At 38.1% G+C, this 288,358-nt stretch overlaps 3 protein-coding genes, 2 long non-coding RNA genes and 3 pseudogenes across 18 annotated transcripts in view; 4 read left to right on the top strand and 4 right to left on the bottom strand.

Annotated features, from left to right (window-relative positions):
- Positions 1-23,459, bottom strand: part of ABCA12 (ATP binding cassette subfamily A member 12) — a 177,196-nt gene extending 153,737 nt beyond the window's left edge. Inside the window, exons 1-2 of the mRNA XM_025892081.2 lie at positions 23,391-23,459; positions 9,655-9,748 (exon numbers count right to left, since the gene is read on the bottom strand). Of these exons, the coding sequence (XP_025747866.1) occupies positions 9,655-9,748; positions 23,391-23,459 (163 nt within the window). The remainder of the gene's footprint in view (positions 1-9,654; positions 9,749-23,390) is intronic.
- A 45,327-nt stretch (positions 23,460-68,786) lies between these two features.
- LOC112807562 (epithelial splicing regulatory protein 1 pseudogene) lies at positions 68,787-70,207 on the bottom strand (annotated as a pseudogene).
- A 40,503-nt stretch (positions 70,208-110,710) lies between these two features.
- On the bottom strand, positions 110,711-148,314 carry LOC141370342 (uncharacterized). Its single transcript, XR_012374306.1, has 3 exons — positions 148,093-148,314; positions 146,240-146,391; positions 110,711-110,798 (listed from the first exon to the last, which is right to left on the bottom strand). It is a non-coding gene; the product is annotated as an uncharacterized lncRNA (long non-coding RNA).
- Positions 148,315-148,421: 107 nt separating this feature from the next.
- Positions 148,422-179,211, top strand: ATIC (5-aminoimidazole-4-carboxamide ribonucleotide formyltransferase/IMP cyclohydrolase). 2 transcript variants are annotated; one of them, XM_025892057.2, is made up of 16 exons: positions 148,422-148,568; positions 148,876-149,002; positions 151,711-151,787; positions 152,891-152,957; positions 158,407-158,495; positions 159,033-159,184; positions 159,497-159,653; positions 163,574-163,699; positions 164,479-164,586; positions 167,619-167,704; positions 168,847-168,936; positions 171,269-171,397; positions 175,134-175,226; positions 176,873-177,055; positions 178,377-178,532; positions 179,022-179,211. In XM_025892057.2, exons 1-16 carry the CDS (start codon positions 148,550-148,552, stop codon positions 179,139-179,141), a joined length of 1,779 nt encoding a protein of 592 aa, XP_025747842.1. In that variant the 5' UTR covers positions 148,422-148,549; the 3' UTR covers positions 179,142-179,211. The 2 variants fall into 2 exon arrangements, with proteins under 2 accessions (XP_025747842.1, XP_073735105.1); XM_073879004.1 differs by lacking the exon at positions 148,422-148,568 and having other exon boundaries at positions 148,836-149,002.
- Positions 179,212-183,328: 4,117 nt separating this feature from the next.
- LOC112839170 (NADH dehydrogenase [ubiquinone] 1 alpha subcomplex subunit 5 pseudogene) lies at positions 183,329-183,785 on the top strand (annotated as a pseudogene).
- A 5,116-nt stretch (positions 183,786-188,901) lies between these two features.
- On the bottom strand, positions 188,902-255,637 carry FN1 (fibronectin 1). 12 transcript variants are annotated; one of them, XM_025891968.2, is made up of 46 exons: positions 255,487-255,637; positions 254,376-254,504; positions 253,275-253,412; positions 251,815-251,946; positions 250,293-250,430; positions 248,163-248,321; positions 245,815-246,006; positions 244,842-245,021; positions 244,038-244,214; positions 242,793-242,945; positions 240,941-241,069; positions 239,777-239,920; positions 234,787-234,908; positions 232,253-232,433; positions 231,890-232,066; positions 230,843-230,971; positions 230,647-230,736; positions 229,610-229,804; positions 228,586-228,858; positions 227,006-227,272; positions 222,741-222,835; positions 221,153-221,321; positions 220,569-220,655; positions 220,131-220,322; positions 218,552-218,824; positions 217,246-217,428; positions 215,115-215,204; positions 213,686-213,955; positions 212,451-212,567; positions 211,619-211,783; positions 210,928-211,083; positions 210,136-210,249; positions 209,047-209,316; positions 207,660-207,847; positions 204,685-204,772; positions 203,649-203,825; positions 202,341-202,430; positions 201,949-202,128; positions 200,697-200,786; positions 199,305-199,771; positions 197,877-198,015; positions 195,555-195,719; positions 193,534-193,659; positions 192,916-193,022; positions 190,047-190,154; positions 188,902-189,648 (listed from the first exon to the last, which is right to left on the bottom strand). In XM_025891968.2, exons 1-46 carry the CDS (start codon positions 255,635-255,637, stop codon positions 189,577-189,579), a joined length of 7,434 nt encoding a protein of 2,477 aa, XP_025747753.1. In that variant the 3' UTR covers positions 188,902-189,576. The 12 variants fall into 12 exon arrangements, with proteins under 12 accessions (XP_025747753.1, XP_025747758.1, XP_025747799.1 ...); XM_025891973.2 differs by having other exon boundaries at positions 199,305-199,696; XM_025892014.2 differs by having other exon boundaries at positions 199,305-199,411.
- LOC112839159 (homeobox protein NANOG pseudogene) lies at positions 205,180-206,472 on the top strand (annotated as a pseudogene).
- LOC141370340 (uncharacterized) lies at positions 255,537-269,441 on the top strand. Of its 2 annotated transcripts, XR_012374300.1 has the most exons (6): positions 255,537-255,674; positions 260,070-260,210; positions 261,741-261,842; positions 268,402-268,538; positions 268,633-268,763; positions 269,166-269,441. It is a non-coding gene; the product is annotated as an uncharacterized lncRNA (long non-coding RNA). The 2 variants fall into 2 exon arrangements; XR_012374301.1 differs by lacking the exon at positions 268,633-268,763 and having other exon boundaries at positions 269,166-269,436.
- The last annotated feature ends 18,917 nt before the right edge of the window (positions 269,442-288,358 follow it).

Below are 288,358 nucleotides of genomic sequence, written 5' to 3'. Positions count from 1 at the left end.
CAAACTTAAAGTTGCATCAGAAATCATCAGGGGAGCTCTGTAGACTGTCTGGTCCTCACGGCTCCTCTCAATACAGCACCTCATCCATTCATCATCCAGCTCATCATCTCTGCCATCCCCTCCACCACCACTACTAGATGCCCATTTAGAAAGCCCAGGGTAATCCACATCTTTCAACAGGTGTATTTATATGGTTTGGATTAAGGTAGAGTGGTTCAGTATATCTATTTATAGATAGAAAACAGCCTGAGGAAATGTACACTAAAATGTTAACAATAGTTATCGTTAGAAGGCAAGATTAGGCAGGACTTCTGCTTTTTACAGTATGCATACTTAGAGTACATTATTTAATTTTTAAGTAATAAGCATGTATATCTAAGACCAGAAAAAACATACATATGTTATACTTATATATTTAAAACAAAGCTAATTTAGTAAAAAGTTCCAATGGCTCCTCATTCTCTCCACAATAAAGTTCAATGCTTTTAGTATTGACCAAATAGCCTCAGCTTCCCACTTGCAACAAAAATCCTCCTTTTCCAGACAAAACAAACTCCAAATTCCTGGCACATCTAACTCGGTCACGTCCTGTGTCCCCACTCATGTTGGTCATTGTCTTTGAGGAATGCAAAGACACTACTTGTCTAGTTGACAAACTCCTCCTCATTCTTTAAAACTCATGCTAAGATGTAGGACTTCCTTGTGAAGCCTTTCCTGATATTACAGGCAGTGCTATGGGAGCCACATTGGAGCCCAAGGCAAAAGAAAAGTCAGTAATACTGAGCCTGACTTCATCTAAAATTTTAACATTTTGTTCATCATAGAATTTTAAAATTAATTTTTTAATTTTACTTTTTAAAAAATTTTATTATGTTATGTTAATCACCATACATTACATCATTAGTTTTTGATGTAGTGTTCCATGATTCATTGTTTGCGTATAACACCCAGTGCTCCAATCAGTACGGGCTCTCTTTAATACCCATCTGGTGATGAGTATTAAAATTAATTTTTATATTTTAGAATATTGTATTGAAATATGATTATCTTGATTGCTGAGATTTTGCTAACCCCTGAAAGTCTGCATTGCATTAGCATCCTCATAGTCCCAGCCCTGATCCCAGGTAAGGTTGTTGGACTCTATCTCCTCGCTGATTTGCTTTTGAGCCTACCTCTACTGTGGAATTTATCACATTGCATATTTATTTATTACAGATTCTGACACACTTATTAACCTCCTATAGATTTGATTGTTCTGAGGGCTCATGGTTTTCTTAATTAGTGCAGACATAACAGGTACCCTTTAAATACATGACAGAGGCAAGAATAAATGTGAAACTATAATCAAGTCTTAAATTTTCTGAGCCTCAGTTTTCTTATATCAAATAATATGATACTAGATTAGCTCAATGATACTCAATGATTGATGTTATACCCTATACTTATATATTATAAATAATATAAATATAAAATATCCAACACTAATACAGCTCTTAATATGTGCCAGACATTTATTTAAGTATTTAACAAGTATTAACTCATTCAATTTTCACAATAACTCTGTGAGGAGGGTGCTATTATTAGCTTTGATATGTAAATGTGGAAACTGAGGCTTGGAGTATCCAAGAGACTTATCCAAGGCTTGTGTTTGAATCCAGGCAGTTTGAACCTGGAGTCTGTGCTCTAAGCCCTTATACTGCCTCTCACAATAATAATAATTTTACATATAAATATGTGACTACATAACCAAAACCAAAAGATTTTATTTTTAAATAACCACAGATTTTATTTTTCTTAATGTGAAGATGTTATAAGTCATTCTAATTTGAATCCACAATGAAATTCTAACTGAGTCAAGACCAGTGAATATCATATGCTATGGCATTTCTTCCATGAGGACTGCTCTACTCTAAAAATATACACTGGTTCATTTATCAAAGCAAAAGACACAATGTGACCTAATCAAAGAGAATGAGAAAAGTTGAACAGTGAGAGCAACATAAAATGACTAAGGTGTCCTAGGCCAGATTTCCTGGGGGGTACTTAGAAGAATGTTTAACAGTGGGGCACCTGGGTGGCTCAGTCATTAAGCATCTGCCTTCAGCTCAGGTCATGATCCCAGGGTCCTGGGATCGAGCCCCACATCGGGCTCCTTGCTCGGCGGGAGGCCTGCTTCTCCCTCTGCCACTCTCCCTGCTTGTGTTCCTTCTCTCACTGTGTCTCTCTCTGTCAAATAAATAAATAAAATCTTAAAAAAAAAAGAATGTTTAACAGTCACTCAGGAGAACACACCGTCAGCCAACCATGGAGCCAGACCCTCACCTATGAGCCTGTGTCTGGGCTCTGTGCTCTCAGATAAGTGAAGGAGAATAAGTTGAACTTTCTTGAATCTGGCTCTTAGCTTCAGGGGTATACTGGAAACATCCACTGATATTGGGGACCTCAGCAAGTGAGATGCCCGTACTTGTGAGAATTTTATAAATAATCAATTATTTATCTTTATCACATAGACTTGAGTATTAGAAGTCCCTACCTGAGAGTAACAAGAGCCCCTCTGCTCTTTATGAAGGGAAGGAGAGAGATAAAGAGTGAAAAAAAGAAGACATGTGGCCCCCAGAGATGATGTCAGTGGGGTAGTCACCTCTGGGAAGCTAATAAGGTAAATCGTCAGAAGTAGGGATGATGCAGAAAGGACAGGGGGAATAAAACCAAAAGACAAGAAATCTTCTACCACTCAATCAGTAGCTATTCTTTACTCTTTATTTTTTCTACTATTTTTTTTTTAAGATTTATTTACTTCGAGAGAGAGAAAGCATGCGGAGGGGACTGGTTGGGCAAAGGGAGAGGGAGAGAGAATCTCAAGCGGATTCCTGGCTGACCGCGGAGCCCAGCGTGGGACTTGATCCCACCATCCTGAGATCAGGACCCGAGCTGAAACCAAGAGCTACCCAGGTGCCCCTATTTTTCTACTTGTTAAATTAAGTTTTATTATACTTCAAGATATTTCCGACTCTCTGATGCAACTCTGTGTACTAAACCTAACGAGGCATTAGTTGAGAAATCTTTTTGTCGTGTTATCTGGCATCAGGGTGTGCCCATTGGCATTGCATGAGAGCATGGCAGAATTTCACATTAGGAACAGGGGGAGATGGGCAACTAAAACCAGGAGTTGCAGCTGCCCCTATGTAGGAGTGTGCCCAGGCCATGTCCACATTGCCTCCCTCCTGCTGGTTTCCTCCAGCTCGGCGCAGAATGCTAGGTGACATAGTCACAGTCTCCATTTCTCTGAGTTTCACAGAGTTTACCTCCATGGTGCCATCTAAAGGGTCAGTAACGTTTCCAAAAAATATTGTTAACTACTGATTTGCTGATGAAAGAAGTAAATGATGGGGCTTTCGCTGGGAAATTCAAAAGTTGCTCTAACATTTTCTGAATCTTAGGCAAGAAGCAGACTATAAATCTCTCCCACACAAAAATTTTCTGTATACATTCACATGAACTCTTAGGTATTTGTTAGGGAAATTCCCAGGTGGATCTACCTGGGGAGGAGTGACAGAGCTTTATACACTTTTTCTTGCCCCAGTATTAACATTAGAGATATTTTTGATGGCACAGTCAGATTTACCTGGATCTGAGAAGTAGAAACCAAACCAAAAGCAAGCTAACTTCTTGTCCTTTACCTCTATCAGATTCACATTGAGCTTTATTATTATGGAATTATGGAATTTTATAATCCAATCACCCATATCTTTCAAACTGCACTAAATTCCAAATGATATATTACATTCTTATTTTGTTCTCTCTGGTAGGAATCATGCTATATCTGATATTAGTATGATGCTGTGACATGATTTCTGCTATTAATGTACTATCTGTCTAATGAGTGAGTCGAGATTAAAGCATAAAGCATTCAAAATCCACCATTAGCCCGTACATCCACAAGAGACATATAAAGGAAAAATAATTGGAGTTTTGAGTGATCAGGGAAGGCAAAAGGGTAAGCCTTAGATGTGAGCTTGCCTTTTGATAGACGAGGAGGAAGAGACATGAGCATGTGTGTCCAAGTGGGAATGAGCATGGGATGTATGGAAGATATTTGGACACTGCCTCTCTAGGCAAAGGCCTCAACTGCAGAGCACAGTGAACAGAAAGTTGGATGAATCCTGATTATGAAGGTCTTGAAAGTAGGATAAAGGGGAGTTGAAACTTAATAGACCCAAAGAATATTTTAAGGGATTATCTGATGATACACTATGGGAAGAATTAGAGGCTGGGCTTCCAGAGTGCCCCTCCCGCAAAATAAAAAGCTGTTGAAGATACACAGGCATAATACAATGAGATCTTGAATCAAGGGACTGCAGGAAGGATGGAAAGGAAGGGGTAACTCCAGGACACATTTCACAAGATTGATTCTGTCTTGAAGGCTCATGGTTATGGGAGGTGAAGGAACGGGAGGAGTCAGGAATGATTCAGACGTTTCTAACCTGAGAGACTGCATGGTGTTGCTGGCACACGTGAGAATGGAGAAATCGGATGGGGCAACACCTGGCAGGAGATGAATGATGATGAGTTCTGAGCTTCTCAGAACAAAACCTGCATTAATTTTGAGCCAATCAAAATAGAAAAGGAAATTATTTACTATGGATGCAGCTATTACTGTTAAATCCTGAGCATGCTGGAGAGCGTGGTGTACCCCAGAATGGAATCCTGTCCTCATGCATTTGCCAACCTCTCCCTGAAAACATGCCACATGGAAAGTCAGAAGCAAGAGCAGGGCCAGAAAAAGCCTGGCTCCTCTGACTGTCACAACCCTCACGAGTAAGAGGCCTCATTGGCTCTTTCAACATAAAACCACACAATAACTTCCTCTTAACAATTCAGGGACTGTAGGTATAGCAACATGCAGGGATCCCACAAGCCACCAATTAATCAATAATTTCAATCTTCCTTCTCACATTTTTTTTCTTAGAGCTGTTGACAGGTAGAAAAGCTGATTGAGTTCACTTTTATAGCCATGTTCCATCTATGGTAGTGCTAACAGGTGGTATGAGAAAGAAAAAGGAGGTGCTATAAACTGAAATGAGCCGGACCTTGGAATTGCCATTGCTGGGGGTCACAACTTGAATACAACTACTGTATCTGCAGCTAAAACTGTGTTTAAAATCCAGGCACGGGCACATAGTGCCCAGGTGAATATGGGTAAATTACTTAACATCTCTGAGCCTCAGTTCTGTCATCCCTAAAATTAGGGATACTAATACTACATAGTTTATAAAGATGATGTATTCACCAAGGAAATATATGTGAAGTACTCAGCATGGTGTCTGACACGTACTAAGGTGTTCAATAAATTTCCACCCCTATTATTACTTTTATTGCAACCCTGAAGACAAAAGGTATGCTCTGGAGGTCAAAAGACATGCTGGTCATGGTGATCGTGCATTTACCAAAGCTATGGAGTTACATCCAGATGGGTAGTGTTCAGGATAACCCTATGCTAGCACACATTTGAATGTAATACAATTAGCAGTTAGCTCCTGCCTTCCACCAGCTCATTTTCAGATGTGAGATGGGCTGAATTTCTTCTCTTCGGAGAAGGCGAGTTATTAGGAAGTGATGGCCTCGAGATAATCGGAGTTTAATCCAGGCTATGGTCATACTTACACAGTATCATTTCCATTGTGCTTTTAGTGGTATTTTCAACCACTTGAAAATATTGTTTTTCATTAACTTCATAAAAATGTGACTCCTTATTTGGCAAGACTGCAATTTTTGGAGTCCACTTATCTCATTATGGCAGGGTTTTTTCTGTTCTTGAAAGGTAGTGAGCTCCACGGTAATTAGGAACTGCTTGCCTGCACTTTGTGGGCATGTGTGTGTTGAAAGGAGACAAAGATAACTCACTATGTTATAGCTGGGCTTAGTCTAAATGCGTTTTGGAGGGTTTGTTTTGTTTTGTTTGTCTTTGTTCCTAAGCATGATTTTTCGGCTTTAAAGTTTGCCTCCTGACAAGTCATTGCATGTACAGATTCTAAGAGGTTGCAACTATTTCAAATGTGGTGTCTTAGCCCATTTCTTTATTTGAACAAGAAGCATCCTGGCCCATCTGCCGGGCTTGGGAAGCTTTCCTTACCTGGGACTTACTATTTGCAGAAGCTAGTTACCGAAGCTGTTTGTGACAACCCAGAAGGGCGTAAGTGAAGGCAAACAATGCCAAAAGTAAGTAGTATGCTCAGGACAGGTGCTCACCTTGGTAGAGACTGCAGCAGCTTCCTTACTCACCAAAAATCCAGACTTCTCCAGACATCCATCAGTCAATAAAACTATGGAGGGAGCCCTTTGAATCACTAATTATATTTGTTCTGAATGATATATCAGTCCTACATATCTGCCCAGCTATTCTGAGAGCAGAATGTGCCCATGGGATGACAAGTCCTTTCTCACTATAGCTGAGTTTCAGCTGGGGTGTAGCCTGGAGTTTCTTCTTCATTTCTCTGTCGCCCAACTAGCACTGAAGCAGTCACTGTAGCCCAGAAAGGATTTAACTCTGTTAAACAGGACCCAGTTTCCACGATATTACAACTAATGATTCAGGCAGAATTAGTCGGAGAGAAACAGCATTCTCCACTGCATACTAATATTTAGGATAACTCTGATTCATACATCAGCATGCACCTTTCCCCCCATATTTCTTGATTTCATGATAGAGACAGAGACGGGGTTTTTATACCTAATCTCTAACTTGTAGTCTACTTTTGTGAAGCCTAAATAATGCAACATGAGAAATTAGTACTGACTCCTGGATGTAAGAAATGTAAATCCATAAGCTTAAAACTAGAGTCTAGAGCCAGACTGACCTGGGTTCAAATCCTGACACCACCACTTATTAACTGTGCAATCCTGGTCAAGTTACTTAATCTCTCTGTGCATTGGTTTTCTCCACTGAACTGAATAATATTGCCATTACCTCCCTAAGCATCTGGCACATATGAGATCAAGAAATATTTATTTTTATCATTTATTATTATGAACTCATTTTAATCTTTCACTATGATATGAGAAACAAAGAAAAACAATAATTTTAAAAAAAGAATAAAAATCCCTGAATCCAAACTTTCATTTTGGAGTTATTCCCTCTCTACCAGAAGACAGGGAAAAAAATGTAACTGCACCCATACTAGTTTTAGATTCTCTAATTTGCTATACAGATAGCACCTGCAATTATAAAATTATATTTTATACTTGATTATAGGATGAGTTGACATTTTGGACACAATTTGTATTTTGGCTCTCTGTATAAGAGGGTAAAATATGAGACAAATCCCAAGACCAAGGTAAAGGTAGGTTCCAAAACCTTTCTCTCCTATCCCAGATGATTGAATTTTGGCAAATTACATTCTCTCTGGGTCCCAGTGTTCTCCTCTGTAAAGTGAGAGGGTACTTTCCCTCTAATAGTTCTCATAAAGTTCTAATAAAAACAATAAACTATTTTTTAACTGAGTCTTATAAGGTCTGAGAGACTAGCAAAAATACTTCCAATGTTTGAACTTCCCTATAATTCTCTTCTCTCCTACCCATAAACAAAAAGACAATCACCTCATAACTAATTATTATTAGCATATGATCATAAGACCATAGTAAAAGGTGGTTATTCATCTCCTTCTGGATATTGTGTTTTTGCAGAACCTTTTAAAGATTAGGTCTCTGAGGCACTCATCACATGGTTTTTCCAATTTTTTTCTTCATAATTTAGTGGAACTATAAGAGCTCTCCATGATTTTCTCCACAAACCTCTAAATCCCATCAGGCAGCACCAATTAAGACTATTCCCACTCACACACCTTATATTTCTGTCTTGTAAGTTTTGTAGGAGGAGCTTATTACATAATTGAAAAATCCTTATAAACAAGAAATTGGTAGAAATAAGTTGTTGAAAGAAGCTAACAAAGCTCCTTTTGTCACTATCATTAGTGAACTGATAATTAGCATCTTAAACCAGAATAGTTCAAAGAGTGTTTGTCCTTATGTGCTGAATGCATTATTTTTTGAAGTCCATGCTATTTAAGATAGGCAAGAATACATAAATTTCAACAATATACAATGGACTTAATCTGTTATAAAGAACTAATATATGCATAATATGAAGAGAACAAAATTATGCTGCTTTTATAAACAACCTAATAAAATTTCAACAACAACTCTGCATAATAACTTGAGCAAAAGTCCTTTAGAAATGGTAAGGTGCTTTTCAAATGTAAGGAATTATTTATTCTAGTACCAAGAGTTTTAATACTTAACACTAATTGAACTGATGTTCTCTTCCAAATTATTCTATTGTGTACGAATCAAGATTCCACCATGGCTGTCATCTTACTTCTTAGGACTGGGTGATTGCAAACACTTATTTTTAAAAGTCACTAGTTCATTATTCTCTTTACAAATAATTCAGTATAAAGCAAATCACCAAAATTTATCTGAAATACAATGTGATTTACAGAAATTTGGTCTATGAGAAGCTTTTAGAAGATGACTGCTTTGTGAAACATCACGCATCTCACCTAACCTTCACTCCTCTACCAAGAAAACTGGCTCCAAAGTTTAAGAACAAAAGCAAAAACAACACTGATCAGATCATTGGGGTTAAAAAACTCATCCTCCTCAGTTCTGAGGACTTTTCTGAGTCTTTCCTGCATCTCCATTCTGGATCCAAAAGAAAATAATGGTCTGAGTTGGCATTGTGCCCATTTTTCAACTGGGTGATGACAAAGTAATGGAGCTAAAATAGTACTAACTGGAAAACAATGTTCTTTCAAAAGAAATGTGTTGATACATTTGCACCACTCATACCAGCTCTGAAGAGAGATAAGAGACTTGTATAGTACTCTGCATATCATTTGTTTGGTTGATCAAATACCAGTCTATGGTTTCTGCTACAATACAAAAGTAAAGGACAATCGCTTGAGATTGCTACTTGATTGTGCTGTACATACCATGAGCTTAATGGGGTGAATAATAAATGAGTCAAAATTTTACAAAGATTAAAATATATTTTGGTTCCTACATGCTTCATAATTTTTTAGATAAATATTACAGGCTCACCTTTCTAACTGATTCAAAAAGCTGGAGAAAAAAACAGGCTAGGTATTTATACAAATACTTCCAAGTGGAAACACTATTTAAAAATTTAGAATAAAACACTAAGGTGGTATCAAAATAAATTTTAACTAGAATCCCAAAATTAGGGGCACCTGGGTCATGAGATCGAGCATCGTGTCAGGCTCCATGCTCAGTGAGGAGTCTGCTTGGGATTCTCTCTCCTTCTCCCTCTGCCCCTCCCCACTGTGCACACACACACTCTCTCTCTTTCTCGATCTCTCTGAAATAAGTAAGTAAATTTTTTTAAAGATTTTATTTATTCATTTGAGACACAGAGATACAGAGAGAGAGAGACCATGAGCAGGGGGAGAGGGAGAAGCAGGCTCCTCGCTGAGCCAGGAGCCCGATGTAGGGCTCGATCCCAGGACCCCGGGACCATGACCTGAGCCAAAGGCAGACACTTAACCATCTGAGCCACCCAGGCGCCCCTAAATAAGTAAATCTTAAAAAAAAAAAGAATCCCAAAATTAGGGAAACAAACAAATCTCATTTACTTACACGTTGGTTTTGCTCTTGGAGGAAATTTGGTCCGGGTAATAGCCAAAATTATGAAAATAATGACTGGCCATAAAATCAAGACAAGGGTCCAAAGCTGTAAAATAATGACAGGAAAAAAAATGTTAATTATTTTACCGAACTAAAAACTTGACAAGAAGTACAACATATAAAATTCCAACACAAACCAGGTATTTGCTTGTAAATACTATTAATTAGAAAGGAATGAGAGATTTTTAAAACTACAAGAGAACTTGAAGTGAACACAAGACTGCTTTTTTCCTTAAAATGAGCTTCTGAAGCCCCCTTTAGAGTCACCTCTCATGACTGTCCCAAGAGTGATGATCTTAAAATTCAAATCTTATCAGTAATTTCCCTACTTAAAAATCTTAGTTGCTTATTGGAAAAGGTTCAACATTCTTTTTTTTTTTTAAAGATTTTATTTATTTGACAGAGAGAGAGACAGCGAGAGAGGGAACACAAGCAGGGGGGGTGGGAGAGGGAGAAGCAGGCTTCCCGCGGAGCAGGGAGCCCGATGTGGGACTCGATCCCAGGACCCTGGGATCATGACCTGAGCCGAAGGCAGACACTTAACGACTGAGCCACCCAGGCGCCCCGAGGTTCAACATTCTAAACAGGGCATACAAAACCCCAAAATAATCTCAACCTAGACCTATCTTACCACTTCCAGTGTCAGCATTCTACAGTCAGCCATAAAGATTAGTGTACAACATTGGATAATGACTCAATAAACATGGGTAAAGGAATGAATGAATAGGTGGGTCAATGAGTAAATGAGTAAATGGGAACTTAAGGTTCTATGCACGCCCTCATACCACTATAAATAGTATCTTGCATCTGCTTTTATCATAGAACTTATACTCTTTTCATCTACCTATCTATATTTTTTTACTTGGCTTACAATAAATAGGCAATTCTTTATGGCAGAAACAGTGTCTTCTTCATTTCTGAATTTCTACTGGTACAAAACAGATGATCAATAAATTTACACTACATCGAAATTTCTATTAGAGGATTTCACTATAAGACACTTCAGGAGTAGCTTTTCTTCCCATGTAGACATTATTCAGTTCATAAGATGTGAACTACTTAATATTTTATATACGTATAAAACTGGTTCCAGAGCAGTGAAAACTACCTATTTGCAAGAACATCAACTGTGATATGCAAACAGTTACAGTGCTCAGCCAAACCCTACAGAACAAACACTGCCAATGAGTAAGGGACAAGTGGGTTAGGTAGGGAGGGATAGGTAGGGGGACTACATGACTAGGCTCACCAAAAATCCCCGAAATGCCGAGGCATAATGAAACCAGAGTTAAGGGAATAAACCAGACCACCCTGCCCTAGACGTCAGAGGTGGGTTCTTTTTATGGCAGTCACATTGGGACCACAAAGAATGACCAGATCCCAAAGAAGAAGCAAGCCATTAAAGATGTTATCACCAGTCCTTACTTGAACAAAGACGTCCCAAGAATGTTAAGGCCATGAGCTCCCTGGTCAGTTCTAAATAAAAGACTGTCGGTGGAGGCCCACGTTGGCAACCTGGTCAGGACCCCTCTCACTCCTGAGCGTTTTTTCTGTATCCTTGATTAATAAAGTCCTATCATTTTGATTGTTCTCCTTTGTCAACCAGGTTCATTCTTCAACTCCATGAGACAAAAACCTCCCTCTCCAGCTCCGCCTATACCTAATAAAGTTCAACTTGGAACTATGTTTCTGTCTGGTTATGCAGACTTGTTACCACTTCTCCCCCACTCCCCACCACTTCAGAGACAATCTGCTTCTGACAAATCTCAAACTACTGCCTGGGTCTCTTCGAATCTTCAAAACAATCTAGACCTGTTCAATTACTGATCCTTAAGTAACTATGAAAATCTCCATTGTGTGTCTACAGCACTGTTGTCCTTGCTGAAAGGCCTGTGACCAACTTCGTGGATTGCAGGTTTAAGGGCAAGTTTTTAGCAAATGGAAGAAGTTGACTATAGATCTAAGAAATCCTAGGATACTTGATCATAGCTGAAAAGCTCCCAGACAGGCTGAACAGCTTCATCTGTAGCAGTGTTTCTCAAGCATTGATATGCATATCAAATCACCTATGGATCTTAGAAACATGCAGATTAAGATTCAGTAGATCTGAGGTCAGGCAGAGATTCTGCATTTCTAACTAGCTGCAGGTGGGTGATGGTGTTGCTGCTGTCCATGAACCACACTTGAAGCAGAGCAGCTCTAAATGTATGCCCCCTGACCTAACTAGAAGGATTGTTTATAAAGTCCTAGAATATTTTTGTTGGCAAGTTCCTTTGAACTAATAGATAGAATTCAGGGCATTTGTAAACTTGGATAGGAAAAAAAATTACAGGGCGCCTGGGTGGCTCAGTCGGTTGGGCGTCTGCCTTCAGCTCGGGTCATGATCTCAGGGTCCTGGGATTGAGTCCCGCATCAGGCTCCCTGCTGGGCAGGAGGCCTGCTTCTCCCTCTCCCTCTGCCTGCTGCTCCCCCCTGCTTGTGCTCTCTTTCTCTCTCTGTCAAATAAATAAATAAATAAATCTTTAAAAAAAAGGAAAAAAAAATCACATTTTTATTTTCTCTAACTTTTGATTGAAATTTAGCATTTCCATTAATGATGAATGTAGGCAACCACCCACAATGTTCTTAGAAGTACTTGTGACTTTGTCACAAATAAAAATCACAGATATTTTCAAATCACATTAGTGTTGTTGCAGATACCTCAAAAGTCTGTTTCTACTCATGGTGACATTAAAAATTATAGTAGTTATGGGTTTACCATATTTATTTATTTAGTGCTATAATAAAGAAACACATACTACCATATCATAAATTTGCTTTGTAATGCCTTAATGACTGAATTTCAATACAATTGGTTTTATTTGCAATTCTATTTATTTTATTGATTTCCAAGCACTATTCTTAGGACCATAGGCTTTACCAGACTGCCAAAGACATCCATGGCACAGAAGAGGCTAAGAAGCCTTGATCTGATCCAACTTTCTTTTTTATTCTCTGTGGTGCAGAAGGTTAGCACAGCTTTATCCATTAATTTACCCAAAGTCACATACCCAGTTAGGAAGCAGAACAGGGGATGAGGATCGGAATATCAAGATACTTGGGCTAGATTTTTTTTTAATTATCATCCTACTCTGAGGAAAAAATAATGCCTTACAGAAAGTATATCAGAAAAATATGAGTGTTATAGAAATATAAGATGTGTTATTCTAGCTTAGTCTCTGATACATTCAAAAATTAGAGTCCGTTCTTCAAAGACCTAGATACAGGTACCATTTTTATTTTATGTGACTTATTTGAAATGTAGACTATAAAGAATTGGGGTTTAAAAATACTATGTTTGTGGATTTCTTGGCTTTATATTTGAAGTCATAGTAATTCTTTAAAAAAAAAAAATCATCTGGGTAGGTTTAGTGCTCCATAGTTACTTTCAGGAGGATCTATTCATTTTCTATAGCAACCTCATGAGAATTCAGTGAGTAGCTGAGACCAATTGTACCAACACAAATGTACATTCAAATGTACATTCACATTCAAATAAAGGGCATATGTTGTGGGATATCTTTAAATTGTCTTTCAGTTGATCTAATTTGATGGTCCCATGAGGATGTTTTGATAAATCTTGAAATTAATTTTAGACATGATTTAAATCCAGACAAAAATGCAATCTATATCAGAATAGTTTAAGAAATTTGGACTCTATTATAGGTAAATCTACTGCAAGTCTATAAGCGATCTATTATCAAAAGATTTCCCCTGAGATTTTTAGTTCAGAGAGGTTTGGAGAACATTTCTGCATACTGCATTTTAGAAGGATAACAAACACAAAGCCCTCCACACTGTGATCTTGGGAATGTTAAGGTTGACAAGTTAATCACAAAAGCAAGAAACAAACAAAATTTAAATTTTCATAGCAGCAGGATTGCTCCCAACACCATTCTAAATATTATCATAAACAACCTAGAAGCAAATGCAGTGTCAAGTATCCAAATACTAAACCAATGAGCCATGACTCATTTTTGTTTGTTCGGAGAAAGGGCTGATATATTGATTTTACACATATAGATATTGGGGCTACTTGAAAATTAAAGGAAAAGCAGTTTTCAAAAGTTTCCTATTTTTGCTAATATTTTAATTATCTCACATTTGCCTCTATACCTCATTTGTGTTCCACCCCCTACCCCGCATTCCTGACATCTAAAGGCATATGCACACTGAGTAGTTTAAAATTCCTTAATGGGCTATGGCATTTGTTTCTTATTTCTCCACGGTTTATTTTCCATTGAGATGTCCCATTCTGTTCTCTTTCTCTTCCCTTTCCCTTCCAGAACAATTCAGCACCTGAAAATCCTTTCACTGAGGCCCAGAGAAAGGCTAGTCCACACTATGACTGAAGGCACCACAATAACACAGGGAAGAAGGTGCGTCCCTAACAAGGTGAAGAGAAAACAGACAGTTCAGAAGTCAAACATGGGAGGTCAAAACCCAGATGGGGTAAGGAAGGTTTCTATTCAGGGTAAGAAGCAGGTGATTGATTTCAACACAAGGAGGTAGACCAAAAAAGTAAATACATTATCCATAAGAGGAGCCAAGTCTCTCACTACCCATCAGCCAAATTATTAACATGGAAAACAAGAGTGCTATAGTGTTGGGTTAGAATTAAAGATATGGGTATGAACGCCTGGTTTCCAAAATGCATAAAGAGACAAGAAACATAGCTATAAATTTGTGGGTATAACTTATTTATTTCCTTTTCTTCTGGTTTCAGAAAAGTTGTTTCTGCCTCATTGTGTATTTTCTTTGTCCCAACCCTGGGAATAGCCACGTTTCCAAGAAACCCTAGCTTCTTTAAGTAGACATCTGAGAGCTAGGTGTGCTTGTTGTTATTAAAGTGTCACTGTTTCCAAGCCTGGCCAAAGCTACAGAATAGATGTAGACACAGAGATAGATAGATAGATAGATAGATAGATAGATAGATAGATAGATAGATAGATGAAAGAAAGAAAGAAAGAAAGAAAGAAAGAAAGAAAGAAAGAAAGAAAGAAAGAAAGAAAGGTGATAGATACACTTAGAGAATGTCAGAAAATGATGGGGAGCGGTGCCTGGGTGGCTTAGTCGGTTAAGCATCTGTCTTTGGCTCAGGTCATGATCTCGGGGTCCTGGGATTGAGTCCTGCGTTTGGCTTCCTGCTTGTCAGGGAGTCTATTTCTCCCTCTCCCTCTGCCCCTCACTACTGCTCGTGCTCTCTCTCACAAATAAAAAAATATATATAATCTTTAAAAAAAATGAAAATGAGGGGGATGTCAATAGGACACAGATACCAGCCTATCACAAACTCGAGCATCAAGTTTGACCCACTGGCCAAGTTTAAACAGTAAGAAAATATTATGACAATAAAAAATTACATCTAACTGAATAAACTAGGAATCTGGGAATCTATGTAGGTAAAAATACATAAACAAACAGATAAATTGGAATTTTAATGAGGAATGGGATATGTACATAGTCTCAAAATAGTTTCCCCCCAAAATGGGACAAAGGGACATCATGTACCTCCTGAAGGTATAAGAACACAGCATCATTTCTGTAGTATTCCTGCCAAAGATAAATATCCAGAGTCTAAAAATAAGGAGACAACAGATAGTCTACAAAACAACTAGTCTTAAATGTTCAAAATGTGTGAGGGTCATGAAAGTCAGGAAAGACTAACCAACTGAAGGAGACCAGAGACATGAAAACTGGATGCAGAACATGATTCTGAACTGAAATCTTTTGTTATAAAAGACATGGTTGGGACGTCTGATGGAGCCTGAATTGTGTCTAAAGATCTGATGGTGGTATTGGGTTGTGTAGGTGAATGTCCTTGTTTGTAAATTAGGGACACCAAAGTGTCCAAGGTAATGGGGCATCAATCTCAATTGGCTCTAGAAAGAAAGTGATTTGTACTGTTCTTGCAACTTTTCTTTAAATTTGAAATTGTTTCAAAATTTAAAATTTAGAAATTATTTTTAAAATAATTTTTAAAAATCCAGAGCCAATTTTTAAAAGACAGAAAAAGAGAAAAGATGAAGAGCTAAGAAAAGAGTTAAAAAACAAACATGTTTCATATTCAGGAACCTATCCCATTGTACACAGGGGACAATGTTTGGGAAATCAGCAGTGATGGCAGCACACATTTCAATGACCTTGAAGTCAGAGAAGCCATCCACTCAAAAATCTCAAGTTTAAATTGTAAGAAATTCCTTGAATGAACCAAATATAAATTCACTTGAAAATTTCCATTTAGAGCCAATCTGTAATACCTATTAACTAATTTGAATTACCTAGTAACAATTGCCTCTGCATTTGTTAAGAACTATTGTTTCAAATCTTTGAAAACCTCTCAAATCTAATTTTCTGAAAAATTTGAGCAAAGCACATAATTTCAGCTTTAGGGAATTCATATACCATTACTTTGTCAGAACTTTTTATTCTAATTACTGCTGGCATCTGATTCTATTTGTGTCCACCATTTTTATTACTCTTAAAAATCATTTTCATTGAAAGTAAATAAGAAAACAAGATACAGGTGAACTTTAAATTAATAAGTGTTACCATATATTTGAAACTTTGAGGAAACTACTACTATTTGAATGCTTTTAAATAGGGCATCCATGCTCTAGTCTTCATCATAAATGTCACCATTCCCTACTGTCTTATGCTTGGCCCACATCACACAGTCATATTACTTCTCTTTCCTGTACAGACATTTGAGTTTGTGTCCCTTGCACTAGTGTGGTTTGAAGTTGGTTGTGTCTGAAATGAATGATACTGAATATCAGTACAATCTCCAAGATGCAATGGAGATTCTTTTGCCTAATTCTGAAAATCAATAAAAATAAAATGTTTCAGATGAAGATCTTCCATTCCCTTTCATGGAATCATGGTCTTAGAGAGTCTTACGTTCATAATACAATAAAGAGTTATTGAGCACCTACTGTGTACCAGATACTGGGGATAGAGCAATTAAAAAAATCAGTCTTTTAAGGAAGGAAAACATTAAAAAATTACAACCAAATGTAATAGATGATGCTAAGACACAGGACGTAGAGTGCAAAAGGAAGATAAAGGAAGGGGAACTAAGTCTAAAACCTAAAATATGAAAAAGGGTCAGGCCCAGAAGAAAGGATATGTGTGTTGGATGGGATGTGAGAAAGAAGTGGGAGTCTTTCAAGCAGAGGGAACATATGGGTGAAGACCCACAGATGGGAAAGAGGGTGGAATATTCTAGAAAAGAAATAAGTCTAGAATTACTGGTATATCAAAAGTTAGGGAAAACATCTTTGCCATATGGTTATTCAGCTTCTACTTGAATGCTTCCAGTGACTAGAAGTTCAGTATTTCAAGAGATTTCGTTGTTGGACAACTCACATTGTCTGATTTTTTTTTTCCCTCATAACAAGGTGATATCTTCCTTCCTGAAACTAACACTCATTCATCTTAGTTTGGCCCTTTTTTCCACATGAGAATTCTGCAAGTATTTGAAGACAGACAGAGTCCCCTTTCCTCTAGGGTACAAATGCCAGTTCCTTCAACAATTCTCTGATAATATGATTTCAAAATATCTTCCCCAGGATGAATTCTTATCAAGTGGTCTTATAGTTAGTATCAGTTCAATACAGTAGTCCAAATGATAATAGCCAATATTTATTGACACCTTAGAATTTGTATATATACAATGGAATATTATGCAGCCGTCAAAAAAACCAAAATCTTGCCATTTGCAACAACGTGGATGGAACTAGAGGGTGTTATGCTGAGCGAAATAAGTCAATCAGAGAAAGACATGTATCATATGACCTCACTGATATGAGGAATTCTTAATCTCAGGAAACAATCTGAAGGTTGCTGGAGTGGTGGGGGGTGGGAGGGATGGGGTGGCTGGGTGATAGACATTGGGGAGGGTATGTGCTATGGGTGAGTGCTGTGAATTGTGTAAGACTGTTGAATCACAGAACTGTACCTCTGAAACAAATAATACATTATATGTTAAAAAAAAGAAGATAGTGGGGGGAATCGGAGGGGGAGACGAACCATGAGAGACTATGGACTCTAAGAAACAAACTGGGTTTCTAGAGGGGAGGGTTCTAGAGGGGAGATAGGTGGGGGGATGGGTTAGCTTGGTGATGGGTATTAAAGAGGGCACGTACTGAATGGAGCACTGGGTGTTATACGCAAACAATGAATCATGGAACACTACATCAAAAACTAATGATATAATGTATGGTGATTAACATAATAAAACAAAATTTTAAAAAAAGGGAAAAAATAAAATAAATTTGCCAATGGTATCATACTAAAAATAGGGCTCATCCCTATACCCTGAGACCGTCATGACCCGAGATAAAACCAAGAGCCAGACGCTCAACTGACTGCACCACCAAGGTGCCCTTAGAATCATAACTTTTTATTACAAGCTTCAATTGCCCAACTTTCCACATACAAAGTACACTGTTTGTTTTCCTTTCCTGTTCCTTTCCTTTTGCATTGTCCCATAAATCAAGAATAACTATTACTTGAAAGAAGATTCCAAGGTTTACATTCTGAAGTAAGAGGCTGGTATTTCACATCTGGAATAAACCTTAGTTCCACCCCCAAAACAAGCAAACAGAAGTGGCAGAGCGCTCTCAGTTAATTGGGCTTTCTGCTACTGAACACTGCCATCCACAGAAATGACTCATCAAAAAACTGGGATTGAGGACATTTTCTAAAATCTATACTTACAGATTATAATGTATTTTGGAGTTTGGTAATTTTTTTTTCTTTTTTGTTTTTAAAGATTAATTTATTTGAGAGAGAGAGATAGTGACAGAGAGAGAGAGCAAGAGTGGGGAAGAGAGGGAGAAGCAGGTTCCCTGCCGATGCGGGGCTCCATCCCAGGACCCAGGGATCATGACCTGAGCAGAAGGCAGACACTTACCTAACTGAGACACCCAGGCACCCCTTGAGATTGGTATATTTTCTATGATGCATATTAAAACAAAACCTTTTATTGGACTTTAAGCTAATTTATTTTTCTATTGCTCTCATTTCTAAAACATCTTCATCTCATTTGCTTTTTGTTTGAGAGAGAGTGTGCCACTGGGGGGGGTGGGTAAAGGGGCAGGGAGAGAGTATCTTAAAGCAGGCTCCAAGCTCAGCACTGGGCCCAACACGGGGCTTGATTTCACAACTGTGAGATCATGACCTGAGCCAAAATCACGAGTCGGATGCTTAAGAGACTGAGCCACCTAGGCGCTCATTTGCTTTTTATTATTTTACTAAACTAACAAAATGTGTATGTCTGCTATGCGGCAGGCATCAATATCAACAGGTAGATCTAAATTTTTTTTGAACAGTTAAAAGGGATTAAAGGAATAAATGGTATAGATCTGGAAGAGGTAAACGGGCCTGGGGCATTTGATCAGGTATTTGCCTGATTTGTTCAGGACCTAGTTTATTTTAATCCAATTTAGAATTAAATTTGTGATTACAGTTTAATCCTAAATTGCTTTAGTCAAAACATTATTTTAATGCATAGACCAACTTCTCCGAAATTTTGAAGCTAGCACTTCCTCTTTCTCTAGACACTGTGAGGGGATGTTATATGAGCAAGGTGGGGTTGGGGAGGAAGTATCAAACTTTTAGCCAAAGGGTTAGAAATCAGGGGCACCTGGGTGGCTCACCTGGTCAAGTGCAGACTTCTGATTTCAAGCTCAGGTCATGATCTCAGGGTCATGAGCTTGACCCTCCCCCCCACCCCAGAACAGGGCTCCACACTCGGCGTCAAGTCTGCTTCTCTCTCTCTCCCTCTGCCTCTCTCCCCATTCATGTGCATGTTTGCTCTCTCTCAAATATACAAATAAGTAAAATCTTAAAAAAAATAAAGTGTTAGAAATCAGTCAAGTTGTGGGAATGTCTATGATGGAAAAACTGAGCTAAAGTGAGACCCCCTAGCCAAACAGTTAGATTAAAATAAACAATTCAAGGTAATTTTCCTTCTTCTGTCCTAAGTCTGGAATTAGATTCTTCTTCTGTGGAGATCTGAAGTCAATCCTTGATATGCCTTTAGAATTCATCTTCTTAATGAAAGATAAACTCTGATCTTGTACTATCTAGTCTTTCATCCTGCAGTCTCTGCTGTGCCAGGACTCAGTTTCTTATCATTAACTAGCATCTCATTAGGTGAGCCTCCCTGTTGCTAACCATCTCCAGTGGAATGTATCTTCACATCTGTATTATTTCTAGAATTAAATTACAAGCCCAGCAGGGTAGCAACTGTATCTAGTTGATTTTCTGTATTACCTAACATTTCTGTTGGTGCTTAATGTATTTTTTTCACACTCCTTTAGCATTCTTTTTTTTTTCCATATAACTGAGAACTGTTGTAACCACTAATACTAAAAAAACAGCAATATCTAAGGCCTCCTTAGCAAACATGATCTCTTCACTGGTGAGCTGAACTCTGAGTAGGGATCCAAAAATGTTGGAAAAGGAAACTCAACTCAGTGGCAAGAGGGAGGCAGTAGCAGGTAGTGAAAAAAATAAATCTTTTTTGGGGGAAATCTGACTTTGAGTCCTTAAACTCATTGTGTCACCTCGGATAAGTCCCTTGAACTCTCTGGGGCCCTGTAAAATTAAGGCAGTTAGATAATCCCAAATATTTCAGAATTCTGATGTTTGATTTTATTTAAAAATTAAAGAGAAACATTTACCCTCAGAACAATTTTGAGGGAGGTCACCTCCAAAATCGAAGATCCTGCCTTTTTTTTTTTTTTGTAGCCAAACTCAACATTTAGCTTATCCCATTATCTTTCTATTTCTTAGACTATATAGGTGTTTGAAATTCTTTTTCTCACTTTCTATTCTAGTATATATTTTTATAATATATTTCCTTAGTAATCCCCCCTCTAATATTTTTACTATATATTTGTTTTTCTTTTTTTTTCTTGTATGTCATTTGTTTCTCCATTAGTAGATTCCTAACTTCTTCCTTTACAGACTATCCTTCCCACCCTACTGCTTTGTGATAGAATCTCTTAAAAACACAGTGAAGGAGGATGTCTTTGTAGTGATTATTCTTTAACATTCACTAAAGACTACACATTTCCAGAGTCACACAGCTTCATTTCTATTTTCCTGGGTATAAAACTACATTTTTAAGGTATCATATTCAGGATGATTATGAGAGAAATAAAAATACTTGCATTTTAAATAATTGCTTGGTGGATGACAAAGTCAGTCACTATATACAATGTCCTCTCCTCAAATTTTATACCTCTTCTTTTCACATTCTCTTTTAATGTGTTTATATTTTATCTTTTCACAATTTTTTTTCATTTCACCTCCTTTTATGTCTTTAATCCTAACTTTCCAACCCCTTGACTGTCTCATTCTTCCCTGTTTACACCACACGTATATCCCTTCCACCTGTGTCCTCAAGTCTTTCCAAGAGCAGAAAATAGGATTGGCCCGAGCCAACCTATGAAGAAGAGATGTACCTTTCTTTGCCCTCTGGCCCTCCACCTAGAATTGTCTTTCCTTTTCCTTTGGGCACCACTATTTTCTAAAATGGGCACCACCATTTTCTAAAAGTCTCTTGTGTCCCTCTAGTTGGTCATAATGGATTCAAGTGGGCCTTCTGTATTTCCCCAAATTCAGGACTATTTCTGATTTCATTTCCTGCAATCAACACTTAACCTGTCCTAGGTCTCAAGGTAGCCTTAAGATCTGAATCCTCTGATGTCCCCAAAAGAACTAATAGATCATGTATTCTCTTTCCTTAGGCAAAAGTATAATTACCAGGGGCTTTTTAGGGATTTTTGACTACATAAGAATAATACAAGGTATCATGGTGAAAATGTTTTAGCATGCCTGAATTCCATCTCCTTTAAATATGCCATATCTGGCAGAAATTGACTAAAATGGAGAAAAACTCTAAGGTAGAAAATTGATATACTAGCTACTTTACAGATAAGGAAAGAACTTATTAAAGTTTTTAAAGATAAAATTTCTCAATGAAAAAAATGTATTCACCTGAGGGTTTTTTTTTTTAATTTTTAGGTAAAATGGAATTATAAGGAAAATATACAACCTCACATTCAGTTTATCAGCAACAACAGATATGTTTTCAGTCCCTTTCTGCTTTTATTTTTAACTAGTGAGTTTTCATCACTTAAGAGCTATACTGTATATAAATTTCTTCCTCTCTCCCACAATCCCTTCTCCTGGATTTTCTTTCACATTACTTTGAATAAAATATGACACACACATCACTCCAAATCCCTCTATAATCTATTTGCCAAGTGTCTCACCATTTGTAAAGCACTTTGAAATACAGTGGCACATTTGGTTCTTACCACTCTGTGAGACAGATATGGTAGAGCCTGGGCTTATTTTGCAAAGAGGAAAACCAGTGCTCAGAGAAACTGCTATGCTACTCAGGTCATACAGTTTCGAGAAGCAGAACCAAGAACCTAACTCTCATCTTCTGACCACATCCACCTATCCAGACTCTTTTCCTGCTGAATTCCACATAGAACCTACCATGGAATAATTACAGCAGGTTTTCTTTTGTGTTGTTTCCAATTGAAAAGGAACACTAATGATTTAATTAAAAAATATTAATGATTTAAAATTTTATGTCCAAACCCCACACCCGTGCAATCACATAACATCTTATGATTTTAAATCCTACATTCACAAAGGTGAGTGAACATTCCTTCTCTTTCTCAATATATACATCAGGACACTTAAGTAAGGTGTCAGGCACTGCCAGCAAATTTGAAGTGAGATAAGGTACACGGATGAAATGTTGGTTTCTAGGACGCACATTATCTGCATGATATTTATATTATTCATTGAGGCTGGGAATTACCACTCTAAAATGAAATATATGGAGTGCCTTTTTGAATTTCTCTGGTTTTCAAACATTCTTCTGTATATGTGACAACCCACAGAACCCAATTCTTTTCTCAATCTCCCTACACCCTATCTGATGAGGATCTAATAGCTAGTTTTGTAATTTAAAAAGCAAACATGAATGTAAGAGCACAAAAAAGATGTTGTAAAAGAGTAGATAGACTGTAGCCGTAAAGTTAAGTGATTCAATAATACTCTTGAAGCATGGCACATATACTGACTCTTGTTTGGCATTTCTAGTAAATAATTTTTAGGTACTGAAATTTCGTAGAAGCTTTTCTATACCAACAACCTTCAAACTATATCCTTTCTATATCTCACTTTTCAAACAAGCTTTCCATCACTTTTGGTTTTCAAATGCTTTTCTCCCCATTTATTATTCCTTTCATCTGATATTTTTCTTCATCTCATTTTTAACTAAATTTATTAAGAAAAGTTCTGAAAGCATTTTGGCCTGAAACCTAGAATTCAACACTAGTTCCAACTCAACCAGCAACAAAATGCATCCTTTTCTTTGCCCAGGGCATGTCCTGGTTTACCCTTTTAACTTATGGAAATCAAAAGGCAGGTTTGGGGGTATGTTTAGACTTGCCCCATTAGCTACAATACAGTTTCAGGATGTTTTCCACATATCTTATTCCTCCTTTAGAAAATGGCTTAAAACTCTTCTCTTGTTACCTCTCATTAACATCACATTTTAGGATTGCCTGGAGTATTGCCCCTGGGCACCCCCCTTCCCTTTTTCTACTCACCGGCTGCCTTTTGACACCTAGCCAATTTTTCCAGATCAGGACCCGAAGCTGATGAAACTGGGAAGCCATCCTTCAAACACCACGAACAAGAGAATTCCTCTCTTTTCCTCCACCCCACAGAAGAATTGCTACCCTGTCCAACTTGCTGTGTCAATGGGTCAAAGCCTTTTCACGGCATAACTTTCCTGAGGGCTGGGTAAGAAACCCACAGTTCTGCTGCTGCTGGATTTTTCCTTTGGCTTAATCCTTGACCAGGGAGCACTTCTCAACCAGCTCTTCCTCCGAAACACAAACACAGATCAGACCTGTCGGTGGCTTTGCTTATTTTAAAATAACATCCAGTTATTGCTTGTTGCATGAAGTCCAGCCTCAAGAGAGAATGAGTATCATTCAGATAATGCCCTACTGTAAAAAAAAAAAAAAAAAAAAAAAAAAGCTGAACCCACACCTCCTACTCTCCATGAAATTAACTGCCTATCCACACCTTCCTGAAGGTGTCACCTGCACTGGACACGTCATGAGGAATTAGGTGGGACTCTTGCCAGGCCAGTAGGACTTGTCCTACATTCTCTCGCCTTCTTTTCTACATAGTGTCTGCGGTAGCAGAGGCAGGACATATAGCATTTTACAGACTCTGTAAAAGTGACTCATAATATTTAAATTGTCATTAAGATGTTTTAGCTCAATAAGGCCAGAGCTCAGCTAAAACACTCTGAACCTCAATCCATGGAGAAAGTCTCAATTTTTAGCCTAAAGTTGAGTTGAATGCTTTGATTTGGAGGGAAGTAACTATGTTGGCTAGGTTTCACCTTCTGTTACAATTTATTAGGTTAACAAATTGCAGAAAATAAAAGGTAGGCTGTAGGTGGCATAAATGACATACAGTGGATTCCCTCATTTGGGGGATGGGGGTTCATGCATCTATTATAGGAAAGCCACATTGTTTTAGGCTTTTATAATTAAAGAAGACACAGGCTGATGCAGGACATCACTGAATTTATGATATAGCAGAGTTCTAATGCACTTGAATATCCAAATCAGTAAAAGAAATCTATCATAAATTAGGAGAAAAGAAAAAGGCTCTATGCTTACATTATTCAAGGTATTTTCTAATTAAGTAATTTTAATTGTGATTTCAGGATACATGTGAAGGAGAACTCTGGCATAAAAGTTTCCAGGAGTAACCTTGCTTAAACACCTTAATGACAACCTATTCCCTCTGATATCAATGCCTCCACAATCTGGCTTCAGCCAATTTTTCAATAGTCTACTACAAATGTTTGACTGCTTGCCAAACTCATATATATTACAATGTGCAAACATAGCTCTGTTTTATGGTCCTTGACTTGCTTATGCCATCTTTTCTACCTGGGATAAACTCCTCCCTCTCTAAGCTTCTACCTCTCAATACCATCCTCAGGTTGACATCTTCCATGATGCCTTTTAAGAAATACCCTTAGGATGTCCTCTCGCTTGCCTTTAATCCAGCATAGTTCTTTGTTTATATTTCTCTCAAGGACCCTGCATTTCTTATTTTTTCCACTAGATTATCAACTCTTAAAGATCATATTTTATATCAAAATATTTCAGAATGATTAATGGTCAATAACTGCTGCTGAATTTAATTGAATATTGAGCCAAGGCTAGTGAAACCCTCTTTTGTTCCTTACACCTTTCTATGATTGATACAGGTTCTATTTGTGAAATCAGTAAAAGCAGTGTGTGAGTTATCCTTTCAATGTTTGAGTTCAAATGCTGGTTCAGCTTCCTGGTCCCCATGTCGACTCTGCAATGTTGATGGCAGCCAGCCTGGGGCTGACTGGAGCCATGTTGGCACATGCCAATTACCTCAACTTTGGCTCTGTCCTTACTGTGATGAGTCTTTCCAAGCCTAATCCCCATTAGGCAGTCAGTCCTGAATATCTAGAACTTGGCTCTTGAATTTTTTTTCTGAACAAGGTTAAAGACAAGGTGCTCTTCAGACACTGGGTGCCTCTGGAAGTAATACTCTCCTTCACCACTTCTGGGATTCAGTGTCCAAGATTCTTCTGGCTTTCTCAAGATTTGCGGATGACTTGAGCTCCTGCTCCCTGCCTTCTTTATCTGCCATCTGTTACCGTCTACAACTCACTAATGATTTGGTTCCCAAATAAATATTATTCACTTGTGAAGTCAAGGTGGGATTTGGGGATGTGACTCTACATGTTGAGGGACATTACAGGTGCACAGAGTCGCTTTATTCAGTCAGGTTACTTCAGCTTAAAAAGTACTGACTCACCACGTGACTGATGCAGGTGAGAGGTCAGCTCGAAAAGTATCAAATGGTTTCTCCTAGTAGCTACTTGTCATCTTTCCAGTGTAATCATGGAGTTGTTCTGTTGTTGGTTTAACTTTGGTTATAGTCTCTCTTTCAGGCTGTTCTCTGGCCTGTACACCTTCATCTACTACCTCTAATTTTCTGATGATGATTATGTATTTTATTACAACCCATGACTTCCCAGGAGATTTATCTCTTCAAAGTAATTTCAAAACTATGCATTAAGTGTTTAATATATGTAATATATTCCTTTATAATGGAAGGCACATAATGTCATAACTCCAAATGTCACACACACACTTACTTGGGGACTAGGGTATTCTTTCACAAAACATAATTCAAAGTAGTTTAATGTGGGGTATACAGACAATGAGACCTCCAAATTTTGCCCCACTCTAAATATCTATATTCCGGCATCTATGTTGGCCATATCTGCTTCTACTATTTCCTTTAAGGTTTTCAAATTTCTTTTAAAATTTACTTTTGAAAGCATCTTTTATGATTTCATTTCAGAAAAGGCCTTAGCTAACATTAATCTTGGAAGTTATAGCTTATGTAAATCAGGAATCATAATCTCTGATCAGAATAGAACTTAAAGAAATTATTAGACCAACCAAAAGGAAATGGAAGAGAATGTGGAAGGAGATTAAAGATAGTGAATTCTTTTTTATTTTGTTTTGTACAGAGAAAGGTATAGCTTTGTGCCCTACTCCTGACTACAGATTGAGGTGCTTTGGCAGATATTTTAGGAGTTCCCCTTGAGGGAAGAAAGAACAATTTAGCAACCAGAAATAAGCTATATCCAGGACACATCGTTGCTGGAAAATGTTTTTTAAAAAGCAAAAAGCTAAACTGAAAAAAAAAAGCAAATAAACAGGGGCAAATTAGAACAATACACAATCCATGAATGAATACATTTATCAGTAAACTGTTGACAGATTTTACTCCTATAGTCGCACTGAGAAGTTAAATTACTCTATTCGGCCAGACCATGGTGATCTGCCACACTATTTAGTGTTCCAGTGCTTCTGCCAGAGGCCAGCAGACACAGGCTGTCCTTGGGATGACTTCCAAGTCTTGGACCATAATATCTGCTTCTGCTCCCTTTCTTTGATGTTGGTGATTCTACACTTTGGTGATCAACAGATGCATCCCTTTATCAAGCAAGGAGTCTACCAGAACTTAGGAAGTATTTGCTTTTGTGTGCTCACTCACCAACAGTAAGACCAAAAAATATATAGCTTTATCACAGAATAGCCTGCACAAAAATTAGCTAATCCTAGGATTCCAGCTTTCTGCTTTCCTGAATTCCAGTAACGGCAAGTTTTGGAGAACAGTTCAAACAGCCCAAATTTGACTGAGCCATGCACAGAATTAGTTTTGAACATGCGTGGTTATCCTCCTAAGGTTGGTCTTATCTAGGATCACCTCCAGAGTCACTTCATCTACTGAACCTAGTAAGAATGGTGGTTTGGCCAAGGCCGCACAACTGTGTAATTGACAGGCACCATACGCACTGGAGTGGCAGCTCTTGGCAGTCAATCATCATGTAGCACACTCCAGGACCAGGGCAAGAGGGAATGGGCCCAAACACAAGTAGGATATTAACGCAGCTGAAACACATTAATTTGTTTTAGTAGTATTAAAGATCTACATTAATAATAATAAATACTAGACTATAAAGCCTATATTTGTTTAACTCATCACTGTATAATAGGAATTTAACATAGATCTTGCCTTATATTAGGTGGTAAATAATGCTTATTGAATAACTGAGTAGCAAACATTTGTTAAGCACTTACTGAATTATCACGGGAGGGCTATCATGTAGAAAGTGGCATTATCCCAATTTTCAGAGGAAGAAAGTGACATTCAGAGAGGATATAACTTGCCTAAGTTCACCTAGTTAGAAGTGGAGATGGTGAGAACAGCAGCAGGGGATCTCAACCCCGACATCAATACTTTTCATCTCCGTGTGATGCTGCCTCCAATCTTGTGTACTACACTGTGTGGGAAGAACTGAGAAGGAAAGAAAAGAACTTCAGGGTTTTCCCTGGTTTTCTAGGGGCCCGTAAATCACTTGTAGAAATTTATTGAAAATGAAAAATTATTGTCAAAATAAGTGCACAAAGAATTATTGCACCAGGAAGTCAGGAAAAAGAAGGCTGCTCTTTTTAGGCTTCTTGGTAGAACAGCCAAGAAGTTCCCAGTGTGGCCCTTGCCAGCTTCATTAGGTATGTCTCTGCCCTCTCAATCATCCCTGCTGCCATCTGCTGTAATGCCTTGGGTGAAGACTATTCACTTTCAGGCTTTGTCATGCTGCTCCCTCGTGCTCATTCTTAAACAACTGACTCAAGTGTTGCTTCCTCTCTGAAGCCTTTCCCAGCCCTTCCACCCACCACGCCCCAACTCCAGGATGAATTAATCATCTCTTCATCTACTTTACTATTGACCTCTGTTCATAAAGATACTCAACTCCTTATTAGCCTCTGTCATAGTCAGTCTTTCTCCTCATCTACACTCTGAGCCCCTAGAAGACAGAAACAGTGGGTTGGGGATTAAGTCTATATCTTTGGAGAATGGTGAGGACTCTGACCTGACTAGATCTAAGAGGTGGTTTAAAGTGGTAGCAGATAAAATTTGAAGAGTGAGGGACCTTAATGCTAAAGAACTCAGGATGCCATTTTGAGGATTCAGAATGGGAAGTTCCTGGCAACTCTTCTAAAGAGAAAAAGCAAGATAAAACTGATGCTGTGGGAGGATGAAAATGTTAGTGGTTGGGGGGGCCCCTGGGTGGCTCAGTCAATTAAGTGTCTGATTCTCGATTTCAGTTTAGGTCATGATCACAGGGTCATGAGATTGAGCCCCATGTTGGGTTCCGCACTCAGCAGGGAATCTGCTGGAAATACTCTTCCTCTCCCTCTACTTTTAGCCCTCCCCCCACTCTCTCTCCCAACTAAATAAATCAATCTTAAAAAAAAAAAAGAAAAAAGAAAACATTAGTGGTTGAGACCTGAAATCTCTATTCTGAATGAGAAACAAACGGGGGATTAAATCAATGATGAAGCGAAAGAGCTTAGGAACTTTGATGGTAACAAAATCCATTATTTTACTCCTTTTTTTATCCATACTATCAGAGACAACTTACTTTTTTTCCTCCCACCATTAATTGATTTTTACATTAAGATGCTCTGGGATTGGGGTCTCTGTCTGGCTCAGTCAGCAGAGCATGTGACTCTTGATCTCAGGATCATGAGTTCAAGCCCCACATTGGGCACAAAATTTATTTAAAAAAAAAAGATGCTATGGGATGCTCATCACATATAGTATCTAATCTTTATAATAAACCTGTAAGGACAATTTTAGAATCTCTGCTCTACAGATGAGGAAACATAGGGTAAGTAGCTTTCCTAGGTCACACTGCTAACAAGTGTCAGAACAGTGACCTGAACTCAGGCCTCTGTGTCTGCAAAGCCTGTTCTCCAATAGACCCTCATAAAGCAAGCATGAATAAGAAAATATGGCAAGTGTGTACATTTGACCCAGGTGGAAATGTGCAATACATTGAGAAACTGAAGTTAACTCCCGGCAAAAATAACAGCATCCTTCTTTTATGAGGAGGGTGAGGCTTCCTCAGAGGCTTAAGATAATGAGGCACCAATTGCTAATACCTCATTACCTAAGATCCACCTTACCTGCGATAGAAGGTGGTGATAGCCAGTGCTATGAAGCAGGTAGGTGTGAGGAAGATGTCAGATTCAGGATTTTCAGGTACTTTATCAGCACTGAGGTACTCCAATGATGATGTGGATAGAAGAACTATGTCAGGAAGCAACTGGTAAAAATCTGATCCACAAAACCAGGAAGTAAAGCATATTTTAAGGGGGCTTAAAACAAGACTCACTCTCTCCAAGCTAAGTTATAAGGCAGCTTCTCTCTCCAAGATGGTACAGTGATACAGAATACCACATCACAAATAATATGGTCTTGTCAGTAAAGCCAGTTTGATAAACTAACTGATTATCTTGCTTATACCATTGAGCCATGTGACTCTGGGAATTTCAGGGTGATTTACAGTCTTGCAAAGGATTACTCACCTACTCACCCAGGATGTGTAATAATTTGCTTGGTTAGACTGGTAAAGTATGTTGAATTAAGTTATTTTACTACATATGTTGCTATAATCTTGTAGGTATAAGAAATAAGAAATAATTGGTCCTTTTTGGGCCAACCTATTAAAACTTAAGGAAAAATTTGAGGTAGAGTATTAAGAAAGATCAGTCCTGAGGTGCCTCAGTGGCACAGTTGGTTAAGGATCTGCCTTCGGCTCAGGTCATGATCTCAGGGTCCTGGGATCCAGTCCTGTGTAAGGCTCCCTGCTCAGTGGGGAGTCTGCTTCTCCCTCTCCTTCTGTCCCTTCCCCTGCCTCGTGTGTGTGTTCTCTCTTTCTCAAATGAATAAATAAAAATCTTAAAAAAAAAAAGAAAGATCAGTCCTCTTTTTGCAGTGAAAGTTTTATCAATTTTCCTTTTAGGAGGAAAAAATGAAAATGAAAAATACTATTGTTTCCTTTGCACCTTATATCTTTCTCCCCCCACAAAACCTAAAGCAGCTATAAGACAAATATTTGTTTTTATCTAGTATCACTTATTTCTTTATCACAAAAAAATACAAGAAACCGATTTCAGGATGTGTTTTAGTCTTTGGTGATTTACCTGTTCCCAGAGAAATTTAAAAGAGAATATCACAAATATTAGAGGTTTCTATATTCATGTGGCAGCATGCATTCTCTTGAATAGAACAGAAACTATCTTAGAAAAATAGATTTTTCTTGAATAAGCTGGAAATTTTTCATTCCTAGAATTTTAAAATTCCAAACCTTCAGTATAGGAAAAACAAGTCACCCAGTTATCTGTCCCCTCAATCTTGAGCAACACACAATTTTCCTATATATTTCCTATGTGTGTCATTACTAAACTCATTTGAAAGAATGGTATTGGGTGGATAGGGACTGGTAAATGACTTCAATTCAAATCAATAATAAAATATTTTAGATGAAAATCCCTTGATTCAAACACTAATTGGCCAGAGTACAGAGAATTAAAAGTCTTGGTTTTCAATGAGGCAGCAAAGATGATGAAAGAGTAGGAGACCTTAATTTCATCTGGTCCCAGGAATTTAGCTAGATAGCTATCAAATCATTCTGAACATCTGTGTACTCAACCAGAGATCTAAGAAAAGAATAGCTGTGACTCTACGAATAGAAAAGCAACCACTTTCTGCAAGGTAGGAGATGCAGAGAAGTGAATCTGAGGGGATATATGGGAAGGTAGACCATGGGGACTGGCATGATATATTAAGGGTGCTAAATGAGAAAAATATGCAGCCAAGAATACTTTATCCAGTTAAGATGTCATTCAAAATAGAAGGAGTGATAAAAACTTCCAGAACAAACAGAAACAAAAAGAATTTGTGATCACCAAACCAGCCCTACAAGAAATATTAGAGATCCTCTAAGCAAAGAGAGAGCCCAAAAGTAACACAGAACAGAAAGGAACAGAAACAATATACAGTCACTTTACTGGTAATACAGTGGCACTACATTCATATCTTTCAATAGTTACTCTGAATGTAAATGGGCTAAATGCCTCAATCAAAAGACACAGGGAAACAGATTGGATAAAAAAGCAATACCCATCAATATGCTGTCTGCAAGAGACTCATTTTAGACCCAAGATACCTCCAGATTGAAAGTGAGGGGGTGGAAAACCATTTATAAAGCTAATGGACATCAAAAGAAAGCTGGGGTGGCAGTCCTTATATCAGACAAATTAGATTTTAAACCAAAGACAGTAATAAAAGATGAGGAAGGACACTATATCATAATTAAAGGGTCTATCCAATAAGAAGATCTAACAATTGTAAATATTTATGCCCCTAAATGAGAGCAGCCAATTATTTAAGCCAACTAATAACAAAATCAAAGAAGCACACAGATAATAATACAATGATAGTAAGGGACATTAACACCCCCCTCACTGCAATGGACAGATCATCTAAGCAGAAGATCAACATGGAAGTAAGGGCTTTGAATGACACACTGGACCAGATAGACTTCACAGATATATTCAGAATATTCCATAGTAAAGCATCAGTGCACATGGAACATTCCGCAGAATAGATCACATACTGGGTCACAAATCAGGTCTCAACTGGTACCAAAAGATTGGGATCATTCCCTGCATATTTTTGGACCACAATGCTTTGAAACTGGAACTCACTCACTTAAGAGGAAATTTGGAAAGAACTCAAATACATGGAGGGTAAAGAGCATCCTACTAAAGAATGAATAGGTCAACCAGGAAATTAAAGAAGAATTAAAAAAATTCATGGAAAGAAATAAAAATGAAAACACAACTGTTCAAAATCTTTGGGATGCAGCAAAGGCAGTCTTAAGAGGGAAGTATATAGTAATACAAGCCTTTCTCAAGAAACAAGAAAGTCTCAAATACACAACCTAACCTTACACCTAAAGGAGCTGGAGAAAGAACAGCAAATAAGCCTAAACCCAGCAGGAGAAGAGAAATAATAAAGATCAGAGCAGGAATCAATGAAGATAGAAACCAAAAGAACAGTAGAACAGATCAACAAAACTAGGAGCTGGTTCTTTGAAAGAATTAATAAGGTTGATAAACTTCTGGCCAGACTTGTCAAAAAGAAAAGAGAAAGGACCCAAATAAATAAAATCATGAGTGAAAGAGGAGAGATCACAACCAACACCAAAGAGATACAAACAATTATAAGAACATATTATGAGCAACTATATGCCAACAAATTAAGCAATCTGGAAGAAACATATGCATTCCTAGAGATAAAACTGAAACAGGAAGAAATGGAAAACCTGAACAAGACCCATGACCAGCAAGGAAACTGAAGCAGTCATCAAAAATCTCCCAATAAACAAGAGCCCAAGGCTGGATAGTTTCCCAGGGGAATTCCACCAAACATTTAAAGAAGAATTAACACCTATTCTTCTGAAGCTGTTTCAAAAAATAGAAATGGAAGGAAAACTTCCAAACTCTTTCTGTGAGGCCAGCATTACCTTGATCCCAAAACTAGACAAAGACCCCACCAAAAAGAAGAATTACAGACCAATATCCCTGATGAACATGGATGCAAAAATTCTCACTAAAATACTAGCCATTAGGATCCAACAGTACCTTAAAAGGATTAGTCACCACAACCAAGTGGGATTTATTCCTGGGCTGCAAGGGTGGCTCAATATCCACAAATCAATCACTGTGATACACTACATTAATAAAAAGAAAGGAATGCAGAAAAAGCATTTGACAAAGTACAGTATCCTTTCTTGATTAAAACTCTTCACATTGCAGGGGTAGAAGGAACATACCTCAATATCAGAAAAGCCATCTATGAAAACCCACAGCAAATGTCATTCTCACTGGGGTAAAACTGAGAGCTTTTCCCCTAAGATCAGGAACACAGCAGGATGTCCACTATCACCACTGCTGTTCAACATAGTACTAGAAGTCCTAGGCTCAGCAATCAGACAACAAAAAGAAATAAAAGTCATCTGAACTGGCAAAGAAGTTAAACTCACTCTTTGCAGATGACATGATACTCTATGTGGAAAACCTAAAAGACTCCACACCAAAATTGCTAGAACTCATACAGGAATTCAGCAAAGTGGCAGGATATAAAGTCAATGCACAGAAATCAGCTGCATTCCTACACACTAACAATGAGACAGAAGAAAGAGAAAAGACAGAAGAAAGAGTCAATCCCATTTACAACTGCACCAAAAACCGTAAGATACCTAGGAATAAACCTAACCAAAAAGGCAAAAGATCTGTACTCAGAAAACTATAGAACACTCATGAAAGAAACTGAGGAAGACACAAAGAAATGGAAAAACGTTCTACGCTCATGGATTGGAAGAACAAATATTGTGAAGATGTCAATGTTGCCTAGAGCAATCTACACATTCAATGCAATCCCTATCAAAATACCATTAACTTTTTTCAAAGAAATGGAACAAATAATCTTAAAATTTGTATGGAACCAGAAAAGACCCCAAATAGCTAAAGGAATGTTGAAAAGAAAACCAAAACTGGTGGCATCACAATTCTGGGCTTCAAGCTGTATGACAAAGCTGTAATCATCAAGACAATATGGTACTGGCACAAAAACAGACACACAGATCAATGGAATAGAATAGAGAACCCAGAAATGGACCCTCAACTCTATGGTCAACTAATCTTCAACAAAGCAGGAAAGAATATCCAAAGGAAAAAAGATAGTCTCTTCAACAAATGGTGTTGGGAAAATTGGACAGCCACAGGCAGAAGAATGAAACTGGACCACTTTCATATACTGTACACAAAAATAAACTCAAAATGGATGAAAGACCTAAATGTGAGACAGAAATCCATCAAAATCCTAGAGAAGAACGCAGGCAGCAACCTCTGTGACCTCGTCCGCAGCAACATCTTGCTAGACACATCTCCAAAGGCAAGGGAAACAAAGGCAAAAATGAACTATTGGGACTTCATCAAGATAAAAAGCTTTTACACAGCAAAGGAACAGTCAACAAAACCAAAACACAACCAACAGAATGGGAGAAGCTATTTGCAAATGACATATCAGATAAAGGGCTAGTATCCAAAATCTATAAAGAACTTATCAAACTCAACACCCAAAGAACAAATAATCCAATCAAGAAATGGGCAGAAGACATGAAAAGACATTTCTCCAAAGAAGACATCCAAATGGCCAACAGGCACATGAAAAAGTGCTCAACATCACTCGGCATCCAGTAAATACAAATTGAAACCCCAATGAGATATAACCTCACACTGGTCAGAATGGTTAAAATAAACAACTCAGGAAGCAACACATGTTGGTGAGGATGGGGAGAAAGGGGAACCCTCCTACACTGTTGGTGGGAATGCAAGCTGGTGCAGCCATGCTGGAGAACAGTATAGAAGTTCCTCAAAATGTTGAAAATAGAGCTACCCTATGACCCTATGACCCTAGTTTGCACTACTAGGGATTTACCCCAAAGATAAAGATGTAGTGATCCGAAGGGGCACCTGCACCCCAGTGTTTACAGCAGCAATGTCCACAATTGCCAAACTATAGAAAGAGCCCAGATGTCCATCGATAGATGAAGGGATAAAGAAGATGTGGTATATATAATGGAATTTTAGGCAGCCATTAAATAAATGAAATCTTGCCATTTGCAACGATGTGGATGGAACTAGAGGGTATTATACTAAGCAAAATAAGTCAATCAGAGAAAGACAATTATCACATGATCTCACTCATATGTGGAATTTAAGAAACAAAACAGAGGATCATAGGGGAAGAGAGGAAAAAAATAAAACAAGACGAAACCAGAGAGGGAGACAAACCATAAAAGACTCTTTTTTTTTTTTAAATTCATTATGTTCAATTAGCCAACATACAGTACATCATTAGTTTCTGATGTACTGTTTAACAATTCATTAGTTGTATATAACACCCAGTGCTCATCACATCACATGCCCTCCTTAATACCCATCACCGGGTTACCCCATCCCGTCAACCCCGTCCCTTCTATAACCCTGTTTGTTTCCTGGAGTCCAGAGTCTCTCATGGTTTGTCTCCTTCTCTGAATTCTTCCCATTCAATTTTCCCTCCCTTCCCCTATGGTCCTCTGCACTATTCCTTATATTGCACGTATGAGTGAAACCATATGATAACTGTCTTTCTCTGCTTGACTTATTTCACTTAGCGTAACACCCTTCAGTTCCATCCATGTTGATGCAAATGGTAGCTATTCATCCTTTCTGATAGCTGAGCAATATTCCATTCCATAAGAGACCCTTACTCATAGGAAACAAACTGAGGGTTGCTGGAGGGGATGTGGGGTGGAGGGGATGGGGTAACTGGGTTTTGGACATCAAGGAGGCCACGGGATGTAATGAATACTGGGTGTTATAGAAGACTGATGAATTACAGACCTGTAACTCTGAAACCAATAATACATTGTATGTTAATTAATTGAATTTAAATTTAAAAAAATTTTTAAATTAAAAAAAGTCTTTGTTTTCTGCCCCTTTACATGCCTTCTTTTAATAGCATCTTCCTTTCATCAGACCTTCACAAGCAGTATTTTGGAACAAAGGAGGAGGAAAAATATCAGGAAGAAATGGAAGGGAGCAACCAATTGTCATGTATATTGGTATCTGTAGTTTGACTTTTGAACAAAAGAATGTATTTTTTAAATAGGGTGGAATAAATTCAAAAGTCCATACTCAAAAATATCCATTTTTACATGTGTTTATATAACATAAATACATACTCATATATGATTCTTTACGAACTAGATATACAAAGCATATGCATAAGTATGTAAAGAACCATTCATAAAAATTTAGCCTTTATATAAGCATACATGGATTGTAAATGTGAAGAAAATGGTACATAATAAAAATGAAACATCTGGCCCTCCAGATATGCATTTTAATGAGTGCCTTAATAATAGCATGTGACAAATGGAGCATATGGTCATGATATCAGTAGTCTTGCTACAGAGAACTGGACAGATCTTTTGAACCAAATTTTGTAGTATATAGATACATCTACAGTATTTTTCTAAACACAAATTTGAAACCATTTTAAATTAAATAACTGCACATTCATTAATTGTTTTTACTAAGTTCATACACTAATCTTCTTACTAGGAGGAAACACTCACATGAAACACAAAACAAATACATCTTAATCTAAAATAACAATTTGAATGACCGCAATGAAGCTAATCTTGCCCATTCTGCACCTACTCGGGCTTTCTCTCTGGATCATGGAATGATTTTGAAAGTGGTTGTGATTTAGATATAGGCATAACAGAGAAGAAACTTGTTCAAAACACTCCAAGAGGCTTGCACAAACTTTCCCACCGCTAAAGCTCTTATAGGAAACATAATCCCATTCTCACCTACAGCTTAACCCTCAAACCCTCAACCCTCTTTCAATAAAGAAAGTTCATTGCTTAGCGCAAACAAGCATTTTGTGTAGCACAAGGAGCCTATGAAATGGAGTTCTGTTGATGTACTGGTTCTGCAGACTCAGGAGGTCACTGACAAGATGTCATTTTGATATAGCAACTTCATTCCCTAAACCAGAGACCATGTGAGAAATTTCAAATCATGCTGAAAGAGAAGGCACCAACTTCTGGGTGGGAAAGAACACTGTGAGCTTATTTAAAGAAGACTTGTTTTGACTAACAAGGAAGCAGAATGTTTTGGGGGAAAGAGCAGAGGAAATCTGGTGATGAGATGATTGTAGAGGCCATTCTATCACTTCCCAGCGAGGTCAATTTCTGAGGCTCAAATGCTCTACTTAGAAAGCGGGGTAATAGTTTACAGATTTGTTGGGGAATTAAATTAAAGGAACAAGCAAATGTAAACAACCTAGATGTTAGCTAAGGCCTCTCTGCCCCCCAATTCCTATATCTATGCATGTTGCTTGAGTTAATACGCTATACAACCCAGAGAGAAACTCAACCCATGATGGTGTATAAAACAAACAAACAAACAAACAAACAAAAAAAACACCAAAAGCAAAAATGTACACAAAGTATTTGTTTGATCTTAGTGCCCTTATAGGTACCCTTAGTGGGGCCACAAATTGGTAGAGTGTGTGAACTCTCAATGTCACCAGCTTCTCCTCTTCTCTCGCCCCTTCCCATCCCATCCTGGGACAATTAAATCTCTCTCCTTTTCTCTTCCTGAGTAATTTTGCCTCCTTCTCTGAAGCTTGGGTACCTCCTGACCTCCAGACTCCAGAGGGATGCATTTACACCAAAGCTTATATATGTCACTAGAATAAGGGCTGTACTCTCTCCGTAAGAAATTCTGATAGCAGCTGCTCAAGGAGTAAAATTTCACCAACTCCTTACAGTTAATTACTATTATTACTGGCTAAAATAAAGCTTGATCACTTGGAACCTCCAGAACAATGACAATCAGGGAAGATAATGAGATTAATTCCACAGCAATTATTTCACACTCAAAGCAATATTCAATTATATATCAGGGCCTGTGAAATATTGCCACTTTGTATTTTTCCTATACCCAAGGCAGTTTGAATAGAAGTGCAGACCCCTTTGTGATCTGTGACATACTCTCAGGTGGCCTGGGCATTCTTTCTGAAGATTTAACATTTTGGGGCGTTCACATTCATGATACCCTGAAAAATTAAAGTAAGTCTCTTCTACTTCATCTGGATGAATGCCTTATGAACAATTAAGTGTCAAGTGATCATTTGTGGTAGAAATGTTCAGCCTTTTAGTGAATTGATAAACTTATCTATGCCCCCTCCTAATATAAAAATAATAGTTGTTACATATCTGCTACTGGAACTCAAACTCAAAAGAACTGTTAAATTTCTTTACAAGTAGCAATTCTCTGTAGCAATGATTTTTCACAGATGAAATTCTTACTTTTATGTATATTAAGGCTTTGATTTGACATCATTAACATGATATAGTGAACCAAAGTAAATACTATAATTGTAATGGGTCAGTGAAAAAAAAGAGGTAGACTTAATACGAAAATTACACATTCACAGTAGTATCAAACAAATGCAACACATGTTTTAGAAAAACTTAGTTTCAGCAGAAGGAAATCATTAGTAAATGACTTGTTTGTGGCATTTAAAAAACTATTTGAGCATAAATCAAGATTTCTTGGTTATACTTTAAATTCAGAGGAGACTGGTCTTTGGAAGGTTCTGGGTAAATATAAAGTCTAAACTAGCAAAGATTTAAAGTAATTAATGCCATTATGTATGACTTAAACGAACATGCATTTCCTACATTTAGAATATACTGACTATAGTGACTCTTCTTTGTAGATTAGAATCCATCCATTTAAATATCTAAAAATATCAGGTAACCATGCACATTGAACCCCTAGGATTAAAGGGATGAAGGACAAAAATTAGATCATGAGCAACATGGAGAAATTCTGGGAACAAACACTTTGGGTCCTGAAATTGTCTAGACATGTTACTTGGCTAGGCTAAGTCCCTAGTTATTCAACCAAAAACTAATCTAGGTGTTGATGTGAAGGTATTTCCTAAATGTGATTAAAGTCCATAATCAATTCACTTTAAGTAAGAGAGATTACCCTAGATAATCTGGGCGAGCCTCATTCAATGGCTGAAAGGCTTTAAGAGTGAGACTGAGGCGGGACACCTGGTCAGACGGTTAAGCATCTGCCTTCAGCTCAGGTCCTGATCCCAGAGTCCTGGGATCCAGTCCCATGGCAGCCTCCTTGCCCAGCAGGGACCCTGCTTCTCCCTCTGCCTGCTTCTCCCCCTGCTTGTGCGCTCTTTCTCTGACAAATAAATAAATAAAATATTTAAAAAAAAAAAAAGTGAGACTGAGGCTTCCCTGATCAAGAAGAGATTCAGCCTGGGGATAGCACTTCAGTGCAGAGCTCCAGCCTGCCCTTCCTGACATCCTGGGCTACAGATTTCAGACTTGCAGGACCACCCCTCATAATTGCATAAGCCAACTCCTTGCAATAAATCTCTTAATATACATCTCCTGATGGTTCTGCTTCTCTGGTGGAACCAACTGGATACAAGACCCTAATAACTTGAAGGCATGCAGATGTTCAGCAATTACATGGAACTGATATCAAATAAAAATTTAAATGCAGCAGAACTTTGTAGGTATTTGAAAACTAACCTCTTAAATTTTTTAACTATTTTTTTAAATTGCTGAAACTATTACACATATACACAAATATTTGAAGGGAAAAAAGGCATTTGCTTTCAATAATTTAAAGAAAATGTTCTCTACTTCTTATGAAGGAATAGTATGAATCATAAAACTGGAAAAGTTTCAAACAATTGCTATAAGCATCATTGAATGAACAAGAAAGATATTGCAGTGTAGGGAAACTCCAATACTAGACAAATAGTCTTGGCAAATGGCCACTAGTGGTGGAACCAGCATGATGCTCCAAACTATCATAAAGTACCATCTCAGGGGTAACTAGTACAGAGAACAAACAAGATCTGCTACTCTAGTAGAGACCAGTGAGGATCCAGAATGAATGTGGATTTGTGAGCCTCCCATTTCACAGGGCTATGTCAAAATAGACATTGAGGCTGCTACCCTGCTCTCTCTTGAGTCTCCTGTTTTGGAGAAACCAGCCACCATGTTGTGAGGACACATAAATAGCCTGTGAAGAAGAACATGTAGGGAGAAATGAGGCTTCTAGCCAACAACCAGCACTAGCCTGCCAGTCATTTGTGTAAGCCAACTTGGAAGTACGTCCTCTAGCCCTGGCTAAGGTTTCAAATGACGGCATCCCTGACCAACATCTAGACTGCAACCTCAAGACCATGACCCAGAATGTCCAAGATAAGATATTTGAAATCTCTCACCCATAGAAACTGAGGATAGTAAGTGCTTATTATTTTAAACAACTAAATTTTGGGGTAACTTCTGATACAGCAATACATAACTGTTACAAATATAATACTTCTTAGCCTAATAATTTCTAATTAATAATAAAAACAGAGTAATAGAGATTAAAATTATACTGATCTTTGTAGAATTGCTTCATGTACTAGTATTTATCACAATAAATAATATAGCTTTTAAGAATGGTGCTTTTCTATTAGTTAATTATATTTGGGCCTCAAGTTATTTCAAGAAAAGGACTTAGTTTGCAATCTTCATGTTCTGAGAGGAGGAACTGCAAACAAAATGGCAACTTTGCATCTTCAGAATTTCTGCAGAAGAAAAACTTCCAAAATTGTGTATAAAAACATGTGTGATAAATTATCTTTGATCCATTCATAATGAAAAACGTGAATAAAAAATATATTAAGGAAAAATGAAGTACCCCAAACACATTTTGTTCTTATTAATCACACTGGTCATACTGTACAACACAAGGCTTCACTAAGATTTAAGAAAAAACAAAAACAAAAACAATTTTCTTATAGTTCTGAATCTAAAAAAAGTTAAAAATGCAAACAAAAAGCTATCAACTGCCAAATATTTTCCATGGTTGAAAATAAAGAATTTTTGAGATTTGACAAGGTATGAATCCTAGATCCAAAGTTCTTTGTAAGAAACATGTTGCCAAACATCTTTCTCCTGAATCATATATATCATATCATATCATATATCAGATCATAACCATTATAGTTATGTTAATTTTATGAATACTATATGAATTAAATTGTTAATGGTATTATTGAACATGCTATGTGTATATGTATACTCAGAAACATACACAGAACTGATATGTAATCATGAACAGACTAGTACAGCAAAATTACTAGCCATAAAAAGAAAGACAATGGCCCCTCTTATCATTCTTCTACCACAAGTACTCTATATGACATACAAGAAATTTGAGAACTGCTTTATCATTTTCTTATATAAGATATTCTAGCAAAAAGAATAGCGCTTAGGTGTTACATATTATAAGTCAGCTTCAATAACAACAAGAGCCTTAATATTGCACTTTGCAGATAATAATACCCACATAACAAGACTTATTAACAACCTTGTTTGCAAAGAAAGTACTTTGAAGACATCAGAACTTATTGAAGAAGTAAGCACCCAGGTGGATCTTGAGACTACAAGCATTTCTCACTTGATGCCTGCTCTAAAGATACTCTCATCACTCTTCTCCAGGGAAAATGCTGAAATTGGTTTGTATGCAAGGAAAACTGAGATACAGATGGAAATCAAGAGAATATTTTGTTATTTTAAAGGCTTTTTTACTATAAAGTTACGACTTTGGAAGAGATTAACGGTGAGACTCTTCTGTTCCTCTTTAAACTTGCACCCACTAATTGTAGCATCCATTGGTGGGTCTTGCCTGTAGCAATTATTATTGTGTTGTTATAATAGTGATTTTCTATTTCCTACCTTCCTTCAGCACTTACTAAGTGAAATTCTTCTATAAAGAAGTGTTGTCCCTTCTATACCACTTATATAGTTTTTCAAGTGTTTATTTATATCAATATGGACTCATGGATATTTTATTCTTTGGGTTAACTTCAATTATGCTTAACTAACTTAACTAACTAACTTTAGAGTTAAAGTCACCTGGACTAGGAAGACCCAACACATTTGCTCAAGTCAAAATTCTGAACCCAGTGTAGGCCCAACCATGTAATAGAATTCATTACAGAATTCTGCCTTAACATGTACGTTTCTTTGTGTGTGTTCTATACTAGATTTGCTTGTAGATGCTCAATAAATGTCAAATAAATTGGTAGTTACTTAAAACTGAATATTTATCAAATCAGTAGTTGCTTAAAACTGAATACTTATTAAACACTAAAGGTATAATAAATAACTATGTTGAATAAAGATTATGTCCCCACCTTATAAACATTATGGAATTTATATTTTCACAGGTTTTTATTCCATCATGGTACATATGATCAAAGAGCATGGAATTTCTTTCCAGAGCACAGTTTTAACACCACAGTTGTATCATACATCAAGATATTAATCTTAAGCCCTTCGTTAAAACAGAGTCTGCTAAGTTTCTAAACTGTAAAGTTATTAACTAATTTGGGAGAGATACTTTAAGACCTGTGACTATCCTGTTCTTCCTTAAACATTTATTTACTAATTTTAGCCACTAAGTTCACTCATCCAGACTGCTACTTAAGCTCATTATGGGATCTAAAGAATTCAAAATACTTTGACTAAATGATGGTAAAATTAGAAATCTCTCCAGGAAAATGTATTAGCTTAACACGGTATAGAGGTTTATGTAAAAAATCTCAAAAGAGCCCAAGGCTTTTCTCTCTTAACTTGGGTGTTATAGTTAAAAACAAATAAGTGGTTTTGGCTACATTATCCAGGAAAAATAACAGCTGAATGACCCAGATATAGCATTATATGCTTTGCCAACATTTCAAAGGTGAATTTCAGCATCTATTATGATACATTTTATGATATGAATACTTTCTTCTCTGAAAATGCCATACTATGATGCATTCTCAAACTTTTTAAACTACTTTCTCTAATGCCATTTAAAAAGAGCTAATGAAAAGTCCTGAGTTCAGATTCTAAACCAGAATTATGCTTAAATTGGGAGGAGAGCGAAAGAAGGAATGTGTTCCCATTGATGCTCTCCAAGAATTGTTTTATAACATAAAATATATTTAAAGCTTCTTGGAAACACTAAAACATGGGAAGTCAATATTACAAATCTAGGCCAAACCAGAGAAACTAATTAAAATAAAACCTTATGGAAAGATATTAGTTATACTTTCATGTTTAAAATAATTAATAAATTTCATGTTTTATCACCTAAGGAAAAAAAAGGGACAAAGTTTGCCTTAGAGACCAAAGTTTATGTACAGCATTTTCCATGAGGTTAACTAATACACATCAACCCTTTGAAAATGTTACTACTTGCATTGCACTGGACGCACAGCTTTTGTTGGGTCTATATGGAGAAGGGGAGAACTTAACAAAATGTGTATGAGTTCATAAAACTTTTGTTTATAAACCTGCTTTTAAAGGTTAATAAGTAACAAGGAGAGATTGGTGAAATTAAGTAAAAAAAAAAAAACGCTCATAATGTGAATGTAAAAAGTAAAAACTGAGGTAGCATGGAGGGAGTAGCCTCATGCTTAGAATAATTTTACGGAGATGCCCCCAAAATAAAAACATTATACTTGACATCTGTCCAACTTTAAGTGCTCTGGGACATTTCTGGCGAAGTCATCTGGACAACTCCAAGAACCAGAAGGTTAGGAAGAAAGTCATCAATTAGCACTGCTACAAAATATTTTTCATGACCCAAGATATGACACTACTCACTGTGCTTAACTTCTTAAACTCCACTTCGGTAAAACTGAAATTACGATACCAACTTGCTTTTCAATGTTATTGTGAAGGTTATCCAATAAGACGCACAGCATTTTAAAACACTGAAATGAGCTCCCAGGCAATAAAGTCAAATGTCAGTATCTGCTCCCAAGAAATATGGTGGATTTTCTCTTCTGGGAGACTTTATGAAGTCATTTGTTCTGAAAGTTTGCAACATCTGTTGGTCTGAAAAGAGAGTATCGGATTAAATTTCTTGACATCCTTTTCAGCTTTATTCTCTTATAAAGTACATGTTACTTTCATGTAACAGTTCTCAATAAGGTTTGATCAGTGATACATGCTCTGTCATCCACCCTTCCCTCTCCAAATCATTTTTCAGATTGCAGCCATAATGATCTTTTCCAAAACACAGGTGTAAAGACATCATATACACCCCCTTTTAAAGTCCTTGAATGCCTTTCCTTTGTGTTTAGGACAAACATGGAACACCTTAATGATCCATAAAACCTATTAGAGTGAAAAGCTGCTATGGTCTGATGCCTATGTTCATACCATCCTCTTCCCAAATTCTCTCCACCTGCCTCTTGTCAGTGCCCCTCACCACCCTCCCTCCTACCCCAGGGCCAGGGCCTAACACACACCTCCCCGCATCCTCTCCAGGTTCATACCTACTCACTCCTTTTTACTTGTCACTTCCTTAAAAATGTCTCATCTAAAATCCATAGCACTGTGCTTATCTATTTGATAGCTCTTATTACTGTTGCAATTTAGATTTTGTGTGTGCTTATTTCATCGCTGGCTATCTCGTTTACTGGATTGTATATCTATCAAAATCCATGACATACAGGAATCACATTGTGTCCCAGGGCCTACACAGTGCCTCACACCAGAAAGGCTCTCAGTAAACTTTTTTGAATAAATAATATTTGCCTAAATCATTCCTCTATTCCCTTGTAACTGAAGGCAGTCGAGTGCCACTGCCTGGGGAAGGAGCTCCCTTTCTGCATGACCCCTGTACGCATGACCAATAAGCAAAGCAATATATTGGTAATGATGCCAATAGCTAGTCAAGATCTTCCTTTCAATAAGCTAGTTTTTACAAAATCAACTTCTTTTCGAGCCTGGCATCTTTATTGAGAACATAAGCCACCCTTGATCTCAGCAAGGAATAGAAATGCAGGGGTGATCAGCAGCCACTGTGGAAACACATTAGTAGGTCTCAGAGATGCCCCTCAAAGGACAACAGTCCAGCCTGCTAAGAGGACTAACCTAGTTTCCCATCATTTTATATTATGTGGTAATGCTTTCCTCTACCCTACTGAATCCTCTTACAGGATAATACTATTCATTTTAGCTTCCTATTGCTAAAGTCCTCTGGGTACCTTGTTTCTTTAAGGGTAACAGAAAACAGCTAAAATTCTTATCAAAAGTATTCTGAGTGGTGTATACTTCCTGTTTCTATGAAAATAAAACCTGTCCTTAAATGTTAGCACATCTTTAAATATATACTATCAAGGAGGAAACAAATATCTGAGTGAGCCACCTCTCAGAGGAAATATTTATGCTACATGAATTAAAGGGCCTCAGAGCACCTTTCTGAAGTAGAATAAAAACAAAGCAAATATGTATTGGTTGAAGCCCCAGACACTTGGCAGGAAGGAGTCCTTGATTCTCTTTGAGTGGAGAAAGGATTCATTCTACCCTTGAGCAAGGTGACTTCACTGGGTCTCTGTTATTCTCTTGAGTAACATAGATATTCATTCTCTCATTCTCTGTTTTTCATCCTGCGGGTGTTATCCCTAATTATTTATATTTTTCCTAGAACTATTGAGATATTATTAATATATAACATGTTAATTTTATTTTAAGGTGTACAATTCAATGACTTAATATATCTATATATTGTGAAATGATTACCACAATTAGGTTAATTAATACCTCCATCCCCTTACATAACTACCATTTTTGTGTATGTGGTGAGAAAGATGATTTAAGATCTAATCTCTTATCAACTTTCAAATATATAACACAATATTGTTAATTATAGTCATCATGCTGCACATTCCCAAAACTTATTTATCTTATAGCTAGAAGTTTGTACCCTGTGATGAACCACTTCCATTTCTCCCTCCGCCCCCCCTTGGCAATCACCATTCTACTCTCTATTTCTTTGAGTTCAACTTTTTTGTATTCCACATGTAAGTGAGAACATACAGTATTTGTCTTTCTCTGCCTGAATTATGTCACTTAGCATACTGCCCTCAAGGTCCAACCAAGTTATCACATATGGCAGGATTTCCTTCCTTCTTACGGTAGAAGAATATTCGTGTGTGCGTGTGTGTGTGTGCGTGTGTATCATAGTTTCTTTATCCATATATTTGTTGATGGGACAACTTAGGTTGTTCCCAGGTCATGGCTATTATAAATAATGCTGCAGTAAACTAGGGGTGCACATCTCTCTTAAAGGTAGAGGTAGTGGTTCCATTTTCTTCAGATATATAACCAGAAGTGGGATTGCTGGATCATATGGTACTTCTATTTTTAATTTTTTGAGGAACCTCCATATTGTTTTCCATAGTGTTTTCCAAATTACATTCCCAGCAATAGTGCACAAGAGTTCTCTCTTCTCTACATCCTTGTCAGCACTTGTTATATCTCGTCTTCTTGATAATAGCCATTCTAACAGGTATGAGGTGATGTCTCATTGTGGTTTTGATTTGTAGTTCCCTGATGATTAGTGATGTTTAGCATCTTTTCATGTATCCATTGGCCATCTGTATGTCTTCTTTGGAAAAATGTCTATTCAGTCCCTCTGCCCATATTTTAATTGGATTGTTTGGTTTTTTTGCTCTTGAGTTATATACGCTTCTTATATATATTGGACATTAATTCCTTATCAGATAAATGGTTTGCAAATATTTGCTTCCATTCTGTAAGTTGCCCTTTTATTTTGCTGATCATTTCTTTTGTTGTGTTGAAGCTTTTAGTTTGATGTAGTCCCACTATTTTTTTTTAATTTTTGCTTTTGTTGCTTACACATTTGATATTACATGCAAAAAATTTTTGCAAAGGCCAATGTCCAGGCACTTTTCCCCCCATGTTTTCTTCTAGTTTTACAGTTTGGGGTCATGCATTTAAGCCTTTAATCCATTTTAAGTTAATTTTTGTGACTGGCATAGGAGTCTAATTTCTTTCTTTCTTTCTTTCTTTCTTTCTTTCTTTCTTTCTTTCCTTCTTTCTTTCTAGAAAGGTAGGTGGCGGAGGGGCAGAGAGAAAGGGGGAGAGAGAGAGAGAGTCTTAAGCAGACTCCATGTCCAGCACGGAGCCCCACACAAGGCTTGATCTTACAACCCTGAGATCATGACCTGAGCTGAAATCAAGAGTAGGACACTTAACTGACTGAGCCACCCATGCACCTCCAATTTCATTATTCTGCATGCAGTTATCCAGTTTTCCCTGAACCATTTATTGAAGAGAGTATCCTTTCTCTATTGAGTCTTTTTTTTTTTTAAGGTTTTATTTATTTATTTGAGACAGAGAGAGACAGAGCATGAACAGGGGGGAGGGGGCAGAGGGAGAGGGAGAAACAGACTTCATGCTGAACAGGGAGCCCAACTTGGGGCTCAATCCCAGGACCCTGAGATCATGACCTGAGCTGAAGGCAGAGGCTTAACCAACTGAGTCACCCACACACCCCTCTATTGAGTCTTAAGTCCCTTCTCAAATATTAGTTGATTATATGTATGTGTGTTTATTTCTGGGCTCTCAGTTCTGTTCTATTGGTCTGTGTGTCTATTTTTATGCTGGTACCATACTGTTTTGATTACTATAGCTTTATGACAAAGTTTCAAACAGGAAGTGTGATGCCTCTAGCTTTGTTCTTCTTTCTCAAGATTACTTTGGCTCTTTGGGGTCTTTTGTGATTCCATATGAATTTTAGGATTTTTTTTTCCTATTTCTGTTACAAATGTCATTGGAATTGATAGGGATTGCACTGAATCTACAGATTGCTTTGTATAGTATGGACATTTTAACAATATTAATACTTCTGATCTATGAACATGGGATATCTTTCCATTTATTTATGTATTCAATTTCTTTCATCAATGTCTTGTAATTTTCGGCATATAGCTCTTTTACTTCCTTGGTTAAATTTATTCCTAAGTATTTTATTATTTTTGATACTATTGTAAATCTAATTATTTATCAATTTTTCATGGGTCTCTCCTAGACTGTAAGATACCTGAGGGAAGAGTATTATTCAAATATATATATATAAATAGGCTCAAAAGATATTTATTTAATTAATAAGTTGATTTAAACTCATTGATAGTTATGGGATACCTGGATGGCTCAGTCGATGAAGCATGTGCCTTCAGCTCAGGTCATGATCCCAAGGTCCTGGGATCGAGTCCTGGTTTGGGCTCCTTGCTCAGCGGGGTGCCTGCTTCTCCCTCTCCCACTGCCTCCTCCCCCCTGCTCATGCCCTGTCTCTATTTTAAATAAATAAATAAAATCTTTAAAAAAATAAAATAAAATCATTGATAGTTATGACTCTAATAATAGTTCCTGTCCCAGGAACTAATTTAAGTACTTTATACATGTTAACCACTTTATTGGCTATCTTGTAGCTGGATACTCAGCTGGATACTCAGCCTGCAAGAGCAGGCTTTCTCTATTGGTGAAGGCCATTCATCCTCTTTCAGTTTTTAAAGGGTTGCACATGGATATTCAGGCATACACTCAAGAGTGTGACAAATATCCCAGACAAACTGTCCATGTACTCCCATGTCACAATATGTAAGGGATTTAGCCCAATGCCACAAAGAATACTAAAATGAGTAAGATTTAGCTCATTTTCCAAAAAGCTCTTAACTTTTAGAGGGCTGATAAAAATCTGCTAGTCCCCCCTTCTCCACTCCCTTCACCAGCACCTTTTTCTTGCTGGACTCCTAAAATGCTTTCAGTCAATTTTATATAATTAGGTAAGAAACTGGAGGTTTTCTTTCTGGGGAAACTGACCTACCCAAAAGAAAAGACTTCAGAAATTATTTTGGGAGTGTCCTGGTGGGAGAGCCAGAACCCACATCCAATCACCTTGTGGCAGGTCCACAAACTGGCAAATGTGTTCCCAGAAACAGAGTTCCCAGTAACATTTTCTTTAAAATTAAGCAGCCAGAAACCACCAGACAGGAAAGGGAAGTTTTAGCATGGAAGGCAGAAATTCAACAAACAGAAAAAAAGAAACACAGAGAAAACAAAGATAAGGGAGGAAACAAAAGGAAACTAAAACATTTAAATTAATTTTGTTAAAAAGGTAAGAGCAGATGCTACAACAATCTAAAAGAAGCAAAAGCATACACAAAACAAGCAAAGGATGTTTTGCTACAAATAAAAGAAAGAAAATTAAAAGTATGATAAAAACACAAACCTTTTAACATGTAAAAGAGGCAAAACTGTTCTTCTACCCTTTTAAGGTCTGTCACTGGGCCTGAGAATTAAGTTTGCATAAGAGAGATTAATAGGAAAAAAGTACACAAATTATATTTTTCCATGTACATGGAAGCCTCCAGACCCACAAAGTGGTCAGGCCTACATGCTTATATGCTAAGTTGCACAAAGAACAGTAACTATGAAATGAATAGCTAAAATATCCAGGAAGGCTAAAGGAAGATAAGGGTTATTTTAACAAGATTTATTTGTCCAGATTCTTTTCAGCCTTAATTCCTGTCTCTGGTGATGAGAATGTTCAGGGAAAGTATCTTTCATGTGGGAGTTTTATCTTCTCTTTTTAGGGGGAAAAAGAGGAGAGGGTCAGAGTACCTTTCTTCCACCTGTTTCTTAAGTGCTTTTAACTCAAAAGGGTCAACATACCAAATTGGCATATTTTGGGGTGGCAGGTTCTCAATCCTTTCAAATGGGAGCATTGAAAAATGAAGTACAAAATACCAAGATAGTGAAAAATACAAAGATAGTAAAATTTTATCTATTGAAACAATCCAGGGAGTCCAACATCTCAAAAATAATAGTTCCAGGGGCACCTGGGTGGCTCACTCCATTAAGTGTCTGCCTTTGGCTCAGGTCATGATCCCTGGGGTCCTGGGACCAAGCCCCACATCGGGCTCCCTGCTCAGCAGGGAGTTTGCTTCTTCCTCTCCCTCTGCCCCTCCCCCCCAACTCGTGCTCTCTCTCTAGCTCTCTCTCTCTGTCTCAAATAAATAAATAACATCTTTAAAAATAAATAAAGTTCCAGAAATTTAGAGTAAACAGAAGATAGCAGATTACCAAAAGATAAAACAAGAATATTTTCCAGAACTAAAAGGCATGTATTTCTAGGTTTAAGGGACCCACAGACAAATCCTACATCAAACCACATCATATAAAATTCATGAATAATAGCTATAATGGATAGATTTTAAACATCATCAGAGAGTAAAAAAAGAAATCCTCATCTTTTATAAAGGATCAAGAATCAGTTTAAAATGATCATTGAATAAAGCTATTAATAAAAAGAATGAAAAGATAATCAGTTATAGCATCAGACTTCCCAACTTCATCACTGGAAGCTGAAAATAACAGAACAATGTGTTCAAAATTTGAAAAAAAGGAATTTCTGCCCTAATACTGAACCAAATCAAACTGGCAAGTGTGAAAACAGGACAAAGATATTTTAGGTCATAAAAAATGTAAATAGAAGTACCTACCAGGAATCCTTTCCCAGGAATCTACTGAAGGATATGCTGCCTCAAACAAAGGAGTAAATCAGGAAAGATAAAAACATGCACTGCAGGAAACAGAGCCTCGAGGAAGAGAGAGGTGAACAGCCTTCTCTGTGGTGGCGAAAGGGAGGGGATTCCTAGCAGGACAGCTGTGCCACCAGCCTTGGACCGGCCAGTCCCCATTACAGCAGGACCAAGGCCTCAGGAGACCTGTCTCCAAGAAGAAATAAACATGACAAAAATCCTAGTATGTTTGAAATTATTCAGAGGGGTTTGCGAAAAACATAACAAATCCAGAACAGTAGTAAATGTTGAGGAAATGAAGACCCAAACTCAGAATTTAGAAATAAGCCTTGTCATTAAGAAGAACAGCATGCAGGGGCACCTGGGTGGCTCAGTTGTTAAATGTCTGCCTTCAGCTCTGGTCATGATTCCAGGGTCCTGGGATCGAGTCCCACATTGGGCTCCCTGACTGGCAGGAAGCCTGCTTCTCCCTCTCTCACCACCTCCCCCCCGCTTGTGTTCCCTCTTTCACTGTGTCTCTGTCAAATAAATAAATAAAATCTCTAAAAAAAAGAAGAAGAAGAAGAACATGCAAGAAGAGAAAAGAGATGCTCACCAGCCAGAGGCTGAAACCATCCCAACCCAGATTCTCAGCACAGTCTAGTGTGATTTTTTTTTATTTTTTATTTTTATTTTTTTAGTGTACTTGAATAAAACCTAAGGTCTCTTCCAGGAATTGCCTTGGAGTCAGCAGGATCTCCGGGTTGAGAGATTTCAAAGCATAGGGCTTGTGGGTCTAAGTAAATAAATTTCAAAATGGGCATTTGAAGGGGGTGTGGACAACATTTTAAAAGGACCCCAGAGTCTGTTCCAGTAGAATATTTAGAGTACGTCATTTGCTGAGATTGGAGCACTCATTAACTAGGTTATACAGCATGATCTTATAGAGTGGTCCTTCCTCAATGTTAATTAGAAAAAAGCAAAAGTTAATGCAAGAAAAAAGATGCACAACTACAATACTCAACAATGTCTCAGTTGTGAATAACATTTATATAACCATTGTAATGCTTCAACTGTTCTCAACAAAAATTTTAATATAAGCATATGGGGGGGGGTCTGTGTGTGTGTGTGTGTGTGTGTGTGTGTGTGTTAGCAGTAGGGATATGGATTAGTTGGTGTATAGGGTAGCAAAATCCTCTTCTTCTCTAGTATGAAATAAACAGAAAATGTCTAAAACTTTAAAAACCAAGAAATTAATACAAGATGCATGCAATTTAGAAACATGGAGGCGAACACCAGAAGAAATAGCTTAAAGAGTTGAATGTGGTTGCCTCTGAGCAGCGGGAGTTAGGAGTTTTTCATTATAAGCCAAGTATTACTTTTTATTTTTAAAATTATTGGCTCATTACTTTAATAATGATTAAATTTAAATTTTAATGGGAATGCAGATGTAGAGTGGTCAGGCAAAGAAGTTCACCCATTCTATCCAGAAGATCTCCTTGGGTTACTAAACATATAACCTTCAGCTTCTAGTCCTCAGCTTTGTAGGCTCCAAAATTTAATTTCATCTGCACCTAAACAAAGTCTCTAAGAGAAGCAGTGAAAGTCAATCACACTCATAAGATAAAGTATAATAATTTATTTTTTTAAATTTTTTTTAAAGATTTTATTTATTTACTTGACAGAGAGAGACACAGCGAGAGAGGGGACACAAGCAGGGGGAGTGGGAGAGGGAGAAGCAGGCTTCCCGCTGAGCAGGGAGCCCGATGCAGGGCTTGATCCCAGGACCCTGGGACCATGACCTGAGCTAAAGACAGACGCTTAACGACTGAGCCACCCAGGCGCCCCTAAAGTATAATAATTTAGGATAAGTTCCCACTACCCTGGTAACCAGCATGCCTATGTCTGTAAAAATGGTGCATTCTTTTTCTATGGTAAAGCAACATGGTTAGGTAAATAAGAGTCATTGGTTTCCACTGAGAAATGACTGAGAAGGTCCAGAAGCCCATGTGCTTACTACAAAATCTCCCTCCAGAGAGAGATACCTAGGAAATTACATGGGTAGAAAGTTGCTTGGAACCAAAACTATACAAATGCAATGAACTGAATATTTAATGGCCTCATCCTAAATTGTCAGAATGATTCTGCAAGGCAGTGTTATCATCCACTGCCTTGAATATTCAGATTATTTTCTATTCTAAGAATGAGAAACCAATCCTCAGAGAATTAAAGAGTTTACCTAAGGCCACACAGCTAGCTGGGATCTGAGTCTAGATTGGTCTGGTTAATAATATTTCTGTTGTACCACATTTCTTTCCCAAAATAAACAGTGAAATGGGTGATCCAAGGACTAACTCTTCTTACTTAAGCACTTTTTTTTCCTTTTTGCTATGAATAGGACTTTAACACCCATCTTCTAAATACAGAGGGTTAAAAATGAAAGAAAACAGGGAGATTAATGTTTAATGAATGCCTATTATGTAAGGCTTTGTGCTAGCAATTTTTCAATTCTTATCTACCTATTTTTAAAAGTGTTTATTAAGTACATTTGAGTCTTCACCTATTTCTACATACTTTATTTATTACATGTAAACAGCAGTTATTTTGTGTTATTAAACCAGACTTAGAAATCTGCATTACCATATTTCGGAAATTTTGTTGGTGTTTTTACTTCTGTGAAGTTAATTGCATAAAAACATGTCCAAAAGGTCTAATGTATCTCCAATGAATAATGCCACGCTCATTTCGGAAAATGAAAATGGAAGTAATAACACATCATATTCTGTTACCACCATTGCTCTACAGCCAGATTTTAATGAGCCCAACTCTATAATCTGCCTGAGCATTTATAGACCTCAGGAGGAGAACTCTTCAGGCGAGAAGCAGCATCAGAGAATGTCTCTCACTAGTGCAACAACGGTGCTGGTTATGACTGCTCTGTGGGCAAGCTCATCAAATATGCCACTTGCAGGGGGCACTGCCTGGGGCAGGAGTAGGGCTGGCCGAGTTTGCCATTAGATATCAAGAGGTATGTAAAACCTATCAACTTTTCCCCATTTCATTATGAAGAAATGGAAAAGAATACAGTAGCCAGCGACTACACTGCCAGTACAGAACAGTAGCATTACAAACATTTATAACATTTTTCTTATGGAAATCCAACCATATACCTTGGGAAGGTAGGCAAAGGGTAGGAGGAAAGACAGAAAAAATAACAATTAAGATGGTGCCAGAAAATCCACCTGCCATCTCTCAATATGCTGAAAGTATGCCCAAGATGAGTAAAAGTAGGAGACATGAATCTGTTCTCTCAGTTTATCTCAGTTCCTCTGAGTTTCTCATAGTGTGAGAATCAGATGCACTAAATAGAATTCTGGTACCCAGACATGGAAGATAGTTTTCTTACAACATGGCCCCTAAACAGAAGCCAACTCCTTCATCTGGTGCTTAACGGAAGAAAAAGTACCTTGTTCTAAAGCTGGAGGAAAAACTGGCTGAGTTGAGTTCAGCTGTGAGATGCTGGGGTGGCCTCCAACTTAGCATCATCCTAAAGGAATTTTGGTAGTAACCGGGACTACAGGCAGTTTTTCCTTTCTCACTGACTTGAGAACCTAACTCCAATTTAAGATATAACCCAGCTATACTAGGTTCTAAGGAGTCTCAAGACAGGGGAAGCCATGAGTACTAGGCTAATCTAGTAAATGAGGAAGTCAATAAGGTTTTCAGATGCTATTAGGACAAAAGTCATCCTAAGGATATCAGCTATTCTAATGTACACCTACAACACCACAACACCATAAATTTGAGATTCACTTACTTCAAAGACATACCAGTAGGCAAATAGCAGGAGAGAAGTCAATCCCAAGAAAGGATTCAGATGTAATTCCTATTAAAAATAAGACTAAAGGTGTTTCATGTCTGACATTAAGCTTGGCAGTTCTACATTTTAATTTGTGCTATAAAACAAACGTCTCCTTCTTATTATTTTAAATATTCCCTAGTTGTGTGAAAGTGTGATCTGCTGAGTCTTTAGTTGTTTCTGAACCCTTCACAGTGGGCTACAGGGGCAAGAGGGCTAGTCTAAAACGACACAGTTGCTTCCTGTATAGCTTGGGGTGTGTAGTTCATCCTTATGGGAGCCTGTCTTTGCTCAGGGACGCATCTCTTTTATACATCCTCTTGACTAACCAGATGTAGGTCAAATGCCTACTCAGGATCCTTGGGATTGCTCCAGATACTGGTGACTTAATACAAGTCCAGGTACATTAAACTGGAATAAGTATTTTGTTTCACAATGTAAAAGACATTTTTGTGGTAAAAAAGGCACATTTCAGTATTCACCCATAAAACCAAAGACCCTGGCTATACCAAGTATTATTAGAGGAGTTTCTGCAATTCTCGTACACTGCTGGTGGGCATGTGAAAAAGGTACGGCCACTCTGTAAAACAGTTTGGCAGTTTCTAATAAAATTAAACACATACTTACCATATAACCCAACAATTCCAGTAGATATTTATCCAAGAGAAGTTAAAATTTACATTCACATAGGAATTTGTATGCGAATTTAGAGCAGCATTATTCGTAACTGCCAAAAACTGTAAACTCAAAATGTCCTTTCAATGGATTAATAAACTGTTGTACATCCATGTGGTGGAATTACTACTCAGCAATCAGAAGGAATGAACTACCCATATGTGCACCAACAGAAATAAATCTCAAAGACATTATGGTAAATGAAAGAAATCAGATTCAAAAGATCAATACTGTATTATTCCAATTAGATGATATTCTGGACAATGTGAAACTTTAGGGTCAGGAAACAAATCAGTAATTGACAAAGGTCAGGGTAGGGGAAGGGTTTGACTACACAGGGGTAGCTCAACAAAATTTTGGCGTAAGGTACTGTTCTGTATCTTAGTTGTGGTGCCGGTTATGTGACTATGCATATGTCAGAACTTACATAACCATACACCGGAAAAAAAAGTGAATAAAAATAAAAAATATATATGCACAGCTACACAAAGATTTATTTAAAATAAAGAGACTGGCAGATTCATCTAGCAGGTCAGCAGTCTGAAGTTAGTTGCAAAAGTGGAAGTGGTTATAAGGAGAGGACTAGCAGACCCTAAGAAATATGGTGACAGGTGGGGTCCAAGGAAAGGACTGTCAGAAGGGAACTGTCTGTGACATAGTCTAGGCATGAGTACAATCATGAAAACTGGAAGCATTTCTTTACTTGAGAATCAGCTCCAGTTTATTAAAAAAAAATCATTTCAGAATTATACACTGATTTCTGTCTCTGGAATAGAGGCATGGAAAGAATCTCCATGTAATAAATGTGTGGAGACAGCAAAACAAAATGTGCTTGGAACGGATTTTAAGTGAACTTTTCATTTTCCACAGCATTTCCATACAGTTGTTCCATATGAAAATAATTTTAATAAAAATATTACACAATATATTCACAGAAAGAGGCCAATAATTAATTAAAAAAAATATGTTCTTCCCTTCCCTCACCCTAAGAGTAGTTCTATAATTCCCTGGAGGACAACGGACATAGCTAATAAGACGGGACACAAAGGAAGCGCATTTTAGATGGGGACAGAATCTGGGAGTCCAGTATGACTACTGTTGGCTGATTATTCAAAGGAGGTGAATAATTAAGCTTGAAAGGCAGCTTAGAGATCATCTAAGGATACCTATTGTTTTACAGATGAAAAACACTGGCCCAGAAATATGAAGCGACTTGCCAAAGTCTCAGAATTCTTAAATTGTATAATCTAGTCTTCTGCCTCCAAGTCTAGTGTTTTTAATTTTTTTTTGTTTTTTCTTTTTTCTACAAAACTACAATTTGCTGTTCTTTCCAAAGATGGGGAGGACATAGACCCAAATGTACAATTTAAACATTCTATGACACAGTGGGAGAAAATATGTATATTTGGAAATTTTATTAAAGTGGCAAAATACAATCCTTTCTAAACAGTGTCCTTTTACTAAGACCTATAATTTTGTAATTTTCAGAACTCATCCAAATGAAAAAAATCCATTATTAGTCCTCAGACAGTCTGTCTCTCTCTCTCTCTCACCTCTTGTAGGTGGAAAATTATATCAGGACAGAAACCAGACAAGAGGCATGGGCTCTGTGTCATATTTGCATACAGAAATATATAGAAGGTTCATTTATTTTTTTAATGTTTTATTTATTTGACAGAGAGAGCACAAGTAGGCAGAGCGGCAGGCAGTGGGAGAGGCATAAGCAGGCTCCCTGCTGAGCAGGGAGCATGACGCAGGGATCGATCCCAGGACCCTGGGATCATGACCTGAGCCCAAGGCAGACACTTAACCGACTGAGCCAGGCGCCCCAGCAGGTTCTTCTTTTAAATGGGTTACTGCTTGGTTTGTTCCTAAGAAGATTTCCCTCTGACGTTAATCTCTTCAATTAACTGTGTAACCAAATCTCAATTCTCTTTTGCAGTGATTCATTCATTTAAAAAAAAAAAAAAAAAGTGTATTGTCCCTGAAAAACAGGCAGACAAAATTCCAAGAAATGGGGTAAGGGATTAAAGTCAGAGATGGTCCTGCCCTGTGGATGCTGGCCTCCTGCCTTCAGTTTGTGGTTCTTGAGAGACTGTTGAGCTAGTGAAGGTAAAAGAGAGAGGGAGAGAGAGAGAGACAAAGAGAGAAAGAGAGGGAAAGTGAGAGAGAGACTCAGTCCAAATAAAAGATAATGGATTTTTTCACTTGGTTGAGTACCAAAAACTACAGTTTGTTCAGAGCGGTTTGCAATATATAATTTTGGTTCATTGACCAAATGAATACGTTGCTGATCAATACAATTTTTGTTTGTTTGTTTGTTTATGGGCTTTTATACATGTTCCTCATAGTCCTCAGAAATTTGCAAGAAACGAGAGCATCATGAAAGGGCCAGTGGCATAATAAGTAAAAAAAATAGCATTATCTTTCCAGAATTATCCATTAACCACCCTTGAGCGAACACAGAAAAGTCAACCTGTTAGGTACTTACAAAAGATCTACAGAAAAAATTACACATTCTTTTTTGTTCCCTCCTTCCTCCTAACTTCACACATGCATGTTACAAAATTACTGCCAAAACTCTATGAAATAACCAGTGATAATTTAAAGTGATGGATGATGTTGTTTTTTGAAATTAATCATCAATGGTAGATTTAATGGTGGAAGGGGGGAACTGAAGCTCTAGCTCTGAGATGTTCTTACACATCTGTTTGATTTATATTGTCTGTTTTGCCACAGCAGGATTTAAACTCTACACAAACAGCATCCTTGACTGTCTTGTTCACTGCCATTTCTCTAGGGTCTAACAATAACTGACCTTTATTTATAGAAGGAATCAATTAATCAATTAATAAGGCAGAAATTTTTGATCAAGAGAAACTTCAGATATTTAGTAGGTCTGCATAAAAAACAATAAAAGTAAAAAAAAGTTGGGAAGGTTAACTAACATACAAATGAAAAATATTTTTATTATTGTTATGTCTGGTTAAGCATATTTACTTTGGGACACATTGCACCCCATTTACTTTAAGATACCAGTGACAGTTGGCTGGCCAATAATTTCAATACTCATTACATCACTCCAAGTATTAGTTATTCTAAATATGAAATCTCATGACATTTTGACAGAAGGCCACCTACAAATGTGTCTGAATTATACATGCAAACAAACCTGAATTAATATCAAAGGCGAAGAAGATCTTTTTCTCAGAGGGCAAGAAGAGAATTCATACCAGTTTATCATTTAATACTTTTGCAAAGGTTTTGGGGGAAGATTTTTAATGTTCTTTTCTGTATTCAATCAAACAACTGTCTGAAGAGGATGTTGTGATTTGGGTAATAATTTTCTGAAACACATTTACATCCCTAATTTCTTTTTGAACCGAGTCAATCAACATGCCATTTGGGATGCACCTGGAGGCAACTTGTTTGAGGGTTTTTTTTTTTTTTTTTTTTCTGGAGAGTGAGAACTACTCAACATCCATTTGCACTTGAACTGCCTGTAAATACCTCCCAAAGTCCCTTAGCTGTATGCAGGAGAACAAAGGAAACAGCCATTTTCAGTCAGTGCTTTGTGATTTTGGTATTTCACAGCCTGGAGAACAGAATAGAGGATGCACTCCACCCTCTTTGGGGTCACTCTCTGGAATGGAGAGGAAAAGGCGGTTTTTTACATTTGCAAATGCCTTTCTTTTCAGTCTGCTGCACTTCCCTGACAGCCCTGTCTGCATGTGGTGCTGCCTTATCAGAGTTTCTCCCGGTTTTCCACTCAGGTGGCAAGTGAAAAGTGGGGTATATATCATACTCTTTAGGACTTAATAATGTTTAGCCCCCAAATCCTCCTTTTCAATTTCATTACCTGTCTCCCCCTTTACAGCCAGTGTTCCTAGACCTCCAGCCAGGCTCTCATAGCAACAGGCTGCATTCAAAGACTTTGAGCTCCGGCAGGGCCTTCTTTAGGAAGAGAGGGAGGCTAGGTGGCAGGGAGAGGTGGAAATGAAAATAGATACAATGCCTAAGTTGCTGTGTTCATTCAATAGCTCCTCATTGAATAGGGAAAGAATGGGACTTTAGGTGGGGAAAGAATAGGGGCCCCAACTGGACTCTGAGGGTATTTCAGATATACAGACACTGAGACAGAACAAAAACAAAGATCAGGAAGAAAACTCAGACCACCCTGCCCCAACCACTAGGGTTGAAATGTTTGATGATAATTACATTGTGACCACTGAAAATAGAAAATGGCCACAAAGAAAAATGACCAGGCCTCAAAGGAGAAGTTAACCATTAAAGATGTTACCATAAATCCTTGCTCAACAAAACATGTCATGGGAATTTTGAGGCCGCAAGTTTCCTGGTCAGTCTTAAATAAAAGAGTGTCAATAAAAGCCCTCATTGGCAACCCATTCGGGACTCCTCTCACTCTGGAGAGCTTTTCGTTCTTCTGTTCTCACCTTCACTTAATAAACTATCACTTCGCTCCTCTGTGTCTGTGAGATTCATTCTTCAACTCCATGAGACAAGAACCCTGTAACATCATCACTCGTCATTTCATTCAAGAATCTTTGCAGTGTGCACCATGCCCACTTTTCCATGTCCATCTTCCTCAGCCCATAGACAACTATTTTCATGTTCAGCCAGCTCAGAACAACTTCTCTCCCATGAGTACGCTCTGCACCTAACTCACGCCTGTGCTTTTGTTCACATTTACCTGTCCCTCCCCCAGTCACACCCAGTCTAGCTCAACCTCCTGCAATCCTATTCATTCTGCAAAGGCCATCTCAAATCTGCCCAAACCCTTTATTTCTGATCCCCATCCAGATAAAACAAGATGCCAACTGGATTATATTTTATAGCTATGTGCGAAAATACTTGGCTAAACTTCTTGAGACATGGGGCATAATCCCAAGAAACAAAATGATGGTTATCTTCTTTTAAAGAAAGGAAAGAGAAAGATCTCTAGTAGGAGATAAGATAAAGACCTTGCAGGGAAACTGCCAATGGAGATACCAGGTGGCTACATGGCCATAGATCTTTTAAGAATGGGGAAACCAACTGCAGATTAAAGTTGTTTATATGGTGTGAGAATTGGTTTTTATGGCAACTTGACTAAGCTCTAGTACCCCAGTTATTAATAACACTAGTCTAGGTGTTGGCTGTGAAGGTATCTTGTGAATGTGGATAACATCTATAATCAGCTGACTTTAAATAAAGGCGATTACTTTTATTAGTGTGGTTGGGCTTTATCCAATCAGTTGAAGGCTTTAAGAACAAAAACACGTTTCCCGGAAAAGAAATTCCACCTCAAGACTGCAACATTAACTCCTGCCTGGGCTCCAGCTTGTATATATGTGTGTGTGTGTGTGTGTGTGTGTGTATAACGTATATATACATTTTATACACATTACATATATTATATGTTATATGTATATACACCTTATTTATACATTATATGTTATATACATACATACATTTTGTATACATTATATATATATATACACACACATATATATACACACACACACACACACACGTTATATATGTATATAATGCAGGGAACCTGAAAGGACTCCACTTTAGAAAGTTTCTATCTCTGCTGTTTTTCTGCTAGACCCCATTTATTCATGTTCTATACTTTCCTCTGAATAAGCCAAAGAAGCTATGTTCCCACTTCAAGGGGGGAAACAAGGAAGTTAGTCATTCTCTGAGTTTTATCCTAGGCCCGAAAGACCCAATAACATCTAAGAATGTTAGATGTCCCCAAACATGTCCCAGGACATTAGCTTCGAACAAACCTCAGTTGACACTGGCATCAATGCCCTCTACCTTCAATGATTTATGGAATAACACCTATTGTTCACCTGACACTCACCTTTGATCAGACCCTACCCTGGATTCCCAAAGAAACATGTACCCTGGGCCCCTTTCCAATATAAATCCCTAACCCTAAACAACGACGAGACTCATTCTCCTTTCCTGTCCAAGTCTCACAGACTCTCCATCTGCTATTCTCTACCTGTCATCCACGCTATTCAATAAACTCTGCTTTCACATTCTTTGGCTCATGTTTGATTTCTATCTTACATGAAGCCAAGGACTCTCTTGGCTAGTCCTGTGGGACCCTCCTCCAGGTCCTGGGACTCAGCCTGCCTGCATCATATATAATGTATGTATATTTATATATGTATAATTGCACACATACATATATAGCATTTGTACATATGCATATATAACAAATACATATGCAACACACATGGATATACATACATACAATATATATACATATGCAGTCAATCCTTATTATTGGTGAATTCTGTATTTGCTAATTTGCCTACTCACTAAAATTTATTAGTAACCCCAAAATCAATACTCAAGATGGTTTTGCAATCACTCATGGACATTGTGCACAAAGTAGTGAAAAGTCTAGTTGCCCAACGTGCATGTTTTCATCTGAGGTCAAACAGGCAAATCTCTGCCTTCTTTGAGCTCTCACGACTATAAACAAGTATCCTTTTCATGGTCTAGTTAGTGCCATATTTTTGCATTTTTGTGCTTTTTGTTGATTTTGCTGTTTAAAATGGCCCCCCAGCATAGCGCTGAAGTGCTGTCTTGTGTTTCTAAGTGCAGGGAGGCTAGGATATGCCTTGTGGAGAAAAGACATGTGTTAGGCATGAGTTGAGTTCAGGGTTAATGAATCATATATATATAAGGTGTCTTTAGAATAGAAACACACATGAAACAAGGTTATGTGTTGCTCGGTTGAGGAAAATGTTGCCACTAGTGGCCCCAGGAACCCAATCCTGTATTTCTTCCAGGACCAATGGTTCAGTATTTGCTAATTCAGTATTTGCGGCAACTAACAGAACATAACTACTGTGCATTGTGAATAACAAGAATCAACTGCATGTACATATGCATAAATATATGTGTGTATCTATCTCTTATTAGTTCTACATCTCTGAAGAATCTTGGTTGATACACACAGCTACCATCATCCATTGTCCCCAGTGCTCCCAAGAAAAACTGGTAGGGAATGGAGGAAGCAAGAGAGAGAATGGGAAGCCAGGCACAGAAGCAATTTCACAGGAAATTGCTCCTTCCCTGGCTGTAGTCTCCCCAAGAGCACATAAATGCCCATGTACTTTCCACCCCAATGGAATGCAGGGCCAAGCCTGCTGGACTGAAGTAGCTTCAAGCTAGAGGACAGAGAAGGAAGTCACTAATAGGTATCAAGGTGACACTGGAAAAAAGGGAACCACCCTCTGTCTTTGTAAACCTCACCCCTAGCACCTAGATAAGTGCCTAAATAGACGTTGAACACATAAATGATCCATCCTGCTGCATTTCACTAAGATTCTCATGTACAAACAAGGCAGAAAACCCACCATTCTCAGTACTTTTTCATGCTTCTCTAGATCACAGCTGTTGAAAATATTTGTGAAAGGGAAGAGTTTTGGAAATATCTTCATGGCTACTTGACAGATAATTTATTTTATAGAACCATATGATAAAATTAAAGTTGTTAGTCTTTTGCCAGAAAATTTTAACAGCTTATCCTAACAAGACAGGGAGAAGCCATACATGATCAATACAACTTAGAGAAATACAAAACGTACATTGCCAAATCAGAAAACCCTTCCAATCTCTCACTTTCTCTTTGTCCTTCTTTTGCACACATGCACATGCATGCATGTGAAAAGTTACTATTTTTATAAAAAATTTTCTACACTCACCATAATATTCAAATGTAAGTAAAGTAAATAAATAAATATCAAGATATCAGGTTAATCTGATATTAGGCTATTAAGTGTAGTTTTCTACAAGGTATCTACAAAGTAGGGAAAGATATTTGTATGTAAAATGTGGTATCTGTAGGGATAATGTCTAGAATGATACCTGCCTTTTGGAAGAGTCACACTGATACTATGTAACTTCCGGAGCATAGAAGTCTTGCTGATTCTTCAAATGCTGTGAATACATTTTGAGGCAGGCAAGAAGGGCTGGATTACTCCAACAGGCAGTTGAATTGCTCAACCGTCAGGGATAGGTCCCCATCACCAATAGAACCAGGTCCCAACTCCTTAGCATAGCATGTAAGATCTTTCACCAGTGGTCCCCAACCTGTCTCTCCAGGCATACTTCCTGCCCCTTCCCCCATTCAATAGAGCTTACAATGGAACCACCCAAATTATTCATGCTCTGTGCCATGCTCTGGCATGCCTGCCTATCTTCCTCCTTCCTGTTTCTTCTGCCAGGCATATCCTTATCTTTATGGCAACTCTTACTCACTCTTCAGAAACTACCTCAAATAAGCTGTGAAGCAACCCCTGATACTCTTACTTCAAAGTAGGTAAGTCAAGCCTACCTCTGTGCTCCCAGAGTTCCTTGCCTGGTGGGACTTTTATCCATACTGTATTTTAACTGTATGGTGTCTGAGCTAGCTAAGGACAAGGACTCTATCTTATTTATCTTTGTTTCCTACATGCACTGGCACATGACAAGTTTTCAATAAATTAATTATGGATAACTTTCTTATTTTAGTAACAGTGATGATATGAAATCTTTGGAAACTGTAGATAGTAAGTGAATTATTTGTTATCTTAAGGATACTTAAGAGCACTATAGAGCAAATAAATAAAAATTAATCAATCAAAAAAGTCTCTCCTAGGAGGAAATAAGTATTAACAGGTAAACTCCAAAAAGAGTGGAGAATGATACAATAAAAATGTTAATCTAGGTACTTAAATACAGTAAAGGTTTTGTCAAAATGGGAATTCGGAATGAAGGCTTACCCTGAGACTTGGGCAGGAAATTACTTCCCAGAATTGAACAGATGCTAGAGAGTGAGGCCAGTATCTAGAAATGGAAAGAAGTATAACCTGACCTGGATCCTATCTGGAGAAAAATGTGTGGGGATGAGGGAGGATTCTAGTCAAGTGGTCTCTGCCTGGGAAGTTCAACATGAGATAAAGGGTAGGCATTCCAGTAGATAGAAGACTGGAAATGGGTGGTGTAGAACAGGTAGTACTCAGAGGTCAGCCAGTCAGGTGGCTGACAGACATCAAGAATCTCTGGAAACAGGCCCCCAGACCTGAGGCTACAGGTCAAGGGTAAGACTCTAGGCTCTAAAGAAGGCTGACAATGCAGTCTTAGTGAGACAGGAGTACCAAGTGTGCTATCAAAACAGAAACTGAAGCAACAAGTAAGAAGACAGGAATACAAACTCTGGAATTAAGATATATGATGGAAGTTTTATCAAAGCACAAGCCTCAATATGATTACCAACTCAGGGCACATTGCCAACTTAGAAATGGCAGCAGGGTTAGTGAAATGCTGAGTCATTGGAGCTCCTCACTAAGGGCTCCTAGAGTTCCCCCAACCAAGAATAGGACTGGCCCCAGCCGCTGCTGGACTAAGCATACTTTGGGGAACCAGGAATTTAGGTGAGGGGACAGAGAAGAGGCAGGGAACCAGAAAGGTCAGCATAGATTTCAAAGAAAAGTGATAAGGGCATTTGCAGGGAAGGCTGGTTCTTTCTTCAACATGTTAATGAATATTTAAAATATGCAAATGTCAACAAAGATGATGTGTGATGAAAGGAAGGAAGGAGGTCCAACCTGCCAGATGAAGTCAAGGGCTTGAAGAGCAAAGAGGCTTTGAGTTGTTGAGAAAAGGGAGGCAGAAAGAAGTGCTTCAAAGAAAAGATGAGTTGATTCATAGTTAAGCAGCTCTGAGATGATACATCGAAGACTTTAGAAAAGAGAAGAGGAGATGAGAAAAAAATCAAGGGCAAAAGTGTAGAAAAGGACCCTAGGACAAGCTAGTACAGCTTATTTTGATACCACTTTATGCCCCAGTAGATAAATTTGATCCCATATAAGATACGTTAAGCAGGATCATACAAACATGATCAATTTTCATCATGAAAATATTTTTGGAGCTTATTTCATTAAGCCAAGTTGATTCTTTGATCAATTTTCTATACAGGACAGTTAATTCTTTTTTTCCATTTTTATCTTTAATGTAACTGAAATTACTTCTATTGAAATTGCTCTTTTCCAACTTAAATATTACTCTCAAGCTATGATTATTCTATTGGATTTCTTGAAAACATCGTATTTTCCCAATTATAGCTTCTGCTATTGTGATTTTTCTTTGGAAACTCTTCTAACAAACTCAATTTTCCCAAGTCAAATTTGACATGTCTAAATTTTGTTAAGAAGATTGTGGTATCAGATTTTATTCTAGTATCAGATTTTAGTGATTCATAAACCTTATCATGTGAAGTTTTAGCTTTTTTAGTTTTATTTTATGATGACTACTTATACTAACTTGAATTTTGTGTAGTTTTTCCCAATATGCTTCTTCCATAGATTTTTAATCTTTTAACAATTTTTATAATGTATAATTTTTATAGTTTGAAGTTTTATTTTGGGCTATTTTGACCAAAAATACTTATTACAATATTTACATCATGGAGTACTCTGCAGAAACTGACAAAAAGAACAAGGTTTCTATGAACTGCTATTACTGTAAAAGAGCAAAAGAATGTATGTACTATGCTATCTTTTGCCTAAGGTAAAAGGAATATCCATAATATACATAAACACACATTTTTACTAATTTTTGGAAAAAGAAACACAGGTTAAATAAACCAGAAACTAATGGCAAACATTATCTATATGAATGGGTAAATGGAGTGAGACTTCTCTGAGTATGCATTTTTTATATATTTTTCTGTTTTGAACCATATACAAGTATTGCCTATTCAAAAACTAAAATAAAAAGAGACTGAAAAAAAAAAACTCATAATGAATCTAAACAGTAACAAATGAATCTAACAAATAATCACTCATAAAAATATTCATTAGTTTGTATTTAATTACAAGGTTATTTATTAGAAAATTAGGAGTCATTTTTGTTCAGATGGCTTACTAATATCTGGTGAATTCAGTTCTCTAGCATGCATCTGTTCCTTTGTACAGCTATGTGCTAATTGTTCATGCTACTGGTAGAAAAGCAGAAGGGAGAGTGTAAAAGTCCTTCAGTGATGGACAGACAGTTCAGCTCAGCAAATGTGTCCAAAAAGAATCTATGTTCTCATAATGGGGAGAACGACTAGCCCAAGGTTTCCCCAAAACAGAATAAAATGGCAGCATGGCCGGGCTGGTGGGGGATTCACCTGGTACCCAGCTAGGAACAATCTCTGAGGTTTGAAGGATATAACAGCTTTGATCTTAGGCAAAGCCAATGAAATCTATCAGCAACAAAAAGGAGCAATGTTATGAAACTTTAATAATAAAGACAAAAAAGTAAAGTTATTTTCATTGCAAGAATAAGAAGGGAAAAAATGACAACACACTGACCTCAACAGCAAAGGCCTTTCCAAGGGGCCTCCTGAGGACTCAGGGGAAGGAGTCAGTGGCTAGAAGGGACGTCCTGGGGCTTTATGTCTAGTCCAGGTTGTACAATCTACTTACGACTGAGGACAAGTACACTTGATCTCATAAAACCTCAAATGCCTAGGGAGGGAAATCACAGTGAAGGAACAAAGCGGCACTGCTCATCTCTGGATGGTCTCTGAGAGAGAAATCCCCCGCTTCTCACCAAGTGGTATCTGTGAAAGATTAACCCTGACCAACTGTGAAGATGAGCCCAGCCTGTGGAAATGGGTTACCAGGTAAGGATTAGGTAAGGGGATAGGTAGATTCTCTTGTGAGAAGACCCCCAAATTTTGCTCAAGATCTAGGTTTCAAGAATCCTCTACACAGCCCCGTTTTTTAAACATTAGTCTTTATTTTAGCTTCATCTCTAAATGCAAAGTATAGTGCAAACTTCCATGTTTTACGTATTTATGGCAGGACTTTTTACTACTACCAACATTTTCATGCAATGACCCTCTCCTGAACTTCACATGTATTGATTTTAAATCTATTCCATAATAAAGCTAACTGTAGAGGATCAACTACAATATTATTTCAGTTTTAATTGGAGGTTTGTGTAAATAGTGCCTGGCTTGCACTGAAACATGGATTTCTGCTTTCTTCTAAAGTTTCAAATTGCAAAATAGCCACACTCTCTGGATCCTTTCTAATGGTTTCATCCATCGTGGACACTTCTCCCTATAGCCTTTCACATTCACAAGCTGGTTTTTGTTTTTGTTTTTAACACAATACTGGTGATTGGCTATCTAGCAGGCAAAGTTATGTTCATGCTGTAAATGTTAATTTGGAAGCTCCGACAGGGCCTGTATATACCAAATTGCTGGAATAAAAAAAGTACCAGGCAGTGTAAAATGTCTCAGTATCTTTAATTAGCCTGCAGACATATTTCACTGCACAGTTTATTATATATAACTGGATGCTCAACTCTTGTTCAAATTATTGCCTTTAATACCGGATACTTTAGGAATGGTTAACAAATTACATATTGAAGAAAATGACCTTGTGTGCCAGTCATTTCACCTTCTACTTCTTTAAGTGAAGAATTAAAACAATTATATTTAACCCTTGGGCAAACAATAAAATGCATTAGATATTGTTGGAACGATATGCGCAATCAAGCTCAACTATTATATTTTACATATAATTAATGTAGCATTTCAAAAATACCAAGAGCCAAAATGTAGTAAAAAATCAGAAAGAGAGAGATATGGAGAGAGAATCTGGTTCTGCAAGATTTCACAGTCAGTTTAGTTGATCTGAAATGAAGTATTCTTTATATTCTAACTTCTAAAATTCTACTCCTACCATCTTAAAAAAAACCCCAGCATAATTAACATCTTAAAACAAAAATTAACATCTTAAAAAAAGACAGTATAATTAACAATAGTTCATGGGTTATCCAGACTTCTTTGGCTTTTCTTTTTTTACCCTACTGCCATTCTTTTGTTGATACATGACTATCTGCTAACTTCCATTGAAAGTTATTTAAAATCCATATCATGGATAAGAGCCAGAAAGAAGAATAAGATTAATGTGAGATGGGATCTTCCCCATGCAGATGCCCCCTGCCTCCCAAAAAGTCAAGAGGGGTGGAGATGTGTGGGTGACTTGGAGCCAGCAAAGAGGTACAAGAAAGCAGAGGAATAGAGAAAGAAGCAGGTGGCCACCCAGAAATGAGCAAGGAACATTGCATTGTGAGGAAAGTCCCTTCAAGTGCAAACTGTAGGGCCATTTACACACTGTTTGATGAAAGACGGCTCAGAAGTCATCACTGTGAAAAATGATGCAGTGATGTCAACCCCCAAGTTTGGTTGGTATATTGGAAGTCACGCCAAAAAGAAAAAGTATTTGAAGAGGTATTTCACATTCTCATCAACGTTCTAAACATGGGGATTTTATTTTTGATGGCAAGTGTAAACTAACCTGAATAGGTGGTCTTTACAAATTTTTTGATGCTTTAGCTCTGTAGCAGTCCCCAAAGCAATAGGACATTATTACTCTCGCCTCCAATTTTTTAAAAATGCAAACACTTCACCACATGCTCTATGACAATGTCTTCTTGTCCACTGGGTAGGCAGATGTGAATGTGAGAAAACTTTGAAATGAGACCAATAACTAGCATGAGTATAAGGGATCCATCATAGTGTTTTATGGGTGTATGTTTCTTTTTACTTTGAGAATCCATTTTTAAGAAAGTAACCAAATAACACTTTGAGTATAAATGGCCAGTTTGGTCTATGCTTTTTAACTCTTCTGAACCTTTTTCTACCCTACAGTCTTGCCTCCAGATACCACATAGAGAAGGGAGAACCAATCTCCAATTTTTTTTTTTGAGTGGGAAAATACGATTTTTATTTCTTTTAAGTTTGTGACTTAAGGATTCTAAGACCTTATTCTTGAATTACTTAGTGAGAGGGCACACTTGTGCAGAAGACAGGGAGATGGAGAATGAAAAATGGAAACACACAAATGAAGCTTCCATAACAGAGTTCTTGATGGAGATGGTACACACTAGTATTTTTTTTTGTCCAAGACTTAAAACTTAGGAAAGACCAATGATGCCATGTTAGCTGGAAGTAATGAAGTCACCCGATTTCAAATTCACATTTTAAGTGCCTATTTGCAATCAGCAAGGAGCCAGGCATGCTGCTTGCTACAAGGATTTGGCTTCACTGGCTCAAATTTTTTACTCTACCAAAAGATAGGGCAAAAGTCCACTGTCCAATCATGTTTGCTGAGAATACTGCAGCCTGAGTATAGACAAACTTCCCCTGAAGTTGCTAGAAGTTGTCATATCTGACGGTTTCAGGATCACCATACATCTTTCAAACACTGGGATAGTACGCAGTGTAGTTCATGAAGAGCTGAGTGCCCGCTGGGTAGTAGGCTGTGGAGGGCTGCAGTGCCCGTGGATTCAAAAGCACAGAGGGCTGATAAATGGCAGCCTCAGTAGGAATAACTGCTGCAGGAGCTGGAAATGTGTAGGAGGGAGGAGACAGGCATGGTAACTTACATGGTGGTGGGGATAAGCCATTTTGATTTAAAGTGTCCCCCATTAACACAAAGTTCATCTCCTCAGCTGAACACTGAAAGACTTCAACATATCTGTCCTTCATGGTTTTTTTATGACACTTCTGTGCAGCCATAAATGCTCTGTCCGCAGACTTCATCTGGATAAAGGCATCTCCTGATGGGCGGCCCTGGTGATTCAATACCATGTGAACCCCATGAGTTCGAATATCTGTGGAAAGTCCAGAATGTCCTCAATTGTGGCCGCATAGGGAAGACCTCAAAGGCGTATACACTCTCTAACATTTGTAGGGGGTACGAATTGCTGAGGTAGCACTGGAATAATGGGAGGGGTTGGAAGTGGAATAAGAGGGGCCGAAGAGAATCGACTCAGCACCTGCTGGACTTCAGCTGCTGTGCTCCTGAAGAGTTCAATGTATCATTTACCCAACACGTCCTTATGCTTCCTCAACGCATTCTGTGCATATTCTTCACAGGCAAAGAGGACAAAAGCATCCCCTGTTGGCCTACCATCTGGATAAGTAACAAAGAGGATGCCTTCCTTCCCCCCAGTGATGGGGCAATGCTGTCCAAAGAAGGCCACCACTTCATCCGCTGTGGCTGTGAAAGGGAGCCCCCGCATGTGGACAATGACTTGATTTTCCTTGGAGAGAAATTGGGCTACCTCACTGGATGTACCACCAGCAATTTTAAGAAAATCTTCACCTGTTGCTTTGTAAACCTCAATGTATCGGGTCCCCATGTGATGTTTGTGCCTCTGTAATGCTAGAGCCAATCTGTCAGCGAATCTGTCAACATCCCATCCAAGTAAGAGAGCACGCTCAGCATGAAGACAGATAAAACCCGATGTGAATCCTAGATTTTGTTTTCCCATGAGTTTACATTGATGCTTTCTATAACCAAAACAACAAATTGCCTTGTTTCAAAGTCTGGAATTCCAGGATGTGCGTGTCACTGTCTAATCTCACCTATGACTTCTCTTTGACTAGTTTATTTAGAAGAAACCAATCCTCCCTCCTATTGTAATAATGAATTTTTACTTAATGTTTCAGCTTACTTGTTTCCCTTACCTTATTTTTTGGGGTTCTGTTCTCTCTTCATCTTGACCAAGTGTTGGCCTAAGGCAGGGTCTAGAGGATGGAAGCTCTCAGACAAATCAACAGACAGGTCAAAAGCCATTTCCAGCATTGAAGTTTACCTAGTAAGAGAATGGCATCCTTTATTGTTTCTGCTTCCCTGAAAACCAAAATACTTGGAGATGAAGAGGGAAAAAACGCAGTGAAAGAAAAGCAAAGGGTCAGAGTACACAAAGTAACTACTGGAACTCAGGGCTTGATTCAAGCCCTAGATCAGCAAGTAATTAGTCTGGTACTCTTTGGTGGAGTCTATGAACATAATAAAATCTTTTCTTAGATCACTAAGTTTTAGGGTGGTTTGCTATACAATAATAGTAACCATAATACCTTCCAAACCACTCTGGGTATTATTCGAGATATGTTCAAGTTCATGGAAAAGTCAGAAGAGCACCACCTGAGAGGAAGCAACCTGTGGGAGCTGTGAGGGTACATAATACTGGCTGAAAATAGCCCAGACCACCACACTTTCTTTCTAACTTTCATTATCCTGGAGGTTTTGATAATCATTCTCTTGCCTTTTTTTTTTTTAAGTGGCCTTATAAACCTTGAAGGCATCCTTCAACAATATAGCTTACTTCTGTCTATTTAAACTTTATATAAGTGGAATCAGGAATCATATTGTATGCCTTCTCTTGTGCCTTACTTCTTTTGCTCAATATTAGGTTTATTTAAGTAACTTACTTCTTAAAAAGTCAGGTAAGCTTCACCAAGCAGAATTGTATAGAAAAACTGAGTCCAACTCAGTCCCTCATAGCATATGTGATGGGGAAAAACTTCACAGTTGGTGCCTTCTGAAGGTTCTTTCATGCCTTCCTTCATTCTAGCCTTCCTTCGTTTGTTCAACACATATTTACTCGTGCTTAACTTGAGCTAGGCTCTGTTCAAGACTTTAGGGAGACAACCATGATTAATATAAAGTTCTGTGTTTTCATGGGACTTACATTTTAGTAGAGGGAGATAGATAATAATCAAACTAATTTATAGATGATGGAGTATAAGTGCTAAAAAGAGGAAGAGGGGGAGAAAAAGGAGAAAGGAAAAATCAGAGTAAGAGTTTATGCTTAGAGAGAGTGATGGAGAGGAAGGTTGCCTCTCTTATGCCCAGCCATGGTTTATCTTTTAGATCCCTCGGAACATCACCTCATAATCCCTTTTCAATCTCAACTCTCCACACATGGAATCCCAAACTCTTTCATCTCAAAACTGCACCCCTTTCTTGTCAAGAAAAGAAAGCTACTTTCCTTCTTGAATTTTGCTAGCATTGGAGCCTTGATCTTCAACCAAATCCTAGGGCAGTTTTTCTTTCTTAGATTTTTCAGGCTCTGAGGAAGGGTAACTGGGTTCTGCTCCCTTGATGTGGGGAAGACGCTGAACCATCAAAGGTCACAGCTGGGTTCCTCCCTAGTGTACTCCAAGGCAAACACATCTCACTACAGCAAACATTAATTTTCTTCTAAACACAACACAGTTTAGTCCCCTATGAGGAAATAATGTTTCTCTTTGTAACATGGCCTTGATTGCCCTGCTTGTGAAATAACAACCCAGGACTCATTACGATAAGAAGCATATGACTACTTCCTGGTACTGTTTCAATTCCAGCCTTACTTGAGAATGGTCGGAAAAATCTCCAAGTATTTTCTGATAGCCCCTGGGAAGAGAGGTCTCAATTTGCCTCCCCACAACCTTAGGTGAGAAATTTGGGCATAATTCCAAATGCAAAAGAGATGAAAGGATGTTTTTAAAAATCAGGGGACAGGAATCATCACAGCTTAACTTTGGGATGAATCTTAGAACAATGATAAAATGTGATAACAATAATAGTACTAACAAGAACAACAAGAATAATAAAGGAGTAGAGAAAACCAGTCAGAAAATGACTTCAGGTTTCTAGATGGAAAGCAATGAGCTCTGAACTAAAGTCAGGAATCAGTAGGAAAAGTCAGAGACCGATTCAAGGCACATTGCAGGAAGAAGTTACAGAGCTTGGCAACAAATTAAACAGTAGGGCACTGGAGAGATGCCAATTTTTCATGTTTGGGGGATCATATGAAAAGGAGTAAGGGACAAATAAAGAAGAGGAGGGTGATCAGGGGCAGGGTTGTGGGACAGGAAAGGAAAGTCAGCTGTGAGCATGTGAAGTCTCAGATGTTCACAGACATCCTATACTGTGTCAAATTCCTAAATCCTCAAGTCAAGGAAGACTTCTCAGAAGCAGTTTGAAAAGAAGTTAAGAATGTGCGCACAAGAATTAGGCAGATGTTGGTCTGAATCCTGCCTCCACTCCTTGCTGCTTGTGTGCCTCTTGGCAAGTTACTTTCTCTACTCAGCATCTTCATCTGTAAAATGAAGTTAATACTGCCTCCCTCACAGGTTTAAGTGGGAGGATTACATGAGAAAATTTAAGTAGACCACTTTTAATATTTCTTGGCATACAGTAAATGGTATATACAATTTATAACTCTTACTCTTTGTTCACTGTTTTATTCAACCGTACTTAAGATAAGGACCCATATAAAAATTCTAGATTATCCTTATAGAACACAGGATCACTTCCTCTTTGTTCTCAAGATTGGATTTAAGCTTGGTGGTCAGTGACAGTTTGCCAACTCTTTCCTGTAGTGATGAGAAAACTTACATTGCTTGCCAAAACTCTTTTCCTATAGAGGTCAGGAGAATTTTACATTTTGCACTTTGTAATCATGATGAGAATTATGTGTCAATTCATCACACTTTTATATACTAAACCTTACTCAAGATGATTCCAGTTGAACATGTGCTTATCAAAGTGATGATCTAAAAAGAAGGTATCTTGCATGTGTGAATAAGGAGTCCCCTCCCTGGTGGATGTACAATAGCAAATCAATGTATTGAGTGGAGGTGTGAACAAACAAGGTCTATCAGAACCATTGAAACACTCCCAAACCTTATGAATGAATGTAATACCCAGATGTTTGCTTTTGTGCTATTAGAAATAAAATGTCTACTTTAGAACACAGTATTAATTCCTTAAAGTTTAAAGGTCCCATTAGATCCTTAAAATTACATGCATACTGGGCAACTGTCCCATAGTTTATAAAGATTTTAAAGAAGAGCATTCATTCATTCAACATCTGCTGAGTGCAGACCCCATGGAAGAAAGGAAACAGACCTAGGGGAATCTGACAAATCTCACCTTGAAATCTGGCTCCGCCACTTCTTAATTAGATTCCTATATTTCTCTGATTCTAGTTCTCCCCTTTATAATGGAGATAATAAATCCACCTTGTAAAGCTGATAATAAATACATCAAATACTGTAAATGTGTTCCAGGTGCCTAGAGCCATGCCTACATTAAATAGAATTTATTAAGTTAATTGATATTTTGATATTATTAAATTAATATAATTGCTGACCATTAAATAAATGTTCAATAAATGGAAATTGCTGCTACCATTATTACACATGTTTAGTACTATAGTGCATAAGAGACAAGTACAGTGTTCCCCTTCAGTGGCTCAAATCTTACAGAGAATTACATAACCCTCTCCATGGTAATATTAAGGTTGATCCCAAACACTGAAAATTAAGAAATTTAAGTAGAGTACATTTCACAGACTTTGCTCTAAAATAATATGAACTTCTTGAGACTGAGCTTGTCCTAGAATTCAAATTATGTTTAAGAAATGCAGGTCTATCAAAGAATGATTTATTTATAAATACCAAATTGGAAATAGTTCCAACCTTCAACAAATACTACCCCACAAAGGACCTCCTAGCTAAGATCTGCCTGTGTTACAATGTCTACTGGTGGGATCATGTTACTGCATCTCTCTTCCATAAGAAATTCCTCTGTGTTTTAGCCATTTCACTTTTTTCTTCCTGCACATTTGACCCTGCAGTAGTGTAAACATAACTATACAAGTCCTATGTACATGTAACAAACCTATAAAGCTTTTTTATATATTACAAGCCCAACATTTATAATTAGATGTGCAATATAGTACTAAGTAAATACTAAATATTAATTCTTATTTTTATCATTAAGCCCCTTTTTAATGGAAAAAATGGAAAATATTCACAAAAAAACTATAATATAGCTCATGTTCCACTCCCACTATATATGAGGAAACAAAGTAATAATTCATGGTGTTACTTTTAATGTCATGTTATCTCCATGCCTTATCATTCCTCTTTGAAAACATCTGTTGATAGCTCTAGTGTAAATACACTGAACCTATTTTCTGAAAGTATATCTTATAAATAACTAATAAGTAATGGTTATTTGCTCCGTTTCAAAAGAACTGGGAAATGTTTTGTCATTACCAACCACCTCTATTACAAGTAGAGGCCTTAATTCTAGGAGAGCATGGCATTCATCTCATCTCTTAATTGCCAGATATGTGTCAAGGACTGCTCTAGGCATTAGAGGTTAAGACAGATGAATGATATTTGATTATCCAAGGATTTCTGTAGCATGTAAGGAGACATATGCTCATGGGTAATTCTAATAAAAGACTGTGTCCTCCGTGTCCATATGGTTGAGTGTTCACGTGAAATACATCCACTTGTTTTGGATGACACCTTTTGTAGCTATTATTGGCCTATATGATAATGAAACAAAGCTTTCTACCCATTTTTACATAGGTTGAGACATTTTAGAAATGAACATTAATTTACATTTTTAATGATTCACACTGAAGTATCTATTTTCTCTTGAGATTTTTTTGTGCTTATCTACAGCATTATATTACCAAGTATTCCACCATTCACCCCACTACTATAAGTAAGAAGGAAAAAATGAAATTATAACTACCTGACTTAACATTAAGTTTCCTGAAAAAGTCCCAAGATGTTTTATAGCATCATTGGGTTGAATGCTAAGCTTTTTGTCATTATACTTTGAATACCTGAGGAAAATGTGTAGACCAAGAAAAGGAGAGTGGAAAAGATCAGGAGGGATTAAAACCTCACCAGGGAGTTAGAAAATCTTGTTGTATTCCTGTTTCAGACACCAATTTGTTGTGTGATGTTGGCTGCTTTGGCTTCTGTGCCTCTGTTGTAAAATGAGGAAGGAGGGTGGCTCTTTAGCTTCTGAAATTCTGTGATTCCAAGAATCTTAATGGGAGAAAAGTAAGGCCCCTCCCGTCACCTCAAGGCTCTCTTCAGTTCCTATGAGGAAAGTTGTGCCCCAAGTGGATGATGGAAAGTGACCGACTCTTGTGCCAGGAACAACTGACTTCTTGATAATTTTCTTAAAGTACTTCTCAAGTGGGAAAAAATAGAGGAAAAATAACTTCTGGATATTGGTAGCTGGATATTGTTAACAAATAACTACTTAATTGTATCTCTCAGAATTGAAAACAAAAGATGTCAGCAGAGTAGGACTAGTAGTGCCCAGATGAAAGTGTCCCTCATAATCCTTTACTAAAAAGCCTAGACCTCAGGGAGTGCAATCTGGAATTGAAAGCCTCTAATGATGGTTAGTTTTAGGCCACAGTAACCACTTGTTCACTCAAATACTAATCTAGTTGCTGCTATAAAGGTATTCTGCAGATGTGGTTAACATCTACACTCAGTTGATTTTTCTCAAAGATTTTATTTATTTATTTGACAGAGAGAGAGCGCTCAAGCGGGGGAACAGCAGAGGGAGAAGAAGCAGGCTCTCTGCTGAGCAGGGAGCCCAATGTGGGGCTTGATCTCAGGACCCTGAGATCATGACCTGAGCCAAAGGCAGATCCTTAACCGACTGAGCCACCCAGGCACCCGTATACTCAGTTGATTTTAAGGAGATTCTCCTCAATAATATGGGTGGGCCTCATCTAATCAGTTGAAGGCCCTTAAGAGCAAAACTGAGGTTTCTCTGAGAAAAAGAAATTTTGCCTGTGCTCTGCAGTGTTAGCTGCTACCCAAGAAGTTCCAGCTTGTTGGGCCTGCCCTATGGATATCAGGCTTGTCTAGCCAGGCCCCACAACTGTGGAAGCCAACTCCTTGAAATCAATCTCTATCTCTGTGTATATACGTGTCTATATACAATATATAGAATATGTGCTACATGTTTTCTCTCTTTGTGTGTGTGTGTGCATGTGTGTGTGTATCTTATCTGTTCTATTTCTCTGAGTAGAATTCTGCTCCATACACCTCTGGTAAATATACATACATACACATACACACATATAATACATTATATATATCATATACATACATGTGTATATACATTTGTATGTGTATTTGAACATATCTGAAAGTATATTACTCATGGAAACATTTTTCAACCTTGATCTTGTGAGATAAAACTGTCAATTTAGAACAAAAGCTAACATACATATAGTCATTAATATGTGTCAAGCTTTTTTACACAAATTTATTTAATGCTCATTTCAACTCTTTGAAAATGGTATGTCTGTCATCCTGTTTTACGATTAGGGAACCTAAGCCAGAAAGAATTTAGGTGACTCACCAGGGCTACATAACTGGTAAGAGAGAGAATCATGATTCAAACTCAAGGAAATGGCTATAGAACCAGAACTCTTGACCACACTGCTATGCTATCTGTTGGAACCAGTCCTGAATTTCTCCCAAAGATTACAAAATGGCACTGTAGCATTAAGAAGTCTAGAATAGCCAACTTCAGATTTTGATTTGGTTGTTGGAACCAAATCCAGCTAGATCTCTGATCTCTCTAGTTAACACCAAACTTATCAAACAGTGATCTGCAATCTCTGATAGGCACAAAGTAGATGAGAAGAATCCTCAGCCACTATGAGGGCACTTCAAAAGCCATTGCTGATAAAAGCACATCTCTGTTTATCTACTCACGGATTTTGTTAATATTAGGTACCAAATCAGGAACAGCCATGGTCTTTAAGGATGTTGAAGTGTTAGACTGGCCTTTGGAAAAGCAATGTAATCACTGCTATGTTTGAGGATGTCACCATTACTTAATAGGTTTTAGAATTTTTTATTTTCCAAAACTTCCCCACAGAAGTGGAAGGAAATTGACTCTCACAATTGAATATCATTTTATGAACAGTGCAGCCAAAAGGTCAGCTGTGGTTGGGGTTTCCTTGTCAATTAAAATCCAGACAAGATTGGTTGACCCCCAGTTACATCTCATAAGCAGTCCAATGTCCTCTTCCAAGACTTCCCAGACAGTCTCTGTTCTCAGGATCACCTAAGTGTTGGAACTCCAGTTTCTACTTAATTAGATTAGTGCATAGACTCTCACACCATTCTGTCCATGCTATTTTGTTTCCTTAACACATCAACTCAAACAAGTATTTCAATCCTCTACCATAATCATACGACTTGGTGGGTGCTACTTGTCCTCTCCACCAAGAAAAACTGTCTATGACTTTAAAATGAGCAACAGATAATACTGAGATTACTGTGTGTGCTTTCAGTGAAGGCCTACACACGGTCTAGTGGACCCTCTAGGGATTATCTGATTTTATCCAGGTGTGCACCTCTGATTATCTTTCTATTAACTAGGCTGTTTTACAACTCCCTCAGAGTTGTAAAAACTGATAGTAACACAAAGGATTCTTGTCCAAAGCAATAAGAATGAATTGTGCCCAGTAAAGATACAATTCATTTCTGCTTTACAGAAAAGATCGATCCCAAACATAAAATGTTACTGCTCTGTAAGAAATTAACCAGTTTTGTATCTCTTAGCAAATTCCTGATTTCATATTTATCACCATTCTTCACATTCTCACTTGAACTAGTCTTAATATCAGTTTCCTGCATTAATTAATGAGTTGAATAAAATCCTTGACATATGTTCATTTTATATTTGCATGAGAGCCTTATTATTAACTTTTGAAAATTACACTATACCATTCTGACCATTTGGGAATTTACACTGAAGAAACATAAAAGATTTTAAATTGAATATTAAGTATCCTCCTTAAAAACTCTTCTGGCTTTTTTCATCGCCTCAGGTTCCAACTTCCAAACATGTTGTTAGGCTCCAGGTCTTTTGCTTTTTCTGCTTCCCTCCATCTCTATTCAAGGCACTTTCCTTTATGTACCCTGCTCTGCATTAGCAAACAAACTTCAGGAATTATTCTCCAATATTATTCTTTCCTCAATAAGAAGAATACTGGTACCAACTTTATCTTGGAAGATATATTGGTAAGCAAGACTGGAAAAGATCGAAAAGGAAAATAAACCAGAACACCAGCTCGTTTTTTATAGATGAAAAATCTGAGGCCCAGAAATAATTTGTTCACATATATTAATTCATTATTAAAGAAAATATGTTTTTTTCTGTAATATCTGAAATTATTCTACATTGAACTAGAAAATTCAAATTAAGTATTAAAATGGAGTTATTTTAGTCTCATTAAAACTTTTCTAATAGGATGAGGGGGGAGTTTTAATCAAATAAAGTACAAATTAAATTCAGGGATATATAGTGATATTTGATCCAATTGTAAATTGGTTTTTCAGAACTGAGAAGGTATTTCCCTAAGGAGGAAAATGTCGTTAAGTGTTCATATTAGTAGATAAGATGGGTAATTTAAATATCGTGAATTTACCATAAAGTACTGTGTAAAACACCATTGTTACAATATTTTTGGGGAGGAGATATCCAAACTGGGAGAAACTTCCAAAATTTCTCTTGAATGTAGTTTCTTTAGAAAAAGGATAGGCTTATTTTCAGGTTGATGGAGAAAATATGAACAGTTGTAATGATTTTAAAAGGAAATTCTAGGGGCCCCTGGCTGGCTCAGTCAGTAGAACACACAACTCTTGATCTCAGAGTTGTAAGTTTGAGCCCCACGTTGGGTGTAGAGATTACTTAAAAATAAAATTAAAAAGGAACTTCTAGAAATTTTCAAAGTCCTTACAAAATAATTAAAATAGATTTCTGGAATATATAGCTGATGAAAATAATGAGAATAAAATGCAAATATAATAGCTAATATTTATTCAATTTCATAAATAGTTGCATGGCTTTCTTTCTTTCTTTCTTTCTTAAGACTTGACTCAAATGCACCTTTTTTAGTTAGGGAGGCCATCTTTGACCAATACTAACAAACTTTGCCTCTAGCACTTCTGACCCTTTTCCTGCTTTATTTTCCCCTTACCTTTTTGTCATTATTGAACATACTGTATGTTCCACTTTTTAATTTTAATGTTTAATTAATTTTTTAAAAGATTTTTATTTGACAGAGAGAGACACAGCAAGAGAGGGAACACAAGCAGGGGGAGTGGGAGAGGGAGAAGCAGGCTTCCCGCTGAGCAGGGAGCCCGATGTGGGGCTCGACCCCAGGACCCTGGGATCATGACCTGAGCTGAAAGCAGATGCTTAACGACTGAGCCACCCAGGCACCCAATGTTTAATTAATTTTTAATTTAATCCTCCCCCTAGATACGCTGTCCAAAAATGCAGGAATTTTTGTCCCTTTGTTTATAGCTGTATCTATATCAACTAAAACAATGCTTAGGCACTTGGTAGACCCTCAATAAATTTTTGTTGACAGAATGAATATTGCATTCAGCAATGGGAAAATGTAATTTTTTTTAAGATTTTGTTTATTTATTTGACAGAGAGAGAGAGAGTGAGAGCAGGAACACAGCAGGGGGATTGGGAGAGGGAGAAGCAGGCTTCAAGCCGAGCAGAGAGCCCGACGCAGGGCTTGATCCCAGGACTGCGGGATCATGATCCAAGCCAAAGGCACACGCTTAATGACTGAGCCACCCAGTTGCCCCTATAATTTTTTAAACAGACATAAAAATTATACAAAAGTTGACCATGGGCTAAGCCATGAAGCTAACCTCACGAAATTTCAAAGATATCCAACACATCACACTTTCTGACTACAGAGGAATTAGGTTAGAATTACCCACTAAAAGCTGACTGGAGATGGCCTACATCATGTGTCATCAGGGAAATGCAAATTACAATTGAATATCACTAACCCTTTTCAAATGGCCCCGATCCAGAACGCTGACCACACCAAATGCTGCAATGAGAACACTCATTCATCCGTGGTAGGATTGCAAAATGGTACAACCATTTTGGAAGATGGTTTAGCAGTTCCTTATGAAACTAAACATATTCTTAGCATATGATCCAGCAATTACATGTCTTGGTGTTTACCCAAAAGAGGTGAAATATATGTCCACACAGACACCTGCACATGATGTTTCTCGCAGCTTTACCCATGACTACCAAAACTTAGAAACAGCCTCTTAATATGTCCTTCACTATGTAAATGAATAAATGTAGTAATCCAGACAATGGAATATTATTTCAAGCTAAAAAGAAATGAGCTATCAAACTATGAAAAGACATGGGTGAACCAAAAGTGCATATTACTACATCAAAGAAGTCAGTCTGAAAATGCTCCATACTATATGATTCCAATTTTATGACATCCCAGAAAAGGCAAAACCATGGAAAAAATGAAAAGATCAGTGGTTGCCAGGAGTGGGAGGAGAGGGATAAACAGGTGAAGTACAGAGGATCTTTAGGGCATTGAAAATACTCCGTATGATACTATAATGATGGCTACATATTATTATACTTTTGTCTAAACCCACAGAATATACAACACTAAGAGTAAACCCTAATGTAAACTAAGGACTTGGGTGAATCCACAGTGAAAGAACCAGGTGAACTCTGACACCTCTTCTTTCACCCTCGGCACTTCTTCCTCTAATGCCAGCCATATCCAGTGACTGAACCCAAGAAGAAGCCAATAGAAGCCAAGAAAAGCCATTGAAGTGGTCCATATAGGTCAGCCACCCAGGGCACCCAACTGGTGGGGCAAGTGGAAAGTAATAAAGTAATCGAGAGGGATATGGAAGTTAATACAGCACAAAGTGGTGTCTACAAATAACAAAACTAAGTACACACAGCACTTAGTGATAAATAGTTGTGAAGATTCTCTTAAGATCAGGAACAAAACAAAATGTCTGCTGTCATCACTTCCTTTCAAAGTATTCTATTTTTTTCAATTCTATTTATTTATTTTATTATGTTATATTAGTCACCATACGGTCCATCATTAGTTTTTGATGTACTGTTCCATGATTCCTTGTTTGTGTATAATACCCAGTGCTCCCTGCAATATGTACCCTCCTTAATACCCATCACTGGGATAACCCATCCTCCTACCACCCCCCAAAACCCTCAATTTGTTTCCCAGAGTCCATAGTCTTTCATGGTTCATCTCCCCTTCTGATTCCCCCCCTTCATTTTTCCCTTGACACTTCTTCAGAAACAAAAAAAAAGGAAATAAAAAAAAAAAAAAAGCATAAAAATCAGAAAGGAAGAAAAACAATGTCATCATTTATAAATCATATGATAGTTTCAGTATAAAACTCAAATGATTTACAGATAGACTATTAGATTGAAAAGAGAAGTTGAGGGCGCCAGGGTGGCTCAGTCATTAAACGTCTGCCTTCGGCTCAGGTCATGATCCCGGGGTCCTGGGATCGAGCCCCGCATCGGGTTTCCTGCTCCACAGGAAGCCTGCTTCTCCCTCTCCCACTCCCCCTGCTTGTGTTCCCTCTTTCTCTGTGTCTCTCTCTGTCAAATAAATAAATAAATAAATAAAATCTTTAAAAAAAAAAAGAAAGGAGAAGTTGTACATATAAGATAAATATTTTAAAATATATCACATTTTTACATAACAAATGTATAACAACATATAATGTACTAATAAATAAATTCAATAAGTGGAAAGATCTATCTGTAGAAAATTATAAAACATATTAACAGACACTGAAGTAGACCTGAATAAAATGGAGAGTTAGACCATTTTCCTAGTTAGGAAAACTTTCTGTCCTAAAAAGGTCACTTCTTCCCATATTGATGTAGAGATTCAAAGCAATTCTGATCAAAATCTCCAAAACTTATTTTGGGGAAATTGTCAAAGTCATTCTAAAAATTTATATAGGAGACCTTAGGACCAAGGTCAAGTTAAGTGAAGAAAAACAGCAAGCTGAAGAAACTGACCCTACCAGATATCAAGTTTTATTACAAAGCTATATAATTAGGACAACATAGTATTGGTACAGAGACAAATAGACCAATGGAATAGAACAGAGTCTAGAAACAGACCCATACAGAATAATACAGTTGGCACTGCAAAAGCAATGAAAAGGCACTGCAGGAAAGAGTTCTGAAATAATTTAGTGTATCCATTGGGAAAAAATGAAATTTGTCTCCTACTTCACACCATATAAAAAAATCAATTTCAGATTGATTAAATATTTATAAGCCAAAGTATAAAACTTTCAAAGGATTACATAAGAGAATATCTTCATGACCTCAAGGTAAAAAGGGATTTCTGAAGCAAGGCTTAAAAATCAACAACCTTAGGGAAGATTGAAAAATTAAGAACTTTTGTTCATCAAATGACACCATTAAAAGAGTGAAAAAATGAGCTACAAATTGACCAAGATAGTTACAATATATTTAACTGATGATGAATTTGCATCCAAACTATATAAAGTATACCTTATGAATTAATAAAAAGATAGGCAGACCAACTGAAAAATAGTCAAAGGATTGAGAGAATGAATGAAGAAATGAAGATGGTACCACAAAAGGTCATTGGAAAAGTGTTTGGCATCATCTAATACAATTGGACATGTGCATATGCGGTGACATGATACTTCCACTCCTGTGTATGTATTCAAAGGCAATGTGTTTCAAACTGCATGTTATGACACACTCAATTAAAAATGAAACAGAGGGGTGCCTGGGTGGCTCAGTCGGTTGAGCATCTGCCTTCAGCTCATGTCATGATCCCAGGGACCTGGAATGGAGTCCCGCATCGGGCTCCCTGCTCAGCGGGGCGTCTGCTTCTCCCTCTCCCTCTGCCTGCTGCTTTCCCTGCTTGTACTCTCTCACGCACACGTGCTCTCTCTCTCAAATAAGTAAAATCTTTAAAAAAAAACAAAACAAAATTAAGTAAACAAAACAAAATAAGTAAAATCTTTAAAAAAAACAAAATTAAAATAAAAATGAAATAGAATAGAAATATTAGAATGCACTGCAATTAGTAAGGGTAAGTATTGTTTTGTGAAATTGCTTTCTTTACATGTCATATATGTGTGCTAACTGAATTGTGAAGAAAAATACAGTTTTTTACTGTGTATCTCAGGCAAAAGTGTGAATGCCACTGTCTACAGAAAGTCTTACGTATGTATGCTAGAAGACAAGTAGAGAAATGTCTATGACAGCACTACTATGTTGGGTTAATAGTCATTACCAGTAAAATAGATAAATAAAATGTGGTATGTTCATGTGATGCAGCACATTGGTAAAAATGAACAATCTACTACACATATAAACGTGGATGAATCTCAAAAACAGAATGATGATCAAAACCAGCAAGTCCTAGAAGCATACATACTGTATGATACCACTTCTATGTGATTCAAAAATAAGGAAAAGTAAATATATTGCTTTGGAGCACATACCTAGGTACTCCTATAGCAAAACTAGCTGGCTAACCTATTAAGAAAATGACAGGAATTATTAAGACAAAATTCAATACAGTGGTAACTGGGGGTGGGGTGGGGAAGGAGGAGATGCAATCAAGGCATAGCACAGGGGTCTTCTAAAGCACTAATCAAGTTTTATTTCCTAACTTGAGTGGTGAGGATGTAAGTATTAATTTTACTATGATTCTTTACTTAGTACATATATGGTATATGCAACTATACATACCAGCAACTGTACCTGCCACATATGTACAGTAATATATATATCACAAATAAAATTTGAAAATTTATAATAAATGCCAGCTATTGTTATTTAATTCTATACCTCACTCTAATAAAAGTTTAATATTAGAAGAAAACACAGCACTATGGCTGATGCATAGAAGGTTTACATGAATATATAATTTATTTTAAAAATCTTTCAAAATTTAACACAATGTTAGAGATAATCAGTACTGCTAAAGCAATCAAACTTTTGCTACCTCTAGCAGGTCAACTAGTGTCTCTAAGAACTAGTACTGAGACCATGCCAGGCTTACCTCAGCATTTAATTAATGCCAAGCCACTGGTATCCAGACTCACCACCCCTCTAAAATTTGTTCAAAAATTTGATACTTGGAGGGGCACCTGGGTGACTCAGTCAGTTAAGCATCTGACTTCCCAGGTCCTGGGGGCCTGGGATTGAGCCCCACGTCAGGGAGCCTGCTTCTCCCTCTCCCTCATCAGCTCCCCCTGCTTGTGCTCTCTCTCTCAAATACATACATACATACATACATATGCACACACATACATACATACACACACACACATATACATACATACATAAATAAAATAAAATCTTTAAAAAAATAAAATAAAATTTGATACTTGGAGACTAAAGAAAACATAAGTTGAATGAATAATTGTATAAGCAGGAAAAAATGGGAGGTGGGGAACACCCTCAATACAGGATTGCCTTTGTAAATAATTACATACAGAATTGGAATACTCTGCAACCGGGTAGTGTGGCCTGGCATGAAAAGATGCTCCTGGTATTTTGTTAAAGTAAGATAAGTTGCAGAGCAGTTTTTATGTTCTAATACCATTTGTATATAGATACACCAAATGTTAAATTAGGAAAATAATAAGAATTAATCCATTTCCTAAATATGAAATAACACGGAAATAAAATGGTGGCAGAAGACCAGTTTAGTAATAATCATGACCAACTTGCAAGGTACTTTCTGATCATTAAAGAGCTGGTACTAGTCTGTGAAGAAATAGTTGTTTGTTTTGCCAGGCTTGCAAATGCTGACCCACATAGTTTTTAAAAATAGCAATAGAGACACTGCCTACCATCTTGGCATTCCTTATTGGTGGATAATGCCTTGTCCCTCCCCCTTATCTTCACACAGAGTGGATGCCCTTTCCACATTATGATATTGACACTTGAATGAACTCTGATTTGATTGGTTTGCCCCAAAGTGGCCCTGGTGAGTTTGTAGTCCTGAGAATATCAATGAAAAAAGTTTTAACTGCCCCTTCCCCATGTGTGCTTTCAATTTAGCTCACACTGGTTATAATACCTTATTTGAATATAAAATGTAACACGGTAAAATTATTAAAGCTTTTTCTCTCCTACCTTAGGCATTCAGCTTTAGGAATCAAAAGCTAACTTAACAGAATCAAGTCTATGGATGTGCAATAAAGTTGCAGCATAAGAAAAAATGAAAAAAGTAAAATTCCTGTAAGTAAAGTATTTGATGACTCATCTCAAAAGCCATAGGAGCCAAGATTATGTTTGGGATTAGGTTGTCTATCCCTAAATCTCAGATTGCTCCCCTGTAAATAAATATAGGACAGAAAATTTAAACATTAATTCTAAATCGCTTAGCTTGTTTCTAAATCTAATAAAGCCACATTCCAAGGACTTCTGAAGAAAGTCACCCTGCAAAGGCATTCTGTTCTAACTTCAGGGCAGAGGACAATAGGAAACATGTCCATGAACTGCACTTGCCATAAACAGCTCCACTGAGCCATTTCCTATTATTTTTCCTTGTTCTCTCCCTATTATCCAATAGTGTTTCTTATCAGCTATTTCTTCTCTATGGTGGGTAAATAAGCACAGCTCAGAAAATACCTGAGTAATGGATTTAATCTATTCAAATCTATTTCTTATGCTCTCAGGCTTTCTACCAAAGCTTTGAATAATAAGCAGCCTTAAGGGCATTCTCCCAGGGTCACCATACCTCCAATTTCCCTGCATTCTATTCATGCCTTTCAATCCCCATGGGTTATTTTTCTAGATAGGCATACCATTAGGGAGGTACTAATTTCATGTGCATAATGTCTATGGTGCTATTAGCTCACACCCTGGTGGGGGGGGGGGGCTGTGAAATGATTCCAATGGGAATAAAGAAACTGAGGCGGAGTAGAGTACTGATGACTTATCCAGACTGCAAGGCAGGGGGTGGCTCATTTGTTTGAGCAGTCGACTCTTGGTTTCAGCTCAGGTCATGATCTCAGGGTTGTGAGATCCATCCCTCGTGGGGTTCTGGGCTCCGGGCTCAGCGTGGAGTCAGCTTGAGGTTCCCTCCCTTCCTCTCCCTCTTCCCCTCACCCTGCTCATGTGCGTGCTCTCTCCCTAAAATAAAATAAATAAAATCTTTAAAAAAAAAAAAAAGACTGCAAGGCTGGATAAAAACACGGAGGCATCACTCTCTCATAGCTCCTTTTCCTCTGCAAGGAGTTGTAGCAGAGATAATACCCAGATCTTGGTGACAATGGCTAGTGTGGAAATAGATGCATTAAAGACTGAGGGGATAAGATCAGCAAGCAGGTCTCTTATTCAATCCCACAGGCTGGACTAGACAAGTGATACAAAGTCAAAATGTTTTGAGAATATTAAGAAATATCTACCTCTGTCGAATCCACTAATAAGACATATTTCTGATTCTAATGACATCATGATCGAACTGCATTTCACTGATCTGTGATGAAGATATTGTAAGGAGATCTCAGATTTTTCTAGTTTTGTATTCCCGTTTATAAAAAGAACAGGAGAGCTGGTTTGACTGACAACTATCCTTGGTGCAGGATTTCCTCTTGACTGTTAAGTATGCACCTCACTCTTTATAATGCATCTCTAGGACACAGCAGTCAGAAAGCCAGAAGATAACATTCATCATTAGTGAACTTGCCGGAAGCTTTAGCAGGATAATACATAGTAAAAGAGTCATAAATATTGAACCTAAGTTCATAACTGGGAAAATTTGAAATGTAATGTAGTTTACTACACAGCTTACGTTAGGGTACTCAGTAGAAAGTAATCTAAGAGTAAAATGAAAAATGGATGCATATTTAATGTCTGCAAGTTTGTTTTAACCATGAGTAAATTAATTGCTTTCAAACATGTTATTTATGGAAACAAGGCACAAGGTCATTTTTTTTGTTTTTCCACAAACTCACTTTACTATCATGTAACTGCTCTCTTTTTAATTATGTGGTGAGTTCACTGAATTGTCCAAAAGAATAAGTTTCATTGTTGCACTGAGTTGAAAAGTCTGGTTTTAAATATGTCCACTGGAAACATCTATCAGCAGTTCAAAGTATTATACAAAACTGATATTATGCCTTTTAATCTTTGCTTCTCATACTGAACAGGTATTATGTGTACTTTTTTTGGTTAAAACTAGGGAAATTTGGACAGATTAACTCAACAGTGGTATCTATAATGTAACTCAGTATTTCTCTCAATCAATTTGAAGCATTATTTTCAAATATTTTAGAAGGAATATGTATATGTATGTCTAGGTATATAGATATACACACATTTATAATTTTTTTTCTTAAATAAGCAACTTTTCTCACATTTTCTTAAATGCTTTTGAAATTAGGTTCAAGTTTTCAAGACTTCAAGACACTATTTAATTACTTAATTCAATATTTACTACCTCTACCCCAATTATGCATGTGTAGCTCACTGAATGCCCATGATGTGCTATAGAAAATAACACAGGCCTTTTTCCTGTATGTAGGTTTCCTACGTGTGAATTTCTCAAAGCCTATTTCTATTACCTGCAACAAGCATAGCTGCTTAAGGACTCAAGTGAGTCTTATTTCCTTTCAATATATATTTTTTAAAGATTTTATTTATTTATTCAGAAGAGACAAAAGAGAGACAGGCAGAGGGAGAAGCAGGCTCCCCGCTGAGCAGGGAGCCCAATGCGGGACTCGATCCCAGGACTCTGGGATCATGACCTGAGCCAAAGGCAGACGCTCAACGACAGAGCCACCCGGGTGCCCTTATTTCCTTTCAATATTAAAAAACTGTTTTGACCTTCTCAGAACTCCTTAATTTAGCTGGCACCAGTCACTGAGCTTCTATTATTCTTTTTTTCTCCCAATACAATGAAATTCATTTAATTTTAAGAACTTTACTTTGATACTATCCTTCATTGTTTTTGGTATTAATATGCCCTCTCCATATAAAATGATAGTGAAAGTGGTTTCTCATATCCTTCTTGTATGTAAATTTCCCCAACATTTTTGTAGTGGTGACATTTTACCACTATGGCCAATCCAGAGTCTGAGAAATATTGCTCTGTAGTCTTCTTCGTCCTCTGAAGTTCATTTATTGTGTTTTCACAAATTTTTGTGGTAGTGTGATCTCGTCTGAGCACCAATATTGGACCACATGCTTCTTGAGAGCCCTGATGGTCACATTCATCTCCATGTTCCCTACGATACCTGGAATCCAGATTTATACTTAGAATGGTATCCATGGATGCTAGCTTAATCTATCTAAGTTCTCATGTAGAATCATTGTGATGATTTTTTGAGAGGAAAAAAAAAGGTCTCACAATTTCAGTAGAATGTCTTGTGAAGGAAAACTCATGGGGGGAATCTGTCCTGGTTCCTCTGTTAACCCCTGAAATTAGGGTTCAAATTATACTGATGACCACAGATGAATGCTGTTACTAATACTCACAATATCCAAAATTGTTCTTTCTAATCTGTGTATGACACATTTTTTTGAATAACAAGTAACAGCAGATGGTGTGGAGCTGATAGTTGATACATTTTTAATTTTTTTACTAGGAAAAAAATTCAAATTTACAGAAAAACTGCATAAATAGCACAATGAACTTTTCTATAAATTTTAAATTTACAGAAATCTTGCAAGAATAGAGTCAGCAATTTCTACCATTTTGTCACATTTGCTTAGTGTGTGTCTGTGTGTACATTATATACATAGATACATACTACTTTTGCTGAATCATTTGAAAGTCAACTGCAGCTTTGAGATCCTTTACTCAGGAATAGTTTGACATGTATCTCCTAAGAACAGGGATGTTTTCTTACATAATAGTAGGAATATAATCTAATTCAGGAATTTAACATTGTTATAAGACTCTTAGTGTCGAATATACAGTACATATTCAAATGTCATCAATTGTCCCAATAATGGATTCAGGATCCAATTCAATAGCACACATTGCATTTAGTTATGTGTTGGTTTAGTCGCCTTTGATCGGAAGCAGTGCCTCCGCCTTCCTTTTTCTCTCATGACATGGATTTTTAAGAGTACAGACCAATTCAATTTGGGCTTGTCTGATTGTTGACCCATGACTGAATTCAGATTATGCATTGTTGGCTGAACGTCTACCTAAGTTCTGCTGGATCCTTCAGAGATGATCCCATTAGGAGGCACAGGATATCAGTTTATCCTATTACTGAAGATGCTAATTTGCATCACTTGGTTAAGATGGTTAAGATGGTGTCTGCCAGTTCCTGGGACTGTTTTTCATTCACATTTTAGAATCAGTAAGCAGAACTCCAGACTAAGCCTCCTCTACTCCTAAACAGAAATTAGTCTGTTTGATCCAATTTGCTATTTTCTGGAGCATTCTCTTCATTTCACTTCAGTCTATCATCTGACCCTACAGTCCCCCAAAACTGCCCTGTTGCTCTTTTTTTTTTTTTCCAATCCTTCTCACCAGTCCTCAGCAGCATTCCACACCGTTGATCATCCCACTTTTCTAGAAAGACCTCCTGTGATGGTGCCCTCCTCACTTATCTGTCTCCCCTGAAGCTCTAGTCCCTCTATACACTCATTAAATATGGAAATTCCTCAGGATTCATCACAAGCCCTGTATTCCTCTCACTCTGTAATCTCTATACAAACTCATCCATGCACATGGCTTCCATTACCAACTAAATATAGTTAACTCTTGAATTCATATCTCCAACTTCAAACCATTCTTTGAGCTCAAATCCCAAATAGCAATTGCCTCCTTCATAGCTCTACTTGAAAAACTCACAAAGCATCGCTTCTCGGCCTTTTGGCTAAGATCAAGTGTAGTAAAACTCACAAAGCTACCTCAAACTCAAAACATTTAAAGCCAAACTCCAAAATCTCCCACTTCCCCCACTCTTCTTTTTATCAATGAAGGACATATAAAATGAAAACCCATGAGTCATCCTTAATACTGCTTTTTTTTATCACCTCTCCCCCAAATCCAATGCAGTAATAAACTGTATTGATTTAACAGGCAAATCTATCTACTTCTCCCTAAAGCCACAGCTACCACTTTATTTCCTTAGTCTATGACATCATTGTTTCTTTCCTGGATGACTATATTAGCCACCCATCTCCCTGCATTCACTCTTGCCCCTGAACCCATATCCCATTCTCTAAACGGGGGCCAGAATTCTCTTTTCATTTAGGATTTCTCTCTCTGTCTCACTCTGTCTCTGTCTCTATCCTCTCCTACTCATGCTTGCATGCAGATATACACACTCACACAGACATACTCATTCTGTACTTAAAACCTCTGATGTCCTTCACTGATTTGAAGATAAGGATCTCCATCCTTTCCTTAGCATGGTTTAAAAGATTTGCAGAAAGTAACACCTACTTACCTTCCAACTTTACTGTAAGCACCTGTACACCTCATACTCTTTACATTAGTCAAATAAATCTGCTCTCATTTTCAAAAAGGTGACATTTTTATTCCTTAGCCAGAGAATTAACACATGCTCTTTCATTGGCCTAGTTAATTTCTTTCCATGACTCAGAATTTAGTTCAAGTATTACTTCCTCTTTGAAACCTCTTAACTCATCAGACTACATCATATGTACTCATTGCACCAGATATGTCTTTATTACTATTAATTCTATCTTTATGTGATTATCTAAGTGTCTAACTTTTAGACTCTAAATTCCAATGGAGACAATGGCCTATCACTTAACCCCACCATTTTGGCCTATCATTTAACCCCAGCACTTTGCTCAGTGCCTGCCATATGGGTAGATGTTCAGTAAAAAATACATGTACATATTTTTATTGAATTCACTTCCTTATCAAATACTTGTATTGTGTTTACTACATGCCAGGCACCATTCTAAGTATTTTTAAAATGTTAAATTATATAATACATATGTTTTATTAACTCCCTTTTCAAGTGCTTTCAGCTGCTTGTTTTCGAAGGCATTTTAATCGTCACTACTTCAAATTTATGATATGAAGGACACATTTTATTTATCTTTTATTTTTTTATTGTTATGTTAATCACCATACATTACATCATTACTTTTTGATGTAGTGTTCCATGATTCATTGTTTGTGCATAACACCCAGTGCTCCACGCAGAATGTGTCCTCCCTAATACCCATCACCAGCCTAACCCATCCCCCCACCCCCTTCCCCTCTAGAACCCTCAGTTTGTTTTTCAGAGTCCATCGTCTCTCATGGTTTGTCTCCCCCTCCGATTTACTCCCCTTCATTCTTCCCCTCCTGCTATCTTCTTCTTTTTTTTTCTTAATATAAATTGCATTATTTGTTTCAGAGGTACAGATCTGTGATTCAACAGTCGTGCACAATTCACAGCGCTCACCATAGCACATACCCTCCCGAATGTCCATCACCCAGCCACCCCCTCCCTTCCACCCCCCACCACTTCAGCAACCCTCAGTTTGTTTCCTGAGATTAAGAATTCCTCATATCAGTGAGGTCATATGATACATGTCTTTCTCTGATTGACTTATTTCACACAGCATAACACCCTCCAGTTCCATCCACGTCATTGCAAATGGCAAGATCTCATTCCTTTTGATGGCTGCATAATATTCCATTGTGTATATATACCACTTCTTCTTTATCCATTCATCTGTCAATGGACACCTTGGCTCTTTCCACAGTTTGGCTATTGTGGCCATTGCTGCTATAAACATCGGGGTGCACATACCCTTTTGGATCCCTACATTTGTATCTTTGCGGTAAATACCCAGTAGTGCAATTGCTGGATCGTATGGTAGCTCTATTTTCAACTTTTTGAGGAACCTCCATCCTGTTTTCCAGAGTGGATGCACTAGCTTGCATTCTCACCAACAGTGTAGGAGGCTTGCCCTTTCTCTGCATCCCCCCAACATCTGTCGTTTCCTGACTTGTTAATTTTAGCCATTCTGACTGGTGTGAGGTGGTATCTCATTGAGGTTTTGATTTGGATTTCCCTGATGCCGAGAGATGTTGAGCACTTTTTCATGTGTCTGTTGGCCATTTGGATGTCTTCTTTGGAAAAATGTCTGTTCATGTCTTCTGCCCATTTCTTGATTGGATTATTTGTTCTTTGGGTGTTGAGTTTGATAAGTTCTCTATAGATTTTGGATACTAGCCCTTTATCTGATATGTCATTTGCAAATATTTTCTCCCATTCTGTCAGTTGTCTTTTGGTTTTGTTGACTGTTTCTTTTGCTTTGTAAAGCTTTTTATCTTGATGAAATCCCAATAGTTCATTTTTGCCCTTGCTTCCCTTGCCCTTGGCGATGTTTCTTGGAAGAAGTTGCTGCGGCTGAGGTCGAAGAGATTGCTGCCTGTGTTCTACTTTAGGATTTTGATGGATGGACTCCTGTCTCACGTTTAGGTCTTTCAACCATTTGGAGTCTATTTTTGTGTGTGGTGTAAGGAAAAGGTCCAGGTTCATTCTTCTGCATGTGGCTGTCCAATTTTCCCAACACCATTTGTTGAAGAGACTGTCTTTTTTCCATTGGACATTCTTTCCTGCTTTGTCGAAGATTAGTTGACCATAGAGTTGAGGGTCCATTCCTGGGCTGTCTATTCTGTTCCATTGATCGATGTGTCTGTTTTTGTGCCAGTACCATACTGTCTTGATGATGACAGCTTTGTAATAGAGCTGGAAGTCCGGAATTGTGATGCCGCCAGCTTTGCTTTTCTTTTTCAACATTCCTCTGGCTATTCGGGGTCTCTTCTGGTTCCATAGAAATTTTGGGATTATTTGTTCCATTTCTTTGAAAAAAGTGGATGGTATTTTGATGGGGATTGCATTGAATGTATACATTGCTCTAGGTAGCACTGACATCTTCACAATGTTTGTTCTTCCGATCCATGAGCATGGAATGTTTTTCCATTTCTTTGTGTCTTCCTCAATTTCTTTCATGAGTATTTTATAGTTTTCTGCATACAGATCCTTTGCCTCTTTGGTTAGATTTATTCCTAGGTATCTTATGGTTTTGGGGGCAATTGTAAATGGGATCGACTCCTTAATTTGTCTCTCTTCTGTCTTGTTGTTGGTGTATAGGAATGCCACCGATTTCTGTGCATTGATTTTATATCCTGCCACTTTACTGAATTCCTGTATGAGTTCTAGCAGTTTTGGGGTGGAGTCTTTTGAGTTTTCCACATAAAGTATCATACCATCTGCAAAGAGTGAGAGTTTGACTTCCTCCCTGCCGATTTGGATGCCTTTGATTTCTTTTTGTTTTCTAATTGCTGTGGCTAGGACGTCTAATACTATGTTGAATAGCAGTGGTGATAGTGGATATCCCTGCCGCATTCCTGACCTTAGGGGGAAAGTTCTCAGCTTTTCCCCATTGAGAATGATATTCGCTGTAGGTTTTTCATAGATGGCTTTTATGATATTGAGGTATGTACCCTCTATCCCTATACTCTGAAGAGTTTTGATCAAGAAAGGATGCTGTACTTTGTCAAATGCTTTTTCTGCATCTATTGAGAGGATCCTATGATTCTTGTTATTTCTTTTATTAATGTATTGTATCACATTGATTGATTTGTGGATGTTGAACCAACCTTGCAGCCCAGGGATAAATCCCACTTGGTCACTGTGAATAATCCTTTTAATGTACTGTTGGATCCTATTGGCTAGTATTTTGGTGAGAATTTTTGCATCCATGTTCACCAAGGATATTGGTCTGTAATTCTCCTTTTTGATGGGGTCTTTGTCTGGTTTGGGGATCGAGGTAATGGTGGCCTCATAAAATGAGTTTGGAAGTTTTCCTTCCATTTCTATTTTTTGGAACAGTTTCAGGAGAATAGGTATCAATTCTTCTTTAAATATTTGGTAGAATTCCCCTGGGAAGCCATCTGGCCCTGGGCTTTTGTTTCTTGGGAGATTTTTGATGACTGCTTCAATTTCCTTAGTGCTTATAGGTATGTTCAGGTTTTCTTTTTCTTCCTTGTTCATTTTTGGTAGTTGATACACCTCTAGGAATGCATCCATTTCTTCCAGATTATCTAATTTGCTGGTATATAGTTGCTCATAATATGTTCTTATAATTGTTTGTATTTCTTTGGTGTTGGTTGTGATCTCTCCTCTTTCATTCATGATTTTGTTGATTTGGGTCATTTCTCTTTTCTTTTGGATAAGTCTGGCCAGGGGTTTATCAATCTTATTAATTCTTTCAAAGAACCAGCTCCTAGTTTCGTTGATCTGTTCTACTGTTCTTTTGGTTTCTGTTTCATTGATTTCTGCTCTGATCTTTATTATCTCTCTTCTCCTGCTGGGTTTAGGCTTTATTTGCTGTTTTTTCTCTAGCTCCTTTAGGTGTAGGGTTAGGTTGTGTATTTGAGACCTTTCTTGTTTCTTGAGAAAGGCTTGTACTGCTATATATTTTCCTTTTAGGACCGCCTTTGCTGTATCCCAAAGATTTTGAATAGTTGTGTTTTCATTTTCATTGGTTTCCATGAATTTTTTTAATTCTTCTTTAATTGCCTGGTTGACCCATTCATTCTTTAGTAGGATGCTCTTTAGCCTCCATGTATTTGAGTTCTCTCCGACTTTCCTCTTGTGATTGAGTTCGTTTCAAAGCATTGTGGTCTGAAAATATGCAGGGAATAATCCCAATCTTTTGGTACTGGTTGAGTCCTGATTTGTGACCTAGAATGCGATCTATTCTGGAGAATATTCCATGGGCACTAGAGAAGAATGTGTATTCTATTGCTTTGAGATGGAATGTTCTGAATATGTCTGTGAAGTACATTTGGTCCAGTGTGTCATTTAAAGTCTTTATTTCCTTGTTGATCTTTTGCTTAGATGATCTGTCCATTTCAGTCAGGGGGGTGTTAAAGTCCCCCACTATGATTGTATTGTTGTCAATGTCTTTCTTTGCTTTTGTTATTAATTGCCTTGTATAATTGGCTGCTCCCATGTTAGGGGCATAGATGTTTACAACTGTTAGATCTTCTTGTTGGATAGACCCTTTAAGTAGGATATAGTGTCCTTCCTCATCTCTTATTACAGTCTTTGTTTTAAAATCTAATTTGTCTGATATAAGGATTGCCACCCCAGCTTTCTTTTGGTGTCCATTAGCATGGTAAATGGTTTTCCACCCCCTCACTTTCAATGTGGGGGTATCTTTGGGTCTAAAATGAGTCTCTTGCCGACAGCATATTGATGGGTTCTTTTTTAATCCAATCTGATAGCCTGTGTCTTTTGATTGGGGCATTTAGCCCATTTACAATCAGGGTAATTATTGAAAGATATGAATTTAATGCCATTGCATTGCCTGTAAGGTGACTGTTACTGTATATGGTCTGTGTTCCTTTCTGGTCTATGCTGCTTTTAATCTCTCTCTTTGCTTAGAGCACCCCTTTCAATATTTCTTGGAGGGCTGGTTTCATGTTTGCAAATTCCTTTAGTTTTTGTTTGTCCTGGAAGCTTTTTATCTCGCCTTCTATTTTCAATGACAGCCTAGCTGGCTATAGTATTCTTGGCTGCATATTTTTCTCGTTTAGTGCTCTGAAGATATCATGCCAGTCCTTTCTGGCCTGCCAGGTCTCTGCATAGGGCTGTTGCCAATGTAATGTTTCTACCATTATAGGTTACATATCTCTTCTCCCGAGCTGCTTTCAAGATTTTCTCTTTGTCTCTGAGACTCGTAAGTTTTACTATTAGATGTTGGGGTGTTGACCTATTTTTATTGATTTTGAGAGGGATTCTCTGTGCCTCCTGGATTTTGATGCCTGTTTCTTTTCCCACATTAGGGAAGTTCTCTGCTATAATTTGTTCCAATATACCTTCTGGCCCTCTCTCTCTTTCTTCTTCTGGGATCCCAATTATTCTAATGTTGTTTCCTCTTATCGTATCGCTTCTCTCTCGAATTCTGCCCTCGTTATCCAGTAGTTGTTTATCTCTGTTTTTCTCAGCTTCTTTATTTTCCATCAATTGGTCTTCTATATTGCTAATTCTCTCTTCTGCCTCATCTATCCTAGCAGTTAGTGCCCCCATTTTTTTTTAATAGAAGAATCATATATATTTTGCGCTGAATCTAAAAATGCCTGCAAATAATACATACTCTCAAACAAATTCTTTGAGAGGAGGTATTCTAAATTTCCTTGGAATTTATTTCTGGTAACCCAACAGAATATTTCTTGATAACATTAATATAATTTCCAGTTAGTTGTTTTATTTTAAATCTAACATCTTCGGGGCACCTGGGTGGCTCAGTCATTGGGCGTCTGCCTTCGGTTTGGGTCGTGATTCCAGGTGCTGGGATCGAGGCCCGCATCGGGCTCCCTGCTTGGCGGGAAGCCTGCTTCTCCCTCTCCCACTCACACTCCTTGTATTCCCTCTCTCACTGTGTCTATTTTTGCAAATTTCTTTAATACCTGGATTAACAGAAGACAGCTGCACTTCATATCTACATCTGAATTCAAACTGTTGTGATATGTAGCTTTGGATAAAGTTGTTCAATCCAGCCTTCCAGAAAGTGGTCGCTTTTCTGTGCAGAGAGTTGTTGCTATTCTTTTCTTTGATCTCCTGTTGATTTCGTAGGTGTTCAGAATGGTTTGATCCCTATGCAGCTGAATTCCTGAGACCAGATGAAATCCAGGTCTCCTACTTCTCCGCCATCTTGCTCCTCCCCCTAGTGCCATTTTTTATTGCACCTCATTAACAGCCTTTTTGATTTCGATTTGGTTAGATTTTAGTTCTTTTATTTCTCCAGGAAGGGTGTCTCTAATAACCTCCATGCTTTTTTCAAGCCCAGCTAGTATCTTTAAAATTATGATTCTGAACTCTATGTCTGACATCGTACTAATGTCCGTATTGAGGTGGTCCCTGGCAGACGGTACTACCTCTTGTTCTTTTTGCTGAGGTGATTTTTTTCGTCTTGTCATTTTGTCCAGAGGAGAATAGATGAATGAGAGAACAAAAATGCTAACAGTTAACAACGTCCCCAGAAAATATACTCTAAACAAATCAGAAAAGACCTGAAACCAGGGGAAAAGAAAGGGAAAGAAAGAAAAAAGAAAGAGAAAAAAAGAAAAAGATAAAAACAAAAACAGAACAAAACAAAAAAAAAACAGAATATGATCAAATATGATCAGGCTGGTGCATAGATCAGTGCCACACACTAGATTTTGGGTGTATTTTGGTCTGTTAGAAGAAAGTGTCTCCTAAAATTTTAAAGAAAGAAAGACTTATATATGTACAAAATAAGGGTAGATACAATGAAGGGATGGAAGATGATTGTAAAGATGAAAATTATAAAAGATTTTATAAAAGGAATTGATAAGAAGTTGCTTGAAAAAAGAAAGAAGATTTAAAAAAAAAAGGGGGGGAGAATGTGATCAGGCAGGAGACTGGAACAAAGCCATGCACCAGAGATTTAGGGTATATTTTGATATGTTAGAAGAAACTGTATTTCAAAATTTTAAAGAGAGAACAATTTATATATATATATATATGCCAAAAATAAGGGTAAGTACTATGAAGGTATAGAATATGACTCTAAAAATGAAAAATAAAAATGTTTTTTCTTTTTTAAAAAGGGATTGATAAGATGTTGCTTGAAAAAGGGAAAAAGAAAAATTCAAAAAAAAACGTTAAAAAAACTAACTTTGAAAAACTAATGAATCATGGTAAAAAAGCCATGAATTCTATGTGCAGTATTCCCCTAGCGCTGGAGTTCTCTCGTTCTCCTTGATCGGTAAACTTGGTCTTGGCTGGCAGTTCGTGCTGATCTTCTGGGGGAGGGGCCTGTTGTCGTGGTTCCCAAATGTCTTTGCCAGAGGCAGAATTGCCCCACCCTTGCCGGTCCGGGCTAAGTAATCTGCTCAGGTTTGCTCTCGGGAGCTTTTGTTCCCTGCAAGCTTTCCGTACAGCGTTGGAGGATGAGAGTGAAAATGGTGGCCTCCCAATCTCCGCCCCAGAGGAGCCGAGAACTTGGGGCCCCACTCCTCAGTGCGCCCCCAGAGAAAAGCAGTCAGTCACTCCCGTCTCCCTGGTCTCTGGCCGCACTCCGTGCTCACCTGGCCTGTGACCGAGCGTTTCTCTCTCTGGCACCCGACCCCGTGTGGAGTCTCCAAACCCAGCAGATCCCTGCGGTGCGCTCCCCCGCCGCTCCTCCCCGGGGAGGAAGGGGAGTCTCCCCAGATCTGCCGCTTGTTGGGTCCCTGCTGGAGGAGCAGTGGCCCGACTGGGCCGCGGATCACAGTTTATGGCCACCCCGAGCTGAGAGCCCGCGCCTCGGCTCTGTCTCTGCAGCCGGCCTCCCCGCTCTGATACCTGGGAGCTCTGCTGCACTCAGGCACCCCCGGTCTTTCTGTGACCCGGAGGATCCTGAGACCACACTGTCCCGCGAGAGTTCCACCCCCCGCTTAGCCACTGGAGCGACGTCTCTCAGCGGAGCCGACTTCTAAAAGTTCCAATTTTGTGCTCCGCTGCTCTATCACTTGCCAGAAGCGGCCAACGGAGGCCCCCTCCCCCGCCGTCTATCCTCCCAAATATCGCCTCGGATTCACTTCTCCGCACGTCCTACCTTCCAGAAAGTGGTCGCCTTTCTGTTCAGAGAGTTGTTGCTATTCTTTTCTTCGATCTCCTGTTTAGTTAGTAGGTGTTCAGAATGGTTTGATCCCTATTCAGCTGAATTCCTGAGACCAGATGAAATCCAGGTCTCCTACTCCTCCGCCATCTTGCTCCGCCCCCCATGAAGCACAGATTTTAAATGGACAAAGTATTTTTCTGGGCTTTGTGAAGGTGTACTCTTTAATTTTATTTTATTATGTTATGTTAATTACCATACATCATTAGTTCTTGATGTTGTGTTCCATGATTCATTATTTGTATATAACACCCAGTGCTCCATTCAATATGTGCCCTCTTTAATACCCATCATCAGGCTAGTCCACCCCCCCAACCCCCCTCCCCTCTAGAACTCTCGGTTTGTTTTAAGAGGTTTTCCTGTGATCTCCACATGCTATCCTAAAGTGTAGTTACCAATACCCAAATCATAGTGTGGACAGAGATAACATAGCTCTGTGAAATTAATGACAAGGCATTCACTTTGATGGGGACCTAGTTGTGAAATGTTCCTGTTTAGATAATATCTGAAAATTCTGGGAGAAGTATGCTTTCAATTATTTCACATATTCATTAAGTGAATAATTATTAGATAATAGAGGAGTAAACAAAAAAGACCTTCAGTAATTCTTATGAACCTAGAGACCCATGTGGTAAATCTTAGAGCAGAGTTGGGTTCAACAAAGCATCATCCAATCACCAGAAGGAACTTGGAAAATATTCTAAAATTATTAACTTGAGTCTGTTAAAAAAAATTTCATTCACACTGAGCATAATGTCCTCCAGGTTCATCCATGTTGTAACACACGTCAGAATTTCCTTACTTTTACCCCCCTCTTAAAAAAAAATCTGAAGACTCAACTTCCTGAAGATTTTCACTCCTCAAACATTATCTACATATTCATTATTTCCTATTCTCCAACTCTGTGCCATGTTATCTTGCTTCCTGGGATATGCACCATGCTGGACACTGTAATTTGTCTCAACTCTCATTGTCATTTTGGGTCTTTGTTTGGTTTTGTTTGGCTTTAGAGAATCATATGTCTTTTCCATACTTCTACTCTTCAATTATTTTAATGGTGGAATGAAGATAAATTTCGTTACTCACATGGCATTATGTTTTTACACTTATGAGGCATCTCAAAGTATAGTGTACAAAAGAATCATCTGGAGAGCTTGTTAAAACAAATGCCTGAGCTCCACCAATAGAGGTTATCATTCAGTAGGTGTGGAGTCAGGTCTATAAAATTGCATTTCTTTTGTAGTTTGTGTGTTCTTGAAGAAATCTTTGCCTAACCCAATGTCACAATGATTATTCTATGTTTATTTACCTTATCTTTTCTTCTAGAAGTCTTGATAGTTGTAGCTCTCACCTTCAAGCTCCATTTCAAGTTGATTTAGGGTATGGTATTAAGTAAGAAAAGGAGTTCATTTTTTCCCCCACATGCATATCCAATTGTTTCAGCACCATTAAATTGGTCTAGCATATCTGTGAAAAGCAACTGGACCATGTATGTGTGGATATATCTCTGGATTCTCTATGTGCTCCATATTGGGTTGAATTTGGTAGCTTTACAGTAAACCTTCAAAAATCAGGTACTTAGTCCTCTAAACTTGTTCTTCGTTTTTCAAAATTGTTTTGGCTATTCTGGGTTCCTAGAATTTCCATATATATTTTAGGATAAACATGCCAGGATTTTGATTGGTATTGCATTGATTCAATATGAGGAGAACTGTCATCCTAGTATTGGGACTTCCAATTTATGCATGGCAAATATCTCCCTTTGTTTAGGTCTTCTTTAATTCCCTTCAGTAAAGTTTTGTAGCATTTAGTATATAGTTCTTACACATTTATTCTCTATAGTTATATAGCCAGTCAGGTTTTCTATTTCTTCTTGGGTTCATTTGGAAACTGCTGTCTTTTTAAGGAACTTTTCCATTTCAAAGAGAATTTGCCTTTATAAAAAGCTCCCAGATATTGATATGGTACTATATAAGGATAGCACTTTGATACCATTGTACTATATCACTACAAACTGTCAGGGGCATAACAGATTTCTGTTAGGTATTTATTCTTTTATTTGCTATAATTTACAGAGAAAACCTCTCAGGAAATAAATCTCAGGAAACAGAGTGACATCAAATTCTTAAATATTATCCCAAATAGACATTTAAGTCAAAATATGTACAAGTTTTAGAATGGAAGTCATATTCAACTGTCAGTAACAATTGTGACTTTCAGCATCTATTCTTGTCCAGCTTAAAAAATACATAAACAGGATCACATTCTTATACTCAGAGGATCTTGTCTCAAGGTAGAAATAAAATGACAGGCTATAACTGGAACTATTTTTGTGGATTTGAGTAAATGTTGCCCTGTTTTTGCCTATCCCAGAATACTGCAGCAGCATCGATTTCTAAGAAATACCAAATTACCACAATCTGACATATATATGACTGAAGAATATAACAAATTAAGTCAAAAGTTAATTGGTGATTAATGGCTAAATATTAGCCTAGTGGGAATCACTGATACTTTCCTTGCAAGAGAGATCTGTTTTGAGTCCTTGGTAGGTTATACTTTACATAACTCTGATTCTGCTACTATTTTAGCTATTTCCTGAGAGAAAATGAATGGATTTCTATTATCATACCATAAAGGTGGTAGATTTGGGGCTTGAAACAAGTAGTTGGATTGGTAACACTTTAAGAACCATGGCTGGCTCAATGTAAACCTGAAATAATTTTCTGGATCAGTGACAATTTAACAAGGATAGGTGGGATCCCAGGTCAACTAATCACATGCTGGTAACAGATCTTCTCTCATATTTCTCTGTATTCCTCCTTCTCCTGATGCTTCCCAAGTCTTTGTCAAAAAGGAGTAAGGACTGGGAAAAGAAATGCAGTACAGTGTTTGAGTCATGTTTATATGACAGGAAGTACAGAACAATTGTTGAGGGGCAGAACATTGACCTCCTCATTAATTTCAGAGATAAGAAATTCCTATAGAATTTAGGGATTGACAGTGAGGCAATATGTCAGATCCTGGGCATCATGACAGGCCATAAACAAGTGTGTGGTAACTAAAATTAGCTTGAGAGGCTTATATCATTTTATTTTGGTCAATTAGGGTCCTCAGGAAATTCAACTCTGTTGAATTTAACTCATTAAAGGTAAGTATTAGTGGCTAAAGGGACAACTTATAAATTATCTCTGAAGGAACAACCACCAGGTCACCAGTATATTCAGAAGCAAATACTAAGAAGAAAAATACTAGAGATAAAAGGTAAGATGAATGACTAGAAAGCATTTTGTGCATACCTCTCTCAAGATACTTATTACTTCATTTCAGAGTCACCTGATGACAGGTTGTTTCAGAGTCACCTGTTGACAGGTTAGACTACAAACTTCTTGAGATCTAGAAACTTATTCTAATCATCTTTGTTTCTGTAGCACTTGGTGCAAAGTCTGGGGCTTTAACAGGCACTCCATGGATGGTTAAAAATGACTGAGTGACCAAAGATGATACATACACGGCCAACAAGCATATGAAAAGATGCTCAACATCAGTAATCATTCAGGGAATGCAAACTCAAGCCATGTTAAGATACCACTTTATACCCATTAGGATGGTTACTATCACAAAAACAGAAAACAAGGATGTGTAGAAATTGTGCAGCACTGTTGGTGGGGATGGAATATGGTGCGGCTACAATGGAGAATAGTATGGTGGTTCCTCAAAATATTAAAAATATAATTACCATATAATTCAGCCATTCCACTTCTCAGGTATATACCCAAAAGAACTGAAAGCAGAACCTCAAAGAAATATTTGCATAACCATGTTCATAACAGTGTATCTACAATAGCCAAGAGATGGAAGCAACCCAAGTATCTACTGGGAGATTAATAGATAAACAAAATGTGGTCTATACATATAAAGGTATATTTTTCAGCCTTAAAAGGTAAGGAAATTCTGACACATGTTACAACATAGATGAAACTTGAGGACATTATGCTCAGTGAAATAAACCAATCATGAAGAGGCAAGTATTGTAAGTTTTCACCCACAAAAAGTATCTAGAGTAGTCAAATTCATAGAAACATGAAGTAAAATGGTGGTTGCCAGAAGCTGGACGAGGGGGACATGGGGAGTCATTGTTTAATGAATATACAGTTTCAGTTTTGCAATATGAAAATGTCCTGGAGATGGTTACACAAGAATGTGAATATGCTTAACACTACTGAACTGTACATTTGAAAATGGTTAAGACAGTAAATTTGATGTTATGTAGTTTTTACTATACTAAATTTTTTAATGAATAAATAAGTAAATGAATGCAGGGCTAAATTAATGAATTGATGAGTAAACAATAAACATTTATAATAGTAAAGAAAAAATCTAGTTATATATGATATAAATGATTTAGGATATATCATATTTTAATTTGTTGGGTAAAAAAAATAGTAAGTCTATGGTGCTACCCTGTATAATATTTGCAGATATAGGTATGGTTAGATACTTGGTATTTGGTATTTGTTAGACTTAACAGAATACAGTATTATGTTTGGGACTCTAGTTTTAACAACTGTGAAAAAAGCAAAAAAATTCCGATAAAAGAACAAAACACTCAAAGATAAGAAAACAGAAAAAAAAAACAACAGAAAACATGTAAAGAATTACTTCTTTCAAGGAAAAGGAAGCCAAGAGTCTTCTGAGTTTTCACATTCAGGTTGGATTATTATAGCAGACAAATTTTAACTTCACAGGTGAAACTGGCTTAAATTGCAGTAGGAGATTTAAGAAGATCCACAAAAGACACCAATGAACATTTTAGATTTTTCTTACAAAATTCAAGAATAGAACTCAGAAGGTCTGACTTGGAATTTTAAGAGAAATATAACTTCGAGGTAATAAGGAAAATTATCTAAAATTTGGACTTAAAGCAAAGGATAGTGCCTGTTCTTACAATGTAATAGGAAGTATTGTGTAACAGACCCACCCAAGGATTACTTCAGTTTCTAGGAGAAATGTACCTTTGTTTGATTTACTGTTTTATATCAGTTAGTACCTAGTCTCTGTGAAATTAGATGTTAATTTTCAGATTTCTGTTCATAGAAAAGATAATACAAATGGTTACAGTTTTATTGCTGTGTAGCACATTAACCAGTTTAGTATTTAACTGTGCAGTCTTATTTCCGCATTCTGTGTTTCACTGGCTATAAGTACTCAGACTCTCAAATGCCCCCTTTAATCAGATTTACCATCTTATTGGTCCCTTTGTTATTGTGTTAAATAATTATTTAACACACACTCACTATGGCTATATATGAGTCATGTTTTTAACTTTTTGAATATTATACTTTTACCCAGTGCTACTATTTGATTTCATTAAGATGGCACCTTTGTTACTCAGATAGCAAATGAATATAAGCAAAGAAAACTCATAGATCTATTTATCACTGAATGAAAGAAAATGAGACTATAAAGACAAAGTTCAAAAGGAGCTCTCACTGGAGTGCCTGGGTGGCTCAGTTAAGCTTCTGACTCTAGATTTCAGTTCAGGTCATGATCTCAGGGTTGTGAGATGGAGCCCTACATCAGGCTACACATTGGACGTGGAGCCTGCTTAAGATTCTCTCTCTTCCTCTGCCCCTCCCCCTCTCTAAAAAAAAAAAAAAGCAGCTCTCAACTGAGCTTGGACAATTTGTGCCTCAATTTAAATAATGAAAGTAACAGCATGTAATCCAAATAATTAAAATAAGAAACTAAGAATACAGGCTGATATAAGTAAATGAGTGAATGAATGAATGAAGGAGAAAGAAAGGTCTTCTTTACACTATAATGTAAAAGGAATAAATGATACAGAAAATTACCTTTTAAACAACTGATTAATCAATAAATAATTGATTCAGGCAAGAATCATCAATGGATGATAAAACTAATGGATGAAGGTTTCATGAAGAACAGGATATTTATATAATCTCAAACTATCTCCCCACAAATTAGTTATAAATCACAAAGTGATATAAATTACAAAGATATGAGAAGATATGTGCCCTGAGAAGGACACAATTTCCCTTCATTGGTAATCCTCCCCCAAAATGTATAACCTAAATCATGAGGAAATCTCAAACTAGGGATAAACCTAGGAACACTCTGCAAAAAAATTAACCAGTATTCTTCAAAAATATTTATGCCATTTTATGGGGAAAAAAGGCACCCTGTGTACTGTTGGTAGAAAATTGGTGCAGCCATTATGAAAAAAATTATGGAGATTCCTCAAAATTTTTAAAATAAAAAGAAAGGGGTGCCTGGGTAGCTCAGATGTTAAGCTTCTGCCTTCAACTCAGGTCATGATCCCAGGACCCTGGGATCGAGGCCCACATTGGGCTCCCTGCTCAGCAGAGAGTCTGCTTCTCCCTCTCCCTCTGCTGCTCCCGCGTTTGTGCTCTCTCACTCTCTCTGACAAATAAATAAAATCTTTAAAAAATAAAAATAAAAATAAAACTACCATATGATCCAGCAATCTTACTTCTGGGTATATATCCAAAGGAAATAAAAACAGGATATCGATGAGATAACTGCCTTCCTATGCTCATTGCAGCATTATTGAAAATGCAGTGTATAGAAACATACCTTGTTTGGACATTTATATATGTACCTTCCAAAGTGTCCATCAGTTGATGAATGGACAAAGAAGATGTGGCATGTGTATATAATAGAATATTATTCAGCCATGCAAAAAAAGAAAATCCTGCCATTTGCAACAACATGAATGGACCTCAAGGGCATTATGCTAAGGGAATAAAACAAAGACAAATACTGCATCATCTCACTTACATGTGGAATCTAAAAAAAAACCCAAAAAATAAACTCACAGAAACAGAGAAGAGAGACTGGTGGTTACCAGGGTAGAGGAAAGAGGAAGAGAGATTCATGAAAGAATATAAACTGTTACCTATGTGATGAATAAGGTCTGAGGATCTAATGCATAATAAGGTGACAATAATTGGTAACACTGTATTGTATATTTGAAATCTGCTAAGAGAGTAGAACTCATATGTTCTCACACACACAGGGGTGCCTGGATGGCTTAGTCGGTTAAACACCCAACTCTTGGTTTCAGCTCAGGTCATGGTCTCGGAGTCCTGAGATCGAACTCAGCATGTAGTCGGCTTGTCCCTTTCCCTCTGCTACTCCCCGTCCCCCTGCTCTCTCGCTCTCACTCTCTTGCTCTCTCAAATAAAGAATCTTTAAAAAAAATGTTCTCACGCACACAAAAAAGATTTTAAAAACCCTATTAATGTCATTTTAGACAAAGAAAGGCTAAGGTATTGTTCCAGATGAAGGAAACTAAAGAGATATTAACAACTGAATGCAATGTAATGTGGTTTCTGGATTGAATCCTGGACTAGGAGGAAAATATATAAAGAACGTTATCAAAATAGTGAAATTGCAACACTTAAAAATGTTTTATAGATTAGATAATGATAGAAGATGCACGTTGAACTTCCTGATTTTTGTCATTGTACTCTGGTTATGTAAAATAAAGAAAGTCCTTATTCTTATGACACACACACTGAGGTATTTAAGGGTAAAGGAGCATGATGCCTACAACTTGCTCTCAAATGGCCCATGAAACGGGCGCCTGGGTGGCTCAGTCAGTTGAGTGTCTGACTCCAGATTTCGGATCAGGTCATGATCTTGGGGTTGTGGGATTGAGCCCCAAAACGGGCTCTGCACTCACACAGAGTCTGCTTGTCCCCCTCCCTCTGTTCCTCCCCCCTGCTCTCTCTCTCTCAAATAAATAAAATCTTTTTAAAAAATAGCTCATGAAAACAATTATATCTCTATTTAAATATCTATATCTCTACCCATCTAGATATATACATATATACACATATGCATATACATATGTACACACACACACATTTATATGTATATAGTATACTATATACATATTTAGAGAGTGGGAGACCAAGTACTTTAGGAAATTATAAAGTAAGTGCTGCAAACTGTAAACAAATAATGAATCTAGGTAAAAGGTATAGAGAGGTCACTATACTATTCTTGTAAATTTTTACTGAGATTGCAATAATTTCAAAATAAATTTTAAGGTTCTATTTATTTGAGAGAGAGAATGAGAGAAGCACAGTGGGGAGAGCGAGAGACAGAAGCAGCTCCCCACTGACCTGGGAGCCTGACGTGGGGCTCAATCCCAGGTCCCTGGGACCATGACCTGAGCCAAAGGCAGATGCTTAACCACTGAGCCACCCAGTTGCCCTTTCAAAATAAAATTTTAAAAAACCAAGGTTGGATATCAGTGACTAAGACATCTAAAGAAATAGATATTAAATAATTTCCCATGATATACAATAAAAGGTAGAAATATATTTTTAGTGGTGCCTGGGTGGCTCAGTCGGTTAAGTGACCAACTCTTGATTTTGGCTCAGGTCATGATCTCAGGGTGGTGGGATCGAGCACCATGTTGGGCTCCACAGGGAGTCTGATTCTTTCCCTCTCCCTCTGCTTCTCTCCCTGCTCGTATACTCTCTCTCTCTCCCTCCCTCTCTCTAATAAATAAATAAATCTTTAAAATATATACATATTTTTTAAAATCTAGTGGTGAATATTAGATAACATTTGAGCACTTATATTCATGGATATGGACAAAAGTTTAAACATTCAAATGATTAATATTTCCCTTGTATTCTGAAAATATAAGCAGTTAATGGTTAATAAGTAATTATGCAAGAAATCTAATTTCTGGGAAAACTGAAAGGATGGATGACTTCAGTAGGACTTTTATGTATCAATTACTCTCACAAAGTAAGAATTATCACAATTAACAAAGAACATCAGAAAATTGATGTCAGTTCAAAAATTTGTATGGAAATAAATGAAATTTTCAGATATTACATTTCCCTTAAAACACTGTAAACCTATTGATACTTGAAAATTCTGAAACAGTTATGATCTAAGATGGCTGAGAAAAAAACATGTTTTCATTTAAAAGAACATAACAATGGACAATTTCAAAGTAAAATAAGAATTATTAAAAGAAGAGTTGTTATTTGTTTTTGTTTCATAAGCAGGTTAAGGAAGATGCTCATTTCTAATATGCTCTGCACACACTGGCAGGTCTGACAAGAATCCTAAATTACAAAGGGAATTTGTTAATGAATTCACCACAACTTGAATTATTTTTGTGAGGTCTTGAAGAACTGAGAAGTTGCTAGGGAACTGAAAGAAAACAAATGTAATTGTATCTTTTAAAGAAGCGATTGAAGCAATTAACATCAAATAAGTCACAAAAAATAGCTTGCAATGTGGTGGAAAACAATGGAAGAAAACTGTATACAAATGGATAATAGGTAACATGTCTCTATCAAGGAAGTTCATGAGTCATAAAATAGGTTAGATTTTCAAAGGGGAGATCATCAGCTGCCCCACAATTGGGAGCTCCTTGGAAAGAAGGGGATATCTACTCAACTCTGAATAAAACACTGTAGATATTTAGCAAATATACGGACATAAGGAAGGAAAGGAAATAAAGGAAAGGAGGGACAGAGAATGGATTAGTGGGGGAAATGGAATATATTAACCGAACATTAATGTGTTACAGTTTGACTTATACAATAAAATCAATTTAATGCCTCACGAATGTCTACAAATTTTATTCAACCTGAAGATAAAAAAAAAGTAATGGTGACTAACATATGGTATTGAATATCTAAATATCTAAATAACTAAAATATGATATTGAATAAATTCACTCTGTACTGTAGAGTTCAATAAATGAGGGAAGTTTAGAGAAAAGAGATGCTATTTTGTTTCACTGTTCTGTTTCAAACAGCAAATTCAAACCACTAGAAAACATAATTCAATTAGTGGAAATGCAGTGGTTCTGAAGGTGATGACAGAATGGGTTATTTACCCTCTCTGATCAATTATAAAAAGTATGTATTTTATTCAGTACAAGTATTGGCTCCTTGTCAAGAATTCTACAAAACCTGTCGCTAATGATCTCCATGATATCTTTAGGAATGAGGAATACAAACAGGTGAATTGGTGCAAGAAGTGCAAGCCAGGAGAGTTTAATATTCAAGCTGACTTCCCAAAACAAGTAAGTTCCCCATAAAATGGAAGGATGCAAATAATTTACCTTTACCCTTCCTGAGTGTTTAAAGAAATACATCAAGTCTAAAAGGAAAAAAATGACAACATTTTGAATTTAAGAGCTCACTTCTGGCATAATCTTCAAATAATTTTTATAAAGTCTTCACATCTATGAGATGTATTATATCCCTCACCCCTCTCTGGTAAAAACTTATCTAAGATTCTGGTAGCTTATTTTACACTTGCTACTGAAATATCTACGGGAAAAAAATGTGCCTTTTAAGTTGTCTGCAGGGCACCAGGTACACTCTGGAAAAAAATAAGGCATTATGATTCTTAAATCCCAAGGGTAAATAAAGATGTCAAGACTATGACACATGCTGCTAGTAAAACTAGCATGCTACAAATCTATTAATGGCCTGACTGAAGATAATCAAAATAATCAAACCAACTTATTCCACAGCATGTGTAGGATTATTTTGGGTATACAGACAAAATAAATAGCATGAAAACTGAGAAAACCATTTTTCCTGTTGCCCCACTATTCTTTTCTAGCAAAACATTTTTTTTATTTTCTCTGGTTTTTATTATTTTTTAGTCACCTGATAATTATATCATTCCTCTCCATAAATGATAAAATACATTTTCATATATATAAATATATGCAATAACTCTGAGACAAGCCTAGGGTTGTTCTAGCAAAACATTTTTAAAATTTCATTTGTTTATAGAATTTTAGAGCAAAGCATCTTTCAGTTGCTACTTAAAGTACAAAAGGATTTTGATGGGAGTCTTGTTTCCATCTAGAGAAGACCCCCAAAATATCCTTCCAACTGGAAAATTGACAATTTGTAAGTCTTCCCTACTTTCAACTCCCTCATCTAGATTTCTTAAATTTATTGTCAAGTTCATGCTTGCTTGGTTTTGTCATTGAAAACTCTGACTGAAGAACAGAGAAAGCAGAGAGGAAATGAGAACAGGAAACTAGCGACAGGAAGTAAGTACTTATATCATTGTTTTTGTTCCATCCAAAGATCTGAGACATTTATCTCTCATTGGCAAGGATGAAGGACCTCAGCATGCATATGGCTGGCTGTTACACCTGCATTTGGGTATAGTTTGAAATCACTGAATAATTCAGCAATGGCTCACTACAAGGCTTGAAACTCTTTGCTCTTCAACCTCAACTGACAAGGCAATGACTTTAAATCTATGGGCAGTCAGTCCTTATAAAAAAGGAGAGAGATTGATTGGAATCTAAAAGAAAATTTAGCTGAGATACCAAAAAACGTTTCTCCCTGTCGGTTCACTAATCAAACCTGAAGGGACTCTCTCCTTCCTGCAGTTTTGCATCTTTTAGCATAGCTTCCTTCTTCTAGTTTGAAAACAGTGTTCATTAAATTTTTATTTACATTAATTCTAGGAGGGGAATTGGCTGCCTCCCTATGATATTGATGTTTTCTTTGTCTAATTGGGTGGGTCAAGGCACTAATTTGATTCACAGCTGTGGTAAGTTTTTATAGACTTTGGTGAACCTTAATTGCTTATAAATATTGTGTTATAAGACCACAAGCCTTCAGCAAAATCCTGTTCAGCCCCATATGCTTTCAAACTTGACAATATGTTGTCCATTTCCCAAGAATCCTTCGTTCCAAATGGCCCTGAGGGTAAGAAAAAAAAAAGGAATAACACATACGGCTCACACAGCGAAGTCCATTAAGATTTTTGCTGTTGACAGCACCTAGTGAATTGTCAGGAAAAAATATTGTCAATAAGCCCTTTCTTTCATAATAGTAAAATTGAAATACAAAGACAGCACAGCTCAGTGCCCTATAGTCTTATTACACGAAAGTGAGATTATATTTAAATGATGTTCATGACTCCATAGCCAGCCCTATAGTAAGTGTAAATGGAAATTTGGGGCAGGGCAGCAGCTTGGAGTGGTAAGGCTCAAGCCGATGGAGTCTCCTGAGCTGTGTGATAAGACTGAACTCGCCTCAGGCAGAAGCCGGTCACAGCTCTGGGGCCGGCCTACCTCTCCCAGAGTCTGTCCTGCACTGCCAGTCTTTTGAGTAGAGGACTGTCTCTCCCCTGTGTGCTCCTCCAGTGCTATCTCTGGGATGCAGGGAAGGGGTGGTGTCAGGCCTCTGGGGTCTGGCTGAAACTATGAAGAGTAGTCAGAGCTGGGGAGAAAATCACACTTTTGCTGCCAGACTAGAGCACGGGCTCTGGAAGCCACTCATCACCAACACCCCCAAACAGGCTTCAGATTCCCCCAGCAACAACTAGGATTGTCGTGAAAGTGCAAAGGTCCCCCTTGTACCACTCCCTGGTTCACCCCACCAAAGCCATCCTGGAATCTATAAAGACCAACACCAGGTGAGATCAATGAGACTCCTTCCGGGGCTCAGGCCACTACTCTTAACACAAAGTCAGCTCTGTTCGAGAGTCAAGCATAGATTGTCTGGTCACAAAGACATGAACTCAAATGCTACCTCTGCCACTTGAGACTGGTGGCTGCACACTAAATCGAATTTTATTAAAAACAAGGGACACACACCCATTTAAAATTGTTCTCTTAAAATGAGTTCTTTCGATACATGTTTTGTAACTAAATGCTGACATTTGAACAACTTGATAGCAAAAGGTTTCTGACTTCTCTTACATTCAAATATTTTGTTGTTGTTGTTTCTTGGTACCTGTAAGTATTACATTTTAATTTTTTTTAATGGCTCTGGTTACTGTTTGGGATGAACAGGAGGCCAATTATGAGGCTGCTGCAGTCATCCAGGAAAGAGACACCAGTGTCTTGGATGAGTCTAGGAGATGGGAGATGGACAGAACAGTATTATCCAGGGTTCAGAACTTTTTTTCAAGCTGGAGCTAGCAAGACTTGGTGGAACAGAAATGAGAGTGACAAGAAGTCATCCTATAACAGCCCTCTAAAGGAAGGCCTAGGGCTGAGGCCCATATGGCAGCAGATAGCAACCTCAGCAGCCAGAGGATTAAGAGCAGAGCAACTGTGAAAAAGCAGGCAGCAGGAGAGCCCCTGCCAGGAGAGAATGTACGCACTTGGGGCTTCCTGGAAAGATGGAGGGGTACCAGGGTGGAAAAGTAGGGCCTGGTGTTTTTTACAATAAGTGGGATGGGGCCTCAATTCATTTCAGTTGGACCCAGTACTATGCTGGAGCTGGTGCACACAGGCTTACACAGGGGATTGTTAAATATTCAGGAATTTTATGAGTCCCACTGGTAGCTTGAAATTGCCCACAGTTGGGAATATTTACACCACAGAAATTGGCAAATAGTACAAATCAGCGCCCCCCTCCCCACCACTGTCTCTTTCCCCCTCTTCCCTACCAATGCTGGCTGTGAAATATTTGCCAGCACACCACTGAATGGACTGCACAAGGCTGGAAGCCCTGAGAACACGGCACATTACTTGAGTTACACAAGCAACTGACTTTGTTCCTTCCTCCCGTGAAGCAAAGAATGCTTCTGATACTCCAAAATTTAGGTTTTGGAAAATTCTTTGAAATGTAATGTCTATTTGTCCTACCAACCAAACTTCCTAATTCCTAGCTATGTTTTTCCAAAGCTAATACGAAAATCATCTTTTATTTGGGGGCACATATTGCATAGGAAATCTGCATCGCAGGGAAAGCTGGTCCAGAATTTAAACCATCGCAAAGAACTAGACTATAAAAGAACATGCTCAGTCTCTGAGTAATCAAGAGTTGCCTTTATTTTAATTTATTCTTCTGATATTTTGTAATAGTTATGTGGCCCAATCCTATTCTGATTGAATTACTATCAATAGCAGTAAATCGTTGATAATATAAAAATGAAATATAATTAAATGCTTTATCCTCATTTTATCAAAATTGTATTTCTGTTGGCAACAAAGAACTATGATCTTGGGATGCCTGGGTGGCTCAGTCAGTTAAGTGTCTGCCTTCAGCTCAGGTCATGATCCCAGGGTCCTGGGATCAAGCCCCACATTGGGCTCCCTGCTCAGCTGGGAGCCTGCTTCTCCATCTCCCCTGCCCCTCCCCCAGCTCATCCAATCTCTCTCTCAAATAAACAAAATCTTAAAAAAAAAAAAAAGAACTATGATCTTGTAGAGAAGCAAAGAGAAGAAAATTAAATCAAGAATTATAATTCCTAGAGATAATCATTGTTTACAATTATAGATCAGTGGTCAGCAAACTACCATACCCCATGGCCTGGCAAACTAACCCAGGGGCTGAATTCAGCTATGCCCATTTATGGACATATTGTGGATGACTGTTTTTGCCACAACAGCCAAGCTGAGTAGTTACAACAGAAACCATGTGGCCCACACAACTTAAAATATTTTCTATCTGGCCCTTTACATAAAAACTAGCTGACCTCCAGTGTTTCTCTCTATAGAGATATAATCTGCAATAAAAAGAGTATTCTACCACACAAATTGCTTAGTCACCTGCTTTCTTCTCCCAACTTGGGGCTTGATCCCAGGACCCTGACATCATTACCTGAGCTGAAATCAAGAGCCGGACACTTAACCAACTGAGCCACCCAGGAGCCTCTTCTTATCTCTATTTCCTTAGGGAAAATTTTTTTTTAAAGATTTTGTTTATTTGACAGAGAGAGAGGGAGAGAGAGAGAGAGCATAAGCAGGGGGAGCAGCAGGCAGAGGGAGAAGCAGGTTCCCCACTGAGCAAGGAGCCTGATGGGGGTTCAATCCCAGGACCCTGGGACCATGACCTAAGCCGAAGGCAGATGCTTAACTGACTGAGCCACCCAGGCACCCTCTTAGGGCAAACTTCTAACTGCAGAATTGTTGGATCAAAACTGGACATTCCAAAGTTTTAAGATTTGGTAAATATTCCAAACCTGCCCGATGAAGAGGTTTTCCCAATTCATATCAAATCCACCTTGCTTGGAATTTTAAGTGCAAAAGACTGCATATTTTCTGGGTGAAAATTTCCCAAAGGTTCTTTCAGAACTTTAGGAATAAATATTCTTTAATATATGTCTTTACAAAGTACCCTTATGAGAGAAAGGCAGATAAAATTGATATTCTTCTTGTAGATATGTTATCCTTCAAATTTTAGTCACAGATGCACATTTGAAAAGTATATGCTTTGTGGAAATCTGTAATACTGGCTATGTCAAAAAGGCAGTCATAAGTAACTTTTAAAGCCTCAGTTCTTGCATCTGTAAAATAGGATAGTACAAGCTCCTCCAATATGAGAGATTACCGAACTAATCAAAATAGTCAAATTAACACATGCATAAGAATAACAGAATACAGAATATAGAATTCTGTGAAATACAGAGTTATTATCTCAGAAGTAAGAGGTTGTAGTTTGAATTATTTCAACAAGTTTCTATTTACTACATTTTATTCTTAGATAGTAAAATTCAATCCATACTAATATTTTCTTTTAAAAAAACAAATGTGTAACGAATGGGGGTAGGGGAACACTAGGAATGACAAAAATTCCCTCTCCTGTGTGTTTTCCTTCAGAAGAAAATATCCATGCTGCAAGGCTACTTGATAGTTTTTCCGGGTAGGAAAATGCAGGAGGGTTACAGGATGTGGATAAAGTTCAATGGGCATCTGCAGCCTCTCCTCCCCATGACCCTTTCTTTCTTCAGGAGGACACTACACTTGCTTGATTGTCCTGCTACGTTGCCACACACTCCTTTGCTGTCTCCTTTGCTGGGTCTTCCTCTCATCCTCTTAACTTTGGGGTACCCAAGAATAGGTCCTTGGTGCTTTGTTTCCCCCCAACAGTATCCAGCCACATGCATATAACACTGATACTCTCATACCTTGTCCAAGTCCGACTTCTCTCCTGAAGTCCAGGTTCCCATATCCTGCCACCTGATCAACACTTCATGTCTAATTACATCTAAAAGCTAGTAATTCCAATCTGAATTCCTGATCTGCCCCCTCAGCCCCCCAGCGTACCCACTCACAGCTTTTATTCACCCTCGCAGTTGATGGCATCTCCATCTGTCCAGCTGCTTGGGTGGCACAACTTGGAGCCATTCTTACCTCCTATCGCATTCTACTTTCAATCATCAGGAAATTGGGTTGGCAGACCACCTCTCACCCCTCCAGCCCCATTGCCCTGCTCCGTTTGATGTGGATTGATATAGTTCTCACTTATTTGTTTTGCTTTTACACTTAGCTCTCCCCCGCAAATCACAGACGTAGTCTCTTCTCCAGCCAGAGTGATCCTGTTTAAAATATCTGCTCGGATTCTAGCTTTCCACTCCGTGGTCACCCATTCCACTCAGAATCAAAAGCCAAGCCCTTACACAGCCCACAAATTCTTCCCATGGGCTACTCCCCAGCACACTTCTTCAATTGCCTCCCTTTGTGTGTTCCCCTCCATTCACTCCACCCCAACTATGCCAGTCCCCTCCTCTATAATCCTCAACAAGCCAGGTACTCTCTGGCTTGAAGGCCTGTTTCTTACCAGTTCTGTCTGCCTTCTTCCAGCTATTCAGAGGACTAGCTCCCTCAACTCCTCAGGAAGGCCCTACTTAAAACTTCAAGCCCAACCCTGATTCTCCATTGTCCTTGTTCTGCTCTGTTTATCATTTTTCTATAGTATGTAGCACCTTCTAACATATGATGTAATTTACTTATTTATTATGTTTATTATTTATGATAGGTCCTCCCCTCTCTAGAATGTAAGCTCCATTTGGATGGGATCTTTGTTTTGTTCAATAGAGTAAATGAATTAATAGCTACTTACTTACTAGATAATCCTGAGACTGTATCAAAATAACAGTCAAAACACAAAGATTTAGGGGGGAAATGTAGGACAAAATAAGGAAAATGGCTTAAATAACATGAATTTTTAAAAAAGATTCCATGCTATAGATTAATTAAACATCAAAAAGAAATGTATTCCAAACAAGTAAGGAAAGGAATGGATCAGTAAGTAGGTAAGACTTCTGACTAGAAATGAGAAAACTTCCAGAGAGGTCTTTACTCTGACACTTGTTAACAAGAAGGGGCAACCAAGGTCATGAATAGTCCACAGCATGTACTATTTTAGAAGCATCAGTTTCCTGATCCATACAGGGAAATAGCCATATATTAATTTCTTATCTCAAGGAATTATTGTCAGTCAAACCCTTCTTGTGAATCATAAAGTTATTTTAATGTTCTTGTGTTAAAATACTTGCTTGGGTTTCCTTTTCTTGGCTCTTAATTGACAATTGGCAGTCAGCACACAAAAAGCCCTCAAGTAGTTTTCATTTAGAAGGGAAATTGACCCCTGTCTACCTTAGCTGTCTCAGTACACACGCAGAAAAGCAAATGGGTGATGGGCAGGATCTCAGGCAAAATAACTGCTTGCTGCCAGAGTCCAGAGCACAGCCTTCAGGATGAAAAATGCCCACAGCTTCTTCTTCATTGGCAAAAGGAAGATATGGAGTGATCCCAAAGAGTGGATGTGTAACAAGGGATGCCCATATGACAAAGCATTTTTAGGAAAGTCTTAATTGAGGAGGCTGCTTTTTCTATGTAAACTCCTAAGTTATGTTAATTTTTATTGATAAAGATATCAATTAATTGACCAGTAATTGGTATCTTAAAAATTCAGCAATGACTAGATAATTAGCCAGAATCGAGCTGTAGTGTTGTTCATTTATTTAAGGCCTCTCTTTCAGGCTTGCTTTAAATTTGCTTTATAAGACTGATAACATTAAAATAGCTTGAACATGAAAGTTTTAGAACATATTAGAAGCTCCATGTAGGGATCTGTAAACAGAAATAAATAAATATGTGAAGATCTTGCAAGCGACTCCTCTGGCATTTGAGTTTCTGTACTCCAAGAGACACCTTCTCCGTTTTTAAATTGTGTTAGTGCCCTCTAGCGATCAGAGTGGCACCTGCAGTTTTACTAAGTCTCCCAGCCTTCAAAACCGGGGTCACTTACCTCCCAAAAGAAAAGAAGAGGAGAGGAGAGGAGGGGAGAGGAGAGGGGAGGAGAGAAAAAGAAAAGAAAGAAAAGCCTATCCATGCAATCATCTTTATTTAGTTAAGATTTATTTATTTATTTGAGAGAGAGAGCGTGCGCATGCACGTGTACCCAAGCAGGGCGAGAGGCAGAAGGAGAGGGAGAGGGAGAATCCTCAAGCTGACTCCTTGCACCTAGGCCGACGTGGGTGGATCCCAGGACCTTGAGATCATGACCTGAACCAAAACCAAGAGTTGGCCACTTAACCAACTGAGCCACCCAGGTGTCTTGGAATCATCTTAAAAAAAAAAAAAAAAAATGCTTCACCCAGAATAGAACACATAGAAAAAAATAAAGAAAATGAATTATACATCATGATTAGGAAAAAAAGCTTTGTACATTAATAGAGTCTCAAAATTTTGAAGAAAGGTGACTTCTGAGGTCAAAGATAAAGTTGAGAATTTTGAGAAAGCTATGGACCTACTTCTCAGAAAATTATGCATGCACCTGTACTTTCAAGAGTTCAGGTAGCACCAGTTCAAAGGCTTGGGGTTTATCTAGCTGTATACATGTCCCATGTTCCCCAGGTCAAACATTTTCTGAAATGTTGAATTTGGAAATCAAGTTGGAGAAAGATATGTACACTATGACGGTATGCAAAATACTGTATAGTTTCTATGTATACAGAGTAAAAATACGCAAACCATGGGAATGACACAAATTGATTTCATAATAGTGGTTATCTCTCAGAGCGAGGGAGGGCAATGGGATGGGGAAAATTAAGGTGGCCACATTTACATCTGTAGCATACCATTTCTTCAGAAACTATCCAGGTATAAAGGGCATAATAGTATTTTACTAAAGCTTAGTAATAAATATATAAACAATGAATTTCCATAATTTTGTTTCCCATTCTTGTCCATATATTTGATGGATTTCCCAATTTTAAAAAGTTAAATTAAAAAAATATATAATTATTATATTTTAATAATATATGATCTAATTTCATAGTGATGGGGTTCAGGGAAGGCTATTCCAAAATATGCAACTTTAACATATTGATTATCTTGAATTAAGCACCACTTGAGAAACAGCTAATGCAAGAAAGACACTCTGTCTTCTGTCCCTCTGAAAGCAGGAAATAAATTCCACTGTGAAGAGTATCCACCCTGCACTTGGTAGGTAGAAGGCATGCTTATTGCCAGAGATAGGGAATTCAGGGCCAAGAGAGCTATATAAACAAAGCTTGCTAATTCTTTATTAACTTGCCCAAACCCCTTTGTCAAAATAATTCACAAATAATTATTTGTTTAAAAGGTATAAAAGGTATAAAAGCTGCCTGCTTTGGTCACTCCTTTGAATCTCATATTTCTATGAGCTCCTGTACAAACAAAATTAAATTATTTTCCTCCTGTTAACTTGTCTATGTCAATCTAATTATTAAGAACCTACAAGGGAAGAAGAGAAAAGTTTTCCTCCCCTACAGTTTTTATTTAAAAAAGGTTAGTTTTCAGAAACATCCAAATGTAAGTTCATGTTTTGAAAAACAAATTTAATTCTACATTATATAAATTACCCAAGCTTATTTTAAAAATATAAGCTAAAATATTAATATTATAAAGAGAACCACTGTTCTCTTCACAGAGTCCTTAAGTAGAAAAGCTTTTATTTTTATGGTTATAATTTGACTTCTTGATAGAGAAAGAGGAAAAGGGTGAAATTCTTCTGAAGCTAATGTTAGATTAGAGCAAAATTTATTATCGATCCATATTCATTCTACTATAAAATATAATGAAAGTTTAGATAAGGCATTATTCTCTTTGGGGATTTCATATATAACAAAGTCAGCATGAAGCTGACTATGCCATGGCCTGAGAGGCTGAACCTAATAGCCGCTTAATTGATTCATGCTTGTAGCTGCTCTGCCGGATAGCATCCCAGAGGCTTCAGAGGCTATGATCAGATACAGCTCATCACAATGCAAAGCAGCAGGGTCGTGTGCCTCCCTTGATTTAAATGGAATGTGGGAGGAATGAGGCAGCACAGACAATATGGAAGACTGGTACGGAAGAGGCATTAGCTTCTGGTTCACCTCTCCACTGATAGAGCTGGCAGACCCCCAGACACGCCCAGGTAGGTAAATCATGACCACAGCATTAACCATCTGTTGGACAATATACACTGTTGGCTTCTGGGGGTCAGAATCAAGGTTGCATTCCTTCTTGCCCTCTACCCTTAAGGAGAAGCAATGTTAATTTCTGAGGACCTTTGCTGGGCCGTGGCGTTGGGGCAGAGGGAAGAACTTTCGGTGTTATTACAGTAAGAAAATGGCACACAACCTTCCACTTCTCTCAGTGTTCTCCAGCTGGATTTAGTTTCTTAGAGGTCCTGTCCTTTCTGACTTGTCTCATTAAGATGACTTCCCCACCAACTGCAGCTCTAGCAAGAAGACCAGGCCCTGTTTTCCATCCACTAATTAACTCCTTCCTACTGCCTCCTCCCACCACCCACCCAAACCACACTTCCTATCTTGCAAAAGGAAGGCTTGACCTGGGGTAGAGCATTAGACCACTTCATTCTAGGTCTTGGGGGAGAAAAATCATCCCAGCTTTTTGTTTTGTTTTGTTTGTTTGTTTGCCACTAGAGTAAGAAGACCTTTTAGTTAGGTCTTTGACAAAAAACACATAGTTAATGGTTTCTGCCCTATGTAAGTCCAGCACAATCTATCGGGTCTAGGAATTCCACATAGGGTATTGGCACCAAGCCCATAGAGTAATAAACAGTATTCGTGGGCCTGGCCTCATCCTCAGTGCACGTATTTCCCATGGCGAATCCAGGAGAAATAGCTGTGCACAAGGGGCTACTTTGAATTTGGTGCTCTTGAGTGAGTACTGGCCTAATATCAACTCAGAAATGACCAACATATGCTCTTGAAACAGTTTAGAATGGAATGGGGGAAAAAGTAAAGATTAAGGCAAAGTAAAGATATCCTGTATGCAACTACCATCTTAAGACATGGACCCATCAATGTGGCTTCCTCAAACACATATTTCTGAAGCACCTAAATTATATCTCTGAATATTTGGATATTTTGAGCTATTTTTTAATCTTGTTTGTATTTAAGCTACCTACTAAAGTAAGTTCCATCCATCCTAAATGATTTCCTTTAAAACCAATCTGTCTTGGGGTGCCTGGATGTCCCAGTTGGAAGAGCATGCAACTCTTGATCTCCGGGTTGTGAGTTCGAGCCCCACATTGTGTGTAGAGATTACTTAAATAAATAAAACTTAAAAAAAATCTTTTTTTAAAAACCAGTCTGTCTTTAAAATATTCCTACAGATAAACTGATGGTGAATATCAATATAATAGGTAAATATTCAGCATTAGACTAAAATCAGCCTCTTTTACCACCAATAAAAAAAAGGAAAATAATCTTATCTTACCCAAGTTGAATGAGAATTCACTCTAGACTTTCCTTCTCATGAGGCAGAGCTTGACATTCAACAACTCACACGTTTCATTTTCAGAGGTAAATGAACATGCTGCAGTTAATTTGAGAGTTAATTCCTAGTTAGAAATAAATGGAGTAATGTGGGGGAAAATAACTCCTAATTGGAATACACTGAGTGGCTATAAAGTTACTCATAGTGCTATGCATACCAAGCAGATTGTTAGTAGCCAGTAAAGGTAAAGGATCAATGTGGCACCAGGACCTTAACCATGTTAATGATCTATGGCAATGTGGACCATGCACTGGACTTCTAGAATTGTCCTTACAGAAATTCAAAAGTGCCCAGCACCAAACCTACCAGAATGTAACATTTTATTTTAGATGGAAAGGCTAGATTAGAGAAAAGAACTTGGTCTCTGAATGCAGGCAAACCTAAATTTGAATCCTAGTGAAACCACAGTGAGCTGAACCTTGGGAACACATGCCTCAGTGCTTATAAATACAGGGATGACATCAGGACACTGCAAGTGATATTCTGGTGCCACAAAGGTGTAAGTATAGTTTGCAGACCTTCTCAAGGGGAGGTGGAGGTGAGGATGACAAAGTCAGCCTCATCAGATTCTCTGGGTTTGAGAAGTCCCTTAATCTGAAGTCCCTAAACCAAACAATGGCATGGGGCTTGGAGATGGGCAGAGGAACCCACTGCAGCACTAAAGTGTGGTCTATACACTGCTGCAGGTCCAAGAATTGTTTGTTGTTGCTTCGTGGTAAGATAAGCACAAAAAATAAGAGTAAAGATTTTAAACTTCTAGAAAAATTTGACAATGATGTATATCTGTTGAAACTAATAATAAAAAAAATGTGTGTTTCTGTTTTGTATGTCTTTATTTTCATGTGCCCACTATTCTAGTACTTCGATTTTATTGTATTTTATCAAAGTATTGGTCTGTGACAAAATGGGAGGAGGGAACCTGGTCCATCCTCAAAGACAATGTGTGAGGCCCTGATCTAGATATTAAGGCCCTTAAGTCTATTGATTGAAATCTAATAACTAATCTTTTTATGCAAAAGTACTGATTCCATATAGACATGGTCTTTTTAAAACTTTTCCTCCAGTTTGCGTAATCTCAGTAAGTAAAGCACTGAAGTCCAAATTTAAGGTCAAGATTTAGATTTGACAACATCAGAGCTAAATGGAAAACTAATTAGCAATCATTATGCTCATCAAATATAAGTCTATTTAATATCACTTATTTTGCCTGGTTCAATGCTTTCTAGGCTTCCATGAAGCAACACCCGTAATCAAATACCAATGGCACACTTGTTTCATGTGATGCTACATTACAGAGGCAATAATAAAAATGTTATCAAAAGTCAAGAGAAATGACTCTAGTCTAGATGAATGAAACACAATTTAATTGAGAATATGGATCAGAAGAATTGATTTTTAAAAAAGCAATTTTCCCCCTTTGGGTTTGTCCTAGCTTTATAGTTCTATGCAAATTTTTAATATCCAATACAGATCTTGTAGTGTTATTACTGAAGCTCACAGGCTGAAAATGCTCATTTACAAATGTTTATCTTACCAAACAGATAAACATTAAGGTGCTCTGTAATGGGTTTTTGTTTTGAGTTTATCCATTGATTTGTTAGCAGATCCCTGTGTTAGGCTTTTAAAATTTGCAAGCACTGGAGTTCAATCAATTCCAATTGTTGGAGTGGGACCAACATCCTTAGGTGAAAGAAAATATTACTTGATAACTCCTTTTATCTTCTTTAAGCTGAGAAAAGCAGCAGTCTCATTCAAATGCCAACTTCCCAATGAGAAACACACACTTTCTGCTTTATCTCCAACATAAGGCAGAAAGAAAAAGAGAACACAGCAAGCAGGAGAATATTACATTGTGTCTGAACATCTGATAGCCCCACACATCAGAAACAGATCTAATTGAGTGGCTTGCACCTTTTAACGGATACAGCAGCTATTAAATAGACTTATTCCTTTAATCATAGAAACCAAGTCTTTATATTTCCTCTCTCATATAATAAGTATTAAAAATTTTTATTACTTTTTTCCTGATTATAAGAGTAATACATGTTCATTATAGAAATGCATAAGAAAGCAAAAATTATCCATAGTTTTATCACATTTAGAGATAAATATCATTAACTTTTGTATATACTACTTCTCTTTTCTTTTTCCTGTAGATATTCATACATATTTAGTTTTCTATATAGCTGAGATTATGATGTGAATATCATATATCAGTGTGTATCTTATTCATTTACTATTAAACTATAAGTATTTTTCAAACCCAAAAAATATTGAGTACATAATTTCTAGCGACTGTATAATATTATATTGTATTGAAGTTATAACGCACATGAGCATCCTTTTACTGTTGAACACTTAACTTTATAAAGAAGTTAAGAAGATGTTTTTAGAATCAATGGCTTGGTTCAATTCCTGGCTAGCTCTGCCACTTATTAGCTATGTGACCTTAGTCAAGGTCTTAATCTCTCTAAACTGTAATTTTCTTATCTATAAAAATTAGGATAATAATACCAGCTACTTTATAGGCTGCGAGAGTAAACAAGATGCATATAAAAGGGCTAAGCACAGTGTCTGCCTTTTCTCATTAAATGTTAATTATTTTGATGCTATGATAAACATCTTAGGTCAGACAGCTTTGTTCTAGTTTTTTATTTAATTTAGACAATTGCCAAGAAGATTAGAAATAGAATAGGGGAGTATATTTTAAAAAGTACTTCTTAACTTTGAGTACAACCAAGAGAAACTGTTGAACAGACTAGACTTTGTCTAAATATCTTAGATTACTGAGGGTAAGCAAACTAGCATGACAACATTGAAAAGCTAATGGATTTAAATGTTTCGGGAACAAAAACATTTTGTGAATGCCACTTTCCTTGGAATTATTCATTCATTTCTCAGGTGAGTGTTAAAAATAGAAAGATGACTGGTCCACTCAGTAAAAGATGTTAGATGAGAGATAGATAAAAGATAGATAAACAGATAGTTGGATAGATAAACAGATGATGGATAGATGATAGACGACATACAATATTTTGTACATACTTAGAAGAAATAAAACCTTTAATATGAAGTAACTCTGACCTGTTCAGGCTTTCCATCTGTCTGAACACTCTCTTCTTTCCTTTTGTTCATCTCTTACCCCACAGCTAACCTAGAGAAGTAGCTGCTAATTGCTGATCTTCTGTACAGAAGCTGACTTCACTGAAAAATACTTTCATACACACATAATCTGTTTACTCCATAACTCATTGAATATGAGAAAGAGGAAAAGAAAGGAGTAAAAGGAACTTAAAAATATCCAAACTCATTTACTCTCACAAATCTCTGAAATACTTGTTAAGAAATAGAAGTTAGTTACCCTAAAAATCAATTTATTGCATTTGTCATATGAATACACATGTATTAAATAGGTAACTTTTTTCCTTATCTACATTAAAAAACAAAAAACAACAATAAAAACCCCCCACAGAACTTAGGCATTTGAGTTTAAAGAGCAACTGTGGCAGTCAACCTCCTGGATGGACCTTGAATAGTCATATCAAATACGGTTCACATGCATAGCCAACAGGATACCTTGGAAATGACTGAGTGTGATTTCAGAGGCAAGGTCACCAAATACATTGTAGCTTCCACCTTGCTCTCTCTCAGATCACTCACTCTGGTGGAAGCCAACCACCATGTTGTGAGGACACTTAAGCAGCCCCTATGGAGAGGGCCATGTTGTGAAGAGTTGAGGCCTCCCGCCTCTAGCCAGCATCAACTTGCCAGCCTTATGAGTGAGCCACTGTGAAGCAAGACCTCTAGTCCCTGTTGAGATGTTCTAGCTGGCATCTTGACTGTAAGCCTGTAATCCTTGAGACCCTAAGCCAGAATCACTTAACTAACCTAATTTGGGTACCCCCAAATTCTTGATGTACAGGAAATTTGTGATATAATAAATGTTTATTATTGTTTTAAGGCAGTAAGTTTTGAAGTAATTTGGTATGTATGTAATGATATATCGATAATACAACTGAAGTTGGTGCTCTTACAGCATTACTGTTCTTAGAGTACTCATTTAATTGACATTAACCAAGTAAAACTTTCCTTCATGATGTATAAAAGGAATATAGAATAACAACTAAAAAAAAATTAACTTTGGGGTCAGGTAGAGAGAATATTCAAGTTTTCTGTAAATATATGAAAAAAATACTCAACCTCATTAGTCATCAAGTGATTCAAATTAAAACCACAATAAGATACAACTATATACCCACTACAAGTACTAAAATTGAAAAGAATGATAATACCAAGTGTTGATAAGGATATGAAGCACCTGGAATTCTTATATACTACTGAAGAGTGTACAACTTTGGTAAACTATTTGGCAGTACAAACTAAACTTATCCATGCCCTACCACCCAACCTTTGCACTCCTTGTAAGAAACCCAACAGAAATGTACACATATGGGCAAGAAACAGTGTGTACAAAAATGTTTATAGTCAAACACTGGGAATAGTCTACATGTCCCACAGCAGTAGAATGGATAAATTAAGATGTATTCATGCAATGAAATACTATACAGCAGTAAGAAATAAACAAATTACAGACATACTCAACAATAAGAATGAACCTCACATACTGAATGAAAGAAGCCAGTCTTTTAAGGCAAAAAAAGAAAAAGAAAGAAAGAAAAAAGAATGCAGTTTGTAATTCTGTTTATATAAAGTTCAAAACCAGACTGATCTATGTTGATAGAAGCCAGGACAATGGTTATCTTTGGGGAGGAGAAGGTAAAGGAGGAAGAAGTGACTGGGAAGGGCCAGGATGGGGAGATTTTGGGTGCTGATAATGATCTATTTCCTGATCTTCCTGGTGGTTGCTTTGGCATGATCACTTGGCAGAAATTCATCAAGTTGTGTATCTATGATTTCTGTACTTTTTTTGTATGTAGGCTATCCTTTATAAAAATTTCACTTAAAAATATACAACATGCTAAGTATCAACCTTATTTTCTTTATTTTCATGGTTGAACTTCCATTAGATGGGAGAGAACTCTTGTTTTTAGGAACCACATACTGAAGTATTAAGAGAGAAGAGGACACATGTCTGTAATTCTCAAGTGGCTTAGGAAAAAAGTAAAATATATAAATTATATATATATAATTATTTTTTTACACATTTTTCTCATCACTAGGTTTCTCCCTTTTTATATATAAAAAATGTATATAGGGAGAAACAGTGATGAGAAAAATGTGTAAAAAAAGTTAACAATTGGGAAGTCTGGGCCAAAGCATGTGAGAGTTCTTTGTGTTGTTCTTATAATTTTTCTATGAATTAGAAATTATTTCAAAATAAGAAGTTAAAACGCATATTTAAAATACATTCAACAGTTCCACTTACTGACTGCATTTCCATGAGTTTATAGTCAAATTAATAGGTAAATTTCTCTATGCCCTAGAAAGCATAGAAATGGGGATATTTGTATCTGTCTTTCAAGGCTATTACAATGTTATGAAAAAACTAATAGGTAAGTTACATAACTTGCCCTATGTCATATACCTAGTAAGTGTGAGCCAGAATTTGAACTCAGGAACTCTGACCCAAGAATCTACACTGTCATCTAGCATATAAATCAGTCAACCAAATGACACAATGAATGCCATATAACAGATGTCATTAACAGTATCTGTGATGATGATAATGATGCATTATTAGTTTGCTAGGTCTGCTATAACAAAGTACCACAAATTGAGAGGTATAAAACAATAGAAACTTATTCCCCCATAGTTCTGGAGGCTAGAAGTCCAAAATCAAGGTGTTGGCAGGCCCATGATCCCTCCAAAGCCTCCAGGGGAAGATCCTTCCTTCTTCTCATCTATTATAAGGACACTATTCATATTGGATTAGGGCCCTCCCTAATTCAGTATGACCTCTCTTAACTTGATTATATCTGCAAAGACCCTTTCTCAAAATACAGTCACACTCACAGGTACTGGGGGTTAGGACCTCAACCTATATTTTGAGGAGACACAATTCAGCCCATAAAAAATGCTTAAGAACTTTGTCATGTTCTTGCCAGAATAAGTTTAACTGAAAGAACTCTCTTGCTGATTCCCGGGAAGAGAGAAAATGATACTTGGGCAAAGAGAAAAGAAATCCTCTTATGGCTCTTCTTCTGCTTAAAAAAAAAAGTAAAAGAAGTTGTTCTATTTTGCTTTCAGAAAGGAAGTCATTTCAAAGTTTATGCAGTTCCTTCTGTATTAAAAGCTACAGAACAAGGACAAATGGCTCTAGAGTACTTAAAAAAAGGCATAGTTTTGAGGAAACCTCATTAAAGGGTACCTCAGGATAATAAATGTAAATAAAGTGTTATATATATGTGAGCAGGGACCCTGGCAAATTGTTTTATTTAGGTAAATGTTTCTCTTCCTCTCTGAGAAGTACCTTTATCCCTGGGAAATATGTGTGTCTGTGTGTGTATTCAGTTTGGTAATTGGAGACTTCCACTGAGAGAGAATATATCTAACATTGGAGGAGGAATGGGAAAGAGAGAACAGAGAAAGAGGTTTCACTTAAATCTAGCACCCACCTTCGTCTAGCATGGTGAAGCCCCCAGGGGTGATATTCTAGCTTGAATAACTCACATATTTATAAATATCATGCCCTGCATTATTATTTCTAGAGATTGCATGGTAGAGAAAGATCAGACACATCTCTGCAAATGGAGAAGTGGGTTTCCCAAAAGGGGATTAGAGGTTCGTATAGTATAGGCATGAATAAGAAAGCAATTGCTGAGAAATGTGGTGTAGAGAGCAGGAGATCAAGGAGGGAACCTGAGTTGTGCCCATGAAGGAAATCCTCCACAAGGGTTCTAGCCTTTGGGAGCTTTTCCCTTGGGCAGTGAGAATAATGACATATAGCATACACTTTAAAATTTTTCTCTGAGTCATCATTCTCTTTACTCCCAACACCCTAAGTGACTCAGATGTATCTGTAGAGCCTAGTGAGTGAGGTATGCGATTAAGGGGTAGAGTAATAAAGGCAAGCGTAGCCAGCTGTTCACCTATCTCTCTGCATCCAATCAAGGGAGGCCTATTTTCCAGAAAATGTAAGCATTGTTATCGTCAAAAAAGAGTAGTGATTAGTTCCAAAGCAGAACAACATGAGATGAGAAAGATCAGAAAGCCAACAAAGGCAACAGTCCAGAGGACTATTCAGGAGTTGGTGTAAGATAAACAAAATTTCCAAAAAAAAATTGATCTTGAGAGACCTATGAATAGAGAAAGGGAGTGTGTGATATTACACAGTCACTGCAAAGCTCTCCCACAAAACCCCACCACTTCATCATTTACACTTGAACTATATGTTCACATTTTTATGACTTGTATTTAGAAAAGTTACCAGAAATTTGGAGGAAAGATGATGCTGTTATCTTTTAATATCATGTAAATAAGACCACCTAAGGGCCATCTAACCAGAGAATGTAACTTTCTTTGATTTACTTACTATTCACTACTCATTAGGGTCTGATGTCGGCAAAGTTAGGTGTTTAACTTGTAGAAACTGATCGATTGCAAATGATGTCTGTCTTAAACAGAAGCTAACCCTGAAAGTTATGGTTTACTGTCATGTTGGACATTAACTAGATTTGCATGTAATTTAGCAATTGAGATTCAGGACTCCTTTTTATTTATATTTTTTACTTATATGTAACAGTCCCATATTCTTGTCTGCACTGGTTTTGTTAACCTACTCATTAAATAACAGTTTGATCTGTGCTATCTACTTGTATACAAATTACATTTATATTTAGAAATTACATTAACACCTGCATACATTTGTAGCATATCTTATCAAAAGACAAGTATTTTTGGGGTGCCTGGGTGGCTCAGTCGGTTAGGCCTCCAACTCTTGATTTTGGCTCGGGTCATGATTTCAGGGTCATGGGATCGGGCCCCATGTTGTGCTCCATGCTGGGCACGAAGCCTGCTTGGGATCCTCTCTCTCCCTCTGCAGCCCCCTTAAAAAAAAAAGACAGAGACAGGGGCGCCTGGGTGGCTCAGTTGGTTAAGCATCTGCCTTTGGCTCTGGTCATAATCTCAGGGTCCTGGGATGGAGCCCCACATTGGGCTCCCTGCTCAGTGGGGAGCCTGCTTCTCCCTCTCCCTCTGCCTGCTTCTCCCTATGCTTATTCTCTCTCTCTCTCTGTCAGATAAATAAAACCTTAAAAAGAAAAGACATATACTTTCAATTTTGAGCCTGGTTGGTTAGAGACAGAACGGACAGAAGGGGGAAGAGCAAAAAAGAACATATTGGACATTTCAGGAAGTACATTTATAGTTTACAAAAGCAAACAATATGATATTTTATATTTGACTACAGTAAATAAAGCTTCAAAATTGATTTTGGCTGGTGGGAACATGTGGATGACAACAATAATTTTCAAATGGAGCATGATAGTTTTAGGTTTATTAGAAAAGAGGGATTATGGTCAAAAGAATTCCAAAATGTTACTTTAGGAAATTTTCAGTATTGTAAACCTCATGCCTGGAAATATGATGCACTCTTCTGTTTATTATTGCCCTTATTTTTAAATCATATAAATAAACCAAAATGCTGTGCTTGACACAAATATACTTTAAGACTTTACCTTTGGTGTTCCATAAATAATCATTTTGTAAGTTACTATGGTGTGTGACCAATTAGTTCATCTTGTTAGTTACTGTGCTAATGAGGCCAAGGCCTCAGATCTGATCCCCAAACAATCAAGCTAGTCTCACAAACTCATGCTGTATCATTAGTCATAAGAGGGATCTAACATTTAGTAAGAATGTGGATGGAGCAGCACAAATCCATCAACCCCAAAATAACCTCAACTGTACACCCCAAATTTCACAGCTTGATAGCATTCTTTATTATAATGTGCAGGCTACAGAAACATGTCAAACCTGGAGCTGACTATGGTCAATGACTTTTTTTTTTTTTTACTAATGAAATATAAGAATGTTGACCATAAAATTTCACAGAATGCGTTAATTTTAGTAATACATTCACCAATATTAATAGCTAGGGTTTCTCTTATATTGAGAAATTGATTTTGCTCTATCAGTTATTATAAACTGGAGCTCCATCTGATGCTGACCTACCCTCGGCTTCTATTTAACTCACTCTGACTTACTTGGTTTATCCAGGGATTGTGGATTCTGTCATCAAACCAGAGTGTTAAAACCCCTTGCAGCCCTTCTTCCTTTGCCATAGGCTTTTGGTGGCTTTAAGAAAATGTACTCCCAGGGCGCCTGGGTGGCTCAGTTGTTAAGTGTCTGCCTTAGGCTCAGGTCATGATCCCAGGGTCCTGGGATCGAGCCCCGTATCAGGCTCCCTGCTCAGCAGGGAGCCTGCTTCTCCCTCTCCCACTCCCCCTGCTTGTGTTCCCTCTCTTGTTGTGTCTCTCTGTGTCAAATAAATAATTAAAATCTTAAAAAAAATAAAAAATAATAATTAAAAAAAAAGAAAACGTACTCCCTCTCAGTATCTAAGGACTCAGTCTATGTTGGTTTCTTTACAAAAGGACGAATTTTGTTTTTCTGTTCCATATGACAAAAGCTAAGGGGGGGGGAATAATCCTTTTCTGAATATAATGACATATTCTTACCACATATCGGATATTTTTTATTGACTGATTTCCTACACCAAGTCCAACAGGATTTCATATCAAAAGCAGCAGTTTACATAAAAATTTGTTTGGTACTTAGTTTTTTCAAGGCTATTCTCTATTAAAGAGATATTTTTTCGAGCAATATTTTACACGCATTCAAAAGAGAAAGGCTCCTTCTAGAGGTTTCTCAGAGGCTAATTTTATCCTATTATTTCATTATGGAACATAAAATAAGTTAATAAAATCATCTGCCCATTTACATATGAAACTTACAGTATATGAGATGGTGATGAGGCTCTATATAGAGGAAATTGTGCAAGAAATGGGGAGAAAGAATAGGAGGATGTGAAGGGGATTTGCAAACACCTGAGTAGCTCTCTTTCTTCTCCCTCCAATCTTTCCTCTTAGTGAGGCCTGCCCTGGTCATTGCAATTATATCATTTTGATCTTCTATCATGTGTTCTGCTTTTGTCAATAAGACTCAGGGTCAAATTTATATCTTTATTATGTGCATTGCTTATCAGATGCCTTCCCTTACTCCATGAGGCAAGAATTTTCGTCCATTTAATTCACTATTGTATCCCAAGGTTCTAGAGCATTACATAATACAGAGTAAGGGCTCAATACATCTGTATATATGAAATGAATGGAAGGTGTGGTCAGGGATGGCTTCTCTGGAAAGCTGACGATGTGGGAAGTTGGTGAGAGGATGAGACTTGAAGGTGGACTCATGCCTGGAGAGTTGAAGAAATGGTGGCGACTCCACTGTGGTTGCAGTGGGCTCCCATCCAAGTATTAACCAGGCCCAACCCTGCTTGCAGTGGGACAAGAGGGGGAATAGTGGAAGATGATAGGGAAGTAAGGGGCCAGATGCACAGTGTCTGTGGGTCCTTATAAGTGTTTTGCCTTTTACTTGGATGAGAAGGGAAGCCATGAGCAGTTAGAGCCGAGTTAAATCAGGATTATATAAGCTTTTATTTTTTTTAAGATTTATTTATTTTTATTTATTTGAGAGAGAGCATGCACAAGTGCAGAGGGGCAGAGAGAATCCTCAAGCAGACTCCCCACTGAGTGCGGAGCCTGATGCAGGACTTGAACTCTGGACCCTAAGATCATTACCTGAGCTGAAATCAAGAGTCAGCCGCTTAACTGACTGAGCCACCCAGACACCCCAGGATTCTATATGCTTTTAAAAGGATTTCTCTGTCTAGCTACTCTTTTGAGAATAGACTGCAGGGGGCAGACACGAGAAAAACATTTAGAAGACGGTTGCAATAATCCAGAAGGAAGATGACAATTATTTGGTGGTAGTAGAGAGTGGTCAGATTCTGTACTCATTTTGAAGATGTAGTTGATGGGATTTATTGACAGATTGGCTGTGGGGTAGGAGAGTAAGAAAGAAACTCAGGGAGACTTCAAAATGTTTGATCTAACCAAGTGGTTGGATACAGATGTCACTGACTAAGATATGAAGACATTTTGGGGAGAATGAAAAAAGGTGTTGGAAATCAATATTTTTTTGTTAAATTTTGATTTTGATGGTCAAAGTGGTCTGAATTTCTTGTCTTATTTTCCCAAGCCACCTGGTGGTTTATGCTGTGGACTTGCCTCCAGGCTTTGTGAGTTCCCTAATGGCTCCACCCATTCCAGATTTCCAATGTAAGTACCACGGAACCTTTCTAGAATTCCAGAACCTTTCTGGGAACATATATATACATATATATAAAGTTTGTTTGCATCAGAGAGCTGCACACAAGGGAGCCGAGTTCAAATCTGAGAGTGATTCACCCATGGCCCTTCTGTAAGGAAGAGAGGAACAGTGAACTCAAAGGGTTCACTGGGAATCTTGCCTGTATGTCTCAGGCCATAGGCCAGTAGCAGTCAGCTTTAGATCACATTCTTTGTCATGAAAAGCTGTTTAAAAAATGATTAAGGAAGACAATTTAGGTAATACAAACAAACTTTATTTAACACTTCATGAAGTAGACAGTCTCCTTCTGGAGAACTGCAAAATAGGGCAGAAGACAGGAAGCTTTTATAGAATAAAGAATAAGGAACAAGGAAAACACAAATAGGAAGCATCTGATTGGCTGAGGCCCCACAGTCAACCTTGTTTGGCATGAGAAGGAACAAGGAAGTAAGTATAGAGCCCAGAGTTAGCTTTTGTAGATTGGCTAACTGGTTAATACTGTGTTTTAGTTAAGTGGAATCTTTCCAGGCACACAAAAATTATCTAGCTTTTGGTTTGCTGATGTGGCACCCCAGGCAGGAGCAGCTCCATGTTGGGCCTAGAAAGTTACTTCAACACTATGTAATGAATTACCCCAACATTTGGCAACTTAAAACAACAAACATTTTTAACCTCATAGTTCCTTTGAGTCTGAAATCCAGCAGTGGCTTAGCTGGGTCGTTTTGGCTCAGGGTCTCTCACAAGGGTGTGGTCAAACTGCCCGCCAAGGCTGCAATCCTTGGAAGGCCTGACTGCAACTGGAAAAGGAGAACTCATGTCAGTTCTTCACCACTTGGGCCTCTAACTACAGCTGCTCATAACATGGATGATAACCTCACCCAAGGGAGTGATCCAAGACCGAGGAAGATGAGAGAGTCCCAGATGGAAGCTTCCCCATCGCTTCTGCAGTATATTATTGGTCATACAGACCAACCCTGGTTCAGGGTGGGATGGGAGCCACAAAAGTAAGAAGACCAGAAGATGGGCATCATTAGGGACTATTGTGGAGGCTGACTACACAAATCCAAATTTATCAATTTCCATGTTTTTCTGAATAACTGTGTATCATCAAGATAATAGAATATTTGTTAAACAGCATTTCACTATTATTCCTTTATTTAAGAAAGCTGGGAGAAAGGATCTTCTACTGAGCTACCAGCACCCAGTATGCATTTAACATTGGCACTGTCTTGATCTTATGATGTGACATTGAAGAGTTTGTTGTTTTTTCTTTTTTTTTTTTGCTTGAAAATTATTTCTTAATGTTCCCAGTGCCAACCTAGTATAAGACAATAGTAGATGGTCTATGAATGTTTATTGAATGTATAAATCTTTCAAATGATCTAATCTAATGCCTTCATTTCCTTAGCCCATGGTTTTTCAGCCCTTTAAAAACCCTGAGTGTCAGAACAATCATATTTTCTGCATGCTAAACATCATCTGGTCATAGGTCGCCTGGGTGGCTCAGTTGGTTAAGTGTCTGCCTTTGGCTCAGGTCATGATCTCAGGGTCCTGGGATAGAGCCCCGCATCAGACTCCCTGCTCAGCGGGGAGCCTGCTTCTCCCTCTGCCTGCCTCTCTCTCTCTCTCTCTGACAACTAAATAAATAAAATCTTTTAAAAAATAAAAATAAAAAAATAATAAAAATAAACATCGTCTGGTCATCATTGGCAGATGGAAATACATGTAAAGCAAAAAAGGGGTGGTCTTTCATAAGAATACAAAATAAGGGTGAAGAATGTATCCACTCCCGTAGTGTAATTGAATGGTACTGCAAAGTCCACCTCCAGCAAAACATCTTCTATTCTGCCACCAACCACCACTATTGCCTGACCTGAAATTTAACATTGCCATTTTAAAGGAATAAATGCTTTTGAGAAGGAAAGACACCTTAGGATCCTTCCCTAACTTTATTAAATGCTTTTTGAGAAGGGAAGGACATCTTAGGATCCTTCCCTAACTTTATTAGTAAATCAGGAATCATCTGGTAAACATCACGTTGAAATTTCAAGTGAGAATTGGCCCTAAGGTGATATAGAGGATAAACACACTTTAGTACAAAACAAGAAGAGGGAGAATTAGAAAGACAAGCCTAAGAATGAAAGAGTACAGTTCCACTATCATTTTCTTTAAAAGGTTATCGACATACACACACACACACAAATATGAATACGCACACATATATAAACTTGAATTATTTATATAAGCTATTTCCTTAAGTTTACAACATACTTTCTTTTTTATATTTTAATCTTCTGAAATTAAAATGCAACTTAAAATTAATGTGGAGTGTTATACTTCTCTTCCTACCTAGCAACAAAAAACCTGATATAAAATTGAAGGTGTACCTTAGAATTGAAACATTCATTGGTTGCCCCTTTCTAGGCTGAAATTTATGCTCCCAGGAGGGTGCCTTTTATCACATGTTCATGATTTTCTGTTGGTACTAGCACAGAATTTGGGGTGGGAAAAGGCAGTTTCAACTCTACTACTGCCTGGCACTATGACCTTGAGCTTCTATGGGCCTTTCCTTTCTGCATCTGAAAAATGGGTAAGAACAGGATATCCCTGATTGTGTTATAATGGAAATGAGTGATGAGAACATTTCATTGACTGCAAAGCATTGTGCAAATGTAGTTGGCTATTTCTGACTGAGATTCTGAGTTGATGCTGATGACCCAGGGAACAACCTCTGCTGCTCCCTAGTGGTGGTATGTTCTCCTGGGAGCGCTGGTCTAAAAATAAATCACCTTCGCTTTCATCACTCTTTGAGGAAATGCTTTCCTTTTGATATGCTAAATACTGTGTGTAGAACTGCATGAACTCATTGTATGAATATGTAGAGAAAAACCTAAGCAGGAAATGGTTTATGTATTCTTCTGTGACTACACTTTCTTGAACATCCCCATTTCTCTGCCTTTGTTAAGCTTAAATGACCTAAATGGCCTCCTTTTATCCATTCCAATCTCCTTGCCCTTTTTTTAGAAAGCATGAATTTTTGGTGATTACACATTTATGTTGTGTGGCCCCTTTCTAGTTTGCATTATCCTTAAAAATGAAAACTAATAATTTCATTTAAATATAGCTTTTCTAGCTTCCTTTCACTCTTAACCAGAACAAGGTAAAAGTTTTTCCTAAGATCAAAAATCATGTTTATTCTTTATTATGTTATCTAAAGGAACTAGTCATTGCCCTGTCCTCTCCTGTTATTATATGCATGTTGAATCACTATCATCTCAAAAAACAAAGGAGACACATTCTTAAAGACTTATTGAAAACTTGGTATCAAAGAACCCAAACACTTTACATTTGGGTTTCACCAAATTTACATGTAAAAATCATCCCTTTGCATTTAATGACCAAAAAAAGTAATAGTAAATTATACTAATGCTATTCTGAAATAATTCTTCTGCTTGGGAGTTCTTTTGACATCCAGGTTCAACGATAAATTGATGCTGCATGTGTTCTTTGGGTTTGACATTTAATCTTAATCCTAAACTAGATTCTTTAAGGGGAAAGGAGACATAGGACAGATGACAATTGTATTTCGTCTGTAATTGCACATATGGAGTCTTTTTTCTACTCTTCAAGGGTTATGTGGGTTTTTTTTGCTGCAAGAAAAGCATCCAAGTATCTTATTATGCTCTTATTATTTCTAGTGATCCAAAATATTTTTCTTTTGCTATTGATTTTTATATGGAAATTTTCCAGGTGTTAGATTGAAGATTTTACTTTAACCTTGCAAACTGACCTTTTCTCTTCAAACACTAAGGATATTGGTTTTAAGGCTGAAAATATGATGTAATATTAAAGATTTGATTTTTATGAATAAATTCTGAGAAAATACAGCTGATTAAATGATCTATGTGAAGTATAGAGAGCAGTGTGCAGCATGTAGTAAATAATATATAATTATTAGCTCTATATTTACAATGACACATAAACATTGCTATGGTATGCTTTTGTAATGGGTATATATATACACTGCTAGAAACCAGGAAAACATATTTTGCTGAAAGAAGTTATATAAATTTAATATAAATCCATACAAATTATTTCCTTTAAAAATCAATGCAAACAAGAGTTTTATAAAAACCTTAAAATACAGAAATTTACTTTCCTATGTATTCAGCCAAACGTACACTTTAAAATCTATGTACATGTTCAACTGTTTTATTTCTAAATTTAAAAACTGACATATTGGCAAGCAACCCTGAAATAAACTAAAACTTTTACATGGTGATTACTTTTCAGCATGAGGGAAAGAGCAAGGTTCACCAACTTCCTTGGAGTCTTATACAGGAACATACGGAGAGTCTATATCAGGCTGTGTTCTATTTCTATTTTTTTAATGATAGTTTTTAAATCAAGTTTTAATTTAGCTTTTCCTGTTGACAGAAACACACCCTATGATAGAACCCAAAATCCAGAGTTTTAGGGTTAGAGAAACTTATATATCTGACCTAAAGAACTGAAATAATACAATATGCATTTATTCGTCCCCACATATTATTTAGTATCTCAGAGACAGGAGGAAGATATGAAGAATACATCTGTAGGATCTGGTACCCAAATCTTGAATGTACATAAGCTAGGCTCTATATAGTCAATCCTAAGTGTCTGGAACTTTTAAGAATTCAGGCAAAACCAAATGTACCACCTTCCTCATTTTAGATAATTTCTATATTTGCAATTTATATTTGAATCTTCCTATATAGATAGTATTTGTAAAGTGTCAAATACAAAGCATTTCAAAGAATTCTGTGCCTTACCTCAGTTGGCAAATGATATGACAATTCTTGGATTCTGTCTAGATTAGTGCTGTCCAGTAAAAATATAGTGGGAACTACATATCTTTAAATTTCCTAGTAGTCATGTTACAAACAGTAAAAAGAAAAAAGTAAAATTAATTTTAAGAATATATTTTATTTAACCTAGTATGTCATAAATATTGTCATTTCGAAATGTAACCAATTAAAATTATTAAAAATAACTTATTTTTTATCATTTTTGTTCTAAGTCTTTAAAACACGATGTTTATTTTATCCTTACTGAACTCTCAGTTTAGACTGGGCACATTTCAAGTGCTCAACAGTCACATGTGACTAGTGGCTACCATATTGGACAGCACAGGATGGCACAGTTAAATTGTCAACGACACACTCTATTAAGTGGGGATGAGTCCTATCCTTTGCTAGTCTTTTTCTGAAACAATTTTTTTTTTAATTTTTAGGATGTTTTAAGCTACTTGTATAGAAGACAAAATCAACTGGCTTAAACAACAACAAAAAGAAATTAATTACTCAAAATACCAAGAATTTGAAAGTGGGGGGCCCAAGATTTGGCTAATTCAGAGGCTTCATAATGGTATCAAAAATCCAGATTCTTCTCATCTTTCTTTAGCCTCAAAGTAGACCTTGTAGTTAGAAGAGATAGATAAAGATGGTTGCCACAGTTCTAAGAATCATATCCAACAGAAAAGGGGTTGCTTTTTCCATGACCCTCTTTTTAAGAGATAAAAAGAGTTTTCCAGAGACCCTACAATAGACCTTCTACTATGTCTCATTATCTAAAAAGTGGTCATATGTGCACCCATATACCTAGCACTGCCAAGGGAAATAAGATTACAGCAGCTTCTTTTGTAAGTATTTCTGGTCCTCTGAAAGGGATAAATTGGAATAAAATTGGAGATCTGCCAGGAATAAGTAAGGTGGGGGAATAAAATTTTGCATAGGCAATTAAGTGTCTGCCACACATTGTCTTTAAAAAAACTTTCTAATGGGGCTTTTAAGATTTTCTCCAATAGAAAGTATCAAGGGCCTTATATCAAGTCAAGTTCCTAAACTTATGTATTCCTTTCTAAACAAAGAATTTATATGTCTCAGAAATGCATCATTTCTTGATACAGAAATTCAGAAAGAAACATGGGATTTGTTAAGTTTTTAAGGTGTCACATTACATTCTGTTAAGTATAACCAGACATCCCAGTTTTACGACCATGAAATTTCATGCTTTTTGTCTGACTGTAATTATTAAAGTGATGTTTACTCTCAAGTGTCCTACTTATTAAAAAAAAAAGGCAATAAAAATTGCCTTTAAGGAAGCTCAAGTTTTGAATTTAGCAGACAAAATTTCAAAGTAGTTACTATAAATATGTTCAAAGAACTAAAGGAAATCATATTTAAAGAATTAAAGGAAAGTACAATGACAACAATTCATTGAATTAAGAATAACAATAAAAAGATACAGATTATAAAAAAGAATCAAATGAAACTCTAGAATTGAAAAATATAATAATGGAAATAAAATATTCACTAGAGGGGCTCAAGAGTAGATTTGACCTGACAGAGAAAGAATGTGTGACCTTTAAGATAGATTCCTACAGATTAAACAATTTCAAGAATAGAAAGAAAAGAGAATGAAGTGAAGAGTCTCAGAAAAATATGGGATACCAGTAAGTACATCAACATAAGCATAATGGGAATACTAGAAGGAGAAGAAAGAGAAAGAAGGACAGAAACAAATATTTGAAGAAACAATCTTTGAAAACTTCCCATATTTTATTAAAAAACATTAATTTACAAATCTAAGAAGTTCAATAAACTCTAGGTAGGATGAAACCAAAGACATCCATTACAAGGCATATTGTAGTCAAAATGTAAAAATCCAAAACAAAAAGAAAATCTTGAAAGCCACAAAAGAAAATGATTCATCATGTACAAGGGAATTCAACAATATTCATAACTGACTTTTAATAAAGAACAATGGAAACCAGAAGGCAGTGTGATGACATATTCAAACTACTTAAAGGAAAAAAAAAAAAAGGCTGCCAAGCAAGAATCCTACATGTAGCAAATCCTCTTCAAAACTAAGGCAGAAAGCAAGATATTTCCAGATAAACAGAGACTGAAAAAATTTGCTGCTAACAGACCTACCTTGCAAGAAATACTAACTGAAGTTCTTTAAACAGAAAGGAAATAACATTAGACTGCAATTTGAATCCACATGAAAAAACAGAGTGCCAGTAAAGACAATTACATAGCAATTACAGAAAATAGCATAATTTCATGTCTTCTCTTTTTTCCTCTTAATTGATTTTTAAAAACAATAGCACAAAATAATACCTATAAAATTGAATATGGGGATTTATAGCTTATATAAGTTTATATAAATATGAATTTGGGGCTTATAGCATAGAAATGTATATTTAACAATAGCAGCCCAAAGTGGGGAAAGAAGAAAACTAGTGGAGCAAGGAAGTGACATCACACAGTGACTCAAATCCACAAGAAGACATGAAGAGTATGGGAATTGGTTAAGAATTTAATATAAAAACTTGGTAAATATATTTTTTCTTAATTTTTTCAAAAGACATATAATTATATAAAACAATTACAACACTATACTGTTGGATTTGTAATAAGGAATGGAACTATAGTGGAGCAATTTTTCTGTATCTCACTGAAATTAAGTTAGTATTAAGTCTCAAATATTTTCTGATAAATTAAGATATGTATTGTAATTCTTAAAGCAAATACTAAGAAAAATAACTCAAAAATATAGTTAAAAATCAATAAAGGAATTAAAATGGTACATTAGAAAATACCCAGTTAATCCAGAAGAAGACATTTTAAAAAGAACAAAACAACCAAGATACTAGCCAATAGGATCCAACAGTACATTAAAAGGATTATTCATCATGACCAAGTGGGATTTATTCCTGGGCTGCAAGGGTGGTTCAACATCTGCAAATCAATCAATGTGATATAGTATACAAATAAAAGAAAGAACAAGAACCATACGATCCTCTCAATAGATGCAGAAAAAGCATTTGACAAAGTACAGCATCCTTTCTTGATTTCTTCACAGTGCAGGGATAGAGGGAACATACCTCAATATCATAAAAGCATATATGAAAAGCCCACAGTAAATATCATTCTCAACCGGGCAAAACTGAGAGCTTTTCCCCTAAGGTCAGGAACACAGCAGGAATGCCCACTATCACCACTGTTATTTAACATAGTACTGGAAGTCCTAGCTTCAGCAATCAGACAACAAAAAGAAAACGCATCGGAACTGGCAAAGAAGAAGTCAAACTCTCACTCTTTGCAGATGACATGACACTCTATGTGGGAAACCTAAAAGACTCCACCCCAAAATTGCTAGAACTCATATAGGAATTCAGCAAAGTGGCAGGATATAAATCAATGCACAGAAATCAGTTGCATTCCTATACACTAATGAGACAGAAGAAAGATAAATTAAGGAGTTGATCCCATTTACAATTGCACCAAAAACCATAGGATACCTAGGAATAAACCTAACCAAAGAGGCAAAGGATCTTACTCAGAAAACTATAGAGAATTCATGAAAGAAATTGAGGAAGACACAAAGAAATGGAAAAACGATCCATGCTCATGGATTGGAAGAACAAATATTGTTAAAATATCTATGCTACCTAGAGCAAGCCATACATTCACCTCAATCCCTATCAAAATACCATCAACTCTTTTCACAGAGCTGGAACAAATAATCCCAAAATTTGTATGGAACCAGAAAAGACCCCAAATGGCCAGAGGAATGTTGAAAAAGAAAACCAACATCATAATTGTTGGCATCACAATTCTGAACTTCAAGCTCTATTACATATCTGTAATCATCAAGACAGTATGGTACTGGCACAAAAACAGACACTTAGATCAATGGAACAGAAGAGAGAACCCAGAAATGGACCCTCAACTCTACAGTCAACTAATCTTCGACAAAGCAAGAAAGAATATCCAATAGAAAAAAGATAGTCTCTTCAACAAATGGTGTTGGGAAAATTGGACAGCCACCATGCAAGATGAAACTGGAACATTTTCTTACACCATACACAAAAAATAAACTCAAAATGGATGAAAGACCTAAATATGAGACAGGAATCCATCAAAATCCTGGAGGAGAATACAGGTAGCAAGCAACCTCTGTGACCTCGTCCACAGCAACTTCTTGCTAGACACGTGTCCAAAGGCAAGGGAAACAAAGGCAAAAATTAACTACTGGGACTTCATCAAGATAAAAAGTTTTTGCACAGCAAAGGAAACAATCAACAAAACCAAAAGAAAACCCATTGAAGATATTTGCAAATGTCTTATCAGATAAAGGGCTAGTATCCAAAATCTATAAATAATTTATCAAACTCAACACCCCAAAAAACAAAAAATCTAGTCAAGAAATGGGCAGAAGCCACGAACAGACATTTTTCCAAAGAAGACATACAAATGGCCAACAGACACATGAAAAAACGCTCAATATCACTTGGCATCAGGAAAATACAAATCAAAACCACAATGAGATACCACCTCACACCAGTCAGAATGGCTAAAATTAACAAATCAGGAAAAAAAGAGTTATTGGCAAAGATGCAGAGTTAAGGGAGCCCTCTTACACTGTTGGTGGGAATGCACGCTGGTGCAGCCACTCTAGAAAACAGTATGCAGTTTCCTCAAAAAGTTGAAAATAGAGCACTGGGTGTTATATGCAACTAATGAATCATTAAACACTACATCAAAAACTAATGATGTACTATATGTTGGCTAATTGAACATAAAAAAAAAAAAGTTGAAAATAGGGCTACCCTATGACCCAGCAATTGCACTACTAGGGATTTACCCCAAAGATACAAATGTAGTGATCCGAAGGGGCACCTGCACCCCAATGTTTATAGTGGCAATGTTCATAATAGCCAAACTATGGAAAGAGTCCAGATGTCCATTGACAGATGAATTGATGAAGAAGATGTGATACACACACACACACACACAATGGAATACTACTCAGCCATCAAAAAAATCTCGCTATTTGCAACGATGTGAATGGAACTAGAGGGCTTTATGCTAAGCGAAATAAGTCAATCAGAGAAAGACAATTATCAAGAAAGATAATTTAAGAAACAAAACAGAGGATCATAGGGAAAGAGGGGAAAAGTAAAACAAGATGAAATCACAGAGGGAGACAAACCATAAGAGACTCTTAATCATAGGAAACAAACTGAGGGTTATGGAGGGGAGGGGGGTGAGGGGATGGGGTAACTGGGTGATGGACATCAAGGAGGGCATGTGATGTAATGAGCAATGGGTATTATATAAAACTGATGAATCACTGAACTCTACCTCTGAAACTAGTAATACATTATATGTTAATTAATTGAATTTAAATTTAAATTTTTTTAATTTAAAAAATTAAAAAGAACAAAAGGAGACACAAGATTAGAAAGCAAATAGTAAAGCTGCAGACATAAATTAAAATATGTTAGTAATAATGTTAAATGTATATGGGATAAACAACCAACTCAAAAGGCAGAGATTGTCAGGTTTGACTTTGGACAATAAATTTTGATACATTTAAATATAATGTCATTATTAAGTAAAGTTCACATTGGAATACCCGTTCTAATAATATATTAGTAGGAGTTTCTCAAGGACAATTCTAAGGAAATTTGCCACAGATTGGTATTAATTTAAAGTTTTTGAGTTTTTTTTTTTTACACATGGAGTTGAGGAACTGAAAGACTACAGTATTGAATGGGTCATTGATGGGGACAGTGAGGTTACCGAAATAATCATAGAGGTTGAGGTAGAAGAAAAGACTGTGAGCCTGGTGCCAAAATCTCTCTAAGTAAGGATGGTGTTTATGAATTTGAGGTGACAAAGACTAAGAGTAGAGAGTAGTAGAGCCAGATCTTTTGAGCTTCTAAAGTTAATATCTGTTATCTACTAGTTATTATATTAGGCATTCAGGTAAATACAGAAAAATAAAACATAGTCCCTGCCCGTAAAATATAATGAGATAGACAGCTTTTTAAAGATGAATGCAATACAGTGTAAAGGTGTTATCATTAAAGCAAGCTCTGGGATTAAAAGAAGGGAAAGAATCATTGATTTGGCGCCACAGTGATAAAAAAAAAAGCCTTTAGTAGTGAAGAACCATCTTTTTCTATCTTGGGATTAATTTATTATGACATTTTATTATTTGAAGCAGGGTCGCAGGGGTCCAGTTGCTAAGAAATCCCTAAAAACTACAAAATACTGATGTGGTTATTTAGTCAAGGGTGAAATATAATGGATGCTGGGGCTAAGTAGTAATCTCTAGACCTAGTTCTGATAAATGCAGACACAAGTGATCTAATATAAGTGGCAAAGAAATTCAACAGTTGGGCAGGGCTGGCCAGAAAGACCAAGATATTAGCAAATATTTGAAAATCCAGGCAGTTATGTCTAGGAAGAATAGGATGGGGCACTGACTGACAAGGAAGAGTCCCAATCCCAGCTGGGGACTGGTCTAATCGGTAGATGACTGGAAAAGGAACTTCAGATTAGAAACCAAAGCTAAAGGCATTTTTTGCAAATCTTTGCCTGGAATGTTCACTGTCTGCACAGTAGCTGGAGCCCCATTTTCAGTTTTAGCATCCATTGATGATTCTAGTCTAAATTAATCCTTACTATTGGAATTGCAAAATTGTGATAATTTGGCTTTAATTTCAAGTTCCTTAAATACCCAGAGGAGCTAAAGTTATTGCCAAAATGAAAAAGATACCTGAAAATGTTAAATGTAATAGGAATTTGTGAATATAATCTATTATAATTGATTGCTTTTAATAAATTCATATTTAATATATTATTAAAATTGATATTCTTTTTTTTAAAGATTTATTTATTTTGAGGGACAGAATGCATGCGCAAGAGCACGAGTGAGTGTGTGGTGGGGAGGGGCAGAGGGAGAGGAAGAGAGAGTCTCAAACAGACTCTCCCCTTGGAGCCCAATGCAGGGCTCGAACTCATGACCTGAGCTGAAACAAAGAGTTGGACGCTTAACCACCTGCACCACCCAGGCACCCCTCAAATTGATATTCTATGCTGAGTTACATTTTATTCAATTAATATCAAAATGATAAAAATTCCATTTGGACCATATAATTTATTTTCCAAATCAAGATACTTTTGAAGGTAGAAGTTGGTGCTATTTACAAGTACGAAAGAACAAGAGACATAAACTGGCAAAGTCCTGGACACCCGAATTAGCTTCTCTCTACACTCTACCTCAACTTCCCACTTACATGACCACACCCTAAATACAGTCATCAACCCAAACTGCTCCACCCTTAAAAACCCATTCTCTAAAACAGTGCTTCCTTCCATCCTTCCAAGTAATAACTATTCTTCATCCGCACATTTGACCTGCTAAAGCCTTCCTCTTGTCTTTACTTCTCCCCTGACCAGCTTAGATTTCACAGCCTATCAGGTAAATCACATTTGCGAAAATACCAAAGTCCCTTGACTCTTGTTCTTTTCTCACCCTCCTGGCAAAACCCCAATCCTGGATGAACTGAACCATCTACCTTCTTTGTGTCTGCAAGACTACCAAGCTGCTAGAGGAAAAGCATACATTTCAAAAGTCTCCATAAATTCATCATCACCAGTTTCAAATGGGTTTCAACATTGCCTGGCCATCTTCCTTCACCCTGGCTTCTGCTAACACCACTCTCCTGAAGCTGGTCTTACCAACATCGCCATTAACCTTGATAATGACAACACTGCTAGTCATAATGATCACTTTTGGTCTTTTAATTGCCTTCCAACAATATTTAAAATAGTTGACAGCTTTTTGTGACCCTCTGTCCTTGGCTTTCATGACTTCTTGAGCTACTTCTCCCTTAAGACTTAGTCCAAAACGCTCTTCTCTTTCTGCTTTTTTTCCAAGAAGTATCTTCGTATCTAGCACACTATAAATTTTATGTATCCGTTTTGTTATTGACTGTCTCCTCCTCTGAGAACATAAACTCCATGTGGAAGAGATTTTTCTTTTTGGTCTGTTTGGCTTACCCTTGCAATCTCATTGCCCTCTAGCTGTACATACTAGGGTCTCAGTCAATATTTTTTGAGTGAATCTAGTAAGTGAATAGCATGCTTGATAAATATCCATCAGATGAACATTTGCCATAATAGTAATTTTTTATTACACTATCAGCTACTGTATACGTTATATGAAGACTAAGCAGTTAAAATCCACATGTACTCCTAGTGCATTAAATGCTTGCTTGAGCAAATTTCCTTTTTTTTTTTTTTTTTGGCCTTCTGACTTAGTCTATTTGCTGGGCCTGATTAGGCAAGGGTGTCTTCTTTCAGGCTTAAACTACTACTTCAATGTCATTAACTTTCCAAATTTATCTTTAGCCTCACATCTATTCCTGACTTGTATTTCTAAAAACTTACTGTATATTTTCATTTTGATGTCCATCATTATTTATATTTCAAAATCAACATTTAGAAACTCAAATTTATCTACCCAAACTCTCACACTGACCTCAAATAAAAATAGACACATGCTGAAACTGTTTTCCTCTCATTTTTTTATGTTAATTATTTGCTTCGCTGGCTACTCAAATAACCAAGCTAGAAACAATGGAGTCTCCCTTATTTCTTTCCATTTCATATTTCCTTTATGCAATTGATCTCCATATAATGCTGGTTTTACCTGATTTTGTCTCACATACATCTCTCCTTTTCCATGCTTTCAAGTCTTTGGTTAGGAGTTTGTTAATGCAAAACCTTCCTAATTGGTTTCTCTGCTTCCAGATATTCAATTCATTCTTTGTATCATTGCCAACTTTACAATTCCAAACAGCTCCATACCCTTCAAGGAAAATGTTCAAATTTCTTAATACATCATGAAATACTTTAATCTTTAGAGAGGGAGTTTGTAGACAATACTTAATCCTATTATCCAAACTCCTGGGAATCTCTTCCTATGGCAAACTATGTCCACATGAGTAGAGAAACCCTTGAAATAAGTTAGCCCAAAAAGGAGCAGTTTTACTAATCCTTAGAGGTTGGTAGGAAATCCCAGATTTAGTAATGAGATGGAGGCTTTTTGGAGAAAGGGATAAGTTTACCCAAGGAACAAATAACATATAGGCCAAACAGATTAAAGCACAGTTGAGGAACTGAAATCACGTATAAATATATTAAATATTTTCAGATACAATAGTCCCCTCTTATCCCCAGGGGAAATGTTCCAAGACCCCCGGTGGATGCCTGAAACCACAGATAGTACTGAACCCTGTATATAACATGTTTTTTTCCTCTACATAAGAATGAAAACGTTAAATTTATAAATTAGTCACAGAGACTAACAATAATAAAATAGAAAAATCATAACAATATACTGTAATAATAGTTACATAAACCTCACTCTTTCAAAATATCTTACTATACTCACCCTTGCGATGATGTGAGATGATAAAATGCCCATGTGATGACATGATGACGTAGCAACCGTGATGTAGAGTTAGGCTACTATTGACCTTCCGCTGATTTGTCATGAGGAGGATCATCAGCTTCCCTGCAGCAGTTGACCACGGACAACTGAAACTGTGGAAAGTGAAACCACAGATAAGGGGGGAACTACTGTATAAAAAGATGATCTCCGGGTCTTCAAGTTTCCTTTGGGAGGGGTGTGAAGTAAGAAGAGAAGAAATGAAAATATAATCACTATAGAGCATGCATGTTCTTTTCCATTTGAAAAAGACAAACTCTTGGGGGATAAATTCATGTTTTTGTGGGAAGTTTTTCCATTTCTAGTACACCAGCTTGCTTATGACTAGCATCTTCAAGGAGGATATACTCTGAAGCCCAGAGAGATACACATTTATTCAACTACATTAGGGGAATGAACCATGAAGGAAATTACAAGTTCTTTATTACCCTTACCAGTCACTTTACAGTTTGTACTTTCAATAGATTACTTGTTACAATCTGAAGAAGCCTGCAGAACAAGTATGTCCATATTACAGACAAGGCAACTACGGGCCCTAAAGTTGGAATGACGTGGCGAGGATCACAAAGCTAGCCAAAAATTCATCTACTCATCTTGCCATTAACAAGGCAGTTATTAGGTCTGAATTTTAAAACTACAGAGGGATTCGTCAGAAGTCGTTTTGGCAAACACCTTTAAGTGAAAAAGCTGTGTCTTGGTTTGGAACCCACATTCTTTCTTAGTACATATGACAGCATTCTGAAAGACCACTACAAAAACTGGTTTAATCCCATGTTTTTTCTTTATATAAATATTTTCTTGTACCTTGTGTTTCTATACTTTCATTCCATCGTGAGCCCCTTAAGGACAGTGATTGGGTAATATTCATCTTTCCTTCTGACACTGTATTTCTGCCATTTAGGCAGAAAGGGCTCAATAAATATTTATTAAATTAAGTATTTGAAATTCACATGCAGAAAAAATATCCAATGCCAAATACTATTTATTTTCCTCTTACCACTATTCTCAGCATTATTTTCTCCCTTCTCTGCTTTCTATTTTCTATAAAAACCTAATGGTGACTGGGCAGGGAGATTTCCTTTATTGTTAGCTTCGAACCTTATCTTTTTTAAATTCAAAGTTGGCAAACACAATCTGAAGACACTGTGATAATCTTATTATTTCTTTTGGGAATGCGAGAAATATTCAGGGCAGGAAGTTCACATATTCAGAAGTTCTAAAACAGAGCTCTTGATTCTAGCCAAAGTATTCATTTGGGGGAGTAAAGAAGAGACTGGAAGAATTAGAGAGGGTAACAGATATATAAATAACATACAGGTAATAAGAAAATAGACTCCTTTCTGCAGCTGCGAGCCCCAGACTGAGAATAAAAGATAGGCAGTACTATTTTGTAATGTAATTCTAATAAGGAACATTTTTTAAAAAATTTCCGTAAACAGCAATATATATTTATTTTGTGGCAAAGGTGTTTTTTCTTTTTCAAAAAGAAACAAGTGTGCAGTTTTGTTTTCGTATTTTTAATTAAGAAAGGTGTTCTCGCCTCCCCCTTCACCATTATCATTCCTCTCACCCAGGCTTGAGTCAAATATTATTTACTAATGCAAGACACCATCTTTAAGCAGATTTCGGGCTAGTCCGTAATGTCGAATCAAAACGTAAACGAACGTCAATTTCACTTTGTTTTGCCTCTATCACGTGAACTGTGGGCTTAATCTTTAATTATGGATTCTTCGTTTTATTTATTTTCTTTTTAGTCTACTAAAATGGGAGTAGATGATTGCCAAGATACTTTCTACCTTCGCCGCTGTAGGAATTATTCCTGGCGTTTCTTTTTTTCAGTACCAGTGTTTCGACACTTCTTAGCTGCATTCCAGCCTCTGGCGACAGGCTGCCCTGGGCAACAGGAATTTGCCCCTGAGGTCCTGCGGCCGCCTCACCTTTGCGAAAAGGGACAAGTCACGCTCAAAATGTAAGACGGGGGCGACGATCCCTTCAAGTTCCGGGCCTAGGAAGCTACAGCCTCACCCCCCCCTTCCCTTCAGCGCGGAGGCTCCAGTTCCAAGCCACGTATTGAACAGGGCGGGGCTCCGGGTGGGGCGGCTGGGTCACGTGGCAGGTCAGGTGACCACCCGGCGCGCCCGGCTGTTTGCCAGCGCGCGCGCGCCGCGCTCTAGCCGCTCGCCGCCTCTCCGCACGTGGCGTCCCCGCTGCCGCCCCCGCTGGGCCCAGACCCCGAGCCCGCAGCCCGCAGCCATGGCACCCAGTCAGCTCGGTGAGCCCCTCGCGCGCCTTCCCGGAGCCCCGCCCGCGGTGCCCCTGCCCCGCGGCGCCCGGAGCCCGCAATGGCGGCGCCGGGTTGCGCGGCGTGACTGCGAGCCCCGCGGCCGGTTGGCGGTAGCGCGGCTCGCAGGTGTCTGACCCGGGGGAGGCCCCGGGCTGGGCCTGGCCACTTGTGGGCCGCCGTTATGGCCTAGAGATTCGCGACTGGCCTCCCAGCCGACCCCTCCCCCCGCCCCCAAGTCCTTGAAGGACTTAATGTCCTGTACTGCGAGTGATGAGAAAAATGTCTTCTGTTGCAGCCTTATTTAGTGTCTCTGACAAAACGGGCCTTGTGGAATTTGCCAGAAACCTAACTTCTGTTGGTTTGAATCTGATCGCCTCTGGAGGGACCGCAAAAGCTCTCAGGGATGCGGGTCTGGCAGTCAGGTAAGGCGCAGCTGAGTTTTTTAAGCTCAGCCCAGTCGGGACGTAGTGTGAGCCGGGCCACCGGAAAGTCCTGCACCTCGGGCACAGTGAGTAAAAAGACGTCATTTCCCTCCTTCCAACACCGCTTACCCTGTCAGAGGAGGAAAGTGAGGCTCAGAACGACGTAGTAACTTGTGCTCAAGTTTACAGAGCTAAGTGAGGAGTTAAGTTCGGGGGTGGAACCCCAGGAGTCCCCATTTCGGAGCCCGCATTCTTAGCCACTTCCTATGGCAGATTAACTTAGGCGGGCCATTTGTTGTTAAAGAAAAACTCAAATTATATGATTCACGTGATCTGTTTTGACTGGCTCTTTAACGAAGCTGTTGACGGCGTTGGGATTCAAGTCTACCTGTGTTCCCCTCCCATCTCTGTTAATTACTTGAAGGCACAAATCTCTCATTCGTTCCGTTATCCACAAGCTGGTATTACTGGCAAGGTGATGGGAAGAAGGGATGAGCAAAAGATAAATCAGGCTGCCATTCCTGACCTCAAGGAGCTGACATTCTGGTTGGAGAGCGGTAACTACTGAGGGGTAGAAAATGAAAACGGCTATAGGACAGCTCTAATGAATGGCAGTGAGACTTCAGTGGAAGGACAGGACCATTCCTGAAATACATTTCAGAAAAGGAGTGAAAGATCTCTCTGCTGTAGCCATGTGAAAAATTTTGCCACTTGCCGTCTAGGTCGGATTATTACCTTTTTTAATCATGTAATTCTGCCTTCTGTGGGCAGTACACAGCTTTCCTAAATTTGACAAGTTCAAATGGCAAGAATGCCTTCCTTTATTTATTCAATAAAGGCTTTATATTTTCCAGTCTTTTTGCATCATCTGTTTGATGTTCTCATAAGAGCCCTGTAAGAATCATGAAAGACAGGTCAGCCTTTTCTGAAGAGCAGCAGGGTGAGAATCCAAAATCTAGACCGTTCTTTCTTTTGGTGCATGTTGGATGCTGTTGTAGTTGGACCCTTCAGGTTAAGCCAGCTCAGTTCTTCTATAGCCTTTTTTTCTCCACCAAACTGTATTATGGAAATATTTCAGACATAATCAAAAGTAGACTATAATGAGTCCTGTTGCATATCCATTCCTCAATTTAAATACTTATCAATTGTTGAGTCTTGTTTGATCTGTACCTCTACCCACTCCTCATTTGCTCATGTAGCTATGTATTTCTTAAAAATTGGGAAGGTAAATATTTCTCTCCTGTTAAAGTGTAAAACTGTTCACACATCATTATACACACACACACACACACACACACACACACTCTCATGTAATCCTTACAACTTTTTGGTGCAGATAGTATTCTCTCCCTTTAATAAATAAGGAAACTTGAGGCACAAAGAAGTTGGATAACTTGCCCAAGTTCATACAGCTAACACAGCTAATAAAATGCAGAGCCAAGATTTTATCCCAGGAGGTTAACCTGGAGGTGTGAGGTATACTGATGATATTTTAATTGATGACTATACAGCAGTGAGCATGCAGAGAATTATTTGAAGACTGCACCTGCTGCATGCAAATTCTGAAATCTAAAGGAGCAACAAGCTTTTTAATTACCCCACATAGTCTTTCATTCTAAGAATACATGTCCTTTCTTTGTTTTTAGCAATTATACTCTTGGAGAAGCGATTTTATTTCCTGAATGCCAGGAAAGGGAATTTTGAATTGGACACCATGATGTCACCAGTTTTTAGTTTATTGGAAATATGTGAGCCCTTGGTCAGATACCAGTCATTTGCCAATGGCCTTAATAGGAGACTCTACCCAGGGAATTCTATATCCTATTGGAATTTGCTGCTTTAAAATATTTATCATTTTTTTTTTTACTATACAGGCAATGTATGTTAGTTGTAGAAAATGTGAAAAATGTATGAAGTTATAAAGAAGGTAGTAAATAGCTTATAATTCTGTTTTAACATGTTGATGTACTACTTTCCAGTCCTTTTATAAGCATATTTTATTTCATAGCTTATACAGAAGATAATTTTGCTTCTTGATTTTGTTCACCTAACATTGTTAGCATTTTTTCATGTCATTAAAATTTGCTTGTAAATCAGACTGAGGGCAGGGGAGTTCATGCCAGTTTGGTGATCTGAATCGATATTTAAGTATTGCCTTGCATTTGGCCCTTTGTCATATTTTGCAATTATTTTTTCCAGCTTAATTTTTTTTCTGTGTAAAATTTTAACATTTTGCATAGATCTACTAATCTTTTGTTTAATGCTTTGAGCACATTCCTCATGTATTGAATTTTGGTAGTTCTATGATTTTTTTTAAATGCTCAAACCTTTGATTCATTGGGAATTTATTTTTATATGGGCTAAACCAGTATTATTCCAATACTGACACCACCTTATTAAAACACAGTCTTTTATTTCCCCACTCATTTGATTTGCCATCTTTATGTTTGCTTAATCATAAAGCTAAATGCTTGTTTTTACTTTAGTCTGTTTCTGAGATAAAGATATTTTTAGTGCTTTTTGTATATACTGCTAAATTACTTCTCAATTGAATGTATGGCATATGATTCGGTTTCTGAATTCTGAACATTCAGGCTCTGGAAAATCCCCCCAAATGAGGACAGTAGATGTAATGTTGGAAGTTGCTTTAGAATAGTGTAAAATGACAGTTCAGCAGAAACAGCAATATTCTGTTCATCTATTTTCAGAGATGTCTCTGAGCTGACGGGATTTCCTGAAATGTTAGGGGGGCGTGTGAAAACCTTGCATCCTGCAGTCCATGCTGGTAAGTGGTTGGTACTTTCAATTTAAAACAATCTGTGGTCTTCAGGAATATTTTGGTTGATTACTTTGTAGAATAAATGAGGAAAAAGGCAGGTCATACGCTCAGGAAATTATCTGTGAGTCTGTATGGGTTTTGTCACATTTGCTGCTAAAGTTCATAATATGTTAGGACCTGTTTAAAATCTAGTTTGCTTTATTATGCGATGGATTCACATTGTTTTCCTCTGCTCACTATTAATCCTGATCTGATAACTAATTTAAAGTGATATTTTCTTCTGGAGTTAATGAAAATGTTTCAGTTTCATGTGTGAAAAGACTTTTGTTACAATCCAAACTTAGAATGCTAAGTATCACAATGTAACTGACTTTTTTTTTTTTTTAAGATTTATTTATGTATTTGAGAGAGAGCATGCACATGTGCGCTTGAGTGTGGGGAGGGGCAGAAGGAGGGAGAGAATCCCAAGCTGACTGCCCGAGGAGCTTGAGCCAGACAAGGGGCTCAGTTCCAGGACCCTGAGATCATGATCTGAGCTGAAATCCCAAGTCAGATTTTCAACTGACTGAGCTACCCAGGTGCCCTTGCAACTGACTTTTAAAAGAATTCTTTTTCAAAGTGCTTTAGTTCGCTCATCTAAGACAAAAATTATGGTATCAACCAAAAATGGTGAGAAATAGGTATATTGCTAATTTACCATTTAAAGTAAAATTCGGCAGAATAAAAGTGTTAGGCTGAGGAGGATCATCAGATAAACCATTTACTTATGGGAGCACATAGATTAATGAAACTGGTAACAGTTATGTGAAAATTCTTTTACATTTTGTTGCTTTAAAAAGGGTAAGGGCGGCACCTGGCTGACTCGGTGGAGTTCAAGCCCCATGTTAGGTTATAGAGATTACTTGAAAATAAAAAAATCTTAAAAAGGGGGGGGGAGGGAGGAACTGTTACAAGAGCTTTTTAAATATACTCTAAATTTTTAACTCTCTCTTTGTCTTCTTGATTAGGCAGGATTAGAGACTTTAACTTGATTGGTGGGACCATATTGGAAAGAAGTATCTTGTTCTGCTGTGTTTTTTGAACCTAATACTTTAACTTTGTTAAATTAGGAATCTTGGCTCGTAATGTCCCAGAAGATAGTGCTGACATGGCCAGACTTGATTTCAGTCTTATAAGGTAAAAATTGGAAGTTAAAATTTTAACACATTAAGGATCAAAGACAGTGAGTATGCCAAACCTGATGCCCTCCCTTTTAAGACCAAGATTAACATTAGGTGTAATTTCCTACTCACTCACTATAACATCTATTGAATACCTTTTGTGTGACATTGTACATACATAAGCATTTTTAATTTGGCAAGTTTATATTACCACAATTCATACTTAAACTAAAAAAAAACTTTTTTAAGGAAGTTATGACCTAAATGTTCATACATATTAGCAATGTAGTTATTTGCATAAAAATAAGCAATATTTGTTTTCAATGTATATAACTTCCTTGAGCTATATAACCCATATACCGTATAATTTCCCAAATTAAAATCTACAATTCAGTAGTAGTTATTCAGAGTTGTGCATCCATCACCATAGTTAATATTAGAACATACTCATCACCTCCCCAAAAAAACCCATGCCCATTAGCATTCATGTTTTTTTTTTTTGCTCTGTAATCAGTATATTAAGGAGACATTCATACGTTTCAATTGCTTAATTCTGATACCCAGACTTAAGCTTGTGAACATGACCTTTAAACATACAATTAAAGCTATTCATCATAATTTGCTATACTGCCAACATTAAATTACAGTTACTTTGGAGCATAAGTTAAAGGGTTTAAAGTAAGCCAGTAACATACCTAAAAAAACACCTTCCTATCTCATACATGCAGATTAACTTCTCCACGTAAATTGTCTCTTCATTCTAAGTTACCCTGCTCCTGAAGTCACTACTCTGAAGCTTATCATGGTCCAAAGAGAAGGAAGAAGAGTATAACCAGGACTGATAAATATATATTAAAAAAAAAAAAAGATGGCACAGCAGAAGGGAATGCAATTCTACAAATGAAAGCCCTCAGGCTGCAGCATATGATAAATCCCTTCTTTAGAGAGGTATCCTTTCTATCATTGATACTACAGGCCAAATTACATAGCATGCCATCCTCAAGTAACAGTTGAGGTAATAAATGCAGAGGCATCACAATGAATCCCACTTAACTATAGACCAACACTTCTCTACAAATTCTTTTTCTGATTGCCTATTAAATACAACTATTAACTTCATAGCTTAATAATTAAGGGTCATACACTGAAGTCAATACATACACCCAGCATTTCAGTCTGAGCTGTTTCATATACATAGAGCTGAAATTAATTACAAGGTATGGCCTAACAAATGCTAGGGGAGATTTTTAAAAGTAGTTTTTACAAGTATTAAACTTACCTTGCACACTGAAGTCGTCATACATACAGGGCAGAGTCAGAGCTTTTATATTTGAGTTTATTCTTCATTTAACTTTTCAAACACTACTATAGTTGAATATTAAAACAAAAACAATAGCAAGTAGTGAGCTATGATTATAGTTCTTCACTTACTACTGCATATAAAATGCCAGCAACGTTACTCACTGACCCCATTAAGAGGTCTGACACTGAACACCACCCCTGGGATGATGTTTATCATCCTCATAGGCTTCCCCATTGTAATGGTGCCGTCTTTCCTGATTTGGATCAAAGTCCATCAGTTCTACCTGGTCCATTTCATCAGTCTCTTCTACATCCTTCCTCTCAGGTAGGAGTTTTTCCAGCAAAGAGAGTTTCACAGGAGAGAGAAAGCCATTCTCAGGAAAGTTTACCTTAAATTCGATGATTAAGCGACCCTTCTCATATGGTCTACGATAAACTGGTATGCCTTCATTTAGCACACACTTGATACCTCCATGCTTGACCATTTGACCTGGATGAGAGGTGATGACGATAGGTCAGTTGTCAAGAGTAGGTACTGAAAGCTGCGCAGTGCTTTAATCAGCTATATGTCCGTACACATGAAAAGGTCTTCTCGCCAAATAAAAACAGCATTGTCCTTCTGATCTAAAACAATGATACTATATCCTGGTTCTTGGTCTCCTTCACCATGGAATGTTATCTTCTGGCCATCCTTCATGCCTTTGTCAATATAAACTTCTAGAATCTTCTTTTGAACTACCTTCTGTTGCAGCTTTTACATCTATCTTTAGGACTGATCCGTTCCTCATGGCCCTGGCACTCCATGCACACAGATTGAATTTGCTGAACCATTCCAGGTCCTATCTGATGAATTCTTAGATGCATTCCAGTACCTCAGCAATTGGGACAACATGCTTTTCTTACCACCTCGGCCTTCACATTTATCACAAATCACATTCTTTTGCAAAGCTAGTTTTCTTGTTGCACCATTATATAAATCTTCTAACGTTATTCAGAGCTGACGTACGACATTTTTACCTTCTTTCTCTCTGCATCCTTCCTCCTCCTCCAAAAAACATACCAAAGATGTCCATGGGGGAGCCCAAACCACCACAGCTCCACCTTCTTTAACCTTTGTCATATAATTCCCTTTTCTTTGCATCAGTGAGTACTTCATAATCTTGAGAAATCTGTTTAAACTTGTCTCCTTCTTCAAGGCCAGTTTCCTATAGGCCTTTTTCAGTTCCTCTTGGGTGGCATTGGATTTGACCCCCAAAACATCATTGTAAGGGGTTTCTTTGACCATTTTCTACAGCTGGTGAAAGGGCCAAGGCCGGTGTGGGGAACGGGAAGGAGCGCGTTGCTGGGCTCCTCCATGTCTCACTGAGTGTTCTGGAAAGTTCCCAGCATTCATTCTTCATTTTCCCTAAAACCTCTAGCCCTATACAACTATAGTCTTACTTGTTTCTATGGATTTATCTATACACAGCATTTCATACCAATAGAATCATATAATGTGTGGTCCTTTGTGACTGACTTGTTAACATGTTTTCAAGGTTCATCCATGTTCTAGTATGTCTCAGCACTTCATTTTTTTTATTATTACTGAAAACCCATTGTATGGATATACCCCATTTTATTTATCAGTTAATCAGCTCATGGGCATTTGGATTGTTTCCACATTATGAGTATTAGGAAGAGTGCAAACAGCGTTCATGTACAAGTTTTTGTGTAGACATACATTTTCATTTTTCTTGGTTATATACCTAGGAGTGGAATTCCTTGGTCATCTGGTATGTTTAACCTATCCAGAAGCTGCCAGACTACTTTCCAAAGTGCTGCATCATTTTACGTTCCCTGCAGTAGTGTAGGAAGTTTCTCTACATCCCCACCAATATCTTTTACCCATGATGGCTGGCATGTCATTGTGATTATTATTGGCATTTCCTAGTGATGTTGAGCATCTTGTCATATGCTTGTTGGCCATTTGTATACCTTTGGAGAAATGTGCATTCTAATTCTTTGCCCATTTTTTTGTTATTTCTCATTTTATTATTGTAAGAGTTCATTTTATCCCATTCTGTGGATTGTCTTTATTTATGGGGTCCTTTGACCATCATAAAACCCTTAAATTTTGGTAATGTCCATTTTATCTATTTTGTTGCCTACACTTTTGGTGTTATATCTAAAAAGTGATGGCATAATCCAAGATAGTGAAGATGTAAGAGTTTTTTAGTTGTAGCTCTTATGCTTAGGTCTTTGATTTTTTTTTTTTAAGTTACTTTTTATATATGGGTGTGAATTAGGGGGTCCGACTTCATTCTTCTGAATGTGGTTGTCCAGCATCATTTGTTGGAAAAACTTCTTTCCCCCATTGAATGGTCTTGGCACATTGTGATCTGTATCTGTCATTATGCTGGCACCATATCATTATTGTATCTTTGTGGCAAATATTGAAATTGAGAAGTGTGAGTCCTCCAACTTTCTTCTTTTTCAAGATTGTTTTGGGCATTCAGGATCCTTTGCATTTCAGTGTGAATTTTAGGATCAGTTTGCCCATTTCTGCAAAAAACGGAGTTGGAGTTTCCTAAGGATTGTGTTGAATCTGTATATCAATTTAGGGGAGGTTGCCATCCTAATATTGTCTTCCAGTCCAGAAACTGGGATGCCTTTCCATTTGTTTAGATTTTCTTTAATTTCTTTCAACAGTGTTTTGTAGTTTTTAGTCAAGTCTTATGGTTTTGCTAAATTTATTCTTAAACATTTTTTTGTTGTTTTTGATGCTACCGTTAGTAAAATTGTTTTCTTTACTTCGGGTTGTTTGTTGCTAATGTACGTAAATTCAGTTAATCATATGTCCTATAACCTTGCTGAACTCAATGCTAATAGCTTTTTTTGTTAAATCCCTTAGAATTTTCTATATACAAGATCCTGTCACCTACTAATAGAGATAGCTTTACTTTTTCCTTTCTAATCTTGATGCTTTTTATTTAATTTTCTTTGTTAATTGATTGTCTAGAACCTCCAGTACAGTGGTAAGAGTCGACATTCTTGTCTTGCTCCTGAACTTAGGGGAAAGCATTCAGTCTTTCAACTTTAAATATAATGTTAGCTGTGGATTTTGGGGTTTTTCTTAAATACCTTTTATCATGTTGAGCAAGTTCTCTTCTATTAATTTGTTGAGTGTTTTTATCATGAGTGGGTGTTCAGTTTTGTCAAATGCTTTTTGTGCATCTGTTGAGGTGCTCAGGTGATTTTTGTCCTTTGTTTTATTGAAATGGGCTCTTACATTAACTGATTTTTAGATGTTAAACCAACCTTGCAGTCCTAGGGTAAATCATATTTCGCTGTAGTGTATGCCCCTTTTTATATTTTGTTGAGGATTTTTGTGTCTGTATTCATAAGATACTGGTCTATATTTTTCTTGTGACATTCTGTCTGGTTTTGGTATCAGGGTTATAGGCATTGGGAAGTATTCCCCCTCTTCTGTTTTACTTTTTTTATTAGTTTTTACCAGGTGTGCTTATTTCACTGGGTGTGAACCTGCCCACAGAGCTCCTCACATTGCAGGCCTAGGCATGGAACTCTACTGGTTGTTAATTTTAGATTAGTTCTGTATTTTAAATTATTCTTTTGGATCTCCTGTTAACATCATTGTATATGATCTCTCTGAAGACAAAACAAGCAAAGAAATAAATATTTCGCCCTTAGAATGGTCTGTTATTTTTTATCATTGTACATGACCCATTGGAAATAGAATCTAAAATTGAATGTTGTAGATAAAAGTGATGATATTCCAAAATGAGGATGTTATCTGTAGCCTTGTATTTTACATTTCTGTTAAAATTTTTTTAGAAATGTTTTTTTGATGTTTGGATTATATAATGGGTAGCTGGATTATATAAGTTTATCTAGGCAGTAACACTGCAATATGATTTGGGGGAAATAATGTTTTGAGAGCACCTGCTGACCAAAGCCACTTTTATTTACTATATTATGCAACAGTGGGAACTCCTGACATTTCAGTTTGCTTTTTAGAATTCTAAAATGCTAGGATTATAGTTTATATTTTAGATCTTTAGACTCAGGTGATCTTTAGATCACGTTAAAGCTGGTGATTGACTTACATGTAAACCCCATAAAGTTTGGGTTTCTAACAACAGCTAAATTCCTTTTTGGTTTAGAGTTGTCGTCTGTAATCTGTATCCCTTTGTGAAGACAGTGGCTTCTCCAGATGTAACTGTCGAACAGGCTGTTGAGCAGATTGATATTGGTAAGTTAGCAAAACCATATTTGAAGACTGATGGGGAGGATTACTTACAGTGTATTTATTTTTGGACTGTTTAGATTTTTTTAAAAGATTTTACTTATTTATTTGAGAGAGAGCACAAGCAGGGGGGAGGAGCAGAGGGAGAGGAACAAGCAGACCCCACGCTAAGCCCAGAGCTTGACATGGGGCTTGATCTCACAACCCTGAGATCATGACCTGAATCAAAATCAAGAGTCGGATGCCTAACTGACTGAGCCACCCACACACCCCAAACACTATTTATATTTTAAAATAGATTTTGTTTTGATGTTCACCCAGAATCAGAACATTGAGGGAGCAGAAAATCATTACTGCTCCCAGACTGTGTTCTGGGGTGATTGTAATTCATCTATATTTTCTAAGTTATTACTTTGTGTAGAGATTCATCTGGGGTATGTTTCCCTTATTTTTTAAGTCAAAAATTAGAAGTATCTGTACAGTAAACTTTATTTGAAGGAGGTTAAAGTCATGGAAATACAAGTTGTTTTTTGTTCTCCCGAGGTGGAGTAACCCTACTGAGAGCAGCAGCCAAAAACCATGCTCGAGTGACAGTCGTATGTGACCCTGAGGACTATGTGGCCGTGTCCACAGAGCTGCAAAGCTCTGACAGCAAAGACACCTCCTTGGAGACTAGACGCCAGTTAGCCTTGAAGGTAGGGATGCACTTCTATCCAGTGCAGTGTTTACCAAACCAGATGGTATTCAATTTTCACTGGGTCTCCTTGGAGCTGCTATCCTTTTCCTGTAAATGCAGAGACCCGAGTATTACAGAGGTATAATGTCAAAAAGATTGAAAGAGACTTGGAAAGAGAACGATTCATTGTGTTTTTAGTGTTATTGGGTGTCTTTCCTGCACAGTCATATGTGTGGGCAAGGAGTGTAGTTTGTTGTGTGCTACCTAAGACCCTCATGTGCCCACTTTGGTAAGTGCTGCTGGTGTTTCACAAAACTTACACTTTTTGTAGGCTTTCACTCATACGGCACAATATGATGAAGCCATTTCAGATTACTTCAGGAGACAGTATAGTAAAGGAATATCTCAGATGCCTTTGAGGTATGGAATGAACCCTCATCAAACTCCTGCCCAGTTATACACACTGAAGCCCAAGCTTCCCATCACAGGTAAGGGCTGTGTGTTATGTGGCATAGTTTGCTGTGTCTGGGGGTGTGCGTGTCTTCCTCTGTTGTATCTGATGTGGCTCACGTTGAGAAGATAAAGTAAATTACATAATGCCTTTTATAGCCACCTGAAGTTTGAGATGCCAGGTGGACTTATGAGATAATTAGGGGTTCTGGAAAGAGGTCAGGCTGGAGATAGAGTTTGGAATGTCTTTGGCATATAGATGACTTTGGAGATGTAAAACAGGCAGGATGGATTTCATAGAAGAGGTTAAGCAGTGGAGGAACCAGCAGAGGAAAACAAGGCTGGAAAACCTGCAGGATTTCAAGTGGTTTGGAATGCTCCTGAGAACAAAAAAGCAACTGTTTGATCTGGGAAAAATTGCAAGAACAATTTCCTTGGAATGATGGATCTGGAAGCCCAATTGAAGTGGGCCAAAATAGGAATGTGAGGTTGGGAAATAGTAATAAAGATAATTCTTTGAACAAAGTTAATTAGGACTTCCATGGGTTTGTAGAAATAAAGAGACTTTTCACTTTTTTGTTCTGTTGTACTCTTTAGGGGGGAATTAGAACATGTTCTACTGTCTGGGGTGGGGGAAATGGGTGCAGAGGGCAGGGGAGAGAGTTGTGGGTACGAAGGCCTTGAAGGCCCAAGCATTGGTAGGAGGGTTGGCTTTGGTGACAGCAAGGACAGCTTTCTTCATGTACTGGGAAGGCAAACACAGAGCACACTGGTTGGTACGTCTGGTGGTGGGAAGATGCAGGTACTTCTGTCTCTTCTTTCCTCCTTGTTAGCACCTGAGGGAGAGGAGGAGCAGGGAGCAGTGTCAGAGATTTGAGGAGAATCTGAAATACTCATTTTTCCCCCTTCTCATTCATTGGATCAAGTTCTGTTATTACTCTACTCCAGATATATTTTGAATCTTTTCTAACACTATGGAAGCCCCCACAGTGACCCCAAAAGTCTCCCAGACTGCAGTAATCTAACTGCTCTCTGCTTTGTCTGTCTTTTCTAGTCACAGCAGGGTAATTGTAAACATGTAAATCAGATGATGTTATGCCCTGTTTGAGACCATTCATTGGCTTTGCCTCCCAATTAAATTCCTCTGCATGTCCTGCAGACCCTTTTTCTGACTGGTCTACTTCTTGATTACTGGTCCCCTATCCGCTGCTCCCTAAGGCCTGTTGTCCATTTGGTCAGCAGGCCTAGTGTCTGTGGCCTTTGCTCTGGTGTTGAAGGTGTCACTCGCTTGTCATTCAGATCTCACCTGAAAGTCACCTCCTCAGGGAAGCTTTCTCTGATCACCCAGACTGAAGTAGCTGCCCATCACATTTTATCGCACTATTTTGCTGCATTTATTTATGTTTTAGTCATCTCCCATTTAATCATCTTCCCCTGAGAGCAGAAACCTTGTCAGTCTTTGTTCATTGCTTCTTGTTTATTCATTGCTACATCCTCAGTACTTAGAATATTGCTTGGCATGTTCCCTAAGTATTTATTGAATGGATAGTTAAAAACTTGACATTTTGCATGAATTTTTACTTTTAGAATTTCTTAAAACAGGAAATTCTACTGTTTTGTCTTCTGTTATTTCCTCCTTATAATGTTTCCCATTTAGATTCTGAGGCAAGAAATACTTCCACATACTTTCAGTTCCCATATTTTTCATTTTCAAAGCTCTTTCATTGGTGTTGGTCAAAGGAACTGTTTTTTAGGTACTTTTTTTTTTAAGACTTATTTTAGAGAAAGAGTGCACGAGCTGGGAGGAGGGGCAGAGGGAGAGAGAGAGAGAGAGAAGCAGACTCCCCGCTGAATTCAGAGCCCGATGCAGGGCTCAATCCCATGACCCTGAGATCATGACCTGAGCTGAAATCACGAGTTGGACACTATATACATACAATGGAATATTACTCAGCCATAAAAAGAGAACAAAATCTTGCCATTTACAACGATGTGGATGGAACTAGAAGGTATTACGCTAAGTGAAATAAGTCGGTCAGAGAGACAGATACCATATGATTTCACTCATGTGGAATTTAAGAAAGAAAACAGATGAACATAGGGGTAGGGAAGGAAAAATAAAGACAAAAATAGGCTAACCATATGAGACTCTTAACGTTAAGAAACAGGATTGCTGGGGAGGGATGGGATAATTGGGTGGTGGTCATTAAGGAGGGCACTTGAAGTAGTGAGTACTGGGTGTTCTGTGCAGCTGATGAATCACTAAATTCTATCTCTGAAACTAGTAATATAGATTAATTAAATTGAATTTAAGTAAAAAATTTTAAAGAGTTGGGCACTTAACTGACTGAGCCACCCAGGCACCCCCCCCCCTTTTTTTTTTTTTACAGTAGACTTTATTTTATAAAGTAGTTTTAGATTTACAGAAAAATTTCTCAGAAAGTATAGAGAATTCCCAGACATTCCCTCCTCTGGATCTCCTCTCCCCAGTTTCTCCTTTTAATATCTTATCTTAGTATAGTACATTTGTTAAAATTGATGAACCAGTAGTGATTCATTATTATTAACTAAAGTCCATTGTTTACATTAGGACTCACTCTTTGTGTTGTATATTCCTTGGGATTTGACATGTGTAATGTCATGTATCCACCTTGACAGTATGTGCAGAATAGCTTCACCACCTAAAAATTCCCTGCATTCTACCTCCCTGATTTCTGCAGCCACTTGTATTTTTACTGTTTCCATAGCATCATAAGGTTGGAATCATACAGTGTATAGCCTCTTCATGCTAGCTTGTTTCATTTAGCAATATGCATTTAAGGTTCCTCCATGGTTTTGGTGGCTTGAGAGCTCATTTCTTTTTGCTGTTTAATAATATTCCATTGTATATGGATATACCCTAATTTAGTTTATCCATGCCCCTCTTGAAGGACATCAGAAATAGAAAAACAGTTTTTGACAGTTATGAATAAAGCTGCTAAAAACATTCAGGTACAGGTTTTTCTGTGGACATGTTTTCAACTCATTTGTATAAGGACCTAATATTTTCTCTTATTGTTTACTATTAATTGCCTATTTTGTTTCTTCTGTGCCTCTCCTGTAAGCTCTATGTAGGAGGAGCTAGTTTATTCATTGGTAATATCCCCAGTACCTATAACAGTCCCCAACATTGTGGTAAGCACTCAGTAAATATTTGTCGAAGTTTATTTTTAAAAGTATGTACCATGCAAGATAACACAAAGGAAATGCAATTATAAATTTGTTTTTAATTAATGGCCCTCATTTTTTTTTGTATGTGCGGAGTTTATAATTTATTCACAAGAGATAATAGCTCCTAAAAAATCCTGCCATTGTTAAGAAAATAGGCAGTGAGAAACTTGGAAGTTGTAATCTTTTTAACGGCATTTCAACTTTAGGCAGAGCCTACTGAATTTCATATAAAGGAGGAAGAATCCAACTTATTTTTTTCCCCTTATTTTCTCCCACCCACAGCTCTTTCTTTAGCTTGTAATATATTCTTATATTGACAAGGTATATAACTTAGATTTTGTACTGTCTCTGTAATTGCTGTGATTGTGTTATCTTAATTCTGTACTGAAGTGGATCCCTGACGATCACTGGTCTTGTCATTCTTTCTCCCGTTCCTGAATTCTCTGTTGGTTTATTTCTAGATTGGAGTTGGTTTCTCCAGTAGCATATGTATGTGAGAGAGAGAAGAGAGAGTGTGTGTGTCTCTCTTTTTTTTTTTTTTTAATTTTTTTTGGTGAGGCAGGCTTAGGCTCTAGTGTTTTGTTCTTTTTTATCAAGTTCTTTTATATTTGTGTATATGTATTTGCCTCTTAATTATACTTTTCTGAAAACATATTTGTGCAGCCTTGACATACGTTATTTTTCAGAAATGTACATATATCTGATTTTATTGATCCTGCTTAATAATGTGTTTTGTTTCTATATGTAGTTCTAAATGGAGCCCCTGGATTTATAAACTTGTGTGATGCTTTGAATGCCTGGCAGCTGGTGAAGGAACTCAAAGAAGCTTTAGGCATTCCAGCCGCTGCCTCTTTCAAACATGTCAGCCCAGCAGGTAAAGCACTACTCTCTGGAACGCTTTGGATCTGTTCAGAATGCCTTCTTTTTGATTAGAAAGAATTGACATGTTCTAATGTGAATATAGACATTCTCTAAAGTCTCAAACCACTTTTGTGGAGTCTGTTAACAGTTTCAGTATAGTAACATGACAAAATCTGGTAATAACATGTATTTGTTATTGACGTATATGTAATTGTATAACATCACTGAGATAGGATTAGGAAATCACTTTTTTGCAGTGGAAATGTAAAAAATAAAGTAAAATGGTTTAATGCAATATGACTATTTTTCCACATGGTTGAGAATGGAACTGTGCAGACCTAAAGAAGTTCTTGTGACACCTTATGGTAACTTTATAGCCATTGTATGAGATACCTTTTTGCTTCTGTGTCTAAATCAACTTTAATACATAGTTCTTTGATGTTTATTTGATATTAAATTGATGTAAACCGGGAAGAAATAAATGATATATGGTATCAAGCAGGAGAGAGAGAGTCCTTAATGAAGTAAACCAGCTTTGTACCCATGCATGGTGCTGGCAGACTCAGACAGTAGTTGTTTCCAGAAGCCAGAGAGGAAAGATTCCCCCCTTCCTCCTCCCCTGCAGCTGTATTTTTGGTGTTTAATTATCTGGCCAGATGTTTGTTTAATTTGGCAAAGGCACTAGAAATTATGCTATATGGACTAGATGTTAAGAAAAATGTTGTCTTGATTTAGGAGAGGGTAACTAGTAACTTGAGACTTGGAGGTTTATTTTATGGTTTTCTATGCCAGGTGCTGCTGTTGGAATCCCACTCAGTGAAGATGAAGCTAAAGTCTGCATGGTCTACGATCTGTATAAAACTCTTACACCCATATCAGCTGCGTATGCAAGGGCAAGAGGTCAGAACAATAATAGAGTTCCTGCTTGTTCTTAAAAGAGAAAAAACAGTATTTTATCCTAAGTAGAATAAAGTAGTAATATTCTTTTTTTCAGATTTCAAATTATCTTTAATTTGTTTTTTATTAATACTTAGGAATGACTACATGAGTGCCTTGGAATAAATTTGTTTATAAAAGTGTGTGTTTGCTGCTATTCAACATAGTATTAGAAGTCCTAGCCACAGCAGTCAGACAACAAAAAGAAATTAAAGGCATCCAAATTGGCAAGGAGGAAGTCAAACTCTCATTCTTTGCAGATGATATGATACTTTCTGTGGAAAACCCAAAAGACTCCACCCCAAAACTGCTAGAACTCATACAGGAATTCAGTAAAGTGGCAGGATATAAAATCAATGCACAGAAATCAGTGGCATTCCTATACACCAACAACAAGACAGAAGAGAGAAAAATTAAGGAGTCGATCCCATTTACAATTGCACCCAAAACCATAAGATACCTAGGAATAAATCTAACCAAAGAGGCAAAGGATCTGTACGCAGAAAACTATAAAATACTCATGAAAGAAATTGAGGAAGACACAAAGGAATGGAAAAACGTTCCATGCTCATGGATTGGAAGAACAAATATTGTGAACATGTCAATGCTCCCTAGAGCAATCTACACATTCAGTGCAATCCCCATCAAAATACCATCCACTTTTTTCAAAGAAATGGAACAAATAATCCTAAAATTTGTATGGAACCAGAAGAGACCCCGAATAGCCAGAGGAATGTTGAAAAAGAAAAGCAAAGCTGGCAGCATCACAATTCCGGACTTCCAGCTCTATTACAAAGCTGTCATCATCAAGACAATATGGTACTGGCACAAAAACAGACACATAGATCAATGGAACAGAATAGAGTGCCCAGAAATGGACCTTCAACTCTATGGTCAACTAATCTTTGACAAAGGGAAGAATGTCCAATGGAAAAAAGACAGTCTCTTCAACAAATGGTGTTGGGAAAATTGGACAGCCACATGCAGAAGAATGAAACTGGACCATTTCCTTACACCACACACAAAAATAGACTCCAAATGGTTGAAAGACCTAAACGTGAGACAGGAGTCCATCAAAATCCTAAAGGAGAACACAGGCAGCAACTCTTCGACCTCAGCTGCAGCAACTTCTTCCTAGAAACATCGCCAAGGGCAAGGGAAGCAAGGGCAAAAATGAACTATTGGGATTTCATCAAGATAAAAAGCTTTACAAAGCAAAAGAAACAGTCAACAAAACCAAAAGACAACTGACAGAATGGGAGAAAATACTTGCAAATGACATATCAGATAAAGGGCTAGTATCCAAAATCTATAAAGAACTTATCAAACTCAACACCCAAAGAACAAATAATCCAATCAAGAAATGGGCAGAAGACATGAACAGACATTTTTCCAAGGTAGACATCCAAATGGCCAACAGACACATGAAAAAGTGCTCAACATCTCTCGGCATCAGGGAAATCCAAATCAAAACCTCAATGAGATACCACCTCACACCAGTCAGAATGGCTAAAATTAACAAGTCAGGAAACGACAGATGTTGGCAGGGATGCGGAGAAAGGGGAACCCTCCTACACTGTTGGTGGGCATGCAAGCTAGTGCAGCCACTCTGGAAAACAGGATGGAGGTTCCTCAAAAAGTTGAAAATAGAGCTACCCTACGATCCAGCAATTGCACTACTGGGTATTTACCACAAAGATAGAAATGTAGGGATCCAAAAGGGTACGTGCACCCCTATGTTTATAGCAGCAATGGCCACAGTAACCAAACTGTGGAAAGAGCCAAGATGTCCATCGACAGATGAATGGATAAAGAAGAAGTGGTATATATACACAATGGAATATTATGCAGCCATCAAAAGGAATGAGATCTTGCCATTTGCAATGATGTGGTTGGAACTGGAGGGTGTTATGCTGCGTGAAATAAGTCAATCAGAGAGAAACATTATCATATGACCTCACTGATAATGAGGAATTCTTAATCTCAGGAAACAAACTGAGGGTTGCTGGAGTGGTAGGGGGGTGGAAGGGATGGGGTGGCTCGGTGATAGACATTGGGGAGGGTATGTGCTGTGGTGAGCGCTGTGAATTGTGCAAGACTTGAATCACAGATCTGTACCTCTGAAACAAATAATGCAATTTATATTAAAAAAAAGCAGGAGGGGAAGAATGAAGGGGAGTAAGTTCGAGGGGGAGACGAACCATTGAGAGACGATGGACTCTGAAAAACAAACTGAGGGTTCTGGGGGGTGGATGGGTTAGCCTGGTGATGGGTATTAGGGAGGGCACATTCTGCGTGGAGCACTGGGTGTTATGCACAAACAATGAATCGTGGAACACTACATCAATAACTAATGTATGGTGATTAACATAACAATAAAAAAATTAAAGTGTGTGGATTTCATGTGATAAATGGAAACACAATTGGAATTTGGTGCACCCTATTTCATATTAGGCTATTGAATGCATTTGTATTGTTAATATAGGACTAAAATTATATGGTTATTTTAACTACACTGAATATAGTTAGAGTTGTATTTTATATATTTCAGAAATAATCTAACTCATGAGGTTAATAACCTGTGAATATTACTGTAACATTTTCAGAAGATCATCGAGAAACTTGATAGCAACGCACGGTTGATCTTCTGTAGTAGGGGTTAGCATACTGTGGCACATGTGTAAATAAATTCAGCCTGCCACCTGTTTTTTAAGTACAATTTGATTGGAACTGCCATGTCCTTTGTCATTGTGGCTGATTTCTATAACTGCAGAGCTGAGTAGGTATAACAGACCACGTGCCTGCAAAACAAAAAATGTTTATCAGGCCCTTCCAGAAGTTTGCCTAGAGGGTAAAATTAAAGAATATTTTGTTATGATTGTTTCAGTTTAAATGACTTACTAATCTCTTATTTAGATCTTAACATAAACAATAAAGTTCTATTTAGAGGAATGGATTTTAAATGATACATACCTCATTTTAATTTTTATTTATAGGGGCTGATAGGATGTCTTCCTTTGGTGACTTTGTTGCATTATCTGATGTTTGTGATGTCCCTACTGCCAAAATTATCTCCAGAGAGGTTAGTGGACGTTCCTGAGGATCCATACATAACTGAGTAAAGTTCTGTTTATTCCTAGTATTCATTGAAAGCATAACTTATAATATTTATGTGTACCACCTGTAAATTAGTTTATTTAGAATGTTTATATTTTATGTAGAACATGAATCCTTGACTGAATTGTAATTTTGAGATTTAGTGAATGTTTCAAATGGATATTTTGCTATTACTATGTTTTAATTTATATATTTGGGTTTTTTTTCCTGTAGTAGTCATTATCTTAATGCCAAAATTATTGTTTCTAAAAACCAGAGGATGCTGTCTTCACTATGTAATATTGAGCCTTACTGTAAACCTTTGTAGGTCTGTAATAAAAGATGTGTAGGGGAAGATTACAAACTACTTTGAAAAACTAACCCTCATCAGTTGAATACCAAATAAGCATTCCAGAAAGGTGGGATTTTGGGGCAAAGAGACAGAAAAAAGGTAGCTCAGATTAGCTTGGAGGGAAAACAAATAGGCAGAAATGAAGGCTACATGGGCTTGATAGTATTTAGTTTTAGGAATTCTTCCCATGACCACTACCATCCCCACCCACAGTGGAGCTGACCTGCTGTGTTTCATGTTATAGCAGAAGGCTTTGTAGTATGAACTATGACTTTTCTGTCTTTCAGAGATGTTAAATCTGATCCCTTTGGCTTGCTGTTGAGGTACTTGCCTTGCCTAAGGTTATTAGCAGAGATATAATCTGATCCCCATGTCTTGCTCTTGTGGAACTTGCTTTGCCTAAGGTCATTTTGCCTGGTCCTGGCAGAGTGGGGACTACAACATGCTTTTTCTGGTGCAAAACACCACTCCATGAACAGAACAGTGAGAAATTATTTTTCTTCCTAAGGTACGTGTATTAGAGTGAATCGTTTGTATATTCTTAGTTAAAACTGAACCAGCCAGAAACCCTGAAAGGATAGCAAATGAGATAAGGTTAGCTGTACAAAGCTGTATTCTAACATAGGCTTATCTTTTCCGAGTACAGGTATTAGCATTATCTGTTGGAGGTAGAAACAAGAAAGTGCTGCTGCGTTCAGACAGATAATTATGTTTAATTGGTTAAAAAGTGTTCCCTAATTTTTGAAAGTAGAAATTAATGTTTAATATATTTACAGGTATCTGATGGTATTGTTGCCCCAGGATATGAAGATGAAGCTTTGAAAATACTTTCTAAAAAGAAAAATGGGAGTTACTGTGTTCTTCAGGTTAGTTTAATTCATGTTTAATACAGTAATTTACCTTTCTATTTTTTCTTTTCTCCCATATTTAATCTTTCCTTTATGATGAAAACCTTTTAATTTATCCTTTCTTACTGAGGTTTCTTTAATTCTTAATCCTACAATTTTCTTTTCCCTTATTGTTAGTTTTTGGATTTTAGATGAGGAGAGCTTCCTTAGTCTTAGTTTTAAATCTTAAATTTTTAAGAAAATAGTTAATATATATCCATGCTTTCCTATCCAAAAGGTATTAAGTGTTACTTGATAAAAAGTCTCCCCATCCTTCCCTTCTGCTACTCTGTTGCATCTTTAAAAGTAACTAAGTTTCTTGCTCATCCTTCCTGAAATAGCTGGTACTTTTCAGCAAATATTTGTATTTTTTTCTTTTTTTGTTGTTGTTTTTTCCCACTGACACAAATGCACATAGTTCACTGTCTTGGACGTTTGCCCCCTGTCTGTGTAGCTTATGTAGCCATTCACCAATCTTTAGTTACTGCACACACCCTACAGTGAATCAGGACCGGGTCTCAGTCGGTGCATAATGGTAGTTTTGATAGGTCCTGCTTCTCTTTAAGGTTGTTCCAACAAATTTTATGTCTTAATGGGAATGTGAAGGGTGCCGATTTCCTAATACCTTTGCCAGCATTGTGTTCTTGAACTTTTTCATCTTAACAGTATGATAGATAAAAATGGCATCTCATTGCAGCTTAATTTCCCATTATGTGTGGGGAGAACATCTTTTCATATTTAAGAGTATTTTTTAATTCCTTTTTATGAATATCTGACCATATTCTTTCCCTATTTTTCTAACTGTTGAGATTTTTCCTTACTGATTTTTACAAGCTCTTATCTATTAGGGAAACTAGCCCATAGTCTAAGATTGTACATGGATAAAGCAAAGAATTATTTGATTTAAAATAAAAATTCCTAAAGCTGTTTTACGGAAAGTGCTGATGTCAAAAAATTTGTGGAATACTAACTCCATATACTGGAAGTTCTAAGTATATGGCCTTCATTGTAAGATACCATTAATTGTATGACACACCACAGATTCCATGTCAGCTTTTCAAGGAAAGAAGAAAAAAAATACTATATTAAATATACATACTTTTCCTTTAAGGCCCTTCATTGTAAGTTCAGCCGTTCGGTCAGCTGATGCTGTATTTTTCAGTTTCTTAAGTAGTTTTTTTTAAGGGTATTAAGTACCTATGACTCTGTTTAATAGTTACATGTATCATCATGGAGAATGTTTTCCAAACCTTGAATTCATCATCGTGACCTCTTCAGCACCTGACAGCATCACATTTGAAGATGTCAAAAGACTACAACGGGCCTTCCCCCAATATATTATTTGAGAGTTAGCCAAGTTTGTACATGGACACATAATTATAACTATGAAATAACTTCATTCCTATATCTGGCTAGTGACAAGGTTCTTTTGACATCAATTAACAGGGAAGGCACATCCCAATTTTAGAAATTTGATAATACAGAGGAAAAAGGAACATTTTGGAATTCAAGAAAGTACAAATTAGGAAGAATTAATATGAGGTCTTGCTTATAAGTTATAGATGTCAGTGCTTTCTAAATAAAAATCATTCAAAGGATAAATGAAGAGATACTGTCAAGTATCACTTGGGAGAGAGTGGTCTTATGCAGATTATTCTCAAGTCTTAATATCTTTTCAGTTCAAAATTTGTAAGACAAAGATAGCAACAAATGACATATATTCCCGGGATGTCTGCCTGGCTCAGTAGAGCAGGTGACTCTTGAGCTCAGGATCGTGAATTCAAGCCTCACGTTGGGCATAGAGATTACTTAAAAAAACAACAACAACAACAACATATATTCCTTTTTAAATAACAGATATTTCGACTCCAAATGTTGCTTTCCCCCTTTTAACTATTTAATTCAAGTGTTCTGTATTTTGTAATAGATTATTAGAAAGAAGAGAAAACTGAATTTATTTTTTATGCCACTACCTGTTTTTTTTTAGCAGAACTGTTTTTATCTGTTGATCTTCCAAAAGGAAGATATAGACAATGGTTTCAGTTAGTATAACCAGAAATGCTGTCCCTGGAATCATCGGTTTTAATATGTTGTTATAAAACACCACAGGTTGTAAAACTATAAAATTTTTTAGAACAAAATATTAGTGCCTGGCTATTCTATTATACCTTTACTGAAGTGATCTTATACATGCTTAAATTAGAAAAAAATGTATATAATCTTGCTATAATGATTTTTTTTGTGCGTAAATTAAGCAAAAAATGTTGAAGGTTGTAGAAATACTACTTTTGACTCTAAATTTCTATTTTAGATGGATCAGTCCTACAAACCAGATGAAAATGAAGTTCGAACTCTCTTTGGTCTTCGTTTAAGTCAGAAGAGAAATAATGGTGTCATTGACAGGTCATTATTTAGCAACATTGTGACCAAGAATAAAGATGTAAGTTTGAAAATGCTAGTAATGCAGTAAGTCTGTTTTTAATATTTATAAGCTTATGTATTTATTAAGGCCCATATTTAAAACTGGTTGATCTGCAAATGTCTAGCTCATCTTTGAGTTATCAAATAAGTTTAAGAGCTTACCAAAAGAATAAATGACCATATTAGAAGCTTCTGTGCATATGTACATACTCAGAGGTATTTATCTTCAATTATGCCTAAATGGGATCATGTCTTTCATAATTCTATAACTTGCCTTTTTTCCATGCACTAAGCTACAAATATGTTTCTCTATCAACAAATATAGATCTGTATCTTCATCTGAAAGGCCACATGGCAATCCATGTATAGATGTACTCTGATAGATATTTTGCTTCCATTTTCAGTACTGTGATCAGTGTTTCATGTGGTCAAGTTTTTGCTCTTGGGCTGTCATCTTTTAGGAAGATGACATACTCCTACAATGATAGTGTGGTTTTTTTCACATATTTATGTGTATTCTGTCATTTAATATGCATAGCACTCTGTGGGGACTGGGGTTGGGTGACTACTATCATCTCTATTGTAAAGATCACAAAATTGTGACATAAGTTATGGGTAAGAAATTTGCCCAAGGTTACATAATATGGAAATGGATGCACTAGTATTTTTTTTCTGAAGTCTCTTAATTGGACCTTCAGTGTTGAAGGATTTTTTTGCTGGTTCTAACATTGGCTCCCCCCCACCGCCCAGTACTTAAGATGTGTAGCTACATTGTTTTGTGGTCTTGTCTGCTGGTATGTCTGGTATTTTTTGATTGAATGCTGGGCACTGAATGTGAAAAAAACGTAGAGGTATTTTAGGTGTCTAGATGGTGTTTTTTTTCCTTCCAGAAAGATCTGACTTCTTTTGGCAGGCAGATTAGGTGGCAGTCAGATCATTTTTATCCTGGCAGGAATTAAGCTCTTTTGAATCTGGGCTTAAGTCTTTGTGAGGACTGGTCTGTTTATGGTTCACCCCTATTCTGCTGAAAGCACTAGTGTATGCTGGTGTCACTTGGTGTACTCTGAACTCCATTTTTGCCACTTAGTCCTGTAACACTGCCAGGAGTTGTGCTCAGTTCCTTTACCTTATTGCCTTGAAAGTTGGAAAATGCTTTGAGGTGAAAAGCATAGATGGTCACACTCATTTCTTCTTACTTCCTTTATCTCTGGGATCTTTGCCTCTCAGTACTTGCTATTTTACTACTTAGGTGTTGAGCTTTTCTGTTTGTTCCTGGAAAAGAAAGAGTCATTCCTTGTAACAGAAATAGAAAATGAGGAAGTGTATTTGTTTTCATCATCTTTAAGTAGAATTGCTGAAAATAAGCTTTAAAACCTTTATTGGAATAGTTCAATCTGTTAATAAGTATATGGTGATGAAGACGTGATCTTTGTTGATTTAATAGATATTCTTCCATTTTTATTTTTGAAAATTAATGGTGCCCTGAAGTATAAAGGAACATGGTAGGCATCACGTGTAGAAATAGCTTTAAATTCATTGCAGTCTACTTCTTTGGTCAAGGCTATAAGGTACTGGGATTTCCAGATGGAAGCTGTGTTTTGTACCAATGTTACTTACTGTATGTAAGCAGCTCACTGTAATATGAGGCCCCCCCCCTTTTTTTAACACTTTATTAATCTGACTGGTTAGTTTATCTCTTAAAATACTGAAATAGTATTGACCTAGATTACATGGTACCTATGTTGTTAGCTCTGCCTAACTATTGAAGCTCTTACTTTTGTAAGTTTTCCTTGTAGGTTTATAGGTATTGGACTGATTAATAATTTAGCAGTATTTGATAGGTTTTGTGCCCCTGGCTGTGCTAACTTGGATGTTTTTTTACAAGGAGTGAGGTATGGTTTTAATTCATTTTTTATCTAAATTTTTCTCTACTTGTTTCATATGTATTTTTAATTAGAAATTTGGAAGCTCAAGCATAAGAGTGATGGTTTTATCTTTCTTTAGATTCCCCTTTTCTTTTAAAGCAGTGTTTTGTTAACATGTCAGCCTCAAAATCCTTTTAGGTATTAGAGCAGTGGGAAAAGCAGGAGTGTGTATTAAGCATTAGTGAACATGCTTGAATTATTTTCTCTTCCATTTTTCTTAAATAATGCTTTAATTTGTTTTAACTATTTGTTGTCCGTCACTCCAACACCCACCCCCCCCTTGAAATGTCTCATATTTCTTGATCCTGACTCAGAATACCAGGGTTGCATTTCAAGACAGACCTGTAGGAAAGTTGGTTTATGTTATTAAACTTTCTTAGAACTAAAAGAATAAAATGTATGGTTGGTGTCTCAAACAGCAGATACAGATAAGAAAGGATATACTACATTAATACTATCTTAGAATAATAAATTCTTAAGAAATTCTAATAGTGTTTTCTGATTGAGCTTTCAATTTTGAGATCAAAATGAAAATTGCAGGTTCAACATGCACTGTTAAGAATTCTGTGTACCCTTTGCCCCATTTCCCCTGGTGGTAATGTCTTGCAAAACTATAGTACACGATAATGATAGGGATACAGTTAAGGCACAGAAAGAACATTTCCATGACCATGAGGATCCCTCGCGTTGCCCTCTTATAATGACACTCATTTCCCTCCTTCCTCCACCCCCTCCTTAACCTTGGGTAATATCTAATCTGTTCCCCCTTTTGTAATTTTCATTCAGTGTACATTCATGAATGGGTTTTTATGTGAATATAAGTTTTCATTTCTCTGTTTTCAAGGCCCAGGAGTGTAATTGGTGGCTGCTGGGTAGTATCATAGTTGCATATTTAGTATTTTAAACTGCCAAACTGTTTTCCAGAGAGCCTGTGCCATTTTAACATTTTACACCAGCAACATATGAGTGATCCAGGTCTCTGCATTCTTACTAGCTTTTAGTGTTGTCTCTTTTCTTTAGTTAGGTATGTGGCAGTACCTCGTGATTTTAGTTAGCATTTTCTAATGGCGAATGATGGGTGTTTTTTTTATATTTATTTGCCTTCTGTGTATTTTTAGTGATATGTTTCTTCATGTGTTTTGCCCATTTTGTCACTGAGTTTTGAGAGGTCTTTATGTATTTTAGATAACTGGTTCTTTTTCGGATATGGTTTGCAAATATTTTCTCCCAGTCTGTAGCTTGTCTTTTTTATCCTCTTAATACAGGTTTTTTTTGCAGAACAGAAGTTTTAATTTTGATGAGGTCTAATTTATCATCACAAGTATTTTTGAATAGTTTCTACTTAGAATTTGTAGACAAAGCAGAAAATGATCCTAATTTGTTTTTTCCTGAACAGCCTTGGCTGTATATGGGCATCAGTTGTTTGTAATGTCTGTGAAAATTATTGTCAGTGTTATTTCTGAACATAAATTTTTATCATGTTTGCATATATGTTTCTTGGTTCTGTGGTTGAAAAAAGTTATTATTTGTCAGTTTGGGGTGGATATGGTATTTTGTAACTAGTGTGGTGTGTAAGCCTGAGTCACTGCAAATGGCATTAGTCTGAGTCTGTGATGCATTAGGCACTGCTGAGTTCCACGACAAATATGTTAAATGTTGATTAGTTGTTTTCAGTAAAACTACAGCAGAGTTTCCTATGAACAGTTCATTTCATTTTGTTCTTTGAGAGATACAACTATATATTATAGGTGTGTTAAAATAAATAACATGTAAGATGTTTAAACGGAGTTACAAAAGTCTGATGCAGTTGACCATCCTGTGTTTTTTCAGTTGCCAGAGTCTGCACTCAGAGACCTCATCGTAGCCACCATTGCTGTGAAGTACACGCAGTCTAACTCCGTGTGCTATGCCAAGAATGGTCAGGTAACCAAACTCTCAGACCCACTTGGGGCAGACTGTTGTTTTACAAAATGATAATCATCCCTCGGGTCCTAGACTGCTTAGAAAGTAAAATCTGCCCACTCCTTCTCCTCTGAGTTTGTCAGTATTTACTCAGTAATGTAGGGGACTGTTAAAGCGAGTGATGATCACAAACTGTCTTTGGAACAACGTATTAAAATTGGTGGTATTGCTTCTTGGCTCAGACTGAGTTGACACATTTGGATTAGTGGGACTCTAATGGCTGCTATAAAACTAGTTTATTCACTCCCCTCCTCCTGATTGGTGTGGTATTTCTAGTGAAGACAGTAAAGAATGTTACTGCCACCCATTATTCAGTGTTTTTGCAACTTGTTGGGTATTTTCCCGTATATTTCTAAGGTTACTTTACCAAGAATCTGTAGACTGCAAGTTAATGTGATCTTTTAAAATCTGGTTTACTGAGGGCCGCCTGGGTGGCTCAGTTGGTTAAGCGACTGCCTTCGGCTCAGGTCATGATCCTGGAGTCCCGGGATCGAGTCCCGCATCGGGCTCCCTGCTCAGCAGGGAGCCTGCTTCTCCCTCTGACCCTCCCCCCTCTCATGTACTCTCTCTCTCTCGTTCTCACTCTCTCAAATAAATAAATCTTTAAAAAAATAAAATAAAAAAATAAAATCTGGTTTACTGAGACATAATTTATATACAGTAAAATTCACTCTTTAAGTTTCAAGTTTTGAACAGTTTTCCCAAATTATGTAATTACGTGACCACTACCACAATCAAGATATTGAACGTTTGTTGCTGACGTTAATTAAGCAAGGTATTTAACTTGTTTCCTAGTGCTCTGAGCCATAGAATGCAGGACCAAGCTAGCTCATCACTGGGGCTTCTCCTAACTCTGGACTAACCTGGTTCTGGTTTTACCATAGCTTCAGCAGCATTGGGAGCCCTTTTCACAGTGTCTTGAACTCTTCTCTTAGCATTTGTTAAATTATTTGGCCCATAAGTGGGGGAGAGAAAGTGTGGATATTAATTAGCATGTGACCTGGAAGACTCTGAAATTCGGAATTTTAGTTGATTGTCAGTTGTTTTTTGTTTGTTTTAAAGATTTTATTTATTTATTTGAGAGAGACGGCGAGAGAGGGACACAAGCAGGGGCAGAGGGAGAGGGAGAAGCAGGCTTCCCGCGGAGCAGGGAGCCCAATGCGGGGCTCGATCCCAGGACCCTGGGATCATGACCTGAGCCGAAGGCAGACGCTTAACCAACTGAGCCACCCAGGCACCCCTGATTGTCAATTGTTAAAAGATTGCATGTCTCTAATAATGAAAACTTAGAGGAGATTGTGGCTACTGGTCTCCTTTGACTCAGGTTCTAAGAAGTTCCAATAAAACTGCTTCACTCCTGATGTCCAGGAGTTCTAGAAACTTCAAGAGTATTAGTAGCCGTACTTCAAATGTCACTGTGAAGAGGTAAAATGTATAAATAGTAGTTAGAACCTTTTACCCTTACCTTTTAATGACTTAAAATTATTGTATTTTGGCCTGATATTTTTTCCACAAAACTGATAGATTTTAGGGAATATGCACAAAAGATCTGTTAAGAAAAATATGTTGTTGGAAGAGATATTCATCTTAATGTTCATATTCTTCAGGTTATTGGCATTGGAGCAGGACAGCAGTCTCGAATACACTGCACACGCCTTGCAGGGGATAAAGCAAACTATTGGTGGCTTAGACATCATCCACAGGTGCTTTCAATGAAATTTAAAACTGGAGTGAAGAGAGCAGAAATCTCCAATGCCATTGATCAGTATGTTACTGGAACCATTGGCGAGGTAAAAGTCTTGTCATTGGGTTTGTGGGTAGAGTATACTGGTATGCTCACCTTAGTAACAGACTACCTTCATTGCTGAGAGAAAATGGTATTTTTCTTGAAATTTTACATTGTCTAAAATTGTAATTCTAAACTTCTTAACAATTCTTCATTGTCTTGCCTTTAACTTCGTTCAGTTTTTCATCCCTTTCTGACCCCACAGACCTTCCCTGTCTTTTTAATTTATAACCATTGGTTTAGCTTTATATGTTTGTACTTCCCCTGTTGATTTTGAGCTTTTGATGGCAGGGGCTCTTTTGTCACCTATCTTGATGTTTCTGTCACAGTGCCAAGCATGATGCTTGCTACGTGATAGGTGTGTATTCAACATGAAATAAAAATTATCTGATAGCAGGTAATCAGGGTCTTCTCCCCCCACATTTTCTACCAGTGCCTTTAACAACTGTATATTTTTGTTACATTTTGTGTTCTTTAATGTCTTCGGTTTTAAAGAAGGTATATGAAAGCAATAAAGTTACAACTATCAAGTAGCCTACCGAAAATATAGAATTTAGCCCCATTTTTGGACATAGCAAGTGCTTAATCCTATATGGAAAACAGAGAAGTCTGGTCATCAGACTCTCGATGGTCTTCTGAGGGAGTGAGTTGACCACACTACCTTGTCTGCAAATTCAGGGACAGGAATCCATGACATAATAAATGTCATTGAAGAATATGTCTTATAACCATAAAGTACTTAACATACAAGCCTTTCTTTTTTTACCTTAATATTTGTATTTCCCTGTTTAATATTACCTAGCAAAATCCTGCTCATAGTTCTGGAAGAAGCTTTATATGTACGTGAACAAGAGTTAAAAGTACATTGTATAAGCCAAAAAATCATCCAAAATGGAAGCATCTTTTTTAAAATATGAATACCATGAATCCTATCTTGATTCGTCTCTTAAGACTGACTATAGACTTGAGGCTATGTAAATATAGTTCTGGAACATCCATCATCATCTGTTTGCTTGCTTTGACACGGATATAAAGTAGATCTCACTTAGGCAGAGATTAAAAAACAAAATACATTTAAAATAAACTGATTTACAAAGTAAATGGTATAATCTTTATTTGGTACACTTTAGAATTTTCTTAATGAAATGTTAATAAAAGCATCAAAAAAAAAAAAGATTCTAGAGATATATGTAAACTGGAATGAGCCATTGTAATTAAATCCTGGGGGAAATGCCCAAGTGCTTTCTGGCATTCTGATTTGCATCAGAAAGTACTAAAGATCATGCCCAAAATCTTCCTCTCCTTTCTCCACCCTCTATTCTTAGGATGAAGATTTGATAAAGTGGAAGGCATTGCTTGAGGAAGTGCCTGAATTATTAACTGAAGAAGAGAAGAAGAAATGGGTTGACAAACTTAGTGAAGTTTCTGTCAGCTCTGATGCCTTTTTTCCTTTCAGGGATAATGTAGACAGAGCTAAGAGGGTAAGTATGGAATTGATGTGCATTTGCATAGAATTGATTATTATGTAAAAACTCTTTCAGGGATGCCTGGGGGGCTCAGTTGGTTAAGCTTCTGCCTTCAGATCCCAGGACCCTGGGATCAGGGAGCCATCAGGCTCCCTGCTTAGCCAGTAGGGGGAATGATCTGCTTCTCCCTCTCCCTCTGCTGGTGTGTTTTCTCTCTCTCTCAGACAAATCTTTTTTAAAAAAACTATTTCAGAAATCCTTCTGTTTAAATTCTGTGAATTCTATATCCAAGTTATAGCAGTGTGATATGTCAGTAATATTTATTTTACTTTTCCATTTGATGTATGAATAACCCAAATCCTATTATTTTCCTGTTTTGACTGTGAGTGAACCACTCTGCATTGTAAATCATTATTAGCTTATGCTTTCTAGAGGGGGATTTTGATTTTGGCATGTCTTAACCTAAAATTGTGTTTTGAAAGTCAGTGTCTGTTCTTCCCTCAGAGTGGTGTGGCCTACATTGCTGCTCCTTCTGGTTCTGCTGCTGACAAAGTTGTGATCGAGGCTTGTGATGAACTGGGAATAATCCTTGCTCATACGAATCTTCGGCTTTTTCATCACTGATTTCATTGCACAGTATTTTATGGTTTGCTTATGTGTAGGTGAAAAATCACATGTGACATTTTGACTGTCTTTTTTATAAAAAAATAAAACATTAAGTCTTAGTCATCTTGGATCCATAGCTTTTGGTTGTATTTAATTTCTTAAAGTTATAGGTTGTCTAGCATAGAAACATTACCCACAAATATTTGTGTGTAAGAAATACAGGAACATCCCTGCCTCCTGGAGCTCAGCTCATCCCAAAACATTGCCTGTGTGAAACATCTAAAAATTATCAAGTAAGCCAGGGAAACTGAGCAGACCCTGGAGTTAGATAGCATAAGCATCCTGCAGTCTCACTGGTTTCCTCAAAGGGAATTCCACTCATGCAGCTTTTCTTTTAGTCAGAGTTCTAAAAAGGTTGGTTGTCTCCTTTCTAAGCAAAAGTTTGAGATTTGTTTGAATTTTAGTGTGATGTATGGGTCAAGTTTCACTTTCTTTCCATACATTTATCCAGGTGTTTCACCATCATTTGAAAAAACTGTCGGATTGCGTGTTTGCTCAGTTAACCATTATTTGCAATGGGTCTATTTCTGGACTCTGTTCTGTTCCATAGTTATGTTTGTCCTAATGCCAATACCATGCTGTCTTGAAAATTGTAGCTTTATATTAAAATTTTGAAATCAGATCATGGGAGTCGTTCATCTTTGTCCTTTTTTAAAAGTTGTTTTGGCTATTCCAGGGCTTCGGCATTTCCATATAAACTTTAGAACTAATTAGTCTATTTCTACAAAAAAATTTGTTGGGATGTTGATTGGAATTGCATTGAATCCATAGATCGATTTGTGGAGATTTGACATATCTCCTTTCCCTTTGAAGGTTGATCCTGTCTGGTTTCCACCATCTTTTGGTTGCTCTCCAATGGTTTCAAATAGATTTTGTAACATTTTTGTCCCGTGTTCATAACTATCTGTAGGAGGGTTAGTCCAGTACAATCTCCTCTATAGTTAAGAGAATCAGGAACACATGGATATCATAGGAAAATTTCTAGTCATTGTTTCCTTTTCTTAATTTTTTTTTCTTAAGTCAATTCTAGCAAAGTATATTTTTTTCTCCTAGGAATTGGACCAGTTTTCAAGATTGTTGGCACATAGTAATATTTTCCTGAATTTTAAAGGGTCTTTTTTTACGGAAGTTTTGGGATGGACACAAATAACTTAAACTGTACCTGTCATCCAAGTACAACTCATGATCACTAGTTTTATCTAATGTTTCCCCACTTACCACTCCTCAACACTGATTATTTTGAAGCACAGTATAGGTATTTCCTCTGTAAATATTTCAGTTAAAGTAACTCTCAAAAAAATTTTTAAAGTGTATTTACTTTTTGAAATATATAATCATGCCTACCTGCTGAGAGAGCCAAGAAATAATGATACCTCGATAGCAATGAGCATACCTAGTGCCAGGTTCTTGGTTTCTGATGCCACTCCAATGAAAGGATTCAGGACTCCTTGGAGGCATAGCTGACTCTAGGACTGGGGTAGGAAATAATATAAGATGAGATGCCTGCAGCACCTTACAGTGCCAGAAAGTAAGGAAGGACTTTAAAAACAAGTACATGATGGGAGTGTGTCAAAGGACATGGGAGCCAACTAAAACGATTCCCAATAGTCAAAGCTGGAATCATTTGAGCAACAGAGTAATGTAACCCAATCTATGAAATATCTGAGTTCATGGCTGACCTAATGAAGGATTGAATAAATAAATGGAGAATCTGTGCAGAATTTTAAGTAATTTATATGGATATTCCACTTTCAAGAAGAGCATAACTCCCCAGCCTTAGGTGTAGGCTGTGCATAGTGACTTCTTCCCAAGGTGTGTAGCATTGAGAGGGAGATAAAGGAGTAGCTGCAGTGGAGAGACCTGACCGATAGCACCTCAGCCAGGTGATGAGGGTTTAAGAAGCATGTCATGTTGACAGTATGTACCTCCAAAGGGGAATGGCACTTGACCTCTTTGGTCTTCTTTCCAAAAATCTACAACCCCAGTTTAGTCATAGGAGAAGCATCAGGCAACTCTCAGTTGAAGGACATTCTATAAAATAGTACTGAAAACTGTCAAGGTGATGAAAAACAAGGAAGGTCTGAGAACAATGTAGAGGAGTCTAAGGATACACGTCGACTAAACGTGATGTCTCCAGGATAGACTTCTTGAACAGAAAAAGGATGCCAGGTAAAAAGTCCCAATGAAGTATGTACTTTAGTATTATGGATCAATGTTGATTCATTAATTGTAACAAATGATAAAAGGAGGAACTAAGTGTAGGGCATATGGAAACTACCATCTTCACAAATTTTTTCTGTAAATCCCAAGTATTAGAAAATAAGTTTATTTAAAAAAATACATAATCATACTTCAAGTATCACACTGAAAGGCATAAGTAAGAGTTACTAATATCAAATACCCAGTCACTGTCCAGATCTTCCACATTGGCTTTTTTTTTCCCCCCTGAGTTTGTTGGTAATAAGATCCAAGCCTGAGACACACATTGTGTTTGCCTGGTGCATCTCAAGTCACTTAGTTGACTGATTCCTCCTTTTTTATTTTTATTTATTTATTTTTTTTTGCAGTCAATTGTTAAAGACACCAGGTTTTTGCTTCCATAGAGTTTCCAATATTCTTTGAATTTTGTTAATGCATTCCTGTAATGTCATTTTATTTCATTTGTGCCTCTCTTTATTTTAAACTGATAGTTGTAGCTTAATGATTTAAGTTTGACCTATCAACAGTAGAGAAAGATGGATTGAAACCTCCCTCTGTGAAGATGAGTTTACGAGTTTCTCCCTGCAGATTTATAAATGTGCTTCCTGTATATTTGAAGCTAAAAAAGTACTTTTCATAGTGATTTATGTACTAACTCCAATCCTACTAACAGTTTCTGTCTTAGACAAAATAAGTTATTTTATCTGATATGAACATAGCTAGACTAGCTCTTTTTTGGTTTATATATGTCTAATACTGCTTTTCATTCTTTGGTGCTCTTATGCTTTAGGTGCAGATATATCTGGAACCTGTTTTTGTTTCTAATGCAACTTGCCAACTCAGCCAGCTCATTTATATTCATTTCAATTACTGGTATATTTGGACCCTATTTCTACCATCCTATAGTTTGAACCACTTTTTATTCCTTTTATGCCATTGCTTTAAATTGATAGCTATATTTCTCCTGTAATAGGAACTTCCACCTGCTTAATGAACATTTCCCCATCCTTACCCTTCAAAACCCCCATAATGTCGATTCCTAGACTTTTCAATTCTGTGTTAGAGAGAGACATTTTCTCTTAGGTTTTTTTGTTGTTTTTTAAGACAAGCTTTCCAAGCTTTCTGTTAACCTTTACTTCACATACCTCTTGCCATTTTGTCTGAGTTTATCTCTCCTCAGGTAGAAGCTGTATGCAATGTGGTCTGCTAGGAACAAATTCATTTTTAAAAATAAATTATAAGTCATGCCTGTGGAAAGTGTATAAAACACCTACAGTTTAAAGAATAATTTGTAGGGGCGCCTGGGTGGCTCAGTCTTTGGACATCTGCCTTCAGCTCAGGTCATGATCCCGGGGTCCTGGGATCGAGCCCCACATCGGGCTCCTTGCTCAGCGGGAAGCGTGCTTCTCCCTCTCCCACTCCCCCTGCTTGTGTTCCCTCTCACGCTGTGTCTCTCTCCGTCAGATAAATAAAATCTTAAAATAATTTGTAAACAAACATCTACGTCACCCCTAGCCAGGCCAAGAAAGATAACTTTGCCAGTAGCTCCCATGCCCACTGATAACGCCTCTTCCGGATTATTTTCCCATTTTTCCCTCCAGAAAACGACCTTGTGCCTTTTATGATAATCACTAACTTGCGTTGCCTCTCACCGGTCAGGTGATCTTGGGCATGTTGTTTGACCTCTTGCAGTTTGTTTCCTCACCTATAAAATAGGGATGGATTTGCTCCTGGAGAGGGTGAGTAGCTCTCAGTTAAAAGCACTTCTGGTTAAAACCACACGAAACTAGTTTGTCAGGTTCAAGTTCCAACTCTGCTACCTAGGAGCTGCGTGATGTTAGGTTGTTCACTCAGCCTTTCCCTCACTTTCTGTTTGTAAACTGATGATGATAACAGTACCCACCTTGTAGGGCTGGTATGAGGAGTAGATGAGACAAAGTTTGTAAGAACACTTAGGATGGGCGTCCCTGTCCTGTCGGGGCCGTCATGGCGGGTTTGCTGAAGAAGACCACCGGCCTTGTGGGATTGGCTGTATGTGAAAGTCCACACGAGAGGCTAAGAATATTCTGCACAAAGATTCTTGATGTTCTTGAGCAAATTCCTAAAAACGCAGCATATAGAAAGTATACAGAACAGATTACAAATGAGAAGCTGAGTATGGTTAAAGTGGAACCAGATGTTAAGAAATTAGAAGACCAACTTCAGGGTGGCCAACTAGAAGAGGTGATTCTTCAGGCTGAAAATGAACTAAGTCTGGCCAGAAAAATGTTACAGTGGAAACCATGGGAGCCTTTAGTGGAAGAGCCTCCTGCCAACCAGTGGAAGTGGCCAATATAATCATCATTGAATGACTAGTGTGTTCATGGGAAATGGATGTAATTAAATGTTCTGTTATATTAAAAATGTTTCTATATTATTGACATAAGAAAACTAATACAGAGCATATTTAGGACACTTCTTAAAATTGATACTATGGTAATAGGGACTTGTGAATCCATTTTTGATATGTAAAGCATTCATTTAAGCTATCTTAAAGATTTTGTTGTTGGAGTTTTTGTTTGTTGTTTGTTTTTTACAGAGAGGTTGTGGAAAGATTTGAAAGTTAATTGGAAAAATTCCTATAGATTTTCAATGCAGAAGCCATAACCAAAATGTTAAGTATTTATAGTGGCATCTTCAACACATCATTTAATGATTTTTATCTTGAAAAAAACCAGGAAAGATACTTTATTATTATTATTGTTTAGACAAATTTAAAGTGAAGTAGTAAGAGTAAAAACCATCAAGTTATAACTGTACAGTTGAGGAAATTGATTTGGTATTTGGAAGAAAAATTTCTTTCTTGAAAGAAAAAATTTCTTACAGTGGTAGTTGGAAAAACTTTTCCATTTGTCTCATTTAAAGAAGTTAGCTTTCTGTTCTTAGCCTTTAGTTTTCTTGATCACCCAAAGTACATCAGATTGAGATAGAATTTATATAAAAGGAAAGACATCAAGAGTTCCTAAAGTTTTTCATAGGCTTATATTCAGAACATCTTACTCATACATGGGTTGTAACTTCCAAGTGGAATCACTAGGTAGTTTACACTAAGTTTCCAATATGAGTGCAGTTGGGGATCAAACCCAAGATAAGTGCTAATTCAAGGAAAGAAACAATTGGCATAAATGACTTTTCACGTGTCCTCACCCTTTCACCCTAGACCCTATCATTTCTAAATACTTAAATTTGGTATTTTTTAACTTTAAAGATAGTGCTTTTGTGTGTGTTTGTACACATATGTTTTTGTGTCTTTTGCTATCCCTTGGGGCAAAGTAGAATCATTCAGAATTTTCAGAAAGAGAAAATTGTACTTTTTTTCTGATATATTTCTCCCCTTACAGAGCTATAAATTGAATGGTAAATAAATATTAAATGAAAAAAAAAAAAAAGAACACTTAGGACACCATCCGGAACAAAAAATACCATTTGTAAAAAATGCTAGGGTCGCCTGGCTGGCGCAGTTGGGTTAGGCGTCTGACTCTTGGTTTTGGCTCAGATCGTGATCTCAGGGTTGTGAGATCGAGCCCCATGTCAGGCTTCATGCTCAGGGCAGAATCTGCTTGAGCTTCTCTCCCTCTCCCTGCCCCTTCTGCTTGTGCTCTCTCTCTTTCAAATAAATCTTTTAAAAAATGCTAGTCATTATTCATGATGCTTTGGTGTATATGGAAGCATGGGAGGTAGTGGAGGAGGATATTTATGTATGGAAATGGCTTAAAAATAGTAAATGTATATTTATGGAAGATTTTTTTCAGTTTCTGAATAGGTAGCCAAGAGATTTCTGAGTTCTTTCAACCTTTCATCTATTCTGCTTCCCCACACCTCACTTCTTACCATTAAACAAAAGGACATTACAGAGACTTTCTGTAAGTAAAGTGGCATTATCTTTTTTTATTGAAATAAGATTCACATAACAAAATTGACCATTTTAACAATTTCAAAGTGTACAAGTCAGTGATTTTAAGTGCTATATATTCACAAATTTATATCACCATCACCACCTTTTGTGCCTGACTTCATTCACTTAGTGTTTTCAAGGTTTCATGTTGTAGCATGTTTCAGAACTTCATTCCTTTTAACAGTCAAATAGTATTCAATTGTATGGATATATCACATTTTGTTTATCTAGTCATCAGTTAATAAACATTTGGGTTGTTTCCACCTTTTGGCTATTATGAATAATGGTATGATGAATGTGTGTGTACAAGTTTTTATGTGAACATATGTTTTCAGTTCTCTAGGGTATATACCTAGGAGTGGAATTGCTGGGTCCTATGGCAGTTCTGGGGTTAACTTTTTGCAGAACCACCGAACTGTTTTCCACAGCAGCTGGACCATTTTACTTTTCCACCAGAATGTATGAGGGTTTCAATTTCTCCACCAAGGCGTCATGTGTTTGAGTCAAATACAGCTTTCAGCCCTTGGCTCAGCATCTTATGACTAATGCTGAATTATACAGATCAGTAGATTTCATTGTAAAGTCCTGTCCGGTGGTTTGCTGGCAGAGACCATGTTTCCTTCTGGAACAAAATGGCAGTTTCCAAAGTACTGTAATGTGAGGAGAGAAAAGAGAAGGCCAAGGGAGAATCCTTGGCCTTCGTTGTATTTTATGTAAGAGGAGCCTGCTGTGGTGGGCAGCACGCAGGACCTGGGATTCCAGCACCAGTAAGCCCAGGATGCAGTCGATTAGCCTCCCACCGCCTCCAAGCAGTACTAATTGTGAGTCTTCGGGGGCTCCACACCAGAGCTATTTTAGAAAGAGATTCGGCTCCTAAGATTGTTGAAACCCACATGTCTCTAAAGAGTAAAAAGGAATTCAAGGAAATGTAAAACATGCTTTAATATCTCATACCTGACTCTACTGAGGAATGTTAAAAAAGGAATTTCCGTTTTTGGCTTTCAGCTGAAGCACCATTTCTCTGCTCTTTTATTGCAGTATTTTCTTTCCTTCCTTTGTAATTTATATAGATTTTGTTTGCAGTTCAAATTAATCTTTTATTTTAATGAAGCTACGGAGTGAGACAATGTGGCAATGACAGTAACTTTCATTTAAAATAGCACCATATACTCTTTAAAAAGAGTTTTCTTAGTCTGAAAAACCCATGGTAGTGCATGGTCATCTTTGTGCTGCTTCTGCTTTATCAGCCCTTATGGTTATCTTTAAATGTTCCCAAACATGAGAAGTCCCAAGAGTGGTCTTCTTCTTTTTTTTTTTTTAATGGTTGAAATGTATTTCCTGAAAATGGGAGTTTTTAATTGGAGCCTGCCACTTTCCCTACCACAGTAATGGAAATTTACTGAATAGGAAGCAATTTCAGCATTTAAATGTGCTGATGTGATGTTTCTTAATCACCTTAATGAGTTTCATGCAACTAGAAATGGAATAGAATTTTCAATGGAAATATAATTAAATAGAAAAGTCATTTCCTATACTTGTAATTTCCACCTGATCATTTCTTTATTCACCTCCTTAGAAAGTGTGCCTCACAGACTTATGGTGATATTATTATACACACTAATTTGCATCATTCACTTAGGTCATCAGCACTGAAAATATAAAAACACAAATTTTGTTACAAATCGAATGCAGCAAGGCAAAGTAAAGCTTCAAATCTACAATTTTTCTTTTTAACATCTGATATATTTACTAGTTTTACCTAATTTTTTCTTGAATTGGCAATTTCTTGCCTGAATCGAGATTGGTCTTTTAATTATGGCTTTTCAATCTGGCCTGTTTAAGAATCCTCAGGGGAAGAAGTATCATGAGTCAGTAAAAACTGTAAAAGAACTTTGGAAATCCTCTTGGTTCTCGTGTTTGAATGATTTTACTGAGAAATGGTAAAAAAAGAAAGTTTTACCATTCTTGCATTTTGATGCCAAAACATGAAAGGCCATTTAAATTTGTTTAATTTGTTCTTATTATTTAAATGTAGTTACTGATTCACTATTGAAAGTTTAATTGTAAGATTAATACACTGCTTTTGAGAATCTAGCAGACATTCTGGAAAAAGTGTAGTTTAAAATCTTAAATGTGGAGCTTGTGTCTTCTACATTTCATTTATAAATTGTCAGAAGGGCTTGCTATCCATTTAATTAATACAGTCCAAGTGGATTTACTTAAACTCACATTTGGGAAGATAGTTTTAGGTTTGCAGATAGGCAAGTGGTTTGAAGCACATTCTCAACTGATAGCTGTTCTTTTCTTATGTTTTAAAATATAAAGACTTTTAAGCAAGATGGAGTTGAGGTGTAGACCTTCACCTGCATGTTACCTGGGCCTCCTCTTCACATATGAAGACGAAGGGACCAGCCTGCTTTCTCTCAGGCCTGCCTGCATCTTCAGTGGTACTTCCCACTGCATGATGTGTAGATTTATATTGAATCACATTTTCTCTTCAGTGATCAGTGATGACACATGTGAGACGGTCATATAATATCACCACGATCTGTTTCTTCTGTGATTTTTTTTTTTTTAAACATATACAGAGCGGCTGCTGTCTTGGTCATTACTGGCCTAATAAAGCTGAATGATTAGGAAAGTTAAACAGAAATATGGGCTTTGGGTCTGTGTCTTGCTAAGGAAAACTAATCTGAGCTGCATTCTTTATAAAATTAGACTGCAAAACCTCCTCCCAATGAGATACTAAATGTCAGGGCATTTTGTAAACTGTAAATCAATTCAAATGTGAGATTTATTTTTTTTTAAACAAATGAATCCTGAGGAAATCTCTTTTTGTAGTTAGTCTTAATATTCATTGACAGGTGTTTACTGAAATATTTTCTTCCATTACACAATAACGTATAAAAATATTGTATATTATGAATTACTAATTTTTTACTAATTAAAAATCAGCTATCTCCAGTGCCATTATTTACTAGTCTAGATGCCAGATTTAATCTCAAAGTTTTGTCGTTTCCCCAAAGTTAAATTGAAAAGGAGGTGTCCTTTGTAGATGAGGAGTTTGGCAAACTCTGTCCTGCTGGGGCACCCTGAAAAGTGTCAGGGTTGAGGTTCTTGTATCACACCATGGCCCTAAGACAAAGCTCCTCTAGGATGTGCTATTCAAGTCGTTTTAACATCTCATCTTTTTTCCTTCCTAGAAGGTAACCTCTTTGAATAGGTGTTTATTCAGTGAGGGGAAGAAGGGAAGGAGGGGGAATGATGTTTGGAAAAGAACAAAAAAAGGTGATTTCCGTCCCACTTCTGAATAGCTGGCTAGCAAGTTCAACAATATTTGAGTCCACTAAAATCTGGGAAAACAGAGATAGGAAACTAGCCCCATTACTGAAGAGATGAAATATCAAGAATGAATCTGTTTTTGTAGTGACAGACTTGGAAAATTTTGTACTTAAATCTCCAAGAAGGAGAGAGCTATACACATCATAGGTTTTCAAATGTTTGCTGAATTGAAAAGGAACATTCATGGGGAATCTTCTTTTCCCCGAAATTTCTTTATGCAAAAAAGAAGCCACGACATTCAAGTTGTGGAATGTAAATCTTTTATTAAACGGTTGTCTTTCCACAGTAGTAAAGCTTTGGCACATACAGTATAAAAAATAATCACCAACCATAATTATACCAAATTCCTCTTATCAATTGCATACTAAATGTCTTCAATACAATTTTTTCCATATAAAAATACTGGGAAAAATTGATAAATAACAGATAAGAGAAAGACATTACTAGAATCATTTGGAAAAGGTGAATACTGTGGATATTTTAAATATCACAGTAACAAGGACATGCCGTTCTTACAATATTGCAGGACAGTGAAGTGGAAGCAGAAGTGTTTGGGTAACTTTCCTACTTAAAATTTCACAGGATACCATTTCAATGCATCTTTATGTTGGTTGGTGCCTGTGCTCCCTGTCGATCCCAAACCAAATCACAAGTGAGAATCATTTCATTTAAAATACTGAGCGGTATTGAATACTTCAGAGCAGAATGGGCAATGTACGGCCCCCACTTACGAGAAAAGTCTCAAAACACTCCCAGGGGTGATGCTTGGAGAAGCTGTGAGTTGAGCTGAAGCTGGAGAAGTTACTCCAGGGCAAAAGGGCTTAAGAGAGAAACACTCTAAGATGGGGTCTGCTAACATCACTCCAGTTTGGATGGACCTTGACAGAGATCCATGCTTGTTCCTCTGGGTCCAAAATATTACTCTCGGGAATCTTCTCTGTCAGCCTGTACATCTATAGGCATGAAGCACTCAATGGGGCAGTTGACGTTCTGTTAAAACAGAAAAAGGAAAAAAAAAACAGCATTCTGTTAAAATAGAAGAAAAATTCACCAAAAAAAAAAAAATCCTGTGAGGTGTATGGAATAAAAGCGGAGGGGCTTTGATGACAACTGCTTAAAGACAGGAGAATGTTTCTAGCTTCGGGAACTTAGCAATGTACTGGGCAATAGGCAATGTACTGGGCAATAGGAGATCTTCAAACGTTTTGATAAATTTGAACCTAAATTATGTTACAGGGTACAGTCTTCTACTCAAGGCATTTAAAAGATGTTTTTAACAATAAGGACCACTTGGCTCGTTCAGAAGAAAGGTACCTACAGAAAAAGACTCCCTACTAGGTATCTAACCGCGTTTAGGGGAGAAACACTCAAGGTGCAAGTGCACGTACAGTGTTAGTTCTCTGATGGTATCTTCGTGAGTACTGGTTGTAGTGGCCGGTGGAGCCTTCCTGACCGGGTTCAGCCCCTGGTCTGCGGCAGTTGTCACAGCGCCAGCCCTGAGAGAACACAGGCATGAAGTCAAACGGGGTTTACGATAACCCAAGAGCATCACCATTAGTGCTTGCATTAAAGAAGAATTTCAGGTCTTACCTCTTGGCAATGTCTGAGCAGTTAATCATGAAGGAAGCTCTGATGCTGATTTTATGCATTTATAACTTTTAGAATACATTTTGGCTTATTACTCATATCTTCTGATCACTCCTGTCTATTTATGGTTTTCCTGAAATGTCCTCCCTTCTCTTCCCATTCAAATCCCACCCATCTGCTAAGGCTCGTTCCAGTCCCAACTTCTTAAGTACGCTTTCTGTACTAGAAGACACAGAGAAGTTTTCCCAGAATCCTAGAGCTCTCTACAAGGGAGTTGAGATCAAAGGACAAACACCCTCATTTTACAGGAAATGCAGCCCCAAAGACTGCCTTGCTCAGAGCAAGTGGGAGGAGATCCACACAGTGAAGTGCTGTTGATTTGGGACTGCCCCCCAGCTGAGTGACGCCTGGCCATGCTCCTTCTGCTGTCCCTTCCTTCCTCCTGCATTGCCACGGCCAGTGGATGCTGTAGCTTTTCATCTGGCCACACCTGGGATAAGAGATGGGAACAGTACTGAGCTGAGCCACTAAGACTTCTCCCTGAGATTATTTCTAGAAATGTGAGGCGACGTGTTCTCCTTCACTGTTGCTCCTAAGCCTATAGGGGATAAACACGGAGCTAATAGAGGTCATCTTTTTTACTACTAGCAGGAGCTTCTGGAAAACAAGGCCAATACAAAGGAATAAAGCAGGGGCGCCTGGGTGGCTCAGTTGGTTAAGCGACTGCCTTCAGCTCAGTTCATGATCCTGGAGTCCCGGGATCGAGTCCCACATCGGGCTCCCTGCTCAGCAGGGGGTCTGCTTCTCCCTCTGACCCTCCCCCCTCTCATGCTCTCTCTCTGTCTAATTCTTTCTCTCTCAAATAAATAACTAAAATCTTAAAAAAAACAAAGGAACAAAGCATATGAGAGAGTGAGAGACTCTGAATGCCACTGTTGGAGCAGCCCTGAAGTGGGTAGATCCTGGACTCTTCTGTTACATGAGTCTTTTTTTTGCCTTAATCAACCTGAGTTGAGCTTTCCTCTTACAACCAAAAGAACCTTAAATAATACAATCACTTTCTTTCTTATACAGTCACTTAAATATTCCAGACATATTTCTCCATTTAAAAGCATATTCCCCATAACACCTAATACAATACAGGTAAATACCTACTTAACAGAGTCACTGAATCTTGCTTTCACATAAAAATGTAAGTTTCCACTGCTGTCTTAAGTGTTTCATTTAGCACTTTCTTTAGAACAGAATAGGTGTCACAAATGAAAGGTCTCATGTGCATAAATACTGAGGAGATGCTGAAGTGAGACCACATTCTACAAATTCACTTTCCATCACACATTTCTATACCAGCCACTTACCAGAAATGTTCCACCATCACAGTCTTTATAAGTGTTAATGAGAGACAGAGAGAGCACCTCCGTGGCTTTTCTCTGTCAGAATGGGGAGCCTCTCCCTCCCCACCTAAACCGCAGGGGTGGAAGGAGATCAGAGTAGTTTCCATGGGCTGCCCCAGGTCCTCAGGTGGGGCAGAGCCAGACCCCTGAAGACCCTTTCCTGCTGCAGGACTAATTTTCCTAAAAAACACTTTCCATCATGCTCCCTTTCTTCTTGGGTGCCTACAGTTGGCTAATGCAATAGGCATCAGCCAGTGAATCTTACCCTGGGGTGGGGAGCATGGTCTTCATGTATCAGAATGTGAGGAGCTGTTGGAGAGGGTATGTTTTCATTGAAAACAAAGGAATGTTATATTCCTTTGCTTTTGAGTTACATGAGTCATTTTATTTTGAAACTTCAAATAACATGAGAGGAAAGCATAGCATTTTTTGTTGTTGTTATAAGTGAAGTAGGGCACAGATGAGAAATGGTTGAGAACTTCTTGCTTAAATAATGGACTTCCAGGCCCTTCCATAAGTGGCCCCCCCACTTCTTCTCATCTGATTTGTTACAAGACACCAGGCAGTGGGTTGGCTTGCTGGAACCCACATATACCAGCTCCTTCCCATCCCGGGTGGTAGGCTTACTCTGGTCTTTCTGCTTCCTCCTCTTCCCTCAACCTATTTTAAACATCCGAAACCCCAGCCAGTTTATGTTTCTCTTTTCCATGGAACCTCTCTTGCTGATTCCAGCCTACCTGGAAACTATTTGTCAGACCCACGAAGAAACTCAATTAGCTTGACTCTCAATGTATGCTAACTTAATGCCTCCATTTATATCCTTAAGAGCCAGGACCGTTCCGCATTCCCTCTGTCCCATATTCTTTAGCACAGTGCTAGATCTGTAGCAGGAATCTATTACTGGCTTGAGAGAGGGTATTTTCTTAGACCCTTTCTTAGATCTTAACAACATTGCCACGTGGACATCTATCCATCAGCATGGATCTAGAGGCCCAATGCTACCTAGCATTTGACACTTCAGTTGCTGAAGAAGAGAGACAGCCTGAGAATAGTAGGTGTGAGAGGGGTTGAGGCTGCCATGGAGGGGAGAACTGGGAAGGGGTGTAGAGTAGCCTCATGTTGGCAGCTCTGTGCCAACAGGAAAGGAGGTATTTCTACTTTTATACGGGGCATTACCACACCTTTGTGTACAGCACACACAGCAAGCTGACCTCTCAGTCACCAGCGCAGGAGCCTCCCCTTTATCTTATCTCAATTACAGAGAGGCCGGCCTTACCTGCTGGCCTCCAAAGCATGTGCAGGAGCAAATGGCACCGAGATATTCCTTCTGCCATTGTTCTCCCACGTGGTATGTCTTCCCATCATCATAACACGTGGCCTCATCTACATGGAGATACAAGTCAGAAGGTCACGTAAGACTGAGAACAAGACAGTCTTCACCTTTATATGTAGGGGTGGGTTCTGGTTCTCTCCAAAATGTGCATCCTCACAGCCAAAATCCCACATGTCGATGGGAACCATTGGTAACAGAGGTACTGCTGTATAGACCTTAGGGCAGCACTTCCAAAAACTAAATCTGATAACCTGGAAGAGGTTAATGTTTTAAAAGTTGAATCTGAAGACCCATAAAGCTTTATTGTAATATTTCACTGCAGATTATGGTCAAAATACTCAGGTCGGAAAAGTGCTAACTTGTCCTGTAATAACGTTAAATCATGGCTCATTTTTGAAGCTTGTCTCCACTTTCCCAAATCAAAAGATTAACAAACCCACTGTTCACTCCTCAAGGAGACCTAAAGTCTCCAGTCATTTCTGTGAATGAGAGTTATAGCTCAGTAATAAAAGTGGGAGTGCTTAATAAGGCACTAAAGATGATCTATGACAACGAACGTACGAGGATCACACTTGAATTCTCCTTTTCCATTTCCAAGACATGTGCAGCTCATCATCTGGCCATTTTCCCCCTGACGATCCCACTTCTCTCCAATCTTGTAGTTCACGCCATTATCATGGCACCATTCTGTGGGGTGGGGAAAATCAGAGGCAAAGAGTTATCAGTGTGTTCTGACTCACAAGACAGTGCTCTGGGGCATGTCATGGGATTTTATTTTATTTTATTTTATTTTTTTATTTTTTTATTTTTTGTCATGGGATTTTAAAAGCCAGGTATCTGGAAGGAGTGGCAAGAAAAGCTGAGGGTCATGATCTCCATGACAGACCACTTTTTGGTTGGATTTAAAAATATTATCTTTATCACTTAACATTTTCCAGGACATTTTAAGATGCAATTCATTTCCCCATAATCATGTCACAAGAATAGTCAGGGACCTTCATTTGCATTCTCACTATTAAGGTTTAACATTATTGAAAACCAAAATAGGATTTAAATAGTCTTTCAGGAATGGATCATAGACGAAAAGTCACTTTTTGGATTTGCAGAGAACCTGGATACGATGTAGTTCTATTAACCAAAAAACAAAGCTCAGCTGGCTTGTACATGCCCTAACCTGTTTCTTGTAAATGGAAAGAGTAAAAGAATAAACCTGTGTATCAAAATAAAGCAAAAACCAACAAAATGATAAATCACTGGTTATTATCCCAACAGATAAGACTGGTTCTGAAGAATATCTAAAAGTCACAGTTACATATCTTTAACTGCTCTCCATAAAAGATGACATTTTAATCTCTAAGGTTTTTACTAAAACAAAACACACTTCAGAAGTTTGTATAACAAGTCAGCTGTTCGTTAAACTTTTTTTTTCATTCCTAAACTTTAAAAGTTATTTGATAATTATCACATCTAAGCAAAGAATATGTCAGTTGAGCCAGAGAATCACATAAATCACCTTACAGCTCTGTTCCCGCAATTGTGCCTAAGTACTTACCTAGGTAATAAATATACAAACAAAATAGTTCAGCTTCAGAAATGAAAAACTACCTAACTGATGCCAAATGTTAAAACTTCCAACTCCTAAATGGCATAGGACACATCTGTTCCATCTTTCCATTTTCAGATGGTCAAGCACAGTAGTCTGCATTTGAAAAAATTAGTTGTATCCATATTTTAGTCTGAATTAAACCATTTCATATTTTAGTGTGAAAATCTTTAAAAAATCTGTTACATTGGATTTCCCCAAATATAATTTCGGGATATGTCTGTAGGTGGCTTGTTTTTAAGCCATAATGGGTAACACCTATAAAAATAAATCAATTGTCAATAATAATCACATCCCCTAAAAAAGCATAAATGAAAGTTTTATAAATTCTATTATTAAATCTCAAAGCATAATAAGTTATCCCTAGGATTATTTTAACTGAAAATACCATTAAAAATGTTAAAATCTTCTTATAGTTTGAAAATCAAATACTTTTCCATTGAAGTTGATTCTTAATTATCCATAGATGATTATCGCTACTCTCTACATTACTTGGCAAGATTCAAGCTACCTGATGTGTGTATGTGTACGTGTGATATGACAGTGTGTATATGTTATGATATATGTATGTTTGGTTTGTATCAAAAGAGTGTGAGTATAAATGTTCACCTCTGAGCTCACTCGACATTAAAGATTAAGAACGATTTGGGATTCCTTTGTGTCTCTGATACTTACTCTTCATTAGACTTAGCTCCAGAGAATTTGACTTTATTATCTTAACAGAAAATTTTAAAAAATCATTACCATCACAAATGTATTTTTAATTAATAGTCGTATTGACAAAGAACCCTTGAAATGAAGCAATATTCAACAAGTAAAATTTCCCATCATTCTTTATGATGCAAAATGTTACTTTGAGTCAAGCAGTCTCCCCTCTTTTGCTTCATGTTTGGAAGAGCCTGTGTCTGCCAAACATGCTTCCTTGGCACATTGTGCAAATGCATGGAACTGGAGGAGATGGACAAAGCAAGCTACTCACTAGATGAGTCACATCTGAAATGACCACTGCCAAAGCCTAAGCACTGGCACGAGAGCTTAAAGCCAGATTCAGACAACCGTTCCCACTCCTCTCCAACGGCATAATGGGAAACTGTGTAGGGGTCGAAGCATGAGTCATCTGTAGGTTGGTTTAGGCCTTGGTCGACTACATGAAGAAAAGGAGGAAAAAGAAAAAAAAAATCTTAATGGTGATTTTTAGACCAGAAGAAGAAAACTGAATTATTGTTATAATGACCTAGTCTAAAACAGAAATCCCAGCAGCATTAAGAAACATTCATTTGTTTTACCAATGCATCAGTTGCTCTAATAAACAGTGCTTAGATGTTGCCAGAGGACACTTGCCACAAGCACCTTAATAGGACTCTAACTTCCATTTTTGCCATCAGTACTAAAAAAAATCATCATTTCTGGTAAAACTAGTCTATAGCACCTGGAACATATCTTGAGGCATTTTTAAGCTAGTTAAGAACTCCAGTGGGATGCAAAGGCTGAAATGTCTCTCCATCACTACCCGAGTGACCTTAAGCTAGTTATTTTGCATTTCTCTGCCTTACTTCCCTCATCTGTAATATGGGTTTAATCATAAAAATATATCTGCCCAGGATCTTGTAAAGATTACGTGGATATCATGAATTCAAAGCACTGGTCCATTGCCAGCACTTAGAAAGTGCTCACCAAGTAAAGAAAATTATTAGAGAGCATCCTTTGGTTTTAATGCAAAAGTCTTAGCCATTTTTATATACCATTATAATGCAATATTCACTTTTATTATTGCATTTTTTGCATCATAGCTAGAGTTTGTACATTAGTATGCTAGTAATAGGAGAGCTTTACTTTATCATTAAAATCAACTATTCCAAATAAGAGAAAGCAAGCGATATGAATGACTTAAGAATAAGTAATGTAGTCTCTTTGTGTTGTCTAGCATATCGGTTTTTATGTTTTGAGAAAACTTAAAGTAATCTGTGAAACCAAAGTATGCTTCCAATGATTCTCTAAAAAATTACATAAACTAATTTCTGTGACTTTGAATCCCACTGTGTATATTTCTTTTTACAGTGCAAAAATCAAAAGCTCGAAAGCAATAGATATTTGAAGTGTGTAATGTTTAAAAGGCATTGCCCTGGAAGAAAATAGAGTTTGGGAGAAACTAAGAAGCCTGACATGTCTGAAAGGCCAGAGAACCTGGCTAGAATGCAGAATACTGCTGCTGGGGATACAGGGTCAGAAAGGAAAATGAAAGGAACCTAAAGTGTTACTAGGGGTTTCAGTAACCCTCCTAAAAATAGCCACCAGTTAAAATTCCACCTGACTTAAGTTATGGAGATGGAATCTTTAAAAAAAATGATGTGGCAAAGTCTTTGTGCTTTTGAAAATTCCTTTCACGTGGCTTTCTACTAGTAAAACCACGCAAGGCAGAAGGCATGCATCACCACGGATACACAACACAACAAGTACTATATGATCCCCCCACCAAACAGTCAACTGCTTAAATTTACAGATATTTATACATGGAAAATATCACGGTCATCTGCAACCCTAGAAAAAAAGCCTGTCACTTGACAGAGACAGAATTTAGTGCTCCCTGCTGCTGTGGGATAGAGAACCCTCTGGTGGGAAGATTGAAGATTCATGGTTTTGAGGATTCCCTATCTCATGTTCCTTGGTGGATCTTCAGCTGATGCAGGTTCAAAAGCCAGGTGATTCACTACTGATTTAAAAGGACTTTGCAGGTGCTACAAAGAGGGGTCCGTGATCATTTCACTTCTATCTCAGCTTTGGGGTTATATAATTAGAAAAAGAAATTGAAACAACATTGGAAGAAGGTAGCTCTTTGAACAGAGATGGGCTATGTTTGTAGCATTTTACAACAGGAACAAAAACCAGCAGTCACTAATGTCTGCAGATAGGGAATTTCCTTTATAGATAATCCATTTCGGTACTTTGAGATCATGCAAGAGGACAGCAACGTGGTGAGGAGCAGAGGGTCTGGGAAAAAGAGATCGGGGGACCTGTGCCCTGTATCAACTCAGACACTCGCTAGCAGGGAGTCAGAATGTTGGACTCAATCATGCTTGAGGTCCCTTCCAGGTCTATTATCATATCACTGTTTGAGACTATTTTACAAAGAAACCAGGATACTATGAGGGAAGAATAATTGAATGTAAAGTTGCTTATTTACTTCATGGCATCACTTCCCAAAGTTAAAAGGCAACAACAACAAAGGAACAGTCGAGAGAAAAATTGTCTTTGGAGTAGTCCAGAGGGGAGCCTGCGCCTGAGTAACCAGGCATTCACATACCAGAGTTGCCCACGGTAATAACCTCCTCCCGAACCTTGTGCCTCTTCTGGTCTTTCAGGGCCTCCACTATGATGTTGTAGGTGGCCCCTCTGGTAAGGCCTGTCAGGGTGGCACTAGCAGAGGTTCCAGGAACTCGGAACTGCAATCATTGGCACATCCAAAGTGAGGGAGAAAGGTTATACTGAGGAATTGACGTGACTCTTTCCCTATTCTCTTATCAACAACCTGTACAATGTAAGTAAAGCAAAGGAAGACAAAGAAGGAGGGTATAAAGGTCCCAGACCAGCCCGTGGAGAGAAACGGAACTTGGGTGAGGGGCCATCTTTTCAGTCTGCCAAATTTTCCTGCCAAAACTCTACCCTATGTGCTCCATAGTTACCAGGAGCCCTTTTCACATAAAATGTGGACACTGCGCTGTGTGGGAGATATACTTATATCTGTAAGGTGGCATGTGACCCCGACATGGGGTCCTCAAAGCATTTGGGCAAATCCTCAAACTCATGTTTCTAAGCTCATAAATCTTTCACAGTGTAGTCAGTTTTTTTTTTTAATTCTGCCACTTTCTAAAAATAAGAACCCACTAAAAATTGGTACCAGCAAGACAAATTAAAGAATAAAAGTTTTAAAGAGTCAGTCACTTATACAGCTGATGTGCACAATTTCATGTAAATTCTTTTTCCTTGAACATATTGTAGATAATGGGATTCTTCAAGGACAAACTATAAGGATGGCATTTTATTTCACTTATTTAGTTTTAAAGATTTCATTTTTAGGCAATCCCTATACCCAACCCAACCTTGAACTCAACCCTGAGATCAAGAGTTGCATGCCCTGCTAACTGAGCCAGCCAGGAGCCCCAAGGATGGCATTTTAGCCCTTCCTGCACAAATATAAGTTCAGGCAGAATATTTGTCTCTCTTTTCTCAGATCATTTCTTTGTCCATATTACTAAGGAGCCTCAAATGTGTGAGAATAATAGAAATTATTTTATTCTCTCTACAAAACAAAAGTTGATGCTACTCTTTGGTACATCCCCCAAAGCACAGCCATATTGAGATCTAAAAAAGAGAAACCAGGGCTTAAGCGTGCTACCTTTCTTTCTTTCTTTCTTTTTTTTTTTTTTAAAGATCTTATTCATTTATTTGACAGAGAAAGAAACAGCGAGAGAGGGAACACAAGCAGAGGGAGTGGGAGAGGGAGAAGCAGGCTTCCCACTGATCAGGGAGCCCGATGTGGGGCTCAATCCCAGGACCCTGGGATCATGACCTGAGCTGAAGGCATCAGCTTAACTGACTGAGCCTCCCAGGCACCCCAAGCGTGCTACCTTTCTAAGAGGCCCTAGAATGTTTATATTAGAGCTCTGGTCACTTCAGTTACCTAGCTTACTTATTTCTAGGCTGCCCAAAAGTAAAGAGAAAAATCAATTACCTGCAAAGGTTCTTCATCAGTGTCAACCGGATGACATGAAATGATATACTCAGAGCTTTCTTGGAATGGGGTCCAAGAGATGGTTGTCTGAGAGAGAGCTTCTTGTCCTGTAGAGGCATTTGGATTGAGTCCCATAACGTGAGGGTAGAGGTGATGGTCAACGTCTCCCCTGGGGACATGACCAACTTGAATCTCCTCATTTACATTCGGCGGATATGGTCTTGGCCTATGCCTTACAGGGGTGGCCGTTGTGGGCGGTGTGGTGCGCCTAAAACCATGCTCCTCAAAGATCATTTGTTGCCCGACACTGGGCTGCTGACCAGAAGTGCCAGGAAGCTGAATACCGTTTCCAGTGTCATACCCAGGGTTGGTGATGAAAGGGGTCTTTTGAACTGTGGAGGGAACATCCAAGATCTCTGGTCCGTGAAGATTTGGGTGTGGAAGGGTTACCAGTTGGGGAAGCTCATCTAGCCAAGAGAGGTTAGAGCCAAAAAAGCAAAGCGTGTTAAGCTCCCAAAAGTAGCAGCAGTGGTCATTACCAATTCAGGCAACAATGACTGTTTATCAATCTGATCAAAGCCTCTAGAACATTAGTAGTTCTTAGATCACAAGACACTTTTTCCAAAAAAGAAATCTTTATGATTTTTCTCAAAGGTTTCTTTATAGTTTAGAGTGAAAAAAGCGTTAGTATGAATTTATCATACACACAAAGCTTTGAACCGCTAAGCCCCATAGAAGCTACTTCTGCTCAAATTAAGCCTAATGGAACTGAAATGTGCAGGCTTTTCTCTTCTTTTCTTCATTTGAGAATCATGTTATAAGGACTAGAATCCAGACTAATTATTTCAGCATCTGAAGCATGAGAATTCCAGTTTTTCATGAATTGAAATGGTAAAAATAGATTAAAAATACATACATGTTTATTTCTAAAATTCTCCTATTAGTATAAATATAGAATTTTCTTCAAATTAAACTGAAATTGGATGAAAAAGTACGATTATTTAGTTCAAGTTTCAGAAACCAGATGATAAATAAAGAGAACGGGAAGGATTATTTTCCCTATTTTTTTTTTTAACATTAACTTCAACAGAAAGTATGGAAGAATAGCAATAACAGCAACCTGGTTTCTACATTTTAATATCTGGCTTAGATTTTTTAAAGGTGAATAAAAGGCTTTATATTGATTGGCTAAGAGAAAAATAAAACGGAACGCTGCAGATTATGTTAGGTTATTGTGCTATCAAAGAACAGACATATATATGCTAAGCTGATTAAGAAAAAATTTCCATGAGAAAGGTATCAAAACCTGGAGAACATTTTCACTGCAAAATTGATCACTTCTAATTAGTTTTGTCTTGATTATCTTGCTATTACCCAGAAGGTGCCCTTTACCTGTCTTTTTCCTTCCAATCAGAGGCTCACTCTTCTGGTTATTCTTGAGGGCAATGACTTGGATGGTGTACTCGATGCCCGGTTCCAGACCTGATGGAAGGACACATCATCACGTTATGTCTGTGGGCTCAGCTAGTCAAATGGGAGTTGACCTTACCGGGCGATGCTATTGGGAAGCAAGCGTCCTCTCTCTGGCTGGCATTTTGGCCTCCTGAAAGGTAAAATCGACTTCATTTTTTTCCCACAAAACCCAAATACTACACATATTGTGGCCACTTAGTAAATTAATAACTTTCCTATCAAATCTGACACCTGAAAAAGCACTTTAATGCTAACATATTGTGGGTATTCTTTTACCATGTGGTCTTATTCCCCCTTTTGAATTCAAGAAAATCTATCAGCATTGTACACCACCAGTGGGATATACATTTGGGAGAGATCATTGCAGACTGTCTACATGAATCTACTTAGGGCCTAATAACCAGATGGTCCTCAGTGGCAGGATCAATGAAAAGTTAGACAAAGGTAAGTACTCTGTAGGAGAGAGTGGCCAATCTTTGTGTGGTCCCTGTAGGAAGCCAATTCAACTCCTTCCATAAGTGATTCTATTTTCCCGTCCCCAAAGTTTCTAAAAAAGCAGTGTCTCTTTCTGGTATCTCTGTGTTCTATAGGATTTTCAAGTCCAGATGATATCCTGAACAGAGTTTAAAAAATAAATCTCCTGGACAAAAATAATACCAGAGGCTTATGATCTTTCCCACTGAAATGGACAACCCTTATTCCCCATTCCAGGCATGCTTTCCAGTATGGGTGGTTGGGAATCCCTTTGTCTCAAGACCCAATCTGTAAACCTGGGTAATGAGGGCAGTGGCAGGTGGCAGTCTGGCAAGGCCTGTAAGATCATCAGATCTTTAGAGAGCTAGTGGGAAGACAGGATCTCAATTAGCTAGTTTGTTTTGAAAAATGTCTTTTTTCTAGGACAGGACTTACAAGTATCTGGCAAACATACAGCCAATAAAAAGATTCTAGTTATGCCATTAGACAGTATTAGAATTATTGTATTTTCATGAATCCATGTCTTTTGAGATGTACTGAGCTCTACAGCTTCTTGATAGAAGATGCTTTTTGAAGTTATCAGAAATGGGGCTTCTTATTCTCATGATACAGCAACAAAGACACAGTTGGAATCTGCTAAGCACTTTGTGTGTCCTAGGGAGTCCGGTGGAAAATGGCAACAGGGAAGCAGCAATACCAGTGATAGTAGCCTCTGTGACACCAGGGCGGGGACGAGGGACCACTTCTCTGGGAGGGGACCCAGGCTTCTCATACTTGATGATGTAACCAGTAATCTTGGCACGGGGCGGCTGCCACGAGACCAGCAAGGAGTTGGGTGTGGTGGCCAGGAAGCGCAGGTTGGATGGTGCATCGATGGCTAAAAGAAAACAAGATTAAGTCTCTAAGAAAGTGAATAACCAGGGAAATTATTCCTACCCTCTTTTCCCACCCTTAGAAACAGACTTGAGAGAATCTGAGAGTTCCAATAACTATAAAAATGATTCACTGTCAGCCTCATTTTTGTTTCTTAAGTTCACATGACCAATCACGTGTAAGTCAGTGGCATGTCTTCAGTAAAAAAGTGGTTACCAGTGGAGGCGTCGATGACCACAGGGGAGCTCCGGGCATTGTCATTCAGGGTGTACAAGTAGATCTTGTAGTCAGTGCCGGGTTGTAAACCTACGATTCGTGAAGAGATGCTTTTTATCTGATTTTAATTTATCAGGAAAATTTTCAAACCCATCTGCAATTTTCATGGTTCCTCTATCATCCCATACGTATACAGACCACAGAAGTGGTCCACATTTGAGCGATAAATTAGAGCCTGGCATGGTTGTTAACAGTTAATGAGAAACATTATCTCAAAAGGAAATCACTGATGCATACAAAGATACTGGCTAAAGTAAATTTTAAAATTAAAAAATCCTATGTTAAAAGTAGCTATCTCAGAGAAGGGCCTGGGTGGTGCAGTAGGTTGAGCATCTGACTCTTGGTTTGGGCTCATGATAGGATTGTGAGATGGAGCCCCACGTTGGGGCTCTGCGCTCAGCGTGGAGTCTGCTTGGGATTCTCTCCCTCTCCTTCTGCCCCTCCCCCTGCTCTCTCTCTCTTTCTCTCTAAAATAAATAAATAAATCTTAAAAAAAAAAAAAAAGAAGTAGCCGTCTTGGAGAAGGGGGCACGCACCTACTGAGTGTGTTTTCCCTTTATTGTCATCAGTCACTGGTAACTAGAATCAGAATTTTAAATCCCAAAAAGACCTAAATTGAGCCAGATATTGAATATTCTCTAACTACAACTTGGATCTTTATTTTATTTTAAAATTTAATTATGTTTTATAATAGAGGTTAATGTTTTTTTGTTTGTTTGTTTGTTTTAAAGATTTTATTTATTTAAGAGAGAGAGAATGAGAGATAGAGAGCACGAGAGGGAAGAGGGTCAGAGGGAGAAGCAGACTCCCTGCTGAGCAGGGAGCCCGATGTGGGACTCAATCCCGGGACTCCAGGATCATGACCTGAGCTGCAGGCAGTCGCTTAACCAACTGAGCCACCCAGGCGCCCTAGAGGCTAATGTTAAGAACTGTATGCCACTATTGAGTTTCTTTTGGTTCTAAGCATTATGTTATATTTTTTTGATAAGAAAGGGTACATTGATAAAAGATTAAATTTAATAAATGGAACTCATGCCATTTCTCTGGTAAACATTAGACAAAATCAGGCATTCACAGGCATAACTATTTCTAATCATAGTATGAAAGTAGGTTTTTAAAAATTATAGCTGGGTTATTATAAAACACTGGCAATAAATTTAATCAATGTAAATGGTAGAGTAACTGATAAGCTAATATATGTTGGGAATAGCAATCAACGAACACAGTCAGTACAGTGAGTTCCCTGACCTGTGATGGTGTAGCTTCGGACATCTGGCCTGATGGTTCTCTGAATTGGAGTCTGGCCGTTTGCTGGGATGGCATCCACTTGGAAGCCAGTGATTGTCTCAGTCTTGGTTCTCCAGCTAATGGTGATGGTGGTCTCAGTAGCATCTGTCACACGGGCCCTTCTTGGAGGGCTGACATCTGCACAAATCACAACCAGAGATTAGTGCCTGGATGACTCCTTTAGGGAAAGTTTTGATATTTTAAAATGTGTTTTTATTATATACTAAATATATCCATTTCTATACATAATAATGTATAGATTTTCTCCTGTGGCATCTAGAAAGGTTGACAGTAATTAAAAAATATGAAAAGACTCACCTCTCATATCTTTTTTTTTTTTTTTTTTAAACTAAAAACCTTTACAGATACTACCGGTGGTTCCCAAGTCTGGCTTTATACTCTCTACCAATACCCCAATAAGTATTAAAATTATTAATATATTGTAACATAAAATAAGTGTAGTAGGAGTTACAATGATATGGCCAGCCAGCAATAATATATATATGTACTATTAGTACTTTGGCCTTTTTTATAGGGCTTCATTTTTTTCCTCTCAGCGTATGCAATGGCATCCCTATTTTATGAGGAAACTTAAATATTTCATGTGATTTCTGAAAGAGCATACATAAATTATTGATATGGCACAAAACTAGAATCTGGGCCCAATTTTGTCCAATACTTTCTGTACCATTAAGGTACAGCCGAAGCCAGTGTGTCCTCCCCAAACATTATGAAAACAAATTCCAACAAGTAGAGCATAAACTAGGTATCAGTCCTAGTTCCTAACACTAACATGATAACATTTTGGAGTGATTCTATTTATGTGCCAGTATACCACTCTCTGGAGGGGCATAAAAGGTGACAACAGCAATTCAAAAAGAGATGGGCAAGCAAATCAGTTTCCAAGCTGTGATTCCTTCTATTAACTTGGTGATCTAGAAAATCATTTACCACTTATGGAGAATGTTTGTTGATACTAAAAAGCTTGATTACTCACTCTCCAGAGTAGTGACGATTCCCTGAGCTGGTCTGCTTGTCAAAGTGTCCTTAAGGGCATAGACACTCACTTCATACTTGGTAGCCACCTAGAAAGAAGGACACAATAAACTTTACCAAGTGATCTTCTAAAGCACAGGTGTTTTCACTACAACATTAGAAAGACACAATGGTTGTAAAAGAAAAAATAAACTAGCAAACCCACAGCACTATAAATTCCTAGATGAATTTCATTCCTACACTGCAGATGACCAACAACACATGTAAATTATATGAATTTAAAAATGTGCTTAGGGACTTTTGGCTCCACTGGGCTGGTTGGCTCTTACTATTGCAGTGGTGACCCACTTCAGTCTGTCTTTCTCAGACTCTTAACATCTGGAGGTTTTCCTACTCCTCTCAGCTCTTCCACCTAGATCCATAAGCCTGGGCCTTTCTTACAATCTCGCTCTTTTTTTTTTTTTTTTTTCCCCCCGTCTACCCTCAACTCACCAACATGAGTGCAGATCCAGCTCTGCCCCATGCCCGCCTGGCCCTGAAGCAACCAGTTCTAGGGACTCTTTTCCAATGCCTGAGATTTATGGGCCTGAAGAAAATTATGCGTCCCTGCAAATGTCATCGGCTGAGACACCCCACGTGGAGACTGTCTCTCCTCTTCCTTCCTCCATGGATCTGCTTGTTCAGGACAGCCCCGACTCCTCCACCAGTACCAGAGTAAAACTACCACCCACTTCTGGAGAGGAGAGAACAGTGAGGAAGGAAGATATGGCTCAGGGCAAGAAACAGAAGATCAGGACCGTGTTCTCTCAGACCCAACTCTATGTCCTCAATGATCAATTTCAGAGACAGAAATACCTCAGTCTCCAGCAGATGCAAGAACTTTCCAACATTCTGAGCCTTCGCTATAAGCAGGTAAAGACCTGGTTCCAGAACCAGAGAATGAAATGTAACAGGTGGCAGAAAAACCATTGGCCAAAGGAGAGCAAGAGTGTGACTCAGAACAGCACAGCAACCGCAGAATACCCAGGCTTCTATTCCTACCACTAGGGATACCTGAGGAACACTTCCGGAAACCTTCCAATATGGAGCAACCAGACCTGGAATAACCCAAATTGGAGTAGCCAGACCTGGAACAGCCAGTCTTGGAGCAACCATTCCTGGACCAGTCAGACCTGGTGCCCCCAAGCCTGGAACAATCAGCCGCAGAACTGTGGAGAAGAATCCCTACAGCCCCAGATCCAGTTCCAGCAAAATTCCATCAGCGATTTGGAGTCCATCTTAGAAACTTCTGGGGAAAGCCATAGTGTAATACAACAATCTGCTAAGTATTTTAGTACCCAGCAAATAATGGATTTGTTCCCAAATTACTCTGTGAACATACAGCCTGAAGATGTGTGACGATGAGTATGTTATTCGATCTCAATTTGGGCAGTGGCTGTATTACTTCCCCTAGGCTTTGTCTTTTAGGGTCCTATATATCTCTGCCTTGATATTTTTGTTTCCCATTATTCTTATTGTGTCCATTGAGGGGGTACGATTAGAGTCAAAGAGGTTTCAGTAGCATTGGCTACTATGGGCAACATGATAAAAGGTGTTTCTGGCTATAGATAACCAGATACCATCCTAATGTGGATCTCTTTAGGCTCTAGAATCTAACGTCAAGAATAGGAGGTGAAGATACAAAGACGTGTGATGAAAGATAATTTGTATTTTCTGAGATTGTGAGGCTTTTCTTGTTAATAACCTCATTTTTAACAGTGAAGGGTTAAGCTATAATGTACTTCATTGATTTCCTCTGTCCCTTGTGATGTTTTATTAGAACTGTTAATTTGCTCATGATTCTAGTATTTGTAGAAAGATGTTTTGTATTTTAATGTATCATAATAATAGTACCAGTTTGGCTGATTGGATTATAGGTTTAAGTACAAAGAAATGAAATACCCACTTAAAAAAAAATAAAAGTGCTTAGGATTAACACTAAGTAAGCTATAACTTACATTCTTACACTGAGCTGATCCAAAATGGGGACAATGGGTATTAGCCTGTTTTTCTCCTTTATGATCTGACAGATGCCAATCATGAATTTGTCTGATCATGGAGAAGCAGAGAGAATACTCTATTCTCTCTCTGAAACCTCTTTCTGTCATTTCTCCTGGAACTGGCCTTATGTTAAGAAGTACATCAATTTCCTAGATTCCTGGCTAGTTTTCCACATGTGCGTGTAAAGGATTATAAATGTTTCAATGAAGGGAGGGTCAGGTCGGTTGGTACAAACTGGAAAATATTCCTTGCCAAGGTAACAGAGCTCAGAAAATGCATAACCAAAGTGGATTTATGCATTCAGCCTATGGACATATGAATTGCCCCCCCCACATACGCACATAAAGCCTTTTTAAAATAAACAAAATGAATATACATTTAGAGAGCTATGAAAAATCCAACACTATTTATAAAAGTCCATCCCAGACAATCATCTAGAAGAGCTTAGGTCAATATAGAGAATTCTACTTGACACAATATTACAGTAAAATTATTTGATGGCAGAGGCAAAGAACATAGTAAGATTTATTATGATATTTTATCTCCACTACCTTAAACTGTGAAAGAGATAACTACAGTTGATCCTTGAACAATGCAGGGGTTAGGGGTGCCGACCCCTTGCACAACTGAAAATCTGCTTATAAATTTTGAGTCCCCCAAAACTTAACTAGTAAAAGTTGTACTGTTGACCACAAGCCTTACTGATAAGTAGTTGACTACCACATACTTTGTATGTTATTTGCATTATATGCTGTATTCTTATAATAAAGTAAGCTGGAGAAATGAAAATTTTATTAATAAAATCCAAAAAAGAGAAAATACATTTATAAAAAAGTCCTGTACTATAAAAAAAAAAAAATCTGTGTCTAGAAGTTCAAAACCATGTTGTTCAAGGGCCAACTGTACTTTATTCCAATGAAAAAGGGCACTTCTTACCATGAGTCCTGACACAACCACAGATGAGCTGTCAGGAGCAAGGTTGATTTCTTTCATCGGTCCAGTCTTCTCCTTGGGGGTCACCCGCACTCGATATCCTGTGAGCTGAACATTGGGTGCCGTCCACTGGGCGGTCAGGCTTGTTGGTGTGACCTGAGTGAACTTCAGGTCAGCTGGTGCAGGAATGGCTGTCAGGAGGGTCATTGGTTAGAGTTATCTTATAGGAACTGGGGAAGAGGGAAAATAAAGTGAATTCCAAGAAGTTTGGTTAGGTGGGTTCCCTGGTCAAGCAAAGATTCAGTATGAGCAAGTACAAAAAGGGATACAAAATAAAGAAAACGTTTGCTGAAAAAATGTGTTCTATATCTACCAATTCTCAGAATCACTGGAGGCACTTGGGTAAATGCCAGAAGTCTAAGAGACTTTAGGTTTTAGAAGTCGTTTTTTGTTTTTTTGTTTTGGTTTGGTTTGGTTTGGTTTGCTTTTCTGCTTTCCCCTAAAAAAAAATCAAAATGGCTTATTGGCCATTAGGATTGATTTTCCATTTGTATGGAAAGATGAGCAATAGCCCTTTTCCTAGATAAATGATCTTTGCATGGAAAATCATTTCACAGAGTATTCCAACCCCAAAAAGATAGAATTATGTTTTTATCCTCTTTATTTGAACCCCACAGCAGATAGTGCTGCTAAATTTGAAGTATTCTCTGTGGTGCAGCATAAGAAGAAAATTGGCTCACAACAGAAGCAGAAAAGAGAAGCAAAGAGCAATAATACAGATAGTACCCCCAGGGTTTATGCTGTCACAGGGACACAAATTTAGCATTCCACTCTGCTTCAGAAACAAAGCACAAGCAGATAAAGTATTGTGGAAAGCGTTTGCCCTAAACCATCTCCTATGTGTCTGGTTCTCAATTCTTTAAGCAAATCACACACCCCACACATGATCTCTAACCAGAGAAGGAAGGTCTTACCTACGCGTTCTCAGAATCAAGCTGCTAGGAAATGGCCCAGTTTGGATTCCTTTTTTAGAGTAAGTTCTAGGATGCCAAACTTCTTTCCTTTATGCACAGTGAGTGTAACCACAGGGAGTCAGGGTTTAGGGAATAATCCACAATTTTAGTATCATCTTCAAACGTCTCACTTTAGGGCCTTATTTATAAGCCAAGCCACTCTAAAACCTCCTTGTATTAGACTGTACCTGAATATCACCTAAACTTTATGATGATTCTTTTTTAAAGAGGGTCTTTCCTAATAGAGGCTGCTTTTTTTTTCTTTTTTTTTTTTCCCCCCTTTAGAGGGACTCAATAGCCCGCTCAAGTAGAACTCATTCAGCAGGGCATAAAGCTGCTGTGCCCATGAGCACCCAGTGGTGCAGTTAACGATATACCTGTGGACTGGGTTCCAATCAGGGGCTGGCTCTCCATATCATCGTGCAAGGCCACCACACTGACTGTGTACTCAGAACCCGGCCTGAGGCCTTGCAGCTCTGCGGTGTCTTCTTCACCATCAGGTGCAGGGAATAGCTCACGGATTCCATCCTCAGGGCTCGAGTAGGTCACCCTGTACCTGGAAACTTGCCCCTGTGGGCTTTCCCAAGCAATTTTGATGGAATCGACATCCACATCAGTGAATGCCAGTCCTTTAGGGCGATCAATGTCTGTTAGGCAAATTAATGGTAAGAGGTTATGTGAAAAGCAAGTTGTGAAATAAGCATTTTTATAACGTGCAAAGCAGTTCTGCAGATACCATTTTCTCGGATTAATTCAATTCCAATTAACCCACTATCAAATGGAAAAATTACTTGACACTTGATTAAGTTTCTTTTGGTTTAGAAAAGATTTAATGTTACATCACTTATTAAGATGTAGGTGTATGTGAGACACATAGGCACCTTGCAAAATGTCCCCACAGGGAGGATTTATTCATATTAATTTTCGATATTCTACCAAGATTCGTTTTTGCAGTGTGATGTTAGTCTCACAGACCTGGATTTTCTATACCTCGGAAGTGGCAAGGTTGATTTTCAATGTTAGATTCAGATTATTATAATCTTCCTTTAACTCTTCTCTCCCCCTTCTATTATTTACATTAAATGTGCTCCAGACAGTTTTCCAAATGCTCCAAACATAACAGCTTCATGAAACACGCTGCAATCAACTTTACCATCCAGTCGTAGAAAAGAAGGTCCAGGCAAAATATTTTTGTAGATTTGCTATAGGCAAATGAGATTTTGCTGAGGCCATATGAGCAAAAGAAATTCGAAGCACAGCAACTAGGATAGTTCCACAACTTCCTTCCCTGGATGTTCATTGCTTAGCACCAAGAAGGAAAAATGTCTGTAAAGGGCTCAGCTCAAGATAACGAACTAACTGAGTTGGCTTTCTCTAGGTGTAATTGCAAAAGACATGAGGAGGGCATACAGATGCCTAAGAACAAAACTGACTTTGAAAATGGGAAAGAAGCATTGGTTACATACTCGTTACTGCAGTTTGAACCAGAGGCTGACTCTCTCCATTTCGATTCTGAGCATAGACACTAACCACATATTCCACTGTGGGCTGCAAACCTTCAATGGTCATTTCTGTTTGATCTGCAAAGGGAGTAATAAAAAGCAAATGCAGGATCTGTGTCATCCACTGTAAGGCCAGTTAAGTGGCTGTCTGAGTTTGGTAATAAATGCCTGGTGGCCTGGATTTTTCATTTGTAGAATTCTCATGAAAATATGGATGAGTCAGATATGATTTCTCTTGGACAGATACGTTCATTGCTAATACAAATTGCTATATTGGAGTAAAGTCAAACTAAAGGATCCACTCTAAAATTTAATATGATGTCTCCAACAATGAATGATGCTGCTCTGGGAAAAAATGAAAATTAGTTTGACTTTAAGATACTGCTTTAGGATCCTAATTTTACCAGGATTTTATATAAAAACAAAAACAAGAGCTAAAAGGATCTTAAAAAGTTAGGCCACCTCTCTTCTCTGTGTGCATGACTAAATAAAACCACAAAGAGAGATCTAATAATGCAAGATGTCCATACCAACAAACAGAACTATGCATGTAAAATGAGGAATGCCCTTCTCCTAAAAATTCTGCTGTGGAGGGAGTCTGTAACAATCTCAAGCCCTGAATTCACAAATGGGGAAACTTTGACATACGATATGAAAATGTACAGTACTCAGACCTGGGTGGCCATGTTTTAAAAAGCATATTGTGTGGCCCTCTTCTGTTTATCCTGATGAATGGGAGATGCTGGTTATTCTTACCTGGACCTGCAGTTTTTGTTTTTGATGGTCCTGAGCCATTTTTGGGAGTCGTGGTCACTCTGTAGCCAGTAACAGGGGAACTTGAAGGCAGCCACCTCACACTAATGCTGTTGTCCTGAACATCAGTCACTTGCATCTGGGATGGTTTGTCAATTTCTATAAATAAAAACAAGGAGAAACCAGTGAGGCCCCAGGCGGTGAGGACAAGAACAGACAAGGCTTTTTTCCAGTCCTGGTAGGCACAGAAAGATCTCTCATCACTATTAATGACTCCCAGGTGTTTCTATTGCACAAACACCTAGATTGCCTTTGGGAGGTGGGGCATGCCTCTAGGTACCATTACCTATTTTCAAGATGGCTGTTTCATTCACGAAGAAACTATATTCCAAGTAGGTGTTTGTCTTCTTACCTTATCAGATCATTCATTCATTCATTAACAAATATTTATTGAACACCCTTTATGCCTGTCTCTGTTGTAGGCACATGGAATATATCCATTAACAAAATAGACAAAATCTCTGCCCTTTGCGGTGCTTCTTTGAATATCTGGCTCAAAACTCTGTTAGCGGTCTGTGTTGCTTCATCTTATTCAAAAAGAAAAGCAATTCCACAACGAGGAAAATACTTGGGAGAACATTGCAAACCTATCCGAGTAAATAATCCTCTGTCTCCCCGGAGGAGGAGTCAGTACCTGTTCGATAATCAATGGAAATCGGCTTGCTGCTTGCCGGGCTGTCTCCACGGCCAGTGACAGCATACACGGTGATGGTGTAGTCTGCTCCAGGCTTAAGGCCACTGATGGTAGCTGTGGACTTGCTCCCAGGCACAGTGAACTCCTGGACAGGGCTATTTCCTCCTGTGTGAAAAGGGGTTAGTTCAAAGTGTGAGGGGCTGAGAAATAGTTGGGGATTGCTGAGTCACGACATCAACATACTGAGACAGCATTTAGTCACACCTTTGATTATTACCTTTAAAAGAGTATTATTAATAGGGCCCACACAGAAACATATTTATTTATGCATGTAGTGAACCTTAGTAAGTGTGTAAAAACTGGAGGAAAATTGCAGTTAATGCTATTTTAACATTCCAGCTTTAAAATGTCACTGAGTTGTGGATTAACATTGGAAGGAGAAAGAAGGTAAGTCCTCAACCCAGGATGGCATATGTTGTGCTCCTTTTTCAAAATATTAATGTAATATGTTCATGTTAAATACAATTCTGAAAATACAGGCACGTAAAAAAAATACAATCACTTATTTCACCACTGATCATATATTTGTGAATTTGTAATTCTTTCTTCCTCAGCTCTACTGTTCCTCCTTTAGTATTATACAAACAATTTGTATCTCGGTTTTGCCACCAATTAGAGCATACATATTTTTTTTACATATTCCTGGAAGAGACAAGGCTCCATTGAATGGACTTGCCAAAGTCTCTTTAAATATTCATCCGCCCTTGGGTTTTGAGGTTGCCCACAACAGAATCTGACTTGATCGGAGTGAAATAGCATTTTACTAACGCACCTGTTTCTCCATAGGTGATCCTATAATATCTCACTGTGACGGCAGGAGCATCCCAGCTGATCAACACGCTGGTGGGGGTTGCAGCAATGACTTCCAGATCCCTTGGAACATCAGAAACTAGAAAAACAAGGGAAAGTTTCCATATCTATAACTTTCAAATAATGCCCAGATTCACTCTGCTCATTTTTCAAATAGCTGCCTTTATAATTCCTGCATATAATAATGTAAATATTATGCAAAATTAGCAGAAATAAAAATTACGAACAATTCAAGGTAAGGGGTTAAGGAAGCAACTCAAATTGTGATAAAATGATTATTATAAATTTATTGAAGCATTCTTTTTCCTTCAACTTTTTATTTTGAAAAATTTTAAAACAGAGGTGCCTGGGGTGGCTCAGTCGGTTAAGCGGCCGACTTGATCTCAGCTCAGGTGTTGATCTTAGGGTCGTGAGTTTGAGCTCCATGCCGGGCGTGGAGGCTACTTAAAAAAAATTAAAACAACAGAGAAGTTACAACAATAATATAATGAACGCCTATATCCCCTTCTCTTGGGCATTTGCTAATTGGTAACATTTGCCACATTTCCTTGTCTCTTTTTCTGTGTCTTTCTTTTTTTGTTAATCCATTTGAGCCCGAGGTACAGCTATCACGATGCTACTTTTCCCCTAAGTACCTCAGCATCTATCTCATCTATCTCCTAAAAATACTGACACTATTTCATTAAAATAATTCTGTGTTTTTTTTTTTAAAGATTTTATTTATTTATTTGAGAGAGAGAATGAGAGAGAGAGAGAGAGCACGAGAGGAAAGAGGGTCAGAGGGAGAAGCAGACTCCCCGCTGAGCAGGGAGCCCGATGCGGGACTCGATCCCGGGACTCCAGGATCATGACCTGAGCCGAAGGCAGTCGCTTAACCGACTGAGCCACCCAGGCGCCCAAAATAATTCTGTTTTTAAGGGAAATTTGAAGAGGGATTTTCTTAATATTTTGAATAAAACTTTGGGTACTGGAAATGTCTCAATATCTATATCCAGTGAGAAATTTTCTGTGATAAAAAAATTATCTTCAATAGAGTCTAAGAAGGAGATTTTCTCTACATATTCTCTCTCCATGCCTCATAACCACAATCTATTTTTTTAAGAGATGATGACTCAGACAACACAAAGCTGTTTCCCAGAAGATACCAGCTGCCCAGAAAGTCCTCTGAGCTTTTTTGCAGACCAGAAAACAAGTTACCGGTTGACTGTTGGCCAATCAAGGGAGGACTTTCTTCTCTGCCATTCAGAGCAATGATGCTGACCACATATTCTGTGCCCGGACTGAGATTGGTGAGGGTGATGGAATTCCGAGAGGGGGGCACTCGATCTTCCCGAGGTCTTCCACCGGTGTGCTCGGGATGATGGCGAATACGATAGCCAGTGATGGTGGCTCGAGGGGCAATCCAATGGACAGTGAAAGAGTTGGTAGTGATATCAGAGAAGTCAATGCCAGACGGGGAATCAAGGCCTGTTTTTCCCACCCAGGGGTAAAAAAAGACATCACCAGTTTAGGAGGTGAGGAAGAACATAGGGAAGAATGTCCTTTCTCATTAGCACAACAAATTGCCATAAACCTCAGGCCATGACGCATTGATTCTAAGCCACACATAAATTTCAAAATCATAAACTGACCCAGTTCCAGTGGCCACCTCAAGCTTTCTTTCCTTTATTCTAAGAATCCAAGTGATTTATATGTGTCGTTACCAAAGGGTTCTGCATCACTTTTGAAGACAGGTGTTTAAGATATTCTGGGAATTATTTTCAAATGCTTCAGTGTTCAAGTATTCTATGGTTCTATCCTGTAAGTGTGTCACTCAAAATAAGGCAAGATATGCCCACTCTCAAGTTAAGTGTTTGGTTCTCAAAGAAGCTTTCTGCACTCAAGAGGAAACTGATAGGTCGACAGGGTAGTAATAATGCCAAACATAAAGCTCTTAAAAATGAAAATGAGACAAATTACAATGCAGGTAAATCCTCATGAATTGAAAATTTAGTGTACGGCCGAAAAATTAATAAGAATTTAGAGTTTACCTCAAATTCAAATCACTTAATCTCTCTGGGCCTTCCAGAACATTTTTATTTTAGTAAAAGTAAATTGAGGTATCACAACTCCTCTTTGGAACCAAGTGGACTATAACATTAAGGAAGAAACGTAATGTTACGGGATTCGGTTCAACTTATTTACATAGCAAATGGATATTTCACCAAGCAGAAAAAAAAGAGAAACTTGTTGGCTTGGCAAAGGAGGGAAAAGACTTCCATGACAATGACAGTGTTGGGTCAGCCTTAGATAGAGCTGCCTGATGAGAAGAAATGTTCACCATCTCTAAATAATAGAGATTATATTACTCTTGGGAGATTTTTTAAAAGGCTAGACAACAATGTTTCTGGACTATTTTGAGATCTCTCCGGAAGCCCAGAGTATAATCTTAGTGACTGAAAGTCAGGGTAATACTTGCAGAAGTGTCATTTAATTTTTAAGACCAGTGATCAGAAAGTCATGATAAGTCTGTAAGCACCACTACCACCACAAAAATGGAGATACATTTTTAGAAGCAGCATTCCATTTTGCTATTTAAAATTGTAGGTAAAAGCTACTTGATCAGCATACTGCCATCATGACTCACCTGTTTTCTGTCTTCCTTTAAGCGGCATGCTCTCATGCTGTTCGTACACACTGGAGACACTGACCAAATATTCTGTGCCAGGCAGCAGATCTGAAGAGACAAAAGGGACTTATTTTTAAATTGTGCTCAGAAGCATGAAAAAAGCAAAGCGCTCTTAGGACTATTTCAATGGATAAAACAACATACACAGAAGCTGATACTGACGTGAATGTTTCTACCTGGAAGTAGGCTGTAATGAGTTGATAAGGAAAGGTCACCTTGCCCTCTAACGTCTCTAAGCCCTACCCTCAGATGCACTTCTCAGAGTATGATTCAGCCGGATCTGCAATAAGATGGTTGCTGCCACGTAGTATTATCTCTGTCATCCACTTTATATTATGTCTGTTGAGGGCATGTGATGATAATGACCATGGCACTGTGGATTATCACTGACTTGTCACCAACAACCCTAGGAAGCAGTTTGCTACTCTTTAAAGCAGACTTGTGGCCATAAAGTGCAAATATTTAAAGTGTACAGTTTTGACAGGTTTTGGCATATGTATGAACTTGTGAAATCATCGCCACATTCATGACAACGAACATATCCATCACCTCCAAAACTTTGGTTTACAACTATCCCCATTTTACACATGAGAAAACAGAGGCACAGAGAAGTTGTCTTCTTTGACATACTTGCCTGAGATCATAAACGATTTGACCCAGGCCAAGACCAGTGGTCTTAATAATTAACCTTTACTGGAAAAGAGTCATAGTCCATGGGAAAGTGATTGGTTCTGCCATATTCAAGTAAGAACAAAATACTGAAAAAAATTACATACGCTTTCCTGGGTATCCTCTTCTTTCATTTTGAGGTCCCCAAAAAAGTACAGAGTAAGGGTTCTAATCTTTGATTTCTTACTCGGTAGACTCCATTCCCCTCCACACCATTTTGTAGAGGCCCCTGCAAGGCTTGGATGCTCAGACTCCACTTTCCTTATCCCTGCTTGCCCAGGGGTAATTTACTTAACCACTACAGACTTCAGTTGCTTCATCTATAAAACTGGGTAATAACAGCTTCTCTGGGGGGAGATGGGACCTTGCAATCTAGAGCAGGATCTAGAATAAGATGTTAGAACACATGACGAACATGTGACCAGTCAGTGGGGCAGACAGTGATCCTGAAGCAGGGGCTGCGTCCCGAGCGATGCTGTAACTACTGATTCCGGAGTGCTCCAGAACAGAAACAAGAGCCTGTCGACATGCAGATAGAAGGTCGTTCTCACCCTCAGTCATGAAATGAGAAGCCAAGACTATGGTCATGTTGAGCTGCCTTTCCTGCTCTAAAATATGTTCGCAACATAGAGAATGTTTTCAGACCATCCTTTGGTACTGTACCTAAATGTGAGCTTCTTTCTTTGCTTGTGTGGAAACCTATGCTGTTCTCATGGGATTATTTTCCTATTCCAGTGAGAAGGACGAGAAGAGACATTGGCAGGAAACACAGCACCATGTCTCAGCCTCCTTCTATTTTCTTTAATCAACGATGTCTATTTTAAAAAGGTAGGATCTAGAAAGACACAATTTCCATAAATGGTTGCTATTTTTCTAGGTCCTCAGCCTTCAGAGAAATCCTGCCAACAGATTCTTTCTGAAGTACCATTTACACTTCTGGCTCTTTCTTCAAAACAGCGTCCTGATCTAGCCTAACAAGGCAGTTTCTGTGCTTTCAAACTCTAGAGATTACCTGCTCAACACTTTTTTTTTTAAATGAGAATAAAACAGATATGGTGACACTATTTTCAATCCTCATTGTTTCTCTCTCCAAACATTTAGATTTAGTCATACATTTTCTCTTGACATTCATTTATTTTTATGTGCTGATCTGGAAGCAGAATTTGTTTGAAGTCTTCGAACTTCGCTGCTGGTATTTTTCTACTATGATCTTTAAAAAGTAGATCTCAAAGATACATACATGAAAATAGCAATAAACATGACATCTTTCAAAAGGTACAGAGCTGCACATCCTATTTGGAGTTTAGCGTATAGTCTTGGTGTAGCTGTCTCGATCTTAGTTGTTCCTACCTGAGAACTTGGAATTCTTTCCTGGGGCTCTAGCTTAGGATTTATTGAACAGATACAGTTGACTGCTTACTTGTTAAGACGACTGCATTGTCTGAAGGAGAGATTGACAACTCTGCAACGTCCTCCTCATTTTTCACAGGTGAGTAGCGCACCAGGAAGTTGGTCAATTCAATGGACGGAGGTGGGGCCCAGGTGACACGCATAGTGTCTGGACCAACATTGGTGAATCGCAGGTCAGTGGGAGGAGGGACAGCTGGTTTCAAATAAGAAGGAAGACCAGGTTAAGGTAATTTTAAAATGGAAGCTAACAAAAATAGCTGGAAAGGTAAAAAACAGTATTTCATGCATAAAGGAAATGAGTCATCATCATGCAAATAGTCTAAATCTAATCTAAATCATAGTGAACTACTGTTAAAAATAAAACACTACACACAGTACTGTTAGGCCCCTTTAACCTTTCTGCCATCAGTACATATCAAAGAATAATTTGCATCTATTTTCAAATATGTGGATTTTAAGTACGTTATTAATACCACTGACAGTTATTTTAACCCAGGCTGAAGAGGCTTAAGTTGCCACACAGCAAAGAGAAACACAGCGGTACTTTCTGAAGAACCACATGCACACAGACAAAAAGACAAGAGGGTCCTGACTCTCCCCTGACATGAGGTGACTACAGCTACCGGCATCACTACAATCCCACTCCGTGAAATCTACCTACAAGTGAGAAGGTTCATGCAAATTGGTTCTCGGCATGTTTCTTACCATGCAGGGCAGAGAACCTTTGTAATGTTGCATGCTCAGCCCCAGACTGGTTAAAGAGGAGTTTCTTTACCTAGACATGGTAAGGCAATCCACCGTGCTCCAGAGTTTCTTTTTCTCCTATGTCAAAACAACCCCCTTCCAATCCACCCTAAATTTGACTGGGTTTTTAGTCAACTACAAAGAAGGAACATGGCAGGGTTTATCAAAGAGTAGAAGGAAGAGCATCACGGCACATTTTGGAAGTACCTTTCTTATTATAACTGGTGCTCATTGCCCAATTCGGTATTCATGTAAGATATGTTTAAAAAAAAACCTCCAGGTCTGCAAATTCATTTAACCTTTGCCATTTTGTATCAAACAGATCAGATCTCTCTAGCTTTCTGCACATTTGTGGTTTAAATGAAAGTGTATTTAAGACCACGTGCATATGCCTTCGACCAATCAGTTTAGCATATACATCCAATTCCTTACCCGCCCCCAACCCACCCTCCCTTCCGTAATTGTTGGCAAATTGTTGGCTTTCCCTGTGAAACGTCCATCTTTAACCAGAGTGACTGGTGGCAGCATGCAACACCATCCATGTCTCAAACACAGAAGTTTTCAAAATTCACCCGTTTGCTGTGTCAGTGTAGTAGGGGCACTCTCTCCGCCATTAATGAGAGTGATAACGCTGATGTCATAGTCAATGCCCGGCTCCAGCCCTGTAACTGTGTAGTATCCTACTGAGGAGTCCACAAAATCTTCAAAAATAGGGATACCTTCTCCTGCCGCAACTACTGTGATGCGGTACCCAATAATGGTGGAAGAGTTTAGCGGGGTCCACCTCAGGCCGATGCTTGAATCGGTTATATCAACAAAGCTTAGGTCAGTGAGTTGGGGCACCTCTATTGAGTTACAAAGCAAAGGGGGGGCAAAAGGAAGATAAAGGCAAAAAAGAGGAAAAAATAAAGCAGTGTACGTCAGGTTACTAGTGGCAAACTTGACAGAATGTTAAAGCAATGATGGTAATATGCGATCTTTTCCCAATGTTCTGAAAAGATGTCCTAAGCATCATGAATATAGTTTGCTTCCCTGGGAGAATAAAACAGGTTACAATATTCTTAGGGATTTTCTTGCATTTGAAAAGTAAACAGTAGGGTTTGAACCTCTCAGGTTCTTGAAAATTATAGGCCTGTTTAAGATATCAAAACCATTCTTAGAACCTAGACATAATATCTTTAATAAGTATCAGCAATGCTTTTTAAAAAAAAAAAAAAAGCCAAAACTTTTTTAGTAGGAAAAGAGAGCTTGCATGAAGGAGGTTAAAAAAAAAAAAAAATGGTAGGTGAGTTTTTCTTTCTTTTCCCATAGAAAAAACTCAAGACAACATTATGGCCATAATGCTAACGCATTATGAATGTATGGTATGAAATGTGCCATTCAAAAGCACATTCAGGAAGAAGACAGATTTGAGTCCAAGACCACTGCCAATACTTTGCTTAATTCATAATCAAAGTTATTTAATCAGCATTAGTAAAAGCATTCTACCAAATAGTGCAAAGGAGAACACAATCTGTCCAATGCTTTCATTCTGTCACAATCCAATTTTGGACAAATAACAAACTTATCCCTAGATAGGTCTTTTCAATGTTGTCTTTCAATCCACAAGAAAGAACACCCAAAGGTGTGGCCTTTCTTTATTTTTTTTCAATCTTATAAAGGAAGGATTTGAAACGGCAAGATGAAGAATTGAACGTGTCAACCAAGGGCTATGTCAATGCTCACATATGGAGACAGGTACGATTTTATAGACAGCTGTTGAAATTTGATATGGACTGTAACATCAGGGACAAATGTGCCGATGGGATGCATTTACCATATTACTTTTAGCCTGTCAGTACTGAGGACAGACACATGACACTGTTTTAGTAATATTTCCACGTGAGCGGACAGTACAGAGTTAATGCCATGGGGGCCACTCCATTACATCCCCATCGCCACAAACAGCATCCTGGTGAAGCAGACAGGAAAGCGGTGTTAACAGCAAGCATTTGTCCAAACAGTTGTTTTGACTTCGTGGTTTTGGAGAGTGTGGTTGGAAGGTCAGAACTAAATCCCAAATGTACTTGACACCCTCAACCACGTGGGGATCTTAATCCCCACTCTCATCGAAACTGCCACTCTCGGGATAACAGCTTATTTTTCCATTACCTGGGATGATGGTATCAGAGATAGGGACACTTTCCTTGTCATCTTTGACAGTGTAAACACTGACGTTGTACTCCAGGCCAGGACTCAGGTTTTCAAAGGTGCAAGAGCTCTGATCTGCATGGACCACTTCTTCCAAAGAGTATCCCTGTTGGCCATTTAGGGGCGTGGTGGTAATTCTATAACCAGTAATGTCTAGAGAAAACAGGAAGGAGGAAGTTACTGCACAGAGCCTTTGTGACCCAGGGCACATTAAACTCAACTCCCATGACGGACCCACGAAGGGGAAAGGAGGAAGACTGGACATTTATTGAGGACTCTCCTGCTACTCAGTGCCTCAACGACCCTTTGAGGCAGGTATTAATATCCTCCGTTTAAAGAAACTCTTGGAACAGGGGAGTGATTTCCAACGGCTTGCCCTCTGATACATCCCAGGCTTACCTGGAGTAGTGCTCCTTTCCCAGGAGACGGTAAGCACTCCAGTGTCAGGGTTTGCCTCCAGGTGCAAGTTCGTTGGTGGAGACAATGCTATGCAGAAAAAAAGTTTTAAATTAGAAGTTAAAGCTAACACCGAGCACTTGACCTTTGGAAAGTTTTTTTTCTTTCTCTTTTCGTCCCTCCTTTCCTCCCTCTCTCTCTCTCTTTCTTTCTCTTTCTCCCTTCCCCCTCCCTTCCTTCTTTTCAAGAATCAGTAAAAATATAGAAGTCACACTATAAAACCATGGTGGACAGCGGTTCTCTGGGAGCATCTCTTTTTACAGTGAACGATTTTGCAATACTACTGAAATTCTTCCTGTCTTGCCAGTTGATAAATATTTTTGACGTGGAAAGAAAAGTTCTGATGACATAGAATATATGACCATGTTGACCTTGCTCCTCCAAATTTAGCAAATGCCTAGTAAGATAAGTAGGGATGGGACCTTCCCCTTGCGCTGTTATCAGAAGCAAAAAGTGATACTAATAGCACCTATGTTTAAAAATCGGACCAGTTTTAAAAACTAAAAGAGGCAAAGAACTCCTCTTACGTGTCACCACTTTCTTTACAATCGGAGTATCTCTCTCTTGCCCATCCCTCAGGACTGAGATGGTGTATATGTATTCCACGCCTGGAGTCAGGCCAGACACAACGATGCTTCCTGACTCTGAAGTCACTTCTCGCGGTGCTTCTCCTCCCTGGCTTGGTCGTACACCCAGCTAGAAGAAGGAAAGCAAAATAAACACCAAGGACAAGTGTTTCCAGAGCTGGATCACTGCGGAGAGGTTGTGGTTATGCTGTGTATAATGTGAACTCCTGTGCACACTGCATACTGTACTTTTATTAGGGGATGAGTTGGGGTCTGCCTTTAGCTCTACTAGACACTTTAGTGGGAAGTTCCTTGGACTGGGGGGCCAAGGTGGGAGAGGTGTCTTCCAGAACTGCATTACATTGGCTTGTCATGGAAGGTTCTGGAAAAATGTCGTTACATGCTGTTTTGCTTGATCAATAATCTCCGGATATAAACCAGACATACACAGGGGCTTTGGGCCACATGGCAGTTCATTTCTATTTTCTCTGTTGCTGGAAGAAATCTTCCAGCACTCTCTTTAAGGAGTTATGAACATTCAACTTAAAGGTAGCAGCCCCTTTAACATTTTGTACTTCAGAAACATTCTTTTTGAAGAAGTATGTTCATAGCTTAAACTGCAGGACAATATATTACAAAAGAAGAATTAAAATGAACGTGCCCATAATTTTCAAATTTTTAGTATTTTATTTCAAAACCTAGGTAATATTGTCTCATCAAACAGTGTTCAACTCTAGAGACGTCCTTTGTAGGTTATAAGGCTTCTGAAAGTCAGAATGACACGATTAAGGGAAATTTAAAACGGCAATCTTCAAAAAGGGCTCCTCTATATTTAAGTAGCATAATCGTCAATATGGCCATTTGCATATTTAAAAAAAGAAGTGACCTTTGGTGTATTTTTTTAAACAAGCAATCATGGGGATTTAGTTTTGATTTCCAATTATAATAAATATTTCTCTCCCCACACTCTAAATGCCGAGGAAAGGAATTCTTTTAAACATATTCATTTCTATTCATCACTTCCCTAATATCATTACTTTAAAGAACATGAATCCAGATATCTACAGGAAAGACCTTAATCTTAACTTCTATTAAGAGATTCACCCAAGGGGCTTTGAACAAGTGGAGATGAAACTGATTGGATGGAAATGTGATTTTTAAGTGACTCTGAGTTTAATTGGTCTCCCTAAATTGGTTTTCGTGGACTTGTTGACACCCGTTTACAACAACACAACAAAAGGCATTTCCCTATATATTTTAAAATGCAGTTCCCTGGGGGAAAGTATAGAGAAAATGAGATCGCAGCAACTGTTCCATACTAATGTTTTATCTTTTGCAAAGCACTTCCACAGCCTCAGTTCATCCTTCCAGCAATTCAGTGAGGGGATGGTCATATTATACCTGGACGATGGGGTCAGAGAGGCACAGAGCGAGGCAGCTAACCAAACCCAGGTCTCCTGACTCCCAAACACCCTGTTTCTACCACATCCAGAAATATGAGGGCACCTCGGGGTTGTACCACAAGAGATTAGGAACATTTGCAACTTACCTTAAAACCAATCCTTGGAGCAGGTGTCCATGTGATCACAATGGTGGTCTCAGTGACCTCCGTGTTGTAAGGGGGAATGGAGCTGAGAGGCTGCACTGTGAAACAGAATCAATGCATGCATTCAAACCTTGGAGTCACAGACGATGGCACAGAACATACGGAACAAGTATTTTTACGGAGAACCTCAGTTTACCCAGCTAGTGGATCCTGAATGTCATAGCCTTCACTGGGTGGGAATTTGGAGTAGGCCAGCGCTTCCCAATCTTTCATGTGCCATACAAATTATCTGACACCTGGCTAAAATGCAGGTTCTGATTCTGTAGGACCAAAGTGGGGCTAGAAGTTTGCATTTCCGTGACGCTGACGCTACTAACCCATCAATCATACTTCAGTAACAAGGGCCGCAATGACCTCAGTAGACAAGTTCAAGTCCTTGGATTCCTTGATTTGTGTCTTTCCATTAAGTTTGGGATTTGAGTTTTATGACAATAAATTTCCCTCTACAGTCAGTATAAAATCCCATTTGAAATGTAAAACTGGTCACCACAAATTGATTATCATTCTGCTTTTTAAATCATTAATTTGGGAACAACTGTTAAATTATAGATGTGATCTGAAAAGAGCTCTATGCTGAATTATTCCATAACGATGGTCAATTGTTTTTGGTTGCAATGAGAAAGACCATATGAAAGTTAAACAAAATCTGCCACCATGGACATACTTACAAATCCTAAAGATTCCTTAAATATGTGATTATCCATTTAGGATAAACATATTACAAAATTTTAGTACTCTGCCACTCGCATTAAGAATTATAACAAGTGGGGCGCCTGGGTGGCTTAGTCGTTAAGTGTCTGCCTTCGGCTCAGGTCATCATCCCAGGTTCCCGGGATCGAGCCCCACATCGGGCTCCCTGCTCAGCGGGGAGCCTGCTTCTCCCTCTCCCACTCCCCCTGCTTGTGTTCCCTCTCTTGCTGTCTCTCTCTGTCAAATAAATAAATAAAATATTTTTTAAAAAAGTACTATAACAAGGTAATTTTGCAGCTCCTATCATCCTGACCTCGCCGTTATTCTCTGGGTAAAAATATTACTTAAAAAAAAAAAAAACAAGAAAAGAAGAAAAAAGAGCATGTGTACATACACTTAAGACAGACTTTTTCAACAGTCTACAAATCTTATTACAGATTTAGAATCTCCAAAATATAAGGGACTGAACAACTAAGTCCTTTAATAAGGGGACTAGGCATTCCAATAACTGGCTGCTGATGAGGTCTCAGAAGCCAAGACCTCTGAACAGGGTGAGTCAAATTCAAGGGTTTCGAGTGTGTTGCCAGCCTGGGTCACATGTTTGGTGCCTTCCTAATTCCTTCCTTTTTATGTCCCAACCAAATTCTGTGTCCACTGGGGAAAAAACTCCTATTAAATGCATTTATGTGAAATTATGAATGGCCAGGGAAACCAGTTACCCTCCAAGGTACACAATGGAGATTAAAAGTCTGAAGATCCTGCTCACTCCTCAGCTCCAGGCACTTGTTTTCCCTTCGACCATGTGGGGATTTGGGCACCACTGTAATTCTCTCATTTGTTTCCAGGCTGGACTTGACTGTGTGATTTTAAAAAATTGTTTTGAAAATACTGTGTGGAAGAAAAATAAAATATGTGTGTGGCTACTCTTTAATGACTACTCTATCAGTTGACCTGAAGTTCTACTGTTTAGTGAACCGTTTCCTAACTACATTATGATTTCGAAGGTGTCTTTGGGGGACTGGGACGGGTGACCCATGACGCCTTCCCAGAGTCTCTGAAATCATACGTCACTTGGCTGCTGCTGACTTTGCCAACATGCGGTGGCTTGCCCTGTGGGACCACGTTAATGGCCACAAGAAAACAATTCAGAGAGCAAGTAGCTTCTTGCACGGAACATCTGTGAAAGCCACAACTTTTTCACAAATTACATTCTCTTCTGCTGTCTTGGGCTTTAGGACTGGGTGTTTTCTATTGCTTGAGTCAGCCAGCTAGCGTCTTCCCAAGTTGAAGATGATGCTCTCTGCCTGGGAAGACCATTACAGGAAAATCTCCAAACCACAAACCCACAAACTGATGTCAAACAAAGGATGTGACTGTAAGTATGAGTTATGGGTTCTGGCAGGTCTTGTTAGGTGAAAACAGCCTGGCTGTTAAAGAAATAAAATTTGCCCTATTTATAAAGGAGTAAGCTGTATTTTCCCCAGAAACAGCACCCCCACCACCATTCCACCCTCACATTTGCTTTTAAGAATTTAGCACAAGTTATAAAATCCAGAAAAGTTATTCCCAGAATTAAGCATGGTAAGACAGTAAAAAGCTACAGAAACTCACAGCAACTGCAAAAATATGCAAGCTGTAGCGATGTTTACAGCCTCAGAGAGTACTTCAAGTTCAAATGAAGTTGTGGAACTGCCTACTTAAGCAGGTTTATTTAAACTGAAGCTTTGCTTGGTTGAACTGTTTTCATTCTCATTCTTCCCTCAATCATCTATTCAGTGAACAGTTTTTGAAGGTAGGCTGTGTGCAAGGCACTATGTTAACCTTTATTCAGTAAAATTAGCTTTGACAATCAGTACTTTAACTCAAATAGAATTATATTTTATAGAAATATACTGTGCAGAGCGTCAACGTAATATACAGTGCAGAGCGTCAACGTAATATGGCCAATATACCAAAGTGTGCAAAAGTACTTGAAATACTCTATGTTGACTCACCGTACTTAATTATTGCTACTTACTTAACAATACTTAATTATCGTTAGTATCATTAAAAATGCTTTTTCTCTTTTGGTTTCTTTTGCCCATCAAAAGAAACTACAAAAAAAAGGTCTCATGTTAAGGAGTGAAAAAGTAAAAATGATAATTTGTAGAATTATATGTGGTCAGTAAAAGGTTAAATCTACTGAAGTCTCTATTCTAATTCATGAAGGGCATCTATAAGAAATACAAAGACACTGATTTCATATTAATAGATTCTAGAGAATCTTAGTAACATGTAACATAAAATAGCAAAATTTAGAAGTTAACTTAGAAATGAAAAGCAGATTTTACTTGCTTATAATCAGCAGTTACTTAAGAAAAAGACTTCACTAGTCAGAGAACGTACACCAAATTTAAGTGGAAATACATTTTTGGTAAATTATGACTTCTTACCGGGAAAAGTTTGTGGAGAATTTTCTTTGGGAAGTAAATTCCATAGTTATTTACAGCTAAACTTACACTCGCTTTTTGAAGGCTCCTTAACATCTATATTTTTAAAACGCTTCTGGAAAAATGCAAACTAGTTCATAGTCGTGATATATGTTGAAAAGTGTTGGGTGCTTCTATAATTCAAAATGTTGAGTTAAAAATAACAACCAGTGCTCAGCTAGAAATTAGGGGTCTCATAATTCTTTGTAATGTAAATGAGAGTGTTTTTAATGGAACTCATTTTATGAATACAGGTCTTTATTGTAATGTAGATATGTAGGAGATTTAAGGCCACTTTCCATAAAGTGTCGAGCAAAAAAAGACAGACATGACCAAAAATTGTCAGTCTTCTTCCCTCATTGGAACTTCAAGAGTCATTTAAGAAAGATGAAAAGAAAAAAAAAAAAGGTATTCTGTTCTGCAGAAATACTTTAATCTGCTACAGTCTCATAAAGAAATCCCTTCCTTAACTTCTTGTTCTGTTGGTTTCCATTCAGTTCGTAAATGTTTTCATTCTACACTTACTGCTATCATTCAGCACCAAAAGTAGCAGGATGTAGACATCGTGCTGGTTTTGTTTCTTGCCTTAACTGGTGTTTGGTAAACTCATTTAATAAAATAGCATTCGACTTTCAAATAACTGGGTGCTTTAAACCGCATTACTCAAAGTGGTCCCAGAGTAAATAAGAAGCCTGGCAACATTTGTAATTTAACCTTCATCACGAAAATCTTGCTTCAGAAAACAGTCAACTGAACTGAATTAGCGTGCTTCCTGATTTCTACTCCGGCACAAGCTCCTTAGGGTCCAATAACAAACACACGGATCAAGGGGCTGGTCCATGACCACACTTTGAGTAGCACTGCTTTAAATCTTCCCTTTTTTTTAAACCCTGTACTAAGGGTTTTTAAGTGAACTTTTTAAAAATTGGATGAAGCACGGAGAACGTAAACACAGGTAAAAACCAACGACATCACTAAGACCACGGAGAATGTAAAGATAGGTAAAAACCGACGACATCACTAAGACAGGATGTTCAAACTTTGGCTTACGAGTGGTGAAGACTCCCGTGGCTTTGGGACTCTGCTGGTTGCCTTTGACAGCCACGAGGGATGCGGTGTACTCAGACGCAGGCTGCAGATTCCTCAGGGGGTACTGCGTGGCCGAGGGCCCCACATTGTAGTGCTTGGGCTGGCCTCCCCGGGTTGGGCCCACGGTCAGTCGGTACCCGGCTATCCGGGCCCGAGGTGGAGTCCAGATCACTAAGACAGTTGAGTCAGTTTCGTTGGTAAACTGGAGGTTAGTGGGAGCATCCAATCCTAGAAAAAAAGATGAAACACATCAAGAAATATTTGACCCTCAGGAATGATCATAAGGAAACTCAAAAGCTTGACTGAATTTTCTAAACCTTTCTTCAGGTGGAAACTAAGTAAAACTCAAAACCTTGGAAATGTGGAGCTATTATGAGATGGAGTGTTACACGGAACCTTGCAAAATGGTGTCAATCATGAGAAATCGCTGACTTTTTTTTTTTTTTTGCTTGACTTTGATCCTGAGGAAAGTGGAATTTTCCAGCATGACTTTCCCATCACCCTCTGAAATTATATTAACATTATTGAGATAACATTATCAAAACAGAAACAATAACCAAAAAAACCACTTGTGAATGCCACAATGTGCTCTGAACCAAACAGGTTAAGACATGAGAGACAAGGCCAATAAAACGAGGGCAAGGTGAAACCTCTACAGGGAACGTAAAGAATACTGTCTGCATGTATTGAATGAATAGTCCTTTGCTAGAGGAATAAAAGTAATTTTTGCATAATCCGTATTAGATAATACTTATAGCATATCTGTCAGAATCACGGTAGGATGCTGGTGAAGGCACACTATCAGAAAGAATCGCACAAACTGTGAGTTTTCTTGAGGGTGATAGCTAGCACTTTCCCTGCAGTAAATTAAAACACTTTTCAGATGAAGGAAGTGCTTAAGAGGTAGTCAAATACAATAACTGAAAGAACGGGACATGGAGTCACAAGGCAAAATTCTATGTGGATCCAGCTCCATTGCTTCCTAGCTCTGGGACTTAACAAACAGCAGAATTTTGTATGAGTTTCAGTTGCTTCATGAATCCAAAGCGGATAAGAAGACCTTTTTCATTAGGTCAAAAAGAGTATTAACTATAAGGACAATGAATTGAGGAGAGACCCTGGGACTTCATATGCGATAACTGTTTTAGCAATTACTATTTATAAATAATTCTATAAAAGGGTTAAGAGCGTACATTTGCAGTTTGATCTAGTTATTTTTAGTTACAGAAAATATCCTCAAATTTACAATCCATGTCTCTGTCAGCAAAGAAAATCAGGTTCTCTTAAGTTCCCCTCTCTCGGGGCCATGACATGGATACGTGTATTTGGGAAATGGGTCACCGTTTAGATCCATGGAGCTGGTCTCCGTTTTGTTTCGAAGTGTTAACGGGTTTTATGTCCACCACGCATTCTCTTCTCCACTGGGTAGTTCCCTATCTCTAACTGTACTCCTAGGAGTTAACAATTTGCTGTGCATTCACCACAGATTGCAAGTCAGGGTGGAGAATCTGGGGTGGAGATAGTCAAGAAGCAAGACATACTGGTCATTTGCTCTGCCGTCAGAGGCTTGCTCTCTCGCCCTTGGTTCACAGCGAAGATTTTGAAGTGATAGGTGACCCCGGGAGACAGGCCAGTGATTTCCGCAAAGGCGTTCCTGCTGATGGGCAGCCTCTGCCCGTGTTCCCCAGGCAGGTTGACGGGGATCACATCCACACGGTAGCCGGTCACTGCACTCTCAGGGGGTGTCCACATGATGGTGACCTTCACATCTGTCACTTCCACAAACTGCAGGTCCCGGGGAGGAGGAACTTCATCTAACAGACAAGAGCCAACCGGTCATTCACAATTCCTGCTGAAGAGTATTTTTTTTAAGCCAATTTCCCAGATGTGTATAGGAAATTCATGGTGCCTCTCATTCCAAAGCAATGCTAGGTTTTGTCTCTTCACCAGAGAATATGTGTTTTTGCTTATATTTTCTCTGGTTCAGTCATCCTGTTTACATACGACATTTGAAGCATTTTATTTTATTTTACCTAAAATGTGTAGCTAAGCAGATGAGTTTCCAACGTATGAAGTGTCCTGTCAAGGAGTTTAAAATAAACACACAAAAAATAAAATAAAAAAAAAAATCCTAATTGTGACAATAGAAAAAATGTGGTTTACATTTTACTGAACCATTTTGTAAAACTTAAAAGTAACAGATGACTGAACACTGAAGTTTCTGGGGAAAAATATGAAGGCTTTATGTGTCAGTTTGTAATCAGGAAGGCCAATAGCCAGCCTTGATAAGTCAGTTTATAGTGTGGACATTTCAGCCAAATTTCTTAAGTTGAGGGATAAACTAATCTATAAGATTACTTGCATATAGGAACCGCTGACAGAGACAAAACAACCCTCCCACAGAAATAATAATTCTTTCATCTTACACTTCTGGTCCTCCCCAGCAGGCTAAGGAAATGAGCGCAATCCAAGGGCAGTTTTATTCCTCCAACAAAAGTGAGGTTAAATGTGTTACCTTGGTAAACCCTAAGAGATACGATACCACAGGAGGTGGCTTTAAGTTACCTGAACGCGGGACGCCAGTGGTTTCTTGTTGGATAAAAACTGGAGTACTTTCTTGGTTTTCTTCCACCGCGTAGATGGTGATGTTATACTGAACGCCAGGTTGCAAGTCACTGAGGGTGACTGAGTTGGCAGTTTCAGGAAGGTTGAGTTCTGTGCTACTACCTTCTACCGATGGCGAATACACTATTCTGTATCCTGCAGATTCAAGGGGGAAACGTTAGCCATACAGTTTTATGAAACAGAGGTTTAATGAGTCATAAATCCCTCTTCTCAGAAAAACCCTTAGCAGCTTGCTTGATTAGTTAAGAACTAGTGATGCTTTGACTCTTTAGATGTTGCCACTTCTTAGAAGGACTATTCAGTACAAAGATAAAATAAGAGCAGCCATGCAATCCTTTTTAATAATAAATATCATCCCTGAAGACCTGATATCCTTAATAAATGTCTATTAGAGATGCCATGAGGTGAAAATTCATGTGAAAACGATTTCTTCTCTTTGAGCTCTGGGCAGTGAAAGCAATTAATGAACCACCTCGAGTGCAGATTGTCTAGCACTGTCTGTGTCTTTTAGAAACTTCAGAGGCAGCTGGGTACTTAATGAGCTAAGAAGGCAACTGAGCCAACTTAAGACTAAGCCCACTTAAGACTAAGTCTTAGAGTGAGGTTTTCAGAAAAATTACCCCTCTTCGATCTCCAAAATGCCTGGTTTAATAAGGCAGTGAGCTGGTTTTCGAGGTTGGGTGTTGTGTGTGTGTGTGTGTGGGTGTGTGTGTGTGTGTATGTGTGTGTGTGTGTGTGTGTGTAGGGGATCAATAAAGTGGACATGGTGGGAAATGATCTGTAAGAAAGTTGAGCTGTAAGACTTGAAAATAATCACATTCTGAATTACTAACACACACACAACACACACACCTTTACCCTAGTCTAGAGTTATATAGGAGAGTTAAGTGGTATCCCTGTCCACAGATCAGAACTGGCTCCCTCACCACCCGTGCTGTCAAGATGAACATGGCAGCCAAGAGGGAGGCCAACCTCACCTGTGATGGGTGCCTGGGGTCTGCTCCAGCGAACGACAATCGAGGTGTCATCCACTCGGTCCACAGCAGGGTCAGGAGGAGCATCAGGTGCTAACAGAAAAAGAAAGGAGCACCCGAGGAAAATAGTCAGGAAATATTGTTCTAGGCCTGTTCTACAGAAAGAAGATTCTCTTCACAGTGCGTAGTACATGTGTACCTGTTGTCTGTGAAGTAGACAGGATCAGACTCTGTTCTCCTTCTTCAGATATCTGATAGACATTTACAATGTATTTTCGACCAGGAAGCAGGTCAGGGATGTTCACAGAAGTGGCCGTGCTTGGAAGATCTTTAAAATAAAAAGGAAAGGTTACCAGTCAGAGCAAACCAACCCCTGAAATCACTCCACAGCCTAGAAGAGGGATATTCTTAAAACTATATATTCATAAGGGAAGGGGGCAAGTCTAGAAGGAAATGTACTAACGGATAATCAATAATTATCGATGCATTATGGGATAATTTTTCTTTTGTTTACCATTTTTCTAAATTTTTTCTCTAAAGATATATAATTTTTATAATCCACCCCCAATTTGTAAAAATAGCTCTCTGTAGTTAGAAGTCAGGGTGCTGGTTATGGGCAGGGACGATGGAGTAGGAGAGAGATTCTTTTCCCTGATCTGGGTGCTGGTCACATGGGTGTGTCCATTTTATAAAATTCATCAAGCTCTATGCCTATGATACATTATGCTACAATAAAGTTCTTAAAAGGCCCCTAACCATGAGAATTTGAAAAGCATGAATGAGGCTACTGTGTACCCCCAAAGACTAACATTTTCTGCTGTGGTCCTCACGTGGCAATCACTTCCCTAAAGAAAACCCTAGGGGCACCTGGGTGGCTCAGTCAGTTGAGCATCTGACTTGATTTCGGCTCAGGTCACGATCTCAGGGTCCTGAGATCAAGCCCCACATACGCATCTGCTCTGAGTACGGAGTGTACTTGTCCCTCTCCCTCTGCTCCTCTCCCCCCTTTCTCTCTCTCTTTCTCTCTCAAATAAATAAATAAATAAATAAAATCTATTTTAAAAAATTATATATATATATACATATATATATAAAAGAAAACACTATGGTTGTATAGACCCGTGCCCAGGCAAATGCGTAATGCAGCTCATATTAAAGGTCATCTTTCCCTTCCTCACAGCGGAAGTTTGTTCAGTACGAGCCGTCAACTAGTTCCAAAACGGTCATGATGGCACATTTAGCTTACCGAGATACTGTGGCTCGTCTCCCTCCTCACTCAGCTCGTATTCCACACGGAATCCTGACACGGTGTCTGAAGCCGAGACCCATGAGACCACAAAGCTGCTGGCCGTGATTTCAGTCACAGATTCAGAAGTGGCCACAACAGGAGAAAGGGGTGTCGTCTCTCCTGTCACGGTGTTGCCTAGAGAGTGACAGAAAGGGGAAAGGGAGCCTTCAGCCATTGGAGAACATTTACTACTGTCATCTATAGGACACCATCTTAAAAAAAAAAAAAATGTTGGTGCCACCCATGGAGGAACAGGACTTGGGAAGCAAACCACTTCCTGAGGAACACAGGCACAGCCCTGAGGATGGGTGGCATACGTACTGGTCACCGCGGGGCTGGTGCTGGTGGTGGTGAAGTCAAACCGTGTCACCTCTCGGTGGCCGTACTGCTGGACACTGATGAGCTGTCCCTCATATACCACACCTGGCGTCAGGCCTTTGATGGTGTACGAATTCAAGTGGCCGGGAATGGTGGCTTCCTTCCAACGGCCTGGAGAATTTTTCTAAAGATTTAAAAGAAAAGAAGTCATATAAGTATTCCCAAGGATGAACATTCAGAGATGATACTGAGTAATCTTCAAAGAAGGAGGGACCTAGGCAGCTCCACTGTGGAAGAAAATCGTGGAAAACTGGAATCAGAACAGGGATCTTTAGCAGAGTTTAATATTAATAATAATTATTATCATAGCTAATATTTACTGGTAGCTCTTCGTGTGCCAGGCTTTGTGCTGTTTTACTTGCATTCATTTATTTAAACTCCGTCTCTCCTTTCCTCCAAGTTAATGGTATAATTACCCTCATTTTACAGGTGAAGAAACAGTGAGATGTGACATGACCAAGATCACACAGTCACAGGCACTGGGCACCTTCCTTTTTGCTAGACTGATGATGAACCCAAGTTTTGCCTCTCTCATTTTCTAAATTTCTACGATGAAGAGAGATAAATTCTTCTCTGAAGTGGGAAAAGGCCATATATTCTTTCACTTAGTAGGATACAAATTTCTTGCCTTGCAGAAATAGTCAAAAATATAATACTGCTTTGTGACTCAGTTCCTGGGACCATCACATATAAGGTTCCACTGGTCTGGCTGAAGGCTCATTCTTGGATGTGAATTACCCCATCAAAAGCAGTTCCCAACTTTGGGCAAGACTGAGGAAGAATGTGATTTTGGTTTATTTAATCTTTGATTCCGTTTACATTTTCACATCCTGTCCAACTTCATTAACATGTCATGGATCACAAAACTCATTGCAATAAAATGTGTGGAAAAGAAACGGCCTTACTTCAAACAAGATGAGATCCTTTTAAGTGTAAATATTCTAAACTAAGTCAAAATACATTTTTAATGCCCAGTAAGTTTTTTAAATTATCCAACCAGTTCCTCAATAATTCAAATACTCAAGTGTCCATTTATATTTTTGAAATCAATGAAACGGATCCTAGTATATTTTAAATTTAAATTTTAACTCAAATACCCTGAAAAAAAAACACTGCAATTAGTCATGACAATTAGCTCAGATTTAATGGTAAATCTTTCATTAAATGTGAACTTTTCTAGACAATTAGCTATCAGAAGAAAATACTCAAAGACAAACTTTCAGGTAACATCCATTGAGGGAAAACCTGAAAATTCTTAATTGTTGAAAGTCTCAAAGAAATTGATCACTGCAGCTTCTTTGAAGATTCCCCAACTCAATGTACATTTTATACCTCTCTGTAAATGTCCCATATTACGGAGATCTCACATAACACTTCAGAGTTAGCTTTAAAGTAAATAAAATTGGTAATGAAACGAAAAGATGAGAGACAAGGAGGTATCTGAGGGGACAATATAGTGATCTCATTGACTAACATCTACTAGATACAAAGTTCTGGAAATGGCTACTCCACATACTGTGGACAAGAGTACTGAGTATACTACCAAAAGAAAAAAAATGATTTCACAGCTTGAATTTTTCCCCAAGAGTTAACTACATTAGCAGGTCAAATGTTTTTATTTATTTATTCATTCATTCATTTATTTATTCTCATATTTATTATGAGAGACAGAGAGAGAAGGTGCAGGTGGGGAGGGGTGGAGGAGAGGGAGAACCAGGCTCCCCGCTGATCAGGGAACTGACGCTGAACAGGACCCTGGGATCAGGACCCGAGCTGAAGGCAGACGCTCAACTGACTAAGCCACCCAGGCATCCCCTCATTTTGTTTTTAATTGCTAGAATTTAATAGCTATGGCTAAAAGTGGGCATTTTTGTCCTGTGTTTAAAATAGTGTTTCTCAAGTTATGAGTCATGAATTTTGGAGGTATAGCAGGCAGCTTTGAAGGTTAAGAAAAACTAAAGCTTACTAGACCAATATCTTCCTCTGTATGATTTCTTCAAATTCTAGATGGTTCTTGTTAAGAAATCACAAGGTTCACTTTTTAAACAAACCATCACTCCTCATGTATTCTTCCCTTGCACCATCTTTTTCCCTTCTATCTAAATAACTTCAAAGGATCAAAAATGTTTTAAGAAGTGCTCCCTTCAAAAGTGAACCCAAAGAGCTAAATATTAATTTTTCAATCATGGAAATGATGCCAATCATTGTTTTCCTCTGAGTTGCAAGACATACAAAACCTTTAGATTCTCTTCCCATATTGGGGAAGAATTGTTTCAGGCATTATCATTTCTAAGTCCTTGTTAAGAAGATTTTCTAAATAACAAATCTTTCTAAATCCTTCTAAATACCAAAAAAACTAAATTGTCAAGTCACAGATAGTTAATCATATTTATTGGCTCAAAAGCTGGAAAAAAAATGTTTAGAATGTGTTAATTTCAGTAGTCTCAGTGTGTACAGTTTCTGAGTGGGATACTCACAGGCTTCCATCTGAGAATGTACTTGGAAATGTGAGATGGTTCTGGGGCATTCCACTGGATGGGGTGAGAATTGGGCTGACTGGGGGTCTCAGTGATGATTACTTGGACGGGACCAGTTGTCCCTGAAAATGAAAATGTGAGATTTGGTGATCTTGGGTAATCACTTACTTCAGCTTAAAATTTAGTGCACATGGATGGCCATCATTAAAAGACAGTAAATGCAAGTAGAGTAAAAAAAAAAAAATTCTCAGATTACTTTTTACATCCTGATCTTGGAAATCAACGCAACAAAATCCTTTCTTAGTCAATAGTCCATCACATGAGAAATGCAAATAGAACTTGTTTATAGCAAATAAAATTTGAAAAATGCCTCAGTTTGCTTTCCTCTCCATTTTCAAAGTAAGAATTTTGAGAAAATTGTGAAACTACTCTAAGCCAAATAAAGGGACACAAAACCCAAGCTCTATTTATTTATCATACTAAACTTCTTTAAAGCAAATTCTTGTTTGTGAAGGCTTTCATCAAGAATACATCTACCCCCTAAGAAGGAAACATTCCAAAGGCTATATGACATGATGTAAAGCACACATATTTCTAATGAAATAGAATCCTTAATGAATAATTACAGACTCAGTTTTATTTCTTTTTTTTAAGTTTTATTTAAGTAATCTCTACATCCAACGTGGGGCTCGAACTCATGACCCCAAGATCAAGAGCTGCATGCTCATTTGACTGAGCCAGCCAGATGCCCCAAGACTCAGTTTTATTTATCAGCCTAAGCATCCTATTAGTTAGGGGGAAAGTTTTAGTTTTAGTTTTACTTGATAAGTATACTCTAAAATCCTACTACTGAGTGCTCAAATTATTAAGAGGTCAAACTTTTTTTTTTTCCCAAAAGCAGTTACCAACTGAAATGGCATTTTGAAGTATATACTAAATTCAGTATTTCCACATCTTGATATGTATGACTGTTTCCAACAAAATTCAAAGTCTGGTTTTGGTTCTTCTTTTTTTTTTTTTTTTAAGAAAAAACCATATAAGGGAAGTAGAATTAATTTCTTAATAGTGTAGACTCCATTTAGGATAATAATGAAATAGCTAGAGAATTTAAGCTTGCAGAACAGAACACCATCTTTTTCCTAAACACTGTCTTTTTTTATGATGCCAATCAATGTTCTACTTATTAGAAATAAAGTTCCTTGTCATAACCTTTCCAAGAATTTCTAACTGCCACTCTAACAAAAAAAAAAGCAACATTTTGCAAGTTTCGTAAAGCATTTCACCGGCTTGTTAACAGATTTAAGTTTTCTGAAAGCTCTTAGGAAAAAAAGAATAGTGATTTTCAAACTTAATTTTTTTTTTAAGATTTCTATTTATTTATTTGACAGAGAGAGACACAGTGAAAGAGGGAACACAAGCAGAGGGGAAGGGAGAGGGAGAAGCAGGCTTCCCACCGAGCAGGGAGCCCGATGCGGGGCTTGATCCCAGGAGCCTGGGATCATGACCTGAGCCGAAGGCAGACGTTTAACGACTGAGCCACCCAGGCGCCCCTCAAACTTACTTATTATCTTTGCTGTTCAATTCTCTTTGAAAACAAAGTATTCTGTGGCAGAACAAATACAAAACTTCTATATCTTTGTAGACTCAAAAGTTTTGGGAATAATTCAAAATGGTTGAAGACTAACAACTATTCTCTGAATCTTAATTTCATTTAGTGCACATATTTCTAAGCCACCTGAACACCAAAACCCATGCATAAAATTCTCAGTTTTCCATTCTAAAATAATGTATATTTCACAGAACATGGCAGGATGTTTGTTTTAATCAATTGGCAGAAGTTAACTGCATGTCACTTTTTAAGTTACCCCTTCTGTTCATAAAGATCCTCACAAATATAAATAAGCGTATTTAAATTTATTTAATTTAATAAATTTAAATAAATAAGACAAGTAATGAAGCAAAATGTCAGAGATGTGACTTCTGTGAACATCAGTAAATACAGGAATATCACGTCCTTAAATTATTCACAATAATTGGCATAAGGTTGTTTAAATATCAATCCTCTAAAGAAGTCCTACTATAATTTCCTTAAGTAAGGACACACCTGATATGTATTTTACTTAGTTTGGCAATCATGATTTTGAGGGAGGAAAGAAGTTTATGATGCCACAGAATGTACAACACCAAGAGTGATCCTTAACGTAAACCATAGACTTTGGGTGAAAACAGTGTCGATGCAGATTTCTCGACTGTAACAAATGCACCACTCCACTGGGGGGTGCCGTAATAGGGGAGGCTGTGCATGTGTGGGGGCAAGGGCTATATGGGAAAGCTCTGTACCTTTCAGTTTTACTGGGAACCTAAAACTGCTCTAAAAAAAACCAGCCTTTAATTAAAAGCAAAAGTTTATGATGGTAAAATGTCTATTAAGTTTTAGAAAGACAATACAAATTGTCCTTTACTGCTCACCTTTAACCCTAATCATGTTCCTGGGTCCATGAGGAGGAGGGTGAGAAAACGAAAAGGCGACTCAGTGGCTTGTACCGCCGTGACGGAGCAAAACTACAGAAGTTTTTCTTTCTAAAACTTCAAGCACTGGTTCGAAATCGTAGGTTTTGAAATTTACGCTTGTACCATAGCCCACCTTTAAGGGGGCTGCACTGAATGGCAGTGTGGATTTCATGCATTTAGTATATTTTTGTTCAGAAGGAAAAGAGACCGTGTCCATCATTTGTGAGGTCAACTAAATTCTGATTACCACTCTACCTTAATCTACATATGATCTGAAAACAGGAAATCTAAAAATTCTGACATCATTTACGTCAGTTGAATTTGATAAAACTAAAATTAACCTAACTGGTATATACTAGCAATTACCATTGTAAAAACTTGACTCCCTCTCTTACTCAGTCTGATCAGGCTAACCATAAGACAGTTAAGTAAAAATACAACACGACGTGTATACTTTTAAAAATCAGTTTAAAATTAGGCTGAAATGAATCATTTCCAGCAACGATGACCCTGGGGAAGTTAAATATTTATGAGTTTGCAACTCAGTCCTTTTTTCTCTACTTTATTTGCTGAGATCTGTGCTTTCCTAGTTGTTTATTGACAAACCAAATGCTCTTATCTTCTGTTAGTTTGAACAACTCCACCAAATCCTCTCTGTAGGAGGAGCCAACAGGGCAAGGCTCCGAGACAGTCTGCTGGTCATCTGTGGCTCCTTTATTCTTCCCACACTCATAAAGCCCCGTGTGTTAGGCATGAACCGTTGAGCAAACCAGGCACAGAGATAAGCGCCCAACCTCGTACTGAGGGCAAACACCAATCCCCTCTCTAAATCCCCTCCTCCATGTTCATTGGGCATTCCTCTGACCCTTTTTAAAAAGTAGGAGCAAAGTCAACTTGTAAAACTCCAAAGCAGAAGGCTCCCTTCCTTCCCATTTGGATTTCACCCTTGTCATGTCCACCAAAATGCTTCCAATGAGTCGCTTTGTGAATAGGCTCGTTTTAAAAGAGTGAGAAAATAATTTCTCTCTAAATTTGAGGACAATTTTCGACAAACTGCCACACCAATAACAATCCTAAACATAGAAACTAGAGAGTGTTTCTTTAAAAAGTTTCTATCCTTTAGTTGCCCCATTAAAGAAGAAAACCAATTATATAATTTCTGAACTTCAGGTTTTCCTGCAGTCAGATTTTTAAAAAAATTGTTAAACAACAAAAAATATATTTTAAGTGATTCCTACCCCCAAATCCTCCATGAAATACAGTTTAAGAGCCAGGTTAATTTGTGCTGTGAGCCTGTAAGGCAAGGTCACCTTCGACAGCCCTGACAGTGACTGATGGTGAGGGAGAGGTAGGTTTCTTCCAAGTTTGTGGAAAGGGTGTAGCTGGGTGGTTAGTGTTTAGGATCAGAGATCTGTTAGATGGTGAGCGCTAGAAGGAAATTTAAAGGCAATCAGCTTTAATCTCCCCCAATTTACAAATGAGAAAATGATGAGTGGAATTTGACATGGATCTCTTTCACCACACGTACAGCCAGGACCCATGTCTTTGGCAAACTCTACCTTGGGCCAAATCGTTCCATACCTGGTTCTCTACAATAGTGAATCTCTTACTACACTATGGAGGCATTTAGTTTACTTAATCTTAATTTCTGTCAGAGGCAGGTTCTGAAGCTCTGAAAACTTGTTTTTGTTTCTGAATGCAGGCCATGTTTCAAGTCTAAAGTTTAACAGAGGTCTAGGAGGATTTGCACCTCTGCATTGCTTAAGAAACTGGTACCTAAAGATGAGAGCCTCATAATTCACCACATCTTATTATAATTAAATTTTAAAAAACTGTTTTTTTTCCTACAATGAATTAATCACACCTACAGCTAGGCATTATGTCTTGTGACCTTAAAAAAAAAGAAAACCCCAGCAATAAACATTTGGGAGTATTTGAACTGCGTGGGCAGAAAATTGACCAAATTGCTCAACTCTTGACCCAGAATACTTTGTTCTAGACTCCAACTGATCAAACAGATGAAAATTTTGACACAAAGAGGCCCTGGCTGAAATGTTGAGTGAACACACATACCCTACATTGTATTCCACAACATCCCTGTATGCAACCTCTCTGTCGAGAGTCATAACATAAAGTCCCAACACTTCGCTTCCAGCGTAGCTCACTGCATGGTTTCTATTCCCACGTGCAGATGGGAGATCAAATTAGCCGGATTGTTTTAACCTAATGGAATGCTTTACAGTGTTCAGAAACAAACTTACACACAGGCACATTTTCCCAGCCTGGCACATCTTGTACTTGACTGGGGAGGAAAGAAAATCATTTGAGTCAAAAATCTGATTATTAGATCATGATCGGAGAAAAAGATGGGAAAGAGAGAGGAGGCCAATGCAGGGATCAGAGGATTAAAAACAATGATGCCGCCCAGTTCTTACAACTCAGGTGGAAGTGGTCAGTTTGCATTACCCCAACTACTTACCTGGATAAGTCTGCAACGGCTGGCAATGCCACTCCCCAATGCCACGGCCATAGCAGTAACACTGGTACCTGACGCCATGCACATACTTCTCCCATGAGTCTCCAATTTGATAAAATGTCCGGGTTTCTGAATCCTGGCATTGGTCTAAAATGTATACAAAGTGAAAGAAGCAGCACTAAAGATGGAGAGCTACAAACTGAATTTCAGTGTCTCCAGCAAGTGAGCAAGGAGCATATGTTCTTAGTTTTAATGGAAACTTGCAACTGTCCTTACAAGTATACACGGTTACAAAATATTTTGTTCCTATCTTTTACCTTACAGGACAACTGGCAGTAAATAGCGGTAAACAAGTACCCACTGGAAGAAATGTTTAGTCTTCTAAAAAGACAGTATTCTAAATAAAAATTTTATGATTTAGATTTAGGACATACTGACATTTTGAGTACCAATTTGAGAAACTAAATCAGATATTTTATTTTGCCTACATTATAATGCAACTGATTTACCATTTGAACAGTAAGGACAAAATAACACTTTATATACCTCTTTAAAGATTGGAGGGCTTAATTTTACATGTAAATGGATGAACTAGATTTTAATCTAGTTAATACTTGCTGAGCAGTTTCTGAAAAGACCTCTCAGGCTTTGATAATCTCAGGTCAAAGAAACTCATCTGACCAGTTTGGTTTCTTAGTGAGCAACAGGTCTCTTTTAGTAAAGGAATATTAATGGATTACCTTAAAGCTGGCCTGCAGCTCTGTTAAGGCTCAACCTTCCCTATTTGCTTAGATCTATTATAAAGGGCAGTCAAGAAAAATAAAGTATTTGGAAGGAGGTATTTAATGGCATGAGCATCTGCACAGTCAGCAAAGGAAGGTTCTCTTCCATAACATGGATTCTCTTTATGATTCAGAACCAAAGAACTGATTCTATTCCATTAAAATAAACCTGAATGGGTTACCAAACTCAGTAATAGATAACTACCAATATCAAGTTGATATACTGGGTCATGATTAGAGAAAAGATTTTACAAAGCTCTCTACAAACCACTGATCAAAGTCTGGAGTCAAATTCAATGATGTAATATGAAATAGCTCTCCTTATCTGAAACTCGTTAACTAGTCCCAACATCCAAAACCATCTAGAGACATGAGGGCTAATTACCAATGGGATCGCACTTCCATCTGCCCCGGCCCTGACCAAAGCAGGTACAATTCAGCATGTGTCCCTCTTCATGACGCTTGTGGAATGTGTCATTCACGTTGTAGGTGATGTCGTCAACAATGCACTGATCTGTTTAGGAACCAGTGGGAAGGTGGAGAGCTTTTTTAAGTTTCACGATGAAATTAAAAAATGCCATGCTTTTCTTTTTCTTTTTTTTTTTAACATTTATTTATTTGAGAGAGAGAGAGAGCATATGCAAGCTGGGGGAGGGGTAGAGGGAGAGAGAGAACCTCAAACGGACTCCACGATGAGAAGGAGCCTGACTCGGGGCTCGAATTTACAACCCTGAGATCATGACCCAAGCTGAAATTAAAAGCGGGATGCCTAACCGACTGAGCTACCAGGTGCCCCCAAAATACCATGCTTTTCTTTTTTTTTTTTAATACCATGCTTTTCAAAGCATACAGTTTTTTCCACTAAATTATCAACACCTCCCACTAAAAGAACTTTTCTACGAGCACAGAATTAATACTTTTTCAAAGCTTGGTCAGGAATACAATTTTTGGAAAAAAATAATTCTCACTTTCTTAAACTCTTTCTTATAAACTTAAATATCAGAAGTCAAAGTACGTACAACTACAGAATGTGGTAAAATATGCCTTCCTGTGGAAAGGCAATTTTTGAACAAATGTGTGTTTTACTTTTGGAAAAGTTCTTGCTTAGCTGATAATGTCCTTCAGATCTCTGCTTGCTCTGAGAAATAGGGAGGAAGATCAAACATACTTATGGAGCACCCAGCAGGGCGTGATGGTCTGATCTCTGGAATGGCCAGGGTGGGGAGATACTTGGATTTGGGAAATAAAATAACATCTATGGCATTTGTGAAATTAAAAAGAAAATTAGGCCAACTCTGTTCCTAACTCTCTGTCAGATCCTGAGAAAATGACTTTCCCCCTTTGGGTCTCTCAGCTTCTTCATCTGGAAAGTGAAGAGTTGCTCTGTATGTCTTTCTAGGGTTCCTTTCAATTCTGCAATGTCATATGGAATTATTATTACTGGAGTGAGTTACCCACAAGAGGAGAATAAGTTCAGGCCAATGTCAACATACCAGTTACATGAACTATTTATTAGCTCAGAGTTCTACCTAAATCTTAAATCAAAGAAACAGAAGTACTAAAATGGTTTTAATAAATTGCCATCCCTATATTATATACTAGGATCCAAAGGAAAAAAATTGCACTGAGCAAAAGAAATAGGTCTCTCTGTCACCTTCAGTTTGGATCTGCAAGGGTCTGATTTTAGAACAGCAAAGTCTCGGGGCACCTGGGCGGCTCAGTCGGTTAAGCATCTGCCTTCGGCTCAGGTCATGATCTCAGGGTTCTGGGATAGAGCCCCGTGTCAGGCTTCTTCCTCTCCTTCTGCCCCTCCCCCCACTCGTGTGCATGCTCTCTCTCTCTCTTTCTGGAGAAATAAATAAATAAATAAAATCTTTTTAAAAAAACAGCAAAGTCTCTTTTCTTCACAGAAATTATCCAATGTTTTCTAGACATGACTCTAATGGCATAACTAAAAGCTAAAAGGACCAGATGATTGTGTTCTAGCCTTTGGAGTCATCTTCTCAGCTCAGTGGAAGTACTCACATCATGGGAATGCTTCAGAATTTTAGAATTGCTCTGCCAGCTTTTCTCCACTGGCTGCCTAACCTGAGAAGCTCATCATGCACAGGAGACTCATGGCGTGGCATTGCATACTTGCTCTCCTGCTTCTGGTAAAGTACAAGTTTTCACCTACAAACTTGGTCCTCTCTGAGCTCTTGTTCCTATCAAATGCTCTCATTAATGAGCAAGCATACCTCGGAGTTGGGAGTAGGCAACACAAGTCCATTCTCCACGACCATTCCCAATGCATGTGCACCTCATCATGTGGCCCATATCATGCTGTTTGTCCCACTGATCTCCAATGCGATACATGACCCCTTCGTTGGTTGTGCAGATTTCCTCGTGGGCTGTAGGGAAATGGATGAAGAAATGATCACAAGGTCTAAAAACATACGTGGTATTATCCATCCAGCTTGGTTATCCTAAGAACTCTCGCTTGGGAAGCAGTCTGGCGTGCCCCAAAGAAGTCTCAGTGCTGCTCTGGGCATATGTAGAGTTTTGAGTCCCAGAGAGAGCAAACCTAGTCCAAAGGTGAAGCATGTTGTGGGGATTCATTGCAGGAAGGGTGGGAGGCTGTTAAACCATGATAATACCTACACATTCACACAACAGGTCTGCATTGTTCTAGAAGACTGATGTTGACGACTGCCCCGTAACTTTTTCTAGTTCCAGTCTATTCTATCCCAAAGGGAAACTATGTGTTTGGGTAGAGAATTGCAAGCAAAAGCGTGGTTTTCTTCTAAATCCAATAATCTCTTTTGTTGAAAGAAATGAAAGTGAATATAAGTAGTGTTCTTGGGTTTCATTGCCTTATACGGACAGTTGACGATAAATGCGTGGTTCTTGGTTCTATAAATAGAAGATCAGATGTAATCTATGGGGTTCTTGAAATTTGAAAACAAACGGTATTGGCTCCTCTTTCACCATTCATACTAACTAGATCCCCCTTGAAGCCAGAAAAGGTCCCATACTTGTCAGAAAACACAGTTTGGGCCATTTTGGTATTTCATAAGTGAGACAGTTTATTCTAGTTGAATCATAGTTATGTGTAAATATTGTAGGTCTGTGACTACAGCAGTTACACATGAAATGCGTTAAGCTGCTCAGTTGTCTACTCCTTACAAATGACAAACCTGTGAAAAATTGGCATTTCCAGATGTTTTAAAAAGTATTTTTAATGTATTTATATATTTTTGGACATTAAATTATATCAAAATGATCTTACATAAATAATTATATACTATATATAATAGATATATACTATATATTATATATATACTATATATATAATAATATATATACTTACACAGATGTGTAAGTGTATCTTATGAAGTTTTGTGCTGTCTGAAAATTAAGAGTGAATGGGTGAACTGGGAGTAAAGTGGACACTATTCTTCTGTCTTATTCCATAAATGGGTGTCTACAGGGCTCCATCTTACCAGCCATGGGGCAGAATCCAAACTTCTGGTCAGCGTCGTAGTTCGGTGTGGTTCCACACCACTTCATGTTGTCCCTCCTGCCCTCAGAAGTACAGTCCGTGTAGTTGTGGTTGTTGTACAGGAAGGGGAAGTGACATAAGGCACCATTGGAATTCCCACCTCGAGTCTGAACCAAAACTGCCCAGAAGAGGACACAAATAGGAAGACGAACATGACCACAGAGCTTGGTGGCGCACAGCAGGGCGTAACTACAGGGAGGTTCCGAGCGAGCCGGGTATCTGGAGCTAATTCACAGGGAGTCTACCCCCGAATAAAGAATGCCTGATCATAGAGCTGCAAGCTTCCCTAGCGCATTCACCTTCACCTTCAAAACAGATTTAAATCCAATTTCACTCTCATTTTCCCAGCCAAAAGAGAAAAAATCAAATGGTTGCTTTGAATAAGACATAGTTTTCACCAGAAGAGCAGCAAAAGCTCTCCAGCGTCCATCCTGTATATTCTTGAGCCCTGTGGGATTGCCTATGGATTTTAATATACCTGTATCTTTAACCACATCATAATCCCAACTGTGTCAAAAATAATGGACCTGGAGGGCATTCCCCTTGGTGTCATTTCCCAAGGGGACTGGGGAACATAGAAGGATCTTCAACGGCTAAGTTAGCTTCACGTTTCTGAGGTCCATACTGAACAAAAGTGCTACTTCTTCGGCAGCCTCAAGATGGAATGGCTAGAAGGCTGGCCAATGAAAACAGGGTTGAGAAATGGCTTTTTCTCACTGTTGTGTTTTCCCCTGGGGAGACTCACCGGTATGGTCTGTACAGAAGGAGTATTTCTGGTCTTGCTCATAATTGGAGGTGGTGCTGCACCATAGGTGGCCGTCCTGTCGCCCTTCCGTGGTGCAGGAGTAGAAAGTTCTGCCGTTGTAGGTGAACGGTAGGACACACGGCTCCCCGTTGGAATTGCCACCGTAAGTTTGGGTGACGGCTACAAGCACAACCAAAAGTGTCTCGGTAAATAAGGCTGCATTTCTCTCCCACCAGTAGTTGCTTCTTTCTAGCTTAATTGAGACGGAAGCGTGTGCCCTCAAGTTGTTAGTAGAGATCACCACTGCGTTAATATCGGTCAAAACGTGTTACTCAGGAAACCTGCCTTTTGCGCCTAGAGGGATGCCTGGGTTCTTTTGCCCGTGTCCTTTGTTGCCACCTCTGCTGCCATGCCTCAGTTTCCCCACTTGTAAAGGTATATCAATACCGGTTCATTAGGAATGCTGTTCAAGGTATACTGGAGGGATGTAGACAACTCTGTTGGTGCCTTAATAATTAACACATGAGGCTATTCTCGGGGAAAAGTCAAGTGTACCGTTTGTTACTGTTATCGTTACTACAGTGTTGTAGCCCAGAGGAAATAGCTTTAGGTTGTTGAGAGAAGTTTACATCGTGAAGTTCCAGAAATTCGCGATTTATAATCTAAGATATGGTTGATTTGCTACTCAGAAGGCAACCCTCTTGTAACAACATTTTAGACAAATAAAGATAATACATAGCAGTTGAATTCCCACTACAGGAAAGAAAAATACATAGATTAAAAAGATTAGAAGAAAATATATGAAATGCCAACCCTGGTTGTTATCACAGGGTGGAAAGATTATAAGCTTTTCTGGTTTGTTTTACTGTTTCTTTCTTTCTTTTTTTTTTTTTTTGGTAAATGAATGTATTGCCTTTCAAAAATTAAGTAATAAAAAGTTATCAGTACTATTTTTTGAAAAGTTGATGCAGACCTGTCTCTTGGCAGCTGACTCCATTGCCCAGGCAAGTGCAAAGCATTTGCTTATTTCCTTGTGTCTTCAGCCACTGCATCCCCACAGAGTAAACCACACCACTGTCTGTGACACAGTGACCATACGGAGCAGGCTGGGGGTGAGGCTGGGGCTGGTAAATGGCTGTTCGGACATCTGTGAAGGGGCCAGATCCTAAGGGCATGAGAAAGGACAGTCATAAAGCTGGATAAGAGAAAGCAACTAACCCCTTCTGGACTTGGGATCTTCAGGGTCCCATACTGATCACTCTAAAATCCATGGTGTTACTGACCTGAACTGAAAAGAAATGACCTTCCCTTTCGGCATTAGCTTCTACACTCAGCCTAGGAAATAATCTGTACAAGTCCACCACATGGTCTCCATCTTCCAGCTCATCTGGAGCTACTGGGATTATATTTCTATATCACAGATACTATCCTGTCACTCAACAGAGCAGATGCCCTCGACAATTCCTCACTCACTCCAGGAAGCTCATGGTCCACTCCATAATCCTCCACACCTAAGTCCCTTCCACTTCCTTCCTTGCTCTATGCCTCATCCCCTCATTGCCTCATATACCCTGTGCTGTCTTCATGCCTCTCCCTTCTGCTGGAAAGGTCTACCTCACCCTCACTCTCTTAGCAGCTCCCATAAGTTCAATGTCACTGGGCGTTTCTCTTCCTGATACTGTTTTTGAGAAGTGCCGACCACTCTGTAGCAGACTCATGGTCATCTGTGTAACTCTGAGCTCATCAGAGAATGCCCTGGAATTCTCTAGAAGTTGCCCCTCCTTCCACATTTTGTTTCTCCCCAGGATTATTTGGGAATTTGTGTGTGTGTGTGTGTGTGTGTGTGTGTGTTTCTAAAACCAATCAATCCTCTTAACACAGCTTGCCTTTCAGAGTAAGACAACAGAGTATGTTGATCTTTTCTTTAAGCTTTTGGAAATCTGTTCTTCCAAAGGCCAGGCCCACAGAAGAAGAGCCAGAACTGTTGCCAGGATAACTGGTAGACTGAATTCAGCATCTACCTAAGTGCTGCTCAACCCGAGAACTCAAAGACACTTCACAGACAACGGGTCCCAAGGTCACACTCATGCGGGAGACGGCATCTGTATTTATATACTCCACTGAAGAAGAGTCACAGTGCAAAGGAACATAAAGATCCTACAGAAGGAGGTTCCGTTTTGTTTATCCCAATGTTTCCCAAACTTTTTTGAATAACAGAACCTTTTCCATAAATAAAAATGGACATTTATTGAATCTTTACCCCGTTAAACCCCAATTACCCTCTTAAACTATTTCAGGAGATTGATATTTGTAATTGTTTCTTTTTTTGGTTGGCAGTAATTTCACTGATGATAATCAAATAATTCAAAGATACTGTCAAATCTAATCTTGTTCACCTTTGGAAGTGCTCAGAATAAGATGAAAACTCATCAAAGGGAGAAGAAGCTAAACAAATAATGTTTTTAGCTAAATGACTGATCGATAAAAGGCTAAGCAACAATGCTAGTACATTATGTAGTGAAAACCTGATGAGAACATATTAAGAATAGTAACAAGCACACATTCTCTATTGTCATATCTGTCTTCAGACTCTTACAAAATAAGCTACAAGGCAAAGATCTTGTTCTTGTACTAGAAATAATGAAAACTTTTTTTTTTGTCTGTTTGTTTTAAATGCTTAGACATTGTGTCTTTCATTCTCATCTCTAGGCCTCCTCTGAATTTCTCAAATTGTGAATGCCCATACATGAAGAAAATGATTGTGCATTATTTTATGGAATGCCACAAAGTTTGCTGGAGCATGGAAACCACACATAAAGGATTGTTTCCGCTACAAAGAGAGCTGAATGTCAGGACAAGGAAATGTATTCCATTTTGAGAAAGAACAAATGTACTTTTCTTCCCTTGTCCTAGCAGAAGAATCAAGTAGTCATGTAACTCATCATAACTCTTTCGTTTCCATTAAAATCCCCTTTAGGTATTAAAAATGCATCTGCATGGGAATGTATATGGGTGCGTATATATATTTCTATATAAACTGTGTAGGTTTTATAATATTAGCATTTCCTTAAAGGTCCGTTTAATCTCTTGGGGCTAAAACTGCTTTTTCCCCCCTAAGACCTACTTTTATTTCATTTTTATTTAAATTTGAAACTTGATATGAAACAAAGTCTTAATAACCAACAATCTGTCAATGAACTCAGATGATTAGCAGAAACCCTGCAACTCATCCTCAAATGGCACATCGAAGGATAGATGGATCTGCAGAAATATTTTTTGAAATGCCTTCCTGTGTCTGGCCCTGCTAGTTCTGTGCCTCACCGGTGGACGTGGTCTGCAGAGACGCGTGCCTTTCACACTTCCACTCCCCTCTGCCGTTGCCCGTGCAGATGCACTGAAGCAGGTTCCCCCGATTATCCTTCTTGCTCCACGTATCTCCAATTCTGTAGGATGTCCTGGTGTCCTGATCATTGCATCTGTCTGTGTCAGAAAGGAAGCATTTAAATATGCAAATCAGGTCAAGCTGGACAAAGGCACCAGAGTCAACCCAAAAAGAGGAAGGTTGTAGTTTAAAGTTTGGTGAGCTATTCTTTGATGATATGTTTATTCTGGCTCTGGTGCCACAGGCATCGACCTTCTGAAAGATGGGGTTCCATTTGTTCCAGCAGAAAGGGAGATGTGTGATTTTGTATGATTTAGTCTTGTTTCACTTCCCTGTTTGCCAAAATACTTTTTCATCATCTTTCATTGTTAATTTTTTTTTTAATTGTTTTCACATTGGTCCTTTGATCAAATTCATTCCCTGGCTTTCTGTTTTTCCCTCTCTTTCCTTCCCAGGCTCTCCCCGCTTTCTCCTGGTAATTACTATATATGACCCAGCCTTTCAACAGGGGACCTTCTTTAGAAAATAAGAAGCAATAGGGAGGCAAGTAGGTTTCAAAAGGTCTCCACCAATTGCCCCAAAGAAGCTATAAAAAGATAGCAGCATCTCTTTTTTCATTTGTTATGTAAGAAAATTCAGGGGACCACCAACTTCTTTGATTAAAATGTTCTCTTATCCCCTTCCACAGCACACACCTACTTAAAATCACCAATAAAATGGCTTCTTTTGAATTGCTCGGTGGTAACCCTCCATGGAAAAATGGAATTTTATAATTTGTAACTAAACTGCTGTCAGTCTGTGTGGCAAATAGATTGTTTCAGTCAGAATCCAGTTTTGTCCATATGCTACAATGACAGAGGAGAGGATTCGATTTGTGTATGAATCAGAAAGTCACTGCACTGGATGAGAGAAGGTAAGTAGATGGTTGATGTAAGTCCACACACATACACATCCACATTAATTTACCACCAGAAGAGAGGTCTGGATGAAGATATTAGGGCTGCTTACAGCGTTTCCTCAAATCCCCAGCTAATAGGATGGTCTTCCCTGAACCCCCATAGCACTATTCTCAGTATTTGTCTTGAAGACCTTAATATTGGGCCTTGTAGAAGACGAATATGTATAAGCCTTTCTCATCTCCCTGACCTACTTACTAAGTGCTCTTCAGAGGCTGGGCTAATGTCCAATTCAGTTTTGTGTTCCTATACCACCCTGTACACAGTGGGGACTTTGGAATAAACGACTTTTCTTTGAGGAACTTTTCTCAAACTTGTTATTAGAAGAGCTTTAAAGAATAGAGGAGGGGTTGAGTCATTGCCACCAAGGTCTAGAAAGTCTGACGATCGTAATAAGATTTTAAATGCAAAAGATCTAATGAATCAGCAAGTTTCTCGGAAAGACTGTCAGAATTATTATCACTTTCTGTGAAAGACTTATTTTTTTTTTATTAGCAAAGAATTCAAATTTGGATGATGAATATTTTAAGATGGTTAAATACTGGGGTGCCTGGGTGGCTCAGTCATTAAGCATCTGCCTTCAGCTCAGATCATGATCCTGGGGTCCTGGGATCGAGCCCCACATCAGGCTCCCTGCTCGCCGGGAAGCCTGCTTCTCCCTCTCCCATTCCCCCTGCTTGTGTTCCCTCTCTCGCTGTGTCTCCCTCTGTCAAAAAAATAAATAAAATCTTCAAAAAAAAATAGTATATACATGCCCAAAAAGGTATTTGCATGTTATTTTAATGATTTCTTTGCTCTTAATGCTTGGAAAATACCTCAGTGATAATTTAGATTAAACATTTGCAACTAATCTTCAGGTCCACGGCACATTTGGCCTTTAAATGAATATCTGGGTTCTTTCTTAGTAGCTGATAGCCTAAGACCTTATTAAACTTTTTCCTTTTCTTTGAAGAAGCAGAATAAGTTGATTGTTGGATCTTTCTCGACACCCAAATGTTACCAAAGCCTGCTGGCTTATCGGGTGTGTGCCAAGTGACATCACATTACAAGTTTCTCTAGGAATCCAGAAAACAATACCTGGCCTCATCTTGAGCATAAAGAGTTAAAACATACTTCTAGAAGTACAGGTGATACGTCCACTGCCTTCTCCCAGACAAGTACAATCCACCATCATCCAGCCTTGATATGGCTTTTCCCAGGTCTCTCCAACAACGTAGGAAGTCCCAGCAGAGTGATCAAAACATTTCTCAGCTGTAGGGAAATTTGGATGAAAAACAGGGGGGAAAAAGGGTTATTTTGAAATGTGCAGTCTCCTTGTAATTTAAAGTATATCGTGTAAGCAAAAATCCAGCCACATTTTTTTTTAAGTGGTACTCTGTTAAAAAGAAAGGCACGCCCTGTAACTAAGCACATTGTAAGTAACCAAAGCGAAAGAAAGCTCAAGCCGAGCTGGCAGGCAGAAATCCTGTTCTCCTAATAAGTACATGGACTGTGTACATTCAGCTAGGACCACTGTTCACACCACTACTGGAGTGAAAACAATCTATGTATGTGCTTGTCTGTGGGAGACTACGCACAATTCCAATCCTAATTATGAATGCATAAAAAAAAAAGACAAGAAAGCTGTTGAAACCTTGATTGCTGTAAAAACAGCTACAACACAAAGCAAAATAAAAGCCTTTGAATTCACAAACAAGAAGTAAACAGAGTAAAAGTTATAGGCAGAAACTTAGATTTGTATTTAGAGTTCAACTGAAGACTGAGGCCAAAAGAAGCTCAAAAATTTTTATTGTGAAGAAAAAAATCACCAAGGTGTGACAGAGGACACACAATATTGTTTCGGTCCAGCATGTTCCAAGAAAGAAATATGTCAAAAGCGTCATTGTTGGGGCGCCTGGGTGGCTCAAGTTGGTTAAGCGTCTGCTTTCAGCTCAGGTCATGATCCCAGGGTCCTGGGATCCAGCCCCGCATTGGGCTCCCTGCTCAGCGGGGAGTCTGCCTCTTCCTCTGCCCCTCCCCCCCACTCGAATCCCTACTCTCTTTCTCTCAGATAAATACATTTTTTTTAAGTACCATTGTTTTTTTCTTTTAAATAATTTACGTCTTGACCAAGGAGAAATCTGAGACCAGGTATTAGACAAAAGAAATGACTTCTTCCTAAATCTTTCAATTCTATCTTGTGCTTTTGAAACAAAATTAAGACTTGCATCAATGCTTAATACTTTTTTTTTAAGATTTATTTATTTATTTATTTATTTGACAGAGCGATAGAAGCACTAGTAGGCAGAGAGGCAGGCAGAGGGAGAAGCAGGCTCCCCGCTGAGCAGGGAGCCTGATGCGGGTCTCGATCTCAGGATCCTGGGATCATGACCGGAGCCGAAGGCAGCCGCTTAACTGACTGAGCCACCCAGGCGCCCCAATGCTTAGTACTTTCTGATCTGATTCTTTCGGGACTTCAGGACTACTAAGAATCTTAATCCTTCAGGATTATAAACTATTCCAGTATTTGAAATAAAATTTCCATTTCATTCTTTTTTGAATTAGAATTCGGATCTCGTGTCCACGTGGCTTTTGGTTCACCCCAACATTGTGACCATGACTTCCCACCTCTCACTCATCCCTCAGAGCCACACACCTATAGGCTTGCAGGTCCATTCTCCTTTCCCATTGCCAAGACATACACACTCTAACATGTAACCACCAGTCTCATGCGGTCTCCTCCAGGTGTCACCGATCTTGTAGGACTGACCCCCTTCATGGCAACGGTCTGTTCAAGACAAAAAGCAAATGTTAGAGACAGGGAATATTAAAAAAAAAAGAAAGAAAGGAAAAGAAAAGGTCTCATGTTCCACCCATGTACTAAGTATGTACTTAGGTTAGCCAAAGTGAGGATCCAGAGAACAGCTTTCTCATCAGAGGCAGGGGAAAAGTTAACAGGGCTGGTCACTTTGGGTCATTCAATTAAATGTCTTGTTTAAGCACAATGGGAAATCACACAGAAAACTGAATGGCAAAGAAAGAGGTCATAAATCCTGGTTCCTTGGAGAGATCACAGGAAATTGGGTCCTAAAGCTGAAAAGAAAGACCAGCAGGCATGACCTCCCCACATCCACAGCAGGTTGAGCCTAACTGAATGAAAAGATCACCTCACATCGGGCAGAGCTTTCCAGCTTTCTGGAGTGGGAGAGCCCATATTTTACCTGAGGATAAAAAATGTCATATTGGTGGAAATCAAACAGACATCTACTTCTCAGGTAAGGAAATCTGGGTACTATTCTAAGCTGTTAAACACAGTGGCCCATCCAAAGGCTGATGCCCACTAGACTCTAAACACTACGGACCATTGACTCTTAAGACTGCCAACAAATTTGAATAAACCCTAATGTTAAATGTGAGGAAAGCTGATTGGGTCTGTTCACAAGGGACTGCTTTGTTCTTTTGGAAAGAAGCCTTTCAAGTAACTTATACTTAAAAGATGGATTAAACAAACAAAATGCTTTGTTAATAGAGCCTATTGGTAATCCAGTGAATCATAGTGGAAAGACTGCCTTGGCTAAACTAGAATTGATGAGGGTCAACACAGTCCCCAAAGGTCCTTGGAAACACTAGTAAGCTAATCATTCCATACTACCCCTGGGGATAGAGAGATTTGCTTCCTGGGTAAAAACTATAGGTTACAAAGAAACCAGACTGTATCCGTGAGATGCAACAGGTCTCTGCCTCACAAGCAAGAGCAGAACACACAATGGCTAATTCACTCTTCCAGACCATCTTCCTAATCACTGCAGATAATCACTTAATCAGTCTGGCTTGAAGAAGATGCTGAGGTAATATAAAACGGACAACTCCTCTGAGCATATCTTACTGAAATGGAATTCAAGAGATTCCCCTGGGTACTCCTAAGTCCACACAGACTCTTTCCACCTGTGCACACAGCCATCTTCCAGAAGCACGGGAACAAGCTGGGTGACCACAGAAGAGCAACTGGTCCCCTAGGGGTAAACCAGTCATGCATAACAGAGAGTGACAGCGAAGGTAATGGAGAAATTCACATACATGATATTTTAGCGTTAGTTTACAGAAAGTCTTTCTTACTTGCAATGGTGCAGCTTATCCGCCCTCGCCCAGCTCCGATGCAGGTACAGTCCCAGATCATGGAGTCTTTAGGGCGCTCGTAAGTGTCGCCCACTCGGTAAGTGTTCCCCGTGTACTTGTCAAAGCAAGTCTCTTCAGCTGAAGAGAGAAGGAAAGTCCATGTGAGCCCCACATATGTAAAAGCTTTTCTATTCCACTAATCCCATCCAAAGAAACACTCAGCCTTCCTTCCATTCTGTGAGTAGCGTGGTACCAGGAAGTATGTAACAAATTAAAATGGGAGATCTAGATTCTACCCCAGGCTTTAATGAAGCTCAGCTTTTGAATTTTGACCAGTTTTCCACTTTTACGTAAATGAGTTTCTATTGGAAAGGATTCTCGGGCCCTTAGGAAAAAGCTGTACTAAGTCCTACTTTAGGACTGGCTGAAGGAGGGCTTCAGATTCTGACCTCTGACTCAGTCAGACGAGATCGGGCGCGTTCAGGGTGGTATGGCCGTAGACACCTCTGACTCAGTCAAACCAAGGTCCACATGAAAAGCAAACAATTTGAAGAGCCCCACGGCCCACCAGGCACTGTCATTTCTTAATCCTACTATTTCCATTCTAGCCTCATCAGTGCTTCTCTGTAGGAGTTGTTATAATTTACAAGAGAAACAGAACAATGGTCCTAAAAGAATGGGCACTTTGAAGTAAGTGGTTAGTGGTTTTTTTGCAGCTGACAAATCACTTTACAGTATAGTGCCCAAAGAGTTTCCTGGCCCATAATCTTACAGTTTAAGATCTGAAATTCCTTTCTAATAAATTAAAAATTTATAAACAGTTCTTTTGGAGGGAGAACACAAAATCTTCCTTTTTCTCATCAACAACTTTGGGACAATAAAAACAAAAAGACTCTAGGAATTACGTTGGGACACATTGGTTCTTTTGTTTTAAAGGTAGAAGTAATATGTGAAAGGCGAATAGAAGCAGCTATTAACAGTTTTTAAAGAGGAAACGACAGATAATTCTATTGGGAAAATTTATTACCAATGCTAAGTTTAATTAACAGGCACCAGTTCTCCATATATTAAGATACTAACTGCCAGGCTCCCACCACTTACGTTCAGGTTTGCTCTCGCAGTTAAAGCCTCGACTCCCTCCGTAACAGGTACAAACCAAGGCATTTCCCAGGTAGGTGCGCTCCCATTGTTGGTTTATCTGGTAGTGTTTCCCATTGTCATAACAACCAGCTATAAATGATTGAAGAAAAAAGTGATTACATCTGCATCCCCTCTTTTTTCCAAAGTATGGAATTTTCTTGCACAACTAAATTGATGAGACTAAGCAACAAACAGAAAAATAAGTTAATCATCAGAACATCAGAATTAAAAGCAATATTCCACAAAAATATATAGAAATTAGCTATCTTAAATGTTAACCACAATTTAAACACATAGATATTTAGGTATTCCTTTTTTTTTTTTTCTTTTAACTTAGCTAAATGTTATATACAATGATGTCATTTCCATCTAGCCAGGGGTCTACATCAAAGGAATGGAAACATTTTGGAAAGTGGATACCTGGAATTACATTTTAAAATATGCAAGGGCCTTCAATGCTTGGGGGTAGGGGGGATAAATCAAGAAGGACTTTGAGCAGTTTCCTTTAGCCAAGGCTAAGGGAGGGTGTGTCTTTGAAAAACTGGAAGAGGAATTCCGATCTCTGTTCTTGGAGAAGTACCCTGAAGGGCCCCCAAAGCAGAGTGAACCAATTACATCTCTTTCAAGTTAGTTAGGAACCACAGAGCTATCTAGCCACCCTCCTCCCACACCCATTTAAAAAAAAAATAATAACCAATTATTTAGTAACAAAGAAGATCCAAAGCCTAAGAGCCGGCACACTAATCCCAAATGGAAAATTTAAAGGCATACAATCATTTCCCTTTTTAAAGGCAAGTTTGGATGAATGCATAGGAGGACGACTTGAATATGTAGAGCTGACAAGAGCGCTGCGGGACAGCGCAAAACCCCAGTCCTCCAATGCATTAGTTTATTCTAGGGCCCTCGAAACCAGCCTGCTCCAACCATGAGCCTTTTGTGTCCTCGGTCGGTTGCTCTCATTAAGGCGTGCACAGACGCCGCACGCGCGCGCGCTCAAAAGTTCAGCCCAACTTTGGTTGGCTGTAGGTCCCATCCCCGCGACAGCCTGTTTCAGCCGGCGGTCAGTACTCACGCTTGCTCTGGCTGACAGCCACTGGGGTCTGGGGCTGAACGATTTGCTGAGCCTGCCTCTTGCTCTTCGAGGCTCCGGTGGAGGGCACCGCTGTCCCCAGGGACAGGACGGCCAGCAGCAGCAGCAGCCGGGGCCCCGGACCCCTGAGCATCTTGAGACGGTGCGGGGAGAGACGCCCTCACCAGAAGGCAAGTTGCCACCAAGTTTGGCTCCCTTTGCAACCTGCGGGAGGAGTCCCTTCCAGTGCCTCCTGCGAGTTGATGCCCCCAAGAAAGTAGGGGCCGGGGGACGGGGAAGGGGACGGCTGGAGGGACAGAGGGGAAGGAGAGGACTAGAGAAGTTGGGGCTGCAGGTCCCCTCTCCCGCTCGCGCCTGGGGCTCCCTCTCCTCCCCCAGCAAAGCGCAGACGGCGCGGGCGGCCGAGCCCCGAACAACGGGGTTTATATGGGACGGTCCCCTGCCGCCCCCCGCGAGGCCCTGGGCGCCGCGGAGGAGGGACGGCCCGGCTCCCCCCACCCTCGGGCCGCCGCCGCCGCCGCCGCCGCCGCCGACCGCGCGCGGATTGGCCCGGGCTCCCGGTGACGTCAGGGGGACTGTGGGTTCGCCGCGAACAAAAGAGATGCTGATCGCCCGCCAGGGCTGGGACTACAGAACTTTTTTTCGGTTTCCTTTGCGGTCGTCAAACTTTCTTGGGGCTGAGGGGGAGGGATGGGAAGCGGCTGGAAAGGGGTAGACTGGGAGGAAAGGGAGGGGCTGCCGTTGTGCGAGGCGAAGGGGTTTGCAAGACACCCCCCCCGCTTTCCTTTCCTTTCCTTTTTTACTGGGGGGTAGGGGAGTTGAGGAATTGCATCACCTCTGGAAAAAAAAGTCTGCTCACTGGAGTGTATTTTGGGGGGGGAGGAAAAACCATAAAGTAGCCACCACCTTGCAGCTGTAGGAATGTAGACTTCGCAGTCCCAGGGCGGGGCTGGCTTTCCTCCTGTTCCCTTTTTTTGGTCTAATGTGCCCTGATTTGGGACTCACTTTCTTTGCCTTCACAGCTTCCCGTTCAGGACCTCTCCCCTTCTGAACACTGTACCGCCCCGGGTCTGAGGAAGGGCTAGCCGGGGAGCAGGGGGGGAAGCGATTTTTTAATGAGCTTCTACTAAGTTCTCCGGGGTGCTTGGAGGATCTGGCGGAAATTCAGAGAGCGAGTTTTCTTTTTGGAAGGACAAAGCAGCACTTTGCTTTTTAAAATGTGCAGGAAAGTCTTTCCTGGGGATGGGGTGCCTGTTTCCACTCGAAGTGAAATCAGTCGTGGACGATCTGAAACCTGGAAAGTTGGACCGGCCATGGAGAGAGAAAAGTCTTCGTGTCGTTGCCCACGTTCACCATGCCCGTTACACACAAAGCAGAGATCTTGTTTGACTCACTAAAAGCTAAGAAAAGACTATTTACAGCCTTCCTTCCCCTAGTCCCTTCCTTGCTTTTATTTGGCATTTTCGTTTGGTAGACATCAGTTTCATCACAATGCCCTTTCCCCAGCCCCTGCTGCCAATTTTTTTTTTTAATACTTCAATTGTTATGTATTCCAAGAATGTGGAAAGTTCCCATTTAAGGTTTCTCCCTCTTTCCCTCTACATGCAGAGGGTTGAGAGGGAATCTGAGCAGACTCGGAGCTTTAGTAACTCATCACATCAGTCTGTTTTCAGACAAACACAAATCACACTTGCTTTAAAAGATCTTCAAAAGGAGGACTCCACAATTTTCATCAGCGACTCCCACGAGACCCCAACTCAAAGCTCTGCCTTTCAGTGATGTTAGTGGTACAGACCTCTTGTTTGCTTTGAGAACCTATGAAAGCTACTGGCAAAATGTTTATTTCTGCAAGTACTTGTTTTCTCCAAAAGTCCCATCTCCAGTAACTGCCACAGGGTAAAGAACTCTATGGTCTATAAAATGCCCAACACATCAAAGACACAAAACTAACATTTGGTTTTATTAATGCACGGATTTAAAAAAAAAAAACCCCACAGCAAATATCAGTTTCTTACAAGTAGTATAAAATAACTTCATGAGTAATCTTTGTGACCAACATTTCAAGTTGAGTGCCATGGATTTCCCCAAATTTAGAGTCCCGTCTGGGTTAGAGGTTTTTTTTGTTTTGTTTTGTTTTTTAATTTCTCATCATCAATCGACAAAGCAGTTTTCTCTTTCAAATATAAAAGGGCCCCTTGTAAAATTCCTAGTAAATTTCTGGGAAGCCAGAGGGAAGGATACCTGGAAATCAGGATGTAAGCAAGATAAACCTGAAGCTAAAGCTTTCTTAAAATACATAGATTCTAAGGGGAAGGAAATAAGTGGTTAGAAAAATATTTTGTAAACAAAAAGCATGATAGTGTGATATATTTACTGTACTCAAAATACATTAGAATAATGTACATATGAGAGCTTGGAGGAAAAAGGACCACCTTATATTTCAGAAGAAACTTTTATATTTCAATCCTATTGAAAAATAATTTGTTTAAGGAAATAGCATTTCTCTTTTAAATTATAAGCAAAAATATAAAAACATTTGACTGAATTTTATAGGAATGTTTAGAAGTTTACCATTTTACTTGAAATTTTTTGTTGTTATTTTTATTACACTTTGCAGACAGAGACATTTCCTTAGTTAAGATAACAAAGCTTACTTTGGTATTCTTCCATTATCAAAATCCCTTATAACTATGTAAGTCTATTATCTCTAACTGGAGAGATAATTAAATATTGAAGACCTCACTGACTGTTCTAATTCAACTGATACGCCTGGGGTCCAAGATTCCCTTGCATTTCTTAATGCTAGAGACTATTTTGACAGGGTGTGTTCTTCAGTAAGTAGTGTCCTTCTACTTGTAAGATGTATCCTGGGATTTCTTTTTCTCCTCTCCGTTTGGAGAGGGAAGTGTGACAAAAGAGACAAAAAGTAAATTCATAGGTGTTTGGGGCTGGGTCTGGGCCCGGGAGTTAATTGTAAATGTGCACAGGAAATCTTCCTGGGGTGGTGAAAATAAATGTTCTAAAACTAGATTGTGTTGGTAACTGCACAAATTGGTAGAGTTACTGAAAATCATGGGGTTGTACACTTCAAATGGGTGAAATTTTATGGTATGTAAATTACACCTTGACAAAGTTGTTTTAAAAAATTGATTAAAAAGTAGTATTTCTTTATTCTTTTTACTTGCACCTCTTCTGATTTTGTTTCAAGGACACACTCCCAAGAGGCTGCAGCATATACAAGGCAGCTGCATTTCTTCGTTTTTCTGAGAGCGAGTTTGCCTTTAATAAGGGGATTCTTTCCTCTCCACCTGAAACTCCTTATGAGACCCAGTATTTGTGTGATGACTTGTGTTTCTTTTTCTTTTTTTTTTCTTTTTTAATTTATTTGACAGAGAGAGACACAGCAAGAGAGGTAACACAAGCAGGGGGAGTGGGAGAGGGAGAAGCAGGCCCCCTGCGGAGCAGGGAGCCCAATATGGGGCTTGATCCCAGGATCCCGGGATCATGACCTGAGCCGAAGGCAGACGCTTAACGACTGAGCCACCCAGGCGCCCCGACGTGTGTTTCTATACAGAACAAATCCTCACTTAGAACTGTGCCTTGTTTCTCCATGGAAATGCCATGGCGATAGGATTTCCCTAGAATTTAGAACAACTTAAAATTTCAGTAACGAAAAGTCGCACGTGTATTTGTGTGTGGGGGGTGGAGTTGTTATTTGGATGTTTTGTTATTAGAGGAGGTTATTGAGGATTATGAACAATTATGGAAATCTGAACTGAATTGACTTCATTAGTTGATTATGGTGAAGCACAAAAATAATTTATCAGATCCAGTCATTTAAAGAGAATTGAAATTAAAACAATTTTAAGGGATAAATTTTAAAAGGCAATTTTTCTCCAAGTGAAAATGAGTTTCCTTTAAGAGTAATACACACATTGCAGACAATACCCTTCCTAGTCGAAACCCTTGCCTATTGAAAAAAAGTCTTACCCTGATAAGAAATAACTCCTTGACCCAAAGTTTACTTTAAAGGAAGGTAGGCTGTTTTTTTTTTTTTTTTCTGAAAACGTTTGGCTTTTATCCTGTTCTTAATCTCTTTGGGTCTGGTTAGAAGGGAGGCCATTGACTAGTGACCTTTGGAACTTTCTGCCTTCAGAGCCCGTAGTGTCTTTTTCTATCTCATGGCTTTCTATTGGAAGGCTGGATGGAGATAAATTGCAGCAGTTTTGTTTCTTATCTTGATTGTATTTTTCAGCATGAAATCCTTCCCATCTTCTTCCCTTGAAAACGGCCAAGCTTGCAAAACTGCTACTCGTTAAACACAGGTGTGAGAAGGAAAAGTAAACTGCCCCATGGGCAGCCCTCATGGGTAGAATGTCTGAGCAATTTGTCTGCAATTGACGCAGTGCCTACAACCAGGAAAAAATACATGATAAGGGCTTTAATTTATGCCTTGAAAGCTAGCCAGTTTCCACTTAATAAGCATTTTGTTTATATTTTAAGTTACATTATTATTTAATCAGCACTTTTAAAAGCCTTCATCTATGCCCTTTGTTTTTTAACAGGAGTATTCTTTTCTCATTAGAGTAACTCCCAAAAGGCTTTGCAAAGGAGTCTAATTCATCCAGTAAAATGGAACTAACCTCTGCGCAACTGGAACACTTCACCGAAACTATGATAGAGAACATTTCAGCTTCCCAAGCAAGGTAAGTAACAGTTTCTGGGAAAATTTTTATTTTTTTATGTCGCTCCTTTTTCCAGTTTTATTTTATGTTGGTGGCTTTAAAGGTTGTGGGTTTTGGGTTTTTTTTTTTTTTTAAGACTTTACTTATTTATTTGAGAGGATGAGAGAGCAGGCAAGAGCACAAGAGCAGGGTGAGGGAGAAGCAGATTCCCTGCTGAGCAGGGAGCCCCATGTGGTGTGGGGGCTGGATCCCAGGACACCAGGATCATGGCTGGAGCTGAAGGCAGCCGCTTAGCCCACTGAGCCACCCAGGTGCCCCTAAAGGTTTTTGAAAGGCTGAAAATTTTTTTTACAAACTTAAAATATTTTTTAAAAACGTAAAGGATTTCCACTATTTAAATTATTTTCTATCCTTACACATTCATATACTTTTAGTATCTCATATGCAGCTAATCATGAAGGTTGTGTCAGATGCTTACAAATAAGTGTACACGGGCACCTGGGTGGCTCAGTTGGTTAAGCGACTGCCTTTGGCTCAGGTCATGATCCTGGAGTCCCAGGATCAAGTCCCACATCGGGCTCCCTGCTCAGCAGAGAGTCCCTCTCGTGCTCTCTATCTCTCATTCTCTCTCTCAAATAAATAAATAAAAATCTTTAAAAAAAAAATAAGTGTACACATTCTGAAATAAACTTTCAAGCCAACAACAGAATACTGTGATACAGGTGGTCAATAGATGCTCTTTCTATTGACTTTTTTTATTGCTTAGTTATAATACATTAAAGTGATGCAACTGAATTATAAAAGTGAAAGTATAAATATATTTATCTCTAAATCCATGCTGAAACATTTTCTAGATAAAGTTGAGACGCTCTCTCATTGACTATGAAAATTTTACTGAGATGCAATAGATATTTAAAATCATCACTACATTGGGGCGCCTGGCTGGCTCAGTCAGAAGAGTGTGATTCTTGATCTCTGTGTTAAGAGTTCAAGCCTTATGTTGGGTGTAGAGATTACTTACTTAAAAATAAAATCTTAAAATAAAAGAAAATCCTAAAATCATTACTGTGTCAAAGTGCCCGCATCAGGTCATAAAGATTCTAGCACCTGAAGGGAAATACATTTAATTAGCTATATTTCATTAAGCACTTATTTTGAGCGGGACCCCATACTAAGTGCTTTTTGTATGCGTTTGTTTGCTTGTTATTGGTTTTTTTTCATTTAACCATCAACAACCCTCTGAGGTAAATACTGTCCTCCACTCAGTCACTCTTACAGACAAAGGTCTGAGGCTTAGAATGTTTTCTAAATCATCAGCCTTGTTGAAATTGTGGTATCCCTTAATGATCCCCTCCTGGCACAAAGGTATAGGGAAAGCAATTGGCTCAAGAATTTAGTGGATGATTTCTTCAGCATGAGACTCATTTCTTCAGAAGATGTCACACCCAACGCTGCTACCTGATAGGTCAGCTGTGGCATCCAGGGCCATTCTTTTGTGAACCAATTTCCTTCAGTCTGACTGTGTTTTGATATTCTGAATCACACGTACAGGACTGTTACTTCGGACTCCACTGGACTAATGAGCATGGTGGGACAGAATCTCTGCCGTGTTTACTGTGTGCCCAACACAGAGCATAAGGCACCGTTGGGGAAGTACTTAGCACATATGAATGAAAGAAAAGAAGGGAAAATGAGAAGCGCGCTCGAATTCACATTTAGGGAATATTTATCCAGCCGGTCACGTTACTAAGTGCTCTGCCTATGTTATTTTAGTTTACTGTCTAAGCAACTGCCAGAAATAGATATAAATAGCCCCATTTTTCTCTCTGAGGCTTACAGAGTTTGAAGATGGTCCTTAAGCTTGTGCAGTAAGAGAGGGACAGGCTGGAACCTCAATCAAGGTCTTCCTGACAAAAATCCATGTTCTTCACCAGGACGCACTAGGCTTCCTCCAAAGAGATTTGCCTCATATAAGTTTTTTTTTAAATTTTATTGTATTATGTTATGCTAATCACCATACATTACCTCATTACTTTTTGATGTAGTGTTCCATGATTCACTCTTTGCGTATAACACCCAGTGCTCCATGCAATATATGCCCTCCTTAATACCCATCACCAGGCTAACCCCCACTCCCCTCCCCTCTAAAACTCTCAGTTTGTTTCTCAGAGTCCATAGTCTCTCATGGTTCGTCTCCTCCTCTGATTTCACCCCTTTCATTTTTCCCTTCCTACTATCTTCTTCTGTTTTTTCGTAACATATATTGCATTATTTGTTTCAGAGGTACACATCTGTGATTCATCAGTCTTGCACAATTCACAGCACTCACCATAGCACATACCCTCCCCAATGTCTATCACCCAGCCACCCCATCCCTCCCACCCCCCACCACTCCAGCAGCCCTCAGTTTGTTTCCTGAGATTAGGAATTCCTCATATCAGTGAGGTCATATGATACATGTCTTTCTCTGATTAACTTATCTCGTTAGTATAATACCCTCTAGTTCCATCCATGTTGTTGCAAATGGCAAGATTTTGGTTTTTTTGATGGCTGCATAATATTCCATTATATATATATATACCACATCACATCTTCTTTATCCATTCATCTGTCGATAGACATCTGGGCTCTTTCCATAGTTTGGCTGTTGTGGACATTGCTGCTATAAACATTGGAGTGCACGTACCCCTTCAGATCACTACATTTGTATCTTTGGGGTAAATACCCAGTAGTGCAATTGCTGGGTCATAGGGTAGCTCTATTTTCAACTTTTTGAGGAACCTCCATACTGTTTTCCAGAGTGGTTGCACCAGCTTGCATTCCCACCAACAGTGTAGGAGGGTTCCCCTTTCTCCCCATCCTTGCCAACATCTGTCATTTCCTGACTTGTTATTTTAGCTGTTCTGACTGATGTGAGGTGATATATCTCAGTGAGGTTTTGATTTGGATTTCCCTGATACCGAGCGATGTTGAGCACTTTTTCATGTGTCTGTTGGCCATTTGGATGTCTTCTTTGGAAAAATGTCTGTTCATGTCTTCTGCCCATTTCTTGATTGGACTATTTGTTCTTTGGGTGTTGAGTTTGATAAGTTCTTTATAGATTTTGGACACTACTCTTTATCTGATATGTCATTTGCAAATATCTTCTCCCATTCTGTCGGTTGTCTTTTGGTTTTGTTGACTGTTTCTTTTGCTGTGCAAAAGCTTTTTATCTTGATGAAGTCCCAATAGTTCATTTTTGCCCTTGCTTCCCTTGCCTTTGGCGATGTTTCTAGGAAGAAGTTGTTGTGGCTGAAGTCGAAGAGGTTGCTGCCTGTGTTCTCCTCTAGGATTTTGATGGACTCCTGTCGCACATTTAGGTCTTTCATCCATTTTGAGTCTATTTTTGTGTGTGGTGTAAGGAAATGGTCCAGTTTCATTCTTCTGCATGTGGCTGTCCAATTTTCCCAATGCCATTTGTTGAAGAGACTGTCTTTTTTCCACTGGACATTCTTTCCTGCTTTGTTGAAGATTAGTTGACCATACAGTTGAGGGTCCATTTCTGGGCTCTCTATTCTGTTCCACTGATGTATGTGTCTGTTTTTGTGCCAGTACCATACTTTCCTGATGATTACAGCTTTGTAATAGAGCTGGAAGTCCGGGATTGTGATGCCACCGGCTTTGCTTTTCTTTTTCAACATTCCTCTGGCTATTCGGGGTCTTTTCTGGTTCCATACAAATTTTAGGATTATTTGTTCCATTTCTTTGAAAAAAGTGGATAGTATTTTCATAGGGATTGCATTAAATGTGTAGATTGCTCTAGGTAGCAATGACATCTTCACAGTATTTGTTCTTCCAATCCATGAGCATGGAACATTTTTCCATTTCTCTGTGTCTTCCTCAATTTCTTTCCTTATATAAGTTTCTTGCCTCATATAAGTTTTAAGAAATTTGGAAACATTCTTGGATGGTAACTTTATTTTAGTTCCCCCAGATCTCCATGCTATGCCCTTCACGGCCTTGCTCTGCCCCTGGGAGCTGACCCTTGGACTATATGGTGGGATCCTCTGCTTGCTGGAGGGCAGGAGGACAAAGAGGTCAGGGTGCTTCTTTTGAAGCCTGCTCCCTGCTACAGGGCCACAGTTTGGGTGGCGGCTGCCTCTCTCTAGACCATTCTCAGAGGGGGCAATAGTGCCCCCAAGAGGGTGAAACCTGGTTCTTGAGGTATGGTTAGGGGTAAAAAAAAAACAAAAACAAAAACCCAAACAGCTCAACCCTACCTGATAAAATCTTATCTCTTCGTTGTTAATTTATTTCATTAGGTAGAATTTGAATTAGATTTATTTTTTGGAGGAAGGGGGGAGGTTGAGGTAGAGGTAATAACTAAAAATAAATGGGAGGAACATTAGTCTGGAACCACATCTCCTGTGGTTCCAGAGAACAGAACCAGACTGTTCTCTGAGGTTCCAACTCTCACTGGCTCCCTCCTATGATGGCAGCTCTAGAAGTGATAAAACTTCATGCCTTGCCAGTCCCTGGGAGTCTCCAACATCCCTATATCCCTCGGCCATGCCCACACCTCTTTACCAGGGCCTTCGCCAACATCTTTCAGGGGAAATCATTTGAATTCCATTTCCTGATGAACTCTTGACAATACAGATTCCAACGGTTTCTAACAATGACATGAACAGTTCACATAAACTATGGTTTAAGTTGTAAATTATAGCCAAATAGATTTAGGGCACATGAATTCTTTTCCAAACTTAGCAAATAATATGGCTCAGGGCTTTCTCCTTGTCCCATGTCTTGGCCTTTTTTTTTTGGTCTCTCTCTCTCTGCTGAGTATGTGTCCCCTCAACTACTTTATCTTTCCCAGAGCAAAATGCTCTCATGATTGGAACAAATGATCTAATGATTATACAGTTATAAAGAAAAGAGGATTTTATTTTTAAGTATACATGTTGTAACTTCCTGACTCCCTTGGAAATAATTTGATTTATCCACCAAGAAATTTGTTAATACAAAGAAGAATCAAGAGCCTTACAACATTAGAAACAGAAATTTATCTTTAAAAGTCCCTCATGAATCTACAAATGTCATATATGTAAAAGCTACAGATTTTTACACGTGTTTTCATATATGTAAAGATGAGTTTTGCATTTGAATTCATTTTATTTTATTTTTATTTATTTATTTTTTTAAAAAGATTTTATTTATTTATTCATGAGAGAGAGAGGGAGAGAGAGAGAGAGAGAGAAGCAGAGGGAGAAGCAGGCTCCCAAGGAGCAGGGAGCCCAATGTGGGACTCGATCCCAGGACCCTGGGACCATGACCTGAGCCAAAGGCAGACGCTTAACCATCTGAGCCACCCAGGCGCCCATGAATTCATTTTAGATACTGAAATAACTTAGCTGAGAGCTTGTAAAATCAAGGAAAGCTTATTCGGATTTCTCTACTTCCGTGAGCAATAAACTCCAAGGTCTTATCAATATTTAGTGTACATAAATTCCTTATGCGGAAACAAAACTTTCTTGGGCAGACCTGATGGATCAGTAATCATTTAAGCCTGTCAGAGACTCTCCATCAAAAACAAGCAATAGTCTGTCATATCTTTAATTTTAGAATACAACATGATATTTAGGAACACAATTTTTCATAAAACGTTTTGAAATTCCCATAGTGTTTGGTTGATTTTTCAATTTACTCGTCTTTTAAAACTAGAGAATCCATTTATTTTTAGGTTAATTTGGAGATTAAAAGTAATTATAATGTCTTTGTCAGCTCTGTGTGATCAGTTATGGCTCATCTTAAAGATACTTAGTAGTTTATCCTCTATTTTTTACAACATAGCGGTCACATTTTTGTCAATTGTACACAATTCTAAAAAGATTCCTGATAGCTTACCTACTTACACATTCAATTAATCTTCCCATTTCCTTTGTCCAATTAAATTTTGAAGCAAGGGGCGCCTGGGTGGCTCAGTCGTTAAGCGTCTGCCTTCGGCTCAGGTCATGATCCCAGGATCCTGGGATCAAGCCCCGCATCGGGCTCCCTGCTCCACGGGAAGCCTGCTTCTCCCTCTCCCACTCCCCCTGCTTGTGTTCCCTCTCTCGCCGTGTCTTTCTCTGTCAAATAAATAAATAAAATCTTTAAAAAAAATAAAAATAAATTTTGAAGCAAAATAATACAGATGTTTACAGACCCAAATTATAAATTCATTTCAGTTTGAAAGGGAGCAATACTAAGTATGAATTATAATTAGAACATCAAGTTTGTTCTGATACTTTCTAACCTCTCTGAGGAAGTGAGTTTTTCAATTTAGGCACACAATATATCAAATTAGAACGTATTCTCCTTTACTTATGAAGTCTTTGTCTTTTCATTGTGTGTGTGTGTTTTTTTTTAAGATTTATTTATTTATCTGAGAGAGAAAGAAAGTGTGAGTGTGCAAGCAGGGGGAGGGGCAAAGGGAGAGTATCCAAGCACACTCCCCCTGAGCCCAAGGTGGTGGTGTGGTGGGGCTTGATCTCACAACGCATGAGATCAGGACCTGAGCTGAAACCAAGAACTTGGACGCTTAACCGACTGAGCCACCCAGGCGCCTCCGTTGTGTGTTCTTTATCAAATTTGTTTTTTAATTGTGGGCTAATTAAAATTGCCTAAAGTTACAACCTAGACAACCAACTCTAATATTCCAGCAAACTGTGATTTTGGTTATTCCCAAATAATAACAGATTATTTAGAGAGAGCTATAGTGAGAGAATTTTTAAAAATTTAAAAAACATAGACATATAGTTTTCTCTAAAATGTTCCCTTAAGATTTTTTAACAGTTTAATGGTATAATTGACATATAATAAGTTGCATATACTTAAAATGTACAATTTGATAAATGTTGGCATATGTGTACACCCAAGAAATGATCACCACAATTAAGAGAGTGAACATATCCATCACCTTCAAAGGTTTCCCTGTTCCCTTGGGCAATCCCACCCTCCTGCCTTGTCTATCCCTCTAATCTGTTTTCTGTCACTTGGATTAGTTTGCATATTCTAGAGTTTTATATAACCAGAACCATACAGTATATATACATATATATATATTCATTTGTACCTGACTTCTTCACTCAGTATAATTATTTTGAGATTCATCTATGCTGTGGCTTATATTGATAGTTCATTCTTTCTACTACTAAATAGTATTCAGTTAAATAGATAAACCACAATAGATTCATCTGTTCATCTGCTGATGGACATTTGAGTGGTTTTTGATGACTAAAAATAAAAACTGCAAAACATATTTGCATGTAAGGGTTTGGTTATATACTTTCTTTTCTTTTGGGTAAATGTTTAGGAGTGAAATGGCTGGATCACATCATAGGTATATTTTTTAACATCTTAAGAAAATGCCAAATGGTTTTCCAGACTAGTTGCACCATTTTATATTCCCACCAGCAATGTATGAGGATTACAGTTTCTTAACATCCTTGTCAACACTTATAATGATCCATTTTTTACATTTTAGCCATTCTAATAAGTATATAGTGACTTCTTTTTTATTTTAATTTGCATTTTCTTAATGACTAGTGATGTTAAGCATCTTTCAACGTGCTCACTTGCTATTTATATATCTTCTCTCATAAAGTGGCTCTTCAAATCTTTTTCTCATTTTTTAGTTTTTTTTTTTATTATTGAGTTTTGAGAACTTTCTATGTATTCTAGATACAAGTTATCAGCTATATGCTTTGAAAATATTTTCTCCTGGTGTATAGCTTGTTGTTTTTTCTACAGAGGTGTCTTTTAAATTGCAAAATTTTCAAATTTTATTAAGTACAGTTTACAGCTTTTTTTCTCACTTCATTTGTTTTGGGTCTCTTAAGAATCACTGTCCTTTGTTACCTGATGCCCAGTGTCTTAAAGACCATGGTTTCATATACTTTTTCCCTCTCTCTCTCAATTTCCCTCTCTCTCTCTACTTTTCTTATGTTTGTTTCAGGTGAGAGTGTAAATTTGTTTCCCATGATCCTATGTTAGCTGAAAGTGGGAGTCCTCTTCAGTTTTCAGAGATTTTAAATATATTAATCAATAAGTTGAAAAAAATACTATGCCTTCCTTTAAATATAGCTTGACGTTCTATTACACATTTTTAGATAGTTTTGTGTCTCTTTTATTTTGTGCCCAATGAAAGTATTACCTTTTTTTAAAGATTTTATTTATTTATTTGACACAGAGAGAGAGAGAGTACAAGCAGGGGGAGCAGCAGGCAGAGGGAGAAGCAGGCTCTCCGCTGAGCAGGGAGCTCGATCACCCTGGAATCATGACCTGAGCCAAAGGCAGACGCTTAATCTACTGAGCCACCCAGGCACCCTAAAAGTATTACTTTTGACCCTTTTTTATTACATAGATTCTTTTACTATTGTCTTACTATTTCTTTTAGCTTATAAGACATTATTTCCTTTTCTACCAGTTTGCTCTTTGAAAACAAATTTTATTTCTCTTGGAACATGATGTCAAAGACTGAATTTGGAAGAAAGTCTAAGCTCAAATCCATGAAAAAGACACCACAGGAAACAAATGCTATAACCATGGCTTCTCCAGGTGTTGAATTAAATGGTTATTAAGCTAATTGGTAGCTAATCCTGGCATCTATTATCATTTAATATAATTAGTGTGTAAATAAGGTGATATAAATTGTGTTCTGTGTGAAGTTGTTACTGATGATTGTTATCTCTGTGTGCACGTGAGAAAACCAATAAGAAAAATGATGATTATTAGTGACAATGATAATAATTATAGGCCTTCTCTGATTATTCTAGCCCAATCTGCTCTTTTTCTTCTCATGTTGATTATACTTATATTCTTTTCCATGTAGAATGGCATATTGTTATGGCTCCTTAAAAAATAAGTTTACATGGATTCTTTTCTCCCAAATAACACTATAAACTCTTTGATGGTAGGCATTGAATTCACTCCTACTAAAAAGATTTTTTTAAATTTCAGGGCACCTGGATGGCTCCGATGGTTGAGCATCTGCCTTCAGCTCAGGTCATAATCTCGGGGTCCTGGGATCAAGCCCTGTGTTGGGCTCTCTGCTCAGCAGGGGGTTTGCTTCTCCCTCTCCCTCTGCCTCTCCCCCAGCTGGGGCTTGCTTGCTCTCTCTCTCTTTCTCAAGTGAATAAATAAAATCTTTAAAAACAAATAAATTTCTATTATTTGAGGTTCTATAAGGAATATGGTGGAGACAGTCCACCCAGATCCATTCTCTTCCTCCACAGTTAGGCCCTTTGTGCACAACTAGACTACATTTTACAGCCTCCTCTGCAGTTATAGGAGTTGCAATGGAAATACTTCTCACCAGCGGGATGTGAGAAGCGAGGTGTCCCTACTGTGGGGTCTGGGACTTAATTCAATGGGCATACCTCCTCCAGATTTTTTTATTCCTTACCCCCAGCTGAAATGCAGGCATGGAAGCCATCCAGCTTTTTACCATGCAGATGAAGAAAATTTCTTGGGAACAGGTTGAGACCTGAATCATCAGGAAGAGCAGAGCTTCGCCACTGACCTGGACCATTCATACCGAGACTGTTGCATGAGAAAGAAATGCATTCCTTTATTCTTTAAGCCTCTGTGTGGTTGATCATCTTTTTCCAGTAGCCCAATTCCACAGGAACCGATATGATGGGGTCTGTCTCAGTCTTCCTTACATGGCCAGTAGTTGAGTTGCCCTATTGCTGGTGACCGCATGGGCTTGGTTTACCAGCTTTGAACTGCTGTTTGCAGTTCTGCTTCAGTTTTTTTCTCTTTTTCTGGCTATCCATATGTACACGGAGAATTTTAGCTCCTCTAATAAAATTGTCTGATATTTTACCATTTATTTATTTATAATAGATTCGGGTCATCCATCAAATGTTTTAGAGCATCTGCCTAGAGCACTGTTATGGGTTGAATTGTTTCCCTCCAAATTCAAATGTTGAAGTCTTAACCCCTAGTACCTTAGAATGTGATCTTACTTGGAAATCAGATCTTTACGGAGATAACCAAGTTAAAACAAGGTCATTAGGGTAGGCCCTAGTCCAATACGAATGGTGTCCCTGTAAAAAGGGGAAATTTAAGATAGGCATATACAGGGAGAATGCCATGTGAAAATGAAGGCCGAGATTGGGGTGATGCACCTATAAGCCAAGAAATACCAAAGATTGCCATTAACCCACCAGAAGCTAGAAGAGAGGCCTGGAACAGATTTTCCCTCACAGCCCTCAGAAGGAACGAACCCCATGACAACTTTACTTTGGACTTATAGAACTGGGAGACAATAAATATCTGTTGTTTAAGCCACTCAGGTTTTGGGGTGTCTGGGTGGCTCAGTCGTTAAGCATCTGCCTTCGGCTCAGGTCATGATCCCAGAATCCTGGGATCCCGCATCGGGCTCCCTGCTTGGCGGGAAGCCTGCTTCTCCCTCTTCCACTCCCCCTGCTTTTGTTCCCTCGCTCACTGTGTCTCTCTCTGTCAAAATAAATAAAATTAAATTAAAAAAAAGGCCACTCAGGTTTTTTTGTGCTTTGTGAGTGCAGCCCAACAAGCTAACATACACACCTAGAATATTAATACTAAGAAGAGTGTAGCATTGAATTCAGATTAATAGCCAGAGTTCTAGAGGAATGACATAACATGGCCAAAGGCAAATTCTAAGTCACTGAAGGGCTGGGATGGTTGATTTTTTGGTCCATGCTCTTTCCTGCAGATGTTTCTGTGCCAAACATTGTGTGTAGGAGACAAAAGTAGGCAAGATACAGGTCTTACTCTTAAGGAACATAAAATATAGTAACAAATTGGCAAGGATGAAAAAGTTTGATTCACATACTATTGGCAAGTGTGTTTGTTGAAAAAAGGTATGCATGTGCACAGATTTGGGAAGTGTAAATTGGTGCATTCTTTTCAAAAGGCATTTTAGTAACACTCAAAATGCACATTACTAAAACGTGGTAGACAGAGCACATGCATTTCCTCTACACACTCCTGAAACCACACTAGTATGATATTTCAGAGAGAAAAACAGTAAAAAACCACAAGAATAAAGAGACTAAAAAGAAGCAGATAAAAGAAATCAACAACATTTTGGAAGAAGGAAAGCAGGTGGAGAAGTGATTATTAAATTCACAGAATAAATGGCTGCAAGCCAATAAGAAGGAAGCTGACTTATATTCAAGAAACATTCAAGAACCCCTGTCAATAAGTAGAGGCACCAGATACCTCTGAAGGTGAGGAAACAAAGGACTGAGAAGTATTTGAACGTCTCTTTGTAAGCAGGAACTTGACATCCTCTTCAGTCTCTCCCCTCTTCCACCCAGCCAAGGACCAGTCGACCCCTCCCTCACCTCATCAAGGCAGGAGCTAGGAATTTGATTGACTGTATAGATAGAGCCAGAAATACCAAACGCAGTGGCAGGAAGAGTGGTAGAGGAGAAACCCAGGGCTGAAACAGGATTGACTGAAAGTCTACATGTTTACTCTCCATGTGGCAGATGGGAGAATTTCTCTCTGGACTGAGTCTCTTTGGAAAGGGTGATCTGTAGATACAATGAAAGAGCCAGATGCCGACCCAGTCACCTACAGTGATTCCAGTCTGTCAATAAGCTCCATCATGGGCACAGAGTTTCCAATTAGATCTTTGGTGCCTCAATTCTAAATCTAAATAGACAGCCAAAGTTCACCAAACATTTAAGGAGATCCTCTGACATGAAGAAAGATCAGAATGGACTTACAGAAGACAAAACAAAAAGATTTGGATGAAATAAATGAAAACCTGAAAATCAGTGACTGTAGAGAGAGAAGAGATTTATTGTATGAAGAAAAAAGTATTTATATCTGTATGGGCATTCAGAGGGCAAGAAGTAACACTCAAATTAAAAAATTAGGGTAGCAGAAACTCTGAATATTGATTTTACTAGAAATTATGGTGGAATTGGGAAGATGAGAGAAAAGAAAGTGTGCTTAAGGGAGTGGATAAGGTGATGGAGGAAGGAAAGCTGTGGAGCGATGGGGTAAGAACAGCTGTTTTTCATTATTCACTTTGTACTAACTATCTCTTGATAAAAATAGAATAAAATTATAAAAAAGCAAAATAATAAGGAAAAAGAACTGTCAAGACACTTGATTTCAACTGAATGTTCTTCACTATTCTAGTACTGGAGATAGATGTTGTCCTTTTCTCTAATTCGGTAGCTTTCCAAGTTGGAAGGACAATGAGAGGCTAAAATAAGTGAGAGAATTCCGCTACCCAAGCTGCAGACTGTCTTTGGCAAACAAGATTTATTTCGGCTCCTTGGGAAGGACACCAAAGGCTTGTTCCTAGAGCTCAGATACCTCAACATGTCTTGACCAAGAGGACATTTCAGCAATGAGGGGATGGTAGACACTAGATCAGAAACCTGAAGGGAGGACGTGTGATTATTTGTAGAATGTGCAGATGATCTAATGTATACCTATTAAAAATTTTCAAAATTATGCCATAGCTATACTGCATTAAAGAAATTAAATAAGCACTAAAAATAAAATACATATGCCTTTTAATGCAGCAATCCCAAATTCCTCTTTTTTTTTAGACACCTAACCTAACCCAGAAATCAGCAAACCTAGGGGCCAAATCTAGCCCATCGTTTGTTTTTGTGCAGCCTGTAAGCTAAGAACAGGTTTTAGATTTTTAAAGGGTTGAGAAAACCAAAAGAATAACACTTTATGATATGAGACAATTATATGAAATTCAAATTTCAGGGTTCCTAAGTGAAATTTTTCTTGAATACCGTCATGCCCATTTTTTAACATATTGTCGATGGCTGCTTTCTTGCTACAGTAACAGAGTTATGCAGAGAGACCATACAAACCACAAAACTGAAAACATTTATTATTTGTCGCTTTAGGAAAAAGCTTGCTGACCCTTGATGTAGACCATCTAAGCGAAGTATCTTTCCAGATTACTATTTCTCCTCATTTTTTTAGATGTCCTGCCCACACACAATTCAAAAACAATATTTTAAATTCTCCACTGGATGTCTTTCCAAAGGAATTCAAATTAATTTTCAAGGAAAATGTTCTTTTTCACACTTCGATTTCAAAGGTTCAAAAATATTTAATTAAATTGCATGATTATAAGACAGGTACAAATGGAATAAATAGTTTGGTGCCCGACAACTGACCCTTGGTAAATATGGAACCCAAGTGATGGGAGCAGAAGAGCATCGGCATGCTGGACAGGACCATGGGCTTTGAGCATGCGCGGCATCACCGTCGTGTTCTATTGAGAGAAAGCCGAGTGCAGGTTAAGGTGGTGCACGGATTGATTGAGTGGAAGTTGTTTAAGAGATTTTACATTGAAATTGTTGTCTGGTTATTTCAGCTGTTTAGTTTTCTCGCCCCAACTAAAGTATAAACTCCGAAATGGCAGGGAATGCTTCTCACATTCCTTTGTATCCTTCCCCCAAGCATGGTGTGTTGAACTGAGCACAGCACCAATGTTCAGTCTGAGCCTCCTGAACGGAGGTTAGACAATGAATCTCCTGGAAGCCCGAGGTGACAGTTCCTGGGGCAAGTCAGTTCTCACAGCCGCATAGAAAGGTCTGCTCGCCCACTGATTGTAGGCCCTCGATCTGTTTTGATTTGCGATGCTGTATTTCTTTTTTGCCATTCTCCCAAATGACCCCTTCAGCGTTCCTGATTCATTTTTATGCTTTCACGTCTACCGCTTCAATGTTGGACTCTTGCCTAAGCAGCAAAATTCAAAGAAAAGTCTCCTGTCAGAATTGCTGATGTGAAGGAAGACCGTAAGGTTCAAATGACTTCATAGCGCATAAAACAATGTGAGTGAAAATGGGCACATTATTTATTGTTCACGACCAAGATGGGGATGCGGCGAAAGCTTGCTCAGTTTTGGTGAGATGGGAGAGCTTGCTGCAAGCTACCTAAAGCTTGAGTTACAAGATGTCATTAATATTGACAACAATAACAACAAAACTGTGTTGAAGGTCCATTGTTATATATAATTTGCATAATTCTTGCCTTAACTGTTTTCATTTTTCTTTACTGGGGCATATGATTAAGAATCTATAGTCGTGCAGCCTAGTCTAAAAGTCCTTGTTACCCTAAGAGGAAAATGCTTTTGTGTTGAAAATTAACCCAACATTTTGTATATATACAAGGTATATATATATCTCGATGTATAATTACTCAATATGTGATGAACTGTCAAATGTTAAGCATGTGTGATCTGGTATAGGAAGCACTGATAAAAATTAGGCTATTAATTTTATTCTTCATTTGACTTATGATTTCAGGAGAAGTACCGATTTTTATTACTGAATCACCCTCTTTTGTTAAAAACTGGATAAAATTCTGTCTACATCATTAGTATATTGCAAAGATCCATAAGAGTGGTCTGTGGAGTGGCATTTAAGGTAGTTTTTGGTTTCTTATTTATCAGTTAGCAGTTTTATACAATTGGCACTCTGGTCCTTGATTTATCAGTACATATATCTGTGTCACCTTGATTACACTTAAGGAAAAAGAAAAAACTCTCTGGTCCTCAGTTTCCTTATATGTAAAACAAGTATGTTGAATTAGATTATTTCTTACTCCTGGGTTAAACAATTACGTAGTTACAAAGCAGCTCTTATCAATTACAATTTTTTAACCTCACTTTCAACAATGGCTGAATATAAAGTAACGACACATTTATACTTGTTAAGTATTTGTGTACATATTTTACATATACCCAGAATATTGGAATATATATTTTCACAAGGAATATGGGCTTGTATCCCAACTTGCTTTGTTTCTAAGAGAAAAGGTGAAGAAATAAAGCTTTATCTCTAGCAAGAATAAAAGCTTCATTTCTCCCCTCTGTTTAAGTCATCAGAAAATCTTTGTTACTCTACTTCATGACTTCCTCTTCTTGGGGTCCCTGGAGGTGGGCAGTGCAGCTCATAAAACAGCCATCTCTTCCCTGCCTGCTTCCTAAAGAGAAGGCCAATGAGGGCTAAGATGGAAGAATTAATTCACGATGGGACTGACGTGGGCCTGCTAACTGTGCCCGGAATTAGGGAGGCTCATCTGCCCATTGAAGGCCCCACTGGACTGGAGTGACCCACAGAGGGCACGTGACTATCCCAACAAGACCAGATGCATGGAGGAACAGAAAAGCAATAAAGATCTCAATGACCAGGCTCCATAAACCTAGGGGTAGTGCAGAGTTCAGCTGGCTTGCCTGGTTGTTCTTTCCAAATTCACCAATTCAGTAAGTCACTTCACTTCTTTAGAGGAGAGACAAAATGAGAAAAAGGTCAAGGACTGTGCTTATGAAAAATCATCAGGAATAGAGTAAAGAAGCCTCTTTTCTAAATCTACAGTTGTAGTCATTACTCACTACATTCTCTAGAAATAAACCTTTGTGATTTTTTTTTTAATCTTATAGAATGCCAAGATTGGCATGTAAAGCAATTTAATGTAACTTTCCAGGTAGATTTGTCCATAATGAAACCACTCTTGGTTCTACATTTGCCAATGCTCTTTGCAACGAAATGTGTGCACATGTTTAACATTTATCTTCAATATTAACTGTGTTAGCATTACTATTGCTTACTCTGACATTTTAGTTTTAATATTTCTATTTGGAGGAATTAAAACACCCTTGACTTCAAAGGCACAATAACTCATTTTCACAATCTGAGTTCGTGTGAGTGTTTCAGAGGAAACTTGAGAAATGGCTTTGCATGAATTTCAAGAATGAAATGGCTTTGGAGACAATGTTTAAGACTATACCCCTTGGAAATTAAAATCCTACTTGTGGGAATTTCTTCTGTAGAAATTTCTTCTATTTCTGTAGAAATATATGTCAGTGTACAATGTTGAATGTAGTTTGTTAGAATGAGTGTGTTGGCCAGAATTTTCAGTGACTAGATAAAGACCTATAATGAAATAATAACTAGCAAGTTAAGAACAGAATAGCTACAATCTTGACTTTCATGACAATGGATAGAAGTTATAGGGAGGTAAAGATTTTATTTCAACATGAGGATGAACTTCTCAATGGTAAGAGCTATCCAAGTCTGAAATGGGCTGCTGTAGTCACAAAAAGGCTGTACAATTACTCGGTGATGGTACTTGAAGGAGAATCATTCATGCTTGTATTGTGTTGGGTGATTTCCAAATTCTCTTCCAATTCTAATATTCTGTAAGAGCTACTGAAATACGTAATGATGTCAACACTTTCAAAGTTTTTTTTTCTTTTATATTAGTTAATAGAATATACAAAAACAATCATGCCTCTGCTTGCAGTAATAGAAAAGAATCAGGACCATTTAAAATAGGCTAGGGGAAGAAAAGGACCATTGGAAATGAATTTTTGCAAATTAAAGTATTGAGAATCATATCTATTTTCTAATGAGATTAAAAAAGATTATTGCAAGTATGAAGTACCTTATTCTATTAGTATTCCTTTAGTACTTCTGAAAATAGTTTCTATGTATAATCCTTAAATAATACTGGAAATGATCAAAATTCTGTTGGTAAAATTACCTGGCAGATTCTAAACTTTATAAGAGGAAACTCATGAATGAAATCTGCCCGAAGAATGGACACTATTATTTGGAAGTATGTATGGTCCTGAGGATTTGCTAAATAGATGGATTCTACTCTATTGGCCGTAAGTTTTATAAATTAGTCACAGCTTCTTTCTATCTAAACGGATGGAGCAACATTGATTTAGAGTCATCGAGGCAACAATGGTCAGAACACATTACTACTTTCTTTATTGCATCTCAGAGTTAAGCTTCCCCAGAAACACATTTCCTGATTTGATAATAAATGCCACACCCTCCGTGACAACTAGGAGGAGCTGTTTGGTCTTTACTCTTCTCAAAATCCTCGCTGTGGCAACAAAACATTGTTACCTACTTGCACCAAGTCCTCCTTTTGAGCCTTTTGGTTCCCGTATGTAAAGAGTAAAGAAAAATACATGTTTTGTAAAGAAAACACAATTGCTGGGATCTTTCTGCCAGTGAAGATTCTTCTGCCCCTTTTTGTTCTTTTAAATGTTTTCATGAGCTATTTTGAAAGGATGGTTTGTTGAATTTTCTGCTCAGTCATCAGTTCTTGGAGTCCTGTTTCTGTGCATAGGAACTTACTACACCCCTCAACTGCTCTTTTACTTTGTAGAACAAAAAATTTAAGTTTCAGTCTATGAACACCCCCCCACGGTCACGCCAAAACAAAACCCCCATATCACTCTACATAACTGAGTCATATACCCATCGAATTTCGAAGGGTCATCATTGGAAACCTGAACATTGAAATATTCATTTACTAAGTGAACATTATGTAAAAAAAATTATATTGGAAGTAAACACAGAGTTTCTGACCTCAAATACTTGAAGATTACATTTGAGAATAGACAAAAGCTTTACTATGACTCAACATTGGTAATAGCAGTAGTTGGAAACAGCATAATTAGAGGTAGGAGACATTTTCTCTGGTGTAAGACTGATGAAATGATCAACATATATACATGTTTGATGTGTGCATTTTGGAGAGTAAAGGCTAGGGAGTGAGTAAAGTCTCTGTGTGTGTGTGTGTGTGTGTGTGTGTGTATATATATATTTGTGGGGTTTTTTTTGGCTGTCTTCCTAAGGTATCAAGGCTCTAAGAACCCATCAGCCAAATAATATCAGATTGAACATATCCAAATAATATTAGTTTGAATCAAATGAAATCATTGTTTATGTAGATCAAAACCAGGGAATATTGGCATTTTATATGGGTCAACCAATTAAAAAAAAAAGCCTGCCTTAGTTTTTTATTGCTGTATACAAATTGTCGCAAAATTTAGCAGCTTAAAATAACACTTATTATCTCACAGTTCAGTAGATCAGAAGTCTGGGGGTACTTGACTGGATGGATCTTACAAGCCCCAAATCAAGCTGGGGCAGGGATCTTTTTTGGAGGCTCTAGAGAAGATTCTGCCTCCAAGCTTAGTCAAATTATTGGTAGAATCCAGCTCCTGTGGTTCTTGCCAGGTGCTGGTCTCAGAAACTAGAAGCTGCTCTTTGGTCCTTGGATGTGGCGCCCTCCATCTTCAAGCCAGCAGTGGTGTGTGGAATCCTCATGCTTCAAATCTCTGACTTCTTCTGCCATCAGCCTGAGAAGGCACTCTCCTTTAAAGGGCTCATGTGTTGATTAGGCCTGCCCAGATAATCATCTTGATTAACCCAAAGTCAATTGATTAGTGACCTTAATGATACCTGCAAAATCCCTTTTGCCATGTAACATAACTAATCTGGGCTTGATAGCTCATCCTATGAGAGTGGGAAATCTTAAGGAATCATTTTAGACTTTTGCCTACCCCATACGTTAAAAATGACCCCAAATGTCTTGGATGTAAAGTCCTCAGTTGCCATAAGTGTGTTATCTGTGACCTGGGAAATTTATCTGTGTACAAGATATCCATGAGAGGATGGGGTGTATTTTCAAAAATGACAAACCTTGAAGGATTTTTCTAGTGCATTAAATGTAGTCAGTGTTCTCCTAACACACTTCAATTTTAATCTTAGTTCTACTCTAAATTATAAAATAATACTCCTTATTTCATGAATCAGCATTAAAAATAGCTGGAAAATATTATGATAAAAATAAAATTAATCCCAATAAAATAAAATAAATCTCATTTTGCAATATATATGTGTATCAAATCATTACATTGTACCCTTAGACTTACACAATGTTGTATGCCAATTATATCTCGATAAAGCTGGAAATAAAATGAAATAACAATAAATCTAATGAGAATCTGAGAATGTGTTCTAGAGAATCCATCCTATATTTTTTACCTGGCACCACTTTAAAAAAATAGCCAAGAATATTACCCATAAAAAGAAGAATGAAATCTTGCCTTTGGCAATGACATGGACAGAGCTAGAAAGTATTATGCTAAGCGAAATAAGTCAGTCAGAGAAAGACAAATACCATATGATTTCACTCAGATGTGGCATTTAAGAAACAAAACAAACAAGTAAAGGGAAAAAAGGCAAGAGAAAGAGACAAACCAAGAAACAGACTCTTAACTATAAACAAACTGAAGGGGCAGTGGATAGGGGGATGGGTTAAATGGGTGATGGGGATTAAAGGGTGCACTTGCTGTGATGAGCACCAGCTGTTGTATGGAAGTGTTGAGTCACTGTAGTGTCCACATGAAACTAATATTGCACTATATGTTAACTAACTGGAATTTAAATAAAAACTTAAAAGAACTGGAAGAATTGAGCAAGGAAGGTAACATGTATGCAATAATTAATAACAGCAATTCTAACATTAAAAAAAAGGCCAAGAGTTGAAATAATTAGTACACTTATGAAACTGAAAAAACTACAAAAGATTTCTGCTTCTTAAATTGGAAAAAAGTGTGCATTACTCCTACTAGTCGACATAATGATATTTGGCCGATTTCCACTTCTGGTCTATTTGATAGATTAAATTCAATAACACATGAAGTGTTATGCATACCTCACAAGTTGTAGGGGGGGCTATGCTATGGGGAGAAGAAAATACAGGACATTTTTTTGAGAGCCTAACATTGTAATGTAATAATAAAGGAAACAATGACAACCATTTATTGAGTGCTAACTACATGCCAGGCACTGGGCTATAGGTAAGGGGCACAGAATAAAGTGCTGTGCAAGGTTGTGCAGGGAAGTGGCTGAAGGTGTGGGCTCAGGAATCAAGCTGTCTGGGTTCAAAGCTGGGCTTGATCACTAATTATGTGATAGTGGACAACGTTTTTTGCCTCTCGTTTCTGGGAAATAAGCATTATCAATAACATACTTGTTGAGTGGGTTAAATTTTATCAACTATCAATGAAAAATATTTAGCACAGTGCCTGGCACATAACAATTGTTCAATGAGTAACACATTTAATAATATTATTGGAGGAAAAGAAGATGGAAGAAAAAGTGGAAGGAAATTGATACAGGTAGAGTGATCAAGAAAGGATTTATAAAGGATATGAAGCTTGTCTTGAATGGAATTAAATTGAATTTTTATACAGTTGACCCTTGAACACAAACAACATGAGTTTGAACTGTGTGGGTCCACTTACATGTGGATTTCCCCCCCCCATAAATACAGTACAGTACTGTTAATATATTTTCTCTTCCTTATGATTTTCTTAAAAACATTTTCTTTTCTCTAGTTTATTGTAAGAATACAGTATATAATATATGTAACATACAACATATGTTGTAATTGACTGTTTATGTTATCAGTAAGGCTTCTGGTCAACAGTAGGGTATTAGTAAAGTTTTGGGGGAGTCAAAATTATATGTGGATTTTCAACTATGTGGGGGTGCTACTCCAACCCCCATGTTGTTCAAGGGTCTGCATTCATTCTGAATTATTTCAAATTTACCAAAAAGAGTTTTTATTTTGTAGAAATAAGAAACTGATTATATCTGTTTCTTTGGACAGTGAATGGTACTAGAGGCAATCCAAACATTCTGCTTGTTGGCAAATACTAGGTCTGTATAATTCCATTTTCTTCAAAGATAAGTAAACAAGTGTCTCATCCATTCAGGCTGCTATAACAAAATACCACAGACTGGATGACTCATAAGCAAAAGAATTTATTTCTCACAGTTCTGGAGGCTGAAAGTCTAAGATCAGTGTGCCAGCGTGGTTGGAATCTGGTGAAAACCCTCTTCTACATTGCAGACTGCCAACTTCTTATTGTGTCTTCACATGGAGGAAGGGACTAGAAATCTCTCTCTGGTCTCTCATAAGATATTAATCTCATTCAAGAGGATGGGGTCTAATTACCTCCCAAAGGTCCCATCTCCTAATACCATTACACTGGGCATTAGGATTTAAGCATATGAATTTTGGGAGGACACAAACATTCAGACCATAGCAACAAGCAAGCAAACCAATTAGGCCCACTGGATCAATAGACTACCATGTTAGATTGGATAAGCAGACTTGTTCCCAATACATGAGACTTAACCCAGGAAATTGGTAAGCCAAGTTTTGATATTTAATTAGACTATGAAGGAATACTATGTATGTTTTTCATCATTATTTGATTGGCCCAAATGCCTTAGTCATTCCCTTCCAACAAAATCCAAGTCAAGATGAACAATGACCGATCAGTAAGGCTCAACCTCCAGTCAGAAGATTGGGAAAGCATCATGGCCATTTAGATCACAAAAAGCCTAGGTTTATAGCCATCCAGTCCAACCATTCTGCTAAGAAATTTTGTTTATATATTTTCTATTCATCCCTAGATGGCCGGTCCATAGATCAATTAACCAATTAACAATCACCTCTTTTTCCAATATATAGCCCTATGATAAGATAAGGCACCTTGATTTTCCTCTGAAGAACCATTCCTTCTCCACTTTCCATCCATGAGTTTCAGGCATAGCTGACCTCAAGTGTGGGGTTTTGATTTGGTTCTGGGTAATCAGAGCATTGAAATACCCTAGCCTTTGCTCTTGGTTCATGGACTCAAAATCCAAACTAGGCCAATAAAATCTTCCTGAGAATTTTTATAGAATTAATTAACAATTGTGCTTTTTTTTTAGGGTTGCTAAAATGGTAGAATATAGATATGAAGTTCCTGGTGGGTAACATCCTCTATAGGGGAAGAGGTTGCCTGGGAATGAAGACCATCCAAAGAAAACAAACTCAGAAATGGAGAAACTCATTCCTGAAGATGTCATTTGAACACGTATATCCAGCCATGCAGTAAACATCATCCCTCTGGATTTCTAAGTTTATGAGCCAATAAGTTATTTATATGTTGTTTAAGCACATCTGAATTTTCATTTGTTACTGTCAACCAAACATGTTCTAATTCAGATTTAATATTGCTGCATCACCCATCCAGATTGATTAATTAATTTCAGTCCCAATTATAGAATCCTGGGGGACAGAATCTTTATCTCCTGGTCTGATCAGTTGTGTTTAGTATCACACAAGCTCACAGAGCACAAACATGCCTGTTGTTAGCGCTTACCCCAGTGGGTGGGTAAGGAGAGGTACTTTTCATCAAAGAGGGACAGAGATATATACCAGAAGTCATTTGGTTCATTGTCTAAGAACATTTTGGAAAAGAGTAATTATTAAAGGGAATTTTCTCTAATTATCATAAAACTCTAACAAGCAAAATGTGTGTGACTTTTACAATCAGAGAATAAGAACATTTAAAAAAGGGAAAAAATCTTTCTCCTTTGTTACATTCGGTGGCTGTTAGGAGTTTTTATTTTTTTTAGTTAACATTTAATAATGGAAATCCATGCAACAAAGTCATTTGAAACAAGGGGAATAGTCCTGAGATGATATGTAGAGAGCCAAAGTCAGGTTAGACGTTCTTCCTTCCTGTGGAAGTCTCTTGAATCTCACGCTCTTGAGCCAAATTCCTGTAGCCAGTCCCTAGGATCCAACTGTCTCTAACTACTTCTCTCCCTAAGGTACACTCATTTCATGAACTCATCTGATGTACTGCTAAGTAGAATTTAGAGACTATTTAAAACAGCTTTCATTTGGGATATGTTTTTAAGAAGTTAATAATTATGAAATATAAGAAAGGGAGGAAACCTAATTTGATCAAAAATTCCCAAACAATTTGATATTGCAGGTGTTTATCGGTCCTAACGCAGACTGTGGCTAGTTGGGTCCTCAGTCCTTTATTCCTAAGTCAATCTTTTTCTCTGTGGGAGTGAGTGGTCAGCCAAGCTCAGTCATCATAGAGGAGAAGAGCTGTTGGAAGTTTTTCTGGTCTAACACCATCATTTTACAGAAGACGGGAGCCAGCCTCAGAAAATGAAGTCTAATAAGTGAAGCTAAGAGAGAAGAGCATTCCAGGAAGGAAAAACTACTTGAACAAAGGCACCAAATTGAGAAAAGTTTAAGCTCAGGGACAACATTTTTGTCAATGAATTTGGATGTGGCTTCCGATGCTTGAGAAGTGGACTGTAAACTTAGGAAAGGTAAATTATTAGGTCCAAGTTATAGAAAAATTTCCAAGTCAATGTAAAGAGTTTTTCTTTCTTTTTTTAAAAAAAGACTTTATGGGGTGCCTGGGTGACTCAGTCAGTTAAGCCTATGCCTCTGGCTCACGTCATGATCCCAATGTCCTGGGATCCAGCCCCGCATCTGGCTCCCTGCTCAGTGGGGAGTCCACTTCTCCCTCTGCCCCTCCTCCCTGCTTGTGCTCTCTCTCTCTCTCTCTCTATCAAATAAATAAACAAATAAATCTTTAAAAAAACTTTATAAAACATACAAAAGTGGGTAAAATCTGATCACGAACCCCACGGAGTTATCACCCATCTTCCAAAATGATCAACTTTTGGCCAATTTTATTCCGTCTGTGTCTCACTTCCTCCCTCCTTTCCATGCCCCCAGGTTATTTTGAAGCAAATCTCAGCCATAACATCAATTTATCTATAAATATTTCAGTATATATTCTCCAAAGGAAAAAAAGGTTTTTAGCTATCCTATAGATAGGAGGAAACCTTTGAATATTTGTAACCTGGGAAGCAACATGTTCAGAACTGTGCTCTTTAGAAAGGCTACTCTGACAATTTATGTGTGGGCTGGGCTAGGGAGGAACAGGGCATGGTAAGCACTTCATATTCCCCATTGCTGTTATCACATATGCTACTTTAAAATTATTTCCTATTTTCCAAATTTAAAATATGCTGTATGGTCTTCTATGCTGGTATTGAAAGTAGAAATAATTTATACATTCTTGGCCAAAGGAGTTATTTCCCTTTTGGAGGTTTTGTCATCTTCACATTTCAGTTTCATGGTTTGTAATTCTTTTATTCATTGAGGTGTATGGCAATAATGTAAGTGTGAATTTTTCTATTTCTACTTATATATTAAATATTCATCTTTTATTTTATTATATTGCTCATAAGGACATTCTAAGTACTAGCTTGATGTTTATGGGTGGAAGAAAGCTTTCTTAGCTCTAAAAAATTGCCTTTGAGTTCCTCGTCTCTATAAGTAGCAAAATATATCACATAAAGTATTCAGGTAATATGAAAATAAATAAATTTCAAATGGCCATATAAGAGATCATTTCTCTGTGTATTGAGTCCTCTTTCACATAGACACTGCAAAACCATGAAAGATTGAAATATTTTCTGAATGAGAAAACTTTCAGCATGATACACCTCCCGGGGCGTTGTGAACAGAAATTAAAATAAACCCTGTCTGGCCCTAGGGTTCGTGTTGAATATTTAGAAGTTGGAAATCCTCATTTCAGGGTACATTTTTCTTTAACCCTATCATCTCAACATGCAACAACCGTACTAGAGAATAGATAAGAGTGTCTGTCTGGCCAGCTTAAGTATGCTGTCCTTTCACATTGCTGAACGATTTCCAGAGTACAGTAGAGGCTTTTAGATCCTTAATCCATACAGTACATCTTCTGCTTTTAATTTATCCTTTGAAGATAAACACAAATGGAAAGACCAAATAACTCACTTTCCAGTCAAAGTGCTCACATTTTCCATCTGGTGTATTGTTAGGCATTACATAACAGCACATTTTTCATACCAGTGCTTGTCTGCCATATATTTATAATCAGAAATGTCACATGATCCATTGAGAAGAAATCAGAATTACACATGATTGCTATATTTACCTCCTTATATTTCCTACTAGAAGCTTTTCCCAACTGGTTATTTCTATCAGTTGTGAGGAATCATTAAAGAAAAGCCCAAGGGTAGAGCTAGCAATTTCATAAAATTGTAAAAAAAAAAAAAAATTCTTTGTCTAACCATCACAATAGCTTATTTTTGAAACTCTTACCTTTTTCAATGTATTTTTCCAATTTTAATCGATCAATTAATTAAATTTTTAGAAGAATTTTGCCTATAGCACTTATTTCTTTTTTAATTTCAGCTTTTTGAAGTACAATTGACAAAATTGTAAAATATTTAAGCGTACATCATGGCAATTTGGTATACATATTCATTATGAAAAGATTCCACCTAGTTAATTAACACATTTTGAGAAGTATTTTTAAATCAAAACACAAGACTGATAGATGACAGATAATCAAGAATTTTCATAACTGAATCTCTCCTAAATGCTTGAAATTTCAGACAGACCAACAGGAAGTGATATGAGCATGTGGTGACTGGTATAATTTGTCAGGCCAATAAATACATCATGCTACCAAAAAGTCTGTCTTTGACTGGGAAGTCATGCATGTTTTCTGAAAAAAGGATTCTAGTTCCTGTACAGGATTTCAGGCTTAAAAACTCAGAGATGTGCCCAAAGCTTTCCCAAACTTCTAATTAACACCGAGGAAAGGCAGGAAACCCAAGTTCTCACTACTGATCACCCCCTGGTGTGTTGCACTTAGCCATGTTGCTGATTTTTTTGTTTTTAGTGCCTCATTTTTTTTATTTTCAAATAAGGTAGGACTTTAATCATAAAAACAATTTTAAAAGAGCACACACATAGAAGATGGTAATTGCTGTCCTTTTTATTTAACCTAAATCTGGGAAATCAAGATTGCCAACAATCATTCAGCCACAAAATTTATTGACTGTCCATTTGATAAATTGTTCTTGTTGCTGGGGATTTAGTAGTGAACCAGACTGCATCTCTGAGGAAGTAGAGAGGGGGAAGTCAGACACTGAGGAAAGTAATTTCATCTTCAGGGCCACAAATATTTCAAAAGGCAGAGGAAAAGCCTCTGCGGGACTGAATGATAGGGTGTGCTAATCAAATGTGGGCAGTCAGAGAAGACCTCCTAGAAGAACTGATGCAAAATTGAGTGAAGAGTTGGGGAATAGTAAAAGCCTGGAGTTGGAGGAGAGGCTGATGCATTTGTGGAATTGAAAGGAGATCAGCATAGCTGGAGTAGAGCAGGGTTGACTGGTATTTTTTTACACCATTGCAAGTGTAAATGGGCCAAGTTCGTGCCTCTGGCAAGTCCATCTTGGCATATCTGCAATCCATTTGCAGAAATGCTTTGGGCTTTGGCAAATCAGTTGGGAAGTTTTAGCTTGGCATTCAACAGAGGACTTGGCATGAAAAGATGCTGATGAAGTAGAGACGGGGCCAGACAGAAGAGGGCTGGGGGGCGAATGGGAGGTAAGAAGGGGAAGTTAGTGCAGGCATTCAAAGTAAACCAAGGTCACAGAGGCCTTGTTGAGGATACCTGACTATACTGGGGGCAAAGGAGAACCATGGAAGGGTTTTAAGCAGGAGAGAAGTTTGTCTGGAAAAGGGAGGAAGTGATCCAGAGATGCCTTTAAGAAATCTGCTTGTAGATGTTATAGGTCTGGAGCTCAAAGAAGAGTCTGACCCCAAACCCAGTTCTTCAGTTTCATGCTGATTCTAGGAAACCCTGGTATTCTTTCAATACATTCCTTTCTGCCTACAATAGCCCAAGTTGGTTTCTGTTGCTTGCAATGGAAGAACCTGAACTAATGTGATAGTATACAAGTAACAATGAAGATGGCACAATTAACACAAAATAGATACTTGGTTTAATTGACTGAATAAAGAAACAGAGCAAAATGGTCAGAGTTTACCGACACTGTGTCCCTGTTGGGAGTGTGTTGAGCCGCCTGGCCTGCAAGGTCTCTGTGCCCAGTTGAAAGATTATACATGCATGTTCTTCAGGGGAAAATGAAATGTAAAATATTCTCTCTAAAATGGATCATATTCATTGTCATTAAGAATAAAAGTTGCGAAAAATACAGATTATGTGGAAAAAATTACAGTTAACACTATGCATGAACTTTATTAAAGAAATATCTATTATGAGATATCAAGTCACATATATTGGACATACAGTTAAAAAGCTATCAAAATTTTTGTCTCATTTTTATAGTCATTAAGGTTTTTTTCCCCTGAGCATCTGGGAATCTAATTTTTTAAAGTTAATATTGAAAGTTTTCCATCTTAACATTTGGTAGGTATGGATAGAACCCAAATTAGCTAGACTTTCTCCCCAGGGTAAATAATGTCATTTTACTTGGCTTCTTTTCTTTTCTTTTATGGCTTACACCCTTTTATTTTTTTAATTTTTTAATTAAAACCTTTTTATTACTGAAGTATAGTTGACATACAATGTTGTATTAGTTTCAGATGTATAACATCGTGCTTCTTTTTTATTTTACCTGAGTTTTTTCCCAGTTCCTGTGATAAGGAATAAAAAAATCAATTTTTTGTCTTACTTCAGCAGATTAATTTTCCATTTTATCCACTTCATGACCGAAATGGCAGCATCCCTTTGAAAAATCTCTTACTACACACATTCATGAAAAGGTTTGACTAAAATTAATGAAGTGAAGTCATTCAATTTTGACAGTGACTTTCAGAGGTAGGATCAACAATGTGTAAATAACCTTAAGAATTCATTGAATTTAAAAGGAAGAAAGAAAACCTACAAAAGCACATAAAATTTATGAACTCTAGGGGTTATCTGATTTACACATGATTTCTTTTCACAAATTCGGGCGTAAGGGTAGCCTATTTCTCATCCCCATCTTCTGTTTATTCTTCCTGTTCCTATGCCTGATTACATGTGGATTCAGTCTAGACATACCAACCATTAAGCAACCAATTTCACAGTTAAGTGAGTTGTCTGTGTTTAGATTTCCTGGTCTCCTAAGCCCTATTTTCTTCTTCCCTGGTGATCACCCAATTATGTACCATGGTGGGTATGCCATTTCAGAGATCTGACCCAGTGACTGATGCTGGTGGAGAACATTTCTAGTAGAATCCCCATCCTCTGCTGCACCACGTGATTTTCTTTTGCCCAGAGGAAAATTCTGTCTCAGTTTTACAATTGAGTCTTGATAAGGCAGTCATTAGGAACCTTTTCTATGATGATAGGCATAGTCATACTCCCAAAATGTTAATGAGACAGACACGAAATCAGTTTTACACTCTTAAAGCTGTTAATTTCTAATTAATGTGCCTTTTCTTCTGACACCTTCTTGAAGGAAGCATATTTAATTTTTCTATCTTGCTTTCAGTTCCCATTAACCTCTTAAGCTTGTGCTAATGGTTTGCAACTTTTTAATTTACATTTTATCTAATTCAGAAACAAATTAAAAAGCAGATGTTTTCATGACTGTGATTCAAGAAAAACAGCCCTTCCCTAAACAATATTGGTCATGTCT

This window comes from Callorhinus ursinus, unplaced genomic scaffold (assembly GCF_003265705.2).
Source record: "Callorhinus ursinus isolate GAN/ISIS: 27379988/994484 unplaced genomic scaffold, GSC_fseal_2.0 scaffold2, whole genome shotgun sequence".
NCBI classification, from domain to species: Eukaryota; Metazoa; Chordata; class Mammalia; order Carnivora; family Otariidae; genus Callorhinus; species Callorhinus ursinus.
The sequence above is the reverse complement of the archived record's forward strand: the minus strand, read 5'-3'. Positions and strand labels throughout refer to the sequence as shown.

What these genes read in the sequence shown, in the direction of transcription:
- FN1 (XM_025891968.2), bottom strand. Translation starts at nt 255,637, where the DNA reads ATGCTCAGGGGTCCGGGGCCCCGGCTGCTGCTGCTGCTGGCCGTCCTG. An exon ending in AATCGTCACTACTCTGGAGA is followed by an intron (nt 203,826 to 204,684) that starts GTGAGTAATCAA and finishes TGATTTGTGCAG; the next exon opens with ATGTCAGCCCTCCAAGAAGG. An exon ending in CCGAAGCTACACCATCACAG is followed by an intron (nt 202,431 to 203,648) that starts GTCAGGGAACTC and finishes CACGAATCGTAG; the next exon opens with GTTTACAACCCGGCACTGAC.
- ATIC (XM_073879004.1), top strand. Translation starts at nt 148,851, where the DNA reads ATGAGAAAAATGTCTTCTGTTGCAGCCTTATTTAGTGTCTCTGACAAA. An exon ending in GCCCAAGCTTCCCATCACAG is followed by an intron (nt 159,654 to 163,573) that starts GTAAGGGCTGTG and finishes TTCTATATGTAG; the next exon opens with TTCTAAATGGAGCCCCTGGA. An exon ending in CCAAAATTATCTCCAGAGAG is followed by an intron (nt 167,705 to 168,846) that starts GTTAGTGGACGT and finishes ATATATTTACAG; the next exon opens with GTATCTGATGGTATTGTTGC.